Source organism: Diadema antillarum, unplaced genomic scaffold, assembly GCF_040938485.1.
Source record: "Diadema antillarum isolate AM-2024a unplaced genomic scaffold, OU_Dant_1.0 seq00000002_RagTag, whole genome shotgun sequence".
NCBI classification, from domain to species: Eukaryota; Metazoa; Echinodermata; class Echinoidea; order Diadematoida; family Diadematidae; genus Diadema; species Diadema antillarum.
This window is the reverse complement of record NW_027271124.1, coordinates 554,861-797,500: the sequence shown is the minus strand read 5'-3', so window position 1 is coordinate 797,500 and position 242,640 is coordinate 554,861. Positions and strand designations below refer to the sequence as shown.

Sequence of the window (242,640 nt, the reverse complement as noted above, 5' to 3'; positions counted from 1 at the left end):
TGAAATTTTGTCCTTGATTAAAACCATTAACAGTTAATGATCTGTGAATTTTTGCGTTTCCCACACATCCTCATCAACAACGGTGAAACTCAAAGCCAATTAGCAATACATTCTTATGTGCTCTGCGCGCAATGCAGTGTGTACTAGACTTTAAGCGTTCTGTGTGCCAAAACTACGCGGTCGGTTTAAAAAAGGGTGGTCGAATCTTAGACGATGTGTAGTAGAGCTACCATACTGTAACTAGTGTAAGTCAAAGTGTAACGTAAACGTTAGGGTACCCATGGACACGGGCATCGGCGCCATCGCCCTGGGTCCAATTATACCTTTTTATCTATGTGAATATGTACATTCCATTACACCAAATTGCACCAAAATCGCAGGAACTACTTAATAGCTTATTTCCAATCACTTACGTAAATTTGAACCAAATCGGTAAACAAAAACTGAGATTACAGTGAGACTGAGAGAGTATTGACATGGTTGATATCAATTATCTAGTCTATTATCAATGTCGCCTTTCAAAAGTGTTGCTCAACACGCAAACAACTCTCTCTTCATGCTCTTTGCGAGCGATCAGCAGTGCGGCGTACGCTGTCTGCACTTTATACTTGATATTTACATGATGAAGCAATGCCTTGGGCAGCTCACACAGGAAGCTATAGATCTACTGGGATGATACATATAGGTGAAGTGAGCCGTCGGAAGGAGTGTCACGATGTGCAGAAATGGTGGTGCACAATCTGCAACTTACGCAAGCTGAAGTAGTTTATCTACCATAAAGCTAATGTCATCATGATCATGCCACGTATTCACAAAAACCTTCTCCAACCAAGGTTCGACCTCCCATGCCAAAATTTGACCGTGCGCAAAAGCAAAGGTTTTACATTTTATGTAGCCAGCAGGTGAGTTTTGGACAGTGTTCGGGTCGAATTATGGGTGGCTTGCTTTGATATAGGATACAGACAATTTGAACCTGAATCACATGGTAATGCAAACAAATATGGAAAGCAATTTTTTTTTTCTCTCTCTCATTTCATACCCTACAATTTACTAAGACAGGCATTCAAAAATGGTGGTGGATATTCATGTATTTCGTGCCACATTGTTGAGCTGTTGCATGCATTGTCTTCAAATGTCAAATGTGAGATCCTAGTTTGCAACCAAAAGATACGGTATACCGTAGTTATGGGTAAACTCGGCCCCTTGTATTAGATGTCATACATGTAGGGGCGAAGTTTACCCATTAGGCCAAGTATATCCACAAATACATTACCTTAGGGTGTGTTCGAGTGATCTCCCAAAGCAAACTGTACCATACCATACCCGCGCTAGAGGAGCACTCGAACGCTCCTAAAGTGTAAATGTACACGTATGTACATGTACCGTACTGAACCGAGCCAAAAGTGGGCCATTTCCCGATGTACTCTAAAACGGTACCAAAAGCGTACCAAAAGTTTGCATGTGAGAATGCGCATAACATGCACATAGTGTACGTTATAATGCAGACTTGCAAAGAGTTCATTCTCTTTGTTTGGGACATCTGTTAGTAGTTTAAGCAGGCCAGGTGAATGACCCTCTTGCAACAAAATGCATGACCCCCTCTAAAAATAACTCTTAAGGTACACTTTCTCAATAAAGCACTCGAACGCTTCAAATCTGGCACAGTTCAGTACGGTACGCTTTGGTTCACTTTAGAGCACTTGAATGCACCATTACTTTCTCCAATTAAAAAAAACAAACAAAGAATCTAGACACTTCAATAAATCTTCCAAGATCTCTGAATTGCTTTTTGATTCAGAATTTTAATATTTGTTTGTGCTTCTCTCAGGTTATCAGAGGCGGATACAGGAATTCTGAAAAGGGGGGCACCAAAAATATTTCTGGTGCCACTTCCGGACTTCATTGGCTCACAAGCAAAAAAAAAAAAACAGAAAGAAAGAAAGAAAAAGGCTTTAGCACAATCTTTGGCTGCCACTACAATCGGCTGACAAAGATGGTTTCTTCTAAAATTAAAGGGAGGGGGGGATGCCCGCACCCCTTTCATTTTTCCTTTTTATTTCTGTTGTTTAAAAAACAAATAGAAGGGCGCGCCTGGGGCACCCCCTCTGGATCCGCTTATGGTTATGTAATGCAGTCCCAGTGTACACTAAAGTGTCAGTGCATTATTATCATAGCGTTGTATTTCTTTCATTGTCTTACCAGCCCTGCCCAGATGGAGTTCTGAATCCAAGAGCTATTGCAGCAGGTCTTGCTAATCTGGGGAGATCAGCGGATGGATCTCAGCTCACTTTTCTCAGTCTCACCCTACCTGTGAGTAAACATATGTGCATTATTTCAATCAACAATTTCAAGTTATCTAAATTTTTATTTGGAATTAAATCACAGTTTCCAATTAATGATTTGATCAAGACTGAATTTAGTTTGTATGTAGATATCAATGTACATGTATGCTTTGTTCAAGAGTCACTTTTTAGGCAATGTTTTCTTTTGACTGATAAGAGGATTAGAAGTAATTCATTTTGAACAAGTCGTAGTTAAACACTGAGGCTGAAATTGCTACATTAGTTCCAGACAAAAAAGCGAAAACCAAAATAAAATATAATACATGTCACATGAAGTAACATGACTTGATAACTGTTCTTGCCAGAAGCTTGGTCATCATAAAAGCAGGTTAATCCTGCACTAGCTCCTTTATAGCATTGGTTTTCTCTTGCAATTATATGACAGCCTGAACCTTTCCTTTGCCTAACAAGTAATATCCAAAATAGTCTTAAGTACTTATGGATGACTTTATGAGTATTAAAAGCCAAAAGCTTTCTTTCAACATCAAAAACTGTGCATAATGTGACTTGATATCTTTGAATCATTAGATAGTCATTAGTTGCCAAATTACTAATATCTGTCTTCCTAAAATTAGATGATTACAAAAATAATCACCTAACTATTTTGCTCCTCTTTTAACTTTTATCCAGGGGTATAACCTGCAGGACATCAATATCCTTGAGTCCTATGTTCATATTCAAAAGGTAGAGTTGCCATATAACAGGATTACAGGTAAGCAATCTTTTTGGGTTTGGTATGTTTTTAGATAGGAAAGAGACAACCATTGTTTGTACGTGCCTCGAATTGAATTGTACAAAATTCTGTTGATGTGATTTCTTTTCTGTTTTTTTCACTGTGTTTGGAATAATAGTACATGTATGTTGATATTGCTTGCCTCTACATCTCATTTAATGCCTGAATATATTTTTTTACAAAGGAGTCATCTGAATGCATCCACACAAGGGATGCATGTACATGTATTTTCAATTGAATACAGGTAGCTACAAAACTTGTGTGTTTCTTTAAAACCTGTTGAGGACAAGTCCTAAGTATACTCAAGCAGGTGTATGGGAAATGCGTATTGTAGCAAAATCAGTCCGTCCTCAACGGGTTAAGGTCCTCAACCACAGATATCATTCATGTATTCTGCTGCTTCATCTACAAACCTAGACCAACAAACCGCTGGTAACCCATACTGTTACATTCTTTGAACTGAATTGGTTAAGAAATTCATCAAATAATTAAGTCATATTATGGAAAGTGAGACAGTACTTGTCCATATCTAGACCATCAAATTGTTTATGACACAGTAGAAAACAGAGATTTTGCAACATTTTGTACATCAAATGGTCATTGTCTTTTATTTCAGATTTGAATGTTCTAGGCAATATGCCTTACTTAGTCCAGCTTGATGCCTCACACAATGAAATCACAAACCTCTTGGACTTCAAACCACCGCTCAACCTACAGGTAAGAGCAAGAATGCACTTGCATTGGTATTTGCATATCTACCCATATTATTTTACAAAGATAGTTTGTTACTAACCTAGCTACTTTGTAGATCATCTATTACAAATGGCATGGACTTGAAGTCCTGAAGATTTTGTAACATTGGTATAGCTATGATAAATGATAGTTGTATTTACACTAGCACCTCTGCCAAGTGCTTTGACATCAGTGTGTTTAAAAAGTATTGCATAACACTTTTGCATAACAACAGAGTGCAATAACCTTATTCCTCTCTCTAACACAATTGCAGAACAGAAAGTTTCTGCATGATGATAGTGCTATTAATTGTTTTGCTTTGATATGAGTTAGCCAGAAATGTATACTGTCTGTAGATCCCTATTTACTATAATATTCCCACCATGACAATGATGTGGCACCCACTATACAGTTTGTGTAGAAGATTGGTCACATCACACATACAATGTAGATAGAGAGGACCACGTATCATTATCAAATACCTATTAAATTGATTGGTAGTTAGGTGTTTAAAGCTCCTAATACAAAAGCCATGCAAGTACTTATAGGAATATTTTATGTATGTACATTTGTATATCTGCAAAACATGATTGATATTTGTGTGTATAATGTGGTGCTGTTACTTCAAAGACTGTAACCATTTCTCGGCATGCTTGTGTCATATAGGAGGTGGATATGTCTTTCAACAAGATCAGCGAGATGGGAGACCTCTCAGCTCATCATGCCCTCACCAAACTCATCTTGGACAGTATCCTTTATTCATCTCATAGTATGACTTATGCCAAAGCTTTAACCAGAGTCAGTAGCTGGAGAGGGAGTTTCACAAAACTGAATAAAGTGTTCTATCTTAACATTAAATACAAACCTAACCACATGCTTGCAAGAAGCAAAGTACGATTGTATTTATAAAGCATGAGCTCAGGGTACAATGTATTAATTCAAAAAAGATGAGTAGATAGATCATAAATTGCAGGTCATATTTCAGTATCAGATCATCAATTTTTCTTTTGGTCACTTGTCAACTCAAGAGAGGATACATGAAAACCTGTGTATAAAATGAAGAGAGTTAGAAACAACAGCTCAGGAGAAGTTTCATAAGGGCTGATCTGTACAAAGGAGGGAGACTGTTGGATGACAAGATTCTGTGAAGAGAAAGAAGATTAAGAAGGAGAAGAAGGAGAACTCATCATTTGTGTCATACCAACATTTCATTTATTACATCCCTGTAACCAGGGAGATGAGACGTCTCACCTCCCTGCTGTAAGCCTGTAACCATGCTCATTTGTTCGTAATCACTATATCGTGTTCTTGGAAAAGTGGCAAATTAAGCATGTGGCTCAACTGGTTGTTGCAAGTAATAATACATTGGCTTTTAGTGTAGTACACAATCTCCAGACTTTCTTGATGACAGTCATACCAGACTTGGTATCTTGCTGACTCCCTTCCTTGACTCCCAACCTTGTCAGACAACAACATATCGGCCATCACTGGCCTGGAGACTTGCCGCTGTCTGCAGCACCTTAGTCTGGCCCACAACAAGATCTCTTGCATTGAGCGACTGGACCACCTCCCTCTCAGATTCATCAACCTGGTAATGGGCGAAATTTGATGCTGTAGAAGATATAGTCAAGAAGCATCTTCATTCCATACATCAGGGATGTGTTAATCCCACAGTAATCTTTTATTGTTGTTGTTGTTGTTTGGATATAGCTATTTTATGCATCATATGAGCAATAGTAAGTCGTACCAAGTGTATGTACATGAAGGTCAATGCTACGACATTAGCAGTTGTTTAGTGATCATATCCTCAACATAGTAGAAACACTTTTCTCATATAAGCAAACAGTGATGGAATATGTTTGCAAGTGGACATACTAGTACTTATATACTCCTTTTTTCCTCCCTTTTTTTTGAGTTTTCTGTTCATACTCCTGAGCAATAACAGATTATCTGAGTTTTAAACCTGTGGTTCTTTTATTTTATTCAGAGATGTAATGAGATCAGTGTGATCGAGAACCTGGACAGTCTGACCAGACTCCAGCACCTGGACTTGTCAGGGAACAGCATCAGTGGACTCGAGGGACTCCAGAACTGTGTCCTCCTCGAGACTCTTGACTTGGAAAATAATCAGGTGGGACACCAATCAACAACTTAGATTAACTGCTTTAGGGAGTATAGTGTTCATTAACCCTTTATATGCCCAGACACTCAACTCAATTTGCCAAACTCTTTCATCAGCATTCAGTACCGGTAATCCCTACAAACTTGTCCTCGCTGTGAAGGTAGCATGTTCACTCAGGTGTAACAGTGTGCCACAATCTAACAGGAAGGCCATGGTGACACAATGTGGATTAGGGGGATTAGATTATCTCTATTCTTTTACAATGAGTTTCCAGACATCTGTGCCAATCATTGAACAAAGCACTCCAGCATGCATGCCAATGACCGAACTTAGAACAGTAAGGGTTGATGACGCATATTGATGACGCATATCTGAGGTCCTGAAAGGATATTGGCCCAACGATACAAGTTGATTATGATAGCTGAGATTGCAAGTGTATCAACTGACGTTTGATGTTTGTATTGACATTGCTTTGTGATGCCTGACATGCACTCGAACAGGTCGTGGACATCACTGACCTCCAGTACATCCAGGACCTGAGTCTGCTGCGGCACTTGACTCTGCTGAGGAACCCCATTCAGGACATCGAAGACTACCGGTTATCCCTTCTCTTCCGCATCCCACAGCTAGTGGAGCTGGACCGGCATAGAGTGGAGGTGGAGGAGAAGGTAACATGTCCACTCTTGGGTTGTAGCATTGCTGATCTGCTGTCACCTCTAGGCTATCATCTTGCATGACATTGTGTAAAATAATGTTAACCGAGGAGTACTCAACAGTATAATATGTGTAACACATGCCAATTGTTTTGTAACTCAAACTTGTTTGACGGAATGGTAAATGTGTTCATTGACCCAGATTTCTTGTGGCATTATGTAAAGTAGCTGCTTCCTTTGATTCTTTGGCAGGGATAGATCAAGCTCATTGCTTGTCTTGCATTGTATTAAGTGAAAATCTTGTAATATGTCACTTGTTTCCAACTTTCCCATTTGACAAATCAATACAAGCCATTCAGTTATTATGTATATCAAAACTCCATACACAATTATATACAAAGTATTACACTGTATAGGATTATTCCCACAAAGTATCGACAATCCAATGATCATGTATTTCTTCCCTCCTGTTCTGGTATCTAGGTGGCTGCAGTGAACCTGTTTGAGCCTCCCATTGATGTGATAGCCGCCCAGGACCACCGACGGGCCATCATCTACTCCTCCCTCAGACCGTCCAAGGTTCTGATGAGGTACAAAAACACACACTGATACCGTGTCTCTTACGGTCCTCTCCTGTTCATCACTTGTAACACATAGAGATAGATTCAAGGCTGTCAGTAGATAAACACACAAACAAACAAACCAAGTACAATGGAAAATGAAAGTGTAAGAAAGCAAACAGGATATATATATATGTATATGTGACCCGCTACAACAAAATGATCCTAAAGTCGGGCGAGGTCGATTATTTGAAAATTGCATGACAAAATTTCCTAATCTTTCTGCTTTAAATTGATATATAACTCATGTTATGAAGATAATCGGCTGCGGAGATGTTTAAAAGAGAGCATGTCGAGACGTCTGGGAAATCACTGTTTCGAAAAAAGCGCCCTGAAAGTTTTCCTTGCGACGCAATCGCGATCAAGGGACACGCAAGTTAGTTTTCACCTACGGACAATAGAAGGTAAACCCTAGCAACCCCCGAAATGCTCATTCAAGCACAGCATTGGCGGTCTCCTCACCGACCAATCAGTGACCAGGATGCCAGGAGAAGCGGCTGGGCATAGCGCACCCCGCCCGCATGCTCCAGTCGACTTGGCAGTGTGCGAGCTTCACACTTCGGTTAGCGGCAAGCAGCAAACTGACCAATGAGATCGCTCCAGTCGTTGTTAGGGGCGGAGCCTATCTGTGGCGCTCAATCTAAATTTTCGAAGCACTTTCTGCTGCATTGAAACGCCAAAAAACATGGCCCAGAAAAACGCTATTTTTTGGTCTTTCCTTTCATCATTTTGCTTCAAAATTTCGACAGATGATAGAAGACATGTCAGACTCCAATAATATGTCAAAATCAGAAAATCGTAAGTTTTGACCAATTATGATGCTCTTACTTCAAACTCGATTTTCACGGCTTCGACCGTGCGCGAATTTAGGACCTTTTTGTAGTAGCGGGTCACATATATACAAGGTACATCGGATTGACAGCACATTGTAGTGATGGCATGATACATAGGAGGGGACGCTTACAATATAGGGAGACAAAAACACATCTATTAGTGGGGGGGGGGGGGACAAGAAGGAAAACACAGTTGTTTAGAGAGAGGAAACCTGAATGTATTCAGGTTATATGAAGTTACACAATATAATTGTTTAATTACGTTTGTATTGAAAGACAATATGTTATATGCAGTGAGAAACAATGAGATATTAAACTCCCCTACCTATTTGCTCTTGACATCTACTACCGTTTAATGTAACTGAACAGCTTTCATATGAATTACCCATATTACAATAATTTCAGTTCTCATAAAACAAAGGAACCATTGTTCTTGTAATGTTTCATGTATTGGCGTATTGTGAACATTGTTTAGAGTAACCTTTAGTCCTGCAGAAGTGCTGAAAGTTTAAAGAAACAGGATGGGCCAAATATGAGTATGTTGAGTTTGTAGACTTGCAGCAGATTAAATATTTATCATGCACTGACACGATTTGCAATGGTTATGGGCTCAATGGTGCTACAGTAATCCTCTCACATGCACCTTTTCAAATGATCTACAATAATCCTCAATAGATTGAATCTTGGATGCAGCAAGTACATTTTTTATTTCGTTAAAATGACCCTCCTCATCTCACTTTCCTCTAGCACCCTACCCACCATTGAGACCCCCTACCCAGTGCTGGTCCTCGTCGGACCCAGGGGATCTGGGAAGCAGGTCCTGGCACAGAGGCTGGCCAAGGAGTTCTCAGAGTATTTCGGCCTCGGGTAAGAATTGTAACAGTTTTCTAAAGCCCAGTATTTGCTTTAGTTGTGCGTCTTATGTGCTAGTAAATTTTCAAAAAATTAGATCACGAAAACAGCAACTGCTGTGTGCGCGTTATCATCAAAAATGAATTGTTGTCACCTTTATTGGTGATTTTGTGTGTATAAAGATTTGCTCTTCAGAAGTATTCACTGCTTGTCAAGGTGAAGTAATACATCAAGGAATTACATTGTCTTGAATTCTTGCCACTTTTGTGATTCTCAGTTACAGATACAATTGTATGTATAACCTGTATTCACCATTGTTGAATGCCTCATGAAGTGGAATAAAATGGTAATGATCTGTCATGGAAGTTATTCATGATATGCTGTAAAGGTATGACCAGCCAGAGTCGAGGTTATATTCTGTGAATTAAATTGTGTGTATATCACGAAGTAGATTTTAATTTGCTCTTAAATATATATACCTTTTATGTACTTTTTCTGTCAATAAAGCCTTCTACACTCGACACGAGGAAAACAAACAGCTGGGGCCAAAGACTACCAGTGCGTGTCATCTGAGGAGTTTGAAGAACTTCTGCAAGAGGTATGTTTCAATGTTTACAACATGCTTGGAGTGTAAGGACTGAGGAGAAGACCACTTTAAGAAAAAGAATTTTGGCGTCTTGCTATAATGGAAAATGCTATGTTTATCCGTCTACTGTCTCATTTTTGTGCCAGTTAGAATCAGTCTTATGTCAGTCATTCTTTCAGTGTAACATTCTTGCTTAAAATAATTATTTTTTCTTTCCTTTTCTTTGTATAAAGCTCAGGAATGCATTTATTTTAACCTGTGGTCAAAATGAGTAATCTGTATTTTTTATGCAGTTGTTCATGAAAAACAAAGACATGTACCTTGGTATAAAAAACAGGTGACACACACTAAATTTATCTACATTTATTTTCATCAATGATTAAGTCCCATAGCCCATTAAAATGTGCTTGCTGTCAATTTAGAGACTTGTTTACTTTGAATGTGCAATCCTTTCTTGGTATTTTTTAGGGGGAATTCTTGCTAACATATCAAATCCTGGAACATCGCTTTGGCCTGAGTCTCCAAGCCATTGAATCAGTGGCTGAAACTGGTCTTGCCTGCATCCTCACCATGGAACTGGAGGTGATGAATACTGTTCTTTCTTACTGCAACAACTTCTGTTTTGCATTAGATGGCCAGGATTTTACTTCTCAGCTGATATCAGCCTATGCTGTTATTCATTTTTTTATGGTGCTTATTATAGTAAAATGTTCTTTTCAAGCCAATTATCGATTTGCAAACGTGATATTGCAGTTTAAGAAGTGAACGTAGGTGCCTATATTGTTAGAGATCATTATTCTGTCATACAGGTTTACAGTCCTTGTCTGTAAAGTATTCATCACATCACTGTGTTGCTCATTTGGAACTGCTTCACTGTTGACCTCGAAATAGCAATCCACAGAGTTCTTGCAACATTGCTTGTCTAACTCCAACACAGCGCTCAAGCAAATATCATCCGTAAAAAATGTTTGACATCAAATTTGACATCCTTTTACCTTCATTGACAGAGAGCAGTACAGAGGATTATTTTGTCATGCTGGTGGATGAAAGTTGTGGGCAGTGACTTGGGATTTGAACTCACAAGGAGAACTTTATTAAAGCAAGTGTTCAGCATCCAAACTGATGTGATACAGCAGCACCTGCTTATGCTGTGACATGGTTCACATGCACATGATTAATTCTAGTAACATGCTTTTTTTTTTGCACAGGGGGTGTTATCCATGAAGCTCACCCACTTCCAGCCCAGGTACATCCTGCTCCTGCCCCTGGACCGAGCCAAGCACGAGGAGCGGCTGCGGGCCGTTGGCAATCTCGATGCCTCCCAGATCCAGTACGCCCTGGACCGCACCAGCATCTACCAGCACACGCACCAGAACAAACCTGGCTTCTTCGACAGGAGTATTGACACCAGTGAGTATAGAGTGAACGTCATCCCGAGAGCTAGGGAGGAGAATGACATGATACTCTTTGAAATTTGGTGTTGTTTTGTAACTTGTTATTCCCTATGTAATACATTTAAAATCGTTTTGTCTCATTTACCATCAGGGGTTCATTTCAAAGCTGTTTTTTGTATAACTCACTGTAAGGCTCACATATATGTAATCCATCTACTCTGTAAAGGACCAAGTGAAAGAAGAAGTAATTAGTCTAGGGTTTAAACATGTTACAAAGGGACAGCAAAAAAACACCCATTTATGATTGCACACTTCCCTATCTCTTTGCACTATACCAAACAAAAATATTCATGTTTATCCTCCACACACGCTTGTACTCGATCCCCTCAACAGCCGACCTTGATAGTGCCTTCAAGCTGGTCCGAAACCTGGTCCTGTCCTACCTGGGCCTAGCTGTGCCGGAGAGCCCAGAACCCTCCAGCCAGGAGCAGGACGACTCCTCCCTCTACTCCCAGTCCCAGACGGGCTCCGCCCTGCCCTCCGACTCCCACTCCCCCTCCTTCTCCCAATCCACTGGCGGTGGAGGAAGGGTGCCGCAGAGCAGTGACAACCCTCCCTCACCTACCAACATCCGCACCTGGACCAAGCCGGTCATTGATCCACCCCCAAGACCCCTCAGCCAAAACTCCAAGAAGAGGCAGGAGGCAGCTATGACTGATATTGTAAGTTTTGCTAGTTTGCTTTTCTTTTCTTTCTTTTTTTTTCTCTCAAAGAGATTCTACTTTATCTTGGCAGCTATTCAAAAGTGCCTTGGGTTTGAACTATGGTTTATCGTCACTAAGCTCACATTCAAACGTGGGTAATCTTCTCTGTTCCTTTACTGCCATATATAATGGTTTATCATTTCATCATTCTTGATGTTGGCATCATTTGACCGAAATGTTGACACTGTTTGATCTTATCATGTTGGTTTGAGTGCTATCTTACTTCAAACTTCCCGTTGGCTGCTTACCACAGGAAAAGGTATCCTTTGAGAGAAGGAAGAGCGCTGCCAAGGAAGCTGCTTCCGGTATCACCCCCAAACCCCTGGACCAGCTCATCAACAAGTAAGTCTCTAGGCTAGGCTTCAGTCTGGGTTATTAATCATTTTTCTCTGTGTATTTACAGGAATGTCCATGGGAGTGTATTAACTCATTGCATTCTTGTTGTTTGTTTGTTTGTTTGTTTGTTTCCCCATACATCCTACATGTGTTGATGCCAGCAGTTAGAGACATATTTCCATCTTCCATTGTAGGTTACATTATGTGTTTAAGAAAATTAGGATAGTGATGGACTTCTTTGGTGGCACAAGTTGCTGGTTGTCAGATTTTGACCAGTAAATTAAACTTTTTTTTTTCTTTTAAATCACAAGTTGCTGGATATTCTCCACTCATTCTTTGAAATCTTTTTTTTTTTTTTTGACTTTGCAGCTAAAATGCCTATATTTTCCCATTCTGCACAGAACACAGAATATGATAATTTACAAGTATTTGAATCTCAGTAGTTTGGATGGCGTTCTGTTTCACCTATCATAAAAATCATCCCAAAGAAGTCATCAGTTTCCAACCCCTGTAAATTTGATATCAGGTATGACAATGACAAGCTTTATCTCTCATCATTTCTACAGGCCCCCAGCCACTGCTCCTGGTAATATGTTAGCAGGATTAGATGATGGCCCCACCCGGCCCAAGACGGTGCCCAACAGTGCGGTGCGCTACCTGGCTGGCAGCCCAGACTCCAGCGTCGCCTCCTCCCAGAGCGACTCCCGCATGTCCAGCCTGTCGGAGGCCCGCGGGATGTCTGCATCCCCAAGCGGCTCCCAAACCTCCTTTCGGATGGTTGGGGGCTCCGACGGTCACGCCTCCCGCCCAGAGAGTGTGGGCTCTCTCCCCGAGGACAGACCCGTGTTACCCCCCATCCAGTCTGACCCCTCATACTGATATCCTTGGTACAGGTCCTATGTCACCACACTGCACACATTCTTCCCGTTTTGTTCACACTGCTCCATTCGGATGGATTGACGCATGGGAGATCTGCTTGCATCAGTGTAAATGAAGAAGAGTAATTGAGCACTGCAATTGTTGTTGTTGTGTTTTTAATCACATTCACATTCCAGCTGAGCCACACTTCTGCAGCTCTTAAAAAAACTGTAGAGTTTCTTGGCAGTAAGTCCATTCAGAATCTGCATGTTCTCACTGTAGTTCAAGAGGGTTTAAGTTTTCCCTTCCGGAACACATGCCTTGATTATAGTTATGCAATAGCATGAAACGCTTATACACAAGCTTTCAAAATACTGAAGAAAACGTTGTCAATGCTGTTGGACAACCAGGCCATACTTGAAGTAGCATTGACGAAGCATGCAATTCTTCAATCAAATGGTTTAGACCTCATCATATTTGAAAATGCAGAGATTTTTATGACTGTGTGCTCTTGTTATTTGAATCATGGTGTTGCTCTTAAAATGATTTGTACAGCTTGCCCTTCATCAGATAGTATCATCAGTGCTTCTGCGAGTGACAGGCAGAGTGGTGGCATGCAGATTACCTATTTATATTTATTGACTAGCCATTAAGATGATTTTACATTGTAAGTGTAAGGAAAGAATAGCATTTTGCCCTTTGCATACCTATCCAGAGTGATCTCAAAGGATCATTATAATATCATACAGGAACTTTATTTATGAGATGCAGTCATGTATACACTGAAACAAAACAAAACAAAACAAAAAACCCTCTTTTCAAATGTCCCATCTACTCTTGAACTCAATTACAGTGTTGTTTCCACTGTAAATGACACATCTGCCCAAGTGACGATGCACAATTGACCCGACTGCTACCATGTTTGGCGCCCTCTTGAGTTAAACTTTTAAACTCTACTCAGTATAATACAAGTGTGAAGAAATTGCAGGAATGAATATCTTTACGTGACAAGCTACATTCAAGATGTGTTTTGTTTTTTGTTTTCTCTCTATTTACTGGACACAGAAGAGGGATGCCTTTATAATAGCTTATTGCTTTGTAAATAAGTGTACATAAATATTTGATATTGTTTATGGGACTTCTTTTGAATGGAAGTGAAATTTGTACATTATGTGTACTGATCTGACGTGTACATACAGATGATGCATGTGTGCATTATTGTATATATCCTGTATAAATAAAATTATACATATCCTATCATTGTACTGCAATGTTTACAGTGCTTTGCATCGAGGGCTCTAGGCTTTAGTGGAATCAGTGTTGTCATCTACAGGTGTATAAAGCTATGGAAATGAACACACCTACATTTTACAGAGAAATGCCGTTATAACGACGTCACCAGGATCGTCGATTTTACTTTGTAATAACTGGTACCCCATTGTAAACATGCAAAAAAAAAGAAGAGATCAGTTAAATACAGTAATGGAAAATTGGGACCGCCAAATTCACCTTATTACCTCCGCCGAGGGAGGGAGGTTATGTTTTAGTTACAGTTGCTTTGTTTGTTTGTCCGTGTGCAAAATATCTCAAAAGTTGTAAACGGATTTGGATGAGACTTGCAGGAAAGGTTGAGAGTAACAAAAAGAACAGATGATTAAAATTTTGGCAGTGATCCGGACATTTTTATGGATTTTATGAAAGATTTTTTATATTTTGGCAGGTAGGGTCAATGAACTTGGGAGTTCAAGCTGCACATTTTTTAGGTTTTCATAAGCGCACTAAAGTGCGTGCTCTAGTTTCTGCTAGGGCGAGGCGCGACGCGCAGCTGAGGGTTTATGACGTAATAACGGCTTCTATATTGGGACATTGAGCTATTTTTCAGCATGCATACGTATGGGTGAAAATCACTGATCTCAATCAAAGAGCAAGATCATTGTTGGAAAGTGCATCCACTTGGCGGAGGTCTGCGCTCTCAGAGTGCTTTTCTAGTTATACATGTGTTACCTCTTTGTGAGTGAGCTTGTTATACCAGGGTTTCTCAGTATGTAGAAGAATATCCCTTCTTATTCATAATTACAGATGAAAAAGGCCCATGTAGACTGACTGGACGAGTCAGTTATCAAAACCATCCAATCACAGGAGAAAAAAGGAACATATCACACTTACAATGTCCTTACAAACGTCAAAGATCAAGCAAACATTCACACTTGTAAATTTGGTACAAAAATGTATTTTCCGTCATTGATACAAATGATACATCACAAGAGTTTAGCAATGAAACCACAAAAAAAAAGATGGTTATTATAAGTTAGCTGTATGCTGTACAATGACAATGACAGAACTTTTCAGACTTCAAGAATTAATATAAAAAAGCATCAAAACTTCAAACATTACATCAGTCAAAATTAAAACAGCATAAAATGCTCATCCATTTGAATAACACGATCAGATGATGAACAAGCTGACAGCTTTTCTACTTCCAGACGGTGAATAGTAATGAATCTCATAATTTCTCTACCAAGTCATGAATTAAAAAAAGAAACACATATTTTGTATTTCATTATTTATGTTCTCCATTCCTTTTCTTATCAAAGTTATACTGATATTGCACAATGATATATTAAGCTCAGAACAATTTCCACCTTTGTTTACATCTGCTTTGGGTGTCCATACAGTTTCGAAACATGTGGCTGTGAGAGGATGCACATAAAATGGGTAGATGATAAAGTGCTTCAGACTGCCAAAATTTGTTTTACTGTAAAGGAAGAGATATGAACGTGCCAGTGGAAGGGTGCCAGTACTTGTATGTGTGGTGCAAAACAAAAATAGCTGAATTACTATCACCTTCCCATCTAGGCCAGCTGGGTCTGTGCCAGACATAACAACATTGTTCTCTTCCTATACGCATCCCGTACTTCAGTTTGTGACATCTATGAATAGTAAGAGGAAGATATTTGCAACAAAGCGGGAACTCACTAATACACTTACGAGCAAGTTGACAGTTGTCATTGAAGTTCATGCAAAGTGCACTGAATACTCAGAAAACTAATAGCATTTGTATGCTTCGAGTGTCACACGAGTACATTTGAAAATGGCACAAGTGCTGTGATGCATTAAAAGCAGATCATCTGGCATCCCCCCAGACAGTTTTATAGGTTAGACAGCAGAGAGTGGTTGAAAACGTTAAGCACAAGACAGCGAAATCACTGGGGCACTGCCTAAATTTCTGCCATCTGCAAATGTCCTCTATGTAGGCGGTGTCAATAACACTGAAATCATGTACATGTATATACACTGCCTATTAGCTAATTAGTTGCAATGTGATACAGAGTTGTGATTTCAAGAAAGCAGTTTCAAACATTAGTCCTGCTAATATTTCGAAACATGATTTACATTGCTGTGGCAGCCATGAAAAAGACAGAGTCAACTCTGCTATACAAAACTCAAAACAGACTCAAATCAAATCTTTTCACAAGCAAAAATGACCTCATCCATACATATATGTAATAATAATGGTATGATAGTTAAAACCTCGATTTCAGCAATGTCAAAAGAAAAGCTGAACAACTTCAAATGAATAAAATCTCTTCTCTTGCAGCATGAACTGTACAGAACTCATTTTCTTCTGTGTAGCACAACCATACAATGGATTATGGAATGGTAACTTTGTAAATCAAGACACCATTTTTCTTGTCTTTTATTGCTGTTAGAAAGGCATGGCTGTGAGAGCTTAGAGTGTGATAAGAAAAGGGGGAAGGATAGGGGATTCCATGCTAATCTTAAATGGCAAGCTGTGTCACTTAACGTGTGTTGGTTGATACTCGTACTTTCTTCTAAACCTTCTACCTACACTGGTACTTCAGACTTTAAAGGAGTGTAGCCCTCATATCAAAAACATTGTGACAGGCCTATATCCACACACACACACATGAACACAAACCTCTGTAGCTTGATATAATGACAAATTGCATATTAGCTTACACCACTCAATTTATGGTCAATACATGGTGTAAACTTTGATATTCAGACATCAGTATCCGTAGGCAAAGATGAAGTCGGCTTAATCATAACAAGTCTTTAGAAGCACCTTCAGAATGCACACCGTGTAAAGCAAACAGTACATCCATTTCTTTAAATTAAAAAAAAAAAAAAAAACATGAACAGGGATGAAGTTCGAGCCAAACTTGTTAAACATCATTCTTGCATGACCTATCATCTTTGGCTGGAGCTTCAGGAAACAACAGATGGACTGCAGAGTACATTGTAGGAAGGCTACTCGGTGCATCACTGTCAAGAGGTATCGGATTATAATCCGGAGTGCAACATCATATAATGAGGCTTAGTATGCCCACTAAACATAAGGTACATACATGTATATCCCTACATCTTCAGCAACTTCATGTGAACCTAAGCACCAGTACATTCTGATGTACGACATCTGTAGATGTCCATGAAGTATCTTTTGTATCTTGCTGATTACAAATTGTTACCTGGAGTTGTGAGAAACAGATTTTGTCAGTTGTCCCTCATTAGTATTCACAAACAACTGTCAGGGACTACTACATATACTACTCACCACACCTACTGCTCAATGTGAACATACCAGTACATCATGAATATTTCCCTACTGATAATTGAGATGCGCTAATCATGATTTCACAACCATTAGTCATAATGATTGCAGCTTAAAGACTGGTTTAGCTTCAGAATTTTTTTTTTTTTTTTGTTCTTAACCATCAAACTCTGTGTGACAGGAGTGTATACATTCTACAGGAAAGAGGTCATGGTTACTTGAAATTCAAAGGGTCTTTGTTATTCAGAAAATCCCCCTCTATCAAAGTAGATTCACACTTTCTGTCACTTGCACAGTACATCACTCAAGAAGTCAAATCTAAAATTAGGATAAGATTTTCAACAAAAAAGGAGATTAAAAATACAAATATTTTTCTTTGAGTGTGTGCACTTACTTCAACTTCAGATGAAATTTGAGTTATTACAAAAAAAGCTTTGGTGCTACTTGGTTTTAATCACAATTCCTGAATATAGCCTGTAGTGCATTTCAGATATACATGTAGCACTCAACTTTAGTTCTGTTATATATACTGCTCACAATCATACGGACAATACAACGTTTATACACATATAAATATAGACATTTGACATTAAAAAATTTCTGTACACTATATACTATTTGAAAATATTACAAGGAGAAAATAAGGTTTGAAACAAACAGAGAAGATACAATAAGAAATCCGTGAAGTTACGCTATTTCTCCTCGTAGAATAATCTGGCCAGTGAATACTGTTTAGCATTTGGCTCTTAGTGCTAAGTGTTAGTTATCACAGCTTATTACAGGACAAGGTGAGAATGCAAATTGGCAACTGTGCCTCTCCCATCACAGAGCATTCCATTCTGCCCGTGTCACAGCATAAATGGCAGATGGACGGACATTCCTGGGAGTGAAAACTTGCACAGTTTACACCTCCACGCATCATATAATGTCTCCGCTGAATTCACTATGTCAAATGCATTGGGTAACAGAAAAGAGTAAATTTGCCACCTCTCATAAACATTCCCTCACAAACTTTTTTTTTGTTTTTGTTTTTGTAAACACAAGTGATTTATTGAATCATATAATGGTTTTGCATTATGACTGGAAAAAAAAATCAAAGCAATGTAAGCAGACTATGCTATCTGACAGGAACTCTCAGATAGCATACACATCAGTGAGGTTTAGTTGTTGTCATTCTTTGGATGTATCAAGAAATAAGATTAATCCATGACTGTGGTGAAACATTTGTGCAAATTTGTGCACCACTGAGGGACTAAAAGCTGCTACATCCTGTTGAAAACATCAACAACAACAAAAAAGCACCACTAATCATATAATAAACAATAAATTGATAAGTATCGTTATGATCAAGCAAATAATATACTTGAAAAAAAAAGAAGAGTTGTTAACTTGAAATTGGTGGTGTCAAAAAAGAAATGGGACCACAAGGTAACCAGTGTTATCAGTGCAATGGGGCATTGCTTGCGAAATAATAGAATTTGCTTTGAACACAAGATCACACTCACAATCACAGTTTTCCCGTGTGTGTGTGTGTATGTGTGTGTCTGCGTCTGTGCGTAGTCTTGCTTTCCAGATTTGGCTAACACCCTTGCTTCACTTTCCTTTCCCTCTGAAAGAATGCTGCATTAAACTACCCTTGAGGTATAATCTCTCATAAAAGCAAAAACAAATTTAGGCTTAAACTAAACTTTTGACATTTGACATTCTCAATACTGTAACAGTCATTACAGGCAGTATTAATTCACATATCTTGAATATCTGACGTACCCTCCTGAATTGAGAGCATAATTTTGTCTGGCCAATGACAGTACAAAAGATAAGAAATGAAGGGATGACAGACTGTGATTTATGTGTATCACCACAGGATAACTACCTCGTTGGGGATAGCTTGACTTTATTACCAGCATCTTGTGTGCTCAATTCCCAAGTGTAAAAAAAAAGTTAAGTATTTTGCAAGCCCACTCTGCTGTTAATATTTCGGTGCCTGATATTGTGATGTATAATCCACACAGAGCACAGCTCTTATCTTTCACAATATTTTCACCATGTTGATTGTTCTTAATTTTCAGGGGCAGTGTGGGGGGGGGGGGGAGGAGGGAAAGGTACTGGACAGAATGTTTTGCTAATCATATAAGGTTTGTACTCATAATTAAAGAGAGACAGTTTACCATCAAAGCATAATAATACATACCATGAGCTAAGGAGAGTCAAATGTCATACAAAATGCACTCTGAAAAAGAATGCAACCTTTTAAAACAAAACAAAAATATATATATATATATCCTCCGCGATCCACAGCATAGAAGATGGTTCCGTACAGAACATGATGACGCATGAAGAAATCCGACGAACCAGAAACAAGATGGCAGGACAGCATATGTTTGGCAGCTTCGATCAGAAATGCAACAAAAATTGTCCTCGTGACATTCTACTCTGAACTTGATGAGATGGAGCCCACTGGCGACGAAGAAGAGGCAAGACAAGATGGCGGCTTCCAGCTGATTGCCTTGATTGCATCATCCTTTGGTATATGAGAAGTACGCTTTAAACCTGTCGTCGGAAGGGGGGGGGGGGGAGCAAAGGAGCAGAAGATAGAGCAAAGAATCATCAACCATCTTTTCAAAGTCAAGTGAATTGCACTCAGTTTGGTGGAATGAGCATGAAGAAACACTACTTTCTTTCTTACTATATAAGCAATATATTTCAAGGAGTCATTAAAAACTGATATTTCGATAAAAACTGAATTTTACTGCTTCACTTTTATGAAGGGATGGTACAGTTTTGGTTGAGATATATAGAACCCCAGGTTTCCAATATTTTTGATGATGATTTTTTGAGATAATGATAAACCTCTCATGAAATATGAAAGAACATATAGTTCTAAGAGGAATTCAAAGTTTATTTGATGGAAATTGGTTTTGAAATGACTGAAATACCCAAAATTAAGCAATCCTACTAAAAGGTGGGACCTACCTTTTATTCGGATCACTGTGTTTTGCTTTGTTTTTTAATATCTCAGCTATTTCAAAACCAATTTTCACCAAATAAACTTTGAATTCCTCTTAGAATTGTATGCTCTTTAACATTTCATAGAATGGTTTCCAAATATCTTGCAAAAACTAAAAAGTGATTCCTCATCCCAACCAGTACTATACCATCCCTTTAAAACAGAAATGCAATGTTTATCATCTTAAAGTTTATAATACCACAAACATTTCTCTTGAGAAAGGATGTCACTTTCATTTCTCATTTATCTCTCTGATTCTTGATCGTGAATTCAACTATTGGCAAATTTGTCTTATGAGTCACAACTCACCAAATATGCCTGCAAAATACACGATGTAAACAGTATATTGAAGAGGTTGTAGCTTTTCATGATTATCAACATGATATTTCTTGACTGTCTTTTGTCACTGTGGAATATAGTAACAGGAAGGAAAAGAAAAATTTCCATTGTTTCATTTTCCTGAAGAGGTTCACAACAAGATGATTAATAGACACAATCTATTCATACAATGATAATCCAAAAATGTGGTCTTACTTCAGCAGAAATTTGTACGTGCACTTTGTTTTTAGCCAAAAGAAACAAAAAGGGCAGGGTAAACTTCACAAAGGCAAACCTGAGCACTGGATACCTTAGTGAATACCCCACAAAGATATACTTCCTCAGAGCATTTTTTTGTTTGTTTTGTTTTTTCCCTCCTGAGATTGTGTATTCTACGTGACCAAAGGAAAATGAGACATACGATCTACTGATCCTTTCGTCACACATCCTGGTTGGTGTTATGAACGTTTCCCACAATATGCCACACATTAATTTTGGCCAATATCATTTTGCTGCCATCGTCATACTTTACAACAGTTTTAATGCCACTGAGTCGAGCAGAACTTGGGATATGTGATTTGATGATCTGCACGGCAGGGTTGATGACCCAATAAAAGCTTGTTACGCAGTAATTTGTGACTTTACACAAAATCTCTGGTAACCCTTCTTTGGCTTGTGAAATTGTATTGCCACTCAAACATTAAGCTGAATATACACTGATTGCTAATTTGACAACGTCGCATAAGCTGATTTCCATTTCAACACATGGTGTTTACTAATTTTACCATTAAAGAGAGAAAGAGATAAAAAGATTGAGACAGAGATAAAAACATGTATAGATGAAGACGGAGAAAGTTAATATACAGCAGCAATATGGAAACAGCTTTAATGTTATACAAAAAACAACACAGAGAGTATGGAGATCTGTAAAACTAGAAATATTCACAATATGAAACTTTTGCGATTTGGAGCCAATGGCCTTTTTCGCTCATGAAACTTTTGCGAATTGCCACTGGCATCCAATGCATTGTGTCGACAAGAACTTTTGCATACATTTTTAATACTTTTGTGAATCTTGGCTCCTTGCGAAATTCACAAAAGTTTCATGCACGCAAGAATTTCTGGTTTTACAGTTGAAGTCTTACATTACATACAGAAAGCACATACAGTACATACATGTAAAAAAACAATGCACCAGGCCTACCTAGAATACAAGAGCTGCTTTCTCCCTCTCTTAAAGAGTTCTATGGCGCTGTCATACAAGCGTGCCTTCCTTCTGGACACCTTCCTGGTCATCGAGCCAGGACAACATCTCATCGTTGCATTCGTCTGCGAGTGATTCGCCAGCATCTCCCTGGTAGGAGCCATCTTCTATGCAAGGGGTGTAGGAGCGGGGCAGGTTCCTAAGGGACAGACCAAACTTTTCTAGTGAGATTCTATTTTTATTTTATATTTTTTTTTTACAAGTGTACATAATAGGTAAAACAAACATTAATTGTAACTTGGGATCAAGCATAAATTGCATTGTAAATAACTTGGGATCAAGCATAAATTGCATTGTAAATAAAATCAAACTAAATTTACACATTTGATTTTGAGCCGATGATTATGCATGGATGAGCCTATGTGTGAAAATCACATCCCCTCCCATCCCCCCCCCCTTGTTTCTGATTGGCCATAAAGCAAGTTATGTTTGATATTATGTTCAATATGAACCATAGCTTTTAGGCATGTCGATGCTGCAGAATCAATAAAAATTATTAATGTTTGATTTCAGACACTTTGGCTCAATTTCATCTATAGTACACATATGACTGATTCATGGCACTTCTGTTTGATTTTGATGTTTGAAATCAAACAGAACTCTTTCTGTGACACAGAATTATCAAACATCTATATTTTTGATAATTCAGACATATTTATGGGTTGTTGTTTTTTTGTGTGTATTTTTTTACATATACATGTACACAACATTATATGATCTTACAGTTTTATGCCACAGAGCCAAAATCAGTTAATTTACAGATACATGTATACAAACTTTTATCAACAGGGTCTTCATACTGATGTTGACATCAGATGGTCCCATTCAGAATAGATATAAAATAATATGCTGTCTGATCTTGTCTTTTCTTATGAACCTGCATTAACTTGGACAATTCTAGTTTCAGGCAAACTGGCAAAGTGTATTAAACATTTGACAGCATGGACATATTCATATATATTCATATATTCATATTGTGCATGTCACATTTTCAAACTCTGCTGATCTACATGCATTAAAGTATAAACTGTCTTGATGTCAAAGGTTAGATCTCTTCTGGTGGTTACATATTGTGGCTCAAGTTAGATAACCAGATTACTAGAAAAGAAAATAACCAGGGTGAATAATGATGATAATGCACTGATACTTTTCATATTACATAGATCACCATTGGGTATCCCACACACTTTTGTTGATATGAATATAATGAATTCTTTTGACATTGTACAATGCATAATCACAAATGTCATGAGACTAAAGGTAACTATCATTGTCACTTCCATACCTTACACCAATTGTCTTAATGATAATTACTCTTGTAAAGCTAACATAATTATTTAAACTCTTACAGTGTAAACCAACAGCATAATTTTCCCCAGAATCTTTTTTTTCCCCCAGTATCATCCACATCACAGCTACTATCATCATCATCACCACCACCACCACAGAAATCATCTCTATTATTTTCCAAGCAGCAACTGGTCTAATTGTCATCACCTGTTCTCCCCCCCCCCCCCCCTTCATCAATGTTCCTGACATAATCATCATCATCAGTATATTACCTGTACAGTGCACTCCTGTTATAACAAAAACGGTTATAACGAAATTCCGGTTACAACGAGGTAAAAATACAGGCCGCAACATTATCTGTTCTAAGTATTTTCATTGTTTATTTGTTTGGTTATAACAAAATTTCGATATAACGAAAGAAAACTGTCGGTCCCGAGGATTTTGTTATAACAGGAGTCCACTGTATCAACATCATCACCATTAATATCAATCCCCATTATCAACATCATCATCATCATCATCATTATCAATCACCATTATCATCATTGTAATCACCATCATCCTTATCATCGTCATAATCAATCATTTTGTCATCATCATCATCACCAATCACTGTGACCAATCATCATCATTTCATCAGCAGCAGCAGCAGCAGTGACACTGTCACTGTCATGATTTTATCCTCTTCATCATTATCATTGCCCCTCTCACACAGCATCACTTAGTATAGCTGTGGCAAGTCATCTCCACTCCACGCAAACTATCATCACTTCTGCACGACACCATGTTACGTGGTGATCCTGAGAAGACGGAAAAAGAAGACCATCCTTCTTGGCAATCCCTCTCTCGACCCCCCATGCAAAGCATCAGGATTGATGAAACGGACTTCTGTTCCCCCCCCCCCCATTTTTTTTTTTTTTTTTTTTGCAAATGACATCTTGGGGAAATGGATGGTGGTGACTGGTTTGCTCAATGGATGTGAGATGAATGCAGGTACTTTCAAAAGCTTGAAATATGAGGGCTGTTGGATTTTTAGCATCAGCAGATGTAGAATGATCCTACCACTCAAATGATGGTAGATATGATATATCAGCACAGTTTCATTTCCATTCATAGAATTCAGTTTGAATCATCAGTCAACACAAATTTTTTACCCCCCCCCCAAAAAAAAAAAAAAAAGACCCATACTTTTAGACAAACCTTTTTGCTTCAAATTCTCATCGACATAAATTAAATCATTTATGTTTCAAATTTACCAGAGTCTCTCATCCTGCATCATTCAGAATAAAACATATGTCATTGAGCAATTATATGCACATTTGAAATTCCTCTCACAACTTACAAAATATTACAGACTCTGGTTATCAGAATAAAGTTATCTAAATCCGTACTCCCTCCCCCCCCCCCCAACACTTAAAATGGCCACAAGTAAGAGTTTCCATCCACAACCTATGCCTAGATATGGCAGAATAACAAAATGTTGCACAATGGAGTTTATTCAAAACTTGATGCAGAGTTGGGGAATAATTCATATCACGAGCAGTGGAGGAGCATCCTTTCCCACATCATTCAAAGGAAATGTCAAAACCAGACGATGTTGATGATGCCTCCCCCCAAGGCAAGCGGTGACACACAGAATTCATTCTCAAGGTTTCGGTCACTGGGGTGAGTAAGGACTCCTTTCTTACCCATTCCTAATTCCGGAGGAAAGTTATCAATTAGGCGTGCAGGAAATGACCGTCCCAAATGCATGTGAATCTATGATTCCTGCCTCCCCTCCCCCCATCCCCAATCCCCTTGCATTTTCCGTCTACTATATTACTGCCATCCCTTCGTCTGAATGGACTTTTCTCTAAAGAGCTTTCAGCACGTCTAGACAAGAGGTTTCAATTCTTTCAGGTGTGCTTGACATGCCACAAACAAGCCCCATCCATCGCTCAGGCCTTGGCCCATTTTTGACATGCCCCAGATAACTCACTTTGAGTCACTGCTTCACATGTCACTCAAGGCGGATTCCAAATTTGCCGCTTGCTTAACGTATCGACTACTAGTATTTCCTTGGGAAAATAGTAAATCTGCACTTCATCAATATACAAGACTGGCATGTCTGTGTCATTGATGTCTTTACTTGTTTTTACTTTAGTTTTGAAGGGCGGATGAAAGTAATACATGTACCATTCCAATCTAAACCCTGCTTACTTTTGTACATGTATGTTATTTATCATAACAGAGTGTGTGGGTGCTACTTTCCTCCTTATTTTTTTTTTTTACACTGTCCTCAAGTGAATTTTATCTGATGGAGTAAAACATGAGGATTTGATGAGGCTACATAATGAAAGAACATTGTAATGCCATAATGCATGCCAACTATAAATCAAACTGGATTGGCAAATGTCTATCCTATGACGTGTGTAATTATGTGTATCGTAAGTATCCAAAAACAATACACAAAACAGCCATGACAACGTAACAAAGCGTACACAATAGGCCATCATTATGTGATGGTAACAGATTAAACTTGTCCACTACATCAACAAAACAACACGCTGCAACAAAATGTAAAATAAGAACACAGAAACTGAGCAAAGCCAAGCACAGAAAAAAAAAAAACTGCAAAAAGGAAGTAAAAAAAATAAATCTGGAGGGAATAAGAACTGAAACCCAACCCAAAGAATACTTCTAGGACTAAAGAATCAATTCATTGACCAATTTAAATCATAAAGACTGGGAAATGAGGGTCTTACTCTGTGGAGCTCTGTGAGGTATCTGCATGCATCCAGGCCGCTGAGGCGGGGCTATCTTCTATAAGAGTGGATCATGAATGGAGGAAGGCAAGAGTCAGTGTTCGCCAAGAGACTGACATCAGGGGAAGGATGGACAGAGTGAAGGAAGGTGAAAAGGAGAAGGGAGGAGGAGGAGGAAGAGGAGGAATGTGGAGGTGAAGAGCTGAACTAGGAGGATGAGACATGCCTTGTTAGGTTTAGGGTTGAGGAAAGGGTGCAAGGAGCTGTAATTGATTTTCTTTCTACAGCAAAGGTTGCGAGATGATCAATTTAAGAAAATTTGATGTACATACAGAGGCATGTGGATGGAATGATTTTTTTTTCTCTTCCTTCATCCTTCAATAGATATTTGGGGAAAATGCATGGTTACAAGCTACATGCGAATGATTCTACTTCAAGAGTGGATGAACTCACACCAACACAGCAGATCACACAACAGGTTTACAATATTGACATGCTTTGGACATTCAATTGACAACATGCGACACTGTCACACTAATAAAACACTGACAGTTATGGAACAACCATGGCCGGCGGAACGTTTTCAGAAGCGTGGGGGGCCACTTCCGGGTTTCATGGAAAAAAAGGGTCCTCAGCTCATCTCTCCCCTTCCATTTCCGGGTTTCTTCAGCTGACAAGCAAAAAAAAAAAAAAAAAAAAAAAAAGGTCTTCAGTGGAAAAGTGATGACACCTTATGTATTCCTTTGTATGGTGCACAAAAAGTGTGGGGGCCCGAGCCCCCACGGCCCCCCAGTTCAGCCGCCCATGACAACAACAACAGAAACCAAACAATCCAAGACAAGACTCTATTAAATCAATGAACAGTGCAACATGCAACAACACAAACCACATACACTAAAGTAGCAAGGCTTTACCAAAAAAAAAAAAAAAAATGTACTAGAAAGAATAACTTGCAACATGCCTGAAAGCATATCTACATGTACATTACTACACTGTAATTGTCTCCTACAAGTACATGTATGATGGGCATACATCTAGCTTGAGAGTTAAAGTCTTAGGCATAAATGCAGGATGTGGTGTATAAGACCACCCCCCCCCCATTACTTATGTATGAAACTACCCTCACAAATCTTCACAGATCTTTATTCTTGATTTCTCTACAACCAAACTTTATGCAAAGCTCTGAGGTTACCCACAGAATGCTTCTTCAAATGTTTTATTTGTCTTTGTTGTTCTCTCCTGAGACTTTCATTACTTGCTCTAAACACGTTTAAAATACATATGGATAAACATCTTATAACTGAAGTAGAATTGTACATATCTTTGCATGCTGCATCTCATTATTCCAATACATAACAACAAAATATACAATGTACCGTAGCTTCACACCCTCACTATACCTAGCAGCAAAAACAAATGGATCATTAGCCTGGTACCCAAGGAGCATATGAATTTGTTTCGCTGAGAACAAATACCTTGTCTGCTCATTTGCATTCATTATCTTTATTTGATGTAATGTTAACACAGTTCCATGCTCTCAATACACCTTACGGAAATGGCCCAATTTATCTTGAAAGTAAATTGTTGTGAGCATACTACTATGCAAAATATCTTATAGGTTTATTAGACTTGCAATTTCATTTTTAAAAAAGTTAAGAATACACAGACGTTTTATGAGGGCTTTGAACATTCTACCTTTCACGGCTAATGATGAAAGCTCTCCAGTTTTTATGCACATGAGGTAGGAGACTACAAGCTTTAAAGAGCTTTAAAGAGCTTGAAGTAACTCTGACTTAAAGGTCACATTTCTGATTAAATTCTATTTGTTGCTACTCTGTTTGTAAACACACACTTTGTATACTGTTCACGGCCTTGCTGAAAACCAGCTAACAGGCTTTTATCCGTGATGAAATAAAGTAAATCATTCAATCGATCAAAGAAGAGTCATCATCATACAAGAGACGTTTCAGTGAGACTCAAGCAAAGTTGTCCTTCCTAATGAAGGTGTCTCCAGCCATCCTCATAAGCTACTTTATCTTTCCACAGGTCACACAAAAGGTTGTGATATCTCGCCCAAACCACCACAACAGCAGGACTGCACTAAAGTGTAGAAAAGGGCTGGATTCCAGATATCTACCCAGACACCACCCATTTAATGCAAGGCTGAACCATGAAAAGGTACCTTTTTTTGTAGGTAATAAAAGTTTTTTGCTCTAATCTGCGCATCACCTTCTCCAAGTTACAGAAAAATACTGATTGCCCTAACATATTACACCAAAAAAAAAGAAAGAAGAAGAAGAAGAAGAAGCAAAAATGTGCATATTCTACATGATAAGGGCCTAATGTCCAAAATCAATTGGAGACGAGTCCCGAGAATATTCAGGCAGGTGTCTATGGGAAATGTGCGTTATAGCAAAATCAGTCCATCCTCAACGGGTTAATAGTCTTGAAGCAGCCTGCATAAAGTTGTGCTCAAATCCCATGATTCCTATTAAAGTACCATTACAAGTTATCTGTGCTGACATTTAACAAGTCATGTGGCATCAGATTACGAGTAACCCAGGCTGGCAAGCAGCGTGCAAAGAGATATATTCAAAGCAAGAACTGGCAAATACAATCTTCTCTCCACTCCATCATGCTACTTTAGAATCCTTTGGTGTTAATGCAGCCATCCTGGGGTTACTTTATGTGTATATATGTGTATAACATGTAAGTTTAGTTCATTTGCTTGCTTTTTCCAACTTGGGTACTTTGCAACACACAGGTCATTACATACACAGGCAGCCATGCTCCTGTCAGTAGTATATATATAATATATATGTGTGATATTGTTAGTGATGGAAGGGTTAGGCACTCAAACAGTATGAGTTTAGTGGGATGATTACTGATGATGAATTTTCTTCCGTTTTTTTCCATTAACAGTTATTAGAAGAACTACTGTTCTACTTTGTGGGTGCAAACCATGGCATTGAAGTATTGAGAAGCCAAGGAAAGTACAATCAATGATTTATATTATACATGTATATCATACTCATATACAGTATCTAAGCAGCAATAAAAACAATATTGCAAAGTAATGAAAAATTTTTAAATCATCATCATTCAACACTTACTAGCCTTTTTACAATCTGTACACTATACATCTACAGTGTATAACCTTGTATTTCTTCAATGCATTCTTAAGGCATGACCTGTTAGGTTTTTCTTCATGAGCTCTGAATTCATTAGCTTGTGGACTTCATCTCATTATAACACAGATGCCATTCTCATGGCTAGTGGGCATAATACATGGTTGATGTAATGTTTCATATTATGGCATGTAATGACCCATCCCATAAACTATTGAAGGAAAAATTCTCTTGGAGGGTATTCACAATGCTGTTCTTTACCTACATGTAGTTAGATATCTGTTGTGCATCACATGACCTCATTTCAAGCAAAGCTACATGAGATCTTTTTTCTTTTTTTTTTCTGTACAACATTGCAGGTTTAGGTTTTCCCAAGATCCCCTATGTCAATACACACATTAGTTTGTCCATGTTGGGATATTGGTTTTGGTAAACTTGCTGAACTATGAACCCACTAGATACAATGACAATGAAAACATTAATTTCTGATGATATACACCCGAAATTGTCCAAATAAATAGTGGCCTTATGATACAATATATATCCAACTACACCATGTGTAATGTGATAACTTAATCACCGTCAGCCTACTACCTGCTATTTACCTCTGTTCCATATGTAAAGTTGTAAAAGCATACAAAGACATCACCCCTACAACTAATACTTGCAATCACTTCTACAAACAATGTGCAACAATGCTATGATTATGTTTGAGGAAACATGCATGTATCTGGCCTCACCTGTTGCTGGTCTGGGACGGCCTGTTTGCCCTGGAAACGGGCTCACATGTCATAGGCTGGGCCGGTGTGTAGTGTGCCTTGCTGACAGCGATGCTGGTCCCATACGAGTGCTGGACCCTGGGCTGCAGGTGAGTAGGGGTTGAGGTGGTGTACATGTTGGCCGGCTGGGGCTCGTGGTAGGTGCTGTTGTGGGAGGAGGAGCTGGCCCCATTGCTGGAGAAGGAGGTGGAGGGTGAGAGGGAGGCCAGGGAGGTGTAGACGGAGTACTCGGACTGCCGGCCGCTGCTGTTGCTGGACGTGTGGTGGAGAGGGGTCCGGGGGTGGGGTGCCTGGTTGTTGGACAGGCCGGAGGAGCCCTGAGAGGAATAGCTGCTCGTTGAGCGCTGTGAGGAGAAGGAGTTGTGCCGTCGCCTCGACGACATGGAGATGTCATCAATGCTGCCGCTGGGGAGTGGCGGTTTATGCATGGGCCTGTCCATGCTAGAGTAGCTAGAGTCGTTGGAGGTGTGGTGGTCTTCCGCACCATGAGGATTGCGTCGATCCAGGCTGTAATATGTCGAGTCATGTGAGAGGATGTCGCCAGACGGGCGTCGGTCCCGCTCTCGTCGGGTCCGGCTTGTCCTGTCCAGACTGGCATAGTTTCTCTCATAATTCCTCTGCGGCCTCTCAAGACTAGCAAAGTTCCTCTCCTGAGACATGTGGCCATCGCCAGAACCATTCCGTTGCCTACTGGAGCTCTTCAGGGCATAGTAACTGCTGGGCATGTCCCTGTGCCTGGGGGCAGAATCCACGCTGGAGTACTTGTGGTACTGATGCATGCGATACTTGCTTCGATGCAATTCAGAGTTCAGTGAGTCGCTCTCGTCAAAGTCACTGCCGGGGAGACTGCTGGACTTCATGGCCAGGTTCCCCAGTGAGGCATGTTTCTTTGGGGATGGTGGTTGGCTCAGCGAGGTGGGCTGCTGATGGTATTCTAGTTCATCGTCACTGAGCGCTGGCAGGTTGTTCCCCTGTAAGGCATACTGTAAATCATGCATGGACGATGCGTGCTGGCGTAACCTCGGTGCATCAATGTCTGCTCTGCCCAGAGTATCCTCTGGTGATTCATAGTACCGTCCTGACTGAGAAAGTGACCTTGACTTTGCAGGGGAGTTGTAAGGAGGAGGAGGACCTCTGTCTATTCGCTTCTGGATGGGGGGTTTTCCTCTGCGAGGCGAACTTTTTTGACTTGACTTATTTGGTCCCACTGCACTAACGTCGCCTAAAGACGTTGAGAAATTAGTCTGTCTTGTCTGCAATATGTGGTTCACATTACCATGATCTACACTAGTCCTTGAGTGGGTCATATAACCCTCTGGTTGACTGCGAGAGCTGCCACCAGAGTGCGTGCTGCTGTCATCCTGGAAAGAGCCTGCATCGCTACCATGGTGATTAATGTCCAACGTGGCCATTGACTGCAAAGACGTTTCATAGCACACAGGTGTCCTGGACTGACTGTGATGGATGATTATTGCCCCTTCCTTTTGCACCACAGCGGGACTAGTGTCTCCTTCATGATCCGAGTATATTTCAATGGGTGTGGTGGGGCGCATTGGTGTCTTGTCCTTTTTCCTGCCAAGAGAAGGTGACCTCCAGGCATTTTCAAACAGCTGTCGCGGCACGCTTTTCGATCGTGTTCGGCTTGCCTTGTCCTCTTTCTTCTTGCTGCGGCCCCTGTCGTTCTTGGCGAATGGGCGAAGGAGAGGGGGTGTGGAGGGCACGCTGCGCTTCCTGGGCAGGGTGTGTGACTGTCCAACCTGCATATCTGAAGGGGGAGGAGTCTCCTCTGGAGGTAGGAGGCCAAGGTCCTTTTTCATCACCACCAGGCGCTTCTCAATGCTATCCAACTGGAAAGTAAGAATGACAGACCTGATTAATGATCACAAGAGATGCTGATTGAAATTACATTGAATGTTAGAGCTACATATTGAACACTGAACAGTCATCATTCAGTGTCTTCAATCAGTACATTCATGTATATCCATCACCATCAAAACCAAACGGTAATGTGGTATTTTACATAAAATGTACATTATGTAATGCATAAAAGGGCCCTACAGATTTTCACTGTACTGTCATTCTACATATATACAACACCCTGCCAGTAATAATGTGCTATAGCTTGCAAACTGTGGATTGACAGGTCAACACATGATATGACACTGCCACAAACAAAATGGCAATATGGTGCATTTCGCAAGCAGGGCACCCAACCTGGCATTCAAACAAGGGGGAAGAAGCAGACGTACCTTCTGCGCCGAGCGTTTGTAGGACTCCCGACGGGTCTTGCGCACCTTCTTGCTGATGGTGGGGTCATCTGCCAGCTTCCTGGCAGCGATGGTGATCTTGGACTGGATCTCCAGCTCACTCTCCAGCTGGTTCAGGTGTTGGGTCTCCTGTAATGAAGGAGCAAATGAGTCCATGAAGACTATCACCAGGAGAGACAGCAGCAGCGTTCATCAAACACACTGTGCTACTCCTTATGAATATTAGAGATGAGTGAGTAGTTTGGGGTTTTTTTTCCATACAGGTAAGCCTAAAGAGACAGAGACGCTCTTTGTTGTTTTTGTTGTTGTTTAGTCTTTCACCATTTCAAATCTAAGGAGAAGGTGAATTCTTCCCTCCTCATATCTCAGCCACACTCCAACGCAAAATTGTGAATTTGAGCTAGAAGCTGCACTTTCTCAAATATGACTACATCTGCAATGTCAATGAAATACATCAAAACATTTTACTTCATGCATCTCTATGTTAACTACACATTAGTTTTCACAATTCTTTATTCCTGATATCAACTTAACACTAATATGACACTTCACAAAAATTGCAATATTGTCATCAGGACAAACTTCACTCTCTGTTCTCTTCATCTTTTAATAATACATACAAAATCTTTACAAAATTTATATGCTTTTGCCCAGCTTTATTTCATGAATTGATAGTGAGACAAATTGTATCAGATGTACAATATATTTTGAGGTTGAGCAAAGAATCACATCATAATATATAACGTTACATGACAACTCTCTTTTTAGAAGACTCTGCAACTTTATTTCAAGACATAACATGACAATAAAAGGATAATGTGAAGTGAAAATTCTTTCAACTAAAGCAATATCTCATTTTCAGAGAGATATATTCTTCATATATATCCTTGTAAATAATGCGTGTTAATCTCATTTCAAATGCTAATGTTAAATAAATTGAAGAATTCTGGAAGACAAATGTGAACTACAATGTTCATTACCATCATCGTCATCACTGTCAAAAAAAGAACGAAAAATAATGCCTCCGGCACCACTTCGTGGCGGAAGCATAAAAAGTGAAAGCAGCCCACATGGAATCACATCCTTCCTGTTCAAACATACAAGTAAAATGGCACCTAATGAACAAAGAATGAAAGTGTCACATGTGACATCCTTGGAGACAACTATTATTCATGCTCCGCCTCAAGTCATTCTACAGAAGACTGAACACTGAAACCTTGGAGGAAACCCATTTCTCATGATATTCTCTCCTCATGCAACCTGAGAGAGCATGTATGACGATATAATTGCTGACACCGTTTTGCTTACCTCCGAGCAGGTCTTGTCCACGGCATTGACTACTCTGGTCGACAGAGTGAACGCCGTGGCGACGCGCTTCTTGATCTTTGGCATCGGTTCTCCCGGCCGCCTCGGGTACTCCAGCGGCAGCTCGCCCGTCAGTTCCTAGGGGAGTGCACAATTGATTACCCATCATTGTCACTCTGGGTTAGGATTACTTCTCCATTAGAATAATGAAGTGGAGTGTGTGTGCAGCATGCTAGTGCTGGAGGGAAGAAGTGCTGAATTATTTTCCCTTTCTAAGAGAATGTTGACTTGATATGACACATAAGCATGAATGTCATGTATCTAGGCATGGAAAAACCCGCACCCTGAAGCAAGCCATTAAGATGTCAATGTCTAGTTCTCTTGAACTAAAAGAATCATACAATCTAACAAAGAAAATGACAAAGATGGACCTTTCTGACACATCAAATTGAAAAGTGACACATAATTAAATGGAAAAGTAACACAGTTACAGTGCCTGTATTGGCACATACAACAATGCAACACATGTAATGCTAAACATATGTGTCCCCTCAGTTATACCCATATCATCATCGAAGTATATATCTTATCCTTAAAACGAAAAAAAAAAAAAATCGGTTCAATACTTGGAAACATTGTCAGGAGAAAATTGCTTTATTTGCTCCATGACCAAAAAGAAAAAGAAATCCAACAGCTTGTGCTGTTAATTTATACACTATGTAGGTATAAATTGGTTATCAAGCTAAATCCCAGTATCAGAATAATTACGGGCACTAAAACAATCAATACTCTATCTTTTCACATTCAACGTATGATAAACCATTCTAAAAAGAACTGGTAAAGGGGAATTCAGTGTGAATCATGCACAGATTATAGCATGTGTTGCCCATGCTTGAAATCTCACTGTTCTCACTTGTCTCACTTGTCTCACTTGTATTTGTTGACTTAACCTAAATACAAGTACATTCTGACCAATCTTGCTGATGCACTAAAAAACATCAAAAGTTGAGTCTTGCAAGGGATCTAAACAACAAATTGTCAAGTGTTGCTGACTCGTTAGCACTTGACATGATGCGTAATCAAAGCATCATCCTTGGCATCATCCCAATAAAGGGGGAGGGGTCACAAGGTAACGCATGACCAAGTGAAAAAGGAGGTACTGGAAGTGAGTCTAGGAGCAGTTACATACAAGAGAAAAATCATTAACAGAATGAAGACTGGAATGAGGATTGTAATTTGTTAGGAATGATTGGACCGTACACTCTGTATTTCGAAAACCGTAATACAAATGTGAGTTTTCAAAAAGATGTGCGGCTACTCCAGACCTTTGTGCAATGTCAATCAAACTTGCATGTTTAGCACACACTCTACAATTTTTCTAGCTGCACTACAGCTGTGCATCAACCCACAGTATGAATTACTGATACACTTGTGCCACGCAATTTATCAGCAAAAGCGACTGGAAGATTATGAAAGCTCCGCCTCCCAAATCATGTTTTACAGGTCAACCCAAATGAGCAAAAATCCTCACTGGAATTCACCTCTGGATTAGAACTTGATTTCATGATCATAACTTGAATTTGTGACTCCAGCTTGGTTAACTTACCGCTTCATTGATGCAGATCTTCTTGAGTTCCTCCAGACGGTCTCGCAGCCGGTCCTCCAGGGCCGCCTTCCTCGCTCTCAGCGCCATCACCATGTCCTTCTTGGCCGTTTCCCCCTCAATGGCCAGCAGCTCTCGCTCACCTGGAACACAAAAACACAGATGGAGCAAGATTTTTAGAAGTAGATTAAGCTTGAAGAGAGGGAGAATTTACAAATAGAATAAATTTGAAAGGGGGGAAAAAGGACATAACATTGGCAAAGAATGCAGGAATGTAAAGAATACAAGAAAAGTATGGAAAAGAAAGAGGAATTGTTGAGCAGAATAAGGAACACGTGATTCGAGGGGCAAGTTAATGTTTAAAAAAGTTATGGCAAGGAAGAAAGAGAGGAAGAAAAGAAACGTAGGTAGAGTGGAATATCAAGAGTGTGATGACAAAAAACAAACAAACAAACAAACAAACACAGAACTGAGCATAGAAGGAATCAAGTATTAACAGCACCTAATGTCTACAGATGCAATGCTTCTGTGGATATGCATTACTGATATTCCAATTGAATTTCCCACAGCTGGTGAATAAAAACAGACTCAAGTGGACTGCTGCAACACAGCAGCAGATGAGTACCATATCCATCCAAAGAAAGGGAACCTGTGAAGATTTTTCCCTGGCTGCACCTCGCAATGTTGTGGCAGAGGGCAGTTCTGTAGTTGCTACTTAGAATTCGATGATAGGCCTCTACAATTCCAATGCTCCGCGATGAGCATAAAGAGTGTTTTATTACAATGCTATTAAAAACATAGCTTGCAGATCAATAGGCCTCAGTCACTGACATTTATGTCAGGAAATTGAGGGGGGGGGGGGGGGGACCCATACTCTACTTAAAAACTATTGTGATATCAAACAAAACTGCACATACATAGAATAACAACATGAAACCTGAACCCCGAGAAACACAGGGCTGTTATTTCATGTATAACATCATGACTTTTCTACTGTGGCAATGCAATGAGCAGAACCACAGTTAACCACAGCGATGTGAAGGTATCATCAAAGCGTGACGTTTGGTGTTAATTATCAGCAAGAGATAGAGTATACTCATTATGACAAGCAGCAAAAGCATATTACAGTTTCTATGTCATGATAGACTGTTCTCACACTTCAGATTTTAAAATCAAACTATGTCTCGGCATGAATACGTTGTCATTGAAGATGACGTCATCCCAAAAACGCATCTAGAGCTGTGAATCAAAACCCAAGATGTGACATTGTATTTTTATTCAACATATGTACTGTAGATCCTTGCCATCTGATTGGATCACATGTGGGTCACATGACATTCAGAAGAATCAGCTATCCCCCGCTCACTTTAAGGCAGTGCAATAGACGTCTATTGAACAGTAAATCAAGCCAGCCAACCGTGCAATAGATCCTAGGACACATTGAATTGTGTATCTACAGCATTGAGCCTAGAGCCGGATCTAGATCTAGGCCTAAGTGTTAGTCCTCTTCCTAGATAGGCATAATGTTAGATCTTTTTTTTGTCTAGACCTGGCCTACATCATGTGTTGTGTAAAACAAATATTCCATGTTTTATCATAAAGTGCGACTGTTCAATAATTACACTTGTTGCAAGTTTAACCGTTCTATTCAACGAAGCTTCGCGTTGAGTTACACTTACACGCTCATGTAATATTTGGAACCATCGCACTCATAAACATTGAATATTTGTATACTATTGTATTGATCTGATCTGATAACCATTTCCATCTCAATCACTTTTTACCGAAAAGTATTGCTGGACAGTGTGATGTGTGAAATACAAGAGATAGATGTGTTGCATGTGATGAGTGAATATGGCATGACATCGACAACAATGAGGACTTAGAACCTTTCAACTCTTTATGTGCCACGGTGGAAACTCCCTGTGTGTGCCACATTATTCTGGGACACCAACGTAGTCATGCTTTGAGAAAACATTCTGTTTTTCAAATCTATGTGACTTGTATAGATTTGTTGAATTGTCGACGTAGTGAGCAAAGCTGTAGAGAAAATACCAAGCTTTGCATTGACGTAAATTGTATGACAAATCTATGATTGCTTTTCTTTCAAATGCCCAGTAGCTACGGTATGACTTTTGCGCACAAAACAGTGACAGAAACTACGTGCAAATCCAGTAGGGAACACTGCTTGGTAGTCAATCACTGCATAAAATGCAAGCTATATGTGAGAGGAGCGGAATCTCAAGAAATGATTTCATTGTACTGTGGCATTTGGCGATTTATCGATCGGTTTTGACAGGTTTGTGCGTTTCAGTAGAATATGCGAAGTTGGCACGCAGTCGAATGAGTCGGGCCTGCGAACGTGGCACATAAAGAGTTAACTATAATGTCTTCCTCTAATTGATGACAATGGGTGTTCTTCCACTCACTGCTCTCTTTCTCTTTGACGGTGCCAAGCTCTGGGGTCTCCTCTGCCGTGACCGGGGCAGTCTGCTGACCGGGGTCACTGCTGACATCTGATGTCTGTGAGGACGCCAGGGAGTTGGTGCTCTTGGTGAGGTCATGGGCGATTTGGGTGAAGCTTCGCTGCATGGAGGCATAGCGATCCTATTAGCAGTGATGAGGAGAATGTGGAGAGGGGGGTAAGAGGAATAAGAAGCTAAGTGGAGAAGAGATCAGCAGAATATATGGTCATGTAATAATCAGCTACAATATGTAATTCAATTATGTGTTGTTATGACCTCAAAATCCTACACATTTTTGGATATTACAAAGAAGGAAACCTACTACATATAATAGTATAATGGCAACTTCGATGGTGTTTGAAAGTAAAAAAAAAAAAATGTTATTTGAATATTGGCAATCAATTGAATTGGCATTGGCAAGTGAAAATCAGCTCAAGAAGATAACACTTAATGAGATTTGCTATAATATTTGACATACATAAATATGACAAAAGTCACTGGCTGGCAGATGACCTCATTACGCTTTACCACACAGTAGACTTGTGTGCTGACTTCTTATTCTTTTTGTTATCTAGTCTATAGGATTATTTTTCTTCTTTCCTCTGTAAACACAAAAAAGTCAATAAGTTTTGAGACTAACTTCAGGCTTTAAAAAACTTCAGTGTATAAAGTACATGAATACAATTTTCATGAATGGTAAACAAAACATTTGTTTCAATCTTGTTTGTACTGTATGTGCATGTTGCTCTATTTTTTTTTCCGAGGAACTTTTTAAAAGTTTGCCCAACTTTGTCTCCCTCAGATCCATATTCAGCCCCCCAGCAGGTGGCTAGGCCATTAGACTGGCCCACAAAATGGCTCGTGACGTGCAAGGTCATTGTGATCGGGGTGAATGCATGATTACGAGGCACCAAGCTTTCCCACGGCCACACTGCCAAATGTAGGTACCGGTGCAGACAAGTCAAACATGAATAACAGTACTACGTAATTGTAAACATATTTAGAATAGCTGCTTACTGGTGTATGTATTTTCCTGGCCACACATAAATATTGGTGACAATGGTTTTATGGATAAAAGATGTTCAATAACGACAACAATTCAACACCACCAGTGCCACAAGCAGCGGTTTGACCTACTACATTTCATAAACTTCCTTTCCATTGTTAGTACTGCACATCCCCTCTGAGACACTGGAACTCAATATCATCCTGTTGACTGTTGCATAGGATTTCTCATGAGGATTAAACTGGGTCACAGACATGTCTGAAAATAGCCCAACAAAAGTACATTGATATCTCTTATCTTTTAAACTGGAGAGCATTGTGTTAAGTATAATCACAATGTCATTGTAGAAGGTGAGATATAAAAAATTCTGCTATACAAACAAACTACAATTGTATATCTCCTGATAATATATGAAATATTATGTAGATTATGAATACCTTTATAGTTTAGTATCCCTTCTCATGAAATACCATCTAATAAGAGTTTAAATACACATACACAAAGATTTACATGAACTGTATTAGACAGTAATTCTACATCTACAAAATATTACAATAAGCTGTATACAGCCTGATGTTTGTCCATTGTCTCTGGGTGACTTTAATAATCATATAAATTAGGAAAAATATATGACATATCATATGTGACCCGCTACAAAAAAAATGATCCTACAGTCGGGCGAGGTCGATTATTTGAAAATTGCATGATATAATTCCCTAATCTTTCTGCTTTAAATTGATATATAACACATTTTATAAAAATAATCGGCTGCGGAGATATCAATGTTTATTATTAAAAAGAGAGCATGTCGAGACGTCTGGAAAATCACTGTTTCGAGAAAAGCACCCTAAAAGTCTTCCTTTTGACGCAATCGCGATCAAGGGACACGCAAGTCAGTTTTCACCTCTGGACAATAGAAGGTAAGCCCTAGCAACCCCCGTAGAGTTCATTCAAGCACATCAGCGTTCAGCGTTGGCGGTCTCCTCATCAACCAATCAGTGACCAGCATGTGAGAAGCGGCTGAGCATCGCCCACACGCAGCAGTCGACTAGGCAGTGTGCGAGCTTCACGCTTCGGTTAGCAGCAAGCAGCAAACTGACCAATGAGATCACTCTGGTCGTTGTTTGGGGCGGAACCTATAGGTGGCGCTCAATCCAAATTTTCGAACCAGTTTCTGCTTCGTTGAAACGCCAAAAAACATGGCTCAGAAAAACGCTATTTTTTGGTCTTTCCTTTGATCATTTTGCTTCAAACTTTCGACAGATGATAGAAGACATGTTAGACTCCAATAATATATCAATATCAAAAAATTGTAAGTTTTGACCAATTTTAATGCTCTGACTTCAAACTCAATTTTCACGGCTCTGACCGTGCGCGACTTTAGGACCTTTTTGTTGTCGCGGGTCACATATGTACATGTATATTGTTGTCTTTCATTAAATTAAGTAATTGCATGATGTTTATTTTTCATTTTTATTACTTTTTTTCTACAATATGCAACAAAATTGTGCCATCACCTAGAAACCTAGAAATAAGAATCATTGGAATTTCAGAGTGCATCATTGTGCACAAAATTAAGCCTGGCCCAGTTTCTTTAAAAAAAAAAAGAAGTAATGCACACAAAATTATACAGCTGCTCCTAGCAGAAATTGAGTTGTAAATCAAATTGTATGACTTCAGTGTGTGTATCTCTGCCCAGTGATCTCTGCACTAACCTTGTTGTGCTTGCGGTCAAGGTAGAACTGGTGTTGGTTGACCGCCATGGTCCACATGGATCGAATCAGGGTAGGATGGCCGTACCAGGCGTGGACGGTGGCGTTGCTTACGCCAAATGTCCGTCTGCTGACCGACACTCTATCAGAGAGGAAAGGGGAGGGGGACAGCCATGAGAATATGATCAATTCAATGTCAATTAACTAGCTGTCCATACCAGCTGCACACATCATAGCTCATGAGACTGCCATAATTGCTGTCCATCACACATACAATAGTACTTCAACAGAAGTTTCTTTGCCTGTTGTGCAGTATGTAAATCTCCCGGCATAAATAGAAAAACTATAATTCTCAGCTGAATCCTTGAAACAGCCTAAACTAAGCCTGATAGCTTCCTCTGTCACAACAGAACCAGTCTGGAAGTCTTGATAATTTGGCCTTCTTCTAAAAAATTCCTCTGAATTCATATGATGCATTAACTGGCCAATGATATTTCATCCCTCTTTTGTGAGTGTTTGTGTGTATCCTTGGGTTTCTGGTTTCTGTTTTTGTTTTGGTTTAGTCAAATATTTTGAGTATGACTAACAACAACTGGTTGGCATGTAATGCTGTGCATGGGCTGTTTGTTTGTAAACCACGCTGTTTTCTGTTAACTTTATCCATATTTTGAACAATACGGTACTGTACCATCAGACACAAAGACTCAAAAGTTGTTTTTGGCATCATGTTGACTGTCGAGGGTCCATATCCGGCCAACATTTCAGCTATATTTATGATGTGTTGATTCATGAGTCATACCAAGCGGTGAGAAGCTTGAACAGTCTTATCATATACACAAACACACACTGCATGTCACAGATGCGTCTCTTCAAGTACTGTATGCCAACTAATCAATGCACACGCTGGTGTGTGGTGCATGCCAGCATTTGTTTCGTTTTTCCTTCTAATTTCAATATTTTCTTTTAATTCCAAAAAGGCAATCAATCTAATGGATGGTTTTATGATACGCCGACCAGGCCCTCACTGCAATTCTCATTCATCATATAATGAGTGAAATACTGGACCAAGTAGGCTTGTTGAAAGTGATCTGGCAATCACTCCTTCGATTGAATTACAACATTCAATCATCTGTAATCAATCAGTGTTGTCTTACTGTAACTTTTCCCAGGCTATCCTCAATGTGAGCCAATTGTTATGTGTGCAAAGCTTCATGGAAGCTATTATACTTTTCAGTTAATCCATGCCAACATTTCTATTCTGAATGGAAACTTTAAATTGCACAGAACTGAAATCCACAGCAAACTACCCAAAAAGTATTTAGAATCTGCATCAACAAAGTTCATATCTTAAAATTACGATCTGTTACAAACACATCAACGTGTCAACGGACAAAAAGTACTTCAGGGCATGTTCCATCAACCATGCAGATACAGTTATATTAGACAAGTCAATGCACACATCAAATGTAAACAATAATCACACATACGAGTACACAAGTGGGATAAGTATGTATCATTCTGCTAATGCACCTGGACCTAATTTTTTTTTCTCATACACTGACGAACAAAAATAACGCTACAAACAAAATTGCATACTTGCTGTAGACATGCACACATTGATGCACACAAACATAATTGCTGTATACAATGTACAATGTATCTGCTTGTTCCACAAAGGGCTACAGGTATAATGAAATAAAATAACGTTAAAAAAAGGTAATATGGAGTGGTGATATTATGGCTGCTACACGTGCCATGACTACTTTATATCCAATCTCATATTTCCTTAATGGATTAAAAAAAAAAAATCATAAATACACTTGCCTCTATTGGAGGCAATCATGCTCAGTAAAAAATGTAGAAATACATGTAATTCACTTCAAAGAGGAGTGCTTTAAATAACTGGATCACAAGATGAGCAAAAGTATCAGATCAGCAAATGACTTCTGCCATGAAAGCTGAAAGACGATTTGAGTAAAGTTTCACACAAGTGCCCATTGTTCACCTCCCAACTAGCCCTTTGGTCCCACGAAATGATGTTGCTCACACAGGAATTCATATTAGGAATTCATATTAGGAATTTTGAAGGTGGTATACTTGGTATTTTCTACCTTTTCATGGTGGTTCAAGCAAGCAACAACATAATACTCCTGACATGTACATACCCTCAACAGTCATGCAAAATAATAGCATATTTTTTTTTTAATATATATGATACAAAATTGAAAAGTTCTGACAATCAAACATAACATGAATTTTGTCAACAACCCTACAATCATTTGACCTGGAAGATTCTGTATCGGTGCCAACTGAATGACATCTTAGATGAAATAAGGCACACCGTTCCAATGGTACTGAGTTTACTGAAGTTTTTACAGATCTGTTCTATTTCTCCTCTCCCCCCCCCCCTGCTTTCACTGAATCTTGGGAATATTCTCCTGATGTAGCAAGAGAAAAATTGGAGAAAAGCATGTGGCTGTCAATGTGTGTGAGGATCTTGAGCAGCGTGATGGTCATGTGACTTACTGTGTGGTGGGGTCAGAGATTGCGTCAGAGAGGTCGTCGCAACACTCCTCCGGCTCCTCTAACGCATCTCGGTAGAGGTTGAAGCTGCTTAGTGTATGTACCACTCTATACCATCGTACACAGCGACATGAGAGAGTTGGGTGTCGGTGTTTGGTGTTCGGTGTTTGGGTTTAGTGTCAGGTTGCACACGGACATCAAAGTCAAGACACGAAAAGAAAGATACACAAGGGAGCAACAACAGACTCACAGTGAGTTTCATGCATAAACTTTGTTGGTTAATGCAAGGAAACTGAAGTCCATGCATATACATATGTACATATCAGTGTAAACACACTGATTTCACTCACTTTACAATATAAATAAAAGGATTCATCTTGCAAAAACTATTTCAGATCTTTTGGGAGGCCCATGTAATTGCAAGCTGCAGTTGACTGCCAGTTTATACAACACTTGGTTAGCCACAGAGCTATTGACATAAACTCACATTCAACTGCAACTGTTTATTGACCGATTCGGGTTCGTTGAGGGCAGCAGACATTTTACGGCACAGGGCGCAGCCATAGTGGGTGTATCAGCCGACCCCCCCTGCTCTCCCCCACCCCGGGCAACATGTTTATCACGCACTTGTAACAAAGGTTCGCGCACTAAGCAAGCATTCGCGCACTCAGTACGAGACGCCCATTGGCTAAAGCAGTTTTTCATTCTGCGCGCGTGCTAATGTAGGGAGAGGGGTGGGGAGTGCGGAGGGGGGGTCGGCTGATACACCCACTATGGCACTGCCCATGCCAAAAATACACATAGCGCGTCACAGAATCGGTCAATACTATAAAGGGCTTCAACAGGTACTGTAATCGTAAAGGAGTAAAAGTGGGGTATCCATACTTGGATTATGCAAAATATATTCACATATCAAAACAGGACTTGTCAAGCTCATGACACAAAAAGAATATTACAGGTGTACTGAGTATTAACGTATGAATATGCAGCAGCATTCATTCTAGACACAAAATCCACCTCGAACCACTGCAAGCACCGCCCCATGGATACAACAACTCATCAGCCTACCTACATATGGTAGGTTGTCAACGTACACCAACGCCATTACGGCATTGTATGCTAATGTCATCAATTAACATTAAAACAATACCAATCAAAACACTGTTGCATTAAGGGGGGTTAGTAAGAGGAAATATGAGAGGGAGATTGAATATCAAAGAACCATTCATTAAGTGCTTTTTTCCCACGGATGGTGGGAGGATGGGTTGTACTGCCATCCTACACAAATAGAGAGTCGCGAGAGAGAGAGTCAGCAAGGTATCCGGTGGAAGCACGCCGTAAATCTCACCTACTTATGGGAGGTTCGCTGTCAATGTCACATTACAATCGAGAAATATCACATCAAATGGCACAACTCGTTCTCTCCTGGCCATCGGAGTGCATCCCTCCTGCATGAATCAGCACCTGTCAAAGCGTGCTGCGGCCGGCTGTGGTCCGTCTGTCACCTACTGTACGAGCAATGCAGCGGGCATCCATGCACCAGGAGACACCTCACACACACACACACACACACACACACACACACACACACAATAATGTGCAGTGGCACATAATTCATGTACAGTGTATCAATCCACCTTCGTATCCACATCCACCTCTAGCTTGGCTGTTCAAAGCTTGCATTTCTTTTTTTCTCCTCTTTTTTACCCTCTATTCCTCTCCTGCTTTTTTCCCCTGTCAAGTCGCAATATTTCCCTATGAGATGTTATTCTAACAGCATATCTCTATGCTTGCTATAATCACAGGAATAAAATCATCCCATTATGAAACAATAACAGCTCCCAACTTATTCCAGTAAAAAACAAGAACGCCACTTCATGCATTAGCTAGACCTACTGCAGAACCATCAGTTACAAGTCAGAGTTGGTTTTCTTAATGTTGGAGAGTCATTAAAATCCGAAGTGGGTACCTGTGTTTATTATGCACTTGAGGGTTACTGGTAGTGGTACTAAAGTGAAGGTGGAAAAGTGAAGGTAGACGTGTGCAGTGGCTATGCCTTACAACGTCATGCCATTACCTGCACATTCAAAAGAAAGCATTCTAAACTACTTAGCACTCATGAAATGCAATGTCTGTAATAAAATAATGTGGAGGACGTACTTGGCAAGAAAGACTTTGATTGGTGGACTGGTATTCAAATAATGCCGTGTCGACATGTGCATCCAACGGCGAGGTCCCAGCTTCAACTTATGTACAAGCAGTGTTACAGAATGTTACGGGTGTGGACATCTTTAGCAGCAACTGGCTTCATCATTTAGATGATACCCTTGAGGAATTCTTCCTCTCTCTATTTCAAGAGAGTGATGTTAACATGCTTGTTACTCCTGTCTCAATTATATACAGTTGTATGCTTCTAATGACATATTGTGTTCTTGTTTGCCCAGGGTAGCATCTTCAGTATACATTTGAAGGCAGTGTTCTCCCTTAGAGCATTGTCATTATTGTACTATGAAAGCATTGCCAAGTACCTATTGATAATCTGGCTAAAAGGATTGAGACAAGTGGAGGGGAAAAACAAGAGAGGAGAAGAGTATGTTCTGTATAGGCCTACATGCCATCATATATTTTGCAGCTGGGTTGTATTCTGTCATCTGATACATAATGACACTGTTCAACATATGAAGTTTTGAAAATAATACTGACATTATCAAAATATCCATGATGTACCAAATACTAAAATGCTGGCAAATGTTTCACAAATTATCTATTTTTATTCTATAAGTCAACTTGATGATTGTAAATCCAGTTACTCACATATTTTTCACTTTGGTGAAGCATCTGCTGATAATACTGTACACTGCCCATATTTTACAAGGTTTTTACTTTGACGAATTTTGCGAGTTCGATGCTCTTCGTGAATCTAAGAAGACACGAGAATATCAACTCTGATCCCGACATGAATGCAACATACACGCATGCATTTCTCTGTTCATTACTGTACTCCATGATCGCTAATTTAACCACCTGTGAAACTGCCGGGAAGTCCTGATTCATAAAAAAATTACACTCACTATCAACATATGGCGTAGGCAATATCAACAGCATCGTTATCACAGCTTTTTTTTTTCAAGCATTATCGGAAAAAAGAGCAGCACATACATGTACATGTATAGGACTACGCAGCTGAGATTTCTAAAATGCAAATCGCCCTTTAAACAATCCCTTTAAAGCATCCATCATGTCTGCTGGGAGGGAGGGAGCATGTAACTACACACGGTTTGTACCTATCAGTGTCTCATTACAGATGCCAGACACATACTCTCTCAAGGGGCAGATGTCTGAGCAAGGGGCGACTGGGAGGCCCTCTCTGCTGCAAATGCGCTCATGTTCTGCGGCATGTGAGGGTCATGCATCTACTTCTCATCCACGTTTTGCTTCACTCATGAGTCTCCAAGCCATACTGCCATCCAGTGCATAAGGGACTGGTACATTGCATATATGTATGCTGTTACATTCCCCCCCCCCCCCCCCCAACGACCAAATAATAACGGCAAAATCGGTGGCGCTCAGTGACAGGATACTATTGCATCCTCATCTACATGTACCTCAATCAAAACACATTCTCTAAAACTGAAGCTCACAGCTCTGCACAGATCTTGAAACTACAGGTGATTATGTACATAGACCTATTAACGTAGGTGATAAATCTGTTGCACCCTTGTACATCCAAGTGGCCCATGGGGCTGAATATGCGTGGGGTGTGGCAAGCGAGATGATGATGAATACACACAATTCTGCGATCACTTGTAAATTCTTTTGACATATGCAAGGTGGCGTATATAGGGCTGGCTTCTCACGGCTGGCTCACGACCAATCCATGGAGAATTTATGTGTAGCTACAGCTGTACGCCTTGCAATGGCTTGAGTTGCATTTCACTTGGTCCCCTGTTTATAGATACACATGGCCCAACCTCACATCAGCTTTTCAACATATATCGAATACAGAAATAAACACTTTTCATGTTATCTCACTCATTTCCATTGCACCATGGTCCAGGAAATGTACTGGTAGGTGTGGAAGTACGGTAGAAAAGAGAAAAATAAATGAATCATTTACATTTCATATCAATGGACCTTTCGAACTAAGATTTTCTGTAAAACTCACACAATATTACACCTAAAAGAAAAAAAAAATAAAAGCTATTTTGAACATTTGCAGAACTTGATCCCTCTTCCCACCCCCCCCCCCCCCCCACCCCCACCCTATGCTCTGGGTGTGTCACATGGAGCCATCAACCTGCTTTCCTTGAACATTCAGTGTTTAATGATTCCAAACTGCAAAATGGCCCTGGAGCTATAAAGGTGTAAGTTACTGGGACATCTGTTGCAACCAATTACCACTGATGGCCATGTGGGATCTTGCATTGGGAGGGTGAAACAACTTGAATTATGAAGGTATTGCGAGGTGTTGGAATAATTATTGAAAATGCACTTCGCCACCACTTTGGTGTCACTAACCTGCCGAGCATGTTTCTTTTCTTTCTTTCTTTTTTTTCTCTCTCTCTTTTTACGCCTTTTTATCCCAGACTTGTACCTGGTCTAACGCCTATTACTTAAATTTTCATAGTTGATCTAAATGCAAATACATGCAATCAATGCTGCATTTTGTCGCTGAAGATCACTTTTAGTCAACCAAGAATATGTACTTGGGGGAGGGGTAAATGGGTTCCATCACAATTAACTCCTGCGACAAATGCTCCCATGAAATATCTGCACTCTACACCAAACATATATTCTACTCACAAACATAGCCCTAACCCTAATCCTAATCAGCACATCATACTAAACCTGAAAACCCTATCACAACCCTAACCCTAACCGTAAGTCCTTGGAGAAAATAAGACTGTAGCAACTGTTGCAGGAGCAAATGTTGTTTCTCCCGTGAAGTTTGCCACTGAAAATAAATTTGAATTTGATACAATACGACTGCATACAATTGCTTATTGCTTGATGAAACATCAGAATCAATTGCAAAGGTGAAAATTCTGTACTCACTACAGCATCAGGAGTTTTGATTCTTAATATGAGCACTAAATACGCATGAATTGCTTCATTATGTATGCATATTTCTCCAATAAGATAGGGAAAATCCCAGTGACTTCCCTACACCATAATGCGCTCACCACACAAGGAAGTGGGTGGGGAAAGTAGTTTCTCAAGAAGAAACAACTTAAGCTAAAAGCTTAAATTGCAATGTGTGCTAAAGAATACACATGGGGGAAAAAAAAAGGAATGTAAATGTCACATGCATGAAAATTCACTTTTTCCCCATTCATTCAAATGCACTGTAACAAGTTCAACCTTTGCTGTTTAGTCTTCAGAACAATTTAGTGGAGCTTGACAGAAGTATCATTCTTAATTTGTAGTCCATAAAGAGCAACATCTCATGACAGCAAAAAAAAAAAAAAAAAAAAGAGCACAGGAAAAAACTTTCAGTATTGTTTCAAGCCATCCTAGCATTTGCACACATCCTGTCTTTCACTTACAAAATGGGCTTGGAAACCTGAGGTCAATGACTGCTGAACATGTAGCTGCACCAAGCCTTCCAGTGGGATAGGCAAGACAATACAACATTTCTCTATTGTTTCTGAATGCCCGCTCAGCTAAAGCACCATCATGTGCTACATATTGAGAAAGCACTCTGGCACACCCAATCAAAAGAGCAACATAACTGTAAAATTGGACATTTTTGCATATCTTGTGCAAGTAAAGTAAAGTAAAGTAAAGTGCACAAATATTTTGCTTGTTTTATGTCATATTGATTTTACAGCTTTGATTTCAAGGTAGTTAATACATGTATATTGAAGGAGTACAAGTGCTTTGTTATTTGTAGTTTTCTTCACATTTAATTGCTAGCAAGTTCCTAAAGCATGAGCGAAATTGCTGCCGTATGGAGGACCTGTTATTTTCTACTGTAGTAAATGTTGCTGAAACCTTCAACAGTTCAAATGCTCAAATGTTGTGACCGTCCATGAAATTGAAAACACTTGAAATTCATCTTACCCAGCCAATCGCGAAGAATTACTTGCACGAAAATGTCTACTTTTACAGTATTACAAATAACACAAAGTATTTGTCTATCAAGAAGGAAACTGCATATTTTGGATAAAAAACGAGTCTCACAGTTTGAAAAAAAAAACCAAACAAACAAAAGACTAGAACAAACAACAGTTACAAAAGAAGACAAAAATCCTCCTCTGGAAATCCCCACAGTCATTCTACAAACTAGCTTGATGTTTCCCTTTCATATCAGAACAAGAAGTGATAAAAACAAAATATCTTTTCTGGTATAAACAGAATATTAACACCCTGCACAGGTCTATACATCGAGCGGTTTCACATCTTCTTGTGGTAAATACTGAGACGGAGAAAGAGTGATGCAGAGAGATACGGAGAGATACTGAGAGAGAGGAGAGAGAAAGAAAGATGGAGAATGGAAAAAAAGGAGAGTGAGAGGGAGAGAGATGTTGAGAGACAGCTTGTTAAAGAATGTATGAAATACAGCCACATTAGAATTAGAGGACCTTATATAAGCTGCAGATGCATAGCAGGTAGCATATCCAAGGCAATCATTTCCAGCCTACAGTGTCTCCACATCAGCCACACAGCTGACAAAATGTAAGAGGCTAGTGGGTTGCCAGGGGATACATTATTCTGAGGGGAACGATCGTCTTGCATCACGTCTGGCCTGACAGCAGATGTTCGTGCAAGCGGGAATGCACCCTTCGCCCCACATACATGTAAGCATCTTTGCCGGAAAATGTGTGACAATGCAGCCTTCAAATGGCATTGAATCGGGCGATTATTTTTCTAGGAGAACTGTACAGCTCGTTAAAACTAATAGAATCGTGTCCTTCCCTACACTATGGCCCTTCCTGGTCCAATTAGAAACTGCTGTATTTCATGTGACAAATATCCACTGATTAAGAATTTCCTTGTGCAGATGAATGCTCGGAAAAGAGTTCACCACATCTAGGACGTCTTTTTGCATAAATATCCTGTTATTCATACTTGCCTTGAGGTAGAACAAACAATGAGAACGTTTCATCAGTCCAACATGATATTATGAGCAAAGCAATAACAAAGTTTAATTTACTTTTGTTGATCTTGTTTAAGTCTCAGTGTGCTGACAAATCCTTTTCCTTATATTTTCTAAGGGCTTTATACTGCTCCTGCAAAAGCTATGTTGAAATTAATTCAAAATTATACACTCAGTTTTTCCCTGTTTGAAGAATTTCTTTCAATTTCTATTGTTCTACAAAGAGTTTAGATTTGCACTTTTGATTCTCATTACTTTTTTAATATTGGAAAAATTTGTTACTGACTTGTGCTGTATATGGCTGTGCCCAAATGGCAAAACATCCAGCCGATGTATTAGTTGGACTTCTTGATCATCACATTTAGGGCATTGCATCAAAACCTCAAGCGTTCATAGTTGATCAAATATAATCAAAACATGCTCCTGCAACCTTCACCAGGCTTTGCTCCAAATGTCCTAGGGGCCATGTCAACATATGAGTTGCAGAAATTTAATAGGCCAATAAGCTCAATCGTCTTGCTTCTTTCTTTCTTTTTTCTCTATCCCTGGCATGACAGGGCAAGTTTGTCGTAAGGAAGGGATTGAGTACACAGGATGTGTATCCACTAGGCTCAGAGCAGGGCAAATGAGAACAAGGTTAGTGGTCATAGCACTCCTTGGCTGACCAAAGAGAAGGTATAGAAGAGAAATAACCCTCTGCTCTCTACCTATGAAGTGATAACGTGATTATCACTGTGCCTTGCACCAGACAGCTGTCTATGCAAGGTGCAGTGCTAGGTTTAGCCATTATTTTCTCTTGAGAGCTCAATGTATCACAATGGCCGGAATTCACACAGGACATTTAAATCCTGTCCATGGATTATGTAAATTTCCACTGTGCAAAAGCATGTCACACATCGCGTACATTGGCAACAGCCAATTCTGAATGCGGTATGATACTCACATGTGAATAGGACACCTATTTCGCATTTGTTTTAGCTCATGGACTCAATGTAAACCATGGATTTGATTAAAATTCTGTTGTGAAAACCCGCAACACGGTCCACGTTGACGTTCTGTCTGTTTCAGGCTGTCATAAACACACACATATGTACACATTCAAGCAGCAATGACAGACTTATTCTACATTGTATCTAATACCAGGGAACAATGGGTTCTCTAATACATGATGCTTTATCAAAATACACATACTGCACACTTGTGTCTAGAAACACAAGTGTCTTGGTAAAAAGGGAGAGAGGCTTGGCAGGTAATGCATTTCTATCCAAGCAGAGATACTGTGTTACCACATGACTAGTGGGCGGAATGGCTTAGGATAGGCCTCAAATTTGAGGTTAGGCATTGCTGTCACTCTAGTTTTGGAAGGCGAGTGATCTCGCATGAGATCCTTCTTGAACACACTTAAAAATGATTGATTCAGAGAAATTTGACCACCAACAGATACCCTTACCCTTCCAAGCACAAACATGCAAAAGTACAGTGCCTCCCCCTCTCTTCAAAGCACACTACATAACGATTGTACGTGCCTTTCTTTCTCCTCCCATCCCCCACCCCCACATAAAAAATAACTGTTTTGCTCTTTCTTTTCATATTGCAGCTCTACTCTGAGGGTGCGTCTAGACCGATTCCTGTAGACAACTTCCTCTTCCAAATTCGAAGATATTCTGGAGACAATGGGAGGTGACACAGATTGGAGATGTTCAAAAATGGCTCAGACTTCTCACCGGATGAGATCACTGTGGGGTTAAAGGAGTGATGGACATTCAAAGGAGACAAGAGAGAGAGGGGTCGCCATGGCGATGCATAAACTTACGATTCAAAACACATGGGATACGGAGCAACAGCTCTATTGTTAGGGTCCGCTGAATGACACAGCAAATCGTTGCTTTCGCATTTTTTTTTTAATTGGCCAGGCAAACAATGACGGCAACAGATGCCACGAACCATCAGTCATCCAAGACAACAGCAGACACTGGACAGGCAACGAGCAACAACTCTACTCAACTCAAATCCACGGGAGTGACTACTAAAACAAGACCGAAGGGGAGAGTGGGGGAGGGGGTAGGGTGAGGTAAGACATTGAGGAATCAGTAACTCATTGTCTTGTCATTACCTTCTCGGGTCAGTGACCTCGATGGAGAACTTCCTGTCTCTGTAGTAGATATTCTGGAGTTGTCTCCACTGGAAGATCTACAAAAGCAATTCATACAAAGAAAAAAAATAAATAAAAACGAGAGGGATTAACGATTTATTAGACTTTGAACATCACATTCACATACTATAACATCTTAAAGGAGAAGTCCGGACGATTTCGAAAAAAATTAACCAAAATCTACATAAATAAAGGACCATAATGACTAAGTTTCATTGAAAAAGACCCTCCCAACTCGCCACAATCGATTTTTTAGCATCACTAATTTTGAATCGTAACCGTTCGATTTCTGTACGCCGGCGAGAAAGATCACGTGACAGCGTGACGTTTCATCCTCACATTGCTTTTTGCTTGGAGCGTCAGCTGGCTCGGGGGAGCCCTGCTTGAGCAACGGTGATACGGGCCAAGCGAGCGGTAGTAGCGTACCGCTCAACAGTCTCTGACCACACAGCGGATGCACGCGGCATGATCTATTGCTTCATTAAAAAAATGCCGATGTGTCAAGTGTTAGGGTGTTGTCAATACTTCAACTTTACTAGTAAGTCTTCAAATTGAAGAAATATTTCGATTTTAAATTGATATCTATCCACGATACTACCTTTACATGATCCTGAATGCTACAACACGCAGCGCGATTACGCTGTGTGTATTGGGCTGCTGGTCGTAGTTACCGGCGCGGCGCGGCGGCGGTACCAAGCTGGCGCTGGCGTTTCTTCCTCGGTTCAAGTTACATGTATACTGTCGTATTTTATCACCGTCAGACACACTTTTCAACAGTCTCGGACAACAAAAGAGGCAATAATTCTGACATTGACAGACTGATTTCAGATTGTTCACACTCAGAAGTCGAAAAAACGATCGCGGATTGTGATAGCACTTGGCAGCAGCAGACGTAAATGTATGCCTGCACAGCCCGACAACAGCTAATGCATTGTAAGTGATGGGGTGGACACTAATAAGTACGGCAGTATTATAATACATACATATTTCAATTTAAACGAAAATGTTATAGCATTGCAACTATTTTACATTAATCTTTGAAGATTTTATATAGATATATAACGAAGATTATTTGAATAAAGGAATACAGCGTTTGGCAACAGCACTCCTAAATCGGTGTACGGTCTCCTGCAGTAGCGCCGACAAGGCACACCTATGCAGGCATGCAGATACCGCCCGCAGTCAGCAGTGCAATGGGAGATCGATGCGTAGCTGGGCTTCGCTCGCGGTGCTCTCAGCTGAGGAAACTGCGCCCGATACGTCACGCGCAATGCATCCTGGGACAGATAGTACGAAGGGCAGCTCGCGACGGATTCGAACATGAAGAATTACCTTATTTAAAAAAAAAAATCATAGTAAATGTATCTGATGGTCTTTTCTCGTCGGGAAAAGGGTAATAGGTTCATGAAATATTGTTCTTTACACACGAAACGGCTGATAATCGTCCGGACTTCCCCTTTAAGGGCAAGTTCACCTTCATACACATGTGGATTGAGTGAATGCAGCAATATCTAAGTAGGACACATCGGTAAAAGTTTGAGGAGAATCAGACTATCCATTCAAAAGTTATGAATTCTTAAAGTTTTGCTCAATCACTGCTGGATGAGAAATGTACAACAGTTTATGATGTCAAATGCGTAGAACAATATGTTAGTCAAGGAAAATATGAAGAGAATTTCACAATTTTATTTTTTTTAATAGAAAAGTACACATTCCCTCGACTTGTCACTGACATAGGTTAAAGGTAATATTGTTCCATCTGTCTTCTGGAAGACGCAAGTCAAGTGCTCCTTTTAATATGATGCGAGAAAAGTGAAAATATGTTGAATTTCAAATATTTGTTTATATCATTCTACGACACCACAAGCTGTAGCAGTCTTCTCGTCCAGCGACGGCAGCACTGAAACTTCAAAAATCATAACTTTTGAACAGACTGTCCGATTTTCCCTTAAACTTTTACTGATGTGTTCTAATAATATTGCTGCATTCTCTCAATTCATGCGTGTATCAAGGTGAACTTGTCCTTTAAATACTCCTCAATTCAAACATTGCGTGAACCCTACAACATAAAGGCAGGGCTGCCAAAATTCACACATCAAACTCAGGTGAGGTTCTACGGGACATTCAGGGAGATACCTGCGTGTTAAACACATCGCAATAAGCAATGACATCCCCAAATCAGGAAGGCTTTCATATTCTCTTGTCAAGACAGGAAGACATATTTAAGTTTCCAGGGGGACTCCTATAGAATTGAGGGAGACTTGGCAGCTCTGTAGCAGTAATGTAAAATATGTAAATAACATACATCCATGCTCCTCTTATCGAATAAAATACATGCAACAATACTTGCAGTAGATAAGTAGATCAAGGGTTACTTCTACATGGTTACTACTATCGTAAAAAAGAGAAGAGGAGTGCTGAAGAACTGATGTTTCTTAATAGAGCTATTGAAACAATATTTCATGAAAGTGACTTTGACTGTAAAAGTCTTTGACATAACTGTATTTACTTTACAACCTAACACAGCACGATGGTTGGATTTATCAATTATCTTCTGTTTCTCAGAAAAAACAAAACTGTTCACATTTAACCAGACAGAAGAGATAACAAAAGTAGGAGTGAAGAGCATGTCCTTCAGGACAATATCATGTAAACAAACCTCTAATTCAAACCGTAGGCTCAGAATCAGTCTTAACATTCTTTTATATGAAGAAAGGAAACTAGTTTCATATTACACTAGCATTTATAGAAACTTTAAACGAAGTTAGAAAATTGGGATAGAATAATTTTTTCCTCTTTTTTTCGGGGGGGGGGGGGGGGGCTATTACGTATGCTCATTTGTCTCATTCTTTTCCCTTCAATCTAACCTTGCTGAGATTTGGTTTAGTTTCCTCCAGTTTAGATAAAGGAGGGGGGGGGGTTCCATATGAATATATTTTTTTTTTTTCATTATTCTGTTGCCAGCTGAGGAAGGGAAGGAATTGCAATGGATTTGGGAGCAGCAAGCTGGGCTTAGCAGGGGCCTTCCTGCCTTACTTCCTACCCTACATACCACCTAAACTGCGGTGAGCTCCTCGAAAAAGACATCTCCGCTCACTGTATTAGAATGTGTGTATGTGCCTGTTTGTGTGTTTGTGTGAGTGTCTTCTCACGTGAAGCTCAGGAATTGCCCTGCTGATCCCAAACACTCCCAAACTTCCAGAAGGAATAAGGCTTGGACGCTTCTCTGAATCTACCGAATTTCTCAGGCTTAGGGAAAAACGGAGACAAGCCTTTAATATCAAGTGCATTCTAGCCATCTGACAACGTATCACTTCCTTAACTTTGGCAGCCTGCCCAGTTCCTCTATTTGAGAATACAGCATTTCTCTTGGTTTCCCTTTCGTATAAATAGCACTACAGCCAAAGAGTATCATTTTTTGCATGTGTTGTTGTTGTTGTTTTTTTTAATATAGAATATGTTCATGTCTTAATCACAACCTTTTGTCTTTGTTGAATTTTACATCTAGATCAAATACCCGGTACCACAGGGATTCATGGTTGCCTGATGCATTTGCTACCCACGGTAGATTCAAAATCAACAAATAGCACCGGTCAGCGAATATGTGCATCAAAGTGTATGCTCATTGGTAACGGTCGATTCCAGTCAAAATTCTTTGGCTGTGTGTGTACTTACACAGAGTTTAGTGTTAGAGCTGTACCCAATTTGTTACGGGTATTCTTCAATATATCTTGAGTCCATCCAGCCTTCTCACTCCATGGTATCCCATGCTACTGGATTTTAATCATTAATCTTAAAAGGTTCCTACTGTATCAACCTCAATACATCCAATTCTCCCCTCATTTTCATTATCTCCTTCTATGTAACCAAATGCCAAAGTGACAGATGTCTATAAAACTGTCACAAGCACTGGTTTTTAAGTCACACACACCTTTCTAGGCGTGACTCGATCCACTCGGTCGTATTGGCACACTCCCTTGAAACTCAGCCCAAGCCACCATGGGATCCCTGCTTTGTCCTTTACTTCGTAGTAATGAACGCCGTAGGTTGGAAGGCCCTCGGCCAGCTGCATGTAACTGGAGATGCGGAGAAAGAGAGGGAGGAGAAATTGGGGGAAGAAAGAAAGAAAAAAAAGTTTGGTGAGTAATGAAGCTACCATCTAGTCAGGGTACATCAATATTATCCTTTTTTACTCAAGCTAAAAACAACGAGCAAGAAACAAAAACTGATCAGTAGGCTGTCGATGTCCTCAGGCAAACTCCTAGGTTGATCATTAACCTCCAGATGAATGGGCGTGGCAGAGGTGAAACTCTACTCCTGAAAGAGATGCCTGATCTCCGCGGCACCAACATCATTGACGGAGGGCACATGTGTTCAGTTGTGCATTCTTTCCAATTTCTACTTTGCTATCAGCATTTTGCTATGCTGCCTTCTTGATCTCGGAACTTGATCACAGTCGAGAAAAGCAGTATAATTTGCCTTCCTCTGTCACGCCAATTTGATACACCACAATCATCTTAATGTGAAGTTGAATGACTACTTTCCCAAATGAAACGATCACACATATATCAAAATTTCTAAACCATGATTACAAAAAAAAAGACAAGAATTTTTCTGACAGAAAACAAAAAGTTACAGAAAAAAAAAACTTTGCTTGCACTGAGTTACATACATGAGAGACATGAGAGACAAGCCTGAATATCAGTTATTCAAAAACTTGATTGTTAGCTGGTATCTTCATGTAGGGGTCCTTAGTTATCACTGCTGAGTTCCTTCAAAGTCAGTGAAACCTGGAACATGAATCTGATAAGAGAAGTCAGCGGGGATGGCAGTCTGGCAAATGCAACGCCTTGTGGTAGATAAGAAGGTGGTTGCTACCACATTGACATGGTGAGGGGGTTCCAAGAAACTCCCATCTGTGGTAAGTTGGTTAATACTTAGCTCCCCCTTCACTGTGAACATTACCAAATATAGCTGAAAATGAACTCCAGTAACCTAACAATGCACACATACTGTACATATTAATTGCAAGTATGGGAGTGTTCTGCTGTTACTAGTCTGTGATGACAGACCCTCCCTATCACTGACAATAACAGTTAGTAATGAATAGCATGAGATGACCCATCAGTTGTAAGCTGATGATATACAAGTCTGTTGGATTTGCAAGAAATCCTACTGTTTCCTCAATCATACGAAATATTATTTTTTTAGTACTTGGCATTCAATTACATTGTCTGATGGTGCCAGAAAACACATTCACTGAATGCAGGTAAAGAAGCCTTGAACTTGACAAACTTGCCAATGCCTATTAGGACATTTCTAGCATCACTTTTAGGGTTAACGCTGGGTATCCTCATGCCAGTATCACCAAATGGGCCCACAATAAATAGGCTAACATTGACTAATTTGTAAAGAGCAGTCTGTACATGAAATCAAACAGAAACCTGACAGAAATACTGGATGAGACATTACTAGCCTTGGGACTTGTGAGTTTTCTCTTTTTTTGTGTGTGTGATCAAGTATACGTCTGTAGCTGGGGGAAAAAAAAATTCCAGGGAAAATCAAACCGGCAACCTTCTCACAATGATACAGATCACACAGTAGTGGCATCTCTTTTGCTGGTAGCAGAAAAAGCTGCAATTTTGCAAGAGTTCCTATGGAAGAGTGTCTGCAATCAATACAATGGCAAGTCAGATTGAAGGGAATCTCCATGTTTTTACAAAGATGTAGCTATGGGGAGAAGTTGCTTCTATGGGGAAATGTATGACAAGATGGTTGGGAAAGGAAAAAGAGAGAGAGAGAGAGAGAAAATTGGGAATATAAAACATGCAACAAAGAATGGAGAACATGCAGATACAAGAGAAAATGGAAAGTCCATTTGTCAATTTGTATTTCCCCTTTCCCCTTTCAGTGTTGCTGCAGTGACAAGCACACCCTGGCACAGTATCGGTAACATGAGGTAAGATGTCTTGCCTTGTAATTATTCTGTGCTCTCGGAGCAGTAAGCAGGGTGAGGTGGGGGGGGGGGGGTGGGGGCCTAGAAGGTGCCGCTTCTGGCGATAATCTCACTTCACATTATCGGACTGGGCCAAGTGTGAATCAATCAATCTTAGGGTCTTGTTTGTATCCTACGATTAGGCCCAAATACATTACTGTTTTTCCTGTGCTAACTGCATGACCTCAAGCAAATTGTAGCGTGCCCTACTATATCGCTTAATTTTGTGCATTTCCACCGGCTGAAATATAGGGGTAGCGCTTTAGCACATAATGAGAATATATCGAACCTCATGCATCAAATCAATGCAAATGTCTGCCATTTCTACTCCTTTCTCATTTTTGTCCCTTTTAGTCCTTGTACTAATTTTACATTTCTCATTCAGCCATGCAATTCACCAATCTTACATCTTTCATTCAGGCTAGTGTTCCCCAATTTTACATTTTCTCATTCACTCCCCACTAGCTATTTTCTTCAACAATGCAACCTTTCAACAAATCATGAATCAAGGCGGAGGCAGAGGAAATAATTAGGGAATATGTGGGCACAATTAGTGATCACAATTCTCACAAAATTGGCAAACCATTTTCTCTCCACACAAAGGGTAGATGAAAATTGGTGCCCACTGCTGCTTAGGCTGTCTGACAATGCATCAATCTAGACTCCTTACATTCCTAATATCCCATAAACCATGGTCTGAGCTTTTCTTTTGTGACCTGATTGCACGGTGCGGCAAGACTTCAACATCTTTGGAAGACTGAGTGTCTTTCTTCGTGCAGACCTCCGAAGAAGGCTGACATGTCTGTTTCCCTTCATCTTAACGTCCTTTCCGCCCTGTCTGTTTTATGTCAATGAAAGGAGAGGCGTGGAGCCCCTGCCATCTCATTGAAGAACACTATTGCATGTACTGCCCTATGGAAAGACTGGCATACCTGAAATGCCATGTCATCATTGCCACTGGTAGGGGGGCTAATTTGCAGGTAAAGGGCGATTAATGTCAGGGGTACAGGAATAATTCAACAAATGACTACATGCTGATTATCCAAGCCCTCCGACACTGGCACAAATACGACGTATCTCAATAAATGCAAACCGTGAAAAAATATGAAAGGACATCATCATTACCACACAAAATCTGGGGGGGGGGGGGTGGATGATTAGGCTATGAAATGCCATATATTTCAATCATACTCTTTTCTGCTGAAGGAGAAATTATTCAATCAAATTAAATGAGTGGCTGAGAATTTAATCTCAGTATTTTTTTTTTTTGTCTGTCTGAGAAAAATGTATGCAGATAGTGTCTATGCTCTGATTGATATACATTTGAGAAATGTCAACTAGTCAAATTGGTTTGACCTTTGCACTGAGTTATCTAGAAATTTTATTCTTGAAAATTTCTTTTTTTGCCAAGCTTAACCACAGTGCTAACACTGGAAAAGATTTAGCAACTTTAGTAAGAAAGTATAAACATATCAACAGCAACTTGTCAGCAATGGCTGAATACTTCATAGTGCTTTCAATACATACATCAAACGCAGAAATGAAGTTTTTGCTCCAGTTCATATTATATGGCCTTATCAACATTTCAGTGGAGTCGAGGAATGACAAAGAACACAGACTGTATAAATCCGAATTCACACACACACACACACAAGTCACAGCTACTTCCCTTTTCCCTTCTTACACTCTGTCTGTATGCCCATGGATTTTCTTTAAAATCTATTTTTCCTTTTTTTTTTTTTTGGGGGGGAGGGAAGGTAGAAACTGATTGTACCAAGAATATCACAAAGCGCTACAACCAATATCTCACTTGGACAGATTTTGCACAGATGAGAATCAATGCAAGCAAATTTGCAAGGACTCAGCATATCAGAATAATGCTGCACATAGAGTCTTGCAGGCATTGAACGTACAAGTGATCAAGGGCATCTCACAAGCAATATTTCTTGGACTGCGTCATTTCTTCTTCAGGAGGGGACTGCGGCCCAGGTTCGAGCATGATGTCAATTACAGCCCAGTCCCGCTTCAAATTAATTCTTGTTCTGTATCTCTGCTCATCTGGAACACTGCCATATGTATCAACTCATCTAGCTGACAATCCATCCAATAGAGAAAAAAAAAATCATACCGTCATGCCACCGAGCTGTCACCATCATTATCACTAATATTTTGACATAGCCATTCATCCTAGTGCCAATTGCTCAGAGTCTCAGCTTACAGTCTACTTGCATCCTGCTCATTCCAGCACGACTGCCGAGCAGGTCCGTGAAGAGATGAAGCTCCATTTATTCTTCGTTTATTGCTGAAAGGTGATAAGATCAGGCTGAACTACAGATGACAGCAGGGATAAATATGTCTGTAAATACCCTTCCTTGTATCAGAGTGGAGAATAGACTTGCAGAGATACATAACCATGGCAACTACATTTGTATGAAACAGGGATTGATGGTTCTGCAAAAATATAACACTGAAAACACCCTCATAAAGCTCTGCCAGGTTTTCTTCTCTCTCTATCTTGTCAACAATTGCAGGTATAACAGAGTAGGTGACATGTGCATTGACAAGATACAGCCTCTGATGGAAACACACAAGTGCTGTTTTCACTGCAAACTTTCAAAATTTGGGTTGCCGATCTGGGTAACTGCTTTTTGATTCAGCATTCTCACTTTAAAAAAATTGAAAAATGAAACTTTTTGGGTCGCAATTATTTGTGAAGAGCTGACCCCCCCCCCCCCCCCCCCACCACGTGTTATAAATAGTATGCTTTATACTAGTCTATGTCTCAGGGCCAATTCAATACATGTACACGTACTATGGCGTACCACAGCATGGTAAAAATAGAAAGCAATGACATGTGTAATGCATTGTGGGGTATAAAATCTTTTTCTTGCAGTCATGGTTTTCACTGCATAATTTTGTGTCTTTTTAGCAAAAAAAAAAAAATCACACTAATTTGTGTGATTTGCATCACATTCCAAATTACCCCCCCCCCCCAAAAAAAAAAAAAGAAAATCATGTAATCTCTGTACTCACTGTAACAATTTTGAAATTTGGGCTGCGATCCTGACTGTGACACACACACAAAAAAAGAAAACATGATATTTTGAGTGTAGAGAGAATGGCACTATTGTGAAACTGATGCACACAACAATGCCTTCCTAAATCCTGACTTAGGCATTCTCTAGTCTTGTCAATTGGTCATTACAATGTAGCACTCTGGAGTAATTACACAAGGTACTCTGCAATTGAAGTTTCGCTTGGCGATCAAGGAATATTATTACAACTCATTGTCAATTTCACATTAGTCTCGATGGCAAGGTTATTCCTATGTCAAACATACAAACCTTAATTACTTGAAATGTACCATCGACAACTTATAAGTATTCTGTTGATGCAAGTTGGTATTGGTAAAAGTAGCACAAAATGCAATTAGACTGTATTTTTCTAGCTTTGACATTTTTTTGTTTTTGTTTTTTTTTTAACAATAAAAGTGTGAAGTTTTCATAGAGTAATTCACATAGAAGGAAAAAAAACCCAAGAAAAATAAGGCTGCCTCTGGTGTTCCCTTAGACAGCACACAAATAAGAGGAGGGGTAAGGACTTTCATATATAAACATTTTGGTTGCCACACATGACCTATTTGATCTTTTCTGTTCAACCATGGAATAGAACTCAATGAATGCAATTAACATAATGTGTAGAGTATTTGTGACCGAGAAGGTTACTCATCCAGCTTCATGTGTGTGTGTGTGTATGTAGATTTTTGATTTTTTTTTTTTGGGGGGGGGGGGGGTGAGATCAGCATTTCAACTTCATGGAACCAATTTTCATTGTCATCACTCATTGTCAAACCTGTTATCACTAAATTCACTGCAGGTGATACTGCACCAAATCCAATTCTCTGCAGTTGCTGAATGCTTGAAGAATGAATGGATTATCATTTAGCGCGATGAATATTGACGCCCCTACTCTTTCGGAACAGGGAGAGGGTTGAGGAAAAATGGGGGACACCTTGAAAATCTGTTAGAGCCCAATGAAATAACCTCTGGGTTGGCAAAAGGTGACCCTATGCCGTGATAGGCATAGTTCAGACCCAACCTTTGTGAACTGCGTCACACATGTCAAATTGAATGTTTTTGCCATTCAAAATCTGAAAGGTTGGAAGAGAATTCATCCACTGTTAGCAATCATTTTAAAGATCCTGTTTACCTTTGGGAACAGTAATTTAAAAATTTTAAAGATATGACATTTAATGCATAGGGTTGTACCACAAAACATCCTATCATATAAAATATTTGTGATAAAGACTAAAATGTGAGGAGATATCTGTGTTTTTCTCAATGCACCTTACTGTAGACAGTTTAGTCTGGAAACACTTTTTATAACTATTGTTCACATTTTGTATCTTTAACAATACTTAACATCAATTTTACCAATTCATATTTTTACAACAGTTGTTTCTATCCATAACTCACATCTAAGAACTATTTCAAAGCACTAATGTTGGGTTTTTGTTTATCTGCAAATGGTAAATTATGCCTTTAAGTACTACAGTACATATTTGTTCTTGAAGTTGACAGAAACTGAGAGGCTGAACACTTTAGCCATCATTTGTCTAGTGAAATATATATTTGAATATACTATATTTTGTCATACTTGAGAGTTTCATAGGTCCAATTGGGGGTTTTCATATCTAGGCCGACTGTACCAGCTTTAGGGCTATTATACCAGACATGTCCTACACATTTCATATGTGTAACCATGCAGACCCTAATGGACAATGAAGATAACAAAAATACATTTGACAGAAATGATAAATGACCAATTCAATGAATGTAAGACCATTACTGTTTGTAAATTCTCATCAAAGATATTTGTCTCACAATTCATGTCATTTCAAGGAAGTACATGACTTGACTGGCACATGTGCTTTAAATTAGGGCATATCATGTATCTACATGAAATAATTAATACCATTTTATAACATTATATCAAATCTGCTCCTCGCAGAAACTGTAGTGTAGAAACATTCACAATTATAGCAAACAGGGACTAGGCTGGTTAGACTATGTGTATCTGGTACACTGGTGTCACCAGATTTCAGAATTCAGTTGTATGAAAAGGTAGAGTGTTCCAGATGTAGATGATTAAAATGCCTTGGTTGTAGCTCACATATGATGAAAATCTCACATATTGATTTTGTTCTTTCATTCTCCAAAATGCAAAGAATAGCTGCAGAGTAGCGAATGGTCTTAAACACCAGGGTGAAATGACCATATGCTACAATTTCAACAATGGGTGGCCAGGTTTATAGTGTTACCTTTCTGTGACCTCTGAACAATGAAATTTTTGAACAAAACACCACTAATTAAGATGGAGAAGAAAGAGTTTGGTCTGCCTTGTTGAACAGCATTTCAATACAGACAAAGGAGATGTTGACCCTCCTGTTCCGAGAACAATCTTTTGCCCTCTTTGAAGTGTAAACATCTAAAGCTGCACTGTTTTGTGTGTGTTCTCAAAGGACGATGCATGGTAGATTACTAAACACAAGGTTCAATATCATCGACATCAATGAAACTGAGTAAATTGCTGGAGTATGGGTTGATGAGGATATTTATAAACAGACCTATTGTTTAATGGCAAAGTTATATTCCCATGCTGTTTCACAAGTATGTCACATCTCCTTAACTTAGTACTCCATCTGTTGAGTGTTGGCTTGACATTTGAAACCATGCAGCAGCATGTAAAAACTCATAATAATACAGAGTCAGAAATCAGAATTTTGGAAGGGAAAACAGTCTTCACAACTTAAAATGAGGCTAACAAGCAAATCCACATGTGATACAAACAGAAAGAGTAATCAATGGTTTTGAAATGACAAAACAACAAATCTTGGCAAAATTTTTAAGCAAGTCTGCTCACTTGAGGGCTTTGATATGATTACGAACTCTGCTGTACATTTTCCATTTTCTTCCAATGCACAGGATGATCAATTTGTCATTGCATTATACACACTTGTACAAATGTTAAGCATCTGTAGATTCCATCCCGATATTGATATCAATTTTCACATTGCCTGATTCCTATTAACATCTAATGTTCAAGTTCTAATGTTTTCCTAAAATTAATACTGATTTTGTTTGTGCTTTCATTTGGGAAAGGGGGCAAGTAGATATTAATATTAATCTCAACATTGGCTGATTCCTATCCAATTTTCACTCAGCTATTGTTGCTGTTGAGTTTGATTTTAAAAAAAAATCTAATTACAGGATTTGTTTTTGCTTTTTATTTGTGTGTGTGTGTGTGTGTGTGTGTGTGTGTGTGTGTGTAGGGGGAGGGGGATGGATGGGACAGATCACACAAGGGTGGGGAGTATTCCCCTATGTATGTACAAACTATGCAGGCCAGCCTGACATGTTTTTCTATCCATTCCCTATGCATACAAACATCATGATAAGCAGGGACAGGTAAAAAAGAATGGCACAGATAAAAAAAAGACAGACAATGAATGATACACACATCTTACAATGCTGTGATGGTCTTGACGACTTCAAACTGAGGTGTGTCCACAGCAATTCCTTGACAGTTTATGTTCCACCTCATTATTATTTCATAGATAAGGATTATCTGGTAGGCCTACATTTACCTATTCTACATACGCAGTAATCCCCTCCTACTCCCTCCACCCATCCACACACTATGTACGCATGTATACATACATGTTCTATAGTGTGTGTATACAGTATATCAACTTTACTACTGAAAAACCACACATTTTTCACATGCATGAAACTTTCGTGAATTTCGGATACTATGAACTACGAGCTGAGATTTGTGAAAGTAGAATGCATATGTGAATGTTTCTGTTTACACAATGCATTGAAAAGTTTCATGCTAAATTCCCAGCAGGTCCAGCGCCTTCAGAGGGTACAGAATCGTGCGGCGAAACTCATCTTCATGTGCCGTAGGCGTGATCATGTCACCCCCTTGCTGAAGGAGCTACATTGGCTACCAGTCGCACATCGCATTGCTTTCAAGATCTTAACAATTGTATACAAGTGTCTTCAAGGGAAAGCTCCAACGTATCTTAGATCTCTGATCATTCCATACTGTTCTGCTCGTCCTGGACTACGTTCAAGTGCAGATAGCACCTTACTCCATGTACCCAAAACAATCAGTAGAGCGGGGGACAATGCTTTTGTGACGGCTGCACCGCGATTGTGGAATGATTTACCTCGGTTCGTCCGCATTTCCCCATCCCTTGATGTCTTCAAGAAGAATCTTAAGACTTTCCTTTTTGATACCAATCTGTAACTGAATGTTGTTGTAAAGTGCTGTGAAACCAGTCATTGACTGTGTAAGGGCGCTATGTAAATGATTAGATTGTATTGTATTGTATGCTGAGAATGTTTCTGGTTATACAGTATAACTCTCCATGTATTTGTTAGGGAACAAAGTTGTGTACTCATAAAACATTATATCAATGATGACAGGGTTTTTTCTTTTCTTTTCTTAATTGTAAGTTCACCTAATGTTGGCTCATAGGTCTGTTTTACTATAGTTGTCACTGCAGCTTGATACATTTATAATTTAAGATAAAAATATCAAGATCTACATCTTTGTATCTAGGGTGTATCTGTCTATCTATCTATCTTAATCTATATCTATCTATCTATCTACATCTGTATCTATCTATCCATCTTATAGTATCAAAACACTACAAACATCTATACTTCCTTTACTGATTTTTTTTTTCTGGTCCCTGTTGTAACACTATTGAACACAAAAGACTACATTGTATCATCATCTTCTTTACAAGTCTCATGCTAGCATGCTCCAGGCATTTACATACGAACTAATCAATGAAGGCTAGGTAGTGACGTCAAGCTATAAAACATTCAGCATCAAAAGTAAACCGCAGCCTTCTTGGCTGTCCACTAGAATGTAACACAATGCTCATAGCAATTGCGTAGGGATAAAAAATAAAATATGAAGTTCTGAAAATGATAATTCATTACTTTCCTACCCCCCCCCCCACACACACACAAACAAACAAACAAACAGTATATAGCCCTCAAATCTTCTCTTGTTGTTTGTGTTCAATAGAGATCCATATCTATGAAAGAATCAGTCTTGAATAAACTTGCATTCTCAGTGGCAAGCAAATTTAATGCTCTGATGTGCAGGTTATAGGTATGCTAGCTGGTGGACCAGAATGACTGGTATCTCTATAATATTCCGCAAGTGCACTGATTAATGAAAACTAAATGATGCCTACGGCCCCCTTCAGGCTTACAGCATACACCTCATTTACACGAAAAGATATGAGGTAAAAAATCACTTTGTGCTATGTTCAGTTTACTTCAGCTGAATGTAAAAACTGTTAATTTACGAGGTAGGGCCTATACCTCAAAATTGTCATATTTTATACAAATGCATTAATGGCTCATCACTGAGCTTTATTCAGATCAACATTATATTGGTTGATTTTCAAGAGTATGGGGACTATTTGATGCTGTACTTCCATGTTTCTATGCAAAATAACCATTCATGGCACTACCACTGGAAGTTGAAAGCAATCACGCAACAGCATCACTTACTGCAGGCCTATACACAAAAGCTACTAACTCTCTCTGATAGAGTACAAATTGTGTGATTAGGAAATTGTAATCTAACACCAGAAAGGTGTCCATCAAAGTATATGGGAATAAGTATATTTTGGCAATTTTTTGTTTGGTGGTATGTTCTACTGTTTAACATTTCATTTGGCCGTGTTTCTTTTAAAGGTTAATTTAAAAATGCACCAGGTATGGACTAGATACATTGCAGTTAAGCCTTCTTTATTATATGTTTTTGTTTGTCACGTCATATGCCTAAGCCTTAAAGTTTGGGGATGAACTTGTGGGTTAGATGGCTGGGAAAGATAATTGCACTTTCTCACTTGTTCTGATCTCATCTGGGTGTGTCTCCCTTGCACACCAGCCTGAAGTTATACTCTACCACACAAACCTTGGAACAGCAAAATCAATAAATTCTAGGCATCATGATAAAAGAGTTCACTGATTCTTCGCAGATGTGAGTCAGACTAGATGACGATTTAACTGCGTACAGGAATTTCTCACAGACATCGCTAAATGGCTGTACAAGGATTTGATCTTTGGCCGTCGTCATTAAAAGATCATCATGACCACTAGATTTCAAAACAGCCTGGAACAAACAAGCTGGATTGATCCCGCAGAACACATGTTTGTTTATCTCTTACATGTAGCACTTAAAACCAAAACCTTTCCAGGCCCCCTCTCCTCATTCCAATCCCAAGTTTATCACCAGCTAAGAAAGAACTTACCAAATTGAGATTTAAATGCAAATCACAGGGGGGAAAAAAAATCATGCACACAAAATGATAAATTGGTTCGGTTACACTTCCAAGTACTGCAGTTTACTAGTGTTTTCCAAGTGTGGCAATCCACTTCAGGCTTGTTTGAAAGCTTCACATGATAATTCCGTCAGCCACTGAAGCTGATTTCGATGAAAATACAATATCTCTGTGTGTCCTTCTGATTCCTAATCATAAATCTTTTCACTACTTCCTTGGCTAAATGGCTGCTACTTGAGGGCCATATACCTGTACTCCAATACTGAGACCATTCGAGAATGGTCTCAGTTTCTACAGTTCAATATAAGTTGAAATAGATCACCTTGGAAATATGTTAAGCCTCACATTATAGTATCTGTCATTCATGTGTGAATTGCAAACATGTGTTAGTATGCTTATAAAGGTCCATGGGCAGTATTGATCATCACAAACTTGGCACTGTCGTAACCCCTGTCTTGAGCAAAATTACAAATAATCCTCTCATATAAAGAATAGACAGACACAGCAAACTTTTCATATAGTACTTGCTTTAAAATCAAAAAGCTAGAAATGGGGAATTCGCTGTGACACTTTGAGTTGGACTAAGATTTAGGACGAGGAAACAAGACGGCTGAGACAAATACTGAGTGCTCTTGTTAATGCTGCGAAACTGTAATTTATTGTGTTCTGAAGTACAATCCTTCACGGCCTTATTCTCAATCAAGAGATAGAGAAGAGAAAACGCCCTTGACATCAGCAAGCCTATTCCACAAATGAAGGTGAGCATGCACACTACACAATGAATACACATCATACATCCTTGTTTCCTTTCAATAGGTTTCTCGTGACTTTCTTCTTCATTTTGGAGCATACAGATATTAGAGTTCAGTCCCTTAAAAAAAGGCAATTTATCATACAAAGGAGAAAAAAAATTCATGCATTGACAAATTTTAATTCAAGTGACTGTACTGTTTACAGTTTCAATAAAGTCAAACGCATATCCCCAAATTATAAAATGTTCATAAAATGAGGGTTATGAACTTGAATCTCTTTGCATTCTTGTACTTTCATGAGACACACATGAGACTATAAAAGAATTGTAGATATGAGAGCAAATACTAGACACCATATCTATTCACACTCTTCTCAGGTTTCAGCTGATGAGTAAAGCAAGCCATACTGATTAAAATCCAACTGATGTTGCTCACACATCAATCTAACTTTAACACTACACTCTTGTCCCCCACAGGTATATTAAAAGTGAATGTAATTTCATACATATGAATTATAATTAAGAGCTTTTCATAGGGTACAGTGTCATTGTCTTTGATAACAGAACATATCCTACAGATGTACTTCTATAGACAATAATATGTCTATAGAATGAGCCTGAGGGATTCAAGTTCTATAAAGGATGCATTCAGATCCTTTTAATAACAGAGTGGAAATACACTGTACTCTGCCGAGGGTCAAATAACTGTGGTGAAATAAAAAGATAATAAAGACTATTAAAAGAGGAAATAGGCTACTCACCTGTGCCAACACCCAGATGGAGAAGCACATGAACATTAAATCCTTTATGGCAATAAAACCATCACCTAGGAGATAACACACAGATGATGCTTCACAGAGTAAGCTTGAATCAGCATCTACGCAAGCTGCTGCCGTACACTGCTCCATTCGTCAGAGGCCGAGAACACACACTCACCCAGTCTTTTTATCTTTCTCTCCCTTTCTCTCTCCCTCTCGTACTCCCTCTACCGACCCCTATGGTCATAGATGAGTGGGTGCTACGAGATGTGAGAATGGGAAACAACCCACACACACACACACATACAGCTCTCAGTGCTGAAATGAGTGTCTGCGAGCAGTGCGACTGCCTGTGTGTGTCATGCGTGACTCGAGTGCATACATTTCCCACTTGTGCCAGCACACGTAATGCACAAAAAGCTGGCGAGGTGAACTGTGTACCCCTCCCCCTTGATTTGATTTGATTTTTGTTTCTCACATATCAGGTTTAAAAAACGGCTCCCATCACAAGTACAAATTTACAGAAGATCAAAATAAAAGTATTCAGAATACATGACATATCAACAGTGATAAAAGCAGAGTCCTGGATAATTTTCAATGAGAAATAAAGACAGTGTTTGTAGAAAATCACATACTTTTTTGCGATGAATGCAGACCACCTATAAATAAAAGCAGAATACTTCCCATAACTGTGAATCGAAGTGTACACATGCATAATCATGCAGAACTAGAGTGCATTGGTATGTCACTGTCTGAATTTCTCACTAGGAGGATTAACATTAAACAGTGAAATTCGGGGGGGGGGGGGGGGGGGGGGGGGGGGGGGGGGAGCAGTACTACAGCATATCATACAAGGTGTACCAAATATATGCAGAGAAAACTTGTGGTAGAAGCACCATTACACAAGACATCATTATGAAATACAGATGCACAAAGGACTGAAAATACGTGCTGGAAAATAAAAAGGAGAAGACAGCACAAATTTGATTGCACTCTCCATGACTCCATTTGTGTGAGGATCTCACAAATATCGCAAATGGTTCACAGTTCGTCGAATTCACACAAGACACATGTGTGCCATTACAGAACATTAACGCACTTCTCTGCTCTTTTCTGTCACTCTACCATCCACTTAAGACCTAATTAACTGTCTCTTTCAGCACCTCGCTTCTCTCTGAACACTCTCCTGTCTAATGCATGCCAGGCCACGACCATTACACCATTAATTCTGCCATGCCAATGACTTCATCAGTCCCACAAATGCCTTTCACTGTCGGTCCACTGGGGGCATCCTGAGGAGCTGTGTAAGGGAGCCGCTGACCGAGATAGGCAGCCTGTGAGGTATCTGCTTCATCACGATGCTAACTGCCCCTGACTCTTCGCTAACAGAGTTATAGGGAATTCCAATCCCCTGCCGCTCATTAGGGGATTGAAATTCAGGTGTTAAGTCCAGATTAGGATGACTGTATAGCTCTCTTCAAGCAGCCTATCAACCAAAAAATTTTGCCTGCTGACCTTTATTGTCATTGTAATAGAGCACGAAGAAAACACCGGGATAACATATAGAAAAGTGGCAATTTAATTGGTTTCCATTCGGATAAAATTCAAATGCCAGGCAATGTAATGTGGTGTCATTTGATTTGAAGTCCGTGGTGTCAGTGGTGCATATGCCATATCTTAGATGGGCAGTTCATATTTCATGGACAATATTTCACACAATTTACTAAATGTTAGATCATAACAAAATGAGGATTCAATGTAGAAAAAAAATATCCTAACTTCAGTGAAAGTTAGCGTGATACATCAGTATTTATTACATGAATAATCAATTTGCTGACATTCAGAATGGTTCAGTGACACCCTTTTCCCCCAATCCTCCCTACTCCACCCCTGTGAGAAATGACAGCAATCTCTTGACATGGGCACATAGACATCAGCCAGAAGGGTGAGCTGACCAGGCACCATGTGATCCTCACAGATACCCTCTTCCTCTTCCTGTCCTACATTGACGGAGGAAATCCCCACATCCTGATAACTTTAGTTTGTGGGATGGGACAGGTCAATTTCAACAGTTTTCTCCAAAGTCAAAACAAATACAAAACAGGAAAAAGAGGGGGATTTTTTTCCCCTTTGATAATTTGCAAATTATAGAAAAGTAGAGATTGACAAGTTGGCAGGGAGGGCCCAGTATCACAAACAGACTCAAGTGATTACAAAATTGACATAATTTATTGTGACCATGTGGTTTATGATTGCATCTCATAATGAACAAATTTGAATTCAGTAGCAAAGCTCTGTAAATAGAAGGTGCAGGACATAAATGAATTTGCACTTTTATAGAGACACTTTTTTTTTGTGGTGGTGGTGATGGTGGTGGTATTCCAAAGATAATAGTGACAATAAAATTATTATAAAATTATTCTTGTAAAATTTCATCAAGATAAACATACATGAAATCAGATTTTTTTTTTTCTTGCTCAACAGCATTGGTAGAATAAATATTCTTGAAACTACAGTTGTTAGGTGAGATTTTTGAGAGACGGCCAAACCAGTTTTGACTGATAGGGAACTTTACTCAAATCCTTGTTTGATTAAGAAAAAAAAAAAACTCTTCCATGGCAAATTATTTGGTATCTCAGTTCTGATGGTCATGAGTTTCGTTTATGACTCTGACACACTTTTTCTTTCTTTTTTTGCTTTTAATGGTATATGGTGACAAGAGACATCATTTGCATGACAGCCAGCAACAAATGAATTACAAGGCTAGATGTAATTTAAAACAATGAGGAATGCTTCTGGCTCTAATCACTTTCATCGAAATTGGCTCAGCATCAGCGCTGACAGGATGCTGTTGTCATGGTGACCAACATCTCCCTATAATGCACAGCCATATTAACCGAAACATGCATGGTACGTACAATGTACGTACAACCTAGAAAACAGACATAATAATAATAATATCTCTTTTACACTACGAGTGCTGGTGGGCAAAAAGAGCAATAGTGAGGTATGGAATATTTTTTCTAATGCATCTTGAGATTATTTTATTTCTGCTGAATATGAAATTGACATATTTTCAATGAATTTCAGAGAGAAGTAATAACATTTTTGGTTATATTGGGATAACAGCATACTGAAAAATAGGAATACATGGAAGGTCAAAAACAGATCAAGATGGCAGGAAAGGGGGACAATTGGGGAAGGCAAGAGAAAAGATCAGTACGAGATCAGAAGGCGCAAAAGGGAACAGGATGGAGAATGACAAGAAAGATGTAAAGACTTGGAGGGAAAGGGGTACATGCAAGATGTAGAAGAAACTGAAGGAAATGAGGCTGGACACTAATTTATTTGTTGTTGAGGGAAAGGAAGACAAACAGACAAGAGGAAGGAATAAGGGGTTAGAGGTACACTGTACACTGCATGGACGAAGGCAAGAGAGAGTTGCTTTCAGACACATCAAGTTATCTTTCATTACTATTACGCATGGATATACAATGTTTTAATATGAGACCATCACATCGAGTTATATGTTCTTTGCAATGTACTAGTGTATGCTATGAATTGACATGAGCGCATACATGTTATACGATGTTAATTGTATGGGCAGCATGAGACCTTGCGCACTGTCATGTTTCATAGGAAGTCTCTCCCCTGCGCAGTATGAACTATGTGCAGACTTTGCACAATGTGTGAATACATATACATTCACCAAATAGCTCCCGCAAATCTGGCGAGTGCTGCGAATTTTGATATAGGATGTAAATCTACACGTTATACAGGCATTCACACACAAAAATGTTATATCCGTTCGAGACGAGAATTCTCTAGTCTGAAAGTGGAGAGTGCTAAAGGAAAGAGAAAGGACATAGGGGCATGGTGTGATAGCTCACAACACTTTGATACCCCATTTTTAGTGCACCATAAAGCAAATGGGGGGGGGGGGTCTGCAGCCTCCTATAGCAGTCTTCTATATAGCAGCCTTGAGCAGCCTTTCAGCTCAGTATTCTCTAAACAGAATACGGAAAACGAGATTCCATCTGATCAGGTTCTGAAACAACCTATAAGGAGTGGTTTCAGAGCCTCTTAGCAGCTTCGAAGAGCTTTGGCTTCAGTATAGAAGCTACAGGTTTCAAGAAGTGTGGGTTTTTTTTGCCGATCTAGAAGTAAATCACTAAGGTCATCGCCAGCTAACATAAGCCAGCCAGCCATCATGACCGACCACAGCTAATAAACGCCTCACACTGCGCACACTTTTGCGCTCCATCACGTTTGCGGTAAGAGATTCAAAAGCCTGCACAATTTATCAGATGGGAAACATGACTACCATGAAAATGGAGCCAGTCAGGGCCTGCATTTGGAGGGCAGCCCAAAACAGACCGCTTTTTTGAACCTCCTCGAGGAGGCTCCAAATTTCGCCTTCAGTAAAACGGGATATAAGACACTGGGACAGAGGATGGCTGGTAATCCAGAAAGGGGGCACAGGTACCCTGGGTCAAAGGGGACGCTGCATATAACATCTATAAACCATTACCAGAATGTTTTGTGAGGAGTAATCAAGGAGTGACCTGGCAGTGACGGTAGACAATTTCGGTGACATGTTTACCTCTTTCATCTGCTATCTCCTTCCCTGGAGGCCTAGAAAAGCAGACTCTTAATTCGGACAAGCTGTGCCCGACATGTGCGCCAGTAAACATACTCATTAGCGATGTCTCCAGCCACACAGTAACAACTTTGCGGTCAATAGAACTCATCAGGCACTCAACTGCCATATCGTTTCATTCCAGCAGTCTTGTCTCTGTTCTGTCCATGGCCATTGAGGGAGTTTTTCTACAGCGGCATCCCTGCCTCAACCAATTGAAGATGATTTTATTTTCCTCTCCCCATATTCCCCGTGGACTATGGCAATAGTACACAAGAGACGAGTCTTTTTCAGGGTTAAGGAACTTCTCTTACCACACAGGCTAATTCACACAGTCACATTAAAAACAAAACAAACAATAAGATGACGCTTTTCAATCACGACAAACTTTGACATGACAAACTTTGGAATTTGCAAATTTACATACAAACTTTCAATTTCACAAAGCTACTAAAACGGAATATTTGCTATCTCAACTTGACCCTTCATCCTTCCTCTGTATGAAATGTTATTGATGCCCATCAGGGTACTTACATGCACAAATTAGATTGAACAAATACATTTTTTAAAAAGAATCATCGAAGATCTTGACTATTAACCTGGGAAAAACCTATGCTATATTCTCTACGTAGACACTCATCTGTGCATATCAAATTAGCATATAAATTAATCAATTTCTTTTTCATCTTAGTTTCTACAGGAAGACCTGCAAGTTTAATTTAAATCAGCTTTTTTCCCTCTCCCACTGCAAGACAAAGTCACCGAGGAGGACGTGGGATAGGACAAGACCTTGGGTAAACCAGGACAGATGGAATAGAGATATTAATGGAGGAGAAGTGATTCCCTCCCAGATCATTATCATGGAACAGCCACTTCCCCCAAACCGCCTCCCCCCAGGCTTATACACTGCGGGGTTTGGGCGAGAGTCTCTCCTCTTCGGAGTAACCATGGAAATGCAAGCTGAAAAGGTGCAAGCCAATGACAAGGGTTGAGTCACCCCTTTGGCATGGCACTGGAGATGATTCTGCGGAAACTAGCGACTTGTAAGGTCTCCCTTAGCACAATTTTTTGTCGATAGTCTCATGTTTTCATGTTTTCTCTTTTTTATTCCATTTATCATCAAACACAATGCAAATACCACTTAATTCCCTGGTTGCACTGCTACACTAAGCTTCTAAGCTTAATTCACAGGCTTACAATATTTTGAATATGTGCATAAGTACACACATATGATGCATTACGCAGTGCACATATTCATTTCTGCTTAGCATCTAGGCCTATGTTCATGTTCAAATAATGGAAATTCTGCATTCCTGGCTGCCAGTATATTTTTATATGTGTGTGATATCAATATGCCAAAACAATAAACTCACAAAGGTATAAAAGTACAAATATCAGCAACATTTTGATTGATAGCAATTATTTCATTTCATAAATGTATGTTAAAAGGAAGAGACAAGACATTCCTACCACAAAACACCTGCCTTTAAGCATTTTCCTAGACCTTGGTATTTCCCTGTTCCCTGACAACTGTTTTATAAAGCTATTAATCTTCTGCGAAGAATTCACTGTAGTACTGTAAGTGTTGATCGAGGCATCATTAGACATAGGACATGGAGTTAAAAGAAGGAAGTGAGGCATTTTTGTCAAGATGTGTAAAAGAATGTTTAAAGTTACAGCAGTTATACTCATCCAGCTAGTACATCCTTGGGCTGGAACATGAAAATGTTCTGTTTACTGATGTGTTTATGTAGAAACATGGAATATAATGTGTTGTATCTCAAGTAGAGTACATCAAGTAAGGCCAGACAGGATTTTTTGCCACTACTCACGAGAAAATCTATTCTGACAGATCTGAGTTAATTTTATCTTATTGTTGCTTGACACACTCATCACGTAGCAATGAACACTTAATGTACAAAATGTGATTACAGGTGGGGTAAAAATAGCACACTGATTTGTTTGTATTTTTTAGATTGGAAAAAAAAGGAAGATTTAGATAACAAAAGTCACAAGTCTGTAGGAATGCATGAGAATGCACCAAAACATTGGGACACCATCTACTAAGTCGGTAGTGTGACATGGAATGTAAAGATTAAAAATCAGTGACTGTTGCAAACTGAACAAAAAATTACAGTCTACTATTTAATCATCTTTGTGTAGGGAATAAATGAAAGATATTCAACGCAATAGTATACAAATAGTAAATGGTCACGTATGCCATGGTACAAGATTTCGCACGAGGTGAAAGATAGAGGCACTTTATTCAACGAGGTGAAGCCAAGTTGAATAGAGGGCCTCATCTTTCACCGAGTGTGAAATCTTGTTCCTTTGCACAAGTACAGACCATACACTATTTGTTTTACAACACCCCAGATGTCACAGATGTGGTCAACACAGATTCTTGAATTTAGCACAGAAGTGGCAACCATTTGTTGTGAAAGGCGAATGAGTAGCACAGTCCAATTCAACTGTGTATGTACAGTCCGTACACGAACATCAAAACTGATCAGTTGAAGTTGTTTTCCAAAATAAGTGACAAACTCTCAATCTCAATTTTTTCTGCTTTCAACTGATATCCTGCTTGAAAATATAAGATATTGATTTCAAATTACTTTTTGATGGGATGAATTCCTCATACCATTTGTATACATGCATGTACAGGTACATATTTCACATCAACGCCATTGTTACACAATGTCCGGCAAAATATTACCTGCTCTTACCAAAATTATTTGTGCAATGCATACATGGATTATATGATAACTACACATTGTACTTTGAGGATGATTTAAAGAAGAGACAATGAGACTTACCACACAAGGCACTGGCCAGCACTGAGTCCTCCAAGCCGCTTGTAGTAGGACAGAATCCTCTCCTCACAGTAGGCCAGAGAAGGGTGCTCCCGGAGGGTGTACTGAGGTAGAACGGGGAGCTTCTTCAGCACTCTGTGGGCCCGCTGGTCACTGTTGAATGGGACAATAGAATGGTGCCAATCAGACACAATAACCACGCCCTGCCTCATTTCACTCTCGAGAGGCTTGGAAACTTGCATTCCATGAATGACTGAGAGACGCTCGGATATCTCGCAAGCAAAATCTGTAAAACCGTCTATCGCACCCATCTTTCGAGGTGGAAAGGGTCTGTGAGCAATCTAATGCGCTGAATATCAGTAATCTAATGCCACCAAGAAGATCAAGAATAAGGAACCTGTCTTGGGCCTCCAAGCACTTCCAAAAATGTGTGGATGTTCTGAAATTCACACACCAAATTAGAAGCAGTAGGGATGGGGTGTAAAGGATGGTGCTGCTTTTCTTCCTCTTTTTTTACTTTAATTTTTTTGTTAAACTTTTCTGGATGTCTGTCAGGATGTATTGAATTTCATCTTGTTTGTGCAGACTGATCAATTTCCTTCATATTTTTCAAGCCCCATTTTGACTATGCTCCTTTTCTCCCCCTACTCATACCCTCTTCCTGGCTTCACCATACATTAAAATGCAACGCCGTATCACGATGTACATCACACGTGCAGAGTCGTCTGCACCTGTTCCGCGCTGGATGTGATCTGGCGTGCGATGGCAAGGCAGTGGACTTGACGTGACATTTCAGGATGAAAACAGTCCTATTTCTCAAGGACTTTTCTTCTCGACTCCCTTCCACTAGTTTGCAATCGTGAAGACTGCAAACTCTGCATATAAATTTATACTCACTGATACATACAATGTACATCACCCTCCCCCAACTTGTAAAAGTTCCAAATGAAGAATGTATGTTACGTGAGTGTTTACAAAGTGCTTGTACAAAAAAACTTATCTGAAACTGTATCACCTGAAATCCAAGTGGAAGCCTCAAATTTTAATCAAGATCTTCTTTTTTTTTCAACTTGAAAAAGTGGATCTGCTCTACTGAACCGACCTTGGCATTTGACAATGGCCTTCAGTGAATTTCCGCTGCAATCTCTAGTCAGTGAATGGAAACTTTGTTTGTATATTTTTTTTTTTGTGTGTGTGTATGTGTATAACAGAAATCAAGATCAGCTGACAAGATAAACAGATGAATGACACCATGATGGATAAAACATACAAACAACCTGAAAACCTAATATGCCATAAGCATCCCATCCAGGTTAGATTTGATATGTGTTGACATTGGTCCTCTTCTTTCACAGGCCCTATTGCAGCTATAAAGTGACTACTTGGGAAGGAAACAGAAATTATCAGTCTGATCTATAAACTGCAGGTGACTGGAAGATATTCTATGCAATGAATATTGAAGTAAAACTAGATTTTACAATACGTACATCTTTATTCATTGAATAACCATGTGATAGCTTGATTTGAACTTGAAGCTTTTTAAAGGGCAACTACAAATGGGATTTGTGAGACTTTGGAAAGACTCCAAATCGGAATCCCCTTAATTTCTGAATACCTCATAGGCTGTGTTTGACTCATATGTGCCAAAGTGTCCCTCTTCACACTGCTTTGCAGTATATATTTTGGGATCTAAATATATGGGTCACAAGCTGTGTTTTTAAACTGATTTTCAATATTCATTTGAAACTTCATCTCCTTCACATCAAATAGCTCATAGATTTTGTCCTCAAATTGGAGAATGGGATAGACTAACAGAAAAATTATGATTTGGGTACTAATTCTAGTTTGGTTTAATTATGGGCAAAATTGATAACGACTTGACTACAGAGAGCTAACAAACACTAGCTATCTACTCTCTAAAGATATGTTAAGTGGGATATAAGTAGCAAACTTTGTTATGAACTGTTTGTCTAAAGGCATACAAAATCCAATTACCACAACTGCCACTCAGATCACCTGAGCAGAAGGCGATTTGTTGTTGTTGTTTTTTTTTTTGGTCAACACTGACCACAAACATTATACTACTGATTACAAACTGGTCCAGGGATGATCAATAATTAGGCAACCCTTCCCCTACTCCCCATAGATTTTCATATTTTCATGCAGCTTTGAATATTTCGCAGTCATATAATTTCTTCATGACCTCTTTTCACAGATGCCCCTTCCACTGAGAAGAAACACTGCCTGTTAGCTTTGTTTACCTGGGAAAGGATACAATGTATTTTTAGCTAGCTATGATGGCCCTGGAGCAAGGGTTGTCACGATTGAAATCAACAGTGCAAACTTCACAAAGTTAAACAGAGCAAACAATAACATTAAAAAAAAAAAATCTGAATGCTGAATTCCGGCAGGGTGAAAGTCATATCAGAGTCATTTACATTTTGATTTCGCACATTTCAACCATACAGAATGGCCCTTCACAGACACAAAGTAAAAGTAGAGTGTGACAACACATCACATGTGCACCGACTGTGTGACAGGTAGAAAGTAACAGTCATGTCAGTTTCATTTTGATAGATGATTTTACACCTATCTGTCATGCAGAATGGCCCCTGATAGAGACAGAAGAACAGTCCAGTGTGACAGCACATTGCAAGAGCAACAACTGTTCTCTCCCACAAATATCTTAGTGGTTACACTTCAAACATGTAGGTGGAAATCCTGTCTATATTTTCCTTTTCGGGCTGCTGGCATCACTCTCTTTCATTCTCTCAAAGATTTGAATACAATTGCTGTTCTCATTGAACAGACTCAGAATTTTGAAAGTTCAGTTGTGATCAGGGTCACATCTTTTTGATGCAGTGTACTCACTTTAAAAAAGAAAAGAAACTTTTGGGGTCACAATTATTTAGGACGAGCTGACCTGTGCATGTTATGAATGGTATGCTTACTAGTCTACGTCTCAACGCCAAGTCAATATACCATGGGGAGCCACAACATGGTAAAAATAAGTAAGGAGCGGCACGTGGGGTGCATTGTGGGATATACAATCTCCTCTCTTTTTTATTTTATTTTTTTTTGCGGTCACCATTCTCACAGCATAACTTCATGTCTTTTTGCAAAAACTCACACTAATTAGTACGATTTGGATCACAACCCAAATTGTGCAAACAATTGCATCATTTTGTTTTCACTGTAAAAATGTCAAATTTGGGTCGCAATCCTGATCGTGACCTAAAAAACCCAAAGTTTTTTGAGCCCAATGAGAACAGCACTTTTTTTTTCAGCAGAAGACATTTAAGAGCCCTTGATGTAACTCAGGCAAAGACTTTTTGGCTAACAAAATTGTCACCTATGGTCTCTATCATTCAATCTGCATACTACAGACACTAGAACCAATCATACTGCTAGCAAAAATTTAAACATGAGAAAAAAAAAAATCAGAAAACTCAGTGCATTTGGGTGACAGTAGCAGGCGAATCGTAACAACACCACAAGATTTCTTGCCAGAAAAATCACAGACCAAAGTGTGATTTTTGTAACCTATGACATTTGCTTCTATATTTTGCTGTGAAAACATGGTAGAAAAATCCTGATATTTATCACGTGACTTCGAAAGAATGCACTCCTGTCAAGCAAAAAAAAAAATAAATAAATAAATAAATAATTTTAAAAAAATGAGAAGCAATTTATATGCGCATTATGACAGAGAAAAAAATAGCCATATTTCCAACTTCGCAACTTTCATTGAAGAGTGAATGCTCAAACATCATGATTTTTCGTGCTGCATCGCTTTGGATTGACAATGGGGCTTGTAATCATCCCCGTACTTTGAAAAAGCAAAATGCAACCTTGGAGGCAAATGAAAGACTACAAGAAGACAAGATAGTACTCTGAATATTAAACATTGTTCCTTCTTGTTTTCAACATAAAAGAGCACACCAAAGACAAACACCCAAAATGTCACACGTGCCCCACATCATTTGCCCAACAGGCCATCGTCAGGAAAGCTCACCCAGCTAGATGGGGGCGCTGCTTCTAACATTCAAATCTAAGCTCACAAGGGAAAAAGGAAAGTTCAAAGAGACTGTACCGCCCTGCAAAAACTTTGTCTTAAGATGTGCCTACAGACACGATTACTTCATGACTTCCTGTGCCCTATCTACAACTGATGTGTATTATTTCCTCCTATCTGTGAATCTAGTGTCTGGTGGACCAATTAACATGGCTGAGGCCCCTTTATCACTTTTTTTTTTTACATGTTCAAGCTCAAGTTATCCTTCACACCTGTGTATGAAAAAAAAAAAGTCAGTACTGACAACAGAAAGCCCTGGCTTTGTGTAAATGAATGATGTACATATGCTAAAATTGGCATTAAACATTATACATAGGATGGATGAAGGGATGATAGGGATGAAGTCATATGAAAACTAAGCAAAATATTCTTTGCCATTTAGTTATTTCTTCTTTCACTTATCATATCACATGACTTACGAATGTGTCTCTTTTTTTTTCTCTCTCTTTTTTTATGCTGTATCAAGAACTCAGCACAAATGCTTCCCATATCAACTCAACATGAAGTGAAACTTGAAATTTCAGACTATTGGCACAAAAAAAGGGGGGAAAAAAGATTCTTGAATTGCTCTTGCCCTTAAAGAATTCCCACGGCAATACGTATTCATTGTTTTCCTTTCACACCCATATGGCAGGATGTTATCTTACTGTATAGAACTCTGTGATGTTGAGTTTTGGACAAACAGAATACCAAAGAAAAAAATAGTGAAGGTTCTTTCTTCAATGTAGCAATTTGGCAAAGAAAAACCATTTACATTTTTATCCCTTTCAAATTAGAATACATGTTTTCATTCAAACATGAGCTCATATGCTAGGAAATTGCAGTTACACTTGTAGTAGTGCATTATCTCTGCAAACTACTGTTGATAATACTGATAACATTTTATGTTGATCGAAAATACCTGTAGTATGTGAAGGTATAGTATACAGTCTTCTTACACTGAGTGAATCCATTGAACTGATAGTTGTAACATTTGTACTTGATGTAGGAGTTGGTCTGAAAATTATGAGAGTCAATAAAGTATGTTGACTACACATATATTGCTCCATAGGGACAAGCTACACAAAACACACCCTTCTCAAAAAAAGAAAAAAATCATTGATGATTTATATAAAAGTACGTATGCATACATGTGAATATCTTCACAGTTAAGGTTGTGAAAAGTTGCATGGCTGCCCTCCTATGGTGTAAAACTGATTAACTCAGGAAAGGGAGAAACCCTGTGGAGTGTTAATGTTTGCTTCCAAGAATTCTTGATGGAAATGGCAACATGCATTATTCCCTCTGTGAGCAGGTGGGTATGTCTTGTCTCACAGAATGAAAAAAAAAAAAAAAAAAATCCTGGCCAGGTCCCATGAAGTGCATAACTTACATGAACCCTCAATTTATGCCTTTGACTGAGTATTTTTTTGTTTCTCTACTTTGTTTGCTTGTTTGTTTGTTTGTTTGTGTGTGTGTGTGTGTGTGTGTGTGTGTGTGTGTGTGCGTGCTTAATTGGGTTGTTGGGGTTTTTTTGTGGGGGAGGGGGACTGCATGAATTTCCTTGATCAAGCTGTTTCATTTTGTGTTAGCTTCCATTCCACTTTCATTTCTGTGGAAATTCTCCTTAACGTCTGAAGGAATGCAAATCTACGCTAGAGGAGAGCTGGGAGTGGTTCTTTTTTTTTCTGTATTGCCCACACATAACTGAAACATCCATTAAGATATCACACGACTTCTCAGCTGCTTGTCTACCTCCTGCTTAGTCTCTGAAAATGGGCATTGATTATTCCTTTTATAACTTTCAAAGCTTCGACGAGACATTCAAGTGCAAATACAATGTTGCAAGACTTGAAGGGTATTTTCAGATCTATTAAAGCCATATCAATATGAGGGGCTGTGATGGATGGTAAAATCTGACATCAACCTCAACTAATAATTGTATGAAACAAACTTGTGGTCACTTTCAACTCTTAAAAATACAGGGCCCTAAAGGTTCTGCATGCAAGCAAAAACAATACAAACTGCATCATACATATCCTATGGTTCAATGAAACCTGTATGAAATTATTAGATATATGACTGACTTGTAGTGACTACTTGTATATAACCTAACCTCATATGCCTCTGGTAACTCAACTTCTTCTAGTACAATAGATCTCAACAACCTCAACCAGGGACTGACATCAATGCCGCTTTGCAGTTATAAATGCTCACATCAAGTGATGATGTTAACGTTAGATGAAGTTTGAAAAGGTGCTTCCAGAAGGCAAGAGTGGTACAGTTCCTTTGCATGCTATCATAAAAACTTCTGCTCGAAGACCAATTCATTTGAGGGAATTATGATATCGCAACTCAGAGAAACACAAACTAAACATTGAGAGCTCCTCTGTAGCAGGGCTGCCAACAATTACCCATCCAGACCACATAGATTCTAGAGAGCAATCAGGTTTATATAACGTAGGCCTACTTGCCTATTACAGCGTGTGCATCTCAGTGGGTAAAACTACTGTATATGCTATAAATATTTAGCAAGTCTAAATTTTCGTGAATCGGGACTTCCCGACAATTTGGCAGGTGGTTAAATTCATCATTGTGGAGTACAGTACTGATCACAGAAAAGTATACGAGCATGTTACATCCATGTCGGGTCAGAGTTAATATTCGGCATATGAAGTAGTCCGCGAATCAGGGAGATCTTTGCATTCTCTTATCCAGAGAGGAAATACTGAAGTTTTCCAATAAAGCCCCTAGCCGAATTAGGGAGACTTGGCAGCTCTGTGGTGTGGATTAGTAAAATGGACGTCTGGACCTTCCACGTGACTTGACCATCACGTGGTCAATTTTGCTTGTATGTTCCATGGAGAAACATCAGAGGCATATAAACAGCATGATTGCCAATCCGCTGACATTCTTCACTTGGCAAACACGGCTGCATCTAATGGTCAATTCTCACACATCTCTCTTCACATCTGAAATGAGCTCACTCGCAATTGTTACATAACCCTAGGCAATGTTACACTTATTTTTAGCGTTATCTACAACAGGATGCTGTCGGTGTCCCGACACAGCCTTGCAACCTCTCTGACTTCATAAATCAACATGTTTCGATTAGTTTCAGACATCTTTCTCAGTACATCCAGAGCCTGAATCCAATACAAATATCACGTTGCTTCCCACATCCACTGCTTCATCACGTCACCCCTGTATATGACATCCCCGACTTACTTTGCATTTCATGTACAGGTGTATAAGAGCTGATAAGAACTCAATTAAATGCAGCAGGTGTCTGAGTAGTCAACATTCTCTAAAAAGTTGTCAAATTCTCTTATTGGCTTTGATAATGTCAATTACAGTTACCCGTTAACTTATTTTTTCTTACTTATTTTCCAGTCACATTCTATATCTTTGAAGACTTAAACAGGGAACTTTCAGAAAGCATACAAGGCTGAGAATTGATCCATGGATATGCACGTGCCAATTTAACTAGCATTTATAACATAAATACACTCACCAGCGGGTTATATGATTATGTACTTTTGTCTGTTTGTTGAAGTAGTCCATCATATACATGTTCATTGTATATGCACTGGAATAAATACACAGACCAGCTCATCTGTGATATGTTTGCCCTCTATTATCACAATAAAATCATTTTGGGCCTTTTCTTTTCCATTCTGAAGCTAATTTACTTGTTTATCACACTCAATTCCCCAAAAATGAAGTTGATGATAAATAACCATCCATTAGACTTTTCTAAACAAACAAGAGACCCGGGGGTCACGCGCTCACCTGAGTATCGCAATTTCACCTTCCATGCATTCTTGCACATTCTTACCTGAGAACATTGAAAACTTAGGTCTGCATATGGACCCCCCCCCCCCCCTCAACTCCAGGGAGTGGGGGGGGGGGGGGGGGGGGCAGGCAGCCCTGGATCTGCAATGAACAAACTTGGAACTAAAGTCATCAATGTACAAACTCATGTTATTAACTTTGCTTTATAATTTCTTGTTCTAGAGTAGAAGATTTTAAATATTCCTTAATGTGGGGGGGGGGGGGGGGCCCTCTAGGGGCCCCCAAGAGGGACATGGTGCCCATTTGAAGTAATTGCGATTCTATCCCCCTAGGGATGCTACCTGCTAAGTTTGGTGAAAATCAGACATGGGGATCTCAAAGTGAAGATGAAAATGTACAATTTAGGCCCCATTAGGACCCCTCCCACTCCCCTCTCCAGGGTCCCAAGGGGGGGGGGGGGGTACCCCTGATTCCACCAATCCCATGAAAAAACTTGAAACTACAGTCATCAATGTACTAACTCATAGTATTATCTAAGCCCTATCACTTCTGGTTCTAGAGAAGACTTTTAAAGATTCCTTAATTTTAGGGGGTTTGGGGCCCCCTGGGGGCCCCCCAGGTGGGCCATGGTGCCCATTTGAAGTAATTGAGATCCTGTCGCCCTAGGGATGCTACCTACCAAGTTTGGTGAAAATCAGACATGGGGATCTCAAAGTGAAGATGAAAATGTACAATTTAGGCCCTATTAGGACCCCTCCAAACCCCCCTCCCCTGGGTCCCAAGGGGGGCACCCCTGATTCCCCCATGAACAAACTTGAAACTGCAGTCATCAATGTACTAACTCATAGTATTAACTAAGCCCTATCACTTCTGGTTTTAGAGAAGAAGATTTTTAAAGATTCCTTAATTTTAGGGGGGTTGGGTCCCTACTGGGGCCCCCAGGTGGGCCATGGTGCCCATTTGAACAAATTGAGATCCTATCCCCCTAGGGATGCTACCTGCCAAGTTTGGTGAAAATCGGTCATGGGGTTCTCAAGAAGAAGATGAAAATATAAAAAGTTTACGCACGACGCACGACAGACGCCGGACGAAGAGCGATCGCAATAGCTCACTTGAGCCTTCGGCTCAGGTGAGCTAACAAGCCTGAGTATTGTACGTTTATTTCAATTAATTGAGATATATTTCTGCAACACATTTAGATTTATAACTTTCACGCAATAATTTTCTATTCTTACATTATTTAGCAATGTGAGCAAAGTCTCTTCCTCTTCATGAGGATCATCTGATTAAGCAGGCATAATTTTTCCTGTCACAAGATCCCTGACTGTACTTCTACAATGAACATCACATGTTTTTTTTTCTTTTTTCTTCTTCATTTTTTTTTTTTTTTTTGGGGGGGGGGGGGGTTGAATTGCCAATGAATTTCTTTTTTAATCCCCTATCCCAGCCTTGCTAATTTTGTCAACCTACAATAATAACACTCTAATATACATGTATTGCTGAACTCTTCAAGATGGGGAGCTGATGGCATTCATAATAACACTCATATAAAAACAGAGTGTGGTTCAGCTCATGAATGCTCAAAAACATATTGCGAAGCAAAAAGACACACACAAAAAAGACACACACACACACAAACACACACAGACACACTCACAGACACACTCACAAACACACACACACACAGATTTGTTGATAGAAATCCTTCGAGAATGTGATAATTGAGAACCACACTCCACAGTCAATTTGTTATCAGCAGATGCAGGAGGATGAGAACCAAATTGATGACTTCCTGGACTGCCTTCATTATTCACTCTCTACCACGAATTAAACATAAATTGTTGTCATAAACATATGCACTATTAAGGAACAATCCGTCTAGCAATATTCACCAGTCTCGTAGAATTCTGTACTGCAAGGAACTTTTTAGCTTGTCTGTGGAATCCATTCACACTTGTAGAGTTCACGGTACTTTGCAACCCATTTCAAGAAACAGAAATTCTCCATCTTTTTCCCCTATCTTACACAGTATATATGTATTACATTTGTATTACATTTGTACAATTGAATATAGAGGGTTTACTTTTCTACTTTACACATTTCACAATAATCAAATGATTTAAAATGTTACAATGCAATTTTGAAATGATGTGTACATATCCCTGAAACGAGAAATAAAAAGCACAATATACAGTTGAGGCATGTTGGCACAGACATGTTCTTTTGTTTGCATCCCTCATGAAACCATCCCTGTCCCCCCTCTCCCCACAACATGTAAAAAAAAAAAAAAGACAGAAGATAATCGGTATCATTATGGTGTAAACTGTTTCAGAGTTGAGCAAATTAATGTGCAGAAGGGGGGGGGGGGTTCATAGCATAATTTTGTGACAGTTATGTAACTGTTATCACCATCACTAGTTTACATATGAAAGCAGTGTCATTCTATTTTTACCCTTATGATAAACAATCTTTATTGTCTAAGCTACATGGATGAAATATCAAAATTATCTTTTTTTTTATGAAGTCACAGCAAATTCATAAACATTGATGTTTCACATGATACACAAAGACATTATAACTGTAACAATGTCTCTTTGTTCTTTTATAGAAACAATGAACAAAATTATAGTAAAAAATTCTTGATTCAGCACTTAAAGCACACCATATTTTCAGTCACAGCATGGTTACTGTAATCTCTCCATGACTGCTGTCTGACAACAAAACCTGGCTGGAATCTCACCTGGTGTAGTCGCCCTCTGTTGCTTGCAAGACGTACGCACCAAGTTCAAATACAGTCTCACTGTCAGCTTCTATATCACCCTGATATTCATGGACAAAAACAAATAAAACATGAGACCACAATGTTAATATGACAGACATATATCTGAGAATAAATCTACAAATCACCTGATTCTCACAACACTTTCATTTCACAGAAAGAAAAAAAATTTCTTCAGTTCGATCTGGACATGGAGAATGATCTTTGATTTTACTGTAAAACGAGGAATGTTTGCGTGCATTTGAATTTCGCAAATTTCGTATGAGCCAAGATTTGCGAAATTACAATGCATGTGAAAGTTCTTGTCTATACTATACGCATTGAATGTTAGAGGCAACTCGCAAAAATTTCATGCCGTGACAAAAGCAGTCGGCTCCAATTCGCGAAAATTTCATGCCGCAAAAATATCATGTTTTACAGTATTCTTCCTTGCAACAACTTGGCACATCTGAGTTCATAGCATGTCTTCTGTATAAAACAGTTGCAATGCTGTCCAGAAATATGAGAAAAACAAATACCCCAAAACAAAACCTGTCATGTACAATCAATTATGATATCCACACAGTTAGTAAAATGAAACTGTTATGAAAAACATGTATCATACCGATCCATCTCTCTAGTTTCTTATAAGATGTAATTGACAGACAAGATAACTAAAATAAATGAAGGATGTAGAACACACAACATTGACAGCAAATATGACAGTTTAAACTTACTGCACCTTCCTAAGCAAGTCAGGAAGATAGCTTAAAGCTAGGAGTAAAAAAGAAGGCTATCGAGAAGATTGATTTATTTCCTTGTAATGCTACTCTAGCTCTAGGTGTTCTTCACAGCTATCCTTGGCTTTTATGGTTATTCCACAGAATCAGCACAGGAAACTGACTTCCTAGAAATCTAATTCAAGTTCAATGTTCCTGTAATGCATATGATGGATTGATTAAGTGAATGAAGAATATCATCCCAAATGTCTACAGGTTCCCATATAAATCTATGTGTGTGGAAGTCTCATACGCGTTAAAACATGGTAAGAATAACTATCGGAATAAAAATGTGTAGACTGAGTAAAAGCACTATTCAGAAGTACAATGTATGACTGCAGACCCATTCTCATGATGGAAGCCCAAGAATATACAGGAATGATTCTGAGAGATACTGTATCATACATTTCAATACTTAAAGGTGCTTCATAAAGCTTACTTTGTTTACAAAATAGGATGGAAAACCTTTGTAAATGTCTACAGTAAGTAAATATGGCAAATACATACTGTACAATAAAGTGAAAATACAAGTAAATGGATATAATATGCACCTGCAGATAAAAGTAAAGTTTGCAAATAATTGCTTAATAATGAGATCCATCAATCTATTGATATAGGATTATTGTTATACTTAACAGATTTAAACCTTGCAATTCTATGCGACAAGTAGATTTTTTTACAATAATGACAGTGACAGAAATCAAAACTTTGAATGAATCATATTAAGTGCTTTGCATCTACCATATGTTCGACTGCTCCTCTCATTGCTATATTTGGCCATGAATCTCAGCATGTTTACCAGAATATTTAAACCATCGGTACACAATAAAGCAATGGCGCAGGGAAACCAGACACTTCTCCACATGCATTCTTGGAAATTTCTAATCCAGTCCCATCTTTCACCTCCCACCATCACAACTTCAAGAACAGCAAGACACACAAAGAGAAATAGAGAGAAAGAGAAAGAGATAGATAGATAGAGAAAGAGGATAGAGTAGACATGAATTACCCAGCAGGGTATACAGACTTCTTGATAAAAAAATCCCAAGTCTCTTTGTTCTGTGTGGTAAAATTTGAAAGTTGACACCTAATCCAAACCAGCCCCCATTAAGCACTTATACCACCCACAATAACTTCACGAGTACTTCCTTGTATAACTCACATACTTTAAAACCTGAAACCTATTATTTCCCTCGCATACGACTACTCATCCTTATTCCTGAAATGGCGCACTAAGCAATGTTCTCAAGTTAAAATGAATCTAGACTTTCCTCAGTATATCACTTCAATGATTTTGTCTTTATATGCAAATATATAGCAACTTTTATGATGCACATTTTGTTTCACATGAATATATTTATGGGTTTGTTCTCGAGTTTTGTCTTGGTTAAAAAGTGTACAGATCCTTATCAATCGGACTGTCATATTAATCTTTGATATGAAAGTATGACTTAATAGATATATTCCAAACTCTGTCATCAATGTCAAGAACATTTTGTTTTGCAACTGAGTGCAGAAAATCAGGTTTATACTTAACACTTTGCATATGAATGATTCATGTTGATCTGAGAGTAAAATGATAGTGTGTGGTCTTCTACTTTTTTTTTAAAGCACGACAATTTACTTTGGCAGAGACAAGGATATGAAAATGAATAAAAACAAAACTGTCACAACTGTGTTCTGCAGAGAGAATCAAGTTCCCATACATTCTGAATCCTGTCGTGACAAACCAGGTCAAACACAGTTTTAAAACTACATTTTCTGCTTGCATGTTAAATAGCACCATTGATACAGACATATAATATCTTGAAGTAACTCTTTTCACAAAATAGTATGTCGATGATTTTAGTGTCAAAATTTCGTCGTGATGCATTTCCTTGCTTTTCTCAACATACAAGTGCTTTAATACTCCTTTCAGGTAATCGCGGTTCAATTATCCGCATCCAAATAATGCGGATGAAGTAATCAAACTCGCGTTCATATATCCTATGAAGTCCGCACTACTTTTACGAGTGCCCGTTCATATAACGGTGCGAAAGACGGAGTATTTGTCATGGTTACTTATCATACATAACAATTCGACAACCCCAACTTTCCTTTTTAAAATAATTTCAAATTGAAAAAAATACTAATTTATTACAATACACAGCCACAAAGTATTTATTTTTTCATAAAAGCTAACATTTGAAAATTTCTAATCAACACATGCACGTGCGTGTACAAACTGCAAAACTGCTTACAATGCAGTCGTGATCGGGACGGGACTCACGTGTATGCACAGCTCTCGCTCAAGCTCAGCAATCAGCGGTTGTGCGGGAAATCGAGTGACCTTTGACCGAACTGTGGAATGTTAGTCCGCATAAGTCGTAAAACGTGTTCATGTATTCTCTATCAACTCCTGATGCTGCAATAATGCGGATAATAGCTGCATCAAAATAATGCGGACTATTTTACTCCTCTCCCGTTCATGTAATCAAAATTTTACGACTTTTAGTGCTCCTATTTTCCTCATCCACGATTACCTGAAAGGGGTATAAGATGCCTTTTTGATTAGACTGCAGTGCAATGGTTCTTAATATATCTTCTTGTTTGTATGTGTGTGTGTGTGTGTGTGTGTGTGTTTCCACACTATTTCTGGGTCATATAATAAAAGAAATTAATATTAACAAAATGAAATAAAATCTATAAAAAAGAATAAAGGAATACATCGAAGGTGGCATGCATGCAGAAAAAGCAGATATAGATTGAAATGTCAAAGTGTCTTTACATTTCCTATCATATGTTGTACTGGCATGTTGTATCATTTACATTTACAATATTGAAGATTTTCTGGAATCTCCCTCCATTATACACTAAATGTGCTACCATTTCCATAAACTTTGGGTAAAGTTTGATTGCTACCATCACACCAATATATCCACGCATGATTTTCTTGTTTTTCATTTTTCTTCCTGAATGAATATGTGGATGGCAGAATGGTAGCTAAGAGCAACACAAAACAAATATTAACACGATTAGAGTGAAACCAAGTCCACTCTTGTGGTACAAACTCAAAGGCCAAGGAATCACATTTCTGTGGTATAGTATTGTGTCTTTTTGTTATAGTTTGGTTTCCTTGATTAACTGTTTCATTCAGTAGAGTGAAATGATTCTTTCATTAAAGCCCATAGTTGTTCATTACTATTTTTGGTTTTGGATGCACAATTTTCAACAGCCACTTCATTGCTAGATTTAAAGACTCTTTTTTTTTCAAATTGGCAACACATTCAATAATTTTGCATGCCTTTGTTACATTGATGGACTGATTCTTAAATTGGCACCACATTTGAAAAAATTAACATTCTTGTTTCTCCCTCAAAACAGCAATTTTTTTAATACTTCTTTCTGATATGTGCAGATTTGATGAATTTAACCAGCCCCATTTAATACTTAGTGTGAAATATTCATAAGGTAATAGAGAAAATACATATTTTCAAAAAAGGCTATGGAACATTTGAAACATCCTAAATAAATTAATAAAAGAAATGCTATTCATCTTCAATTTTGAATCCATTATTCCTTGGATTACAAGAACACACACACTTTTTATATCTTTTTAAAATCCTAAATGGTGGTTCTATACATTAAGGGACTAAAACTTGTTTGAATTTTGATTTTCCAACTCTCAGAATTGACATTATGATCACTTCCAATAGTATATCTCACATTCACATTTTGTAAGTGCTTTATACAACATGGTATCATTCATGCATATTTCTCTACCGGTAACTTCAGATTGTACAACTGTTCTAAACATTATTATTTCGTAGAAGTTCAGTATTTATGGATCATTATGTATTTGAACACAACATGGCCTGTGGATTTCCCTGCAAGCACAGAATGTGCTTCTCTATGGTACAAGACCCATTATTTATTTCCACTGGTTACACTGTGAAAGGAATGTCTGCACTTATCACATGACAAGATGCATGCAAATCATAAACACAACTTTCACAAGGCATTTCCCAAAGGCAATATAATATGACTCTTAGTATCGATTACATTCATAGACATTGTACAAAGGAGTCTGGGGGTAATAAAAAAAAAAAGGTACCGTACTCTTGAAAACAGCCCAGAAAATGTGGTAAAGTATCTGTGCATGTCACAAAAGTCTTAAAGTCCATGTGTAGTTTTGCATGCAGATTTTAGTTGAGAGAAAGAGGGAGAGAAAAAAAAAGAAATCTGGCTGAAATAAGTCTGAAATAAATCATCTCTAATAATGTGAACGTAAACAAAAAAAAAAGCCACAGATCATGTATGCTCACAAAGACTGGGATAAATTTACATTTAATGTCTGACCACAAATTCACAACAATTTCAGAATGTTTTCTCACCTTTCAGCAAATGGATCATTATCAATATCAAACTTGCCCTAAAAGTAAGCAAACCACACATATCCTGCATGTGCAATGTGCTGTACCACTCGATCAGATGATGACTCAAATGTTTGAATTACTAACTACTACTACTACTACTATCACTAATGATGACGATAATAATAATAATAATAATAATAATGATAATAATGATAATAAAAACAATAATAATAATAAAGATGATAATGATGATGATAATAATAATAATAATAATAAGAAGAAGAATAAGAATAGTAGTAGTAGTAGTAGTAGTAGTAGTAGTATTGTTATCATAACTGTTACTACTACAACCACTATCACCGTCAACATCATCATTAATTTAAAAAAAAATCAAAAATAAGAGTAATAATAATAATCAAGTACACAGCAGTTCAGCCATGACAAATATCTGGCCTAATTGTAAATCAACATCACTCTCATCCCACTGACCGTCCCACTGTTCAGATGTAGCGTCTTCCTGCAAACACTGGATACAAACAAAGATGAGTCATGCATGAGCCCATTTGTCAAGAAGACAGCAAACTCATCTTCCTTTTCATGCCACTGGATATTGAGAGTGTGCTTTTAATACAGGCGGAGGAATTTTGTGCTTCAATCATTTGCAAGGAGTGCAGTAAATGGAGTATGTATGTACTTGCACGAAAATTTGCTCTTCCATTCCAAACTAGAAAATGAAGTGCTATATATATGACAAACTAGAGCTGAGAGTGGATGCGAGCGACTTGGCATGAGGAGGGGTGTGAAAATGAAAGGGGAAAGGGACCAATCATGGACAATGGCAATAAAGTGTCAAGTACATGTACCAACACACACTCTCATGATGCTGGTTGACAAAACTCTGTGTTCTCTCAGCAAACTAAATGGATGCTTTGAATAATGTATCACTATCAGGCTTATGCAACTCTGTCCAATGATTTGTGAATGCAAAGTGCAATTCATCCTGCTTTATTTCTCCTAATAAAAGCTCACTGTAGCCATTTTTCCCCTCAGGACATTTAACAATAAAAAGGACAATAAAATGTTACAATAGCTATTCTTTGCTTCAACATTGTCATCTTGACATAGTAATGAAACCCCTATAAATCAAATTGGCATTACTGATGTTTATAAACTTACCTCTCTAAACATTATCAATTATTGTTTTTATTACTATTAGACAGTGTCATCATTGCCCCACAAAAAAACAATCATTAAAACCTACATTCAGCCAGTGTAAGAACCCACATTGTAAAGCCAACCTTACACCTGAGATTCCATTCCTGAGATCTTACTCGACAGCCAAAACTGCTTCTTTCTTCTTTTTCTTTTTTAGTTGACTCAGATCACCAAGAACAATGTAGATTTATTGACAAAGTTTAGAAAAATATAAACGAGGCATCAAAATATCTTGTTTTATTAGCCATGTCTGCATTCATATCCTGCCAGCCAAATGCAACTTGCTCACATCAAAGTTTAGGTTTTAATTCATGCTAATTGACATCAGTATGTCTACAGATGTGAGCAGCAGCTGCAGACCTTCAAGATGCAGTTGGTGTGTCCTAATCAAAATTTTACAAAATGATACAAAAGTTGATCCTCAAATAAAGATTGCAGAAGAAAGTAGGAATATGCCCTGACATCTTCAGATTTGTATTCGTGATCACCACTATCCATTCTTCTCATTTTCGTTTTTTTTTTTTTTTTTCTGCTTGTGTCTCGTTTTTCTATGCTCTTTCTTCTTCTTCTTCCCTTTTTTCTGGTCATTATAAACCATCTGTCTGTAAATGAGAAATCCATCACCAAGTCTCCATCATGAAATTTGACTGGAATGACGCAAATGGTATCTGGGCCAGATTTGGTGCAGACTTCAAAACCACAACAGCCAAATTTATCGGCCTCACCCTCCTCCCCCCCCCCCCCTCAAATCATAGATCTTTTTTTATCATGACTTATCTGCCATAGAACCCATTTTATGTGTGTATAAAACATATTACATTTTAACAAGACATGTAGAATTTTAGAGTCTTTGTAAAATTTGATGGTTTTTGTTTTCTATCATCTTATACTGGAATCATTTTAATCAATTAGACTTGGTAATGATGTCTTCATATCACACATCTCCAAATGCTCTGCACACAAACTGTCAACAAATTTCCTTTATTCTGTTGTGTCCCTTTGATATAGCAGCTCTAGGAAGAATTCGCAACCACTGAAAATCAGATGCTTGTATAGTTTGTAATAGCATATGTATATCTTAAATAGCAATATTGACCTTTCATCCTAATTAGTATCTTGTGTGAACAGTTATCAAGAATCTCATGGCTAAGCCCAACCCTTGTTGGCAGTGAATAATTCCTTGCATAAAACCTCCAAACTTTTGCATTACACGCTAGCCGCAAGTATTACACATGTTGTTATTTTGTGTGTTAACGACACAATTGTGTGTTTATGTTTGTGTGTTTGTGTATTTATGACAAAACTTTTATGACAGAATTCTGAGCCTGATGATTGATTGTAATAAGCAAATAAATATAGGCCTCACCAGCGTTTGCATCTTTCTCCTGGGCACATCTTCCTTGCATTGTGTGCATTCGCGTCGTTCTCCCGGGCACACAATGAACTGAAGAATGTATTTTCTATTCTACACGTACGAGGTATTTTGCCAGGTAATGACTTTTCTGATGCTCTGAGTTCTAGAGCTCCCTCCCTCCCTCTCTCTGGAGCTCCCTTTCTTTCTGTACAATTATCCCACATTAAACCATGCTCTATTCCACTTTACTGCCTGGCGTGGGTGTGAACCAATTAGCACCTGGAGCTCTTTTGGGCAGATCAATAGGAATGCAAGCAATGGTCACAAGGGTCCATTGTTGGCCATTGCTAATGAAGAGAATTACACCAATTACGGGCCACAACTCCAATGCATTTATATCCTTCAACCATATTCTCACTCGACATTTATAGAGGTCCACCTTCATGACAAGTGCATTTCATAGACTGTTGGCAAAAACTCTAAGCACATACTTTCTAATGAACTGAACTGACATCTGTGTTTGTCAATGATAAAAACTTAAGGCATCTACTGTGTGGCTTGTTATCATTAAAGTTTGATGCTGGAGTGTCATCGGCAATGAAAAGCTCCGATATTTTCTGGTATTTGTGGTGTGAAATATATTCAAAGGGATATTGAGTCATCTTGAGCGAGAATGTTTCATCCGATTTTGAATAGAAGCGCAAAGAAATTTGTGATCTGAAAATATCACAGTGAATACAGGCACAAGAGGAATATGCTACATCTTATACAAAAAATAACTTTGTATCTCTCTTGAATTAAAAGGTAACGACTTTGTTCACTTCATGCCAATATCTAACACTTTGTACTGTTTCAATTTTTCATAAGGCTGAGCATTTAATCATTCTCTGGGTTTTTTTTTTTTTTCTTCTTCTTCTTTTTTTTTTTGGGGGGGGGGGGGGGGCAAATTAAGAATTTTGTATGATTTAGTATCTACTTATCGTTGTAAAATAGTTTTCTATAACATTTGTGACATCACACCAATCAACATGCTGATATCAAACCAACAGTAAGATAAAGTATGAATGTTTTCATTTCTTTTGTGTGCATACATTGTACATGTACACCTAAGAGAATCTGTCTGTATTCACCCAAAGGTAAGAAAGATAGCTCACATTCACGAATTATCAGTACCGAGTTCACTGAGCAAACAAGGCACAAACAAAGTTTTGCAATAAGATTTGATAGCCATGGGGGTAAGACTAGATGATGATACAAGGAGCCTGGATGACAGGGTAAGCATGAAACCAAACACATTTATGTTGGGCACTAGATTTCCTCGGTCTACTGATACGGTGACTTAAGAAGGGTGCTGAAAACACACAGAACAAGAACGGGGATGCTGAAGAGTTGTTTGCCCATGCCATGGTCTGGAGAGACGAGAAAGTGATACCCCGACATAACTCGGCTCGGGGAACGACATTTACCAGGCATGCAAGAAAAGTTGTATCATAAATGCAAGCCATCTCCCAGAATCTTTAGATCAAACGTATTGCTTTCCTGCCCTATGCATGAAAGATTGACGTCAGACGGCATCTTACCAAAAAATGTCTTTGCGTCTTCCGCAAAAGATGGAAATCCTATACTTGATTCTCTAGATCAACGTGTGTACAAACACTTGGTATCTACATAGGGCTGGTGGAATATTGCATTACATTTCCTCCTCATAGAGATGAGAGATTATTATCAAAACATCGTAATTGCCCTGATTTTTCGGGTTCCTTAGGGTGTTAGGACCATGTGAAAGGAATTGCACTTATCATCATATTACACATTTGTGAGCATGAACTCGACTACTGCTACATCAGTTTATATGACTAACCGTGTAATCCATGTTTTCTTGTTAAGGGAAATGCATGGGAAAAAGGCCAATTCTGCTTGGAAAAAAAAAATAAACAAACTAAAAGGCAAAATATAAAAAACAAAGAGGTGGAATATGCCATGCAAGGAACACATAGTTTGTTGTGTGTTTGTTTTTGTATAGAACCAAATTTATGACATGGTGAAGTGGGGGGGGGGGAGAGTAGAAACTCCCTGTGATTGAGTAATTAATCATTTTTTAAAAATGGGAGAAAAATGAAGAAAACAAACACTTTAATTTTTGATAGAAGCAGTCACTACATTTGGAATTCAATGAAAAGTATCCACCTTGAATACAGACTCTTTGGCTTGCAGGTAGAATAGTTCGATGGTTATACTGTCCCTGAGTTGGTTGATGCTCTCTGTGAAAAACTGGACCCTGAAGTAGAGGGTGAGGATGCCCGATTTGGCCCGCAGGTCATGGTCCAGGACCTTCTTGTCCAGCTGCAACCAGTTGAAGTGATTTCTGCCGGTGTTAAGATATGAATAAAGCAAAGATGTGATTACAAGTGCAATGTGTGTCTTTGTCCCATCAATCAAGTTTCATATCAAGTATCATTTTAACAGTCCAAAAATAATCTTTAAATCTTTTTGTGTACATTTTTCTGAAGTAACTAATTGATGATTTATACATCATTGTAGTGATAGTAATTGTTGTTATCATTATGACTTTTTCATGATTTTTAACATCTGTATTATGAGTATTATGTCATTATTATTATTATTGTCTTTATCAGTATCATTATCATCATCATCTTTGCCGTTACCATCATCACAATCATCAACAAAATCAACATCACTGGCTGTGTGAAAGTCAGTCTTTGTTATTTTCGATGTAAAAACAAAATATTTTCATTTTAAACTACCTTCTCTATTTTTATATCAGAACAGGATGAACAGATACAGGAACAAACAGCTGTTCTTTTGCTCTACCTCCACACTTCCACAGAAACTAGAGCAGACATTCAGGAAAATATCCTTTAACTATATTGGTTTTCCTTGAGACACCTAGATCTTATCAGGAAGAAAACCACAGGGAAAACCCTTTTTGACATCTGACTTCATCTGACTTCTTTTGTTGTGCTCCTGCTCTGAATGAAAGAAATAGTTGAGGTCTGAGTCATGCAGCATGGAAAGCTATATTTGTGCTAACTCTGGCACACCACAACAAACCCCACTCCCTCAGTGACTGGGTGCTTCCCCTGTCTAAAGTCAGGCTAAAGAGGTCTCACTTCCATTTTTTGAAGGGGTAGTGGAATAGCTTGCTCCATATTGTAAATATTAAAGCACAGAGGCTACTCATGCCGCGAGTCGATGAAATCCTTGATTTTTTTATTGTTGTTTCACTTGTTAGAATAAATTTCTATGAAGAAATGAGAATATTTATTTTTTCACTGTACTACAGCTTTAAACTATATCATTCATGTTCAAATAAATTTATAAAAAAAGTTGTTCAATTTCTAAAACCACCCTGTTGTCATAAATATGCTCTCTTTTTTAAAGTTTGCATGACAAACTAAGATAAGTTTCCTAGTGACATTAGTAAACTATCAAATACTGCATTATTCATGCTGTAAAAACAGGAAGTTCTCACACCTTGTATTTTCCATATGGTAAATATATACTTTCTTAGAATGAGAATTGATGAATTGATGATTGATGATTGATGAAAATGAGGTAGGTTTCCCGTTCATTCTGTACATGTGTAAATCATACCTTTCTTGCTGAGACAATTCAAGCACAAAATACATCACTGCATTCTTCAAACCCTTTATAAATACTGAAGTGCAAAATAACAATGTAATATGAAAGAGTCACTGAACTGCATGTTCTCTTCTCAGACATTAGCATTATGTACAATGTAACCAGTTTTGGGGAAAAAAACTGTCGTACAAACATATATAGTGCATTCATGCATCATAAATGCATCATAATATCTTAGTCACTGCACTCCACCACTTCTACATTTACTGAAATGCGATAAAGGTTTCAAAATGAATTGTTAATTGTTTTCCTTCTTTGATGTATCATGATATATGAAGATACATAATTTAAAGGGGAAGATACATAATAAAAAGGTGCAAATACGATATACAATGTAAAACTACAGTATTCATTCAATGTACATTTGATTATACACATTGCTTTGTTTGCTTTGTTGAGCATGTATACTACCAAAAGCAAAGTATTACTGATTCTCATAAAAGTCTAAAATGGTACATCTAGTATACACATCAGTCCAACAATCTTCACATCCCTTTAAACAGCTGATAGGAACTGTCAGTCAGCAAACACAAACAAGTGATGAACTCTTGAGCAAACTGGCCAGGATTACATTTATTCTTGGGTCTTTGTTGTTTTTGGCTTGATTTTTTCCCCTGACAAAACAGTTTCAGTATCTGTTGGAAAGCAGCTATTGTAAACAATAGTGACTGACCACACACACTCCCAGGACCTGTGTAGAGATGTGTGAGTGTGTGTTTGTCTGTCTGTCTGTCTGTCTGTCTGTCCATCTGTCTGTCTGTCCAGGCATGAGTCATGGCTCTCCTCGCCTGATAACACTGTTAGCTGATGACTTCACTGGAAGACCAGCATTTCCCTTTCACACTTTGTGGACACAAGAGGGCTCTCTTTAGACCTCAAAGACAGGCAGCATGGAGTGTGTCTCACAATCAGTTACTTGTGTACCCCAGCACTTGGCAGCTGCTGTGTCACTTGTAACTGTGTCATTACGAAGTTGATAGAGGGAAGCTTATCTCCACTGATTTCATCTTCATTGTCTACTTGGTACAAAGCATTCCAGTCATGAGGTCTATTCCAAGAGTTCTTTGTTTTATTATGTTGCAAGTTCGATATCAAAAGAATGAATCCTACTCATCAAAGTCATCAGAAAGGAAGAATAGTCATTGTCCTCATCCACCACTAATTATACTGTTTTGCAAAAGCTCTGGTTCTTTAAAACATGTCATTGAAGTATCAGTGACGATGAATACTGTAAACCTTTATTGTCTTAATCATGCTTGTGACCAGTACTTTATACAGGGTTACAATTCTCTCATTACTAGATATATTTGAGGACCCACAATACACTTGAATGTTGTCAAACTTGTAACAATTGCATAAAATGTATTATCCTGCTTAACTAGTCATATGACTTATCAATGCAATGATGTTGTAAATTACTCTGAGATTAATATATGAATTACTTGCAAGAAGCTGTAATATTAATGATGCAATTGAATTTTTCCTACAGTCCACTGCAAAGTCTACTATTACGATGATAACTAAAAAAAAAAAAATGTCAGTTTGAAATTCAGAGTTGAGGTGGGTACTAGGTAATGAATATCAAATGATTCAACCAAAGGTGATATCGATTATTTTATTAACATCCTTTCAGGTTCTCCTATGCTTATTTTAATTAACATGTAGAAGATAAATTTCCCCAACAGAATGCAAAAGTTTGTGAAAAAATGAGACACTTGGAATCAAAGCTTTGACTAAGGTCATGTGCCATCATCTCTATGTAATACTAGTAGATGGCAACTCTGCAACAACCTGCCATGTCACACTACTAGAATAGATATTTTTAAAAGAAGTAAAAGGAATTTCACAATCCTATTAAACTTTCATGAAAAGTTCATACTTCTTCAAATTATAATTGAAATATGTTAAAGTAAACATCCTTCATGTCTTCTAAAGGAACTCAGTAAAGTGCTCCTTTGATGTCCTGGAAAATTAATTTTTGTTATTCTTCTTGTAGTTTCGTAATACAATTCTATCAGTTTCATAATACAATTCTACCAGTTTGACATCAAAAATGTTATAAAGTTACAGTCCACAGAAGTCAGCACATGAAATAAACAAATGCTAAGAAAAAATCTGGAAGTCATATACCAGCTGTCTATTAACTTTCTGGAACCTTTGCTGAGGGTCTCAGTAATCTCTCTGCATCCTGAGTCCATTATGCTCAAGGAATTTTCACCTTTAACTTTATCTCCATCGCTGCTCTGACAACTCCGGCACTGTTCATACTCTGGTAATTGGTCAAGGTGTCAGGTAGTTTATCTGAGAACAGCGTATCCCAATGCACACCGCCGACATTGAACATGAGTAACATGATGCAGAACACTTGCGGTTGTCGCATCATCATTTTAAAAATACAGCACAGGCACACATCCTGTTCATGAACCCCTCAAATGCTTCATGAGTGAGACACAACAACGTGAGGGGGAGGTGCAAGCCACGCAGAGCTCTATCCCATGAATGGACCAGGAATGCAGCTGCTTCATAACTATGCAATGCAAGTGGAGCAGAACTCACAATTTCAAGGAAATCACGCAATATTTGTAATGTCAATGATTTTCAGACAGACGGAAACTGCTATGTGTCCCTTTAGACACTGCTACACTTGAAGGCACACATTGGCAACAGCAGCCTATTGCCTCAGTTTGTTTGTTTGTTTGTAGTGGGGTTTTTTTTAAGAGTTCCTGGGGTTTTTTAAGAGTTCCAAGAGTTCTGCCACTTATACACGGTACCATGACGTCAGTGCATTTATTAAACCACAGACGCCAACAACACAATCTCATATCTTTTCAGTGGCCTTGGGTAAACCCTTCAGCCTCAATAGGAAATGACTACTCATGAAAGGCTTCAACCTTGTCAATTGTAAATGTGATAATCCTGTTAGAAACTCATTCATTAAATTCCTTGAAGGTACTTCAATTATCATCTCATCCATTAGAAAATGAATCTGCATAATTTAATGTTTTCTTTGGCAGAAATGCAGCTTTTCAAATACTACATGCATGCCACATGCTTTATATACACATTTCTTACAAACAAGGTAAGATTTTAGAAAGGTGACTCATCACACATGAATCATATATTGTGATCTTTTTTTTTGTCATGTTGATTTGGTCAACAAAAATCCTCTTATTGTTCTATTGATATTTTGATACAGATATTCACTATCATACAGAAGGAAATCCTATTGTCTGTTCAATCAATAGCTAGCAGATACTTAGCTGCTACAGAATAACCAAAATATGTGGCAGTCTCACAAGATTTAAGTCAAATTGTCATGATGAACTGTACAGTATGAATGGAAGACTCAATATATACAACGTACCTCTTAGTCACTGACGGAACAAAACATGTGTGTGGGATTATTCATGCATTGTTCAGCTTTACAACGCGACCTTCGGCAAAACCACTATCTCTTCATTGAGTCTGTATTTTATTGACTGGTTTTCTCTAAGTTTGAATTAACATCATTCCTGTCTTTGCATTTACTTCAATACTACCCCACATACCTGCAGTAATAGCATGTGACATATGTATACAACAAATACATTCATTCCAAAATTAAGATTTGTTCAATGGGTTGATCACATTAACTCAGTCTCATTCTAGATTCATGACCTTCTGCATGCAGGCCTACAATACATTATTCTCCAATATCAAATGCAATTTCAGTATTCTCTTACATCAGTCTGGTCATATACCGTATTTAGCAGGAAGAAACCATACCAAACAGGGATAGTACAGAAGTATAAGTAAATGATTGATAAAGACGGGGAAGGGATTTAAAGAAATATCCTTCATGCTTCTCGTAGACTGAAAAGGACTGTGTATGATTCTTGCACACAAATTCTAGCAACTTCTGTTCAGTGACAGTCTATGAGAAGCATATGATCAGTCTTAAACCAAGCTTCATCCTGATCATCTGATTCTAATATCTGTGATTAGGCGATTCTCACTCAGTTTTATACACAATGTAATCTCAGATTCATGGCTTATTGGGTTGTAAGTGCTCCACAGTGTAGCTTTTGATCAATCAAACTTCATTCATATTTTCATTGGTATGCTGTTTTTATTCATTCATTCTCATCACAATATTATTTTTGTCTTCTTCTGGGGCAAAAAGCACCTCGAAATCTTCCTTTAATATGACAAGTGATGACAGTGACATATATTTCCATCACTTCCAATACCCTCCTTACCTGGCATCAATGTCAAAATTTTAATCAGTCATTTTCTTTGTGTGTGACTTGTAGATGAGCATGGGTACAAAGGAGAGATTCTTGTTTCTTCTCCTTCTCAAACATCTCCCTGTAGTTGCGTTGTGTATTTTGAAGTAAATCAAGATACACTGTAGGAGGGAGATTACAAGGTCTTTACCTTGCTATGTCATCCTTTAAAACAAAATATGTTTGGTACGTTATATGTGATTGTTTAATTGTTTGTTGTTTGCCATTTTCTTCTCTGTTGTCATGTTTGAACATGTATATAATTATATCTTTTCATTTCTGAAGCACCATGAGCACCGAAAGGTGGACCTGTGCACTATACAAGTAGCAACTACTATTATCATTATTTTTATTATTAATCCTTTTGTCTGTATTTTCTACAGTTCCTCTGTAGTTAAAGTCAACTCAGTCTACTCTGTTCTCATCATTCACATCAAATCTTGTGTGATACACATGTCTCTTCTCAGACTTCACTTGAACATTGATTTTAGTCTGTCTGTCCTGTCAGTATGTCTGTTTGTCTCTCCTCTTCCAGCAGAGACTGCACCCAACAAGTAGCAATGAAGTTTACAAACTGCTGGTTGACAACCAGAATGACATACATTGTACAGTAGGTCTGTGCAAAGTTTACAGTACACACTCGGAGTTACAGTGCCCTTTGTATTAGGCTTAAAAAACAGTTTAAAAAATCAAAGAATATCAGTAGTATTGTGGTAAAGGGAGAAACATGAGTCATATACACTAATGCACGCACACACACACACACACATACTTTTTATTTTTTTATTTCATAATATTCTTTATTTGAGTTTCATTCAATATCAAATCCACATTAACAATGAAATCAATATTACCAACAACAAAAAAAGCAGCTGTATTCTTCTTTCTTACTAGTGCTGCTGAATCACATATGCACGCACACACACACACACACACACACACACACACACACACACACACACACACTCACACACTCACACACTCCCACACAAATGATATTTGATGTTATGAAAAGCTCCTTGAAGGACAGAGCGCGTAAATGACATTTGGAAATTGCATTGATACGCCACACTGAACCTCTATCAAATTCATGGCCATTTTATGCATGGTCCAGAGGTGCCACAAACCATTTGCTTCGGTGTGATTGTGCAAAATCAACAACAACTGAATTGGTACAAATGCCTTTAAAAATGCATTTGTTGTTCTCTACAACCAAATACAATAGAAAAAAGCTTGGAATACTGAATATGCTGCCAGTGTACATATCAGAGAAGTCCTCTGCTGATTGATGTGGATAGGTGTAATGCGACCTAGTCACTCTCAATCAGCGCTGGTAATTTCCGCCACCTCGCATTAAGTCCCAGACATGTGTACATGTAGATTTTCTCATCGGTCTGGCCCTCCTGTATTAATGTTGCTTTGAGTGCAAATGCAATCTGATGTGATCTGGTTTAAAGAAACCCAATGAGATGACATCTTCCACTATGCTAAAGCCTTGCAGCCCTTTATAACAACGATAGCAAAACATGTTATCAGATGACTACCCACTATCTATTGATTTCAGAAGACATCTAGCCAGTAATATCCCCTAACCAATCAGCACTACCAACCCCCCCCCCCCCCCCCCCTGCACAGGATGGCGGGTTAGTCTATCAGCGTAGCAAGTTGGCTTGCTGGCAATATGGGAAATATTCATGTTTCATCTTTCCCTCTAAAGAGAGCAGGCGGAAAAAGGATACATAGGTTGTCAGAGTGGGGGAAATCTATTTCCAGTAGCATCCACGCTCTTTCTTATGACTTCCCACCTGTCCAGCTGTCCAGCTCACAAAGTGATACATAATGACACAACCTGACGAGAAGCAAACTGTAACAAACTGAAGAACCTACTTCTACTAGGCAGGAGTTGTTTCTTTAAACCCAGGGTTCTTGCATCTTCATGAGGCAGACACAACTCCACTTTCTTCGCCTGAATAAGACGGATGCTAAAATACTATACGCTGTAAGCTGTTATTTTCACGTACAGATATTTTCGAAAATGAGGGAGTCATTTTCGCGAGATGTTGTTTTTGCGATTTTAACACTGTTCATACTGTACCTGCACTTATGTCTGTCAGTTCGAGTATTTTTGCGTGTTGTTGAATTTGCGATCCAACAGTGATTTGCGAAATTCACAAAAATTAAACCCTTGCAAAATTAACAGCTTATACTGTAAAAGTAGATATTTTCGCGCGACTAATTTTTCGCGCTCGGCTGTGTAAGAAGAGTTTCGCCTGTTTTTAATTCCACGAAATCAAGACATCAAGTACTGGAACATAAGGCATGGTAGCTTCTGGTTGTGCGAAATGCGCGAAAATTTCAACACCGCGAAAATTTCCACATTTACAGTACAGTACTATGTCTAGGCCTACATAGTGTATGAATGGGTAAAGCTAGCAAATCTGTTTCACAAGTGAATTGCTATACTAGTTCATGCTATAAAACAGCCACTGATACTGAAAATTATTGAATACATGTGTTTTGTGTGTATAAAACAAAGCCAGTTTAATGTCATCATGTACGTCTGTATGTTATTCTGAAATCATTGGCATTAGCAGATACATATGTATTCATCACTACTTGTGTTAGAAGAAACAAATTTCAGTTTGTTCCATCACATATTTTCTACATACATGATGTAGTAAGTCATTGTAAAACATATGGGTGCATGACCTTAAATTCCATTACTCTGTAATTATACATCATACCATGTAACTATGGAATTAATACTAAAATGCATGATGCAAACATCTTTGAGTCTTCTATCTGTCAAATATACTGTACCTTCTCTTCTGCAGACAGATAAGAAACAAAGAATGGCACAAAAACACCAACACAATGGCAAGTGTTGCATTATAACTTCAGTTATCCAATCGCATGGCAAAGATGATTCTTTCTTTTGTTTTGTATCTGAATGGCCCCATTTTTTCCACTCTACCAAACTACCATTGTGACATTTCAAACCACAATGACAGGCTCCTGTGTGAATGCCGCACAGAATGAATCCTTTTCTGGAGTACACTCAACTTCGCCCTCTGCACCTTGGCTATTTGCCTAAATGCCATGGAGTTGAGAAATATTATTTGCAACGAGACAGTCACTACAAAAGGCAAGCTGTGTGTTTTTTAATCGTGCGATTGGCAGAAATTATTGTATGTTCATATATTTCCCTCAGGCACAATAACAGACACTCGGCTGTCAGAGCTCCTTTTGGTAGTTCTCCATCATTTTGTAGATTTAAATACTACTGAGAATACTGTCACTTTACCCTAATTGTGCAAGGTTTTTTATTTTTCTTTTCATATGTGTGGAGTTTCTGGGTGAAAGAGATGAAAAAAATAAATGAAATAAGCCAGCTGTAAATGATCAATGTAGATAAATCACCAAATACATACTTGTACATACTTCTTTATACAGATTGATAACAGCAATATTCCTCAACTAATTCCTATTCACAACTTGCCGTCTTCTGCGAAATGACACATCACATGTCCAGTTCCAGGGTTTTTTTAGCCATCGCCTTTGTTGAGCCCCTCCAGACTAATTACCTTGGGCCAGTCACAGGACACATTTGTCTATTACCTCACTGCCTTGGGAGAGAGCGTACACCGCATTTGCAACCTGGGTCCCAATTCAAATTACAAGGTGGGGCCGTATAAAAGCAGTTAGAGGAACTAGAGCAACATCTCAGGAACATTGCAACCACAAAGACTTTGTTATTGCTGTGCGGTAGCTGTAGATCAACCACAATACCACTAATCGCACCATTTTATCATGAAATACAGTAGGGCTTCAGTCTATACTACTTGGAACAAAGAAAAAATACATCTCGGTGTTCTACTGAACATTACATAACACAACATTTGGATAGAATGATTCACAACTATTGTGAATTGATACAATCTCCATTGTTACTATGGCATTTGGTACCTAACATTATTATACATTGTACTTGCTGTAAAAATCCTGAGCACTGTAGGTCCTACAATGTAAATATGTAGAATGCGATACAAGTATTATGGCATTATAACACAATCTTGCCCAGAAATAAAATCACACCGAGTAGGGAAAGGGTGCAATTTGGAAAAGATGATGAAAATATCTTGTCTAAAAGAGTCATGTCTAAATAATGGTAACTGAGGAAGAAATGAGATGCCAAAATTGAATCCCTGGTATTTTTCTACTCAAATATCAAGAAGAAGAAATGAAATAGTCTATGAATTATTAAGTACTACAAAGACTATTATCATCAGCAAATTGTCAATGCACTTTGGATGATATGATCGTGTTTGTGTTGACAAATCATGTCTGTCGTTCCCTCTTCTGCTTCACTGGTGTACTCATTAGCAGCCGATATCGTCCACAAGAGGAAACCTGTCCCACCACGAGGGCAGGTGTGCCATCTTCAGCAGTGCTGTTTCTTGACGGATCAATTTCATTTCCAGACCAGCTCTCCGTCTCGACCCAACTGGCTGCACGGCTGGCAGCGAAAATGAGAATGCTGCCTCACCATGCATTTCCCTCTGGCTGCTTCACATGGACTTAATCTAATTTCTCAGCGAATTAACTGCATTACGAACATGTCGCTACACATGCACTCTTAATGCATGTGAACCGCACATAATATAACACGGATCAAGCTAATCATACACACTCCTTTGCAGTTCATACTCATCGCTATTCTAAAATGCAATATCTTTCAAAGTCCCCTTTTCCCACATTGAAGAATACATTTATACTCCTCTATTTCTTTCCTCCAGTTGAAGCATCCACACAGTTAAAGTCAACTAATGCTAATAATGGTCAATATATCAAGCAGACGTCCCTTTGGTCATAAATCAAATCATAAATGACCAATGAGTGAGTCATCAGTTTACGGTTGTCAGAAGTGATGTTCCTCTCAAAACTGATGATGAAGCAAAAAAAAAGATGTGTATCTTTAAGGGTACAGAGAGATGCCAGAACTACTGTCAGTGAGAAAATCATATATTTTTGAAGCTTATTTCTGTTTCCCCCTAGAGAGCAATATAATCCCAAATTTGATAAGAAGTCTAAAGCAGATTTGGAGAGCTAAGAAATTTGTTAGACCTAAGCCCATCATTGCTTTCACAACAACAGCAACAAAGATGTTCTATAGAGAAACTGTCAAATATAGTTGCATTGGCTGAGTAATTGATACAGCACAGCAGACAAAAGTCCACAGAGCACTGGTTTCTTTGGACCAGCCATTCAATTGTATGAACAAAACTCTACACATCTCCCAACAACCAAGTTGTAGAACATCATTGTTGTCGAAAAGAAAAATTATACTTCAGCCATTCTTTACTTTGATGCATTTTTAATGACATAATTTGTAAATACCATGTTTGTTTGTTTGAGGGTTTTTCTCAGTTTAGAGGAAGAAATGAAAGTACATGCATTGGACCCATTCATTAATCACCGTAATCACACCACGAATATTTAATCATTCACAGATCATGAAGTGTATTCAGTGTGGTATATTACACCAAATTTCACATGCCTTGATACATGGTAATATGCCCCAAATAGTAATACATGTATGTCACGATACTATTATCTTGTACTGTAACTACCTACAAGATATCACTAAAAGTAAGTCTTTACTTGTTCGATATGTTGTAGTTGCGACAGTCTATTGACGTAATTTACTTATTGTCAACTTTTACAAGCAAAATTAGGTTCAGGCAGCAACGAGAACTCACAGAGCACTTCCATCACATTAAATGCCATCAACACATGGGGCACGATAAAAAGGTACACCTAGGAGATGTCACAGGTGAAACAGGGGTGGGGGGTGCCCTCATGGGGACATATATGGGTGGGGCGAACAGATATCAGAAACACATTATATATCCATTGTCATGATGTCATGTCTGCTTTAATAAAAGATTAGGCCCTTCGTCTTGTTTTTTTTACCTGAAGATGCCTCAAGCTGTTAGTAAAGGGAAGAGGAGACTAATTCACAAAATGGTTTTGCCACAGTATTCTGCACGGTGCTGACATTTCCAAGTCAACTTTGGTATCACACATACACGTATATATGTAGAAGTTTGAGCACGTGAAAAAGAGGGTCACTCCCTATAAACACAGCATTCAGAATACAACATTGCATGAGGTTTGCATGCATAATACGCATGAAGAGATGCATTACTTGTATGCAGATAAAACATCTGTAGCTCTTTTCAGTTCAAATCGTCTCCATTATCCCTAATTGAGACAGAGAGCATAATACAAACTCAGAGACTCCAACCCCAAGCACCTTCTGATGTGGAGATTCTCCCGCCCGAAACCCCTAGCAAACAGGAGACTCCAAGTTGATGTGTGCGAAGCGCGAAGTTCCTAGGGTTCTAGATGTTCTCTGGTGCTATCTAAGGCTTATTTTTTCAACATACGATAGCAATAAGTAAGAAATCCTTTCCACCGGGAGACACAGAGCCAGGGCGGGAGAAATCAAATCTCAAACGGGAGAACGGGAAATTTTGCAAAAATTGGCTTTCGGCGGGAGATCTCCCGTCAAAAATGGGAGAGTTGGAGTCTCTGCAAACTGTACAGAGGATATCAATGCATACAAGGCAAAATATAATCAACAAGGAACTTACGTCTCATCGAGGAATGCTAAACCAAAATAATCCTTCTCTTTCAGGTTGAAGTAAGATGCAACGAGGTCAAGCAGATCACTGGCCAGTAGCTTTTGCTGTGAAGAACAAAGACAAGAGTTGAAATGTTACGGGTCAACTGCAGACAAGGCTGAAAAAGCTCCTAAAGGGTGCAATGAACACACCAGGCCTTCTGGTATAAGCCTCTTACTCTCACTAGCAATATTCACAATCACAACTTAAGAGGGCAGAAGGATAACTTCTGTCTTCTTAGTGTACGCATGTGTAGCAGTCTAATCAATACCCCTCTGCATGCTACAGCCACTCCAGAACTTTATACAACCAAACATACACATTATCAAAAGTATAAATCTACTATCCAAAACTCTACAATTTTGAACTGAGCCAACACAAGTGAAATTCGGAATATGAAATATTGTGCTTTCATTGATTACCAATGGCCTTGTGACCTAAAAAATGACGAAAACAAGGATTTACAACACGTCCGTAAGTTTTACTTTTTGTTCGCTGTGTCACATTATCAATATAAGTTTCATCTTGTGGCTGCACTGATGTACAATATAGAAGTGGAATCTTCTACGCAATTATCACAGGGGAGGGGGGGGGGCACTGGACTTCTTGCAGGGATTTCTACTTGTATTAATAACATCACAGTATAGAGTATCTTTGTACAAAATTTAAAATATACAAAATCATTAATGTGTTATCATTTTCATAGTAATACATGAACACCAGGGTTCAAATGCATGAAATCAGGGAAAATTTCCATGATATAGCAACAGATTCTATGTTTACAAGAAATGTACAAGTGTATACAACACTGTATATACAACATGTATGTAGGTTTGTGGGATTCTTATAACCATGGGATCCAATATTTGACAAAAAGTGTTCATGTTATGAGCCAACAATGATTATTAAACAGATGTTAGTTTGTAATCCTACATTGCTTACCATTTGATTTTCTTCAATGAAAGTCAAATTCTTCTTTATACCAACACATTTGCAAGGCAGAACAGTATAACAAAATGTCATAAAAAAAGGATAAATCATATAGATTTTCAAAGAAAAATTAAGATGAACAGATAACAAATTTTCAGAGTCACTTTGAAGAAAAGTCAGAATGCTTTTAAGAAACAGTAAAAAGGTCGCAGAACTTCTAGATTTGAACAATAGGCACAAATATTTGAAGATTTTGTTTCTCCTAAAAATATTTACAATTTGCAGTACAAATTCAACATATATTTCTCGTGAGCATATTCAGGAGCAATGTTTCTACAACGTACATACATTTGGTATGACCAGCCATTGTAACAAAAGAACATATGGCTTTGAGTTTAACCAGGATGTAGTTTGTACAGCAAAATATGGTTGCAAAGTCGAACAAGGCCACAGATTGCTACAATTGGGATATATGTACTTTCCTGAACAGCATTCTGACAAACGTACATTGAATTAATTCATATTACCTTGCAAATGCGGGTTCAGTGTAGATGAACAGTATATGAATACATAATGAACTTAGAATACAGATGATATATAGGCAAATGGATGGGGGGCAGAGAGTAATATTGCTATCAGTGATAACAAAAACAAGACGCCAGCAATGCCGCTTTTCCGCAATCCTCTTGTGGATTGTAGCCAAGCTACCCCTTGGTGTGTGCGCTGCCTTGGCCCGCCAACAAAATTGATTCTGGTGCTATTAATATAGTCCTCAGATGACTCAAAGCCATTTCGAGTTGCTCCAGATGGGGTTTAACATTAATTGCACTGTGTATCAGCTCAGTAACCATCTCCCCCCCCCCCCAACCATTCCTGAGTGAGCTAATGCCAAAGCTGCATGATACTGTCTACAGAAAACAAATTGGCAGATTGTTCCCAGTAAACTTCAGTAAACAAAATAGGCAAATCATGCTATCGCGATCCAGATTCTTAAGAGCACATATCAATTTCACAAGAGCACAACTTACATAATATGAAAAAAGGAAGCAAGAAGATAACATCACATACTGCAAGATAACCTTACTACAGAACACATTCGGGTTTTTGAAAGCCTGTGTGACAGGAAATATCTAAGCAACAACTGAAGTTCCAAAGAGGAATCATCTAAGATAGTGAAGACTTTAGAGGATGCTCTCAGATGCTTTTTTTTTTTGTCATTATGGGCTCCTGGAGTGGAGATCAGGCAGTCACAGACATTCCAAAGTATACCCTATGGTGATTTTGTCTATATTGTGTACCCAGGATAAAAGCTACTGATCTCTTTTTGCCCTGTTAACAAAGGCAATGCCAAAATACAGATGAATTTGCTTTCTCATCAAGGCACTGTACACATACAACATACTTGTAGGTCATACAATTTTGTAGAATAAGATTGCATGCAAATCAGACATTAGCTTTCTATAAACTCAACCTTATCTTTTTCACCTCATACCATACCCTATTAAAGAAAAAAAAAATCAGGTTTGCTTCGCAGTCATTTTCTGCCATTCGCACAGCAAAGAATCTCTTTCTGAAAAAAAAAAAAAATCAAGCTGTGCTGGGCAATGTTACCAAACTCGCATATATAGATCTGCACTGTTTGAGACAAACTGTAAGGAAAGTTCTTTATGTCCAGTTTGGGAAAGGGAGAAAGATGAGAGATACTGATTTGGGTAATTCCGTGAAGTTGGGACACAAAGTGTGACATTTTAGCCTAACTCAATACTATTATATGCTATACATATATTGTTTATAGGCTTTACATTTGTATTGAGACCATACATTTTCCTGGAAATTTTGTGCCATTCAGACTCAATTTTGATGAAGTTATTAAAACGATATGTAACGGTGTCCTGTAGCATCGTGACGTGTCCATGTAGCATCATGATAGTTAAAATCTGGTCCTAAAAGACAAATTAATGCAATTAGCTTGACCAAAATTTGATATAATATGCATAATTACTAGATTAGTCAGATAGCTAAATATCTTAACTCTCCTTTCCACAGTTTTACTTTTACAAGAAAATTACACAATGTGCCACTATGCTACGCGGTGTCCACCAAATGTCACAAAAAAAGGACACCGCATAGCATCATGATACATTTTGTAATTTTCTTTAAAAATTAAAACTGTGTACAGGAAATTTGAGATATTTAGCTATCTCATTCATATCTTGTAAATATGCATATTGCATCAAATTTTGGTCAAGCTAATTGCCATAATTTGTCTCTTAGGACCAAATTTTAAAATATCACAATGCTACATGGACACGTCACGATGCTACAGGACACTGTTACATATTCTTTAATAACTTCATCAAAATTGAGTCTGAATGGCACAAAGTTTCCAGGAAAATGTGTGGCCTCAATGCAAATGTAAAGCCTACAAACAATAAATGTATAGCATAATTAATATTGAGTTATGATGAAATGTATTTTTTTGAATATCACGATGCTACATGGACACTGCCCCAACTTCATGGAATTACCCATTTACTTTCGTTCAAAAGTTTCATCTATGCCCATTGCCATTATATCCTAGATCAATACAAAGCTGTTCAAGAATATGTCAGAGAACTATATGAAAGCATTTGCTTCAACCATAATGACTGATTTTGTCAAACATACAAAAATACAAATCGGCATTCAAGCTATGGAAGTTAATGCCCTATTGTTTTTCAACTCAATCAATGAGGGGCACATCCATACACATCAATATTCAACGTCTGTAACTTTACTTCTCAAATGGAACAAACTTTATTCTAGTTGAATAAAAAAAGAAAAAAAATCTGCCAACTCTGTGGATCTTCAAACTTATGAGTTTAATCTTCATTCACTAACGGCACAGTCTACTCTAACTCCTTTCCTGACACACAAAATGCACTGCCTTTTCACAGTGGACATCAATTCAAACACAGGAGGATGCCACAAACAAAGGGATGGCGATGCACTTTTTGGGAGGCGGCTCACGTTTCTGACATCTAATAAATATTTACTCTCATCTTTGTCCTGCGTCTACCCGGCAAATGCTCACTGGTGCATGGCTATCGCTCATACTCGGCTAGGATGTCGGCCATTTCACTTTTTCATCATTTCCCACTTTTGCAAGAGGGGAGGGGAAAAAAATATGGTTCCAATGAAAAAGCTGCACATAAATAAATGTTTGAGCAGATGTTCACAAGGATTTATTGGTTTTGCTTTCAATACAGTACATCATAACAGAGTAGTGGGAGGGATGAGGTATCTCTGTGCTGGCATTGTACCATGTGTAAAGCGGGCACTAGATCTGAGATACATGAGCATGAAATTACCCTTCTTTGCCTCACACTATTGAAGGCAGCACACATTATTCTTGCAGGTACAATACACTACTTGTAGTCAAAGATACATGTGAGTGTTCACAGCTATCCACCAAACTATGACTAATTCATAAAGTATTAGCACAGTCCATGACTGCACCTACAATGATTTGATAAATGTCTCCACTGAAAAAGTTATATCACCATGTCAGATGCAACAGCAGTGTATCAATACTGTAAATTTACATATCTACAGTCGCCACCATTCACTAGGGACAACCAGAGACTATGACATTTGTCCCAATTTTGATAACAACTGTCCCAACTAAACGAGGTAAGAAATTGAGATTTCCAAATAGGCCTACTAAACAAAGCTGATAATATGGACCTTCATACCACAATCTGGCACACACTTGAATGTCATTACATGTAATAAAAAAAACGTTTAGAGACTGTGTAACTTGTGTCTGTATGCATGAAATTCACTAAAAACAAACTTTTACTTGCATCTGAAAGCAAATTTTGTGTTAACGAATGTGATGCAGGGATCGTTAAACAAGCAAATGAGAAAGACATCATATTTTATCAAGGGAGAGGCTAGGCTGGTTTCAGCTTGCCACATTGACACTGCAGTGATGTACTGTCCAGTGTGAAATCTGAAGCCACTTCTGAAGACTAGCTCCATCATATACTACATGTATATATGCCACGTATGAAAAAAGTCTAATTTTCTTTGTGTGTATCCACATTTTGCAATAATATTGCAAGTGATTAAATTTACAATTATGGAGTACAGCAATGGACAGAAAAATGCACACGTGCTCATCACATTCATGTCGGGATCAGAAGTAAAATGTTTGCGTGTTTTAAAATTTAAGAACAGCAGCCCCGTATACAGTTGTATGTACTGCAATTTAATGATGGGCTAAAGGTTGTTCAATACATATGGAAACACTTTGATGGCAAAAAAAAAAAAAGCACATAAATCATTCAAGCCCAAAAATCAAGTTTCACTGACATTTACAAGATCTGCTGATATGAAAAAAACTGTCTCATCTCGGCATCAGAAAGTCACAAAAATTTGCTCCCCCCCCCCCCCATATTCACAGTGCCTGTAGTATTTTTGACTACGCAAACAAAAATGCTAACTTTGGCAAAGTTGCTCTTTACATATTGACCTTTATACTTCAGTCTGACAAATCCCAATAAAACAATTCAATTCTTGACGCATATCCTCTAATCCACAAGTACACTGTCCCTTTAAGAGAGGTATCAATCACTATGTACATCTGAGCAGCTAAATGGGGTTTGTTTTAAGGGGATAACAAGTCTAATGCCTCCGTCTCTCTCTGCCGAGTCTCGCTCTCTCTCTCTCCATGGACCACAAACTCCAGCAAGCCACCTCACAGCCATTACTCAACACTCAATTTGGCAGGTCTCGGAAGGGGCACCCCTTCGGAGGAGCTGATGCACACTCTGGATAGTGACATCAAACATCTATCATGTCCATCTCTATCCTCCCGTCTCCTCTGATCAGATGGAGGGTTGCCCACGTTCACATTTCAAGGCCATAAACATACTGATTTTTATGTGAAAGCAAATTCTCTCAGACAGTGCAGGGCTTTACAGGTTGAAATGCTTCAATTAGAGGAAAAAAATAACTGCATGGATTGATTAAAACATACATATACAGAATAAAAGAAAAAAAAACAGTGTACAGTATGTAGGTGAGGTAGGAGGAGCTTTTAAAGTTCAGATGATTTTTACAAGCAGCAAATGAGGATGAAGTTCCATGAAATAGTATCATAATTATAATCTAATGACCTTTAGAAATCAATTCGTCTTTCCATCACCTTAAAGTTTTGATCAATTGCTAATGAAACAAATGTAATATTCATAAAGAAGATGTTTTTCCCTCTCCCACTCTTACTCAATGTTGAATAAAGTATTCACATCTTGATGAAGAGGCTAGTGGTATGTACTGCTATATGACATCATACGTGAAGATATTCTATATTTCACTGCTTTTTGGACATAAAATTAAGAGTTATGCTCATATATGTCAAACAGCTGCATTTCCTAAGATAAGTTGCCGAGTAAATACACTGTACATCATTTGTGATTTTATTGATATGTGAATTAAGCAAACAACACAAATTTTGCATTTAATCACTTAACCCACACTTTGACTATTGAAACTACTCTAAAATGTTAGTATACCAAGAGACAATGGTGCCAGGCAAGATGGAAAGAGGATAGTAATTTCATACTGTGTCACTATAATATTACAAAAGAATGCTCTCCATCCAGAAAATTTTGATTTGCAAAATTCAATTTGGTCTTGTCTGAATATGATGCCACTCGTTTCAAATATCATTTACATTATTTTCAAATTACAATACCACATAACATGGTAGAAATTACAGTGTTACTATTCTTATGCATGAATGTAGTTTAACCCCTATACAGCAAGATAAACATTATTTGTCATTCACCATTTTAACATTTTGCCTTTTACACTATGTAGGTGCTGAATATATCCATAGTACATTGTATGTTTTTCATACTTGTTCAAATCTGCTTGCTGAATAGCAAACTGTTATGCCCTACAACTGTACTTTTTGACAAGACTTGACAGAAATGATTTTAGACTAAATGAAGTAATCATATACAGCTTACATGATAAGATCAGTGATTCTGGGGCTCTGTCCAAAATCTCTTGGAGCAGAAACCAGGTCATTTCAAATTAAGATTTTATCAGGACTATACTTAACACTCTTAATCCATGTCAAAATATGACCTGCCTGCAGTACTGATGTCTGTTATAGGCTTGGGTTGGCCCATGACAACATATTATCAGTCTTTAGCATAGAAATTGAAAGTCACAGAACTGCTTAATTTCCTTTTCATCATAGCACCTTGATTGCAATGTACATGCTCAATGCATTTGTTGATTAATGGGGAATTCTAGGCCAGTTAAAGGTTATTCTGATAAGAAAGAGTAAAATCTTAGAAGTGCAACAGTGAAAAATTGATCAAGTTATGAAATTATGAAGTTTTGCTAAATCCCGTCGAAAAGTTCTCGTACAATTGATATGAATAAGCAGCAAATGAGCTGATAATATCATCACCTCACAATTTTCCATTGATCATGTCAAGGAAAAAAAAAATGATGAAAATTCATGTTTTTTGTTACGAAAATGTAAAACATATCCAATGTTATTCCTGGTTGAATAACTTCAAAATGATGATCAGTCAGATATATCAGGAGACTCAAGCATAATTGCGTTTGAGTGAAAAACTGGAAATTTTAAAATTTTATGAACAAACTATAATGGCCAGTTGTGAGGGTAAGGCATCATCACTTCATTATTTGCTTATTTATATTGACTGTTCAAGAACTGCTTGGCAATGCAACAAAACTTTGATATTTCACAACATCTTTATCTTTTAGCCAATTTTGATCAATTTTCCATCATTGTGCTAAAATTTTTTTTACTCCTATTCAGACTAACTTTCAACTGCACTGGATTTCCCCTTTACGAAAAATTTAAGGTACATTCTATTGTCATGATACCATAAAACACCTTTGCTTCTTCTCTAGTTTGTCCCCACTGACTCTGGATACCTACAATGTGTGTTTTATACTTAATTTTAGTCTAGTTTAGACTGCATTTTGCTCCAAATGGGCGATGTTGTGAAATGTCAAGGATTTTGAACATTAACTTTGTCCACCACATTTCCACTGCAAATCATGTTTATGTGACTGATGTGTTTGATATCTAGAAGTACAAGTGACTACATGTACATTCTATAAAACTAGCAACATTTCACATTTCCATATTTTACAAAGGTACAGTGTACTTGAAAAGATCATTTCCAACAGGCACTGCTGCCAATGTTACAATGAGACATTGTACAGTGCACTGCAATTGAGATATCTACCTGGTATAAACTTTGTAGTCAAGTCTCCTCCTCAGTGTATTGTTTTTTCCTCAATGTTCAATCTTCATGACACAATACAAAGTGATGCAAAATAAACAATAACATCACTCACTGACAAGCACTAACGAAAATCCTGAAGTACAAATATAAAACATTGACTAGTCATGTTCTGTGGGGAAAATGCACATTCATATATCAGTACAGTACTCTTGCTCTGAGAATGTCTCCCCCTAGCACAAGAACATTATCTCTCCTGTATAAAACTATAAGAAAATTGGGTAAGCACCCTTTCATACTTTCTATAGGGCAAGTGTGAATGCACCCAAAATGTGCGATCACGTTGATAGAGCTGCTGTGCTGAGCTGCTTGATTGATGGAATGAATGTTATCAGGATGCAATTCATCACACTCAGAAGGCAAATGTGTTTCTTATTACCTCTCAGCCCTCTACACCTTGTCTCGCTGCTACATTGGAAGTGTGTAGAAGTCAAGGGGCCAATTCTCACGGTGTTCAGGGAGCATTAAGGGGTTTGATTATTTAACATCAAGAATACAGCATTATTTCTGAATTGTTCTATAAGCCAAATCAACCCATTAGAAGAATGACACTGTATTTTCCCCATGCAAACAAAAGAAACCTCAAATGTAGCAAAATACATGTACTATAATCCTTGCGATTGAATTGAATCATGGCACACAAATGGATGAATATCATTGGGATTTGAACCCATGACCTGACTAAAAATCAAACAACAAAATCTAAACATGTACTGTGTACGTATGTTGTAAATATGTGTTACCTTATCAATGAGAACTACCCTTGATTAGATACACATTGCTTATCATCAACAACAAGAGAGAATAAAATAAGTCTTTATCAACAAGTGCTACTTGATGATAAGTCAGCAGATTGGACTGTGTAGCTTGTCATCAACCAATTTCAGGCAGGGTGTGCCTTCCCATTTACCAATTTGATTTTTCATTATTAAGGGAAGTGGACAGTGAGCTGGAGTTGATTCTACGTGAACATTAAAAGTATTCATTGGCCAGGAATCATTCAATGCTTGCACGGGTCGGCCTTTGGCATGAGCTCCTACATATATAACTACAATCCTCAGCGTGGTTATCCCAAAGAGGTACAAGGAGGTACTAGGCGAGCACCTCCTTGGTTATCCCTTTCAATGAGAGTGCTATTAACTGTACAGTGTATTACACATTCTAACTTTGGTTTCATTTCCTTTGGGTCTCCACTAACATTCCAGTTTAATTGCTAACGTGAAACCAAGATCATGATTAAAGTAATTAGGTTGCAATAAGTTGCAATATCTACCACCTATCCTGAGGAGAGACATGGTACTTTTAGGAGACAGCTAGTCACGATACTAATATACACTTGTACACATAATATCATTTTTCCATATGTTACAATATAATGCAGTGCAGCCTCTCTATTCTCTACACATGACCGTGGAATGCCATATGCACGACCTTCTTCAGTAACCCATCAAGTTTTGGAGGAATTTTGCTGCAGAAATTACAGTGTATCTTGTTTTCATTAATTGGCATCTGTGAGTTTCACTGCATACCCATATATACTGAAGAAAGACTACATCATATAAAAGCTGTTGAACTGAATACATATTGTCACTGGTGTTACAAGACCTTATATCTCAAATTTTGGTGAAAATTACTTTTTTGGATTAATGGTCAGATAATCAGTTCAGTGATGTCCTGTCCAAATCCTAGCTGTCTTGCCCTAAAGATTAGCCAACATGGCATGTCAAAGGAAAGGCTATCCCATTTGATATATATATATATATAGCAAAAAACAAAAAAAAATGTAACGACCTTTTTTTCCCCGCTTGTCATGACCCAAACTTACCCCCTCCCCTTTAGCAAACAGCTAGATCTGCCCCTGAATCATATCTACCAGTACCATGTTCAGTTATGACTGCAGTGACAGGATAGATTCAAAGTTAGACTCATACTTTGTCCTATTTTTTTCAAAATTGCCAAATATGTCTGTTCTTGCAACTAAAAGAAACAGTGATATCCTTTAAAAGTTCCTTGTAGCAGGGTACAATGTTTATAACATGACATTTATCCTCATTTATCATATGGACTCTATTTATCCCTTACAAGCACTTTGAATAAATGCAAAGACATTTTACTGTAGCTCCCAATTCATTATACCAGGTTTTTTTTATTTAATGATCGCAATAGGACAAACATGTGGTGCACTTTACTTTCTTTGTTGTCCGGTCTGTCTACTAAGTCATTTCGAATGTATTCATCACAACTCAGTTTAAAAATAGTTTTAGCAGAGGACAGGGATACTCTTTGATTCCAGAAAAACACACAAGTATAATGTACACCACTACCAATGTACAGTGTATCGCTCGAGAACAGTACCATCCATTATGGAGAAAAGGGAATCTTTCACTCATTCCAAGGGAGTTGCAGCTTGTAATGCTGTAGTCGTCTGCTAATTTCACCCTATACTGTAAACATCTTGCCACGGATCCTAATTGACCATTGCAGACGGCGGAGAAACCACTGGGCATTCGGATAAAATTACCAGAGCAACGACAGAATCGTGACGACACTGAATTTGGCGACCCTTCTGCTTCATAATAATGGTCAGCCTTTGCCGAGACGGGAAATTTCCCCAGCACTGCCTGCTACTGCTCCACGCAGTCTCCCATACCCATTGGGGAGATATCCATGGCCCATCATATTCTACAAAATCGGAGAAGCCAAGAAGTACGAGGGCCAGGAAGGATGAAAAATGACAAAAAGGGGCATGATAAAGATAAAGAAGACAACAATATTCCCTGGTGCCAGGGATGATTTAAAATCAATGAAAATGACTTTTGCAATGAGCAGAGGCCATACAACTGGCGGCAGGGATAGCTCCTGGTTAAACATTGGCCTGTTGACATTTGGGGGGGGGTGTGAATGGAGATGGATGGACAGATGAATATAGGCAGATATAGATCAAAACAGAATATGACAGGATTCTGACTCCATCTACTTCCATTTTTTATTCAACTGTACATGGAAACTTATGGTCATAGTATATAACATGTAGGTTGGAAAAGACAGACAACCAAAACATAGGATAAAAAAAAAAATACACATTTCTATTTTTATAGATATGATTGTATTTTTTGTCTTGTTACAAAACACAATCTGGGAGTAAGTCAATGGATGCCTGTGTGTGCATGTGTGTGCTATTTAATGAGTATGATCATTTGTGAGCTGAGCATGTTGGAAACTCATTGCATATCAATTAAGATATCATATCAATCTATATTAATATTATTACTTGATTTCATCCTGTTGCCTTGGATGAAATTAATGTACCTGCGTACACGTCATCAATACTCTTGTTCAAATTCAATTATGAATGGTAAGAGTATTGCAGAGCATAGCACTTCCCACAAAGACTGAGGAAAGGTCCATGATGACAAAATAAAAAAGATTTCTTTTTCATAAATAGATCAAAAAACAAACAAACGAGAGTACAGTATAAGATTTCACATTTTTCAACATTTTCAGAATTGTAAAATCTAGACAAGAAAAAAAAAATCTTCATGTGAACTCTTACGCCAGAAATGGATAAATGACAACGTATTTGAGTCTTTCAGGCACTTGCTGCTTCATAATCATGTTTGTACTCACTTCTATTCCTCTGAAAACTATAAAAGCACATGGTGTTATAACTCTCCTCAAAACATGATACAGCTCTCTGTACACATATCAGTTGTGCACGCACATGCTGAAGAACAGCCATGGCTGAAGCTTGAGCCATGCTGAAATGAACTAATCAATGAATATTCACACTATTTCCAGTATGCTATAAATACCTTCTTACTTTGTCATGACATCCTTGTCATAATACATGTCAAGCTATCAGAAAGTAGTAAAATAATTGGGTGTCATGTACAATCTGTATTTGAACTGAAATTACTGATTTTGTTTTGTTTTGATTCTACTATTAGAAGTTCAAGTGCCAAGTGGGATCTTATAAAAATGATAATATGTACTTCAGCAGCAATATCATTTCCTAAACACATCTGAAAACACTGCACTGCACATCCATTTGAATAAGTAACTTTGACATATTGTACACTCAGGGCTCCACACTAACTTTTATTTTTGGTGGCCCAAAGGCAAACATTCGACCTTTTTTGGTGGCCCGACGTGCATTTTTGGTGGCCCCGGGCCACCGGGCCACCGTTAGTGTCAAGCCCTGACACTGTATATATATTCCACTAAAATATAAGTTGCTGTATACATTACTAGTACAGTGCACTCCCGTTATAACGAAATGCTCGGGACCGGCAATTTTCTTTTGTTGTAACGAAATTTCGTTATAACCGAACAAATACAATATATAACGAAAACAAGGAAGCCACGTATATATGATATTCTGTTTGTTGAATACTCGTCATACACTGGGAAGCTATGTGAACAATAAAACAAATAGTTAATCAATTTCAGATTATTGTATTAAAATAACGCAAGTTCCCCTCGGAACCTGTGCGTGACACACCAAGCGAACACACAGTGATGTGACACGTTCGCCCATGCAGAGACACTGTAGCTCTAAATGCCTTGTTCCGCTACGTATTTTCGAAAGCGATCCGCATTTCGTTATAACGGAGGACATTTCTTTTGTTTTTCTTTGTCTGTGGCGCTCGGAAAAGACTTCGTTATAACGGAAATTTCGCTATAACCGTGTTCGTTATAAGCGAATTTTGTACCATAGACTTTAATGGCGATAATTTTGGGACCAGAAGTTTTACTTCGTTATAACGAAATTTCGTTATAACCGTGTTCGTTATAACGGGAGTGCACTGTACACTAATTTCAAGTCCCCAAACTTATCCCGCTCTTACAGTAATCAGTCAAATTATGTTCTTAAAGGGAAGGTAAACCCAAAGAGCAATGTGGATTGAGTGAAAGCAGCAACATTAGTAGAACACATCAGTGAAAGTTTGAGGAAAATCGGACAATTGATGCAAAAGTTATGAATTTTTAAAGTTTTGGTGTTGGAACCGCTGGATGAGGAGACTACTAGAGGTTATAAATGACGTATGAGAGGACAACAATACAAAGAAAATATAAAGGAAATTCAACAAAAATTCATTTTTCTAGCATTATGAAAGAGCACTTGACTAACCGCTTTCAGAAAGCAGGGGAAATAATTGCTACCCTTAACATATGCCAGTGTCAAGTTGACGGAAAAATGGATTTTTGTAGAATTTTCTTTATATTTTCTTTGTATTGTTGTCCTCTCATACGTCATAACTTCTAGTAGTCTCCTCATCCGGCGGTTCCAACACCAAAACTTTTAAAATTCATAACTTTTGCATGGATTGTCCGATTTTCTTCAAACTTTCACTGATGCGTTCTACTAATGTTGCTGCTTTCACTCAATCCACATTGCTCTTAGGGTTTATCTTCTCTTTAACTTTGTGGCATTGACCAGCAACATGTACACTAAGACTACAATGCACATAAAAGCCTCAAAAAGGAAAATTTAAAAAACTTTACTCATACAAAAAAAAAAAAAATGAAACCAGGACAAACGAGTCTGAATACTCTTGAACTTACACTCCCTCTAAAATACTTGACATTTCTAGCATCATATTTCCTGAAAGGCACATTCCAAGATATAGAGTTTCCTAATTACTGTGAAACCAATCCCATTTCATATCAACACATCCTCGCATACATACCTCTGTGTGCATTCTACAGAAACCCACGCTAAAGTTTTTCTTCTTAAAGTCCTCTCCGTGTAAATAGCCCTGGGAGGATTGGAGGGTGACGTGAACAGAATTTCCCTCTGCGTCAACAGAGAGCCACGAAATGTTTTAGCATTAAGTCAGGCTTCTATTTTGTTAAGCTTACATCTCCCCCTCTCTCTGGCAAGAAATACAGAACTACATGTACATGTATCACCTTTCAAATACAAGAGCATGGCAAGAGAATTATTACTAGATATGAAATCAATATTAGTTGAAGGCCAGTGAGTAAGAGCCTGGACATGAATCATAATAGTATCGCTATGTACAAATACATCACACCCTTTCATTTTTCCACTGGTCTTTACTCTAGTAATATAATATGAGCAAGATGTATAAGACAGCCATAATTCACAAAATTAAAATGCATCCAAAAAATTCTTGTTTCAATATGCACTGAATGCCTTTGGCAATTCACAAAAATTTCATGCCGCGGAAAAAGGCAGTTGGCTTTATAGTACAAGTTGTACAATACATTTCTCATTCAGTCCCTGTAATTCTCTATCATAGATTTAACCACAGTTGAAATTGTCTTAAAGCATCAGATTTGCAAATTGTAAAATATAATACTGGCAAAATGCATTTCATGCATTTTGATATTAAAGTAGGATTCTTGCACCCTAGTACTAGGTCATTAGATTTATACAGAGAATACATCATTCTACCCATGACTTCTCCTCCAGCATTCATGCAGTCGGACAGGAGTAAAGATGATTAGTTAATTTTCTTCTCATTATTGCCAGCACAACACCGCATTTGCAGGATATGAGATCAGGAAACATAAATTAGAGGTACATATACAGGCAATTATGGTTGATAATTCATGACTACTGGTGATATACATCATCCCTGAGCCTTCCTGGACAGGTACATCCATGGCTTGTCTGCCCACATCCCCTTTTCTTCTATTCTTTAGATAATACTCTCACTCTTTCTTTTTCTCTTTCTCGCTCTCTCTCTCTCTCTCCTCTATCTTCCCTATATTTTTTTTCTTTTCTTTCACTGTCTCTTTCCCTCGGTCTAACAACCGGTAAAGTGTCTTTTATATTACACTAGACAACTCTTTGTCATCTTCCATGTACCCTGGATGTTTTACAGCAAGCAAAAGGGAAATCTTAATTTCTTTCGTAAAATAATGTGTACTACATAAAAGATGCCTTTGATAATTGTTTTATGCATGAAATTTCCTAGTAAAACATGTTACATGTACTTAAGGATAATATCGATAAAATGTACTCTGACAAGCACTCACTTAAAGAGATTACTACAAAATCAATTCCCTAAATATGCTTGTCAGATTCAGGTGTCATATTAGGTTACTCTGAAGTGTCTTCGATGACGCATAAATTATACTTATTTCATTTGGCATGTCTTGAGCCTGCTTTAAAGTCTTTCCACTTGATTCTTCCTCTCCGCTTCTCATGCAGCCAATTCTCAGTCATGCCATCCATCATCAAATAATTTTTCCAGTAGATATGAAGTGACAGACTAGCTAGGACTGTGTCGGAAAAGGGGAAATGAGCCAACATCGCTGATGACATGATTGATGAACTTGTCGTTCGGCATTCAATTTCAGAGTCTCATACACCTGCTGTCTTGACATTTGCATATTCCCTTTGATTGATTCTTTGCTTTGGGCACAGTAGCTTGCAGGAGAATTCACTGGCATTTCTGATACTTCGCTTTTATAGGGAGACCCATCAATCTATGCCTGCCATCAACTACTTGTACAAGTTATAGTAAATCCTTTTATTGATTTGAATTATTTATTGACATGTACATTGTAAATGGTACCCCATCAAGTGGTATCTTCAAGAATTTATAGTGATGTAAAATATATATCATATATATGTATATATGTAATATAGTCAACACCATGTCTGTGTTTGATGTTATTCCATGGTATGTGTCATGTTTGCCACTATGAAAATTGCACAAATGTATGTGATCTCTTTATGTAAATCCTTTCTTTTTTTAACCCATTGAGGACGGTTTGATTTTGCTACAACATGCATTTCCCACAGACACCTGCCCGAGTATACTTGGGACTCGTTCTCAACGGGTTAAATGACAAGAGATGACATGAATACACTATACCAAGAAAATGTAGAGATGGGTGTAGTGTTCAATCCGTTCAGGAAGAACTGCTGGCACAGTATTTCATGAATTTTGCACCCATAGCTATGTTTCCTTTGTTTTGTACTGGCAAGTTACTATTTCATATGGAGAATTACCTTCTGTGACATACACTGTATAATTCCCAGATAATGGTGCGATATAAATGTTTGTTTTTAGCACTTCGCATTCCAAAAGGTCATCATACACAAATGTTAATGGCTTTGTTCCTTAAAATGGAAGAAGAATTATGCAAATTTTCTTGTTAATGCAGAGCTCACAAAAACTGGAGCATATAGTGTATATGTGGACTATTGTACACACACACACACACACACACTCACACATTCACAAAATATCACAAACAAGAATGCTTGTAAATGATATACTTTCAGGTGACAAAATTAAAATATGTTAGACAAACTGCTGGCAAGCTAACATGTAAGTGATGAATCTTCTAATTTCACTTGTTTATGATCATTTTTTTCAAGGACAAGTTCACCTTCATAGACATGCGGGTTGAGTGAATGCAGCAATATCAGTAGAACACATCAGTGAGAGTTTGAGGAAAATCAGACAATCCATTCAAAGGTTATGATTTTTTGAAGTTTCTGCTCAGTCACGACTGAACGAGAAGACTACTATAGCTTGTGATGTCACATGTGTACAACGATATAAAGAAAGAATAAAGAAATTTCAACATATTTTCACTTTTCTCGCATAACAAAAGAGCACTCGACTTCTTTCTTTCAGAAGTCTGGGGGAATAATATCACCCTTAACATATGTCAGTAACAAGTCGAAGAAATGTGCACTTTATTAAAAAGCAAAGTAAATTGTGAAATTCTCTTTTTATTTTCCTTATATCGTTGTACGCATGTGACATCATACACTGTAGTAGTCTTCTCATCCAGCAGTGACGGTGCAGATACTTTAAAAATTCATAACTTTGGAATGGATTGTCAGATTTTCCCCAAACTTTCACTGATGTGTTCTACTAATATTTTGGCATTCACTCAATCCACGTGTATATGAAGGTGGACATGTCCTTTAACCTCCTTTATCTTAATGATACATTTTTGTACTATGTACTTCTACAGCTTGATACATTTGATTTAAACTCGCTTTAAGGATCCTGGAACTTTATGCCCACCTCAGTGCAAGGAAGCACAGTATATACAATGTACACATATGTCTGCAATCCACCTGTTTCTTCAGCTTATAGAGTAGAATCCCTTTACAACTCTGTCTGTCTCAAACAAGAGTTGACCTGATGCTGGGGCGCACAAGTGGCCAACAGGCATTAATCATCCAAAGTTATGAGTTGGCCAGTTTCTCATCACGTATACAGAACCTTTGCACAAAATGCAATTATATATTAAGGTTAGGTCTCAATGCATTACAAAAGGATCATCATGTCCATACACCTGCCTTTTACATTTAGTGTCATCCTATTAAAACACAAAAACAAAAATCATTTCAAGTATCGACATGTTTATCAAAAGGTGCTCATTATCAAATACGTGTCAATAGTGAACTAAAGCAACCCTTTTTCAACTAGAAAAGCACTCTGAGAGCGCAAACCTCCGCCAAGCAGCTACTTTCCATCGATGATCTTGCTCTTCCCGAAGAGATTTTTCTCCTCTCCAGGACTGGGGAAAAGTTGTTTGGGTGCTTCCACAGAGATCAGTGATTTCCACCCGTAGGTATACATGCGGAAAAATCGCCCGATTTCCCAATATAGAAGCCTTTGGTACATCATAAACCCTCCGCTGCGCCCCGCGCCTCGCCCTAGCAGGCACTTAGGTGCACATTTGAAAACCTCAAAAATGCGCAGCTTGAACTCCTAAGTTCATTGACCTTACCTGTCAAAATATCAAAAATCCTTCAAAAATTCCCAAAGAATTATTGTATCACTACTAAAATTTAATCATTTGTTACTTGTGTCATTCTCAACCTTTCCTGTAAGTTTCATCTAAATCCATTAACTATTTTTTGAGTAATTTTGCACACAGACAAACAAACAAATAAACAAACAAACCAACGGTAACGAAAAAATAACCTCCTCCCTTGGCGGAGGTAAAAATCAGTGTGGAAGATTTCACACAGTATTATTGTTTATTATAGTAGTAGTGATTTATGGACTTAAAATGCACAATAACAATAACAAAAAAGAAATTTGATAGAATTATTACAGGCCTCTATTTTAAAAACATAGGGTATCGTTGGGAAAACTGCTTTGAATATCTTGTAAAAAAAAACTAAAAAAAAAGATTGTTTTTGAAAAGCTCGAAGAAAAATATTTGATCCCTTAAAAAGATAGATGTCACAGATAGCTACTTTTGTATAGATTTGACATCTAAATCCTTGTATCATGATGGCCCTTCAAAAGTCCCCTGGATTCAAGGGATGCTTTCAAAGGGTCTGATGTCTTTAATAACAGGTCAATTCAATATAGGATATGTTCATATGTAGCAAAAAAAAATTAACCATCTATATCTAAAAAAAAAAAAATCTGGTGCTTCAAATTCATAGTTCAACTCAAATGGCATACAGCTGTGGCACATGAATGATCATTCCATGACAATGTATAATTATCGTATGGTACTACAATAATTGTACGTTCTTTTCATCCTACATAGTTTTACGCACCTTATGTTCTGTTACCAGAAAAAAAAGTGATGTCTATTTAATATGTTCTTGTCGAAAAATGAAATAAAAACTGAAATTGAAATTGAAATTGATGCCATCTTTCAACATGACTGCAAGCCTTCTTTGTCCTGTCCACCATATTATTATGCTGTGGGAAACCTAATGAGCAGATGATCACGGTGACATGAAAATGTGAAAACTACACTTTCATTTTATTTCATAGAAGAACAAATGTCAGGAATGTATCTCAAAGAAAAAAAAAGGGCATATTCAAATTTTATAGAGTGACTAAAATCCACATCAACCTCACAAAGAAAGTGAATCATTGTTTTCATATAAAAGATTGTATCTCACTTGATAGCATACTTTGGACTGAAAATGCCATGTCGGTGAAATGAGTAAATGCACACGTGAAATTTCATCTCTGTGTATGTTTCTGTCAATTAACCAATTCTGGGTGGATTTCCATGGAAAATTTCACATTTTTGTCAGATACATTGGAAAGGATGTAGATTCTCAAAATGTCTTTCTCATTTGAACATACGTTGTATGCCACTTATACGTCTACAGTTTGCCACTCACAATTCAGACATACCAGAGAGGTGGTATGCTGTACTGATCAGTATTCTGCCATCGGACAAGAACTTGGTATGCATCTCACAGTTGATGTGAGATTAAAGCAGAGCATCCTCCAATCTGATCCAGCAGCAACATGATTCAATATTCAAGACATATTCACATACACACACACACACACACACACACACATAGCTGTATGCATACACACGTAGATAGATACACACACACATATGCACATACACAAGCATACATGCAAACACAAAAAGGTCACAAGTGGCTCAGAGGATGGAATATGATAATTTTTGATGGGTATCACAAAGCTGTTGCTAGGAGGAAGTCCATCATAAAAACAAACAAAAGGGGGAAAATTGCTGGACAGGACTAGATTTGGAGCAGCCAAGATGGATTTTGTTCTGGTTTGGGATATTGTTGGTTATCCTCAAGGTGAACTATTCACCTTTCTCATTCAAAATATCTAGCGACCAATAATAGTCACATGTCTGATGTTATCAAGATCAGGACAATGATGAAAGATGCATTCTACCTTGCTTTAAAGGGATTTTGTTGGCTCACTTTCCAATGATGTATGAACTATTTGCAGCTGGTTCCTAAACTTTCTATCATTTGCAAAATACTGTAAAGACAGCCAATGCATGGGGGAATTTGTCTGTTCAGATTTGCAGTATCCGTGTTCGTATTTTCCTTACTAGTAATAAACCCGTGGCTGACATGCTTATGAGTCAACTTTCAAATACAGGTGTAATTACAGTAACAGTATCTTGTTAGGCATGGAGAGTATGTATGCATGTCACAAGACAGGTCATACTTGAAGGCATGGAAGACATCTACCTGATATTAAACAAGATGACACACACAAGCGAATTAATCTGTTAACAATATCAAAGAGGGGACTTGTATATTCTGCAAAGGCCTCATTCCCATCATGAATTATACATTGCATATCAGAGCAAAACTGTCCCACCCATACTTTTTGGAACTTTATATTGCAGAGTAATTCAATCAGTTCAAGATTTTCTAATTCAGTGACTGCAATTTAGTATTATGACTATATTTCAACACACTGACATTTGTTTAAAAAGTTATCTTTTTAATTGCTTAATAGTCTAATGCTTAAAAACTGAAACTTAAATATTCAGTTTATTTTGTACTGAGTCCAGACACAGTAAAATTATTTCATTTATACATAGCAATCCCATGCATTTTGGCAGAAATCAGGTCCACGTAAATGGTGCTATCAAATAACACAAATGCCAGAAACTGTTGTACAGATTACTAACTTTGGAGAAGATTACAATACATCTGACCCATCATAAACAAGCACTAGATGACAGTCTATTAACCCTCTGCCTATGGGAACTTTATCAAATGTATGGGAAGTTGTCACATCTCACAGGCAATAAGTTAAATAGGCCCTACAAGGTAGTAGAGGGTAGATGTGAGTAGGCACTGTGTCTTACAAGTTTTGATTGTGTCAACTCTTTAGGTACAGTAGGGAGGTGGGCGGTATAATATATAGAGCACAGGTGTCCTGACAGCAACAGCGTTGCCCCACTTGTTTCTTCTGTGCAACATTAGGATGTCTGTTGTCACACTGGTGCCAACCACATTGCGTCAGCTCGAACTTCAAAGTCTCAACCCAATCCCTCCTGTCCCCGTAACAAACAACGGAAAAGCGGTTGGGATCGGAAGAATTCAATCACGGGGCTTATGATTGGATATGAGCAGTAATCCCTCTACTTTGGTAAATCGTGACCTTGCACTTCTTGCTATTTCAGTTCACACTCCTCCGTCCCTGCCTGCTAAAAGGAATATGTGATGAAGATGCCATAGGAACAAACAAACAGCATGCTTGCATAAGATTCCAATGAGTCATCATCCGCCCAGTGAATCATGGGAACTCACCTGTACAAGTAATTCCACCCTCCTCTCATCCAGCAGGACCACTTGTGTTCTCCTGCCCTCGCTCATCTGAAAAGAGACAGGGATAAAAGGTGAACAGTACTGCATCATTAAAAACTGCTCCTCGAAGCCTCTTCACTCGTCATGGCAATAACTTCACAGGCAACCGCATGTACTTTTGAATTTCATCACCATCCATGGACAATACGGGAATTGACCATCGTCATTCCATGCACTACCTGCAGACAAGGGAGCCAATCTGCATGTTGGGACTTGCACATCTCATTATTCATTTGGAACACAAATACTGTGAGCTTTATCTTTCACAGAAGGAAGTTTATTAATTTAATGAAGCACAGGGACTCCTTGTAGGATGTGTAACATCAATATTGCACTGATAAGGGACTTCAGGTTTCTACTACAAGTACACTGAACAACAACAAAATAACAATAATGCCCTTTGTCACTCTGAAGTTCAGCATTAATGTCAAAGGTAAATTTCACAGGTACATTAACACTGTCAATGAAAAATATTAACAGTCTGGCATCTTCCAATTCATTTTTACAGCAAGAATTTCAAAACAAAATAGACATCATTTGTAAAGAGTGGACACTGAATGCCTTTTACAATGTATATCGCTTTACCCTCTCTACATGATTGCTGTGGAATTACAATGTTTTGACTGCAAAGTGTTTACTAGCAGTGCAGTTAGGCAATCCAGAGGCAGTGTCTCAGGAAATGATAACTCTTCAACAACTTCCCCCAGGAAATTGTCGTGCATGATAAAACCATAACAAATGTAGTAATATACTGGTATTAAGCACTTTTAATGCACATTGTCAAATACAGCTTGATAGTCTCAAAATAAAGACATGACCATTGCACACACACTTGAGAATGTTCCCTAGTTGTTTTGCTTCTTCTATGCTGACACAAGCAGAAACCTAATGAACCACACATATATTTTTTTAAAAAAAAAAAATCTCAAATGGACTGTATGGATCACTGCACTGTCTTCACTAGTGCCATCTGCACCAAACCCATTCAAACACTTATTGATTAAATAGCCTAGAAACAAACAAAAAAATACATAATAGCAATGAATACTACTTATGATATTAAATGAATGTTTAACAGATTGCATCTTTCACAAGATTATTGCCCATAATATTAAAAACAGGGATGCCAGTTAGAAAGGAAGAGCCTGAAAATCACAACAACAAAAAGGCCAGTTTATATATGAAAGGGCCTAAAATTTGATTTTACCAGGCCTGAATTCAGGTTTTTGCCTGAAAACTGGTATCCCCTAAAAAGCACAAGTGCAGATGTAAAATAAACACAACATACAGATGTACACACGGTTGTACATGTACCTTGTCCCACACAGTGTCTGCATTTGCCTTGGGATACCTGAGCATTGTTATATGCAGTCTGTACCATCATGTACATGTACTTTGTATGCACAACACATAACATCACAGCTGTTTCACACTGTTTACATTGTAAACCTCACTCAAACCCTCCCCCTCACAATAGTGACAATACTATTAAAAATAAAATCTTTATGCCATTTTAGAGATGAATTAATTAAGGTGAGCATGATAGCAGTTAGCTGGCTTATAAATATTGTCGTAAGACAAATTCTTTGAAATATCTGACTTGCACATTACACACTAAAAAAAAAAAAAATCAATGTCTGTACAAGAGTGGCTCTAGAATGTAGGCCTACATGTACATGGTACACATGTTTCACATTGTTTTTATGACGCATCACTCAGTATCCTATGTATACGTATGCCTTTCATATAGAAGGCAAGATCCTATAGGCCCCTATTATAGAAACAAAAACAAAAAACTGTGCAGAAGCAGGAAAAAAATAAATGGGAGACTTCTATTTCTCTTCGCTAATTTTGTGTTCACAAGGACTGACAGCTGGAGTATCTCATTTTGCAACCTTGGCCTACTAGCTCCAAGCAGTCAATTTCTGATTAGTCACCTTAACAATACAACCATTGCACTATAATGTAGCTCCATGATATGACCATGTCTTGGACAATCACTATCCCATCACTGACTCTGTTTCCTCTAGCATTTAAAACATAAGGAGCAAGTTGCTTCACTTTCACCATCACTGACTGAAATTTGTCAAAAGATGAGAGTACATTGGTTTTGCTCTAGACAAATCATATATACCAAGTCTCATGAAATGTCATGGATTGCTTTAATAAGATAAAGAACACTCCAAATTAAAGCTTCAGTTGATTTTGATATGTACATTGTATGCTGAGGTACTGTACATCTAACAAACAGCAGTAGAAAAATCATTAAAAACTGATATACACTCAGCAAAAAAAAGAAAGTAAACACTTTTTTCAAGTTCATCTTTCTCATAGACTATTTGGCTAATAATGGTATTTCATATCATAGGTAATTTAATTGGCTATAAACCCAGGTCAATAAAAAGGGAAACTTGAGCGAACACATCCGTTTTTCTCTTCCATGGCACAAAAGTAAAAATTGTAAAAATGGACAAGTTGTTATTCAAGCGTGTATGCTGTTCCATATAACAATGAGAACAAAAGACAAATTCAACACAATAAAAATGCAAATTAATTTGTAAAACTAAACCTATGATCTCTATAATGTCTCTGTAACCCTCCAAAGATAAAGAAAGATAAAAAATGATGGAAGAAATTGAAGAATCTTCTGTCAAATTTATGGTCAAAAGACATAAGAGAAAAAGTAATGGTAACAAAGAAGGTTAATTCTTAAATTCCTTCAGTAAAAAATGAAATGAAGAAATTCCGTCCATTTTACTACCTTTGTGGCTTGCTCCCTATATCATTTAGAGTTTTAATTGATGGAAAATTCTTATGTTCCACCTTCAGTTTCCCCACTATGTTTTTGTTTTAGAATATAAAGAGAAACAAGGGAATGGAAACTTATTTCTGCTAAATTTCATTCATGTCTCTCATTGCGGGAAATTGGTATTTTGTTATTATTCCTATCTTGGAGGGCATTTGCGAATGAATTTCAATATGTCAATTTTTGCGATTTTTACTTTGCCTTGGAGGAGAAAAATGAATGTGTTCACTCATGCGTAAAGTTTCCCTTTGTATAGACCTACTAGCTTGATGGCCAATTAAATCATCTTTAATATGATATATAACACAATGATTTTCATCAAATTCTTCTATGAAAAATATTAATTGGAAAAAGTGTTTACTTTCTTTTTTTCTTTCTTTTTTTGCTGAGTGTATATTGTGTGGAACAGAAGAACACTTTTAACATAGAGTAGCTGTGCCTTTAAGGCTGCGAAAAGGCAGAGAAGTAACATGATCATGAACTTGGGAAGAAATATTGCACTGTAGCTCATGCTGTGAAATATTTTTTTAAAAAGTTGGCATGGCACTGAACAAAGTGATTTCAAAGGAACATACACACTTTGCATTGCACTTGGTGGAAGACCGTGCTCTTGTACAGTTGTACCTTTAAACCTGACCACTACCGAAGATGTATCAGACATTCTACAAGCTTTGTGGTAGGTCTTCAATCAATGGTTATTAGGCCGTCCACACATGAGTTGTCACAAACGAAGAAGAGGATGAGGAAGTCTGCTGAAATCTGTTGAAGTGAGTGATGATTGAGCCATAGAATGAAATTGACCTGTCTCTTAGTATCATATGCAATTGAGAGTCACTTAGGCCATAATGGTCAAATCATCAGCCAGAGTCAAGGAGCGTCACTTTCTTGTCAGCAACTGATCAATGAGGCTGTATTCCTTGGCATGTAGCCAAGCCTTGGATACATCAAGGAGAACTTGAATACATGCACCTAAAAGTTTAGGCCTTGTGCATGAACACGAATGCAAACCTCACAACAGAAAATGAAAAATTTTATAAAGATTTGCCATCCCACCTATAAAAAAAAAAAAAAAAAAAAAAAAAAAAAAAAAAAAAATCTGGCAAATTGCTGAGAAGCTACAATCATATCAACATGATGAGATGAATTAATTCATTAACACTGTAATAAAATCTCTACCATCTTTTCTTCTGTGTTTCTGTCATCTTTTAAAAGATGAAACAACAAAGTGGGGTCACCAATGTCTTCGAGAAGTAGTTTAAGCACAAAATCTGTGTCATCGAGCTCTTAAATGTCTGAAGTGGCAGGGCTGCCATTTCAATTACAGAGGCAAAGAGCGGCCATATCATTTGTCCCGCCTGCCGCTTTCCCATGAAATATTGATTTGCCCTAACCGCTGGGAGGTGCCTTGTGTGTTAACCCTGCGCAACTTTCATGAGCAATTTTCAGTGCTCCTCTCGCAAAGAGTGCACAGGATGATTGCCTTTGGTATGATTTTTTTTTTGGGGGGGTTAAATCCCAAGGTTATCTCATGAGCTGAAGTGACAACATCGCTGATGCATACATTGTATATTACATCTGCAAGTTTGCAGCAGGTCTAGAAGAAATGTCAGTCTAATAAATCAAAGTGAATGAAACGTTCAGAACCATACATCAAAGTGGTTTTTTTTCCTCATCCATAAAATTAATTTTTCATAATGTGCATGTTGAATTTTCATTTGGCATGTTGGGTGGTCATTTTGTCAAGCAACTTTGCTTTTTGTGACAGCCCTAGTGACAAGTTTCAGTTATCATTACATGACAAGAGAAAAAACAGCATTTTAGACAAGGTCAAAATAAATGTTCTTCTACATAAGTACATACATGTAATTTGATTAGAAAAGAAATCCACTATTGACATTGCATCTTTGTTTTGAAATATTTCTATGTATGTCTTTAAAATATCATTGTATACTTTACCACTTATTCATTATGCATACATGTATGTACACTTGTATGTGATGTGTTTTATTCTTTATGACTACATTTTGTATTCTATTTCCTTTCAATTTTAGAATCATGAAGAGTTGAAGTTCATATACAGTGTAAAATGAACTGAACTGAAATTATGTGATTCTCATCTGGGGCATCTTATGTGTACAAGCATTTCCCATCTTCCAACATGACACCAAGGATAAGAGATGTCTTTTTAACCCGTTCCATATGGGAGCCTGGTGGCCTGTGTATAAAGTCCATGGGATTTTCAAAATTCAGTATAGAACCGGTTACCTGTAAGTATGCTTGAGCTAGAAGGACATACAAATGTACAATGTGCATTGAATACAGATGTGCAGCCAAACATTCCATATATATGTTATGTAGGTCTAATATTACAGCAATAAACATAAAACCGTGAGTATTAAAGTTGGTGTCCAATCAGCATGGTTATTTAATACATAGCAACCAAACTGTGATTGAAACACATTTCATATCAAATTTATACATGGCAGCATTCACAGTACAAAATGTATGTCATTCCCGCTCCCGCAAAGAAATATATCCTGTGCTACTGTACAATTGTCACAGAAGACCCCTGGTTGAGACAGTCTATCAAAATACTCATCCTGAATGGAAAAAAAAAAGCCATTATCTTTATTCACTCAGCTCAACTCCATCAATTTCATCTTGCATGGGTGAGGGGGACAGCCTGTCATAACATGATAAGAAGAGCACTCCGCATTGGTAAGAAATATTGCTCTCTACGCCTGCTGTGATGACAGACCACATTCACATGGTTACATTGTATTCTAACCTGCAAGAGAAACTCACTTTTAATATGGATACAATGTAGCTCGCAAAACTTGCCATGAATCAAACTGTAGCTAAGGATGCAGAATTAAACTGATATTAACTTCTTGCAGTAAAATGGATGATTTACATGTACTTGGATCTCTCTCTGCCATTGATTCTGGAGATGTTGTCTATCTCTTTTCTTCTTCATCAACAAGGATCATTCCTTAATCTCCATTCTATACTCTTACACTGTATATTTCACAAATTTCTGTTTTCCTCACTATTCAAAGCAAAATCGCTGCCAATATTGTGATTGTCATGAATGCACTTTGTACATTCCCTGCAACCCTGATGCACATAAAGAGAGGTACAGTATTTTAATGTCAATGTTATGAATTCAGAGTCCATGCAAAGTAGATAACTTGGCCAATGGCAACATCTTCCATTATTTCATTGGTAAATAAAAGAATCACAGTTGTAATATCATGGCAATACAGTCTGTACTTCAGTTCAGTTCATTTTATTTGACATCAATGTAGGCCTATGGAGTGACAATATCATACACCTGTATGCAGGATTTGAAGTTGGCAATGTACAGTAGATGCTCATGCATTCAAACAATGAAAATCAGGTATCATACATTGAGTATTAAAATGCGGAACAGGACAACGGAAGCAATCTATTCTAAAAGATGCTTATATCAAGGTTACTCCCATTGTGTTGGTAAAATAAGATGAATGGAACATAAACGACTACATATATATGCACAAGAAAGACTAAATTGTCAATCTGCAGTACATGTGCAGCTGTATATGAGCAACAACAAAAAAAGTTAGTGAATAAAATCTTGTCTCTTCTATGGTGTGACATTATAAACACAGGATAATTGCAGACACATTAATTAGTGCAGCACAGCACATGCTAGTATAAATTAGTATTTATTTTATTATGAAATAGCAACTGTATCCCTAGCCTACAATAAAATTATTGCTGATATATTTTTTTTTCTCCAAAACAATACTTTTTGAAGCATTCTCATTTCAAATGTATTTATTTTCATGACTCAAATGTGAAAACAATACAACTGGTATTAAGCAACATACCTTTAAATGATAGTATGCTAAAAGTTTCAGAAAATTTCATTGATTTACATCTAGAAAATTGTACAAGAAAAATTCAGGAAATAATTTTTCCTCACATGCAGAAGAGGCTTGACATGATCCATCTGATGCTTATACTGTATGTGATTGCACAAGGACTCTTGTGAGCTTCCTGAACCTCACATATGACACATGTATGTACACTGTAAATGACTGACACCGAACATTATTGCCTATCTTACCAAAGGCAAATTAGAAAAATCAGAAATATATTAAAAAGACTAAAACAAAAATACTCTAGTTACTAGCGCCAGCTGTTCACATGCAACATATGCTGAATATACACTGTGTACATCTAGCCCTAATGCATGCACAAACACAGATATGTCAATTGAAAGGCCTGTGCAAGTTGAAGCAAAATCTAAGGTTAACTTGCAATAATCTAGAATCCACAGGCATTTACACATTGTAGCTCCTTGTATTTCAGGCCAACACTGTTGACAATCACCTTCCTCATTTTGGCAATAATTTTCTGAAAGTAAATTAGAAGAGTTGTTGCTAAAAATTTCATTCCGATTGCTAAATGATAACCTTGGTGGCCCCAGCCCTTTTAGGTAACTTTAATTTTTGAGTCTGACATATCGAAAAACAAGCAAAACATGAAAAATAACCCATACAGTTGTACATTGTATCACTGACTATAGAGATCCACTGCGTAGAGATCAATATTGTGAACCACAAAACTCTAATGGATTCCTTTAAAACATCGTCCCCTGTCTTTTCAAGCCTTGCTGGGGGATTATTGACACAATATCATGTACAGTGTACAATGTAAATGTTTACATACCAAAATCTAAAACACAGAGGAACTACAAACATTATATATTTCCCCCAATTTATATTGTTTTCACCACCTGTGGACTTTAATCTCTTTAAAATACAATACAGTACATTGTACCTGCCTTTGCATTAAAAGTCCTTCTGCACTGTTTGTATTTGCACAAGGCAAACTCCATCCAAATACTGGTAAATCAGCCCAGACTTGATTTGTTGAGGTAGTTTGCATCATAAAATCACGGCATTTATCAAAGCTACTACCAGATCATAAGGATGTTGCTGTGTCTAATATCAGACATCTGACGAGTCCTGTTTGTTTTACACCAGCTTCAACGAATTTCAAAACTCCCCTCTTCCAGGACATGTAAAATGTGGTAGTATGTGAAACTCATGGCGGTTAATCCAGGCCATTATAATTACTGTATATGACATGGTCCAATAAAACTGATGGTATGTTCTATAGTACACTACTAAAACAAGTTTATAATTAGTTCTTGGCAGGGCAACAGATCAAACTTGGCAATAATACCCTATCCTGACACCAGTAGAGGGCTATCTTTTTAGCTTTAATACTGTAGTCAGTCATCATATCCCATTGGCACATTTCTGGGGCAGTTTGCTTTGTTTGCTTACATTTTTTTTTTTTTAATTTTAGGGGGGTACATATATTGATTTGTTTCAAGTTTTTTTTTAACTGATTCTGCATGTGTGTATGTGCATGTGTGCATGTGTGTATATACATGTATGTGTATGTTCATAACGTGAATATAATGTACCATTGTACATTTAAACCATGCAGTTAGACTTTGTGAAACTAGAATATACATGTAGGCCCTATTTTGTAGTTGGGGTATGCACCCCAACCTCTTTTGGGTTGTTGTTTTTTGTTGTCATTTTATTGCTGAAATAAACTTCTCTCAAATCCATATTAATACAGTTTGTGCACAAGAGAATTTGGCAAACACCAAACACCTTTCACATTTTTTCCCCAAATGTTTTGGCTACCTCATAAGCCACAGGATGTTACAGCTTTGTCATTCAGATTACACGATCTGATAAATTCATTGAAAAAGGGCAGGACTATAAATAATTCTGATGCTCTGTACTTGTTGGACATTATTTCAGTCACTTGTCCTTTAAAGAAAAAAAATGAACAGAAAAAAAATTAAAGCAAGTATATATGGCATGGTGCTGCATGATTCATCGATCGATGCTCCTAAAATAATTGCATTGCCCAAGTAGATGCCACTCATCTAATTTCTATCATATTACCTTGGCTGATTGACAGACTGTGCACTCATCCAAGTGCCACATTGAGATCAAGAGTCATGTGTATGCCAAGCTGCCTTTCATGTACCACAGGAATATGACAGCCTCGTTGCATCAGTTGCCAATAGAGCTACACTGTACATTGTAGTACCATGAAAGCACAATGTACAATTGTAACTAGACCATTTTGCATCACATAAAATGGTCTCCATCTCTATGCCTATACGACATGTACATGTGCCTGTACACATATACATGTTTGATATGATTATTAATAATGCAGATGAATGTAAACAAAGAAGCAATCTACAAAAATACCAGTACAGCTGTATGATTTTAACAACAACAAAAAACCCACACTTTTTTTTTTCTATTTCGACTAATTTTCTACTTCCATTCTTGATTTTCAATTAGCTGACAGCAACTTCCATGTGTCTACACAACATTGAATATAACTTCTTACTCATCCTCACAAGCCATTTCAGACTGCCACAGACTAAAATTTGCATCTCTAACCTTCTCACATCTGGCTATTATTCTTAATATTGTCATGTCACTACTCAACTTTCCCCTTCAGCAATGTGACCTAACATCAAAGCTATACAGTGGTACTGCATGCATACAGTACATCTGCAGGTCAGTCTGTAGGTACAATATGTTAACCTCACAGTGAAGAAGCCCTACAGGTACATTTTCTAGACTCTCCAGACAGATCTTTAGGAAGCAACCTGCTACTGATGGAAGCATTGCATTTAGTCACTATGAAGGACCCTCATGCAACACATGTACTGCTTCAATCAAACATTCCAGGAGGTTAAAATTGCACTGTCTTTCTCTCTCCTCGAACCCCACAATTGTACCCCTTTCATCCCTTGGGGGGCATTTCAAGCAATCTGATTCCATCCCTGAATGAAGTCATCTGATGATTCCAGGACGAAATTCAACATCACACACTGCTAGACAGAACAGGAATTGACAAGCAAAGTCATTGAAGATTTTCTTTCCTTTTTTTTAATTTCATTTAATTTAAAAGTACGATCTGGGAGATCATTCTTGGCCATGGGTCTCACCAGAGGGAAGTGTGCACAGAATCACGGGAAATTTCTGAAACGGAAAGAACAGCTATAGATGGGGCGATAGTTCTTCAAGCTATTTCCTGCCTAAACCTACAAGAAGGACACCTGATGACATCACGTATTGATTTCCCAATGATTGGGTCTGTCACGATGGTAGGGATGGAACTGCCCCAAGACACGTACCAATATCCCCTAACCCTTCCCCTTTCTTCCCTACTACACCTCCGCGGAAGCGGTTGAAAGTGCACTGGGTACAAACCTTAAAGGCATAATTTACCATGTGCAGATGAAACAAAGAGCGAGCATTGATGCTCTAAAATAGTTTTAAAATGTGAGTTAGGGATAGAAACAGCCACTGTGAAAATTTCAATCGGTAAAATCGGTGTTAAGTATTGTTAGATATGCAAAATGTGAACAATAGATACATGTATAATAAAAATGTTTCCAGACTAAACCGCCAACAGTTACGGTTTATTGAGAAAAATACAGGTACATGTATCTCCTTATATTTTAGGCTTCATCGCAAAAATTTCATATGAGAGGATGTTTTGTGGTGCAACAGACCTACACATTTGCATTAAATGTTATATCTAGAACATCAATCTAGAACATCTTTTTAAATCACTGTTCCCAAAGGTAAGCAGGGTCTTTGTTTAAAGCCCTGCAACAGTCTTTGGAAACCACCCTCGAAAATTTGCTCAAGCAAATGCACTTGGTTCGCCCCATGTTTATATGACATGCCATTATCAACAAAATTTTTTGAAGACAAAGTATCATATGCTGATAACAATAATTGACATTTATCATCATTGAATAAAAAAAGAAATAACAGCATATTGTACCACATTCCAGCTATTTAACATCTTTGCACTTTTTTTTCTTTTTTTTTTTCCTTGCTCATGAATGACTGGTCCACCATTCCAGATGCTACCAGAATATATGTCTCAAGTACAAAGAAACAATGTACACATGAGTTTTAGAAGGGTATAACAGGCTTTTAAGTTTGGGTTTGGGCACTTTCCTTTTTTAATTACAACCATTCAATTTAATTTTCAAATGCATTCCTTTCCTCTAATTTGAAAGCTTTTCAAGTTCATTTTCTTCCTTCTTTTTTTTTGCACAAAAGAAATCATTCCAATAATGTGCAATTTCCCCTCTTGTTGCCCCTCACCATCACTGATATGAAGGCGATTTCATGATTTCAAATCCCTTCATTTGGTTAATGTGTTTTTGTGGCTCTGCATGAAATATTACCCTTGGGCTAGCGTGTTGTCAGTATTCATAATCAAAATATTGACAATGTTAGCAAGCAGATCACCTCCCTCGCAGGTCTCAGGTTGCTTGCGAAAATTGAATTCCAGCACACTGGAGTGATGAGCACTGCCCTTGAAAGTCATGTCTCTTTGTGGGCAGAGTAAACAAAGATGCCCAAGAGCTAGCCTTATTTCAAGTCCTTTGTGTTCCATATAAATATGTCTACCAATTTCATACTGTAAAAGGGGAGATTTTAGCATGAGTAATTTTTCGCGCTGGGCCAAATAAGATGAGTTTCGCATGTTTTTAATTCTGCAGAATCAAGACATAACTGGTACAGCACATAGCAAGCAAAAATATTCACATTCATTTATTTTTGCGCTAGTTTCTGGTTGCGTGAAATGTGTGAAAATTTCAACATCGCAAAAATTTCCACTTTTACAGTATTACATTGTATCATAAAATGCCAAGTTTACAGAAATTTGCAATTATGTAGTTTATGGAAGTTGATGGATACCTCACACTGCACACTTGTTAATTGGCAAAGCCAGAATGAAGCAATTTGTCATGAGATCATTCATACATGGTTTCTATACTCAACATTCCTTTTAGTTTTACTGGATATTCCAGACTGAATCATTCAACAAGCATTCAGTTCAGTATCTTTGCATGCATACGCCTTAACTCTAGCCCGCTAAGTAAATCTCCATACTATAAGAAGCCATGAGCAGTGGGGGAAGGAGCACAATTAAGTCATTGAAGCTTGCAGTGGAAGAAAGACAGAGACACCATGTACATTGTATACTGATTATGGGAATGACTATGCACTGTAACCAATTCTCTCTTTTCAGGCAAGCTTCATCATCATGGCTTGGCAAACCCTCTTGGTTTTATCACACTTGCAGAATAATCACAAATCACCATTCGTACAATATACATTTTGTATGGTACACTTTGTATACCAAAATAATTGGATTTTGTCATACTGTACGTATACATTGTACAGTTGTAGTCCACTTAAGGGGTAACCAGAATCCAAACATACAGAGTAAATTGGTTTCTAGCTATTAAACAAACTTTGAACACGAATGATTTTAATATCATGATTTATGAATTGCAATTGTACTTGTACGCATATCACAATCAAAATCAACAGCAAGCACAAAAAGGGGAGGGGACACAAGTAGTTCAACACTGGAAGATTTTATTTTTGATAACAGTTATTCGATGCACTGTATAGTGTTGTATCCACTGTAGTGCTCAAAGTGTTTTTGTATCTCTTTCTGTAGTGTACATGAAGTTTCCTCTGCCACGCAAAACTGTATTAAAATATTTAAGACACAAAAACATCTGTCTAAGGGTGACACATTGCCTACATACTAGTATTCTGCTACCATACACCCCACATACACAAACACAAGCACATCACAATTCATGCAACAGTCACCTCCCACATGTATTGGGACTATTGTAGGTACATGTGTACATTGTTTAGTGGCAAGTTTACATTGTGTACTTCTCTTCGCTCAATGAGCATGAATAAACAGAGATGAGAAACCAACAGATTACACAATGAATGTATCATCCAGCCATGCAATAAAAGTACATAAATTTCAACAAAATGTTGTAGGATATGATTTTTGGAGGGTTCACTTGCGAAATTCTGCAGGTTCTCTAGAAAGAAATCAATGTACATGTGTACTAGCAGTAGGGCACATCTCCTTTTTGACAAGATAAATGGTATACAGCTGTAGACAGTAAAGTCCAGTGTCGCTTTAAAGGACAAGTTCACCTTCATAAACATAAGGATTGAGAGAATGCAGCAATATTAGTAGAACACATCAGTGAAAGTTTGAGGAAAATTGGACAAACGATGCAAAAGTTATGAATTTTTAAAATTTTTGTGTTGGAGCCGCTGGGTGAGGAGACTACTACAGCTTGTAATGTCATATGCGTACAACCGTATAAAGAAAATGTAAAGAAAATTCAACATATTTTCACTTTTTTCGCATAATAAAAGAGCACTTGACTTGCCGCTTTCTAAAGGCAGGGGGAATGATATTACCCATAACATATGTCGGTAACGAGTCAAGGGAATGTGTACTTTTTTCAAAAGATGATATTTTGTGAAATTCTCTTTATATTGTCCTTATATTGTTGTACGCTTGTGACATTACACACTGCAGTAGTCTTCTCATCCAGCGGTTACTGCACAAAAACTTAAAAAATTCATAACTTTTGAACGGATTGTCCGATTTTCCTCAAACTTTCAATGATGTGTTCTACTAATATTGCTACATTCTCTCAATCCTTGTGTTTATGAAGGTGAACTTGTCCTTTAAATACATTTGGACAGTAGGCCATATCGATTAGACAGGAGAAAATGATCAAAAGTAGGGAGGTGAGTACCATTCCATGTGAGCATTAAAATGCATAGAAATGTGTTGTCGTTTAAAGTAGGTACTGTACATGGTACGACAATGCTTGAATAATGATGGCAATCTCTTATTTTTTACCCGTTGAGGACAAGTCCAGAGTATACTCGGGCAATTGTCTATGGGAAATGCATGTTGTAGCAAAATCAGTCTGTCCTCAACAGGTTACATTGCCTCCCTGATGTACCTACAGTGTATTACTTTTGTATGCTATAACCTATTGCTCTGTTGCGCATACTGTAGTTCTTGTAAAGTGTGACATGAGGAATGTGTTGTCAAGTTTTTCTCAGTCAATCATCATCTCAAGAGAACCAAATTTAAAATCTTTGGGGGTGTAAGGTCACAGAAGGGTGAGAGGTTGCCATGTGTATGAGGGGGGAGGTCACTATGAGGTGAGAGGGAGAGCTGTTCAAGAAACTCTGATGAGCGGATAACAGGGATGGTTAGAATAGGGGCACTAAATTCCTGCCTCATCCCATTACAATCTTCTCCATCTGGTCTCTGGATACCGCCAGACACTGGACAGATGTGTTTCCAATCTACTCCTTTCATCGCAGAGATACGTACAGTATTGTATAAGCGCTGCACTCTCATGTCGTTTCTCTCAAGCTCCACCTCCAAGGATGTACTCTATCAACTTACATTCACTGATGATAGCCTTTCAACTTTGAACAACACTACAAGGTGTATAAAGATGATGACAACAAAGCAAACATGTATCAAACTCAGTCCACCACAGTAGCAGCTACATGTACAGTCTATACAAATTGTAGTACAATGTAGATCAAGCTGGAGAATACAATGTATATCCCCATACTAGTTTCATACAGCCACTTAAAACATAATCTCCTCTGTAGTATCAATTGGCAAACGTAGCATGTTTCTCTCCTTTTCCAGGATTTAATGAACCTTTCATTTGACTGCATCCAGTTCTCTTTATTACAGCTACGTTGTAGCAGTACTGCATCTATGCATACAGTATAGAAACATAATCCCATCTCTATCTTTTCATATTTCAACATAACCCTTGATGTTTTAAAATGTCTGTTCCTCTTGAAGTGATTTTACAATGATAATTTAAATGTTCACTAGTATGGTACCAATAAATGAAGGAAAAGTCTGTAACTGTAAAAATTCAAGATTTTACACTGTCATATTCGTATTAATGTGCACAGAACACTGTATAGGCCTAATACAAAATGGTACACATGTACATTGTACTGTACTACAGGAAGCATGTGTTCTTTATTTAAACTGCTATGTCAGATATTTTAGCGTAAATACCTTAACATGAAGTCGAAGCAAATAAACACAAACAAACAGTTTTGGTCTGTTTTTCTGACAAGTACAAGAGCTGTTTCATTCTTAATAAATGCTGGCATGTTTGAGTGAAACCACTTCCCAATGGTGATAATGTTCCTCTCATGCCAAGACGAAACTTGGGCACTTAATTTTATTAAGGAATTCTCCAAGAAAGCTCATGAACCAACTTCTTAAAATATGACTTATGATACAATGTTCAAATTCTAAATGAATAGTAGGAAGATCATCTATGAAATATCCTTGCTCCTGTTTGGTTTTTAATAATGCATCTCGATCAATCTCATAATGTAGGGCAGCTGTACATAGTGCACAAAAAGGAGTACAAAAAATAAATAATTTCAACACTGCTGGTGCTTACAACTGTACAGCATTTTATGAGTGCATTATACAGGACGCACTAAACATAACACAGGCAAGTTAACTGTTCTCTCTTTTTATTTTTTTCCTCTCTCCTTTCTCTTTATAAAAATTGTTCCTTACATGTAAGTTTAAGCACTGCCAGTACAATTGCAGAAAGCCAAATCAACCAAATATATGGTTTCCTGAATGTAGGAAACAATTCATGAAATACACATCCTTCCAATACACAAATCCAGTTCCTGGTGTACATACTACATCAAATGAGGAAGGAAGGGAGGGAAGAAAAAGGGCATGACAGATACACCACATCTTGAAGTCAGGATAGTATGTTTACAATCATATTGCCTGCTTAAGAACACATGAGCACAGAATAAAGAGCCACAACAAAATAAACCAAACAACTTGTGTGACAATGCATAAAAGTAGCAAGAAGGCAACAAACATTGTTCAATACTTCGCGAACAAAGCATAAAAAAAGCAGAAAGTCATTTTTAACATTTGTACAGCTGTACACAGGAGATGCAAGTTTTACACAGAGTGAAACTAATACGTACATTTTGTATACCGATACACTGCACAGCTGTACAACTTTACCTACAGGTGTACTTTGAATGTACCATCATCTATGTAAAACACTTGTATACAGTACTGGTACAACGAAACAACCTATTCATATTGCCATGTTTGTGAAAATATAATGAAACAGCTCTTATCATATTTCTGCTATTTTTATGGGTAAACTGATATTGTTAAACCACTGTAACTCAGGAAATTGTAACACATGTGCTCTACACTGTAAAGTATTTTGTAGGTCCTATATTGTCCCCATGGTGGAAATCACTTGCAAATAAGTAATCAACATTACACAATCAAGATGACTTTTAGAATTATGACATACATGTAGAGGTATACATACAAAGATTCAATGTCTAACAAGTGTTCATACCCTGGTAGAGATCCTCTTGCTTGTTAACCATACACTAATTTAAATTAACTTGTACTGTAGAATGTGCACAGATTCATGTGCAAGTACTGTGATAATTACAGAATATACATGTTGAAGCATAATTGGCTACACTGAACCCTCAACTGCTGCTTCATGTTACTATAGAACTGGAAATGATGACAGGGTAAAATGCAAATCAGCGCTTTAACCATGTGCAAATAATCCTTCTTTTCTTATAGAGCTCTGCATTCAAGATAAACTGTAGGCCTGTGGTACTGTACAGCATACTGTACACTTTCGAGAGCAGAGAGCTCAGGAGCATTGTATTTGTATACTGTCAGCTCACTGACTGTGGATGACTGACTAACAAAAAGATGGTCCCCTTCTGAGTGATACTGTGAGAAAGGGTGAAAAGCACTAGTCATTAACCACTTCATCAATGCATATGTCTTTATACTTGGAGTGGGAAGCAAAGTACCATTATTATCATGATTATTATTATAATAATGATTATAATTATACTCATGATTATTATAATTATGATTATTATAATCATGATAATTATAATCATGATTATTATTTTATTTATATTACAATGGAATTATTATTCTTTCCGTTGTCGAAAAATGAGTGTGATTTCTTTTATATATGAGATAAAAGGCGTAAATATTCAATATTGAATGACGCGCCTTTAAGCACCAACAACAACAACAACCAGGTAATTAAGTATTCCAAACAGCACTCAGGCAGCATGTTGTTTGTTCATTTTTTTTTTTATTTTTATTTTTTTTTGGGGGGGGGAACTTTCTATTCTCACCAAAGAAGTATCCAACACTAAAAAACGTTCTGAGGTCTGTGTGTAAAATGCAGTTTGTCTACATTGTACATGGCAAATCTGTGCTGTACAATCTTTGTATGCATGAACATCCACCCTGCACTCCTGTCACTGAATGCATTTGCCATGCATTGGGGCCCCCAGCCAATTTTCTTCCCTAAACTGCACTGATCTTCATTACTCCCTAATTAACCAGTGCTACGCACAGAAGACTATTGCCAAACCACTAGAGGAGGGGATACAAAGGGTTGCCCCTCTTCAAATTGAACAATGCATCACCCTTCATCAGCAAGCCTTGCAATCACCCAAGTCTTGCAGGCCAACAAAACAAATTATCTTTTACTGCTATAAAAGCACTAAACCCTATTGTAAGAGAAACTGATCAAAAGATCATTGAGTAAACTTACAGTTTAATCTAACTTGTAACAGAAGTCAGGGAAGATTTACAGATGGCAATTAACTTGAGCCACAAGCAGGATTTCCAAATATGCTGCATGATGCATTGTATACCTGTACTCTGATGATTTCCTGTTTACATCGAGTTTCAAATATTAAACTTCTGAACATCCGCAGTACCCACAGGAGTACCCTTTAGACCTGGCGGGCTCAGCCAAAAGGAATCTTCAAGATCTGCTGTTTAAAGCACACTGCTTCCTGGCTGACAACGAAGAGCAATATATAATGCTCCTTGCATTGAAGAGTACTTAAATCACTACAAAATATACATCTGCAGGGGTAGTTCTGCGCTTTTGCCCCAGCATGCTATTTTTGTGCTACCTTGGTACAGAATGTACTGCACTGGTATTATGGGTTGACTTCTTGAGTACAATTTAAAAAATAACTTCCCAAAAAATTGTTTTTACAGTTTGTCTTCTCTAGTAACGAGTAATACAGAAAGTCACATTGCAGTGGAACAACATACATTGTAAGAAACAGATAAAAGTAAAACTGTAAATAAAAAGTGATGTACTGTATCATACTGCCTTGTAGGCCCCTATACATGTACATACGTACAAATTGAATAAGCAAATCACAGTTTCTCAATCTACATTCAACCTGGTGCTTTACCACAACATATAGTTTGTCTAGAAGCATTGCAAGGATCACTCTACAAAAATACTTGCTCCTCTACATTATGACAACAACGTGGAGCAGAAAATGTTGCTTTTTTTGTTGGGTGCTGAGTACATCCCACTTTATATAGGACACAACCAAAAATTGTACACTTTTTCAGTCACATTACATCAATATCAGCTGAAAAACAACAACTTACAATTGTACAAGGTACATGTAGTTGCAGAGGACAAGCACATCATTGAAGACATAAAATAAAGATCTAGACATTGTACAGAGCATGGACTAACATGGGAGATACATGTACGCCCTACAATGTACTTTGTTTTTCTGTATAAATGTGTGAGTTTACATGTACTTACACTTGCGGCAATGGGGGAGTGTAGTATGACAGGAAGGAACCCAAAGTAACTTGATTTATTACAGAGTGTACATGTAGGTCTACATGCCATCTTGTTTATCAATCCATACGTAGAACCATTGATGCTCACGGTATCCAGATTCCTTACAGGCACATTTGTAAATGAATACGGGTGTACTTTCGGGGATTTACTGTACAGCATGCACATGGTAATTCCTTCCTCTACATGTACATTGTACACTTGTATCTGTTCTTCTACACTGTACCTCTACGGATCTCTTTCTATTTCTGCATAAAGAAAATGTACATGTATTTGTAACCAGTACTATCATTCAAAAAAAAAAAAAAAAAAAAAAACTTAATGGGAAATGTAGCCTACTATGGTAGGCCTACACTACACAGCCTACTTTCAAGTGGGAAGAAAGCCACAAGGGGGCCCATACGACACCATCAATCATCATTCTGCTGTGCCATAAATAATCAATGAATCACCATCTCATAACTATGCCACTAACTACATCCTGCTACATATCTAGTAGAGCAGTACACGTACAAGCAAGTCCTGCACTAAAAAAGAAAACAGAAAAAGAAAGAAAAAAATGCTTTCCCCCTTGCATAATCTGCACTCTAGTGTCTGCATTCCACAGTGATAACCTCATCCCACGCCTCCTAAAGTCCTACCACAGAGTCCATAACAAGTGTTTGAGGTCAACAACTGGCTTACTGTACCTCTCCTACTGCCCCAGTGGTCAAGCTACCATGGGTGATTTGCAGTGCAACAACGCACCCCAATCCCTGCTGACTGATTACTGTGGGATGTGCTTCAGCAGCAGCAAAGGATTAAGTAGCAAATATATTTCACATCAACTTCAATAATCAAAGTAAGTGTGACTAGACTGTAAAAGCTTTCCACTTTGCCTATCCTCCTATCCCCTCTTTTCATCTGTAGATCTTTTCTGTTCTCTTGTAAATGTAGTAGTCTGACACACATAGTAATTAGTATATCAAAGGGTGAAGTCATGCATTGGAAAATTATGAAACTATAAAATAAATGTAATGTATGAACAAATATCATGGACGCATTTATGGAGTGACACACTGCAAAGTGTCTCTCCCTGATCTCTGAGAGGTTGCAATATAGGTGATACATTGTATACTAAAATCAATGACAGAGCTGTTGCTCTGCTCTGTCTCAACTGCCCCCTAATACTCAACTAATAATTCCTAAAATTTAAATACACAATTTACATGTGTACAGATGTATAGGGTATTCTCAAAGCATACACTGTGCATACTGGGATTTTTACACAGATTTCATAAGGAAGACAGCTTATCATACTGTACATGTACATTTTGTACATGTTTCCCGTGCAAATTTCATCATTTAGCACTTAATAGCCTACACTAGCAGTAGCCATATTTTTCAGACTAGAATGTATGACTACTGTATGCACACAAATACATTGTATTGGAGAGTGCAATGTCAGTAGAGAGCAGAGAGATTTCCATGTAATAATCTTGTATTAAACAACAGTGATTACATGTTCTAGTCATCTTATGTTTCATTAAACCATTATTTGAGCCCCATACATTGTGCAGATTGAGACAGTAATATCATACAGTATACTTATAAGTTCATGGTCTCAGATAGTACATCATCAGCAGATATGCAAACACATGGTAGGCCCTACACATTGTATTTGCAGGCCTATTTCATGATACAATGTATATTAAGCAAGCGATTTCCCTTCTATTTTCTTCTCTCTGTGTAATCAGCATCAGGGCATTGATAAAATGTATTTGTACAGAGGTACAGATCAGGGCCCCATTTCATAAAAAGTTGATACGATAACAACTCTTGCTGGAATGGCAATTGTCATGGTAACAACAAGAATTAAGCTTCCTGATTGGTTGTTGCTATTGGAAGTTGCCATTCCAGCAAGAGTTGACATCCTAACATCTTTTATTTAATGGGGCCCAGGTCTTCAGCAGGTACTGTCCATGTATCAGCAATTCATCAGAACTGAAATTTAATTCATACACCATGTAGAATAGTAGATGAAGTACAGTAAAACATCAACCACTCTTGAAATGGGTAGGCCTACACGTTGTACAATCTTTGCGGGCAGCATACTTGAAAATGAGCCATGATCTCAACGCATGCAAGCAGATTAAAAAAAAAATAGACACAGCACATGTACATATGACAAATCATCACATACAATGTGACCCTCCCATGAGCATGAACATTTTAGAGGCAGTATCTCAAAGAACAAATCAAGAATTTGCAGCCTGGTGCTAATTCTATTTTACTGATCATCCTACTTGAAAAGGCAGTTTCCGAACTTCTCAACCAAATGCAAACAGACAGAGGAAATCACTCAGGCCAGGAATCTATCCATTCCATTACTCTGACACTATCAATGGAAGCCATCATCCATCTTGTCAGCAGCCAAGCCTTCCTCTACAACATCGTACAAAGGAGGGGGTAGTAGGGGGAGGGGTTTTGATAGAATACACATTGTACATACATGCAGGTAGCTACCGTACACATACAGTATGTACAAGTGTACTCTGTTGGAATACATATATGTACATGTATAAGTTCAAATTTGAGCAAAGAAAATGGAATTCATTGTAAGATAAAAACATTTGTACTTTCTCTCACATGAAAGCAAAATTGTGTTGTTCCAATCTTTTCATTAAAATGATATGATGCAATATGACTCTACCAGTATATCCAATCAACTTTACATGATGCTCATATGATTAAGATCAATTCAAATGTTATTCAGGTTAAAAATACCAGCACCAGTATTACAGTAAAAGAAAATAACTCAAATCACATTGCATTGATTGTGCTTCAGGGCATACATGTACGGGAAACACATTTTATACTAACAGATACGGAGTTTCAACTGCTATAGTATGCCCTTGTTCGAAAATTAGTGAACACAAGACAGATCAGTTGGTACAAATTTACAGCTCAGACAATTCAGAATAAAAAATGCTGCAATTAATCATGCTCCCAGGGTGTGCTTGAGCACAGAGCCTGTTATGAAATCTCTCCAAAGTTAGTGCATTCATAAAGCTGGTGATTCACAACTGGTCCTTCACAACTGGTCCATTGGTACTACCAATGTGTAGCAGTGCAGCAACTGATATTAAAGTGTAATCAAATTAATGCAGTGAAACACTTTGATAGTATGGCATGCATTAGATAATTCCTCCATGGCGGTACAGAGAACACAGTCATGGTATTAAAGGTAATGTCATTAAATATAATGCATCTGACCATGCGAAACAATATATGAATATGATAGAGAACTCTACACTACATGTATGTAGTATGCACATACAGCTTTTGTATCGTGACAGATGTTCAATTCTGCCAATACCGAGTAAGGAGGTGTAAAAAACGGGGTGGGGGTGAAAAACTGCAAATTTTCATCAGCTTACACACAGTATTTCCTTCTTTTTCAGATTCAAACAAGAGAAAGCAATTCCACTGGGTAACATCACATGAAATGAATGCTTCATGACAATGTCAATGGTTACTGATGACTTATTTTTGTCTTCTTTATATTTTCTATGCTTATCTTTCTTTTTGTTATTGCATTGTAACATGTCTCATTGCTTCAAATTGCCAAATAACTTTGAACAATTACATTTAAACCTTGATTCCCTGGATCTACAGAACTATTGCACTCCAAGCAGCAGAGAGATGGTGAACAAATTTTGACTGAACTCTTTTGCAACATCACACATATACACTGTACCTTACAACTGGTCGACTAATTAATCAATATTTGCCAACTACGCTGTTTGTTATAGTGACCAATACCAGGCATAACCAATGCAAAAGTGTTGGAGATCAATGAAGAATTACGAGACATTTAGACAATGACGGAAGTTGATGAACATAAAATGTATACAATGTAGGTAGAGAAGGCATCTTTGATTTAAAAAAAAATAATAATAATAGTGATAATAAAAATAGATTGAATGTGGGTTATCATACGCAGAATTACAATGTACATACGTTGTTGTAGCTTTTACCATTAGATTTTAAAAGAATTATTTCTTTAGTTTATTCAACTGATTAATAATTTAGAGAAAACTAATGTTACAGAAACATGCCCCATTCGAATATTTTTTAGCTGAAGCACAGTCTGTCATGAGCACAAGCACTGTACTGTATCAAAGCAATGCCTTTGTGACATGTACAGTGTACACTTTGTACAATCTGCACAGCTGTACATGTACATCAGGACACTCCTCACAATGTATGCCCTATGTATTTGAACTTTAACAATGTACACCACAGCGATAATGAATAAATGGCAACGAAGGCAAGTTCCTTTTATTTCATTAGATCTCAATTGTCATAGACGAGTGTTTCCCTGCTCCTGATGTTTGAAATGCACTTTTGTACTGATCAGTAGAGTGTCACAGAAATCTATGCAACAATACAATTAGCCTGAGGGAAATTGAAACTCTTGGATCATTGATAAAGATTTCCCTACAGTGGCACAGACAGACATACAGACAGACAGACAGAGAGGGGGATGGAGAGAGAGAGAGAGAGAGAGAGCTGTACATGTTGTATGATATCAACAGCACTTTTGTATCAAAAGAAAATACAGAGAGGAAGAGACTACCGGCATGTGAAGCATTTTATAGTTACTATTTAAATGCACCTGTAGACACAAGGACCATGGGTGGATCCATGCAATGTTAAAATACAAACTGTGTTTTATGAGACACATTCAATTGTGAAGCAATACAGTGTGAAATCAGGTGTTATGATATATTTTCATCTAAGTAACTCTATAATTCAAGATACAACTGTACCTACCACACATGGAATGACAAAGTAAATGGTAAGAAAATTATTGGACATTAAAAATCATCACTCCATCTAAAGATACTTCTCTGATCATGAAAAAAAAAAAATCTTACCAATTTAAAAGAAATATTGTAATATACAAGTATTTCTATTTGAAAATTCCTTGCATGGAACCACTGGTGAATATCATGTAGTTTGAGATGACACGTGTACTGAGAGGGTACAGTCTACACTGTACAAGCACATCATACGTTAAATTTGAGAGCACACATTGCAAATTCTACCACTTGGGACAAGTCTATGATATTGTACAGTACATGCACGTATGTAACTTTTAGAGTGTTTGAATCACAGTCACAGACAAGAAAATATATGTTGTAAGTAAGTACCAGGGTAACGATTATATCTTTTCAGAAGAAAAGCTAGTGATTTCCAACCTTTGAGATGATGTAAATGTATGGTGTAGGTGTTAAATGGGAGGCAATGTTTTAGTGAGTTATTAATTTCACATAATGTATCAATGGACTTGTGAAATTCACAAAAATATTGAAACATCCTCTAATGTACATGTTACATGTACTACAGTATAGGCCTACTTGTACATAGAGTATCACCCAATATGTATCTCATATATATTTTCTATTTCCCTTGCTTTGTTTTGCCTATTTTCTCTATCTACATACCAGCACAGCATACCGGTACTGCCATTTGTACTTTCATTTATGCCAGATCTTCATGACACACAGTAAAAATGATGAAGAAAACTGCATACAATACTCTTTCTTGAGACAATCTGTCTATAACACATTTCTTGATATTATACATTATCATATAATCGTATTTGGATAATTAATGATAGTCTCGTGATATGGTGCGTATTTGAATACTTTCAATGTAATAACATAAATGTTTGATACAACAGGAGTATGATGACATGTGTGTATCGATGTCTGGTATTCATCAAACTAGCATGAACAACAACAAAAAATCACATATCCAGTTTACTATATGAAAACTGACATTTAAACAGACAACCTTTCTTCTCCACGAAAAGATGCCATGACTCAGACAAAATGTGAAGTCATGCAAGTAGCAACTTTGACTTCAGATTGGAAGCAATGCACTGAGACCATTTTTCTCATCTTTTTGCCACAGCAAAGTCATCCCAAGACACTGTGGGGATCTTGCCCTGTCTGGCCACTGGTGACTAAACACATCAATTCCACTAGATGCACTTCAGCACACACAGCAGGAGGGATATGGGTCAGGAGATTTTTGATTTGCAGCTGATATGACATCATCATTCTTATCCATTTTTGGCCAGTGCATCAATTTACAGTGCACTGAGCCTGTGTACATGTACATGTACTGTACTTATAAATACTGGAAGCTTCTTTTTTCCTTGACAATCTTTATTGAGCAAATGGAAAATGTCATGGAAGGCCCGAAGGAGGGCATGTTATAAACTAATACAAATGTACCTGATCACAAATGAAGCTACGGGAATTGAAGCATTACTCACAGACTGATGAAGGTATCGTATCATGGACATTCTTTTTAAAGCTTGTGTCAAGAGACTATTATACATGGATCAAGCATTCAAGAAATACACAAAACATTTTTAAAACCAGACACTTTTCGCATGCATGAAACTTTCGCAAATTTCATGAGAAGTCAAGATTTGCAAAAGTAAAATGCAAGCAACGGGTTTTGTCTACACAGTGCATTGAATGCCACTGAAAATTTGCAAATACACTTGTATTCCATGCTCTTGGCTCCACTTTAAACACAAAAGTTTCATGTTGCAAATGTTTCTGGATTTTCAGTACCTTGTACAATGCCTGGGACAAAATTGTGTAGGACAAGACTAACGCAGAGCGATAATACACTGCACAAAGGCACAGCTAAATGTATGCAATATTTTGCTGCTTCTTCAATTAGATCTTCTTCTTCTTCTTCTTCCTTGTCCAGCACATGTATAAATATCAAGTTGAAAGGGAGAAAAAGTCAACCTTACATTATATGTAATTTTAAAAAATACCATTTAAGTAGTAAATTACTTGTCAGTACAATCCACATTTTGTGGCAAAGATTCAAACGATTTCCAAGTAGGAATAGTATACCCATCATCTAGACACATTTGCATGCCTTTAAAGGTAGGGGATACCTTTTACAGACCTCCCAAAATGCAGCAAAACATTAAATATGAACTTCAGGGGACTTGCTTAGGCCACTGCTTAGAAATTTGGAAGTCAACAGTTATCTAAAATTTGAATAATGCACAAAACTCAACTTCTCAGTAGCTCTGTGTTTTAGTCACACTTAAGCCTTTTTGTTGCATTCTTCTGTATTTGTGATCTATAAACACAAATTTAAAAGTACAAGAGCTGATGTAATAACATATAGAGTGCGTGGCAAGAATGTATATAGAAATGTTAGTAAGTGTTGATGAACTTTCTTCACAAAAATAAATATACATGATGGACACACATGCAGTACATGGGTCTGCAAAGTTAGCCTAGTAATGTACTGGAATTTACGGTGAGCCCCGAAAACAATTCAATTCAAAATCTAACGGTCGAAAAAATGTACTAAATGTTACCTTCCACTTTCAATACTTTATGGGAGTTTCTAATATGATACTCTCTTCAACATACCACTGTATTTATACAACTCTTCATTTAAGGCGTGCAAATGGGATTCCCTACCTTTAACAAATGATACCTTTTACAACAGTTTTGTAGGGACTACACAAGTACTTGTGTACACTGTACTTGTTACAGTGCATAAATCAGTATCATGGGAACTACATAATGTAGAATATTTTTAAAAATGAATAAAAGCTCCATTTTTATCAAAAACTGATGAGCCACAAACATGTAGCTTAATAATTTAGACACCGACATATAAACTGAAAGCCAAGCAGGTTATCACTATCATTACAACCTACAGGCTGTAATTCTCTTGAATCTTGAATGATACATACAATGTAGTGTAACTTTGAAGTTCTATTGAATAACACTGCATTGATGCAAAGACTGTCTTTCTCTGATTATATTGTACAAATGAAACAAAGAACGTTTTGTTAATGCATACACTGTGTATTATATCTAGAAAGCAAAATCACACTATGTTTTACTTTACTTTTGAAAAACAAGCGCTTGCTTCTGAAATTGGACGCAAGTTTGTTCTTTGCTTTTTGTTTTTGTTTCTATAAGCTTTCATTTTTTGGTGTTTGTTGCAGTTTTTTTTTTTTTTTTGGGGGGGGGGTTGTCTTCTACTGTACTTCTTTCTGTGTTTTATTTTCAAAACATAAAATATCAACAAAAATACAGTCACATGACTGTGATGCCTAACAGAGTGGAATACAGTGAATATCATCGGGATATCACACTGCATGCCAACATCTTGTTCTCTTTCACTTTCAAAATCATGCATTCTTTTTGCTTTTGTTTAGAGCACAGATGATCAATATTAAAAATATAGGCCTAGAAAGCAAACTTAATTGTGATACATGTGCAGACATTAATTACCTCCGACAAGGGAGGACGTTATGTTTTCGTTACCGATGGTTTGTTTGTTTCTTTGTTTGTGTGTTCGTTAGTTACTGCAGTTAGTTTGTCTGTGTGCAAAATACCTCAAAAAGTACTTAAAGGACAAGTTCACCTTCATAAACATAAAGATTGAGAGAATGCAACAATATTAGTAGAACACATCAGTGAAAGTTTGAGGAAAATTGGACAATCGATGCAAAAGTTATGAATTTTTAAAATTTTTGTGTTGGAACCGCTGGATGAGGAGACTACTACAGCTTGTGAGTCATATATGCGTACAACAGTATAAAGAAAATGTAAAGAAAATTCAACATATTTTCACTTTTTTCGCATAATAAAAGAGCACTTGACTTGCCTCTTTCTAAAGGCAGGGGGAATAATATTACCCATAACATTTGTCGGTAACAAGTCGGACGAATGTGTATTTTTTTCAAAAGATGAAATTTTGTGAAATTCTCTTTATATTTTCCTTATATTGTTGTACGCATGTGACATCTAAGTTATTCACACACTGCAGTAGTCTTCTCATCCAGCGGTTACTGCACAAAAACTTCAAAAATTCATAACTTTTGAACGGACTGTCCGATTTTCCTCAAACTTTCAATGATGTGTTCTACTAATATTGCTACATTCTCTCAATCCTTATGTTTATGAAGGTGAACTTGTCCTTTAATGGATTTTGATGAAACTTGCAGTTACATTGTAAGGTTTAGAATGTCACAAGTAACAAACGATTAAATTTTTTGGGGGAAAAATTTGCGGTGACACCATGTGTATGTAGCGAGAATTTTGGGGGAATTTATGAAGGATTTTTGATATTTTGGCAGGTAGGGTGAATGAACTTGGGAGTTCAGGCTGCGCGTATTTGAGATTTGCTTGCGCGCACTAAAGTGCGTTCTCCAGTTTCTGCTAGGGCGAGGCGCGCCATGCAGCTGAGGGTTTATGACGTAACAAAGGCTTCTATATTGGGAAATTGGGCGGCTCTCAGCACACAATCATATGGACGTATGGGTGGAAATCACTGATATCTCTATGGAAGAACAAGATCAGTGGTGGAAATGAGCTGCATGCTTATCTAGTTACAACTGTGATCAATGTTCTACAAGTGTAATTCAAAACATTCCCATAGGGAATGTAATATAATTTCAGCAAGTCCCTTCTAAGTTCTGAACTATTGTGAGATTGTAAGATTATTGATTTGAAATATGCTCATAAATGTTCAGTCATACATGCAGATTGTCTACAACCTATTGGTACAGCTATGAATACTGTGAAGTAAACAAATTAATTAATTAATTTACACAGGCTCCTACAAATAATGTACACTGTACAATCAATCTTTTTGTTCAACAATCAGCACTGGTGCTGCATGTCGTATTGAAATACCATCCTACTTTCTATAGTAATACTTTAGTAGGTCAGGCATTCAAGGAGTTCTTATTCAACTGTTTAAATTGCATTTTGTGACACCACAAGCAAATGAAACAGCAAATAAAAAAAGGGGGCAGAGCAAGCCAGTTTTGAATCAAGCTTACTTTAATAGTTTGAGTATTTTATAGACTCATTTGACATTTAAAAAAAAAAAGAACAAAAGAAAACACACATACACACACACGCACACACACACATTGCGACTTACACATTATGTGTATGGGGGAAAAAAACTTTTCGTTTTTCATGAGACAAAGACTGCGAAAAAGGAGCAGGTGACAATGTAATGGTGTTGTCGTGACTCTCTCCCAGGCCGAGGCCGAGCCAGATCTCGGTCTGTCTGCCAAACTTACGCGTGGTGTACTACCCCACGATGCCGGTGTGCAAGCACCCGAACCCGTACCACCACCACCACCTGCGCCGAGGTACAACCCGGCGACTCTAGCTGTTCCTCGCAGAGTCAAGAGAACAACACGGATTTCAACCTTAACTTACAATGTATATGATTATTCAAGACATTAGATATCCACTCCAGTGTGTAAAGAACTTACCTTTTCTAATATTCTCGTTTACGTCTATCCTTGTCAATACGCGGATGTTGTCATCTTAGCAGAACAATTCCATGATAATTTTCCGAATATCCTGACATAAATAGTCGAGCAACAGCAAACCGTTGGATGGTGGAACGATCCAAAATTTTCGGGGTATCGATCGTTTATAAGGGGCGATCAAAGTCGAAATCCCGTCAACTAACATTGGACTAAAGATGGCGCTCATTGTCGAAGTGAACAGCGGACAAAGAGGTTCATCAACGAGAAAGTAAAATGAGTGTCACAGCTGTTCTCAGTAACCTCTTTGGAACTGAACCAATATTGTTGGGTTTACATTTTTTTTTGTATGGCACTTTTTTGGCTCTTTAAAAGAAAAAAAAAGTGATTAGAGTAAAAAAAAAAAATGAGTAGAAAACATACGGCGCTGACGTTAACTACAAACAAGGACAGTATCCTCGTTTAAAACCAACTCTGAAATGAACTGCATTCATTTCTTTTCCTCCAACTTCTTTGATCTCTTTCTCCTGTTTCTTCTTTTAATCATTCTTCTTCGACTTCGCGAAAAGAAGAGCATTAAGCCCCTATAGAGGATAAACAGAAGCATTTTTAATGTCTTATGAAATTGATTTATACATTTCTTTTGAGACAACGATGCAACGAAAATATAATGATAAGTCAATATATTTTTATTTTTTCTAATATGGAGAAAGAGCACTTGACTTATTCCTTTCAAAAGGTAGGGGATATAATCACGCATGCCTCACAAAAATTTTGTCAGTTATATCTAAAATAGATTTGTGTTTTTTAAATGATACGAAATTCTGTGAAAAGTTTTCTATAATAAAATGTAGTTTACCTGCTGTTACATTACAAATGGTTGTAGTCCTCTCATCCATCCGCTCTCATTGTGGTACTGAAACTGTGAAAATTAATTTTCCTCGAACTTCATTCATTAATTTTGTTCAACTAATATTTCTGCATTCAAGCAATCCATGAATACTTGGGTTCCATTCCTTTCTACATGAATAAAGCCCAAACTACTGTTGTTAGCAGTCGAGAATGCGGATATACTATAGACATATTCATTTAGAGCTATATATAGCATGAACCGATAATAAAAGGCCCTATAGGGCCTTTTATTATCGGTTCATCTTATTCCATTCACAATTTTTTTTTTAACTTTTCATGCATAGCGTGAGACAAAACAGAGCAAACGCAAGTTTAAAACGTTACATTTAATGAATAGCGTGTAAGAAATACGTTATAATGATCGTTACAAAGAAGTAGGCCTGTTATAGACAACAATTAAGAAGAGAGTATATTGCAGCTCAATGCTAAAGGAAGCAAAATACTATACATCACTAAATTACATTGTTGTTTGTGACAAGTGTAAAGGTTTTCGACGTTGTTGTAGTTAATGTTTGTCATTCCGAAAGTTTGCTATACCGAAACATCCAAAAATGCCCTGTTCATACTGATGGCTGTTATCCGAAAATGAAATACGGCTTTATAAACCCGACAATGACATAATGTTCGTTACACGAGTATGATATAGGAAGGTATACGTATAAGAGGTCTACCAACGAACCCTTGGAATTATGTACAGTTACGGATCTTTATTGTTTTCGGATTCACGAACATTCGTAACGACGTATACCTTTATTTTCGGATTAACGAACCTTCGGAAAGAGGAAAGTTATTCAATTTTCGGAATTGATCAACAAACTTTTGGAATATCGAACTGTTAACCCAATTCTCTGAGGCCTCAGCAAATCAAACATCATGAAAGAAAACCGAAAGACAACGTTTACTATTATCATCGATTTTTCATTTTTATCGAAATTATTTGATAAGTTTGATAAGATGAAATAATTTAATGAGGTATGGTTCATTATTCCGAAGGTTAGTGTGTCCAAAACTGAGCTAAGGTTCAGATCACTCTGAAGATTCGTCAATCTGAAAACGAAAAGATAAGTGCGTATATAAAAAAAAGTGAAACTACGAACCCCCTTTTTTTTTTCCTTCTCGGATTAACGATTCTAGTTCTCATTTACAATTTTTCGGATTGACGAACCCGTCCAGAACAACGAACGTTCGGAATAACGATCCCACGGAATAACGAACTGTAAACTTATTGTATAAATGAGAGGAGAGGGAGAGAGAGAGAGAGAGAGAGAGAGAGAGAGAGAGAGAGGGAGAGAGAGAGAGAACCCGTCCCCTCCCCCCCCCAAAAAAAACCCACAAACTTTGCGATTCGATAGCACTTACTAACTCTATATACTAGTATGTGAGGAATTCTTAACATTATTAACATTAGTATGGGTGTTTGTGATGATAATGCTTTCATAGATTGAATGTCGTGCTGTTCATGTTGATCGTTTTGACATCTCCTGCACTATATGACCTCATATTTTGTAACTCCCTTCTTCTTTTTCCTATTCTTTTTTTTTTTTTTTGTATATAGATTTTCCCCCCTGAAGATTCTATTCTCCTGTCTCTTCTATGCATGCTTGCTCGTCATTGCTACGGTTGTGCCTGTGCTATGGTGAATTTCCAAAAAAAAATGTTTCGGAGTGACGTTCTGTGAAGTCGAGCAAAGAAAGCCTGTATACAATCAAATTCAAGACTTCTGTTGCATGAAATGCCATGGTTTAATGCCTCAAAACAAATATATATTAACCATAAAGTGTCTCATCTTATCTATAACTTCTTCTCATCGCTTATATTGGAACTACATGTCTTGAAACCCCCAATTGGTTTTTGTTTGATTTCATCGCAATTGTGACATGAGGAAGAAATCAATGATGATGGTGAACGTTGTCTTTTGTTGTCATTATACCGTACATGTATATACATTCTGATGTCGCCAATGTTCCGCTGTTGCTATATGCCTGTTTGCTTAGGGTACAGTCCGTTATTCCGAAGGACCATTATTCCGAAGGTTCTTTAGTCCGAGGGTTCGTTATTCCGAAGGTTCGTTATTACGAAGATTAGTTATTCCGAAGGTTCGTTAATCCGAAAATGAAACAGGGTTCGTTATTCCGAAGGCTCGTTCAGAATCCTAAAATGAAATAGGGTTCGTTATTTCGAAGGTTTGTTACGGGCCCTATTTCATTGTCGGTTCAACGAACCTTCGGAATAAAGAACCTTATTTCATTTTCGGATAAAACGAACATTCGGAATAACGAATCCTATTTCATTTTCGGATAAACGAGCCTTCGGAATAGCGAACCCTATTTCATTTTCGGATAAACGAACCTTCGGAATAACGCCACATTTAATGTTCGGATTAACGAACCCTTTTTCATTGTCGGATTGACGAACCTCTAGGTATCGGGAATTTGTGTGTTTCGGTCTTCGGATTAACGAACCTTCGGGATAACGAACAACACCCGTTAAGGGATTGAATGCGAACCATAAGCAGCTACAGTTTTCAATATTGATGAACAGTATATATAGATTATACATCTCTGCCTTTTACCTGCAATCTTATATGAGGGGAACAATCGATCAACCTCACTGGAGTCATGCGTGGCTACTGAAAATCAGTTTGCTTTCAAAGATGCCAATCCAGCGCTCATTATTACCAACTAATAAAGCCCATTTATGACCCTGGATGCGTCTACGACCCGATTGCTATTGAAATTTAGGCCAAATGGTGATCATCTCCCTGCGAACATAGATATGATAAAAACAAATATATATCCACCATAAGAATAAAACAGCATGCATCAATAAACATTGGCCTATAAATACTAATACAGATGATCACTCATCAAATGCTTTTAGGATGATTTCCAAGGTCTAATGTCCTCTATAGCCACAACAGCTATATCTTTGTACCATGATCTTGCCATGGTCGGCGCCACGTTTTCAAAAGTGTGTGTGTTTATGGGGGGGGGGGGGGGGGTGGGGCACTTCAGATTTGGTCTTCTGGTGCCACTTCTGCACATCCGTTCCGGGTTTCTTCAGCTGACTATACAGTGCAAAAACAAAGCCTTTTGTTATCGCGTTTACGCTTCAAGGTTTTTATCTATTTCTTTCTAGTGCCACTTAAACGTACTTGGGGGGGGGGGGCAAAGTGGTAACACCTTATTATGATTGTATTCCTTTGTATGGTGCCAAAAGAAAAAAAAATGGGAGGGGGGTCGAGCATCCCCCCCTCCTTCCCGGTCCCCCGGACCCGCCGGCCCTGCTAGCTCAAGGTATAAAAATAATGCTGTCTATCCTCGATTCTCAGTCTATTATTATTTTGTGCCAGGACCATCTCCGAAAGTGATTAATGTGCCATGGAGACCGCCCTCTCGTGGGATCATCACAGCGAACCCTCAACCACACTGAGCAACTTACTTTGTGAATGATGCGCGACACAATTATTGCATGTGCACAAGATGTTGGAGCCCATCGGGCGCCTTTGAATGTTTCTCAGATCATCAACATCAGCATCATCACCATCACCACCACCACCACCACCACCACCACCATCATCATCATCATCATCATCATCATCATCATCATCATTATCATCATCATCATGGTCTTCTTCTTCATCATCATCATCATCATCATCATCATTATTATCACCATTATCTCTTTAACTAGTCAGGATACTACAGTGGACATCAAGTCAATGTTGGGATCAAGCTGCTGATCTCATAACCTCTGGTAGATATTGATAAGTTTATACGCATAATGTTCATTTATGATACAACATAACATATCGAACAAAAAGACATCTACATGAGGAAAAGCAGAAAATGGTGTTATTTTTTTATCAATATTGATGTTGGAGGAAGCTGTAGACAGGGGAGGATCCCGGAATACTGCAAGGGGATGGGGGGGGGGGGGGGAGGAGGGGGGCACAAACAATATTACTGGTGCTACTTCCAGGTTTCATTTCATTTTTTTCCTTTTCATTTCTTTCGTTTAAAAAAAAAGAAAAAAAAGAAGAAGGGGTACACTCCCCTCTGGATCCGCCACTGGTAGTCATATTTTGGATCATGGCAAATACATCGTTTTCAGGATAGCGATATTTTTCAAAGGTTGATGTTACAATGAATCATGGTAATCTGGAAGACATGTTATTAACCAAGAATTGGGGCCTATTCACACAGACTCTTCGCCCTATAGCACCACCCCTTCCCCATGATAGCAGAGGAAAAAGATGCACAGGTATTTTGTAGTGATATAAATGATTCGAAGTTATCAAAGGAAATAGAATATCCATCATCTTAGAAGACCAATCTTACACTTATTCATTGAATGTTGTTGTTGTTTTTTTTTTAAGTAACTGATTGTATATGATCATGTGCTGATTGGTGTTCAGGTCCACAGAGTGGCATGCATACGTTGGGGTTTATCACAGTATTATATGAGGACTTGGAGAAAAAAAAATATTTGGGTAGCATTGCAAAATTCTATTTTCCATTTTCAGTTCACATGAGGATACCTTCATTTTGTTCATCAATAATTTTCACGTTTTCTGGTGATGAGAAACTCGATTTCAATACAATATTTGATTTTCGTACTTTGATACCTTCAACCCGTCGGAAAGTATGACCCTTTACACGTGATGAGTGTGGTTGAGTAGGAGAACATAACTGAGACCTATAACTTGGTTATCAAAAACAAAAACAAAACAGCAAACAAACAAACAAAGTAACAATCGACCACCACCACCAACATAACAACAACAACAACAGCAACAACAGCAACAACAACAACAACAATAGCAACAAAGTCGCTCATCTCGAGTCTTTTGCAGATCCAATGGGTGAATGGGCATATGAATGTCAAGTAAGTTCTTGAAATACTTTTCCATCCAATTTATCTGATCACTTCCCTTCGAAAGAGAAATAATTATAAACGCATTGAGTAAGGCTGTGGCGGAATCATGTGATCACGGCCCTGGCCACAATGCGAACTGCCTACTATGACTGGTAGGTATCGCGTACATAGACAGCTAGCTAGCTACAGGTACAGCTAGCTTCCTGTTATCTGAGTGGTGTACGGTTCAATGAAACTGAATGAGGATGAGGGAGACTTGGTGGCACTGCGCCGAGAAAAGCTAACACTTGAGAGCCTTGCTGGTTATAAGTGTCGTTTTGCATCTTGATTTCGAGCTAATTTTACTTACCAGAATGATGGGGCCAGGGCGAAGTTATTGCGTATTTGTGCTGGTTTTCTGCGAAGTTTTCCTTCTCGTAGCAAGGCTTCCTTCGTCTGGAGCGGTTCCTGATAACTCTCTCGGCCGAACCAGCCGGGCACCGGAGAGACGAGTGTCCGCTGGCAGCAAGTCGCGTGAGCAGCCAAGAGTTGTAGATAAACCCAACATTGTGTTTATACTCACAGATGATCAAGATGTTACCATGGATGCCATTGTGAGTACTTATTTAGAAATTGAACATTTTGTGCGTCAACACTACTTTTTCTTTTGATTTTGCTGAAATGTCCCCCCCCTCCCAAAAAAAAGAAAATTAAATTAAAAACTGCACAATCGATCGGATTTTCACATTGATAACACCCAAGGCCAAAACAATAATGCAATATGATTTAAATTTTAATTGTTCAAATGCTACTTCAGGGTGTTAAAATGCAACATCTTAGTTCTATTTTGCAAAAACTCTATTGAATTTGGTTAAGCGGTCACAGAGAAATATGGACTAAATTTACGTGTAAATTGTAAAGCATGTCTTAAGTCTGATTCTTCCAAGTTTAGCACTTGGATGCTCTTGAGGAACTGCATATTAAAGGACAAGTTCACCTTCATAGACTTGTGGGTTGAGTGAATGCAGCAAGTAGAACACATCAATGATAGTTTGAGGAAAATTGGACAATCCGTTCAAAAGTTAAGAATTTTTGAAGTTTCTGCTCAGTCACGGCTGGATGAGAAGACTACTATACATAGCTTGCGATGTCACGAGTACAACTAAATTTATATAAAGAAAGTATAAAGAAAATTCAAGATATTCTCACTTTTCTCAACGTTTGAACGGATTGTCGGATTTTCCCCAAACTTTCACTGATGTGTTCTGTTAATATTGTTGCCTTCACTCAATCCACATGTATATGAAGGTGAACTTGTCCTTTAATGTGCGAACACAATAGACAGAACATGGAGGGAAGAGATTCCTGACGTGCCCTACAAAATTCCTTGTTTCTCTTTGACTACTGAAGCAAATCGAATGGGGTTTTCTGCAAGATGTGGGCAATGAGTTGTAGTTTCATACCCTGGAATCGTAAGTGGATTGATTCACTATTTTTTAAGTTATCATTGCGGAGGGTACTGTTGTATTTTTTACCTTTTTTTTTGACATACGGTATAGTACAAGTACACACACAGCCAAGAATCTTGACTGGAGTCAACCATTACCGATGAGCATACATGTAATATGTACACTTCAATGTATTTGCGCCCAACAGCCCCAAACGCGTACTACAATTGTATGTAGCATAATCATAATGGGGCTATGGACTGTAGCATTCAGGATCATGACGGGTAGAATGGCAGATAAATATCAACTTAAAATCGAAATTTTTTTTTCAATTTGAAGACTTACAGGTGAAGTTGAAGTGCTGACAACAGGTAACATGCAACGTTTGGTTCTGCCAATAGTCCCTTTCTGTTCGAATTGATGACTTAATGTGACTACAATGAATTGACGGCCAGCGCATGCGCACACAGACATCTTATCGGGTTAATGGATTTGAAATTTGTGCGCATGTGATGTGTGCGCATGCGCTGGCCGTCAATTCAGTGTAGCTCTCCCAGGTTCCTCTCGACCGAGTCACATTAAGTCATCAATTCGAACAGAAAGGTACGGCAGAACCAAACGTTGCACGTTACCTGTTGTCAACACGTCAACTTCACCTGTAAGTCTTCAAATTGAAGAAATTTTTAGATTTTAAGTTGATATTTATCCACGATACTACCTCTGTTATGATCCTGAATGCTACAGTCTGCAACCCAATTACGCTACGTACACTGTAGTACGCGTTTGGGGCTGCTGGTCGCAGTTAACTTCAATGCGTTATTGGTACACAAGTTGATTTGGTTTAAATACAGTGTTTCATATATATTGGCTTTCTTTGCTTTCTCCACAGACTCCAATGAAAAACACTTTGAACCTTCTTGGCAAACAAGGGATGACTTTTCAGAATATGGTAAAGTAGAGTGATATTTATTCTCTCTTCAGAGTTTGTATACGGTAGCTCTCACCACAATTTCCATTGTAGTTGGTTTGTTTTTTATTCCTTTCATGTTTTTTTTTTGTTGGTGCCCACTATATAGATAACGTCAAACATGATACAGAATGAAATGAAACATTTGGTATGAATCTGTCTTCAGTTACTAACAAGAATCAATAATTGTATCCCAAAGAACAAAGATTTTGATTCTTTGTTGACCTGCGAGGCAACAACAAAATATATACGGTAATGAATAAAACTGTGTCTAGAAACAACATGTCTTAAGCTCTCTCATTAAGAAGAAGAAAGAAACCCCACCAGATTTACTGTGAAGGGACAGATTATACCCTGTGATTTTCGTAATGTTTCTTCAAAGTACCCAGACTTAAGTCTGGGTAAGATAGCCACTTCTTATAAACTGGGTATGCTGCCAGATGCATTCACAAGATTGTAACATTGCGGTGGTATTTTTTAGTTTTTTAGTGTACATAAATGTCTTGGCTGCATCATTTTGATTGACAAGTTTCCAATCTATTTGCTAGAAATGGCACAGTATATATCAATCATTTCATTAAAAAAAAATCCATTCATGTCTAATGTGGTTAGGCTTGAATCTTGTGTGGGTAAAACCTCCAAATCATTCATTACAATGAATGAAATGCCAACTTTATGTAGAGTTCAGAATTCAAAGGGTTCAAGGTACATTCAGAAACTTCTTTCCACGGACCAGTAGAATATGAGACGTGCCAAAAGTGGTCCTTCATTGATCGGTGAGAAAAATTCTAACTTCATCATCGGAAGCTCAAGACACAAAATGTCTGTTGACTAGTGGTCCAACAAGCACATTTCATTGTATCTTCTTGTCAGTTGCAACCAGTACCAACAGTTGTGCCTCATTTTAGAACTGCAATTTTGGACAGTAATGCTGGGGGAAAATGCATTTTTCAACCCAAAATGGAGACCGATTTCAAACAGATTGTGAAAGTACAGTATGACTACCAAATTCGATTAGCTGAATACAGTATTCTGTGGAGCCTTCTTACTGTTACCTTTACTGTACATTCAGTCTTCCAACCATTATAGTTCTTGTTTGACCATGGCCCTACCTCAAGGCTCCTATTAAAGCTGTCATATCTTTGTTTTGTATAATCAAGGAAAACAGTTTGGAGGTCCTACTGGTGGCTGTAATTTGTTTTAGTTACAATTTTCTTTCTTTTATTAATGCTGATGTTTAAATTTCTACTGTACTTCAATATTTATGTCTGCAAATTAAGATGTGTTGTTGTACAGGCATTCACACTTAACACATGTATGTCATGCGCATGGACAGTTTACCAGCAGTCCCCTATGCTGTCCAAGTCGGTCAAGTATCCTCACTGGTAACTACATACACAACCATGGTGCCATGAACAACTCGTTGGATGGCAACTGCAGCAGTGTTGCCTGGCAGCAGGGTCCGGAGCAGAGCACATTTGCCACGCACCTGCAGAAAGCTGGCTATACAACCTTTTTTGCTGGAAAGTACCTAAATCAGGTATGAACATTCTCTTTTCTCATTGCCCTTATCCTATAAAGGGGAAGTGCCTAGAGAACTCTTGCTTCTATGTCACAGCAACTACTTCAAGTAAGGTGTTTTTCCGATGCTATTCTAATTGTGACCCTGCTCCACAAAACCAACAAAAAAGTCACCAGACATGAATTTTCAGTTACGGGCAGATTCTAAGAGAGCCGACTCTAAGCTTTCAAATGACGTATAACTCTATACAAATTGACTCTCCTAACCCATCTATTCCTACCAACTTTCAAAGTAGTAGCATCATTCTTTCAAAAGTTATTAGAGTTGAAAGTGAAGAGTGTGTAAAAGGTTTTTAAGTTATGGAAAAGGGCCTCTAAGACATAGCTAATCATACTATTTTACCCCAAAAAAAGTGTTCTAGAAAAAACTTAAAACACCATCCTATTCATAGATAATCCCAAATGATGTAGAAGAAGATTTGTTCTTTCAGAAAATACAGTAAACCTCGGATAAGTCGACGTCGAGTGAGTCGAATATCACTAAACTCGAAGCAAAATAAAAAGTCCCGATTTTTCCCTATGTATTTTCTCTAAGAAATATTTGGATAAGCCGAAGTACGAGAGTCGAATTTCGGCTGTGTCGAAGTAAAACATTCAGTCCCTTTTGTACTAATTACACGTAGTTTACATCACTTGAGTCGAAGAAGATTTCTCTGGCATTCTCATTATAGTAGAGGCTACTATGTAATCCCGTGAGATTTTTGTGCCAAAATTGATTTTATTAGCTAACTTTGTCAATTTGGGGGTGCTGAATCCAAAAAACTTTGGTTCCATTATTTCTAACCACGTCTTCAGCCGCCATTTTGAATTTCAAAATGGCCGCCATACCAAACTGTATTTTGACCCATATTTCATAAAGTGAGCATTGTAGAAGCTTCAAATCTGGTGCAAAATGCATGAGTGTGATGTCAGACACTCTGATATATCTTTTTCTGATATTGTGGATTGTTTTGATACAATTTGTAGGCTGCCATCTTGAATTTCAAAATGGCCGCCATGTAGCAAACTGTAATTTGACCCATATCTCATAAAGTGAGTATTGTAGAAGCTTCAAATTTGGTGCAAAATGCATCGTTGTGGGATATCAGACACTCTGATATATCTTTTTGTGATATTGTGGATTGTTTTGTACAGTTTGTAGGCTGCCATCTTGAAATTCAAAATGGCCGCCATAACGTTTTTACCCATATCTCACGTTGCAATTGAAGCATCAAATTTTCAAGAATGCACATGCTTGTGGTGTCCAACATACCAGTACAGCTGTTTCCTAATTGTGGATCATTAGACAGGCCACCATGTTGAAATTCAAGATGGCTGCCATAGAAAACATATTATACCGGGTACTGTTGTAAGCGCCTTAGATGAATTTGCCAAAATTGTTCTAGATAGACCGAATTCATTACCAGGTCAAGCAGAATGACAGCCATCTCTCAATTCAAAATGGTCGCCGTAAATTCAAAATGTAAGAACGAGGTTCCAATGACGTCATCAAGCCATGCTGAGGGGCAAAAACTGCGTATGGGGGGAGGGGGCATACCACTGTCCCATACTTGTGGGCAAGCGTGTAAGCGTTACATCCCATATGATAATAGCCAGGCGGGTATATGCGGTTCGCGAACTGCACGCTAAAGCGGTTTGTTTTTGCCTCTCGGGGAACACATTATTTTGCATCGTGGAACCTCGTTAATGATTATATTTAAACCCAGTCAATAAAATATTTTTACAAAAGTAAGCATTGATACAACTGAAGGTGATCTTCAAAAACTTGATGCTGCCTCAAGATAATAAAGACAAACAAGGAAAAGTCTCGCAATGGCCAATGGCAAGAAATGACATGGTCACCCTAACAGGCATCCCATTCACAAGCTTGTTTGTTGGCCACAAACTGAAACAAGATTTGCTAGACACTAGATATATTTCTGGAATAATACAGAATGAATAAGGAATGAGTAGGCTTTTTAGGTGATACGCTATCAGCGTATCACCTATTGTGATTGCCAAAATTTCTCTTTTTTTTTATTCTTCTTTCTTTCTGCCACATTTTGTGTCGTCAATATCTCAACAATGACATTACGGAATAACATGACATTTTCAGTCAACATGTCTCATGACAAAATCTAGCCACAATAAGGTTTTCATGACAGTAACATATCTATGACGTCATCTAGGCGCCATTTTGTGATTTTCGGACCTTGTCACATGATCGATCATAACTTCATAACTGGATATCATTTCTGTATCATTTTCGGTGGACATAAAGTTCAGGTCACGCTCTATCTTACTTTTTAACGCTAGTTACCCAGGTCTTCATTACGCGCGCGTTTGCGCGCGTCAAAATTTTAAAAGGCTCAAAACGACTTCCCAATGGGAAATCTCGAAGTTTCAGACAATTTTAAGCGTTTCAAACATTTTCTCGCGTGCGCGTCCGTCCGCGCAATTTCGCGCGCAGAGGGCGTAAGCAACATGAAAATGCATCATGATTTGGATTCCTGATACTTTGAGTAACAATATCCATTGATTTCCGATCGATGTTGACCTATAACAAAGAAATGCACTGGCGTCAAATTTGAAATTCCGCGCGCGCGTCTTTCTGCAAATATAGTGAAAAAACATGTCTTTGTTTATTTCGGCATAGCTCTTTAAATCGTCCATTGACCCTATATTTCTATTGCATATTACAAAAGCATATGAATTGGAAATAACGTTTCAAGTACCAATATTGCCAGGAAAACTCATGACGTCATCATATCATCATCTGAAATCAAAAAAGTGGAATTAATTTTTTTGAGGTACTGTTTCTGTCATTCATTTACTCGTATCTCTGTTGTTTAAGCTCAATATTATCCCAAATTCAGATATGTTGTACTTTGAACATTTGCCTTTTAAGTCCATATCATGCTTTTGATATTTGATGACGTCATCATACCTTAAATTGTGATTAAAGGTAAAGACGCAAAATCGGACAAGTTTACGTGTATTGTCTATGGGAGGTGAGTTTTTTTTAAACCATGCATTGACTTAACAACGTTTAAGCACCTTTATCTCAGCTGATTTTGTTTCATTTCCTCTGAAACTTAAGTATGTTGTAGCTGTGACAATAAGCTGCAGTAATCATGCATTTTATTCTTTGAAATCTCCTCATGAGGTTGACAATTTTGCAATTTAAAACTGAAAATGAGAATGGAATGTGGACGAAACGATTCCTGATTCATCTTTCACGTACATAAATCTACGTTCCTCTAATTTTCTCGTCGAGACGTATGGCCGAGTGGTTAGAGGCGTCGTCTCAGAAACGTGAGGTTGCACACGTACGGGTTCGAACCTCACAAGAGCACGAAAGAAAATAATTATTTTTTTAATTTGTTTTTTCTTCAATGGAGTACTACACCTTCGTCCATGTAGAAATCACGTTCGCATGTAAACACAACTATACGCACACACTCACATAGTATCCCTTTGTTTTGCGTTGGAGACTGCATTACTTCGACTGCTGCAAAATTTTGCAGGCTGGGCTTTTCAAACTGATTAAAAATATTGTAATAAAATGAAATTTGTTCATATCAATTCAGTAACACAATGTAGTCGTGGTTACTTTGTGCTGATTTATACATGGAACAAGCTATACATTGTAAAAAAGGTATTTGAATTGTTCCTTTAAGTCAGTCTTCTGTATTGATGATTATTTGTCAATTAGTGGTTTTTGTGGAGTTTCAGATAGTGATAAAAAGTATAGATGATAAGTACAGCGATAATTCCTACAGTTAGTTCAAAGTTGTGTTACAGAGGTTTGATACATACATTTAGCATTGTGTGTGTGTGTACGTGTGTATACAGGTTGGCCATTATGACACATTCTAGACAATTAATCTTAATTAATTAGCAAACGTGATCAGCTATGGAACTGAATATGGTACTAATGTATGATGTTAATGATTCTAATTAAACTGTGACGAGTTTAAAGGGATAGCTTAACTGTGTGTAAAAATAAAGCAATTATAAGGAAATTTTAGGGGAATTTGATAACCATGCCTATAATAATTTCATACAGGTACTAATAGCTGCCTCATGTTCATGTGATCGATCGTCATGTCAATAGCAAACTGACAACGTACGATGAATATGTTATACATTGAACAACTTTCAAGTCCATATCGTTATTTTCTAATTTGATGACGTCATCATGCTAGAATGTATGGTTAAAGGCGAGATATCGAAATCAGCGAAGATTGTACGTTATGTCTATGAAAGGGGATTTTTGTTTTTTATCCATGCATTGACTCGATAACGCTCGAGCACCTTTACCTCACTTGATTTTGAATTCCTCTGAAACTTAAGTATGTTGTAGCTGAGACAATAAGCTGCAGTAATCATACATTTTATTTATTTTTTTATCTTCTCACCAGGTTGAGTATTTTGCAGCATAAAACTGAAAATGAGAATGGAAGATGGACGAAACGATTCCTGAGTCATCTTTCACATATAAGTTTACGTTCCTCATATTTTCTCGTCGAGACGTATGACTGAGAGGTTAAAGGTGACGTCTCAGAGACGTAAGGTTGCACACGTGCGTGATTAAAGGCAAGGTATAAAAAACCAGCCGATTATAGGTTTTATGTCTGCGGGACGTATTTTTCCCAAGTTGCCAGAAATGGCATAGCGACCTCAGTCGTTACAAGGCCGCTTTTCCGTCTATCAATGCAATAGATGTTCACACGGCCACGTTTAATAGTTGAGTGGGCATTGACTTTCCCCCTGTTATATCTATACATTGTTGTGTGTATTTTTTTTTTGTCTTACCATTTCCATGGATGACCCGTGGCCGAGTGGTTACAGAAACGGTTTGGCATGCACGCTCAATATATTTTCAAGGTGCCTATATCACATTCTTTTCTTTGTCGATCGCAGATGACCGTCATCTGATCACCACAAGCGTATCACCTAACTCGTCCTCAATGTGACGAGTTTTCATGTCTCGTTCCTGATTGCCTTTAAGTGGGTCATCTTCAATTATTAAGACTTCCAAAATGCTTACTGCTGTACAGCCAATGATTCTAAAACAACAAAGGAGCAATAATAGCTCGGTTCTGTGGCGCTTTGCATGCATCAGAATTCCTCCACAATTTAGAAGACCATCACATGAGGGTAATCTAAAGAATTGTCATTGCCTTGAAGCTGATGAATGTGATGTTTGGAAATCAGCTATCGGAAACATTCAAGGGGGATTTTTCTCGAAAGAGATGAAAAGGGAAGTTTTCATGTTCTGTACTAAGAATTTGTATCTAGGAGAATTAAAATATATTAATCTCTGGGATAGTATGAAAAAGGACAGACATTCAACTCGTGCAATTAAAATACACCATGTAAGATTGGATCCAAAGTCATTAAGCTTAAGAGGATCACCAACTTCTTATAACATTTCTACTGGTTCTGCAGTCTGATAGACCTGTCATTATCCAGTCATTGCTGAACGATACAATTATCGGAAGGTACAAGTTTTATTAATTCCACAATCACTCTTCATCTCATAATTTCATGGCCTTCTCCTCATTCTCACTAACAAAGGTTCATTTTCCATACCCATGCCTTAGAAACCCACAAAACTGAGCCATATAATCAGCTTGAAAGTTGAAGTACTGAGCAGTCATTTCCATCTGACACAGAGACCACATCACGGAAAGAAAAGAAACAAAGGGTTCATGAAAGATGCCATGGGAGCTGTCACCCGTCACTCACAACGAGGAAACGGATAGCCTCATTCCATTGTATGTAGATGCTACTTCAAGAGCAACGGGAAAATCAGAGATATTGATGATTATTACGTAGACACTGACATTTCAATTCTCCTCATGGATCTTGTAAGTTTGCTTTACTTACTGGATTGCATGATATCTGCTCCATCACTGGAAAAGGAAATGATAAAAGTACAACTGACATTATTGAGAGATTATGTTCTGCAGTTCGTTGCGAAAAAAAACAAAGGTCTGCTTTTTCATGCCTTTTACTGGTGCTGGCTGAAGTTGAAAATTTGAGGATATCTCAAAGAGCAGATGGACCAAGATATCTAAACCTGGAATCATGCAGAATGTGCAATGACACAGTCTATGCCTTCCAGAAGTTTGGCGTGGATGACTTCAACCAGGACAATCTCCCGCTCTACCCTCGCAGAGTCTTGATAAAACAAATCCAGAGAGCAAAGCTCGTAAACTCTCACAACCTACAAGTAATTTGTGCCTCTACTACAAGGAAATATGATATTTACATTGTAGTTATTTCCAGAGGGTATGCATAAAATGTTCAATTAAATGCTTTGAGCTTCCTACACCAACGGTGGCCACAGAATTCATTATCATGCTCAGAGCAAGAAATGCAAAAGTCACTGTTTCTGGAAGAATTTTATAGAACCAATTCTCCCTTGTGTACAGCCTTAAAGGGGATGACTAGTAGCTGATCAGTGGGAATCAGTGGGAATGCTGAGGGATGATTGTTCAAATCCTTGTGGGATTCATTTAAGAGTACATTATATATCTACTGTTGTTATGTGAAAATTATTTGCTTTAGAACGGTCTCATATTCAAGTAATGTGCAGATTAATGCCCCGTCACTGACCAGGCACGCTAACCTGGAAACATTAAACTGCACATTACTTGAATATGAGACCATTCTGAAGCAACTAATTTTCACACAACAATAATGTACTCTTAAATGAATCCCACAAGGATTGGAACAATTATCCTCCAGCATTCCCACTGATTCCCACCGATCGGTTACTAGCCATCCCCTTTAAAGTGCGGTGACTTCAAAAACATATGCAGGGAATGAGCCTAGAAGACATTATCTATTAAAGTGACTATCCCATGAATTTTTAGAATGTAGGGCTAATGTTGTAAACTCTAAAACGAAATCGTCTAAATAGGGCATTTAGTCACTCAGACACAGTTATTAAGAGGTTCTTTTAAAATTCATTTGTTTTGACGTCAGAATCACATGATTTCCCATTCACAATTTTTACCCAAACGCAATGCTTTTAAAGGAATGTTTCCCATGGCAGCCATTTTGCATTTCAACATGGCAGTGTATATCTACAGGACAGGAAGCAGTCCCGCCTACGCAATTCACTGAACGTTATGAGTGTTCCAGCATGCTTGGGTTTGCAGTTAAAGATCTTACAGCACCAAATATGGTCAAAATCCATCTTGAATTTCAAGAGTGGCGGCCAATGCGAATAATCCATTATTACAGAATGTACAGGCCCTATGTGTGTTTTTTGAAAGAATGTATACTGTATGCCACCATAAACATTCATATGTCTAAAAGTTGCTTGTAACCAGAGATACTAGCTGAAAAGCAGCCATTTTGAATGTTAAGATGGCCGCCTTGATAGTGATCTGCAATTTAAGGGAGGGAAAAAGTGCATCTGAATGGTCAACATCATGAACCCGGTTTATGCCCGAAATGTGAACTTTCTTTATTGCTTACAACATGAGATATGGGTCAAAATATACGTTCTGGTTTGGCGGCCATTTTGAATTTCAAGATGGCCACCTTCAATATCAAAATGAACCATCGTTTCAGAAAAAGATGTTTCAGAATGTCTGATAGCATACGCATGCTCTTTGCCCCTAATTAGAACCTTACACAATGTATGCGATATGAGGTACAGGCCCAATTACACTTTTTATTGTGGCCATTTTGAATTTCAAGATGGCCGCCAATGAAAATGATCCATCATTTAAAACAAAATGTATAGCTTGTCTGACATCACAGGCATGCTTTTTGCCCCAAATTTATACTTTCCATAATGCTTACAACCTTAGATATGGGTAAAATATATATTTAGCAATGGAGGCCATTTTGAATTTCAAGATGGCTGTTAAAAAACTGTATCAAAACTATCTATGGTATCAGAAAATGGTGCATCAGAATGTCTGACATCATAAACATGCTTTTTGCATCAAATTTGAACCTTCTATGATGCTCACATTATGAGAATTGGGTCAAATTACAGTTTGCTATGGCGGCCATTTTGAAATTCAAAATGGCGGCTGAAGACATGGTCGGAAAAAAATGTAACCAAAGTTTTTTGGATTCAGCACCCCCAAATTGACCAAGTTAGCTTTAAAAATCAATTTTTGCACGAAAATCTCACGGGACCCATTATTTCGACATAGCAGACTGTACTATTACATTTAGAGGAGAACAAAAAATCGGCATGTCGCAGAACCCCGTCCCTGACCTGCTGCAGGTAAGCATGCACACTCACCGTTCCGCTCTGCACGCATGTCGAATACACACATGTATACATGTATACACACAGTACATCGATCCATACTTTATCCATACACACAGCACATCCATACTTTATCCATGTCAAGCCAGAACTCCTTGGTCAACCAATCGCTGCTTTAATATTTTATTGACAGGCCAAGTGAGCAGAGCTTGTTTGTGCGTAATTTTGTTCAATGGAGGTGGGATGGGCCTGGGAGAGTGTTTGTCTCATGGTAGGTTGACAGAGATGGCTACCTATGTTGCACCATAGACATAGCACATGCACATTGCCACATTTTAGCGCAGACATTCTCAGAACTACGTTTAACTACACTAGTATTGATACAAATTCCATGTTCAATTTAGTTATTATTATTATTATTATCATTTATTCGACCAAGTAAAGAATATAGGATACATATCATTAACATCACACACATGAAACAAAAACCAGAATGAACATTACAAAGGATACACTGTACTGTACACGTTACACAATGTGAAAATGAAATGAATGGAGACTACATGAGGGTCGGGGCACACAAAAGTAAATACACTTACTATTGCCCGTAGGCATGTGAACCCACACATGTTGCACCTTAAGAAACATTTAACAATCATTAAAAAATTATCACTCAACCCCTGATCCCCCCCCCCCTTAACTCCATAATCCTTATCAAACTTCAAAACATAAAAAAAAAAACACTGTACAAATCTAATATAATCATCCAACCCTTGACTTCATTTATAAATATATTCATACATTAATTTCAAAAACTGAAAAAAAAATACGTCAACATAAATGTAGGAGATTCCTGGATTTCCACCCGACCCCCAACCCTAAGCCTCTAACCTCTTAGAACATAATCATCATTGTCGTCAGCGTAAAAATGAAAATGAAGCACATGACTGTGTACAAATCAAAACTAAAACTATCACTCAATGTGATTAATACCTCGTCAAACACGGAGAATGTAAACTCATTAATTTGTATACTGTTACCACATGTGTAAAATCAAAACTAAAACTAAAACTCAAACCACATGTGTACAAATCAAAACTAAAACTATCACTCAATGTGATTAATACCCCATCAAACACGGAGAATGTAAACTCATTAATGTGTATACTGTTACCACATGTGTACAATCAAAACTAAAACTACAACTCAAACCACATGTGTACAAATCAAAACTAAAACTATCACTCAGTGTGATTAATACCCCCATCAAACAATTAATAACGATTAATTTGTATACTGTTACCACAGCGACTCAATGTTCAACGTGAACAAAATAATGATGAATTGTGCACACCCACATTATCATAACAGTCATATATTATGTTTTATATATATATATATATATATATATATATATATATATATATGTTATATATATATATATGTTATATATGTCATATACTAGAACAAAATAAGAACATTATCTTCAAGAACAGACAAATTTGAATACAAACACACACACGCACGCACACACACACACATGCATGCAAATGTACTATAATACATGTACATACCTGTGAGTCGGGAAAAAAAAAATCGACTCTCGCGAGAGTCGAAGTTCACTTAAGTCGACGCATTTTTGTCAGTCCCGAGAGCTTCGACTCATGCGAGGTTAACTGTATATGAAAACTCAAGATTGACTAGATTGACCCATTTCACCTTTTTTGAGTCCTCATCTAAAAGCAGGGTGTGCGACTTTTTGTTAGTTTTTTGATGAGCGGTCACAATTTTGTGTATTAATATCTCTTGGGTGCATCTATAATAATCACTGTCATTCTTGAAAATTGAGTTTCGTTCAAATAAATATAAAAAATAAATAATTTAAAGTCATGTGACATGATCTTCATGGTCACCTGAGTGAGCCATCACCACTTTCTTTGCACATGAAGTGCTGTTTGTTTGATAAAGTTGTTGAAGGATTTACAGTTGTATATTCTTTTTGACAGTGCTCAAGATTCCTGATGGATATTATGTCAAGATACTTCCTTTAGGCAAATGCCTGTCCTCTTTTATTGTAAGAGATCCACTTAAAGGGATCATACAGTTTTGGTTGAGACCTAATTTCAGGTTTCTAACATTTTTTGGTGAGATAATGAGAAACCTCAGATTACGAAATATGAAAGAGCATGTAATTCTATGAAGAATTCAACATTTCTTTGATGAAAATTGGTTTTGAAATGGCTGAGATATCAAAAAAAGAGCGATTCTAATAAATTGTGGGACCCACACTTTATTACGATCGCTTTGTTTTACTTTGTTTTTTTGATGTTTCAATCATTCCACACCCGATTTTCATTAAATAAACTTTGAATTCCTCTTAAAATGGTATGCTCTGTAATGTATCATAAGTGTTTTCTTGGTATCTCGCAAAAAGTTAAAAGCCCAATTCTCATCTCCACCAATACTGTACCATCCCTTTAATACATGTATGATGTATTGAAGCTTTGCATGTTTATCTCATTTCATCCAAAGGCTTGTGAAAGTGAACTTTTGTGATCATTCACCGTCCATTGTGCATCATCTGTTGGGTGTAAACTTTTTACATTTTCAACTTCTTCTGAAAAAGCCCATGATGGTTTTTCATGCAAATTGGCAGATTAGCATCCCTGGTGTGATAGGATCTCAATTTGTTCAAACAGACTGTAGTACAACTAATACATAAAAATGCATCATTGATAATCAGCTTTTATGATAGCATGTATGTGTGGAATAGTAGATTTGACGTACTGGTAGATCTTTTCAGAGTCATTGAAGTCTAATTCAAAAGTTGTGTAATAATAGTGGAAAGTGATCACTACAATGTACATTGCAAATCTTTTCTGGACTACACTAGTACAAATGTACATGCATCATTGATAATCTGCTTTACACCATTACATAAAAGTGTCACGACTGTGTTTGGAATAGCAGGGTTGGCATGAAGGTCTTTTCAAAACCATTGAAGCCTAACCAAAATTTTAGCTGGGAAGTTTTACAGTGGTTATTCCACATCAAATCTGTCATGGACTACGTGGCTGCACACTAGTAGGTACAAGTAGACGCATCATCTACTTTAAGTGGTGATTCAATTAAAGTATCACGTGTGTGTGGAATTGCAGGTTTGACATGGATCTTGTGAGAGCCATTGAAACTTACAGTTGTTAGTGCCTGTTCATTGGCCAGTAAACCTCTTAACCCATTGAGGACAAATTGATTTTGCTTTATTGTGCATTTCCATAGACACCTCCTCCAGTATACTCGGGACTAGTCTGAAACGGGTTAATACATTTAAACTTTAGACTACAGCCCAATGATTATTGTGTGGACGGCAAGCTGTGACTTTCTGAAATTGTTTCAATTCTTAAATCCCGATTGGTACAAGTAGACATTATCAAATATTTGTTTGTTCCTAATCAATAACATTTTGGTTGTTGTCTGTTTTCTAGCTACAATGTAGCAAGAGCCATCTTTGCTTTATTAAGTTTAATACTTCCTTGATCAGAACATATTACATTTTACATTTGAGGGACCCCATCAGAATGTAAAGGGCTGGGAGGGGATAAACATGGTATTCGTGGTAGAACATGGGCCAAACCATAGTGTGCCTATAGTACTACAGTACTGCTGAGTCTCCAGTACTTGGCATCCCTTTTCCCTATGGCCCAGCCTGGACACCTTGTGATAGACAGTGAGAAATCTTAACAGGAACACAGAAGGAATTAAAAAAAAATTGCCCAAATCACACTGCATACTGCGTTTTGGGCAAACGGATCTGCTGTTGCCACCATGATCTTAAACATAGAGTAATTCCATCCCATGGGCGTCTCAAAGGCCTCAAAGTGACTCTGTGTGGAAATCTTGTGTGTCTGGTATACCCAAGACCAATGCATAATTTTCCCTGATATGTGTTGAGGATCAGTTTCCCATTTAGTTTGTCTTGAAGAATGTGTTATGCCGACACAATACCCTTGATATTCATTAACGTCTTCAGCATCCATAATTATAGAGTTTGCATGAAATGTATGAAAAGTTAACTTGTGAGTCTCTCACACAGTAGCTCAGGGATTATTTGACTTTAGTCACAATTTGTGTTTGCACTGATACAAGCTTGAACAAGACCTTCAATTGATCTATCAATATCTAGTCAACTGGCTAACAAAGCTGTTTGCCAGTGATGCTCATGTTTTCTAACAATTATGGACCTGCATACTGTAAAACATGATATTTTCGCGGCATGAAATTTTCGCAAGTTGCCTCTAACATTCAATGCGTATAGGTAGACAAGAACTTTCATGTGCATTTTAATTTCACGAATCTTGGCTCTTGCAAAAATCGTGAAATTAAAATGCACGCGAACATTCCTCGTTTTACAGTATATGGTTACAATTATAAATATTGTTATAAGGAATGTCCTGACATTAGTTACATTGAGGCGGTGATCCTTAAACTTCAAGGTAAGCTAACTTCAAGGACAAGCTGTTGCCCCTTTACTTCGACACACGTCCACACGACAAAGCTTGTAATCGAAGGTAGCGTATCAGCGATGATAAGCTCCTTCCCACATATTTCTACGAGGAGTCCCACTCGATGATAAAACCACAGAACTGGAAGTTCATGATGACCCCAGTACGAGGGTCACTGTATTCATATTTGAGGGGCTGACCTGGAATATAAAGGGAATGGGGGTTCACGGAGAGGTCACACTTACCTTCGAGTTTAATTGATTATCGTGTCCACATGATGCATAACTTGGGGTGGGGACCCGGACTGCTCGTGGATAGAGTTTAACCCTGAGAAATTTTGTGGTTTTATTATCAAGTTAACCTTAAGTTAGCTTTACCTCGAGTGCGTCTACACAGTTGTACTTAACTATGAACTTATCCTCAAAGTTAGCTGAACTTGAAGTTTAGGATCACAGTCTAAGCATAACTAATGCTTTTAAAAACTGCTGTATGTAGTTCTTCACCTGGCAAACATGATGGATACAAGTGATGTATTGATATAATACAGCTGTAAGATGGAGATTTCAAAACCAGTCCTGGCAGCATACATGTACAATATAAAAGTGAAACTAAGTTCAAGATTCTTCTCACAATATTATGACAGTTTTTAGTTTCACTTACATCTCAACATGACTATGAGTGATTTACCTAATCTGTCTTTGCTTTGACCAGGAATTATTGTTTATACTTCATTCAGTGGCAAATTATTATTGTTATTTTTTTTAAAGTCAAGACTCATGTCATTTACAGTGAGTAATACTAGCGTACAAGTATGCACTAATGTTGTTCACTTTTTTTTTTTTGTAAGCCCAGTCAGTTGCTGTTTCCTTTACCCTGCTTTTCAAGGTGGTTTTACAAAATTTGCATGATGTCCATCCCTTCATACAAATCCAAGTACATATGTATAAGTATAGGACCCCGTTTACAGTGCGGGGCTGGGCTGAGCAGAGCCCCACAATTTTGTCCGTTTACACTGCCGGGCTCGGCTGCACTTTTAATTCAAACCTTTCAATATTTTGTTGTAGTGGCGCTCTGCTTGTAAACAATCGCAATTTGGTATAGTCTGGTTTTCAGACCCTTTGCCAACTGGATGAAGTCGCCGTTCGGGCAAAGGCCTTTGCCGAAGGACCACCTTAAACTATACTAGTTTTTGACATTGAGGGGGTTAATATCCTGAATAACGAAATAGTATGGGCAGAGGGTTTGGAAGCCAGACTAAAATTGGCCGTGCATTTCGGCCAGTTTGCATTTACACTGAGAAAAGGCCAGGCTCGGCCGCGGCCGAGACCACCTCCAGAGCGTGGCCAAATGTGCGGCCAATTTTGGCCCCGCATTTGGCCTATTGCGCGTTAACACTGAAATGAAGGCGGGCTCGGCCGCAGCCGAACCATGGCCGAGCCTCGTTCTGTAAACGGGGTCTAAGATGTCTTGGTCATAGAGTACTCCAAAGTGTGATGTCATAGACATTCATCGCCATGGAAACTGGTTCCAAACAACCTTACCTGGCCTGAATATCTGTGAACACTATTGTTGCTAGCCATGCTCATGCCTGCTTCCAACCTAAGTTCTAGATACAAAAGACTGTGACATTATTACTTTGATACTTTATTGTGGTTTATGAATACAGATAACTGGGTTGCTATACATTCACATAAACCTGTAAATGATAGGTCCAGACACTGATTTGATTGGAAACTGTATTGTCATTAGATTTAATAGAGAGTTGATTGCAGGTAATGTATTACAGAGTACAGCCCTTCTGTGTCCATGCATTAGATCAGTTTACTCTCACTTTCGAAGCATGACATGGCCAGGATGCGCAGAGTCAGTTTAAATATAGTCCATTGATTATATACCAGGGTTATTTTAGTCAATTTAGAGTAGATTTTAATTATGAATTTATTCTGAAGTACTTTGTTATGTTTTTTTTAATAGTTTTCTGATGTTGCGAGTTTTTACTAGCCTTTATGGCTGTGGTATTTGAATTGTTTCAATATTTAAATTCATGAAAAATCAGTTGCAATTGTTTCAATGTTTGTTTGTGCTTTTTCTTTCTGTCTTTTTGAAATCATTCTAGTATGGCAGTCCCAAGGCAGGTGGTCTGGCTCATATTCCCCCGGGATGGAACCAGTGGATTGCTCTGGTGAGTAAGGCCGCGTTCATGCGAATTTCGTAGCCAGAATCACAAACATGAATCATGATTCAAAACGGTGTTTCAAATCACGGTCTCAGCGGAAGAGCGTTCATGCGGGCTTTCGCAACGCTGATTCTGGCTCTGCTCATCCTTTGCCATTGCGCAGCGCACTGCGCAGTTTGACCTTGTCTCTGCAACTCGAGCCAGACCTCCTTATGCCAACACTTACTGATCAGTCAGTTCATTATAGGCCTTTACGTTTTTATTTTGGTGAATACTTTCCAATAAGCTGTGGCATTCGGGCTCTGCCCACAGATCAAGGAATAATCTGAATTCTTCGTCTCTCCAATTGTTTCCCTTGGTAGACACAGCGCTGCAGCCATTACTATTATCAACTCAATCGGAGAGTAATTACATGTATTATTATATTAAACAGCTAGATACTAGCATAGAATCGGTGTATGGCATTGATGTAAACAAACAAGTGCAAGTATGGTACCGAAACACACGATTCATAAGACGTACCACACAATGTGGGATACCCCATGAGACGCGCATGCGCACAGCGCACAATGACGTCATAGAATCATGATTGAAATCACGGTTGCGGTCATGCGGTTTCTGCGATCGTGATTCTGGCAGAATCATGATTCAAAACGCCCTTTTTTCCGCGTTTCAGATCTGCGTTTTGAAACGCGTATAAATGGAAAAATCGCATGAACGCAACACAACTAAACACGTTTAGCGACTAAACGTGTTTAGAAACGCAATTCTAGTTTCGCATGAACGCAGCCTAAGCCAGTTGACCCTTGACCCAAGGACTTTTCAGGTTTGATATTAAAGCTAAAGGCTGTGATACACTGTCTAACAGCTTTCTTCAGTGAAAGTGTGGACCAAGTACTGTGGTGTATAAAAAGTGTATAATTATGTGACCCTGCACCACAAAACCAACAAAAAATGGCCAGACGTTGATTTTTTTTTTATTAGTTAAGTGCATATTCTGAAAGAGCAGATTTTAAGCTTTAAAATGATGTATAATTCAATTCAAGTGGACCCTCATAACCTACCTAAATATTGGAAAGAAAGCATGCACTCTGGAAAAGTGTGTACTGAGAAAAGAGGCTCTGAAGTACAGGGTCTACTCAAGCCCTTTGAATAGTCTCCGTAGACCAAGCTGTGCTCTGCTCAATGAATGGGACAAAAAACAGGATGTAAAAAGCAACAACAATGAAGGGATTATCAGATTAGACTGTAATTGAGCATGCTGTATTAACACATTCTATCCCTGACTAATACAAAGTTTCAAAGCAGTAGCATTATCCCTTCAAAAGGTATTAGAGTTGAAAGTGAAGAGTGTGTAAAGGGTTTCTTAGAAATGAAAAGGGGCCTCTAAAACATACCTAATCACACTATTCTACAAAAAAAAAAAGTGTTCTAGAAAAATTGCTGAAAACACAAACTTTAGAATAATGTAGAAGAAGAATTGCTCTTTCAAAAATTATGAAAAACTCAAGATTGACTAGGTTAACATGTTTCATCTTTTTTGAGTCCTCATGTAAAATCAGGGCTTGCAACTTTTTGGGGGGTTTTGTGATGCATGGTCACATTAATTTGAAGTTCTGACTTTTAAGGGTAGACTACTCCGTTCAGCTTTTCTATCTGTTCAACTTCAGCTTCCATGATACAGTGATACTAGTTGCATCCACATTTCTAAATCAATGGAGGTAATGATTTTAATGCCCTCAGAAGTCTCCTATTGACTTTGCATGCATATCGTCATAAATTAAAAAAGAGAATTCATTTTTTTTTCACATGAGTGAAACCACATAGACAAGCTTTAACCTGTTGTGTCAAAGTATCATTCTGTTGTGATATCCAAACAATGATGACAGAGGAGTTGCTACATTGTATTAAAAAATCATCAATTACAGTTGATACTTTTATAATAGTTCTGTATCAAAAAGTTGTGCGGTGGTGACAGTATCACTGCGCTTGAGTTCTGTTTGCGACTGTGCATCACAGAACCAACAAAAAGTCGACCGATGTGGATATTCAGTGGAGGGCAGATTCTAAAAGAGTAGACTTTATGCTTTGGAGTGATGTATAATTTGATTTCTTATATTAAACTTGATCTAAATATTGTCAGGAAAGCACACACCTTGAAAAAGCGTGTACTGAGAAAAGAGGCTCTTAGATGTACACAAGTGTAGGGTCTATTCAATGGCTTAATCTTACCAAACCATGCTGTGTGCCATGACTGGAACAAATACATAATGTTAAACTCCTTTAGCAATAACAATGAAGGAATGATCAAATTATACTGAACATGAGCGTGCTCTATCAACACATAAAAAAAACAAAAATCAGCACATGCGACTTTCTTTTGGTTTTGTGATGCAAGGTCACTTATGTGGTTGCAACCAACACTAATCCATGGAAACATGCAAAGCCTAAAGTTTCCAAACTGTATTGTGTTATATGCAATTTTGCTGAAATGTCCACAATTCTGTTCAGTATGATTTCACTCTGGATGTAACATACTAGTAGTCCACTTGAACATGGAATGAAATTGCACTAAAAGCAGTATGCTGATTGGTCAAGTGATATGGGAGCGTGTAAAAAACGTCCATACCCGAATTGGCCAGCATAATATAGACTTTGAGAATGGCATTGCTCTCACTAGTAGATGAAAAAAACAGTTTTAACCCGTTGAGGACGAGTCCCGAGTATACTTGGGCAGGTGTCCATGGGAAATGCATGTTTTATAGCAAAATCAGCCCGTCCTCAACGGGTGAAGAAACCACTATAACTTGCCAACTGTGAAACCTAATCTTGCCTTGGGCATGCATTGCAAAGACTCAGTAGCATGGGGAGACATGGATGGTTTGATTGATTTAATCGTCATTCACTGCTCACCATGGTACATTCGAAAACCACGAAAAGCCCTCTTAATAGCAAATGTGTGCATCAAAGCGTACGCGTACGCTCATCCGTAACAGCCAACTCCATTCAAAGTTCTTCAACTGTATTTACATGGAGATTAGTAATAAAACTGTACATACACAATTTATGGTGAAGGGATTCAGGAATATACCCGAGCTGGGCCCACCTTCCCACCCCATGGAATCCCCTCCCTAATAATAATGATAGTAATAGCTGGTTTTTATATAGCACATTTCACACTTGTTAAGTATCTCAATGCACTTTACAGAATATTATTACCCCGGTCACTGGATACATTATTTCTAACCAGCACAGACAGTGCTCACTCTCCACTCCTTGTTGAGCATTCCAGTCAGTCGCAGCCATTTACAGGCACATACATGCTGATCAACCAACATAAGCTTTCTCATCCTACCGGTTACCCATTTATACTCCTGGGTGGAGAGCAGCAGTGCGGACAAAGTGCCATGCTGAAGGGCAAATGTGTCGGGCTTGGCATGGGCTCGAACCCACAAACCATACTACGCTCATGTCGTTCACAGACGAGTGAGTGCTCTTATCCACTCAGCCATGACACCTCATTGAGTCTTTAAGTTGTAAACACATTGTTGGTATCCAGACTATTTCTCTTGTTCTTCCTCGTAGAAATACAACTCGGTCTACTACAACTATACGTTGTCCGTGAATGGAGAGGCTGAGCAGCACGGAGATGACTACCATAAGGATTACCTCACAGACCTGATAGTAAGTTTTCCTGTTGCCTCTACCAAAGTGTGATGTCATAGTCATTCATCGCCATGGAAACTGGTTCTAGACAACCTCACCTGGTCCAAGTGTTTATGTGCGCAAATGGTTCCACCCCAAGCTATAACATAAGACTGTGACATCATCACCTTGGTTCCCTATAATGAGTGGCTGCCTGAAAGAAGCATTGAAAGACATGTTGTATATCAAGAGTTTGATATACAGTCATCAAAAACAACTACAAAAAAAAGTACCGGTATTCAGAATACGACCGACCAGCTCAAAACTCACAATGAGTCACTGATTAGGATTCTTTGTAATAGACCAAAATAGTGATTTGGGTTGACCACCTCAAATTTCTCAAGTTTTTCTTTTCTCTTTTTCCTGGGGAAAATCTGGCAGCTTTATATCAATACTGAAATTAAGATACAAATGTATTGGCAATTTTTCTGGACCATATTTTCCCAGATGTGTGATATCCTTTCACTGGAAAAAACATGTTCTCATTAATAATTCTGCATAACATGCCTGAGTGAATTCAGTCTTTAGCCAAATCCTTCTTTCTCCCTTTTCTATGAAATTGCACCTCCTCACTCTCTCTTATTTCAGTCACTTTGTGAATGGGTTAAAGATGGTCAATGTTTTACAAGGTATCATTTTAAAGCTTTACAGTTTACTCTTTTAAACTATGTAGAAAAGTGGAAATTCATTGTTGCCTACTCTTTGTGGGTTTTGAGCTGGACTCAAATACCCGAATTCTAGAAAATGGTCAAAATCTTAATAGTTGTGAATAGCGTAGGATGATCATTTTCAACAAGTGTTTTTGTGTGAGTGTGTGTGTGTTTTGTTTTGTTTTTGTTTTTTTAAGCTCTACAGTATACTAGTTAAAACCTTACTGAAAAGTATAATTTCATTGTGGCCTACTTTTTGTGGGTTTTGAGTTGGACTCAAAGGCCGAAATTCATGAAAATGGTTAAAATCTAAACCATGGTTAATGCATATTCTGCGTAAATAGGACTGACAAATTGCCATTGAGATCCCTGCTGCACACGTATACATATGTAGCTCCCTGGGAGCTCTTTTATACTTCTCTGATTTTGATGGGTGAATGTTGGAAGTCACATAAGGGATTTTGCAACTTTCCTTTATTAATGAGAAATTATTGTTGTTGGTATTATTTTTATTGTTACTATCATCATTTTTAATACTTGTTCTGCTAAACCCCCTTTCCGCTCTCTCCAGAACAACAGGTCCATGGCATTCTTGCAGAAACAGGTAAGTGGTGCCCCATTCTTCATGATGCTCTCCACCCCTGCCTGCCACTCCCCCTTTGACTCCGCCCCTCAGTACATGAAGGAGTTCACCAACAAGAAGGCCCCTCGTGGGCCCAGCTTCAACATCCATGCAGCGGTGAGGTGTCCAGACTTTTGTTTGTTTGTTTGTTTGTTTGTATGTTGTTGTTTTTTTGCACAGTCACGTATACTACTGTTGGTGCTGTACATGTGATGTTAGAGTAACCGTGTTGAATAACTGTAGCTAGGTAACCCTTTTTAATTACTTTCCCAGCAATATTTTGTATGAGTCAACATGACATCAGCAGGTGCAGTGTCCATTTGCCATTTCTGGTCATTTTGACTAAATTATGACCCTGATAATTGTAGCTGTTTGTTTAAAAATGTTCTCCCTGAAAATGGGAAAAAATGAAGTTTGTTGGCAAAATTCAGATTGATTAAAGGGTGTGTACAGTTCTGGTTGAGGTGAGGATTAAGCTTTTAACGTTTTGCGAGATATTCAGAAATCACTCCATGAGATGTCAAAGAGCATGCAATTCTAAGGGGTATCGAAAGTTTATTTGATGAAAATCAGTTTTGAAAAGGCTGTGATATCCAAAAACAAGGTGAAACAAAGAGATCCTAATAAAAGGCGTGGCCTGTCGCCTTTTATTATTATCCCTTTTTTGGATATCTCAGCCATTTGAACACCAATTTTCATGAAATAAACGTTGAATACTTCTTAAAATTACATGCTCTTTCATATTTCATAAGAGGTTTCTCATTATCTCACTTAGGAATGTTCAAAACATGAATCCACACCTCAACCAGTACTGTACAGTCCCTTTAAATGTGATGAAATTTCTGACTGGAATAAAATTCTTCCTCATTTTTTTTTTTTTTTTCTATTTTTGGTGTCCATAATCTGCATGTGGCTTATATGGAGGTACGGCCTTATTGTACGCAAATTCAGAATACAGTATATTACAGTATACTGAGTGTGGCTGACCTGGGTAGGGCGAAACATGCTTCTATAGCATGATTAATGAGAAAATTGACAGAATTGACTCATCTCTTTTTTCTTTCTTTCTTCTTAAATTCCACCCACAGGATAAGCACTGGCTAATCAGAAGAGCCCAGAACCCAATGTCCAACACTTCAGTCACATACCTGGATGATGCATTCAGGAAACGGTCAGTGTTAGGTGTTAGGTGTATTTTAGCACTTCACACATCTGGTATGGTCAGTCAGCGCTTGGAAATTAGAAGTAGTATTTGAGCACCATCCTCATTGAGATTACATCAGTCAGTACCATTGTAGGAAATTGTGTGTGTTTGTTTGTTTTTTAATTCACACTCAAATGCCAAGAAAAGAAAACTGAGCAAGCCTGTGACTCAGTGTATCAATTAGTTATTGTACTCTTCTATCCTATCTTTTTTTCAAGAACATCTTTTGTACAGCTTTAAGATGAGGATTGTGCAGTTTTTATTTAATTTAATTTAATTGAACTGAACTGAATTGAAATGGTCTTTATCAAAATGTGACTGCTGACCAGAGGTTTGAATTGCACAGATACAAAGAAAAAAATACATTGGCATCAAAGAAATTTCCAGTGTTCTTGATGTTTTCTCTCCCTCCCCTCCCCCATCACCCATTGACTATTATCATCACTATTATCTACAGTACCTCATCACAAGACCATTCTTCATGAGCACATGTGCAAAATAGTGCCAGTTTAATGACAGTCAAGACTAGGCACATTTGTGACCCTGCACCTCGAAACAAACAAAAAGTCGCCAGACATGAACTTTTAGTTAAGACCATATTCTGAAAGAGCAGACTTTAAGCTTTAAAATGATGTATAACTCAAATCAAATGGACTCTCCTAACCTATCTAAATATTGAAAAGAAAGCACAAACTCAGGAAAAGTGTGAACTGAGAAAAGAGGCTCTGAAGTATACAGTGTCTATTCAAGCGCTTAATCTTTACCAAACCGCGCTGGCTGTGCGATGAATGGGACAAAAAACAGGAAGTAAACCACCAGAGTAACAACAATGAAGGGATTATCAGATTAAACTGAAATTAAGCATGCCTCATTAACACATTCTGTCCATAACTAATGCCAACTTTCAAAGCAGTAGCGCTATCCTTTTAAAAGTTATTAGAGTTGAAAGTGAAGAGTGTGGACAAGGTTTTTCAGAAATGAAAAAGGGATTCTAAAGACACACCTAATCACACTATTCTACCAAAAATGTTCGAGATAAACTGCTAAAAAAACACACTTTCCTGCCCGTTTTATGATACCAAATTTGAGCATAATGTAAAAGAAGACCCGCTCTTTCAGAAAAAATGAAAAAGTCAAGTTCGGCTAGGTTGACCCATTTCACTTATGTTCAGTCCTCACGCAAAATCAGTAGGTGCGACTTTATGTTCGTTTTGAGGTGCACGGTCACATTTAGTCCTTTCTTTCCAAACTAGTCTTGATAGAAATTGTGTTCATTTTGCATGTAATTTTCAACTTTTAAATTTGTTATGTTTTCATTCTTGTAATGTGTTGTATTGAAGTCTTTGCTGGTCATCATTTGGTCCTATCAGGTGGAGAACTCTGCTGTCAGTTGATGACATGGTGAAGAATATTGTCACACTCTTGGACAGCCAAAAGCTCCTGGACACCACTTATATCATCTTCTCCTCTGATAATGGCTTCCATCTTGGTATGTTTGTGTGAATGTACATGTATGTAGGTCTGTATGTATGTATGTCGTGTGTGTTCATACATAAATGTGCAACTGCTTATGCACTGTATAAGCTGTTAATTTCATGTACAGATATTTTCGCAAATGAAGAGGTCGAGGACACTTTCGCGAGATGTTATTTTCGCGATTTTGACACCTCGGCTATCATAAAAGTGCACTAATGCTTGTCAATCTGAGATATTTTCATGTGTCCAACAGTGATTCGTGAAATTTACGAAAATTAGACCCTCGCGAAAAATGACAACTTATACAGTATGTAAATGTGGTATGTGTTGGGGGGGGGGGTGAATGTGTGGGTGCTTGTACTTGTTTCTGCCTACACAGATGATTGTTTCCGGGTGCATATCTTTGTATAATTATATACATAGACCAAGATATATTTTTAGTGAATTTAAAGGCAACTGCCAAACTAAACAAGGAAGTGAAAACCATTATTCAATCAAATGCTAGAGGAACTAGGCAATCAGCTTGGACATTATTGCCATCCAATGTGAGTATATTGGCCATAAATAGTGTTTTATGAACATGCCAATTTAGATGGAGGGAATAATTTACGTAAAAGTAGATGCCTTGAGTTTGTCAACAGATGTTTGTTTTTTTTTAATATTGGATTAAAAAGTGATTAAGTTATTTTGCAGTAAATAAGTTGGGAAAGAGATTATTGTTTAATTCTTAGCGGAATAATTGAGATATTCTCTGGGGAAAATATGGAAATGCTGATCATCATTTAGAAAAGAAAAATATGAAATAAAGAAAGTAATGGCTATTTTCTTTTGTGGCATGACTGGGATGCCATTCTGAGATGCTTGGGAGACTGACAGTGGATAATTTTCTTACATTAACCCATTGAGGACCGGCTGAGTTTGTTACAACACGCATTTCCCATAAACACTTGCCCAAGTGTACTCGGGACTCATCCTCAACGGGTTAAACACCCCATAGCATGGGGATTCATAATGATAATGATAATGAATAACATTTATATAGCGCTTAATACTGATGTTTCTAAGCGCATTCATCCGGAAAAAAAAAAAGAAGTATGACATTAAAATAAAATACAGCATTATGTAAATATACAAATTATGATATAACATGCAACAGCAAAACAACATAATTAAAGTTGAGTAAACAGATAAGTTTTCAACGATGACTTGAACTTATCAACGTTATCAGCATTACGAATATGGAGAGGAAGTTTATTCCAGAGAGACGGGGAAATAACAGAAAAAGCCCTATCACCATAGCGGGTGCAGGTACGGGGACCATGTGATAGTTGGAGAGTGGAGGAAGAACGAAGAGAACGGGTTGAAGTGGAGGAGCGGAAAGAAATTAAGTCTTTGAGGTAAGATGGAGCAAGATTATTACATATCTTGATACGTTGATGTATGGGGAGCCAGTGGAGGGATTGGAGAACAGGAGTAATGTGGTCAGATCTTTTTGTAAGGGTTACAAGCCTAGCAGCTGTGTTTTGAATTCTTTGAAGTGGTGCAATACTAGAAGCAGGGAGACCAACAAGCAGGGAATTGCAGTAGTCAAGGTGGGAAGAAACAAATGCGTGGATGAGACGTTCAGTGGAAGACTGATCCAATAACTTACGGATTTTACCAATTTTACAGATACCCCAAGCAGCAGAACGACATGAGTTCTTAATGTGTTGTTGAAAATTCAGGTGCTTATCTACAATAACTCCGAGATCTCTGACGGACTGAGAGGTGGGTATAGTACTGTCTTCGAGGGAAAATTCTGTGAGAGAACCACCTCGCCTAAACTGAGAATGAACATATAAAAATTCTGATTTAACACAATTCAATTTCAAATACAGTAAACCTCGGATAAGTCGACGTCGAGTGAGTCGAAAATCACTTAACTCGAAGCAAAATAAAAAGTCCCGATTTTTCCCTATGTATTTTCTCTAAGAAATATTTGGATAAGCCGAAGTACGAGAGTCGAATTTCGGCTGTGTCGAAGTAAAACAGTCAGTCCCTTTTGTACAAAATACACGTAGTTTACATCACTTGAGCCGAAGAAGATTTGTCTGGCATTCTCATTACATTTAGAGGAGAACAAAATAATCGGCATGTCGCAGAACCCCGTCCCTGGCCTGCTGCAGGTAAGCATGCACACTCACCGTACCGCTCTGCACGCATGTCGAATACATACACATGTATGTATACACACAGCACATCGATCCATGTACTTTATCCATACACACAGCACATCCATACTTTATCCATGTCAAGCCAGAACTCCTTGGTCAACCAATCGCTGCTTTAATATTTTAGTGACAGGCCAAGTGGGTGGAGCTTGTTTGTGCGTGCCCGGCTGGCTGTATAGTTTTGTTCAATGGAGGTAGGATGGGCCAGGGAGAGTGTTTGTCTCAGGGTAGGTTGACAGAGATGGCTACCTATGTTGCACCATAGACATAGCACATGCACATTGCCACATTAGCGCAGACATTCTCAGCGAACTACGTTTAACTACTAGGTACTAGTATTGATACAAATTCCATGTTCAATTTAGAACAAAATAAGAACATTATCTTCAAGAACAGACAAATTTGAATGCAAACACACACAAGCACGCACACACACACACACACACACACACACACACACACACATGCATGCAAATGTCCTATACTACATGTACATAACTGTGAGTCGAAAAAAAATCGACTCTCGCGAGAGTCGAATTTCACTTAAGTCGACGCATTTTTGTCAGTCCCGAGAGCTTCGACTCATGCGAGGTTTACTGTAATTATCACATGACCATTGCTTAATATCCTCAACACATCTACTGAGTTTGCAGAGTGCTTCGACTTGAGTATTTGGTTGTATGATTATATAAATTTGAGTATCGTCGGCATACATAACATGTAGAATATCTTCATGAGAGTTGATTACAGAAGACAGAGGGGCTGTGTATAGAATAAATAGTAAAGGACCAACCACAGACCCCTGGGGGACACCATGTCTGTGAGGGAATGACTGAGAAAGTGCGCCGTTAACGTTTACCATCTGGTGGCGGTCATGTAAGTAAGATGAAATCCATCTCAAGACTGTTCCCGTAAGACCAAAGTTGGACTCTAATCTGTTCAGAAGAATCACATGATTGATAGTGTCAAACGCAGCAGAATAATCTAAAAGCAGGAGAGCAGCTTCGTGGCCTTTGTCTACTGCTAAGAGGAGGTCATTGAGTACCTTCAATAAGGCGGTTTCTGTGGAATGAAAGTGCCTATAGGCAGACTGACTAGTAGGAAACAACTGGTGTTCATCGAGGTGATCTCTGAGTTGGCGAGCCACCACTTTCTCAAGAACTTTACCAATAAAAGACAAATTAGCAATGGGGCGGAAATTGTTCAAATCATTATGGTCTAAACTTGGTTTCTTCAAAAGGGGCAAATGTGAGACCTTTTGAAGTGCTCAGGAACTACGCCAGATGACAATGAGAGGTTCAGAATGTGAGTTATTGCAGGAAGAAATTCATCTAGACACTCTTTTAGTAGCCATGTGGGAAGAGGATCTAGAGAACATGACTTGGACGGAAGAGAATTAATGAGACGTTTCACTTGTGACTCAGAGATTAAAGCAAACTCTGAAAATACACACTCGGTGTTTACATCTATGTGAGAGGAATTTGAGAAAGAGATTTCAGGAGACACTGGGAATGAAGAAGCAATGGTGCTAATTTTGTTGTCGAAAAACTCAGCGAACAGATTGGCCAGTACAAGATTTGAAGTATGGTCAGGAAGAACAGAATCCGGATGTGCAATTGTGAGTTTTTTGATGATGTTGAAAAGTTGTTTGGTGTCTGCGGCAGCAATCTCCTGTCTTAGGTGCCTTGACTTAGCGTCGGCAAGGCGGTTGTAGTAGGACTCACACTCTTGCCGATACAGCTTTCTGTCAATGCAAAGACCAGACTTGATCATACGGCGCTCTGCGCGGCGTCTGCGCCTCTTAGCCTCCTAAATTCATGGAGCAGTAAAGTGGACCCTGTTCTGATATATTCGGGAATCATCATAGCAAGTCATGTACAGCCTTATCACTGATCTCTATGTTAGTACACACACAGCCAGAAAATTTCGATTGTAGTCAACCATTACCTGATGAGCATGCACTTCAATGCATATTTACCGACATGTGGCTGATGGGTGCTAGTCATGTTTTTCAATGTACCCTGGTGGGCAGGGAATGAAGACCAGTTCAATTGGATGGACCACCCATGTTTCCACATGCTACCATGTCTGTTCCCCTTTCTGTGCCAGTGAGTCAGATGTGCACAAATGTCACACAAATAGCTATGGACAGGATATTACTGAGGCATGCAGAGGGTTAACCCTAATCCCACTGGTTTTCTTGAGGGACTTGAAACCACCGGGGGGGTCTTTTTGGCCCCCCCCTTCAGATCTCGATCATGGATCGCGCGATCCTCGCGAAAATTTGCGCTAAGGTAGAGGCCAATGTAATCTACAAGACTGTATAGTTAGATTTTTCAAATTTTAATGTATGTATTTTATATTAATTTATGCTAATTTATGCAAAAATATTTTTATGCCTCCGCCAACGAAGTGGCCGGAGGCAGTATGTTTTCGGGTCGTCCGTCTGTCCGTACGTCCGTACGTCCGTACGTCCGTACGTCCGCCCCGTTTTGTTTTTGTCGATATCTCAAGAACCGTGAGGTGGTTTTGCATCAAACTTGGTATGAGGGTATATCCTGGGGAGATAATACTTTGTGTGGATTTTAGGGTCACGGGGTTAAAGGTCAAAGGTGACAGGTTATTTTGTGAAAAAAAGGTTGAAATTTCATGTTTTTCTCCATATCTCGCAAATGGTTCAAGGTATCTTCATGGAACTTAGTATATATGCATGTACCGATGGGCAGTGATTATCTAGGGAAGTTGGGGGTCATGGGTCAAAGGTCAAGGTCAACTCCTCAAAATATCACTACTTTCCTTATATTTTTGCCTATAAATAAAAAAATAAAGCTCCAAGACTTGGTGAACGTATTCTTTTCAATATCCTCAACAATAATATTGAAGCAAAAATTTGGCTTCATAATTATTTCTTATGTATTTTATTTTGTATTGAATTTCTTATATATTTCCTCGTTTTTTTTACTTTTTGTTTTTGTTGGGTTTTTTTTACCTAAATTTGTCGCAGAAACTTCTTAAAGCATAATCAGGCTAAAATCAATCATTATTTATTTATTTATTTATTCAGTTTTCTTTACCCAGGGTAGCCCCATCAGTGGTTTAAACACTGTTATCCTAGGGGGCCCTGCAACAGAATGACAAAATATAACAGTTCAACAAACACAAAATAACAAATCAAGGACATTCCTTTTTACATCATAACATCAACACAATATCAATATTCTATATAAATGAAAAAATGCAAAGTTAATCGTTGACGATAATAATACACAAACTCATATTATTTGAGAAAAAATACCTTAACATTAAACAGGAATATCAAAAATATCCGAATTATACCCCAAGTAAGATATGTATGCTCTTACGAACGCTTGAAGAGAGGTGGCGTTTCGGACTTCAGCGGGGAGCTGATTCCAAATACATGATGCATAGTGTGAAAACAATTTTTTTCCGGCTTGAGTTTTAGCTTGTGGAATTATGAGACCATTATAACTTGTGTTTCGCGTACGATATGAATGTATGCTACCAAGAGGCGTGATGAGTTCTTGCACATATTCGGGCATGTTGCCATGAAGTGTCTTAAAGACTGCTTTACAAGTGTTCAAACGCCACCTCTCTTCAAGCGTCATCCAACGTAACCTTCCAAGCACCTGGTTGGTTGGCACTGTGTGATCCACTCTCCTTACCACTCTGGCCATTTTCTTGTGTTGTTTGATAAGCACATCTTTAAGGGTTTGTGAGCAGTTTGACCATGCACAAGAACAATAATCAAAATACGGTAGGATTAATGAGTTTGCCAGGATTTTAGCGCTACTTTCGGTTAGGTACTTCCGCAGGCATCTCAGCAATGCTAGTCGTGTGGCAATTTTTTTACAACATTCTTCAACTTGCTTTTGCCATCTCATTGATTCATCCATCCAAACTCCCAGGTACTTATATTCCCTCACTCTATCCAATTCATTACCATCGATTTCAAGTTTCAGCCGATCAGCAGATAGCAGTTTTCTTGATGTTCCTATCACCATGAACTGAGTTTTCTTAACATTCAACGTCAAACAATTTTGTCTCAACCACCGGTTTACATTGTACAATTCAGTATTCAGCACGGTTTCAATCTCCTGGGCATCATTTCCACTGTAAAACAGAACTGTGTCATCTGCATATAACATTACTTCACACTTAGTTACTGAATTGGGGAGATCATTTAACATAACTGAAAACAGAAGTGGCCCAAGTATCGAACCTTGGGGGACACCCACACATACACTAGTACTTTCCGACAAAGCCCCCTTTAATGAGGTGCGCTGTGTACGACCACTGAGATATGAATGGAACCATCTCAATGCATTTCCCCTGACACCGTACATACATAGCTTTCCCAGTAAAAGTTCATGGTCTACTGAGTCAAAGGCTTTCTTCAAGTCCAAATACACCACTCCAGTTAGTTTACCACGATCCGTGTGCCTGTACAAAAAATCACTGAAGTATGTAAGTACTGTATCAGTCGAGTGGTTTTTTCTGAATCCAGATTGTTCTTTCACAAGAAGGTTGTTTTCAGTAAAAAAGTTGTGCAGCTGGTTGTGGATTAGCCTTTCAAAAATCTTCATGACTGCCGATATTACGTAGATAGGGCGATAATTGTTCGGATCGTGTTTGTCTCCGCCCTTGTGGATTGGGGTGACCTTAGCCTCCTTCCACTCGTTAGGAATAACTCCAGTTACAAGAGAGAGGTTAAAAAATCCCGTCAAATGTACATGAATAACTGGTGCTGCTATTTTCAACAATCTCAAGTCTATCCCATCAATTCCAGAGGCTTTCTTTATATCAAGCTTATTCATAAGTTCTAACACATCATTCAACTCTATATCATCAAAGTTAAAGACACTCCCACGGTGGATTTTGACTGTACCGGTATCACCTCTCCTCTGTACATTATGATCACACGTTGACATAGCACCAAAAGAAGCAAATATTTCATTCAGTTCATTTACCATTTGAATGGAATCACACACATGTTCTCCTTTAATCCTGAGACTTTCCACAGATGACCTACTCTTGGTTCCAGTAAGACCCTTTAAAATCTTCCATAACTGAGCAGAGTTCCTCCTATTTGCAACAATGTTAGACACATAATAATCTTTCTTCAATGTAAATCGAAAGTTATTGACATGATTTCTGCATACACGATAAGCTTTCCAATCTGCAGTCAGACCACTACGTTCCGCTTTACGCTTCAATCTGTCACGCTGATGTGACAAAGACACATATTCATTGTTCACCCACTGCGTTTTCTTCCCTCTCATTCTCATTGTGACAACAGGAGCATGTTTGTTACAAATTGCCAAGAACGTTCGTTTCCATAGGTTCCATTGACTGTCTATGTCTAGCTGTGTTTCAGAACAGTTACGTAATAACTGGGAATTTTCAAGATCATGCAAAAAAGATTGTGCATCAAATCGTTTGAAACAACGAAAAGTAATCATTTTCGACTGCATTTTGGGCCGATAGAGCTTCCGTACAACATACACCAAATTATGATCACTGATAGTCTCAGATATGACCTTATGCTCACAAACATTGTTTGGTGTGTTTGTTAGTACGATGTCAATCAAACTCTTGGTTGTCTCTGTGACCCTAGTGGGTTCTTCAATGACCTGTTTCAATCCATGGGTTCGACATAACTTCAACACAAACTGACATTTTGTTTTACAAAGCATGTCATAGTTCATATCCCCTAAGATATACAGTTCTTTTCCAACGCTTGACGCTCTCGATATCGAGTCTTCAATCAACATTTGATAACGTTATCCGAACTAGGGGGGTGGTAATAATCACCGACAAGGACGGTTGAAGAGTTGCGGAGTTTAATTTCAACCCATATAGCCTCTAATCCATCAATTTCTAAGTCTAATCTACGCTGATACACAAGAGTGTTTGAAATATACAGTGCCACGCCCCCTCCATGTCGATTGCGGTCACGCCTCTCTACTATGAAGCCATCGAAACAAATCTCTGCATCAGTTACAGTGTCATCTAAGAGTGTTTCTGACAAAGTAATAACATCAAATGGCTTATCGAATAACTTCTCTGACAAAAGATCATATTTGCCTAATAAGCTATGCACATTTAGATGCGCAAACTTTAACCCATTCGTCCTAGTTCTAGGGTAACAAGATAAAGAGTCACCGATTGTCTCGTCGTGTTGGCTGTAGTCTCTTTCGGAGTCTGCAAGTTGCTGGGAGTAGATGATCCTTTTTGCACCTCCTCTCTTGGATCGCCTTGTTTTCCTCCGGCGGGCGATTCCCAAGTCGACGATCGTTTGCCATACGGACTGTGGAAGCCTCTGATGTACATATGCAGGGGTGTGCGTGCAGATGTTGGTCCTTCCATACGACAAGTCAGCTCTGTGTAGATAGGTGTCTGATGTAAGACTACCACTGGCTGCAGCTCCTTCTCCCTCTATCGGGCCTGGATTTGGGTTGATATCGCCGGCTTGTAGAAGAAGAGACTGGAAGGACGCGTCAGAGTTGGGATAGTAGCATATCCGTACTCCACTGTACTTGAGAAATGTCCATCCAGTGGTTTTTGGTGGACTGGCTGGTTGCAGTGTGCATGAGGTACATGCTTGTCTGTGGTTGTAGCATGTCCCCACACTGCATAAAAGTGCAAGGAAGAAGAATGCACACAAGTTGCCGGGGTCCATTGTGATTGACAGGTGCTATTGTTCACAACAAAAGAATGTCCATTATACTGGTTCAAGGATGAGTAGCCGTGGTATCCTGTCCATGCAATGTGTGGTGTAGATCATGGCCACTACAGTGCTCAGCTCAGGCGAAGACAGCCAAAACATATTCCCAAATGTTTGGTGTGAAGGTAGAAGCTAGATGTCACCAAAAGTATCCAGGAATGTCCTCGAGTTTAAACCAATCACTCACACCAGTCAGAACATGAGGAAACACCACCAAACAGGAATACGAAGCACAATACAGGAGCAGGGTGCGGGGAGCTGCACTCAGTGCGCTGCACCCTTGAAATATTATTTATATTTCAAATTGAAATATTATTTATAAATAATTCAAATTATCAGCCATTTAAAGTAAAAATGTTTATTTTTATATGAATTAATTGCAAAAGCACAATTTACATTGGATTTGTACACAAAATCATGTTTTTGAGCAATTTTTGGGTCGCCGAATTTTTTTCAATGGGGTGTGGCTTCAAAACGGTATGCCTGGGAGCAACAAATTTGGTCTCAAAAGTTGCACGATACTTGAAAGAAACAATCCATAAAATGTCGCGGCGAGAGCATCATGCGTTGCGGAATAATCACGCGAAACGTCGAGGGGGGCCAAAATGCCCCCCCTGGTGGGAGTAGGGTTAAAGAGCTTAAATCCTCCTTTGTTCACTTTATTAGATTTTTACCAAAACAAAATTTTTTTCTTCTTAACTTTCCCTTCCAGGCCAGTTTTCATTGCCGAACGATAAACGTCAGCTTTACGAATTTGACATTCGCGTTCCCCTCATTGTGCGAGGGCCTGGGATTCCAGCCGGATCAACGAATGCTTATATGGTAGCCAACATCGACATCATGCCCACGATCGTCCACCTGGCAACCGGAACAGCTCCCTCTGATGTTGATGGCTTGTCGCTGGTGCCACTTCTGGTAAGAGAGAAAAAGAAAGAGAAATAGAGGTTCCATGGTTTATACGCCATAATGAGCTTCTCTGTCGTATATCGTCTTGGCATGACATCTGCAATTTGAAAAGCAGATCGTGGAAAGCCAAATATTGCCAAATTTTCCATTATTAAATATGGGTCGTTTGTGTGTGTGTGTGTTTGTGTGTGTATGTGTGTGTTTTCCTTTTGAGTATCATGTAGGGGTATATTGTATTTGTGACAAATTTATTTTGATAACTTTTGAAGTTTATCTGAATTAAAAATATTTCTGTAAGCACCAAAGATCAAGCTTATGGAACTGTTATGTCTTTCAAATAGGACAAAGAAGATCCAACGAGTAGTTTGCTTTGCAGAATTAAGTAATATGTTACTAATTCAGTCTATTTATATCATACAGCACTGGTGTCCTTCAAGACAATACATTCAATTGCATTTTCATTCCTACTATTTGTACATTCTTTGAATAATGTCACATGCCAATGACAGTTGTGTTTGTCAATGAGAATGATAGAATGAGAAAAAAAAAGAGAAAAATATTCCTAGACTCAATGTACAGTATGTGGGACTGATCATACTATTTTACACCTGTAATGGTGCGAGCAGACTCCAGCAAACACGGACATCCCTTGGCGGGCGAAGATCCTACTGGAACACACTGGAGAGGGTAACCTCACCGAGGACAGTCCTGGATGTAATGGAACAGTTGGTCTGAGTTTAAGACTTCAATGATACCGGAGACATTCCTGGTCTGCGCTGTGCCCTCAGTGCTTACATTTGACATGCATCCCTCCACTGCAGTTTAAATGTGACATCAAAAATACAGTGTTGTTACGTTTTATCATATAACAAATGGATATGAGGGTGCCCTCTAATCTAAAGACAGTGATGTCATTTTTCAGGTTCTTGTCTGATCCTCAAATGTATCTTTCTCTCCGTCTTTCTGTCGGTCTGTTCTCATCGTCTTTCTCTCGATCTCTCTTTTCCAATTTGACACATTGTCATCCGTCTACCTGCTGATTTCTCTGGGCCGTCAATGTCTCGTACGTAACTATGTTCGCCATCTTGCCAAACATTTTTCATATCAAACCCTTTCTTTGTCTCTATTTATCTCTTATCCTTGCCTCCATCCTTCTTTGCGATCATCATCATCTCCGGCGTTGTCAAATACCAAAGGGGTCCAGTAGAGGGAAGTCGACTGCAATTCCCTGGAGGGACAAGGTTCTGATTGAGCACAACGGGGAGTATCGAGCGGCTGGCTACCGTGGCTGTCCAAACACAGAATTTCTAGATGTAAGCAAAGCTTCCGATGTTGAATTTATTCCAGAGATAAAGGGCAGAATATTTCGGGGGGAGGGGGGAGCAAATATCACAGCATGGGGACTAAATGACTTTACATGTGTTATGAAATTTATTCACTGTAAATATCTTCATGAAAAGTACACGGATGATATGTCATGTATTTTTAGCAAGTCTGGATTTGGGCACAACTTTTTTGGCTCTATTGATAAAGAAACATAAACAAAACAATGTGTACTTGTATTAGTGACCCTGATTGGTCGATCTATTTTTGCGAAGAAGAAGAAGAAAAAGAAGAAGAAGAAAGTCAAATGAGCAAACAAGCCAAACAATTTGATTAATTCTGATACTTCAGAATCCATGGTTTACAGCAATTCAGTGAATTGTGCAGTAAATTCATGGCAAATACACTTATAGTGTAACTCTGAGTTAACAGGTTAAACATCATGAAATAATTTTGTATATATACTCGATATAAAGTGGAGTATTAAAGGAAACAAATTTCAATACTGAAATAGATGTGCATCAAATGTCTTCTAGACATAAATTGCTTTAGAACGTACAGTAGTCATGTTTCCTTGCTCTTTAGCAGGTAGTTTAAAGGTTATTCTTGCAGATTTGTAAAGCAGAAGGAAGGAAGAAATTCTCATTGTGCATGCTCCTTTGTGAAACAATGGTATTCTGTGTCTTAATAATCTATAAAGTGAACATGCTGTGTAAAATGTAAGTTGGGGCATTTTCTCCCACACTAGGAGAACAAGTGAAGAGAAATTCATCTTCAACTTTTTCCCAATTTTATGCCACAGTGGATGCCTAGATTAACAAGTTTTTGAATCATGTGTTGAAACAACAACAACAACAACAAATGTCTTGCAAATCATTGATTTTCACAAAAAAGAAAATATATGAACTTATTTGTTTTGTAATTATTATGTTTTCTGTAATTCAACAATGTGTTTTTCAGAGATTTGGTCTGAAAATAGGAAAAACCTGAAAAAGTTATTTCAATTATGAATAATATTGACCATAATTCTTTTAAAGCTTGCAAAATGCATCACAGCTTTTTAGTGCCCTAATATCACTTTCATGCATGATTTAGCACACATATTTGCTGTTGCCATTTGCTATGTCACCATCGGTGTCTTTTAGTGACTACATATATTTTACCTATTATTTTTTTTTTGTTTTGCTCAGTTATCTGCTTTTTCTTTTACTGCTGCCATGTATTCCTGTTATTGTTTTTTTTTTTTTCATTCATCACAAATGACACTACACATACATCATTGGTCTTCTATGTTGCTGATTCATTCATATCATGTATCGGGCCCTTTAGATATTTAGGCCCTGTACATGTCAGTATAATCTTAGTCGTATACACTGATGTGTTTGCTATTAAAAATTACTGTCAGTATGAAACAGTTTCTTAATAGATTATGAATATATTCTTTTTATGGCCAGTCTTTGAACTGTTAGCAAGAACAAAATTATGTAATGTGTATTTTTTTCCCCTCTCCTTTCACTTATTCTAAGCAAGTCTTTGCCAGGAAAAAAAAAAGAATGTCCAAGTAGATATGGTTTAATTTCATTGCTTGAGTGCTGGTGCACATGATATCTGCTTTTGTGGTGCTAGAGGCAAATCACGTTTTCTTTTCTTTTGTATTTCTCCGTCTGCACTTGCCAAATCCTTGCAAACTCTTGCCCCTTTCCCCTTGCCCCGCTGCCCATTCCTACTCTCTCCCACTTTGCAATGCCCTGCCAGAACTGCCAACCGTCCTGCGTCTGTGAAGACAGCCGAAACAACACGTACACCTGTCTGCGCAGCATTGCAGACGGGGACAGCTCCATCTATTGCGAGTTCAGTGACAAGGAGGTACAGTAAAGCTATGCTAAGCGGTTCCCAGCAGCCCCACCAATTGGGGTTGCCATAGCAGTGTTGTGTGGAGGATGAAGACTCTACTGCCATCAATTTACAAAGGCTGACTGAATCTAACCTACTGTGTGAAAGAAGAAAACCCCAAAGACTAGATCAAACTAATATTTTTGTACATGTTTATAATAAAGGAGATCTAGACTTGTTAATTGAAGTTTAACGTAAATGTGATTTGAATTCAACTTATGGTTCTGTTAAGCACTGACTGAAATAGAATATAAAAAGTCCATGGGTTAGATTTATTCTGCCTTTGTAATTTTGGGTCTATCAAAGTCAGATCCCAAGGGCGGAGGTACAGAAAGTGGGATCTTGTACCTTGGGCGCAGTTTCCCTCATTCATAGAATTCTTTTGAGAGATAGGATGGCCTGTAAGAAATGAAAAAAAAATGTGAACATCTGAAATGAGTCCAACAACAAAATCATGTCATCCCAGTGTGATATTTAGTTGAAAAATTTATGGCACATTTTGACTCCTCCCACCCCACCCCACCCCCACCCCCAGTTCCACCCTACCCCACCCCCAGTTCCACCCTAACCCCAATTTCTAACATTTAACATGTTGGAATATCAAAAGGAAGATGCTCTACCTTTCGTCTCTCCTTCAACCTCATGAGCGGAGAGAGCCACAGACCCTGCCCCATGTCTGCACCCACTCCATCTCCTAACTGACTCCCCTCTATTATTTCTTCTGCCACTGCACCCAAATGCAGCAAAAAGCTGTTATTTTTTTGGTTTTTTAACCATTTTGTCTATCCTTCACTCCATCATACTTTTTTTCTTTTTCCTGCTTTGTTTTCTTTCTCATCTGCTTTCTCATTAGCAAAACAGCTGAGAATTATTTAATACTTTCTCATATTTATGAACTACTTTATATGAGCTTCAGCTGGTTGTTCATTGTTAATTTTAGTAATAACATCGAGACACAGTTATTACTGAAACTCAAAGGTAACTGCATGCAGGTAGGGTTTATTTTGCACAGACAAATCATAATTCAGAAAAAAAAAGAATGCTCCAAAACTTGTCAGCTTCAGTAACTAAATTTATCATGTTTGTTTGTTTGTTTGTTTTTCTGTTGCTCTGCATGTATATGTGCTTCATTTGGGAATTCAAATGACATTTTGTTCCTTACTTTTTCATTTTCTTTTGTTTTTGCTTTGCTTGAAAATGTGTCTCATTGAAAAAAAGAAGAAGCATGAAATAATCTTCCACCCCTATCTTTGCTTGTGAATGTTTCTTATAAAAAAAAAAAAAATGCATAGAATGACCTTTCACTCTGTAGTGCTTGGCTAGCAGGTTCTAATAATTAATATACCCAGTGCTTAAGGAAGAATTCATTGTCAATGCTTCAAATACCACCCACACGCACACACAAGAAGAAAAAACTTCAATACCCATTGCCATCACTGTTTTAAAAAATTAACAAAAAAAAGGGGTTTTTTTCACCCCAGGAGGTTGTGATTCTCCATTTGGTCCTCTTTCTTTTTTCAAGCAGACTTGCTATCCAAGCTGTGTGTGTGAAGATGGCAGAAACAACTCATACACATGTCTTAGGACCATGTACAGCAAAGAGGACTACAACTACTGTAACTTACGAGACAAGGAGGTACAGTCTGTACTTGTCCATGCCAGCCAGCAGTTATGCCACAGATAAATGAAAAGTGCTGGCATTTGTGGCAATGCTAGCTATGGGCAGGAAAGTTATTGTATGGCAGACTTGCTTAACAAAAAAAAAGAAAAAACAATCTTGAATTGTGCAGTTTGTGTAAGCCTCAATTTACAAATGTTATCTTTGGGGGTCACAAAGAGAAATTGGATATTTGGAGCGGAGTGTGACTGGCAATCAATTAATTTAGCTTGCTTTTCAATGCAGTTGTCATGCAACATCTTAAGAATAAGACATGTTTGTTTCCTTTTTACATGGGGTAGACAGGAAGATGCCCAAGGCAATTACAAAATGTTCTTCAGAAGTCAAGTGAATATATATAGCTTCTTGTCTCCGAGATGTTAATGTCTTCAGGACCCAGAGACAGTTTAGATTGATATAAAACACAATAACATACTATTTGCTTGAAATCAGAGAGGGCTCAGAAAAGATAGCCACCTTTATACAATGTTTGTATGTCTTGAATATCTTACTGTGTGTGTGATATGTCTCTTTTTCCCCCTGTTCTGTCCTTCCCTTGCTGACTTATGCTATCAACTTATGTTTCCACCACTCCACTCCACTCCCCCTCCCCCTCCCCCCTCCATTATTTGATCCAATGTCTGTGCCCCTTCTCTATCTGTACCATTCCCATTTAACCAAGCCCAGGCCCATTCCCATTTTTACATAATAGCCATGGAGTCTCATTTGTAAGGAAAACTGCCAGCAGAGAAACTTGACCCATTATGAACTGTTGTGTTCAGCATCTAGGTTTTTTGTTTTGTTTTGTTTGTTTTATCCCCAATGTGCACTGGATAACAGACTAGAGTAAATTGTGAAATAAGTTCCAAGTATATTGTGAGAGTATACGAACAGAAATATGATTTATACCTACAGAAGGAATATTTCATTTCTTCAAGGCTGCATATCTAAGGCACGATTTGCAAAGTGGTATTCAAAGCTCTGTTAAACCCTATAAAGCCCAAGCAATTTTGGCCCTTCCTAGGCCCAAGGGGACACATTGTGTCACCCTTTATAATGGCCTTATTATTTGACATTCACTGTCATATTTGGCACATGGCAACTGTTAAGAATATTCAACAAAGCTAGATTATATCATTATGTTAATATGTCGCCAATTAAAATTCAAGCAAAAGTCACCAAATTTGTTTGAAATTGAGTTACGGTATAAGAGTGGCAAATGAAAATATGGTGGGGTCAGGGGACAATGGGCTTTACCGCGTTAACTATTGTTAGTAGGGTAAGTGAAATAAGGGCTGTCACATATTGAATAAAAATTTCATCAATCTATCATAACAAGATTATATTGAGAGTATTACGATAGATCTGTACTTTTAACTGAGAACTTATAATGACCATCCATGCTTCAGTAAAGCAGTAGTTCTCATTGGCAAGATATGTTCTTTTCCCCTCTCGGTTTAGTGGAATATGTTTGAAACTCTTGTGTGTATTTGACTTGACCTTGACTTAAACCTCCCTTTCCATCCCCACAGAACTTCCAAGAGTTCTACAACATGACCGCCGATCCGCACCAGCTCACAAACTTCGTCGGGAAGCTGGACCCCAAGTTCGTCGCTGACCAGAACGAGAAGCTGATTCTTCTCAGCATGTGCAAAGGTCCCTCATGCAGACAGCTTGTCCCCCCACCCAGACGGGAAGGGAACCCAGCTGACGTCATATGAAAGCCTCTGTCAGATCTCTGCTGTTCTTTCCCCATTAAACCCCTTAAGTTAGATGCTATTCACCCATTATAAAGTCGTGGAGTAACCTCGCTGCCAAAATTGCTGGTCTTAACCTCAATAAACTGGCAACCACAAACTTTAACTGAATGACTTGTTATATGCCAATATTCAGCGAATGCAATATTTCACGAATTTGGACTTCCCAACGTTTTCGCAAGTGGTTAAATTCACAATTGCTGGAATGCAGCAATGAACAGGAGAAATGAGTGCATGCACATTGCATTAATGTCGAGATCAGAGTTAATAATTTTGTGTGTTTTTAAATTTGCAACACCCGACTCACAGAATTCGCAAGAATAAAAACCTCATGAAATGTTTGGCATATACAGTATTTACAGATGAAACTGATTAGATGCATTCAGGTGTGATGCACAAATATTGAGTTTAATATTTCAGCATTAATGGTGATTTAAGGATCAACTATTAATCATACTGTGTACAGGCTTTGCATAATTCTGCAATATGAGTGCATAATAGTACAATATTTGTATATGACCAGAACAAGGACTTAGATTGAGAAAAAGAACATTTCTGTTTTACCTTTTCAAATAATATTAATTAATGATGAGAAGCTTTGGTCAAAAAGAGGTAGCATCAAACCACAAAATATGGTGTTGGGGACTTTTCTAATCAGTTCTGATATTTTATGTTCTTGCCTGTAATAATTTGAGTGGGAAGTTTGGTCCTATAGCAAAGACTGGTTATGCTTCATGATTTGTTTTGATTCATTATCATCACATACAGAATGCAAATGTATATAATCTAGAGGTTCTAACTTTGAATTATCATTTATTCGTGATTATAAGCATTAAAGAAGACATGATTATTACATAATTGGTAGCTGAGATGCACAAGATGTTACTACAAATGGGAAGTTTTAAGACACCTTAGGCGGAATATTCCTAGAATATTTGCTTTATTTAATATTTTGTACTGAAAGTAGAACTTGGTTACAAAACCTACTGACCTTTCTGTCTGTAACAGAAGTCTTTTGTCATGTGGAAAGGAGTAATGCTATTCCTTTCTGGTCTTCAGAAGAAGGTTCATACGTTCACACTGTACACTGTAGATACCATGGCATGGAAGGATAATGGTTTATGCGAGTATCCATGAGTGACACAACATATACATACTGTATGTCTTTACCTGGCAAAATTATTTTCATCAGTGTAAATGTATTAGCCTTCAGGCTGTGAGCAGCCCAGTTACATCTCCCACTGGTAATATGAACACTACTTCCCCGTGTAGTTCTACAAATGCATGTTCTCTCAGAGTTGCCATGCAGAAAAAAGAGGTATAATGTACCACAGTGTGATGTCATTGCCATTCATTGCCTTGGAAACTGGTCCTCGACAACCACAACTGGCGCAAGTTTTTATGCATGTACCAGGTTTTGGCCCAAGCTTTGAAAAAAGAAAAACCCACAATGACATCATCACTTGGGTAATCTGTTTGCAAGAGTAGGAAGATTTGACAGGAAATGACAACTGATGTGGTGATTGTGCCACAGCAATGCTGTGACCTTTTGATCACTGATCGTTTTATGAGCCAAATGTGTTGTTGTTGTTTGTGACTAGTCGCCCATTGTCAAATGAAGAGGTGGATATGTTTTATCTGACACCGCAAGCAAAAGTGTGTGCAATAAGAGTTCCAGTACATGTACCTCTTTAAAAAAAAAAAAAAGATTAAAAAAAACCAAAACCATGAACTATACCTTGCCTCTTAAATGGCACCAATGCCACCCCCCCCCCCCCCTTTACAAAGGGCAAATACAAGTACATGTATGCCTTCTGTGATGACAGAATCAAGGCATGATAATCTCAAGCTATCATGTACAGGGTGCTACAAGTTTTGACTGAAGTGAAGGCTATGGCTCTGTAGCTAATTTTGGGAGGAGATGGTATGAAGAAATATGCTGCTACCTTTTTAACATGAGGCTGCTGTAGAGCAAGCTGTTCACTTGTTAAAGCCAGAATGGCAGTGATACTCTAGTAAGCAGGCATGTGGAAATACAATGTATTTGCTGGAGTGAAGGATGTAAGAGCCCTCTGTGAGAAGAGCATAATGTGCTCTGTATGGTGTACACTAACTTGTCATGTAACTCGCTGTAAGGAATGGGTACTTGTCACCACACAACTACCTAAATGTTTTGATTTCAAATATAGGTGGAAACTTCAGCAATGTCCCAACATCTTATGGCTAGATATATACAAGTATATACACGTAGAGCCTACAATATGATATACTAACAGGCCGACTTGGCTTTGCAAAGACTCCTAGGCATCCCTGTAACAGAGGCTTGATTGTGACAGCTCTTACTGTGTGTTGGCCATCTCTAAGCTGGCTAGATTTTATGCTACTTAATAGTAGTGGACTAAAAGTCACTAATATTTATTCTTTGAGATACAGTAGTTGTAGATGTAGATTGAGCTATGTGCCCTGTGAATTTGATTTATGTCTACATATACCAGGAGTGCTTGGGTCGCTGAATCAACCTGATTAGATACTTTCAGCTACTGTAAAAGTTGATATTTTCGCGTGACTAATTTTTCGCGCTTGGCCGGGTCGGAAGAGTTTTGCGTGTTTTTAATTCCGCGGAATCAAGACATCACGCACAGTCACATATGGCAAGCAAAAATATTTGCGTGCTTTTATTTTCGCGCTAGTTTCTGGTTGCGCGAAATGCGCGAAAATTTGAACGCCGCAAAAATTTCCACTTTTACAGTATGCTATCTTCTTCTGGCATGGTAGGGTGAATTATATGCAGAGATTATGCACTTGGCATGAGGTAGACTTGCCACAGGTTTAGTTTTTTTTTGTAAGTTTGTATGTCATTCATTGGTGATTCTGCACAAGCAAAATTTAATGTACAATTGTATCTCAGTTTCATCAGTTTGAGCTGCCATCATAATTATTACATGCAGGTATCCTTTTGTGTGTTTATGTGGTTCTCCATTTTACCCAGGTACAGGGTAGCAAATCAAGAAAACATGTGTGTATACAGAATTTGGTCTGCAAGTTATTGAAATATACATTTTTTTTTTTGCTCTAAATTAAAATACTAAGCAGACCCCCCGACCACTCTGAATTTGAAGGAAAGAAATTGAATTGTGACCATTTCCAGCTCTTGTTTCAATAGAAGTTTTCTGTTTTTCTTGATAATTTTATTACACACTCCTATGGGAACCGCTCTTTCTTTCCTGCTTTTGAACAAAATCATCCCTATTTTTGGGTCAGAAAGACTTGGTGGTCTGACTAAGAATTCACTATAGTATCTAACCATGACTTTTGATGCTGTTCTTTCAGTTCTTGCAGTATATCTGCTTTTACCATGTCACATTCATAATTGGAGAAGACTTGCATGTATTTAATATAGTGTATTTCTTTCTCGGTCAGTTACACCCTTCTGCACCTAGAAATTTCTTGCAATGTCAGTCTCTCCCGACAGAAACAGTAAATCTAATGATATTTAGCTTGGGCTTAAACAAGTTGATTGTATATTTACAGAGACTTTGTAGAGCCAAGTGACACGGAAATGGAATGCACTCCTTAACTTTCCCATGCTGCTCCTCTCACACACAAACACACATTTAAACAGCGGCAGCAGTTGGCCGTTTAATGATTTTTATTTTATTTTTTTTTGCTTTGCTTTGCTTTGCTTTGTTTTGTTTTTTTCTTTTCTTTTATTTTCTTGAGATGGGCAGCTGCAGATGGTTCAGGGGCCAAAGGTTTAACAGAACAATTTTTGTCAATCTTTTCTCCTGCTCAAATTTGTTTTCAGCACCAAAATTGTGCAGTGTTTGCCTTGTGTGAAAGACTTGAAAATGTAAAATTTGCTCTAGATCTCAAACAGAGTTTTTTTCCCTTGTTTGTGTGTGTGTGTGTGGGGGGGGGGGGGGGACTGTCTCTCACTTTGCATAACCAAGTATAAGTGGTGTCTAATTGCAGTTTTACTTGACAGTACCTGAGGAGATGAATATGCAAAAATTTATTCTTTCAATCATGCTGGAGAAAAATATTGCAGTAATTATGTTTGCCAAAGAGTCTAGCAGTAGGTAGGCATTGCGCCTGTATAAATGACCGATTCGACCTTGTTCCCAGCTTTGGATACCATGGAAATTTACAGCTCCCAGGTACTCATGAGCAGGTATGTAAATGAGTGGGTAGGTTATGAGCTTCTATAGATGCCATGTGACTGGAAGTATCTTGTGTCGTACGGAGAAAACTTGGCGAGATTCCACATTACCAAAGTCACAATTCAAAATTTCATGGGTGGTTAAAGAGGCAGGATATACAAAAAAAAAATGTAGTAGGAACTGTACAATCAACATCTTTGGACTTTAGCTCATGATGCTTCATACACGTTTTTGGAAAAATTAACCAAAATTCTACAAGGCTTAGAATCTGGTGATGACTCACTGCAATCTTAATGGCCCAAATGTGAGTCATGGACCGTGTTTTGTGATATGTACATGAAAAGAATTTTTAATTTTTTAAAATGTTTTTTAAGATGACTGGAAGTCAACTAAACGCATAAGGAGAATGAATGAAAATAAACAGAAGATTTAGGTTTGTGTATGTCTGTGTGAATGCTCTGTTTGTTTCTCGGCCTCACTTCCAATCTTTTTAAACAGGAAACATGGTCAAATGCTCGATTTGCAGGTTGTGGCCACACGCAGGCTGTGACATTCATTGAAACTGGGACTGTGTGCAAAATGAGACCTGTCGCTTCTGAGCTTGCACAACATGTTTGTAGTGACATTAGGCTTGAAAACAGAACAAGTGGCAGATGCTCTGAAATGTGTGGAAGAGATGGGATTTTGGCATTAGTTTGTATTACATGTATATCCCTCATTGATTAAATCCTATTTGGTGATTGGTCTACATAACATCATGTGACCAAACCTAATGTTGCTATGATGTTGATGATGACGGTGCAAACAAGTTGCCAATGAAGAAAATTGTGCTATATCATTATGACATTAATTTTGTGGTATAGTGCACTATACCATGAATGTCATGCATATATACAATCAATTTTTATTTATAGTATGTGTATAGGGATATTAGTATCAGATTTATTTCTATTTTAACAATTTTACTCTCTTTTACAAATGTGTTAGAGAAATATTAAAGAAATGTGTCATGCACTGTTTTGTGCCACTAAAGCTTTCGGTGCTTCAGTGGCAGGAATATAGCACTATTTTCTATTCATTTACTATTTTATTTCTATTTTAACAATTTTATTTCATTTCTATTTTAACAATTTTACTCTCTTTTAAAAAATTTGTTGGAGAAATATTAAAGAAATGTATCATGCACTGTTTTGTGCCACTAGTGAAACTTTTGGTGCTTTGGTGGCAGGAATATACATGTAGCCCTGTTTTCCTTGAGGCTGCACCCCTCAGAAAACAATGCTATTTCTGCCACTGCGGAATTGACACTTCCAACCAGAGCCTCTCGATGTATCATGCATTTGTTTGATATGCAAGTGCGAAAAAGAAAAGAAGAATCATGAGTAGTGGTATCTATTCATTATCATGAATGTAATGTAATTTGTAATTGGTGACATGTATGTTACTCATGTCTAATTTTATCTGAGTTTCTTGTAAGTTCCCATTTCTCCATCTGTAGATGTAATGATGTGGAAAACTTGCAGAACTTGCCAAAAAGAGACTATAATTGGTTCATATCATTTCTCTTACCTCTGAGAAAAAGACTATGAAAGTTAGGGAAAGACACAAAACTCTCACACTAACTTCAGTAACCTACTAGGAAGTTCTTCCTGTTCTGAGCTCTGCGAGTTGATAATGGTAATCTATACTATGTAAGTAAGAAGTAAGAAACAGATATGTATGACCAACACAGTGAAAGAGAGACAGTGAGAGTGTGTGCTGTATAGACTGCATGTGTAATTCTTTTGTTGTTGTGATTACATGTATTGGCATAGACTGTGAGTGTGCAAAAAGATGTGGATCATTGGATCTTTGTGTTTTATGTGCCTTGTAAATGCAATATGGTTGTAATTATGACTACAGAGATGAATGAATGCCTAGGTGGCACCTTGTGATCTCTGTGCAAATTTACCTTTTTAAAGACTGATTGGATTTTGATGTGACCATATCAGTACCTGTCCTTGATGACTATTAAGGTAAAGAGGCTGTGCTCAATTGTAATGGCTCTTTTGATCATATCATGTTGCTAACATATACAATTTTTTTTTAAAGTAGACACTATCCATGTTTGCTAAACCTGTTGAGGATGAGCTGATTTTACTCAAACATTGGTTTCCCACAGACACCTACATTCTCTTGAATATTCTTCCGTGGGTTTATCATAACCATGTATTCTTTCATAGTCAAGTAGGTTTATTTTGGCACGAGTCAAGGCTTTTCTTGAGGTCAAACAAATAGAAATTCGAAGGAGCTATTTGATTTTTCATCAAATTATGTACTCGCACCTCAGGTTGCATGATACAACCCTTCCGCATGGTTCCATTCTTCATAATGCAACGTGATTACGTACGGTCAAGTGTTATTTTCGTGTATGACTCTGTTTATAGTGTTGATATAACCTGTACTGTAGTCACATTAGCCTGATGTGTCTTGTGTATAGTCGGCACATTCCACTCATTTGGTATAATAATCATGCTTCGTGCGTTGTTATGAAAATATAGGAATGCAAAGGAAACACAAAGTTTGAAAACAAAAATATTCCCACTATTATGTATTGATTGTTGGGAATCATACAAGTGTATTTACTGGGAGATACTGCAGAGTGTCCAAAAAGTTGGGGGGGGGGGCATGGGGATGGGAAGACATGACAATTTCTTTTTTCCTCCACTTAAAAAACTTTGATAAAGTTGTTTGTTCAGTCTTGTGTCATGGTAATGCATTTGTCTCATTTTTTTTTATTTAGCAAGATTTGTTAGTCATGGTGGAAGGAGGATAGAGGGCTTGAGGAGGGTTTGCTGGAGGGTCATTCCTGTGTAAGGAAATCACAAAAACTGAAAGTTTTATGTTTAAAGGGGAATAAGTTTGACTGTAAACATATACCGGTATGCAGAACTTAACCATATTTTTTATTCAGTACTGAAAGTAGCTCATATTATATAGAAAATAACATGAACTGTTATGTCAACAATTTCCCAAGTTTATTTCAAAGTCATTGTCAAATATGTCATAAATTAACTCAAGTGTTTTATTTTGTTTGCTTTCATTTGAAAAGGGAAATTGAGTGAGGATTTGCCAACAGGATATCGTCACCCTATATCTAATTAGTTGCTCATGAGAATGTAGCCAATACCAATGTTTTGTTCAATATGTGGCTCTTCAGTTCCAGAACTTCAATATTTGTCTAAGGTTAGTGAGACTGCTGTTCATATTGTTTGATCAAAGTCATGTTGATCATGGAATGGTGCCCACTCTCAGGCAACACTGTTGAAATATAATGCAGGTGATGCAAACAATTTTCATTCTCCACAGATATTAGCCAAAGCATATTACCTATAACAAGTCCTAAACAGGGTTAGATACATGTTTTAAATATGTAGGTATTTTTAGTTTGTCAGTAACAGAGGGTTGTGGCACATGAATTCTTGGTGTGTGTGCAATTGTATTTACTGATGTCACACAGCATGAGTGAGTGGTGGTATATGAGTCAATTATGACATGGAGTTTGGTCTGTTTTATTAAATGGATTTGATTTAATTCTAATTTTAATTAAATCCATTATGTCAAATGATTTTCTGTTCTTTCTCACATTTTGTTTTATTTCTCTTTTTTATAGTCAACTTCAAAAGTGTGCATTTCTAGACATGTCATGAATAAAGTGAGCACATAAACACAGTGCATTGATTTCAAATTGCCTTATTATTTCCCCAATCTCTTATCACGTGTAGAGGTGACCCCCATTTTTATTTATAACAAAGTCCACGGGACTGACAGTTTTCCTTCACTATATTGAAATTTTACTACAGCTAAACAGTGAAGTACAGTGGAAACTCGATATAAAGAGATCTGATAGAACAAAGTACCTGATATAACAAACTAATTTCTCCACTCCTAGTGAATTTATTTCCTTTGTTTTGTATTGTTTATTGACTACTGATACAGTGTACTCCCGTTATAACAAACACTGTTATAACAAAATTCCGGTTACAACGAAGTAAACATTCAGTCTCGCTCTATGTAGTCTTGCGTTGTCATCTTTTTGAAGCATTTCAGCTTCAATCTGCCCTATGGTGGGGGCTTTTTGAACATTGCTTACACGTGGCATGATGTACAACCATAAAACTTGATGAGCTATCAAAATTGCCAGGCATGGCACCACTGAAAACTTGAATGTGAAGTTAAGATGTCTATTGAAATTTGCCTTCATGGCTGACCAGTTGAGAACAAAAGACATAACACAACAGAACATGTTCTCTATTTACTCTTCACAACCATTCTCATTCATAAGGACCATTCTTGTTCATTTTGCAACTTTTCAATGCAGACCTTATCAGACACTTTTGAGTACAGCCCATTACTTGATGGCATAATCATAATGAATAGGATATCATTTTAAAGAGAATTTAATAATCTTTCCATTGATATCAAGCATATATTGTATAGTGCTTACAAACGGGAGAAATTTTCAACTAAAGTCAGATTTCCAAACTGTTTTTGAAGGGTTTATATATAGCCTATATATATATATATATATATGTCTATATCTATATCTATATCTATATATATATATATATATACACACACACATATATATATATATATATATATATATATATATATACAGTGCGAGAAGAAGAGCAATCATGGACATAGCTAGTGATCAATTAACAATAAACACGCATGTTGATCACTAGCTACGTCCACGATTGCTCTTCTTCTCGCACTGAATATAGCTAATGAAGGCGCTACACTGGTGCTGTAAATGGTGGAGACCCCTTCTCACAGTCTATAGCTCCGCGTATTGGCAGTACTAGAAATAGAAATAATGCCACAATAGAGGAATGCATTAATGCCAATTGCCTTGATTTGAATTCAAAATCCGAATTTTCGGGGGCCTCCCCCTTCATCAGGGATGACAGTGCTAATGAAATCACTGTGGAAATTCATTAGCACTGTCATCTCTGACAAAGGGGGAGGCCCCCGAAAATTCGGATTTTGAATTCAAATCAAGGCAATTGGCATTTAATGCATTCCTCTATTGTGACATTATTATTGCTACTATATATATACATACATAACATATTTTCATTATCATCATCATTGTTATTACTATTATTATTATTATTATTATTATCATTATTATTATTATCATTATCATTATTACTCTTTAGCTGCAGTTAACACTACCTTGGCAGGACTCAAAAAGAAAAAAAAATGCATATGAATGAAAATGAAATGAAAATTGCCAATGTACTATAGTCATCAAAATTCATGTCACACAGCCCTTACCAGTGATGATGCATGTTGAAACATTACATTTTACAAAGCTCAGTTTAAAAGAATGAATATAAAGGCATACAGGTCCATCTGTATTTTCTTCATATTCTTTTAAGAAAAATGTGTTGTTTTGTCTAGAGTAATATTCATAATAATCTGAATATTTTAACTATTGTTCCAACTTGACAAAAGAGCACCATCATCATTTGTCTCAGCAGAATATGAAGAAAACAAATGAACATGGAAAGATTGCATTTATGATTATGCTACGAATTCACACTGCTTTTCTCAATGAATAATAAATGATACAGTATATGCATCAACTTCAATACAGAGATTCGAGGCACAAATTCACGAAGGCTATCATCACTTGCCATCTCTAGCTCTTCCACTCTGATGGGCGGGGGCTTTTGTACCGTTTTAGCTCAAGGCCCAAGTGAGCTATTGCGATCATATATCGACCCGCGTCCGGCGTGTGGCGTCTGTGAACTTTCATCTTTTTTTTTGAAAAAAAAAAATACTGATGGGAGTGTGTATTTAGCACAAGGACCCTAGAACCCCGTATTATGAGAGAATTTGTCGAAAACATCTCGTTAAAAACTAGAAATGCTCTGAGTAAATGTATACATTTATTAGTGTATACGTTCAATTTTTTTTTTCGACGGTAGATGCAGGGTTAGGCGGGACAGATTTGGGTCAATTTTTTATTCTATTTTGTATTTATTTTTTTGAAACTGCAAAGTCAAATTTTCTAAAAACTGTGTATCCCTGGCAGATAATTTTACCAGCGTAACAGAATGTACATTTCATGGACACGGGACCCCGGGAGGCCCTCAAATTTCCCCGTCCAAGTTTGCGATGTTCCCGGATCTAATGTCGGCAAGAATACACTGTACTAGTACGTGTCATGGAAGGTGAACTTGCGATACTGTATGATGAAGCGAGCGCGAGACCCCCCACCTCCCCATCCCCAGGTCTCTTCCGGCCCCTCCCCCCCCCCCCCCTCTCTCTCTCTCTCCTCTCCCTGCATTTCAACATTCTCTACCAGGTCCTTTGCCTGTAAATGGGAAACTTGACCTTTAATGTCGTTCGATGATATCTCATGTCTGTACGCAGGCCAGTTCTGCGCGATGTGACAAACAAACGAAATATTGTCTGACCCGAAAACGATGGGCACGGAACAGGTTATGACGCTGACTCACTTCAAAACAAGTAACTTCGCTATACCAGTATTGTGAAATCCATGATAATTGCCACTAAATATAATCTCATCTCCACCGGAGGGAAATTCGGGTAAAGCAGTAGACTGAGAAACGTTCAACAACAACAACAACAACGACAATAGCAACATGTAACGATGATGAACCAGCTCCAGATTTTTCTCTGCGTTCAGAATTCTCTTATAATTTGCTCAATAAACGATCGTCGGTACCGTGCCCTAAGGTTTCTGCCCATGTTCTCGCTGTGATTTGGGGGTATAGTGAATGTCTGTATATGCATGTTATTTAGATGAAAATTATAGATGTGAATGTATAGAAATCATGTTGGGAATAATATGTGATTCATGTGAGTTTGTGTATAGGAATTTTGTTTGAGTTTGAAATCTAGAATAGAAAAAAAAAATCACGCCGAGATCGCATCCGGATAATGGAAAGATCCGTATGAAAGGGAGACCGGATAGGAGGGGTCGCACTGTAATCGTAAATGACTCGTGTTTACGTTGTACCTGGGTTACAGCGACACGCAAGCACTATTCGGGGGAGTCCCTTTTCTCCGGCAGCTTCAACACACGGATGCGAGAAGGTCACCTGTTGAAATGCACCCATGTTATCAGGTGGCGTGTTCAAGTCGACTTCAAAGGGGAATGAAATACAAATATTATAATCATGTTGAACTGAGGGAGTAGATGCAGCAACACTCTAGTAGCACACATTGGCAGTGAGGTTTGAAGAAAATCGAACAATCAGTTTTTATACAGTTATGAATTGCAAAAGTTTTGATGCAACCATGTAGCTGGATGTGAAGACAACACAAGTCTTTGTGGACAACGATATAAAGAAAAAATACAGAAAATTCAACACATTTTCACTTTTCGAGCATAAGGACAGATCACTTGACTTATCTCTTAGAAGGCAGATGGAATAATTACCCTTAAGGCCCCCATCTCACTAGGAAGGCGACCATGGCGACCATGGCGATCTGTGACGATTTAACAACGTGGCGTGATCGCCGTCAGTCTCCATTTTTGGCCTCCGAGGCGATTACACTACGGTTTTTCCACGCTCAACCTGCGCTGTGGGCGATAGCACCACGATGATAATACGACTCTGCCACGTTGTTGCCGCATTTCCAGGCCGAAGAGACGCGCTGCTTCTGCGATCGAACCGATTGTGTTGCGATATTAGTACGCTTATCAAGACCTCGCTACAACAGTGATAAGATCGGAGCGACAGTGATATTGTTATACGTTTACGCCGGGCTCATGCTACGATCTCAAGCGATCGGAGTATAATAGGTTTCATGATTGAATTTCTTCAGGCAGATGTCAGTGTCAAACCAACATGGATATGCAGAATATGGTTTTACCCTTACATCTTAGCATTCTGTCTAGAACACACCAGTTGGAACCTGATGTGAAATTGCACTATTAGTTAAGTCATCCATTCAATTAAAAAGGGTAAAATATGTATGTAATATTAAAGAACCGGCTATGCGAGCAAACTACAGATCGTATATCTTACAATGAGACAATTTAATGAAGATATATTTGAAAAGTTTACAACTTAATTCACTTTCATTGACTTGCAGTGGTTTATGACAAACAAACAATTATAAACAGAGTAGATTCGTACTGAGTGTACGTGGAAAAATGTATTTTATACGCTTTTCTCCATGTCCACCTTCCTGGTCTGTGCATCACTTTCTATCGTTCATGGTTAGTTCCTGTTACGTAATACTGTAAAAGTGGTAATTTTCATGGGCGATGGGGGCCGCTTTCGATGCGCTTGAGTTACACCTAAAGCGTTGCTACCCCGTCAGAGTTACGAATGTGACGCTTTTAATGCGCTCGTGAGGCGATTGTGATACGCTCTAAAACCACGGCGACCTCGCTACGGAAGTTTTGGACATGTTCAAAACTTCCGTAGCGAAGTCGCCGACCATGGCGATGGTGGCGACCCTCCGCGCTTCTGAACCGTTCATGATACGATGGAGAAGATTTCAAGCGATCAAGCCACGATCCGCCGCGCTTTGTCGATTTTTGATGATCGTATAGCGGAATCGCCGTCTAGTGAGATGGGGGTATAATATAATGTCAGCAGTGGCGGATTGAGGCGGGGCGCACCGCCCCCCCCCCCCATTTTCTTTTTTTTTTTGTTAAAACAAACAAGCGGAATAAAAAGATAAAAAATGGGGGGGGGTGGCGTGCGCCCCCTTTAATTTTGTAGGTGCCCCCCCCCCCCCTTACGGAATTCCTGGATCCGCCCCTGGTCAGGTAACATGTCGAGGAAATGTTTTCATGCATTTATGCATTCAACTTCTGTAAAATATTTATATGTTCCTGCTTATAATTGAAAAATTGGATTAATTTAATGAATGAAAAATGAAAAGTAGACCTACATCCGCATTGTCTGCAGTTTGAGACATTGGGGTCAATGCTCTCTCAACACCCCCCCCCCCGAAACCGCTGGGAAGTCATGAATTTTCTCTTTTTTTTTTCCTTGTCTGGATTTAACTTTTAATTTCAATTCAAAGATCAATGGTGATGAGCGTAATAATGATTTGAGTGTGTGTGCGTGTGTGTGTATTTGTGTGTGTTGTACCAGTAAACGCTAAGAGGAATGATGATGAGGAGGATGCCGATGATGATGATAACTGTGTGTAATGTGGGTTGTGCATGGAGTGATATAAAACGTGTATGTACGAGTATTGTGTTACCAGATATAAGGGGTCATCCCACGAGACCGACATCCACGAGTCACACGGCCCCTTAATTCGAATTCAAAAAGGTCCATGAGTTATACAGCCCCCGAATTGTATACAGCCCATTTTTGTATTTTGTCGATCTCATGGGCCTTGTTTTCTTTTAGTGTCGAACTCGTGTGTCGTATATATTATGGGCCTTGCTTGCTTAGTGTCTAACTCACGGGCCTTAAGTCTGGCGGGCTGTAAAACCCTTGGGCTATATCATTCGTGGGTGTCAAATTCGTGACGTGCACCCAGATATAATAGTAAATGTATGTAGGCCTACATAATTATGTGTACATTGGAAAAAATTGGCAAACACATTTTCTAAGGCATGTTGTCCTGTAATGCTGTGTGCTCTATTTCGTCCCGCGCATACTTCTCCATCAGTAATAAATTTCCTGGTATGAAACGCTATATTGGTGAAAGTCAGAACGCGTATTAGGCCTGTAATATTGACTGAGCACTGACCACAAGACGTCAAGCATGGTCAAAGAGACATGACTATTTCGAACGGCCAGTTAACTAGTGATATAAATAGATTTCTTCATAGAAACACAAGGTTCGACGAAGAGGTATTCAAGCGAAAATCCTCTCCCATCATGTTCTAGCTGATTTCATATTTCATTTACATTTCATATATCCATAGCCAAGAAGGTTTGATATTCCTAAAATTCACACAAAACCGAAACCGTGATACCAGTAATGATTTTACGCGAATAAAATGAAATAAGGATGTCCTTGCCTTACAACTCCAAAAAATTGTAAAACGAAAAAGAAGAAGGCATTTTCCATAAAGAAAAAAGAGAAACACCAAAGATCCCAAAACCAATAAAACAGAATTGTGAAGATTTTTCAGAGGGAAGCCAATAGGACACTATCTATTCAAGCAATGGCAATATGAACGCCAACTTCACTATTAATATAAAAGTAAAAAACGTGAAATTTGAAACTCGTATACTTCCTCATTCTTTAAAATGATTACTATTTTCATGAAACTTTCACTGTCCTGTCTGTTTGACTTTAATATTATCTCAAGTGGGGTTTCGCTTAACATTGAAAACATCACACTCTATTTTTTATGATTATGTCAGAGTCTGATGTCGCTGTAATTTCTGCGGATTTACCGTTTCACATAAAATGTGTAGATAAAGAAGACTTGTGAAAATAAAGAACACTTTTTTTCTGCACCTTTCGGTAGCGTGTCCTCAACACGGTTTACATGATAAAGCCCCGACGATTTATGATTCATTGGGCTTGCACACAATTTAAAAAAAAAAGAGACGGGTGGGGGGGGGGGGGTTAAGAAAGATAAGATAAATGCTATATATGTCACGTTTCGCGAAGTTCTTTGAAGAGATTCTTTGGAATAAATAGACTGCTTTACAAATAATGTCTCCCTCTCCATTAATAATAATGATAATTCATAATATCTACATGAATAAAGCGCTTATCACATTAAAATGTCTCTAAACGCTGAGAAAATAGAATAAAAAAGAGAAAGAAAAAAGGTACAGTTTCATAATATTCAGACTTATGAAACAATGATACCAAATGCTCATGCTTAGCATGAGACTATTCAATAAACAGATAAGTTTTTGACATAGATTTGAAATTTTCTGTTAAGACAGTTTGTGTCTTACATTCAGGTATATTATTCCACAGCTGCTGGGAATTACTTGTTTTTATTTCGCTTTCTGCACTTGTGTGTGTTTTTTCCCGGCATATATAATCGTTATGTTGATCTAATAGATGTAACTTGTGTTACTGACCTTCGAATATTGAATTCTACTCGTTTCGAACTAACTGAACATTCATAATATCAAATAATAGCTCACATATACAGGTCGCTTTCAAGATCACCCTAATTATGGCGAATAGGAGATCCTGCATGCATAAGCGACAGCGGTGAATGAAATAAATTTACATGTAGATGATGATGGAATATGCTCTGTATATCAAGGCCACCCAAATTACCTTACTATATTGGAGGAGGTAACTATACCTCCTTATAGGACAACTAGCCTCTGATATTCGGACAACTATCCCCGACAACGAATGACGTTCGTTATTCAGAAGGTTCATTCGTCCTAAAAAGAAATGAACACACAAATTCCCTGTATTTAGACGCTCGTTAATCAGAAAATGACATAAGGCTCGTTAGTCAAATGAAAAGAAAGTGCGTACTATAACGAACCTTCGGAATAACGAACTTTATTTCATTTTCGGATTATAACGAACCTTCGGAGCGAACCTTATTTTCGATTTGACGAACAGTTGCAGCTCAAATAAAAACCCCTAGCAGGCCCCTGGGAACCGAGTGCTGATGAGGGTGCGGCAGCATCCCTAACTTTTTGGAGTAGGGGGACGTAGCACCCCTGTGAAAAATAAAAGTTTTTTTTTTTTTTTTTTTGGGGGGGGGGGGTGCACCCCCTCTTTAATTTTTCACGGGGAAAATTGCTTGCTTTTTTTTTATAGAAACTTGTCCAAATATTTCATCCAATTAAGTCTCCACCAGATCGTGAAATTTCAATGTTGAAAACGAAAAATCTCCCCCTCCGACACTCTCCCACGCGTGGTCACTTGTTTGCTTGTTTGTTTGTTTGTTTGTTTGTTATTTGACTAAGTGCACTTGGAAGAGTGACAAATCCTAATAATCTTCATCAAAAGTGTGCAGCAGATCTGTCACTTTTTCAAAGCCAAAAATGCAATGTTCTCGAGCGTAAAAGGGGGATATCCTCTTCTGATTAACCATTCCCTCGCTTCGCTCCTTTCCATAGATTTATCCCATTTTTTTATTGACAATATCTGAAACATTCCATCAAAAATGTGTATTTTCGTTAAATTGCAATCATGAAATTGCAAAAGCTCCGTCGTGTGGGAGGGGATATCTATACCTCCAACACCCCCCCCCCCCTTCCGCTATACACAGTGGTGATGATACACACACAATTGGGCTTCATGATGAAGATCATTTATTTTGCCGCTTAGGTCCACCTGTTCATTCTAAAATTTGAACTTCAGAGCAAAACGAAGGTAAAATAGCAGCCATACATACGCGCACATCAGGCACTGTAAATATAAACGAGCATAGGCCCTAATAGGGGAGGTTGATTGATACCTTAGAGAAAAAACAATTTCGACTTTATTGAAACTTTCAACATGAACATTGTATACGTCTTGTTTGTTGTTTATCGATATCTTATTGTTTTACTTTTGCAGGACTATGTGAGATCATTGCGGGTCAGTTTGTCTTTAAATTGATGCATTGTTGGGCGTTGTCCTTTCTTTAGTGCATGCGGTGTCATCAAGGAGTTTGTTCAAACTGTCGTTGCGTAATTGTAATATGCACTGCTGATTGGACCTTGTAATTGGTATATGAAAAACCAAGAATACATGAACAAAGAACAATTATAATTAAATGCATATACGTCTTGGTTGAGGGATTTTCACCCTTTTCTGCCCTCATCCTCTCACCCCATTCTCTTACCCCAATCTTCAAATAAATATTTTATTTCCTTCATTAAATTTATTGCACGAAGTAGGAAATTGATCATCTTAAATTGAAATTGAACGCCCCAAACAGGCTCAAAGGTACTACTGCACCGCTCGTATTTGAAAATTTAACACACTTGGGTGACTTTGATTTGACTGAAACGAAATACAGCTCCCATAATAAATTGATCGCTCGGATTCTGAATTTGAATGCCCGAATATTTTCGCGTGCGTGCGCTGTGAGAATTTGAATGTACATTCATGAATTGGAATGACAGTAGTATGAAATTGACCAGGAAAACGTATATTTCACCCAAAGTGTGCACCAGATCACTGAACTTCAATTTTTAAAATGTAAAAAAAAATCTCCCTCGCGTGGGAGGGTCCTTTCCCATAGACTTAGTTCACTGTTAGATTGACAGATTTCTGAGTAACACTTTATAAAAAACGTAGGCCTACATCAGATCTGTCACTTCAGTTCGAAAAATGTAAAAGTTCACTCGTGTGGGGAGAGATATCTCTTTCCCGGCCTGGTTTCCCTCCATAGTTTTAACACACTTTGGGAATTGACAGTTACACTTTTGGAATAGACAGTTTCCCAAAGTCCATAAAAAATGTTGAGATATTTTCATTTGAAATCGAGTATGCAAAAACTCCCTCAAGGGGCGTCGATCCTGGAGGGCAAGGAGGCAGACATAATTACAATGGAAACTCAGTGTAACGAGATCCTTGGGACCAAGACAATTTGTTCTTTATATCAGATATTTTGTTATATCCGTAGTCAATAAACGATACAAAACAAAGAAATAAATTCATTGGGAGCGGAGAAATTAGTTTGTTCTATCAGGTATACTTTGCTATCAGATCGCTTTTTATTAAGGTTCTACTGTATAATTTTCCCCTATTATTAAGAATTCCCGAGATCCGGAAAATCTTTTTGTTTTTGTTTTTGAATAGAAAACTGAGCAAATATTTCACCTGTAGTGTTCACCAGATCGCTGAATTTCAATTCTGAAAATGGAAAAACTCCCTGGTGTGTGAGGGGATACCCCTCCCACATCAGGAGGTGATGGCATAATTGCATGCCTCCTCCAAACAAAAAGATCCTTGTGATACAGGCTCTTCTTCTCTGCTCAAAATCATGCAAATTGCGCACGACAAAGTAAGTTACTCTTTGTATCGATCACTGTTTCATGAAAACTTTGCGTGAAACTTTTCCGTTCGAATTTGATGAAAATTCTACCGATTCTAATTCGTCTAATTTCACCCTGTTCATGGAGGGAAAGTAACTCATAGTACGTACGTCATGAATATCCGCGAATTGACATCATGTTGATCGGGCAGACATGAAATTAAATTTCCCAATCCCATACTGCAGGTCTATAAGGCCCTAAAGCAAGATATTTTCGCGAATTGCCACTGGCAAACAATGCATAATAGTGTAGACAAAAATTTTTGCGTGCATTTTAATTTTGGCTCTCGCGAAATTCGTGAAATTAAAATGCAAGCGAAAATTTCTGGTTCTGACCTTGATCTGTGCAGCTGGTGATCTTTCATCTTTGTCTCTCTTTAAAAAGTTTCCTTAGTGTATGGGGCAGGCCGTTTCATCCCTTTCTGTCATACTTGATGTCAGTCGGAATGAAGCCCAAATATTATGTGATGTAGATTGAGTGAATGCAGAAATATTACATCAGTGAACTCTGTGGAAAATGCGGACAATCCATTCAAAAGTTACGAATTTAAAAGTTCTGGTACAACCATCACTGGAGAAGATTAAGAAGACTACAGCAATTCGTGATATCCCAGATTGACAATGATATAAAGAAAATATAAGAAGAGAAATCAACATTATTATTTCATCTTTCCATCATCATGAAAGAGGCACTGCCTTAGGCCGACCTCTTTCAAAAGGCAGGGGGAATGATAGTATATACCTTCAATGGTTGTCAGTAACAAGTGAAAGGATTGCGTGCTTTTCATAAAATACGAAATTCATACCAACCGACCGATTATTAAAGAGCGTCGTATTTCGCCCTTCGGCTTTGGCAGGCAGGATGACATATTTATAGTCTGGAGACTATATAGTGCTATGTAATTTGAAACAGGCGCAACGGAGAAAACAGGGCAACGATGGGCAAGATCCGCTTGATGTCTAGCTGGATATTACGCGCCTCAATAATGATGAAGCTCCTTGCTCAAATCTAGGAGGGTGGGAAGAAAAAAAAAAACGTTTCATGATCATTCTCCCTCTGGTCGGTCCAGAACGCCACCATTTTGATCAGAACGCCGATATCGGTGTTATTGGTGGTAGGTTATGAAGATCGGTGTTATTGGTGGTAGGTTATGAAGATAGGAATCAATGTAACCAAACAACTGCATTAGATGTAGCGTTCTGGTCCGTAAAAGGAGTCGGTGCTACCAAGGAGGTGCTACATAGAAGTCATAAGTTGGTGTTCGGTGCTCACTTTCCTTCGCTGCGTGGAAAGTGAAGCGCTTTCATATGGATTATGCCACCACCCGCGTGACTGTACAACAACATCGACGAAAAACTTTGAGACTTGCGCTGCATGGTAGATCCCGAAAGGTTTTGTACCCCAGAATGGTGGTCGATCAAATCATTCATCATTGGGGGTGAGTATTATTTCTAAGTACTGGAGTACTCATTTTGTGCTATTGTATTTACTTTCTGTGATTTACTGGCTAATACTGCATTGTTTTATGGATCGCGAAGGAAGCTTGCAGTCAACTCTTCGTACGAGAATGCTTGGCTGCGGCTGCGGTGTCGGATCGTCAACCCTGAAGGCTGAACATCCGCGAAGCATCCTGGTCGTCTTCCATGCGCAAAATGATTACTATTCGTGCAACCATGGATGTACTACAAACAACGCAACAATGTGTGTGTAATATTGTAGTATAATTCCTCGCTTATAAAACCCAATTGAGGGTGCAATCTTATCTTGAGTTCATACCAATTGAAATCATCTTCTTCCAACTCGATGTACATCACGTTCTCTATACACAGCCCAGCCGCTGTAAAAACGTCGCGTTAATACAGCGACTGGGCTACTTGAAGGCAACCAAATATATGTATTTATCTCAGAAATTATCCTCTGATATGTTATTATGAGTGAACCACATACCTACGAGGTTGGGCCTCTCTTTTCCAAGTAGTTTCATATAGGTGTGTATACATATTTGTATTACATTTGTTTTGCATTCATTCATTCATTTTTTTTTCCATTTCCAGCAGGTACATGTACTTATGTTTTTTTGGAAGAAATTGAGTATACAAGATACTGTACAATGTAGGTCTATAATAAAAACAATTTGTAAATTTGCAAAATATTTTGAGTATTTTACTGGTTCCCCACCCACAGGAAAATAGAGTTTAATAAAGTGTTCATAAAAAGGAAAATTGAATGTTTGACAATTGGTCAGCAGTAGGGGCTATACCTCAAGCTATAAAGCCTACATTATTACCAGACCTGCAAATAATTTACCAGAATAGAATGTATCAGACTTGATCTGTCAAATGAATGGATCAGAGACTTGAATAGAACTGTAAATGAAGCTAGGTGGTCAGCTCCCACTTTTCAGCTTAGGTATATTTTCATATTTTTAAAGATGGCAGTACAAATGTACATTCTTTAGAATTATAAAGTTTCCAAAGATAAATCATAATCATGTCTTACTTTCATCTTAGAGAGAGAGAGAGAGAACCCCCCCCCCCCCCACACACACACACACACAAACCCCCTGCTATAGGCAAGTAGGCCCTACCTAAAGCTGGCTGTACCTGACTACCTGATAAGCTCAATTTTGAGGGAGAAATGACTTTTAAAACTTTTAGAGATGTCAAAGCAAGCATGCTTATAATTGTGTACATAGTATGCTTACATCCTAAATATTTGTCTATCAATGCCTGCATTAGGAAGGAATGAATTTCGTGGATTGGTGTTGTTTTTCAATTCGATTTTTTTTTTTTTTTTTTTTGGGGGGGGGGGGGGGGGCATTTTTTCTATGTGTACTCTACAAACATAAGTTAATGTTTCCATCATTGTTTGTTTTTGTATGATATTACATTCAACATCATTTTACTAGATTATGAATAATGCATTGCAGTAATCATATATGCCTGTAACATGTCACCATAGTACCATGATCAAGTTACAGACTTTTGAAAGGAGAAAACTGCAAAATAGTCTCCCATCCATATTTCAGTGTCAGGGAAAGTGTTGATTTTGTTTGGAAATGACCCAATGTGTTCTCTAAATACTTCACTGCATCTGAATTTCAACTCAATTTTCAGAAAACTGTGCACTCACATGAGATCATCAGTGTGGTGCATTTTACAGAGATGATTTTCAAATCTTGCACAATATTATCTAAATGCAATCATTGGAAAGGTTAGAGCCTGGAGAACTGAGTGTTACCAAATCAGAAAATTAATGTTAAATGTAATAGTGCTGTCTTGTTGATGGCTTTGGCATGGTTTCCATTGTGTAGTGAGCTAATATATTGTACACTTACAAGATATTGTCAATATATTTATTACTTCCCTGCACTCAAGTTTAGCTTCCCAGAAAAAAATGTCTGTACTCTAGATAGGTCAAGCACCAAGTACTTGACTTGACCACCAAGCATGGCTTTGGAAGTTTTGAAACACTTTTCCAGGAAATATGTTCATTCTATAACTATGTAATATAAAGAAGATTTCAAAATTAAGAATCTAAATGTACATAATGGTAATCATGACTGTGATTGTCTAGTTTTGGTTGAAAGTGATTCTTAATCTGTGACTGAACTAACATACAATACAATTGCTACTTCAGGGCACATTGAAGTGCAGTATATGTGCATGTGCAGATATAACAGCTAGGTGGAGATAACTTTGCAGAATATGAGGCTGGTAGAACATTGTGGAACAGTGGAAATCTACTATACTAGGGCTTTTTTCAGGGAAGCATCTGAAATTGAATTGGATCTTTACCTAACATGATAAATTATCACTACTTGTAGTTTAAGTTGAGTGGGCAGTCATTAAAGCCACTAATTACCATTTGCAGATGAAAAAACAAACAAACAAACAAACATAATAGTTCTAAAATGTGAGTTAGGGGTAGAAACAATCAATGTAAAAATGTGAATCAAAATAATCAATGTTAAGTATTGTTGAATATATACAAAGTGGGGAACAATAGTTTTCCTAGAAATTAAAATTGTTTCAGAATAAACCATGTATAGTTATGGTTTATTGAGGAAATTAGTGATCATCTCCTTGTTGTGGCTTGATTGCAAAATGTTTATATAGTAGGATGTTTTGTTGAAATACTACTGAACTATGCATCAAATTCATGTGTTGTCTTCAAGTGAACTCTAACATTTTGTTTTGTTAAATGTTTGCTTCCAATGGTAAACAGTGGTTTTAATGAAGAAAAGACTCATGGAAGTAAACAGCATTATTGGAGAGAATATACCTCCAAACAGTATATGTTTTAAAGGATAATTTAAGCCCAAATATGTACATACATGTGAATTGAGTGACAAAATGCAGGAATATTAGTAGAATATCAGCAAAGTTTGAGGAAAATGATATTGGGCAATCTGTTTAAAAATTATGAATTATGTAAAATTTCAGTGCCGCCATTGCTGGATAAGAAGACTACAGCAGTTTGTGGCATTGTTGCAAGAAAATATAAGGGAAAGTCCACAACATTTTCATTTTTATGAAAAGTACACATTCTCTAGACTTATTACTCCCATCGCTGGATGAGAAGACTACAAGTCTGTGACATCACTGTAGGACATTAAGATGTAGACAAAATTAAAATGTCTGTACTTTTCATTAAACTAAATTTTTATAACTTTTTCTGTGTATTTTCTTGATATCATAGTCTTGCAGTGATGTGACAAACTGTTGTAGTCCCGCAATGGCAGCAATGAAACTTTAAAACTTCATGATATACAACGTAATCTTTGAAAGGATTGTCCAATATTTTGCTGAAACTGTCATTAAAGAGTCACAATTGCTGCATTTACTCAATTCACACATATTTAGGTGAACATGTTCTTGAAAGCAACTGTTTGCCATTGGGAGCAGTGATTAAAAATGTTTGAGTTATTCATTTGATGCATATATTTAGTTTAGTTATATCACAAATCATCCAACCATATAAACATTTTGCGATAAAGCCACAAATAATATAAGGAGATCAGGGGCGGATCCAGGAATTCCGAAAAGAGAGGGCGCGTTTACAAAATTAAAGGGGGGTCGCACGCACCCCTCCCCCATTTTTTCCTTTTTATTTCTTTTGTTTCAACAAAAAATAAGGGCGGGGGGGGGGGGGGCGTGAGCCGGTTGCGGTCCTCCCTGAATCCGCCCCTGGAGATATCACCAATTTTCTCAATAAACCATAAATGTAGATGATTCATTCTATGGAAATGATTTTGATAAAACTATTATATTCATCTTTTGCACATAATATTTGATAAAACTTAATATTTACTGTACTGAGTAATGTTTTTACTTTGGTTGCTTCTATCCCTAATTCAAATGTTAGAAATAGTGTGAAGCACTATTAAAAACTGCTATTTTTTTTTTCATCTGCAAATGGTAAATAGTGGTTTTAATTCCTGGTTTAGCATGAGTGGGTATACTCCAAACAAGATGCAACATGAATCCCATTTGAAATCCTGCATGGGAGGTTATATTACCAAGGTTGGTACAGAGGAAGTGGACTTTGTAGCTCGATGTACAGTTATACTCAGTTGTAGATGCAAACAGACTACACAATGGAGATTTTAGTGCTAAGTGAAAGGTCGACCTTGGTATAATGACTTCTTCCTGCAGTAGTTGAGGACAACTCATGAAAGACAACACCTCCCATCTGAAAACATACAGTAAGTATGGAATCGTTGCATGAAAATACCACACAAACATTACATTCATGGTCCTATGGTAACATGAGGTTTTCGGCTTTTTTGTAATTGACAAGATAGGCCTATAATGATATTTGCAGACAAGAAATCAAAAGGAAATTGTAAGGATTGCATCATATCTTATTAAACAAACTTTTCCCAAGTGATTCGAGTTTCCACCTTCTGAACGTGTTTAGGTTATTAAACTAATTTCCACCTAGAATGTGTAATAGACATTGAGTAGATGCAGCTAAAAAGGTTCTTATGGGAACCTGGTATACCAGGTTCCAGTGGGAGCAACTGATATACAGGAACCTGGTATACCAGGTTCCCAAGATGAAGACAAGAGTGCCTGCTTTCATGGCCTAAATTCATGTTTCTTTGTGTTATAAAGTCCCAAAAAATGGTTTGATGGAAAGGTTAGCGTTTATTCTGTCAACACTTGTTCTCTTTCCGTTGGAGAATTCATATATCACAGTATTTTTTACCTTTTTCTGATTTCGTTCGCCCTTGCTCTGCTACAAAGATTGTATGAACATGTACATAAGTGATCGAAGCTGATCACAGTAGATTTCTGTGTTCGCTGACCCCAGTCATCACAATCTGGTGCCTGATTTGTGTAGAACAAAAGAGTCTTGTGAGCCCATCAACGCACGCGCTATTCATACATCGCATTTGATCAATATTTCTATTGTTCAAGGGCACATGACGTTGACTGTGGGGAGGGGATGCATGCACCTCTTGATTGCTTTCGCACTAATGGGTTACCAACCTGTCCATTCTCTGTTGATGGGCAAAATGAATCTCATTTGGGGACATTCAAGGTATTTAGAGAATTTCAGTAGGAAGAGGTTAATTTAATCATTATACCACTATCAAAAGGAATTGTATAGTATGAAAGCATGTCACATGTGTAAATATATTTGTTGTCATACACAGGAACAGTATAGGTACTGTATATCATTTCAGCATTTTGTATGAAAGCAACTGTGGCATTTAAAGTATCGGTACTTGAAGAAATCAATCTGAAATTCTAGGAATGTAATCATATATGATGAGACAAATATGAATTTAAAGTACTGTAAAATGAGGAATGTTCACATGCATTTTAATTTCGTGAATTTTGCGAAATTAAAATACACATGAAAGTTCTTTTCTACACTGTATGCATTGAATAGTGGCAGTTCGCGAAAATTTCATGCCGCAAAAAAGGCCATCGGCTTCCATTCGTGAAAAATTCATTTATCATGTTTGACAGTAATTTGAGCTAACATCCGATGAGTATTTGGAAGGCCCTGTATAAAGTGCCATATTACATGTAGAATATAATGTACAAAAAAAATGGGACATCTAATAGGTGTGCCAAAGAGGGCTGCTATACAATTTTGTTGAGGTGGAGGTGATCTTGTAAAGCTCTCTGCAAATGTCCACTCAGTTCTCAGTAATTTGATTACTAGTGTTGAAATGTCACAGCAAAGGATGAATGATTACGTTAGGCTGTGTTTATACTTTCCCTTTTCGGGTCAAAATTAGTGTTTAGTTCAAAACATGGTTGCATCCTTTCTCACTTTGATGTAAATGCCGTTTCAAAACGTCATTTCAAAATGCACAAATAGGTACGTTTCCGATCAGCGTTTCTGACTAATTACGTTTCATGGGAAAACATAAATGCAAGTCACATCCGATACTCATTCAAATGACATCAGCTCCATCACCTTTCCGGTTCAGATGAAAATGCGCAATGTAGGCTACAATCAGGGCCGGCGGAGCGTTTTCAAAAGTGTGGGGGCCCACTTCCGGGTTTCATGAGCTAACAAGCAAAAAAAAAAAAAAAGTCCTCAGCTCATCTCTCCCCTCCTCCCATTTCCGGGTTTCTTCAGCTGACAAGCAAAAAAAAAAAAAAAAAAAAAGAGAAAAAAGAAGGTCTTCAGTGGAAAAACATCACCTTACTCACACTTCAAGATCTCTATCTATTTCTATTTAGTGCCACTTACGTACTTCCGGGTTAAAAAAAGTGTGGGGGCCCAAAGTGATGACACCTTATGTATTCCTTTGTATGGTGCACAAAAAGTGTGGGGTCCCGAGCCCCCATGGCCCCCACGGTTCCACCGGCCATGACAATCTGCAGGTGTTAATCCATCGAGCTCCCTGTTGGTGTACATACACAGAAACGATGATGCATGAAGAGCATTGTTGCATCCTTTCTCACTTTGATATATTTTCCTTTACATGTGAAATTTTGAAATGGAGACTGTTGAGAAAATTTTATGCCTTTAATAGTGCATGATAATAACTGAATTGAATGAATTGAATGCATTGAATGAATGAATGAATTAATAAATTACAATTGTACTATCTGATTTTGTCAACAATTTGTTGATGAAATAAATACCCATATTTCCTATCACTGTCTACAGTCCATATGTGCGTATTAGTAAAATAATCGAAATGATATTAGACATGCTACTGAATGTGAACAATGCACACACTCAGGCCAGAACTTCCGGAAAAAGTGCGTGCCCCAATTTGACCTGCCTCTGCTGAGGTCAACTAAGCAATCGTAAATGCTCTTTCCAAGCTCAGAGAAAGTAAGCGTAAACAGTGAAATCAGAGTTTCAAAACATTGATTCTGCCTTGGCAAATTGAGCATAAACAAACTCTTAGTCATGCAGCTAGGAAGCATAAAGAATTTTAAGGGCTTTTTACACTTGTAAATTTGTGCTTAGTCCGGTGGGGCTAAGGGGGGGCCTTAGCCCCACCGTTGGTATGGGACTATCCTTAGCCCACTTTCTGTTTACACTCGTTTTTGCCAAAGTGGGCTAGCCCCACCGATAGTCCGGTACTATCTGGCCCTGCAAAATAGCAGGGTTAGCACCGCAATTGCGGTGCCAAGCAAGTGAGTGTAAACAGAACGAAAAAATAATCCTGGGCTAAGCGATGGAGACGAAGTCCGACCCTCACTGACCAATCAGAAACGAGGTAATCAAGTGCTGCCGGTGCATGTGTGTACGTGTACAGTACACAGCGTAATCATGAATATTCATGTGGTTTGGAAAGTCCGGGGCTAAGAAATACGAGTGTAAAAAGGTCAATTTTCTCCTTAGCCCCGGACAAGAGCTTAGTACAGGACTAATTGGCGAGTGTAAAAAGCTGAAAAAATTGGTACGGGACTAACGATAGTCCTGGGTCAGAGAAAGTCCGGGGTGAAGAAACACAAGTGTAAAGAGGGCTACAGTCATGCAGCTAGGAAGCATAAAGAATTTTACTTATTTCTTTCTCTACCACCACAGCTGCCATGAATGGCATGATATCATGATTGACAGATTCTATTTTGAAAAATAGCCTAATAAGAAAAGAAAGCTAATGACTGTTTCATTGCTAGTATACAAATGATGCACAGGATAGAGTGCATTAGTGGAGATGTAGCGCACACGAGGGTATTTACAATTGTGAAACATGTTGCACTACATTGTAAATACCCGAGAGTGAGCTGCATCTCCACTAGCCTTTAAACAAGGCGACTCGCTCTGCGTGCCCCCGTATAGCGCGTTTGCCCCACAAACCTGTTGGCCGGCGAGTGGAGCGAGCCGCCTTTATCCACTCATTCAGGGATGTGTACTTTTGTCGTTGTTGTTGCTTCATATTCTTTGACAAATTTGCGTACAAATTTGACGCAGAAAATACACACGGCACCAAGGCAAGCCTCGTTAATATTAAGTAACTATCTACTTAATATTAACGAGGCTTGCCTTGGTGCCGTGTGTATTTTCTGTGTCAAATTTGTACGAAATTTGTCAAAGAATATAAAGCAACAACAACGACAAAAGTACACATCCCTGAACGAGTGGATAAAGGCGGCTCGCTCCACTCGCCGGCCAACAGGTTTGTGGGGTAAACGCGCTATACGGGGGCACGCAGAGCAATTCGCCTTGTTTAAAGGCTACATCTCCACTAACGCCACGAAATAATCCTGTGCATCATTTGTTTTATAAAATGGGTCGAAAACTAACACTCAAACAGCATATTTCACTTACCTTTGTGGGTCAATACCAGTCAGCTACATGTAGCACTCGCTCAAGAAACGATGTCCGAAGATGTCGTCCCAAACATTTATGCACGTCGCACTCGGAAATCCCGCACATATAAGTACTGTACGTATAAGAGTATACGTACGCTACACACATGTTATGCACACAAGAAAGGCCGGCCGGCAGCCCGAACTAGAAGTTGTTTACAAGATTGACAGCGCGTATAGTAGCGTGCGACGCACTTGTAACAACTGATTGAGTGCGCACTGCTAGTGTAAACATTGTGACGTACAAGGCCATGAATGTTAGTGAGAAATTAATGCAGGCACACGTGACTCATTTCAGCACTTCCAATTGGCTACATTCTTGAACCCATTTTATAATATCTAATAGGTGTTGTTCAGTTATTAGCTGCTCCACTTTCTCTAATTGAATTGAGACTAACATATTCTGAATGGCAGAGACATTTGAGGCTTTAATGGACTTGTTTTTCATTTAGTCTGAGGCCATTTGTGCTTAATTGTTTGCTTACTCTTCTTCCACCATAACAACCTACTTAGTGTCATACAATATACTGTAGAGCCAACATGTGTGCACAAATAGACTTTTGAACATAATTTCTTCTGGACACAATGCTACCTGTATTGCATTCCCAAACAAATGATAACGTTGCTGTCTTTCAAAATCTTGGTTGTTTGTTTTTTCGCATAATGCTGCTCACATTGCAGCTGAATCTTTTTTGACGTAGTAATCTTTGCATAGTTTAGGTGAAAGTTGCTAGGCACCTTTGTGACATCCCCCCTAATTTTTGCCAGAAAAATTGCTAGCAGGAGTGCAAAGTTTCGCTCTTAATGTTAGTTTGCTGCTGTGAATTGTAATCAATGTGAACGCTCACTGAAGAAAATTGTGAAGTTTGTCATGTGACTTCTGTACACTTCCTGTTCACTGCTCAAAACTTATTGTGCATCGTGAATGTGTACTACAGATGAGAGTGTTTTGAAGGTACGGGGTTTTCATGATGATGAGATCCAATTGTACTACAACATTGGGGCCTACACTATACATGGGAACTGAAACGAGATACGTCTCGATGAGTGAGCACACTTTTGACACTCTCTTGTAAATTATTAAATTAAAATTATTGTTTAAACTACATCTGGTCATTCTCAAGAATCAGTCTCCTTGGTTACTGTGGTAGTAGGCCTACTCAACATCCCATACTGCTAATGGAAAGGAATTATAGCCTGAATTACTTGCCCGATGATGAAGTGTTTGTGATACAAGTGGCGACAAGATGAAATTTTGAGGATATAATGAAATAGAGAGAGGGTATATAAGTACAACTGGGAGGGGAGGGGGAGAAAATCTACAAGAACATGAATCTGATGATCCAGTATAATGGAATGATGAACATTTGTGCAATTAAGCAAAAACAGATTTTAGAATGAAATTTTACAGTGTGTGAGTAGGGGTCCTAGAGATAACATATATTGGAATATACATTATGTGAAAAAAAAGATGCGTAAAATATAATGATCGTATAGACAAGGTTTACAATACATGTAATTGTACAACGGAGGAGATCTGCACGGAGTTGAACCTGTGCCAAACCATACTGCATGTTGAGATCATCATTGGCGCATGCGCAGTTCATTGCAAAATGTCACTAGTTAATTCCTGGGTGCGAAATTATGCAAAGTTTCATTGGAGTGTGAATGGGCAATTGTAATTTGCAAAGTTTCACTTCACAAAGTTTCGCAGTGAGAATGGCCCTTTCATTTCATTTTTCATTTTATTTCAACAGAACTTGTAAATACATTTTTCCTTCCACATAAAATATAAGTACTTACAATATGTCAATATTACAAAATATGATAAATGGAGTTTATGGATATACAAATGATAGAGTGAAAAAGAAAAAGCACAAAAACTTAACTCTAATAGGCCTACTGTAATAGGCCTATTGGATTAGTAGTATTTTGTGATGTTACTAGTTAGTAATATTTAATTCTCTCTTTCCCTCTGTGACAAGTATTTGAAGAGTTTGTTCACAAAAACCGATAAGTCCATATTTGCCATATGGAGATATTTGCGATTAAAGGTCAAGAAAAATAAAGAGAATAATAAGAAAACTTTTGCTTCTTTTGACCATAACTTCAAAAATATACCTTTATACGTGTATGTAGTGACCAATATATCATTTAAAAGGTATTGTTTTGTACTTTATGACAGAGACTGTACTTCAAAATCTTCAAAAATGGACTTATCGGTTTTTGCAAACAAACTCTTCATTTGGACAGTTGCAGTTGTTTATGAATTAAATCTGTCTAATCTGTGTAGTTTCTCTAGAAATCGAGTTAGTATGAATATAAAGAAATTATGTGCAGAATCAATAGGGCCTATAATGTAAGACAATGTCAGTTTATTTTTAAAGGGGTGTGTGACAATGTTGTGATCATTTAATATAAAATAATATAATTCAAACTGTTTGATGAGTTATATGTCTCGATGGGTTCAGAGGATGGTTTATTTGATAATTATGCTTTCATTTCATTTCATTTTCTCTTGTCAAAATCAGTTGCCTGGAATAAATCAATACAACACTGGGTGCAACACGTGATAACAAATGAGAAGTTAAGAGTGAAGCATGATCACACACACACACACACACACACACACACACTAAACCAGATAGAAGAAAGAAAGTGTGGGTAGAACAAGTAAAACGAGAATAATGACACAACCAATCAAGAATTAGATCATTAAGAGCACATGAAGTATAATGCTGGTGATCAAAATTTTATGACTTTAGTTTCTCGAATGTGATGATATTTATAAGCTTGTGGAATCTCATACATGGACTCACTGCTCTAAATTATTTCTGATGCCATTTTGAAGGGGATTTTTTCTGTGTATGTGCGTCAAGTGTCTTTAAGATATGAATTTGTCTTCAATATTCACTGTAGTCATGACTTCATTCATAAAATGGCAAAGATAGAGAATATACTCTGTGTATACCTCAGTGAACTGAATTTTCTCAGAATATGAAAATTGTCTTTATGTGATGTCACATTTATATCAGCAGCTGAATTTTTGAAAACACGCTGCTGCAGATTGTGTGTAATTAAAGAGCATAAAAGGAGAGTGGAAATGTAAAAAAAATATATATATATATATATTGATGAGATATAAGGAACATGCCTGCTGTATCAATAAGATTCAACAACAATGGACTTATCACCTCCCTTCTTTGCACAAAATGCATGGTTCATGATTGTATCTTTGGAATGTTCTAAAGTATTTCTTCAGTTAACTTCAACTTCACTGATTTGCTGATCATTTACACAGAGTTTCAGGCCCAGTAGGCAGGGATCTTATATTAGAGATATGTCAGCCTTTAACTGATGTTGTCAAATTTTTCGTCTGAGATCAGTTTATAGTATCAATTTCTCAGTAGGGCCTATATGCGAATCATGTGAACAAAATGTGTTCACTCGGATATCAATCGCCTTAACAGTGTGACATAGTTTCATCTACTGTAAAATGAGGAATGTGCATTTTAATTTTGCAAATTTTGCGAGCGCCAAGATTCACAACACTATATGCATTGAACGCCTGTGGCAATTCACAAAAATTTCATGCAGCAAAAAAGGCCATCACCTTGAATTCGCGAATATATCATGTTTTATAGTATCTCTTTTTCCTTTGCTTTTCTAGGCCCAGGGAAGGATACTATGGCATCAGCTTTTGAACACATTCATCAGTGCTGTCATTGTAAAAGATGTGCAGCATGAAATGGAGTGAAGGATCATACCAACATTGTGATAGGAATTTCATGGATATTGCAGTTCTGTAGAAGGTTCAACTCCAGCGCTTCCTACCCAGCTGCAGTCATGTCATCACAGAGTGTGAATGCGACTACCAGCATGCTGGGATCTGATGCAGAGAAATCCGGTTTAAAGGGCAGCCTGCCCGTTTCCTGCAGCGGCTGGTCTCAGGGCCTACCACGCATAGATACCAGCGAGCTCAGTCGAGCACAGTGGGGTGATCGTGATGCACAGACAGCACAGCCCTACAGCCAACCTCATGGCAACAGCGACCCAAGAAGGAACGCAGCAGACACAGAAAATGTAGTGGTCACTGGTAGCCTGAATTCCCTGACAACCAAAGACACAAATGCCAGCTCTTGCAATGTGTCTGGTACTGCAGTGACTGAGAGTTCACCCTTGCCTTCGCCGAGAATGTCGAATGTTACTCCCATACACTCCCTTCATTCTCTGCCCAAATATTTCGAACGACACCACGTGCCGCCGCACCACTTGTCCAGCGTCAAGTCATGGCCGCCGTCGTCATCACTGCCGTCAGGCCAGGGGGGTCCAAGAAGCAGGAATGAAGAGGTGCGACTGCAGACGTGTAAGGATCCTGATTCCATAGTGTGGGGGGACACAGAGAAGTGTACCATTCGGTGGAACAGAGCGGGAGGCCTTGGCTTTAGTGTCAGGGACATAGAGGTAAGACAACACATTATTGAGATTCACACTGAGGCAAATTAGCGGGATACAAATCTCAAGATTTGCATCACCGCAATAGAAATCTTGAGATATTTGCCTGCATGTGTGGACACAAAAATCCCACTAATTAGCGCAGTTAGCATCACAATCCAAAACGCAAGAAATCTTGCACATATTTCTGAAAAATCTCTATAATTTTACTACAGTGACTTTGTGAATGCTGAAGCAAATAATCTTGAGGTTTTATATGTCCCATCATTCATTATATAGTGCACTACACATCACAACAACATGTACACGGTTGCACCACCACAACCGGTGTGCGCATCACACCACTGTGACATGCAAAAACAAAAGGGCAAACAGTTTTGTTGGCAAATTATTGTTATTCGCAATTAGGGGGATATTTCTGTCAGGTGTGAACTCTTGCCAAAAATTTGTATCAAGATTGTTATCCTGCAATTTTGTCTGTGTGAATGCAGCTGTTACGTTCAGTGTTAAACAGGTTTGTGAATTCTTCAATTAGCAAGCAAGAAAACATCAATGTGAAAAATTTAGGGCCTATACATACTGAGCCTTTGAGTATGGCTGTATTCCTACTGAAGCTGCGGGCACATTCAGAGGAAATAAGGAAGTAATCTCATGTGACCTTTCACAATTAAAGGGAACCCAAACCCAGAGAGCAATAAGGATTGAGTGAAAGCAGCAACATTAGTAGAACGCATCAGTGAAAGTTTCAGGAAAATCAGACAATTGATGCAAAAATTATGAATTTTTAAAGATTTGGTGTTGGAACTGCTGGATGAGGAGACTACTAGAGGTTATGACATATGTGTGAACAACAGTTTAAAGAAAATATAAAGAAAATCCCACAAAAATTAACTTTTCTAGCATAATGGAAGAGCACTTGACTAACCGCTTTCAGAAAGCAGGGGAATGATTGCTACCCTTAGCATAATACATGTATGTCAGTATCAAGTGATGGAATGTGTAATTTTCATGAAAAATTAATTTTTGTGGAATTCCCTTTATATTTTCTTTATATTGTCGTCCACACATAACGTCATAACCTCTAGCAGTCTCCTCATCCAGCCGTTCCAACACCAAAACTTTAAAAATTCAAAGCTTTTGCATTGATTGTCTGATTTTTCTCAAACTTTCACTGATTAATATGTTCTACTAATGTTGCTGCTTTCACTCAATCCACATAATTTCTCTTTGGGTTTGGGTTTCCTTTAAAGCCTGTTGCATGCTGTCCATCCGCATGATGACTTTATAATGTTTGATTCCAAATGCATGATATATCATTTGGCCCACTTTATTTCCAGAAGTCTAGCGCTGAAGCAGTACGGAAGCTTGCAACTAGTTAACTCTTCATGTACCATGGTGGAAACCCCCATGTGCCACATTATTCTGAGACACCAACATAATCACGCTTTGAGATAACATTCTGTTTTTCAAGTCTATGTAACTTGTATAGATTTCTGTCATGTTGGACAAATAGTGAGTAAGGTTGTGGAGAAATACCAAGCTTTGCTGTGATATATTATCGCATGACAAATCTATGACACTGTTGTTATCTCACATGACCAGTAGCTAAATTACTGTGAAGGCATTACTTTTGCACACAAACAGTGACAGAAACTTTACAGAAAAGTTACACGCAAATCTGGCAGAGAACACCGCAGTCCGCTTGATAGTCAATCACCACATAAAATGTAAGTGATATGTGAGAGGAACAGAAGCACGAGAAATGCTTTCATTGTACTGCGGCATTTGGCGATTTATCGATCGGATTGGGCAGGTTTGCGCGTTTGAGCAGAATATGCGAAGTTGGCACGCCGTCGACTGAGTCGGATGTGCGAACATGGCACATAAGGAATTAAACACAATTTTGAGAAAATTGGCTTCAAGTTTGCATGCAGACCAGGGTGAAAGTG

At 38.1% G+C, this 242,640-nt stretch overlaps 2 protein-coding genes and 1 pseudogene across 3 annotated transcripts in view; 2 read left to right on the top strand and 1 right to left on the bottom strand.

Moving 5' to 3' along the window:
* The window catches only part of LOC139724895 (leucine-rich repeat and guanylate kinase domain-containing protein-like), a 14,424-nt gene extending 1,578 nt beyond the window's left edge, over nucleotides 1–12,846 (top strand). The window contains exons 3-17 of the mRNA XM_071636018.1: nucleotides 2,203–2,310; nucleotides 2,973–3,054; nucleotides 3,692–3,792; nucleotides 4,474–4,555; nucleotides 5,274–5,398; nucleotides 5,795–5,938; nucleotides 6,430–6,597; nucleotides 7,066–7,172; nucleotides 8,783–8,902; nucleotides 9,395–9,485; nucleotides 9,942–10,055; nucleotides 10,682–10,883; nucleotides 11,261–11,589; nucleotides 11,885–11,973; nucleotides 12,534–12,846. Coding sequence (XP_071492119.1) covers nucleotides 2,203–2,310; nucleotides 2,973–3,054; nucleotides 3,692–3,792; nucleotides 4,474–4,555; nucleotides 5,274–5,398; nucleotides 5,795–5,938; nucleotides 6,430–6,597; nucleotides 7,066–7,172; nucleotides 8,783–8,902; nucleotides 9,395–9,485; nucleotides 9,942–10,055; nucleotides 10,682–10,883; nucleotides 11,261–11,589; nucleotides 11,885–11,973; nucleotides 12,534–12,846 — 2,175 coding nt within the window. The remainder of the gene's footprint in view (nucleotides 1–2,202; nucleotides 2,311–2,972; nucleotides 3,055–3,691; nucleotides 3,793–4,473; nucleotides 4,556–5,273; nucleotides 5,399–5,794; nucleotides 5,939–6,429; nucleotides 6,598–7,065; nucleotides 7,173–8,782; nucleotides 8,903–9,394; nucleotides 9,486–9,941; nucleotides 10,056–10,681; nucleotides 10,884–11,260; nucleotides 11,590–11,884; nucleotides 11,974–12,533) is intronic.
* A 6,921-nt stretch (nucleotides 12,847–19,767) lies between these two features.
* Nucleotides 19,768–159,624, bottom strand: LOC139724880 (uncharacterized; annotated as a pseudogene).
* Nucleotides 159,625–165,478: 5,854 nt separating this feature from the next.
* On the top strand, nucleotides 165,479–208,431 carry LOC139724879 (N-acetylglucosamine-6-sulfatase-like). Of its 2 annotated transcripts, none has more exons than XM_071636001.1 (12): nucleotides 165,479–165,877; nucleotides 167,601–167,660; nucleotides 169,015–169,218; nucleotides 184,105–184,170; nucleotides 187,750–187,848; nucleotides 189,091–189,258; nucleotides 190,230–190,312; nucleotides 191,716–191,834; nucleotides 201,489–201,691; nucleotides 202,879–202,995; nucleotides 206,424–206,534; nucleotides 208,088–208,431. In XM_071636001.1, the coding sequence occupies exons 1-12, from the start codon at nucleotides 165,638–165,640 to the stop codon at nucleotides 208,274–208,276; spliced, it is 1,659 nt and encodes a 552-aa protein (XP_071492102.1). In that variant the 5' UTR covers nucleotides 165,479–165,637; the 3' UTR covers nucleotides 208,277–208,431. The 2 variants fall into 2 exon arrangements, with proteins under 2 accessions (XP_071492102.1, XP_071492103.1); XM_071636002.1 differs by lacking the exon at nucleotides 206,424–206,534 and adding an exon at nucleotides 204,761–204,871.
* The last annotated feature ends 34,209 nt before the right edge of the window (nucleotides 208,432–242,640 follow it).

What these genes read in the sequence shown, in the direction of transcription:
- LOC139724879 (XM_071636001.1), top strand. Translation starts at nt 165,638, where the DNA reads ATGATGGGGCCAGGGCGAAGTTATTGCGTATTTGTGCTGGTTTTCTGC. An exon ending in TGTCGCTGGTGCCACTTCTG is followed by an intron (nt 201,692 to 202,878) that starts GTAAGAGAGAAA and finishes CAAATACCAAAG; the next exon opens with GGGTCCAGTAGAGGGAAGTC. An exon ending in CAAACACAGAATTTCTAGAT is followed by an intron (nt 202,996 to 206,423) that starts GTAAGCAAAGCT and finishes TTTTTCAAGCAG; the next exon opens with ACTTGCTATCCAAGCTGTGT.